We start from the raw sequence: 265454 nt of genomic DNA on the forward strand, positions 1-265454 counted from the left end.
GTGGACTTCCCTCATCAGAGGTGCTGGAGGAGCCAGAAGATCTGAGTGACAGCCAGTGATGAGCTTGTAGATTCATTTTCCGAGCAACCCACCAGAGCAGAGGGAAGGAAGCCCAGAGGTATCAATTTCAGCTGTGCTTCCACTGTGCTCTGCACACACTTGTTGGTTTTCAACCACCCAACACTTGCACCTCCTTCCTGTGCTTGGGAAACCTCACAAAGCACAGCTCATCTCCTCCACCTGCCTGGGCTGCAGAGTCACATCGTCCCACGGGGATGGCGGTCCCCCGGGGAGCACCATCGTGCAATGGAGGAGCCCTGAGTGGAGCAGATCAGTGTCCAGGGTGACAGCACCAGGACTGTTCAGTGCAGTAGCAGGAGCGGGGTGTGCAGGTCTGTCCTGTCCAGGGCCAGCTAGTCATCCTGACCAGGTCAGTCTTGCTTCGCTGATGCCCGAGCCTGTGCTCCAGCGTTTCCTCTTCATGTCTCCTGGTCTGTTGGTTATTTTCGCTTGTTTGTACAACTGTGTAGTGCAACTGAAGGGAGGAGGGGAGACATAGGTCCATGTGCCAACTTCGACTCCACACAGAGCACAGCCTTCCTGTACGGCATACATGGCTGGTACGAAAATTACAGTCCTTGGAGTACATGGGAAAAAGAAAAAATAAAGGATTGGAGGGTTTGGACTACAGGCTGTGGGGTTAGATGACAAGCTTACACATCCCCCTGCACCAGGGGTGAAAGACTCGCTTCAAAGCAGTCATAACATATTCAGGGGTCACTGCAGAGGGGTCTGTGGTAGCAAACAGGAGCCAACAGGGGGCCGATGGAGTCTATGCTAGCACAGAATATTAACGTGTAATAGGCTTAAGGTTCACTTTGGTGCAGGCTTGATTTTTGGGGGAGGAGGGGGTATGGGGGTCAAACTCAGAATCCCGAGCTCGCCAGGCAGTTGCTTATGCTGCTGAGCTATGTCCCCCACCCAATAGCTTTATCTTCTAAAAATTTCCAAAATGTTAATTTCTATTATTGATAAGTAGTAGATTTCTACTCTTTATAAATATTGATGGGTAGGAAACCCTTAGGGACCCTCAGTAATTTTTAGAATAAATGCTGAGAGAGCCGGAGTTAAGTGGCCTTTTCAAAGCAGATGTATCTTTCACGTGCACCTTGGCATCATTCTTGTGCTCAGTGATTGCACCGATAAAACCTTTAATTTCAAGGTTCGCAGTTGAAGTGAAGCGCAAACTGGTATTTAAGTAGGACAGAGGATGATGGAGACATTTAAATGTTAACCATCACTCTTGATATTGGATTGTTCCCTTCACCCATAAAATGTGAGTGCTGTCACCACACGCATGGGCTGTTGCTGAGGTCGCACGACATCCGTGAAGTGCATGGCATGATTTCGCTTGTCTCTTGTGGCTTTTTCAGATTTTTCAGACAGACCTTAAACATGCTTCAGTAGGTTGACGTAGCTGAGAGTTATCCCTCTCACTGGTGGCTGTGGCAACACGTACCTGTGTGGTGTGGGAATTCCCACAGTTTTACTCCCCCAACCTCGTGAAAACTTCACACAAGGAATATTTTAGGTGCTTTTTCTTCATGCCCCACAAGGGGAGCGAGCCTAAATTGCAACCCCTGAGTAGCAACTGCTGTTGCTTTTTGAAAAGGAAACTGGTGAAGCCTGCTGTAGTGTCTCTTGTGGAGGGCTAAGAACCTTTGATACCGTGTGAACCTGCAGCTTTCCTGGAGCCTCCGTGAATTTCAGTGGTCTGCTCCCAAGGGGCCAGATTAGAGACCTGGTTTAGTCTATTGGAAAATCGCTACTCACAGTCTTTTCCCTCCACTCAGCAAATTATACCCAAGAACTGACACCATTGCTGCTAATTTCTATTCTTTCCAGATTCACCTACAACCCCTCTCAGAAGTTCTTAGCTTTGATGGCTGTGTCTCATTATTGTGATTAGAAATCAGATAATGACATTTATATTTGGCTTAACTACCAGGGAAAAGAGTGCAGAGAAATAAGCCACATGCATTCTCCTTTGATCAAATGTCATGGATATGAATAATAGAAACCTTCATTAAGCTGAAGAGTTGACCAAACAGCAGAGTTACCATGTTACTCTAAAATAAACAAAGCCTGTCCCTTTGTTCTCTGTGAATGCTCCATGCAGATGCTCTTAAACATTTTTTATATTTTAATAACATGGATTTCATTACCATTGATGACCTCTAATTGACAGCTTATGAGTGTGAATTGGTAGGTTAATTATCTAGAAGAAATTTCAGAAATGGCTGGAGAAGTTTCATTAATATCTAAGTATCCTGAAGGTCACTTTGCCCAGATCCAGCCAGGGAAGCATGAGAAAGACACCCACTGAGAGCCCGCTGGGGATTGCTGGGATGGTGGACTTGGGAGAAATTTATGTGCAAGTTGACTTTCCCAGGTGATTGACTTTCCGAGTTGGCTTATTTGCCTGAGCACTGGTTGGGTGTATTGCAGCACTGGGTTGTTGGGGTTGCTGTTTTGTCTGTCTTCTTTCTCTTCCTTCCTGTTTTTCGCATGTTCCATGATCATTAGCACCCAAGGGTGAAGAGCTTAGTGCAGAAGGAACTTGCAGCTGGATGGGAACCCAGTGGCTACTTTCAGCCTGATTTTCCTCAGTTATAACATTGGAACAATCATTTCCTCTCTGAGGTAGGGTTGTGCTGAGAATTTGAAGGGATGACATGTCAGATGGTTGGCACAAAGTACAACTAACAAGCTGGGCATGTTGACGCATGCCTGTAATCCTTGCACTCTGGAGGCTGAGGTGGGGTATTGCTGGACTACAGGTCAGGCTGGACTACATAGTAAGACCCTGTCTCAAACAAACAAACAAACAACAAAGTAAGACTAACAAATATAAACTGCAAGGCATTTTATGTGCATTTTTTTTTCTGATTGTGGGGAAGAGAGGGCTGTGTTATTAGCTTAGATTTTATGAATTTCCTTGTCAATTGCTTCTGAACTTCATTGCATAAATACAAGAAGATACCTGTTGGATCTGGAGGTCTTGGTGTTGTCCCTGCAGGACGAGGCCATGGAGTCTGATCCTGCAGCAGCAGCGCAGCCTGCCCCTCACCACTCTGAGCCCTTCCCAGCCTCTGGGTCTTGGGTCCCCCACCTTTGAGGACAGCAGCCAGCAGGCCACCCTGCTCCTTGCCACAGTGTGGTCCCCAGACAGCACGGGAGACTGGAGTGCCCTTGGGAAGCTCCTGGACAAGGTCCAGCTTACTCCACAGAGAGGGGCAAGATGTGGCTGTTGGTGCTGTTCATCTTCTGCATCCTGCTGCTGGAGTCAGCCTGGGGCCACCAGCGGTGGCCTTCTGTTGCAACATGCAGCAGCCAGGTGGTGAGAACGAGTGCTACCACAAGTCCTTCCCCATCTCGCATGTGTGCTTCCGGGTGCTGCGGGTCATCTTTGTGTTGCTGCCCAGGCTGCTCTACCTGGCACAGATCTTCCACATTATGCATAAGGAGGAGAAACTAAATGAGAAGGAGAAGAAGGAGCTCAAGGAGGCCCTGACAGCACCAGTATGAAGATGCACCTGAAGCAGATCCAGATGGAACAGTTCAAGTAGGCATCAAGGAGCTTGGCAAGGTGAAGATGCGTGCACCTACATCATCAGCATCCTTTTCCAGCCAGTCTTGGAGGTGGCCACCTGCTCACCCAGTGGTACATCTACAGCTTCAGCCTCAGCACCATCTACACCTGCAAGCGTGACCCATGTCCCCACTAGGTGGACTGCTACTTGTCCCACCCCGCTGAGAAGACCATCTTCATCATCTTCACACTGGTGCTGTCCCTGTTCTCTCTGGCCCTCAAAGTCATTGAGCGCTTTGACGTATTCTTCAAGAGCATCAAGGATCACATCAAAGGCAGAAGTGGCCCCTACCACCCAGCCAGTTGCCCCCTGAGGCCCTCCAATGACTGTGGCTCCCCCAAGTACACCTACTTCAACAGCTGCTCCTCGTCCATGGTGCCACTCTCAGCCATGTCCCCACCCAGGTACGGGCTGGTGACCAGGGACAGGAACAACTCCTCCTGCCACAACTACAACAAGCAGGACAGCGAGCAGAACTGGGCCAACTACAGCGTGGAGCAGAACCGAATGGGCCAGGCAAGCAGCACCATCTCTGTATTAGTCAGGGTTTTACTAAAGAAAACACATATAACACGAGATACACAAATGTATAAGAAATGACAATATTGGCTTACGATGGTCAGCCACAGAGTTGGATGAGGAAGCCTGCAGAGGGTGTCTACATGCTGGAGGCTGAAGGATTCAATCCAAGGTCTGGAGTTCACCCTACTGTCTCGTGCAAGTCCACACCAGCAGGCTGATGGGTCTGCGACAGAAGGCCAAAAAGTCTACAATGGAAGGCTAAAGTGTCTACACTGGAAGCCAGGAGACAACATCCAAACCAAGGTAAAGACTGGAGCTTCTCCAGCGAATGGAATGCATTCATCTTTGCTCCTTCCCTTTTATATCTCCAGGTGCTGAGTCACCCTAGGGTGGGTCTTCTACAGCCTAGGGTGTAGAGTTGTTAAACCCATTTAGTTAAGCTTCTAAATGTCTCAAGTTGGCAAATCAACCACTACAATCTCTAGCTCCCATGCCCAGCCCTTTGACTTCCCCAACTATAACCAGGATTCCAAAAAAATCTTGAAGGACACAACTACAGCCCCTGGCCATCCTGGACCAGCATCTGTCCAGCAAGGCCAGCAGCTGTGCCAGCAGTAGACCCTGATCTGATGGCCTAGAGAGCTAGACCCTGGCTTTGAGTGGTGAGGTCCACTCAGTGGTGGAGAAGAAGTGGATGCTGGAGGAGAGGCATCAAGCTTTCCTTTGTTCCAGCAAAGTGGTGCTCAGTGACCCTCATTGGAGGCCTGGGACACAGACTGATGTAGCACTGCAGGTTCTCTGGGGCATAGGACAGGCAGGTGGGCAGATGAGAGGGGACAGAAGGAGGCCCGTGCTGGTACTTCATGTGGTAGATTCCAAGAACTCTGGTTCTCCTCAGAGTTGTGCAGGTGAAACATAGGTAAGGGCTTTTCCTCCCCACACACCTGGAGTGTCTCTGCGGGTGTGAAAGGGTGGCTGATGATTGTGGCTGAATATATTTTTTTAATTTTTTTTTTTTTTGCCAAAAAGCTGAAATACCTTTGACCAGGAATAAACACTTTCTGAACATCTTATTTCTTTCCACGGGAGAAAGATGGACAATGTGCTCAAATCTCAGCCAAAGCATTCTATTTCTGAGCCTGCACTTGGAGAGCGCTGTCCAGGCTGCCTCCGCAGGCATCCCCGGATGTGTGTGGCTCCATTGTTTATTATTACTATTACTATTATTATTGTTAATGTCAATTAGAAGTTCAGACAAAGCCCACAGAGGACGATCGGCCACGGCTTCATCTCGGTTGGCTGTGCCTCCACTTACGCTGGCTGCAGCCGCGCCCCAACCCCAGAGACTCTGCTGGACACACTTGGGTGCCACTCAGCAAGCTTTTGAGTCCGTGTCAGGGAAACAAGCCTTGCCTGATACTTAACAATCGCACATGCACGTGTGCGGGTTTGCATGTGTTTTACTTTTTGTGGATTGGTACAAAAGGTGCAGCACTGACTCACAAACATGGATCTGAAAACGATGCACACTCGGGGACCTGAACCTTCTCTGTGGCCCTGCAGTGTGGCCTTGGAGTTCACCTGATAAGATCCCTGCTGTGCCGGCCAATCGTGGCTTATTCCTGAAATGCTTTCCCCGTGGTCCTGTTGTGGATACTGGTTTTGTTGATTATAACTTTTTTGTCTCTTTTTTTTTCTTTTTAAATGGGGCAGCAATGCTATTACTCAAATGAATGACTTCCTTTTTTCTGAAATACAATCACTGAAGCTTGACTGATAGGATTTTAGTGCTGTAAACAGAGAACTATGATTCACTGTGCTTACGTGGATTTGTGGCAGCTGGTGTCCACGTGAATTCAGAGCACGTCTTCTGTTTGGGGCCTGACACTCTTGGGTGGCCGGTGACTTCCATGTTTGCAGCAAGATATTTCTTGGGACCCACGGGAAGCTGAAGTGCATATGAACTAGTTTATTGGAACTGTATGCTAAAGACATTGATCGGTTTCTTCAAGTGCCTTTTGGAAACGTCATGAGGGAGTGAAGTCTGACTTTCCTTCTCACAGATCAACTGCATAGAACAGTTTTGCACAAAGGACAATCCGAATGCATTTGACATTCCATGATGAACTGCTGTTGTGTTCAGCTTCACTGCGTGCCATGTGGACTTGGTCCATTGGATTGTGTGTTTTGGAGTGTTCTTCATTCAGTAAAATTATTTTTGGTATGGAACTCAGGAATTAAACTCAGGACCTCATACTTGCCAAGCAGGCCTTGTGCCACTGAGCTATATCCTTGGCCTAAAGTTTTAATTTGGTAGGAAGAAAAAAAGAGAATACATCTGTTTTAGTGGATTAACCTCCCCCTCCCCCAGCTCCTTTGTTGTGGAAGCCTTGTGTGTAACAGCATGCAGGTCTGTCCTATTGGTTTTCTGTATCTGGTGAGATGGGGCAGCAGCTAATAAGGGCTGGCTGGTATGATGAAGGCCTTGGTAAGCTAATGCAATAGGACATCTGAGGACTGGTTATGTTAGTAAGTCAGTGGGGCCCAGAGAATTATTCTAATCACTCTGTTGTTACCATAGTGACTCTCTTTCCCAGGCTTCTTTTTTAGGCAGGATGGCTGCCATAGCTCCAGACATCACATCCTTATTCTGTTGCACTAAGAAGGAAGAAGAGTTCTCCTTGTAGGTTTCTTTTCATCCGAGAGGAAGAATTCCACTTCCCAGGAGACTTCCCTATCTTTGGGTTTCCCATAATGAAAACCATGAATCAAGTTTTAGTCCTTATAGGGTGGAGCAAGGGAAGTATAGAAATAGGTAAAAAAAAAAAAAAAAAGATTAATAATAACAGCGAGTTTTCACGATGACCCCAGTCTTCTAGTGTGTTTTTTTCTAAATTTATGGTTGTGTGTGAATTCAGTCATTCATTTCACTCATTTGTGTGGAAAATCAATACATATTGAGCAGGTGCTGTACAGTGCTGGGAGTTCCAATGAGAACAACCTCTCCTACAAGAGGGCCTCACTGCTGGCCAGCACTTCCTCATAGTTCCCTGATTCAGACCCAGCCTCATTTCCTCTCCCACTCTTTAGGCAGCTGTGTCCTTACGCCCAAGCCTTGGAGCTGCGTGGAAACCCCCTTGTCCTGCAGAGCAGGCACCTGTGTCTCTCTGTGCAGATGTGGGGGTGCAGGCCATCTCTTCACTGAGCCCAATCCCCCCGTCCCTCACATGTTTCCTGTGGACTCCAGTCCGCATCCTTCCTCTTGGAATTGTTCCCCACTTAGAGAGAAAACAACCCACGAAGTGCCTGCTCCTCAGCGTAGCGCTGGTCCTCCTCTGGCAAATGTGTCTCCTCACCCCCTGCCCCTTCTTTGACTTTGCATTTGTTCCTTGTCACCGACCTCCAAGAAGAAAGACGGGGCTCAGCCTAAATAGTCATACTTTCTACAGAGAGGACATGGGGACCGCGGCTCATTACATCACACGCTTCACAAAGGACAAAGACGGTGCTCTGTCAGGACTTAGAACTAGAAACGTGGCAATTCCTCCGAGTAACTCAATTTCCCACGTATTACCATGAAACGTGTATCCATCCATCCTATTAGCCCTCTCATCTATTTATCTATGTCCTTCATCTGTCTGTCTATGTCATCCACTGTCTCCTATATCTATTATCTATCTACCTGTCCATCATCTGTCATCTCGGTCATCTCCATCGTCTTAGCTATGATCTTGTCAATCATCTGTCCTATCACTATCTATGTGTCATCTATCATCAGCATCAGTATATCACCTATCTGTCTCCTTATGGATATTTAAATCTTCATGTTTGCTTTGATAAAAGGAAAATCAGAGATAAACTTGTGCTTACCATAGCATAAAAGCAGGCGTCAGGAGAGAACAGGAGCCTCCTGCCGCAGAAAGAGACGTGTGGTGGGATCCTGGGCCCATTCCGTGCCGTCCCGGAGCGTGGCTTCCTTCTCTGGCCAGCAGTGGACTGTTGCTTGTATTCCAGTCACCCACACTTTCTCTCATTCACTGCAAACTCAGCACAGCTTTGTTTGCAGATCTCGGAAGCCTGGATGACATGGCTCAGCCCAGCGGAGCAGTGAGGCCGTTTGGAAGGAAAGGAGGGGTGAGCCTCCCTTCTCCCAGTCTCCGGCTCTTCCCGCAGGAACACTTTTGGGGCAGCTGCCATCCCACTGTGGTGTTTGACCCAAGAGCTCTCCTGAGAGAAGGCACTGTGTCAAGGTCCCAAGTCTGTTACTCTCCCTGAAAGATTTTCCTGGGGCATCTTTGGGGAGTTCCTTTGCAGTTGTATGCTGTCTATCTGGTGCCAGTGGCCTCCCTCCTTCCCACTTCTCACACAGTCCCGAAGCCCATCTCTAGCAGAGGGCCCTGACTCCTGTGAGACAGTCAGAACATTCCATCCTGCTCGTCTGTGACTGGTTCAGAGATATATAAACCAAGATGGCCCAATCAGACTGAAGGGAGTGACATTCCAAGCTAGGGAGAGAATCTTATTCTCTTACAATGGGCATGAAAGAGAAAGCCTGGTGTTCCAGGTGGTGCTGCATCCATCTTGTGACCATGAGGGCAGCTTCCATATGAGGAAAATGCTCTTATGCTAAGAGGTAAGAAAGGAGAGAATCTCAGAACAAGAAAACCAAATCCCTGTTTTTCCCGATCTACTCTACCTGTGAGACTTTGCTATGTGAGATGCTAAACTTCCCTACTGTTTTTTTTGTTTTTGTTTTTGTTTTTGTTTTTAAGACAGAGTCTCACTATGTAGTCCAGGCTGGCCTTAAGCTTGCAGCAATCCTCCTGCCTCAGCCTCCTGAGTGCTGGTATTACAGACATGCAGCACCATGCTTGGCCTTACTGTTTATGAGTCAAGCTTTCTATGGCTTTGACAACACAGCCTTTGTATACTGTGTCAGGAACTGTCTTAGGTACTGAGTGTGTACTGGTATGTCAGTGTTCATCCTCGTGAGAATAATACATGGATAAATGAATATATGATCTCCAGTACTAAACAAGGGTGAGCTGTTGGGGGAACATGGTTAGGCACATGAATAATGCAAGAGAATGAGCCATGACAGCATTTTGGGAGAGAGCTGCCCATGTGGAGAGAACAATAAATTCAAAGATCCCCAGGCATGTTTTCAGGTACTGGTCAGGAAGATGGTGAGAGGGAGGAGGTGATGAGAATGTATTGGTCCTCGGGGACTGGAGAACAGACTAAGGATTGTCTATGTGATGGGAAAGTACTGGCCAGGTGTGGGTGGCACATGTCTGTAATCCCAGCACTTGGGAGGCTGAGGCAGGAGGATTGCTGTGAGTTCAAGGCCAACTTGTATTACATAGAGAGACCCTGTCTCAAAGAGAGGTGGGGGGCAGGGAGAGAAAAGAAAATAACTGAAGAATATTGAGGAGTTATTTGCAGCCCAGGGCATCAAAATGAAGTGGGTTTGTGAACAACAATATAGGAATCCAAGCAGCCAAACTGATAAATTTGAAGTTTAATTAACTGAGCTCAGGACCACTCCAATGCAGATCCCCCTCTGTTTCAGAGTCCAAACAAGTGGCCCCAAACTGGAAAATTACAGAGATTTTAAAATAGGGAATCACAAAAAAACATCCTATTGGAAACAATCTAGCTAGAATCTTACATTAATTTTTGGTTGACACCTGTATCCTGCTTCTTTGTTGAGCAGGTTAATTTTTCTCCTGTGGGTGTAGCTCATTCTGCTTTTCTCATGGGACTTAGACCCTGAGTAATTTTCCATTTTCCTGGGTCAAATACAGGGGGCAGAGTTCAGGATGGCATTAGTTATTCCAAGCTACAACAAAAAAAGAGTACAGAGACATAAAATAATCTGAGGATAAAATCTGGGAAGAGCAGGGAAGCCTCTGATAGGAGCGTCTGCTTTAAGTCTTTGAATGTCAATTACATCCATTTATTCTCTAAGAGATTCATCAGGCGGACTACTCCTGTTGGATTTTGATGGTTTTGAGTCTTTTGCTAAGATCTTCAGTACTGTGGTCATCGTGGGTGGTCTTTGTGTGCTTCTGAGGCCTCTGCTGCAGGACCATGCCTGCACCCACTGCTCCACCCACAGGAGAAAAATTAACCTGCTCAACACAGACAAATGTGGGTGGGCCGCCTACTGTGGAGTCACCCTGGCACTGTTGGAAAGACTCAACCTGGCCACCATATACTATTTGTCACCATATTGCTGAATTCAATCTACTAATATTGTACTAAATCTTTTACTGGCAGTCCTCACAAAAGAAATATAGTTATAATATTTTTTGGGGGGTACTTTCTAGTTTTAGTATTAGTGCCTATGTAAAAAGAATTAAGATGCTTTTTTCCTCTGGGACTGTTTAGTGTCATAATTTCCTTTCCCTGAGAGCTTGAAATAATTGTTTTTGCGGTTAATACAATCTACTTACCTTAAAAAAACCAACTATCATTTTTCACATGACTTCCAAGACTCCCTCCATAGGCTTACATAATTGTTAAACAGATGTAGTTATCCCATTTTTATATATAATCTTGCATTCTGATTTTCCCCTTAAGCTTGTCCCAAATGCTCTTCTACATGCTACTATTCTTATAATTTTAATTGATAAATACTATTGCGTTGTGTGAGGAGACTCTAATTTAATTGTTTCCTATTCTTGCCAGAGTAGGATGTTGCTCTAGGTATTTCTGCAAAATCATGCTGCAGTAAATGTATTTTGTATCTTTAGATTTATTTCTCCTAAGATAAATTGCCAGGAAAAGGAGGATAGAAAACGTCCTATGACTTTTGAGACCCAAGGGGAAAACATTTTCTAAAAGAGTTATGCCAGTTGACAAGCCTTGTAGAATCTGTACATTATATAACATCTTTATGAGCACTGGGTGATTTTATATGAATGCTTTGTTGTGGTTGCTGTTGTTTCTTTCTATTACGAGGTGTAACGTGTGCACAGAGTGCTGTCCCAGGAATGGAGAACGAGTGGAGAACTTCCCAAGTGCCCCCACCCCACTGAGTGTCCGGGCTGACTCAGCCCTTGTCACTTCTCAGCAGTCACAAGAGTCCTGGGCTCTGAAGGAGACTTCGCCCCAACTCCTGGCTTTGGTGCATAACTGAGGTCAGAGCTCAGGCTCCGTCATCCTTTAGATTTGCTTTGCTCTCTAGGTACTGCTCACTGAGCCCTTGAAATGGGCTAAGCACAGGGCCTCTGCTGCATTTGCTTCTAGCTGATTCCCCTGCAGACACGATGGCTGGGGACAGGGCATCCAGACAGCAGGAGCAGGAGCCTGCTCTGGGACCTCCTTTCAAAACCGAAATGCCTTCCTTCGTTTCTTCCTCTCCAAATGTCTAATTTCATGACTGTAACGTTGAGCTCGGGTAGTATAGGGAAGGAGGAGAAATCTGGCTGTTTCATATAGCACTTGTGGTTCTTGCCCAGTTAATCCATAAAAAACAAAACACTGCTTGCTGCTTTAGCAAGAAGATCTCTTATTTATGTGAAATCCGAGTACTTTGTCACTGTGATGAGCCTCCAGTTCCCAGGGAAGGGTTCTGCTCAGAAGCCTCACCTAGGACAGACAGAGACCCACATGGTCCCTCCCCTGGGGATGGTGGCCCGGGGCTCTCAGGAGAGAGGCTGAACCCCTCTGCCCCACCAGCCTGAAGGAGGATTAACAGGAAAGCAGAAACCAGCCAAGACCGTTTCTGTGGTCCTAAGGTTTAGTTTTGAAAGTGAACTAGGCCAATGCAGAAATTTAAAGTACTTCTCTTTTTCATGGTAGGGATAGGAAGCAAATGGTTGAGTTTAGAAATCGATATTGATGTTTAAAACTATGGGTTTTTAAAATCTTTGATGAACACACAGTAATGGCTCATGTTTATGGGTATGGTGTGACATTTCGGTACATATGTACAATGTATAATGATCAGATCAGGGTACTTGGCCTATCTGTCACCTCAGATATCTATAATTCCTTTGTGTTGAGGGCACTGAAAATCATCTTTCTGGCTAACTTGAATGTACACCGAATTCTTGCCTACTGTAGCTCTCCTGCTGTGCCATACAAAACTGGAAGTTATTCCTTCTATCCTGGTACCTGAGAGCTGTCTTCTCTCTGTCTCTTGTCTCCAGTTCACTCCCAGGCTCTGGTGAGCACAGTTCTAGAGAAACCAGATTTCTGCTCAATTCAGTAAAGAGAAAGATAGCACAGGAAAAAGAGGTGTCAACTTTAGGTAAACACTGTTACTTTCTTGAATTAGAATCATGTCAGGTTATTTTTCTGCCTTGTCAAACTATAGAATATACCACCACTGTTGAGTAAATATGTACTGAACAGGTAAATATTTTTAGTTGTGTACTTGAACCCAAGGGTACTAAGTTAGGTGTGATCTGGTCCCCAACTTCCTGTCAGTTTTGTCCAATGGAAAGGTGAATACATGGACTTGAAAGTGATGGTTATTAGGACCAGAAGCTGTGGGTGCCCGAGGCAGTGAACACTTGGGTCAGCATTAGTGGGGTGTCCAGCTGTTGGGCTCCACATCCAACTCCTTGCCCCTTTAGTTCACCGCTGATCTTCCTTGGGCGACCTTGTTCAACCCCACCGTCTCCCACCTCCCTGGCTGCAGATAGCACAGTTGTCTTCCTCCTGCCCTGATGTCTTCTTGGTGCAGACGGGTGGGTCGAGGTCTCTACCCAGATGTCTGGCAGGGATTGTAAAGCCAGCACAAAGCGAGCACCCCCGCGCCCACACCTACTTCCCCAATCCTGCAGGTGTGCAGGGCGCCCTGCACCCAGCCTGCAGAGGCAGAGATGATCGCCTGAGATGCCTTCCCTGCCCGCACCCTTTATCTTCTGCTAAGTCAGGTTTCGAGTAGATTTCAGTTCCCCTCCCTCTTCATCCATATTTCCGTTGTGCAAATCCACATCCAGGATCTCTCCCTTCGTTAACTAGGTGGTCTGATGTCTGGTTACGGGAGCTCTTTCATCAAGTTCGCCATCTAACTCCTGCCACACGCAGCTTTCTGTCCTCTGTCTCGGGTGGAGAAATCTGATTGCAGCACTTCTCAGAATGAAGTTCCGTTACGCTGCCAGCAGAGCTGGGCCTTACCCTGTTCTGGATGTGTCCTCTGTCTCCTGTTGTTTTTTCTTTTCTCCAGAGGACTTATTTTAACTTCCCTGATCCTCGGAGGTTTTTTTCCTTCTGATTTCTGAGCTTTTAAACATGCTCTGCCTAGAGCACAGGTGTTCATTCCTAGCCTTCGTTTGCTCAGAAAACATTTTATCTTAGAAAGTCTTTGCATGATCCCCTACTCGGTGTTAGATGTCCCTCACAAGCCACCATCCCCATGCACATCTCTGTCATAGCACTGATCTCTGTTGTCATTGTTGGTTCATTTACTAGTCTGTTTCTCTAGACCACTGACCTCTTAGAGACCAGGTGCCCAAACTATAACCCAGAACTCACTTGCTTATCACCAAGTGCCCACACTGCAGTTAACCCTGACTACCCAGTGCTGAGCCGCTGGGGTGATGCTGGGATGAACTGACCCACAGAGAACGCTCCGTGTCCCTGAGCTGAGCGCTGCCCTGTTGCATCTCACCTTCAAGTTCAGTGACCTGAGAAAACATTTTTCAGCTCTCTTGGGCTGTTCCTCTGTCTTTAGTTCTCTATTTTGAAGCAATCTGCCCACTTGCTGTTTCTAGATCTGTGCACTGCAGACATTACTTATAGCCTTTGTATTTTGGGAGGTGAGGAGTGGCCTCAACCAGGATTTAGGGGGACAGTAGACCAGCAACCCACCCCACCCCGATCCTCCTAATGCAGTTTGCTCTCCGGGCCTGCTGCACAGTTAGTATTTCTAGAATTTGCTTCAACTCTCTCCTGAAACAGACTCTCGGTTTGTGGATTAGATGTTTTACCTTTCCTTTATTTACTTCATTTTTACATTATTTGCCAGCTTACTGAGAACAGGTGTGTGGGGTATAACAATTTCGAACCTTTATTTCATTCTCACGCTAGTTTAGACGTTTGGCTGGGTAGAGAAGTCTAAGATGGAAAACTGTTCTTGTTAGAATTTTAAAGGCATTGACCCGCATGACTAAATTCCTTTCACCTTCTTGCACATGCCGGCCAGCCTTGCTCCTGGGCCCCATGAGCAGCTGGGATAAGGCCCTAAAAGACTCAGTGCGGTCACTGGCTATAGGGGCAAGTCTCCTTTGCAATACCAGCCTCTCACAATTCATAGGTTCAGTCTTGCCTTCCTACAGTGGGCGAGGCCTCAGCTGGAAGGAGGCACCACAAGATGGGTCCTCGAACCCTTCATGATTACAGAGACTTGCTTGCTTATGCTGACTGAGAGTGTGATTTTATTGGAAGTTCTTGATATTTTAGGACTGCTATCAGCAGACCTGATTATTGAGTCCTGTGACATTGATTCTAGCTCCTCTGTTTGTGACTTGTTTTCCACATGAAAAACACAGCTTAGATAATGCAATTTAGATGCATTGTTGAAGAAGGAGAAGCAGCCTTCTGGATGGAGAAAAAAGTATGAGCCAGGGCATAGCCGTGTAATGGAGTGCAACGTCCCTGAAGAAGAGGGGGGCCTTCCTGGGAGCCATTCACTCCCTTATTCTTTATTGAGTGTCTGTTAGCTGTCTGACATAATGCTAGGACAAAGACAGCAAATGGCCTCATATGGATTAGTGGCAGAAACAGAAATGTGAATAGAAAATTAAAAAAAAAATTTATTGATTATTTTAAGGAGAAAAAAGATAAACAATGAAACTAAGTTACAAAACAGATTAGTAGGACAATTATAACAGTTGATACACTGCATGGTGTTGTCTTTGTCGTAGTTATTCAGAGTACGGGAGATGGTTAGCTATCTTGTCTAACCAATATTAGCACCAAGCATTCTTTTCGAGGAACAGAGAGAAGCTAGCTGTAAAGATATCTTAACTGTCTTGTGTATACATATATTTTTATCTTTCTTCCTCTCTCCTTTTCCCTTTCCCCTATCACAGTTTGTCTTTTCTTTTGAAGTTTCTTCCCAGTTCACAATATCTATGGTATATTTCAGATCCTATTTACTTGTTCAGTTTCTCATACTAGTGAGACAATATGATTTTTACACATACAGGAAAGATAATATATAAATACTGCCAGAACAATATAATACAGTGGTTAAGGGCACAGGCTTTGACACAGCCTAAGTGCAAAATCGAATTCCACCATTGTTAGCTGAACGACCTCAGGCAAGAGGTCGGTTCAGTTTCTCCTATGTAAAGTGAACACGATATTATGACAACATCATTGTTGTGAGAGTTGAAGGAGACAATGCAGTGTAAAGTACTTTATCTTCTGAACACAAAATAAGGCTTTAAGGATATTATTATTAAATTTGTGTGGCTGTGGGCTGATTCCTCCCTGGGCAGGATTTTTGTAAGTTAGGTGAGCTTTTGGGCTATTCCCTTAGGCATTAGAAATGATTTCAATACAGAGATGAAGGAGAAATTCATTTTGGTGCCTTGTCATCCTGCTTGCTTTACAAAACTCATTTTCGGGGGGACAGCAGTTTCCCTAAACTCTTGCAATTGCATTATATGACTGTCCTCAATAGCGGGTCAAAGCCTGTGCCCCAGTTTTTACTTTTGTTGGGTTGACACTGGCTTCCAAGTTCTTCCTGACTTACTATTTTTGACTCTGCGAGGCCAGGAAGTCCGCGGGAGTCACCTCCCCTCCCTTTCCAGCATGGCTTCGCCACCTGTGATCTGTCTTCGCTCAGAGACACCCGAGTGGGGTCCTGGGCTGGGCGGGGTTTGGTGATGCCCTCATCCACCCCTCACTTCCCAGACAAGAGAAACGAGGCTCCCAGCTGTGGGGGTTCCTTTTCCACCATCCACAATGCTCCTGGAGGTAACTATTAGTGCTGCCGGATGATAAACACTCATGTTCCTCTGCTGGTTCCAAACTTGGAAATAACAGGCAAACAAGACACAAGAATCTGACAGGAGGAGAGGAAACCTCTGGCTTTCTTCCTGAGTGATGTTAGAGTAGCAAACACAGCTCAGTCTGCAGTCAAATGGCCTCTGCTGCCCTGCTTAGGACATGGGTGTCTTCTACCCCATGGCGGGCAGCCATCCAGCTTGGAGTCTGAGTTCTGTGCCAGCATCTTCAGCTCCCTCACGGCAGGTGGCCTGATTCGGGCCCTTGTGATTTGAGAGGAAATCTCCAGAAAACTCCTGTCAGACCTGTATCTCAAGCAAGGGAGAGATGCTTGCGAGAAGATGCCTTCCCGTCTTTCTCCTCTTGTTTTTGGATGTTGCTGCCTCAGGACACCCAGGATGGGGAGGGAGGGAGACACATTTGTATTCTGAGGGTACAGAGCAGAAACAGGAAGCCCTGGGTCCTTGATGACATTGAAGGGCAGCAAGGCCGAGGCCTGAGCTCCCTGTCTGGGCTTCTTATCGCCCTCGGAGGCTTCTGCCTGTAACTCGGAGCTAGGAACAGCCTGACCACTCCCTGAGCTCCCGGACACTGAGCCACTATCTTTGTTTTCCAACCTCATCCATCAGCTAAGAGACTGGCAGTGCGGGTGTGAAGCAGACAGAGGAGGCGGGGCAGAGAATGGAGATAAATCTCCCATCCTACATCTGACCACAACATTGGAAGGGAAAGATTAGACTGGAGATGAAAAATAAAAAGGTCTTGTAATGTTTTTAATGGAGGCATTAGGTTCACAGTTTTGTATGATAAACACAGCTCAGTGTGTGCATGTGTGTATGTGTGTGTATGTTGGCGGTATTTCTCAAACTTCATGCCAAAGCACACTACCGGTGTGCTGATCTTCATGGCAGCTCAGAAGCAGAGCGGTAACGGTGGCGCTAGACATGCCTGAAACACACTCACCTCATCTCCGCAGCTCTGAGCAATGAAAGAAGGGTGAATTGCGTGACTACGTCTTTGAGGCACAGTAATTTCATTATGAAGCCTTCTTTATTTTTACCCCTGAGGGAAGAGGATTATTACAACTATGTTGTTTCCCATCAGACCATCAGAGAAACCCAAAGTCTTTTCTTCCGAACACAGCTATAGAATAGCAGAAGTGACGGAGGCTTGGGGCTGGGGATTTAGCTCAGCGGCGTAAGCACCTGCCTTGCAAGCAGGCAGTCGTGAGTTTGATCCCCGGTACCGATAAAAAGGAAAAAGACAAAAAAAAAAAAAAAAAAGTTTAGAAGTGACGGAGGCAGATAGCAGGCTGTTGGTCGGTCTCATTTCCCTCCTCTCCACACTGCCTTGATGAGCTAGTTCATGCTGCAAAGAGGGAGAGTGCTTGCTTCTTTCCTCCCCAAGTAACGGAAGTTAGTCGTGCATCCCAGGCCAACGGAGCAAGGTGCCAAGGAGCGTGAGGGAAGGGCCATGCACACTCACAGACCACCCAGCGGCAGCTTGGAACTGGCGAGGGCAGAGTGGCCGGGCCCGGGGCCTGGGATGGGAAGGAGAGCAGGGAGCGGGCCTGCGCCAGCTGGCTGGGCCAGTGCTTCGGGATCCTGGCCCTGTAAATTCTCATTCTTGCCTGTGGCCTCACATTGCTCCTGTCATTTCACTGTGCTGCTTGTACCGCCCTGAGTTCTCATTTAGAAATGAGAGAGCAAATCTTGTTGGATGGACCACTCACTCTTCTAGAAATATTGGCCAGACTTTCATGGGGCTGGACAAAGTTTTAAGTGGGGAGAAAATGGGAATAAGTGGTATTTTGTTCTCCACAGTCATTTAGTCATTTACTGATTTCCTCAAGTATTCGTTGCTTGCTACCAGTGGGCACTGGGGATGTGAGGACGTGCACGAGGATCAGCATAGCAGTGCTGGTCTGGCTGGCACCAGAGCAAATAAGCTGCTGGGTCTCAGAGGATGAGTGGAGGTGGAGCAGAGGCAGGCGCTGAGGAGAGGAAAGGCCAGTTGTCAAGGCAAGAGAGAGCATGACGGGGGCGTGAAGAGGACCAGGGACAGTGCCGGGGTGGGGGCTGGGAAGGGTCCCATTCAGCAGGTATGATCAGGGTTAGATGTGTGTAGCGTGACTCTCAGTGATGTCCTTTACAGAGATGAGAAGCACAAGCTGCAGTGGGTGGGAAGTCCTGGGGAGAGAGAGGAAGGACATTGGGCCAAATGAGATGCGGTGTTTGCATGACACAGAAGCAGGAGAAGCAGGCGGTGAGGACAGCCGTGAACAGTGCTGGGTGTTTATGTGCTTGCTCTGTGGGCCTTTCAGCCCGGTGTTCTGGGCCTCGCTGGCTCCATTCTGCTCAGGGCTTGTCCTGGGTTTGAGGCTCTTATCTCCCTTGCACTAGGTTTTGAGCTCCATTTCTCATCTTTGTCCAGCAGTCCCAAGGAGGGAGGAGCACTGGCTCCGGGAGACCCTGTTCTAGACCCCGGAAGTCGTGGCTGCAGGCAGAAATGGGCCTCAGATTTTTAAAAAATGCTGCTGCTCCGTATGTTCACCACTGCCCAAGCTTCAGGATCCTCGACTGTGTTTTTCTTCTTCTCCAACCTTCACTGGTCCAACCTACATCGGTGATTTTTTTTTTCAGTTTTATCCTTTATGATGAAATTCCTCCATCCTGTTGATGCTATAACTTCCCTTTGGTGGGCCTGATTATTATTCTGGCTTCATCATTCACGGAATATCAAGACCATCGATACTTGGGAAGAATTCCTCTTTGATTTAACTTGACGTGTCTGTCCCCTTCAGCCATGTGTGGGTGAGCAGCTGTGTTTTCCATTTCTAGATGCTGGGACCCTCACATCCAGAACCAGGCTCTGCAGATCTGAGACCATGGTGCTGGATAAATAAATATTTTGATACCTTCTAAAAAAAAATCTCTTTCATGGACTCCTTGATGCTTCATGCTTTGAAATATCATATGCACCGGCAGCCTGAGCTCAGTTGTTGAGGACATGGATATATTTCCACATGCCTGAGAAAATGGTGTACCCACTGTGTCTGGGCTTTCTCTCTAGACTGCTCCAGCAGAGTCCTATGCAGTCAAAACAAATCAGCCAGAGCTGAGCTGGAATTCCAGTTCCATCACTGATTGGCTGGAAGGCCATGGTTCATTATCTTAGCATCATTGTGTCTTAGTTTTCTCACCATAAAGGGCAAGATTCATAGGGTTATTGTTGTTGGACAAGACAAGATACGCTGTTAAGTGAGACGAGTCCAGGAGGAACACCGAGCACCCCTCCCTCTCCTTGACACCGGGAAGCCCAGCATGTCCACTTCAGGAGCTACCACATGGAGACCCCGAGCACTTGAGCCACTGCTAGTTTGAATGAAGTGGGCTGTCAAGGATGCTTGCTGCTAATGCAGGCTGGATGCCAAAGAGTTACCATTTTGAAAAGGACAGCGAAAGAGTATAAGGCTGAGATGGTGAGCAGCAAGAGTGAGCCCGGTCCGGGTGACTGAGTAACTCAGTGAGATCCTGTCCAAAGCTGAAAAATGAAAACACAGTGCAGGGAATGTAACTCAGTGTAAAGACCCCGAGTTCCATTCTCAGTCCTGAAAAAAACAAGGGCAAAATATTTTATCAATGTTGTAAATATTTATTACATTTGAAATGTAAATACTTGGGATAATGCTAAGTTAAATAAAGTTTATTTTCTTTCTGATATTACCACGCTGGGATTAATTATTGGCGTTAATTTCACTTGCTTCATTTTACCGTTTGCATGTAACTATTGGAAGATTTAACACTGCCTGTGAGACTTGAATCCTGTATCCGTGGATGTCTGGAACCTCCTGAGGGTTTCCAGAATCTGAGGCTGTGGCAAAGTGACCGCTCTGGAGTGCTCCTACCTCTCCCCTCACTGTGCCCTGGTACCTACCCTGCAGGTCACCTTTACCTCTGTCCTCAGGCCAGACTCTTGCTGAATCATGATGAACCAGAAACCCACCCTCTACCATGGCAGTGTGCTAGTAAGTGGGAGTAAGTGGGAGATTAGCCATGAACGAGACAAAGACCCTGATCTACACACAGTCCCCTCAGCTTGGACCAACCCACCTTCTAGGAAGTCGCCCCTGACCACATGGCTCCCCAACCCACACTCCAAGCTCCCACAGTGCCCCGCTTTACTTTATCGTAGTCTGTATTACACTTGAGATGGTGTCGAGTTTTACAAATCATACCAATTATTTTGAAATAATAATAGATTGTCATGCAGCTGTAAGAAGTGAGACAGAGGAAGTGCATATGCCTTTTATCCAGTTCGCCTCCATGATACATACAGAACAAAGCATCTAGGGACTGGATGTTGGTTCAACTTTTGAACCTCCCCAGATTTCCAATTTGAGCTGTATTCGTGTGTGTGTGTGTGTGTGTGTGTGTGCGTGTGCGCACGTGTTAGTTATGCAATTTTATGTTTCTTTCCTGTATCCACCACCATATTCAGGACAGCATTCCAGCCCATGTTGTCCTTTGGTAATGACACCACTTCCCTCTGAGTGCAGCCTTTCTTAATGCCTGGCCACAGCTGTTCACCCTCCCTTCTTATTCTTTTCTTCCTTCTCCTTCTTTTGCTTTTTTGAGACAGTCTCACTATGCAGCTCAGGCTGACCTTGAACTCGCAGTGATTCTCCTGTCTCAGCCTCTTGAGTACTGGGATTCCAGGTCTGTGCCTTTATGCCTGGCTTGTTCTTCATTTCTGTAACTTCTATAAATGAAGTCATACAGTGTGTAAACACTCCAGAGCGGCTTTCTAAGCTCTGAATGATTCATCTAAGTTGTGTATTTGCTCCTTTTTGTTGCTGAACAGTATCCCGCTCACGTGTGCACCAGGGTCTGCTTTAACACTCACCTGCTGAGGGACACCTGAGATATTTGTAGTTGAAAACTGCTTTGAACAAATATAGGGTTTTAGGTGGACATTTCTATTTCTTTGGGAGAAGTGGCCAAGAATGCACTTTCTTAGTCATTTTCATGTTGGCTTATTGTCATTTTCACTGGAATATTGATTCTTTGAGGTCAGCTGTTGTGTCTGGCATGATAACACTCAGTGTTAGGAAATGATGAATAAAATATGGATGGACAGGAAGAAGGAAGGAGTAAAAGAGAGAAAAATAAAAACCTACCACCACTGTCTAGTGTTTGTTACTTCACCCCTAAGCATTCCAACTTCATTATCTTTTCCTTTTTTGGAATGAACCCATTGATGGTGGCCCCAGATAGTGCGTGGCACACAGTGGTTGCTTTACATGTTTGTAAAGTGATGTAATGAGGGCTCTGGAAAGCAGAGTGGCTGTCCTGTCCACCTACCACATCCACAACACTCAGGCAGGGGAACACACCCAGGTGTGCAAGTGCTGGGGCTCTGATTCCAGGGATTTTTAGTGGATCCACGTCAGTAGTCAACATACGAAGAGGAGTTGATCCAAAGCTTGGCCAACAACAACCCTGAGCTTGTCTGTGTAACGGTTTGGGAATTACAGATGAGTGGCTTGGGGACCCAGTGGCTCCGTGGACTCATTCCAGTGAGCAGATGCAGGATGTACTTAAGTAAAGAATGCTTCTTTGTGACTTGTTAAGCACTTCTCTGTTTCTCTCGATTGGGCATGTATCTGCAGTGCCCTGCAAAGCTATGGCATTCAAAAGCAGAAGAGTCAGGTGGAAATAAAAACATTTCACTTCAGTGCCTAATCCACGCGCTCCTTAATTTGAAATAAATCTGTGACAAGCTACAGATACTTCTTTCAGAAGGTTGTGAAGAAAGGCTTGACGTGTCCTAGTAAATCAGACACAGACTTCATTATTTTTAGTCTTGTTAAAAAAGTTGCCATAGCAACACACCATCATTCAGGGCAAATGTTATCTCTTTAAGTCAGAACACAAGGAGCTGTCCCACAAACCCCGAGCACTTTCAGGGGAAAAAATGATTTTCCAATAAATGAATTTCTGCTAAGACTTGACCATTCATCTTTATTTGTAAGCTCAGAACTCTTCCCCTCTGTAAATAAGAGATATTAAAAGCAATATACAACTTTGTAAGATCCAAAGCTGCCCTTTCTTGTACTTCTTTGCAGAAAATCATTAATGCTATTAGTTCCATGAAACATGTAGTTTTATTTGTGGCTTTTCAATTCACCCACAGGAGGCATCATGGTAATTAATTTGACTCTTGGGCAGAGTATTGTGCATTCTGAGGGACCAGAGGGAAAGCCATGTGGCAGCATGCACACACATTTTCTAAACTCTGAGGACATGTTCCGGGAAGCAGCAAACAGTTAAGCTGCTCCTGGCTCTCCTGTATACCTGAGGAGCAGGGCGGCCCTCAGTAAGCACTGGTTGGACTCTGCTTTGCATCACAACTGAAATTGTTTGGGAATATTCATGAAGATTTATTAATAGATGGAATTTTGCAACGCTGGTAAATTTGGATCCCCAAAAGCATGAGCTTTGGGCCTTAGAAATTATTTCCATTTGCTTTTTCTCCCTCTAAAAAACTTGTTGGCTGTAGTGTCAAACCGCAGCCCCACAGGGGCTGGTAGATTGCACCTGGTGGTGGCATTGCTTCAGAATGCTGTTAAGGTCCCACAGTCCCCAAAGGCTTTGCTCCCTCTATTCTCAGACTCAGATCTTTTTATCCAGCTTCTAATACCTTTGCAGTTGAATATGCCTAATAACTGCCACTGTGACACAATTTTTTACTGGCAGCTTTGTATTTCTCAGTGGCGCATATAATGGTGATGAGCCTCCTGGGAAAGAAAGGACAGCAGTACAGAATCTCCGGGCACCACTTACCGAGCTCTGTGATGATCAACTGACAGACATTGTATTACAAAATCTTTAGTTGACCTCTGGGAAGGAGGCATTTTCAATGCGTGGGAAGATGAAGTTTCCGAGACCATCAAGCTGTGTTCCCTTGAGAAATGAAGCCCCTTGCCTTGTGGCTGAGTGGTCCCAAGACTCATCCTTCATCGCAAATTAACAACTGTCTGAGTCTAGATCTGAACAAAATCTTTACAAAACCTTATGGTAATGACAATGACTTCCTTGGATTCTCCATCTAAGTTTCCCTCAGCTGTTCTCTTTATAATAGAGTTTGCAAATCTTTAGATTTTGGAACTGGGGAGAGAGCTCATAAGTCCTGCAGTTTAATGCTACCATGTTACAAATGAGGAAACTGAGGCTGAGAGATGCTACTTTCCAAGAGGTAGGAGGTTGTGCCACTGAGAACCAGCATGGCTGATGCAGGAGGAGCATACTGTGTTCACCCGGGCTGTTACATGATGAGCAAACCCACCTGCCATCCCATGTGACCAAGACTTTAGAAATAGGCAGGTTACAAAGTGACGAAGGGCCTCCATTTGTTCCAGTGTAAAAAGGATAAACAGTAACTGATTTCCAGAATTGTTGGGGAGATGATGCATGAAGAGCAGAGCGGATTCCCACTGCCCAATACAGAGCAGATGTCTGATGGCCGAAAATGGTCATTCCTGAAATGGTGAGCATTGAGGAGAGGAAGCCAGTGATGCTGGAGCCTGGCATCACAGGGTCCTCAGAGCTCAGGCAAGAAGGATGCTGTGAGCCTCTCTTTGTTTGGTCATTGTTTTGTGATTCTGCATATGCCAGATCTAAAAGACCTCGGTGGCTCTTTTCAGAAACACAGCTCTTAGCTTTTGGCCTAGTAATGGCCCAGCAAGTTTAGCAAATCGTGGCAGGTAGCAATCTGTCCCATAGACGCCAGCCCTGATTGTGCTGCTCATAGGCTGACGGACTAAAGGAAGTCCTTTGTTTCAAGCCCAGTTCCATTGTTCATAAGGCACAGGTAATAATGTGACTGTAGACACAGGATGGTGCATTGATGAGCGTCATCACAGATTTCAAAATCTCAACCCTTCAATGAGTAGTATATTTGCTTAAAGGGTACCTTTCTTTGAAATGTTTAAACTTCTTTATTTAGCTGTGTTAGTTATTTAATATGCATCTTAACTGTCTCTGGCCATGTTATGATTTGCTGTGATGTGTAAACTCCTGAGGGCATAGATTGTGTTTGCTTCATTTACTTTTTAGAGCACCCAGAAGATTGCCTTCACCGAGTAGGCTTTTAATCCATTTGCATGCTGTTGTTGCAGACTGGAATATAAACTGAGTCACATCTCATGGAAAGTGACTATTCTGTTCTGACTTTAACCTTTTAAGATAAAAAAATTGAATGTTTCCATTAGAATAGCCTTGAAAGTCTTTCTGTGCAAAACAAACAGATAAATATTTGTTTATTTTAATTTAAAAAATCAATGTCATTTGATTTTCTATAATAGAAAGTCTGGCCAATGTAGAAAGAGTAGAAAATGCTGAAACGTTATACAGATGAAATGAAAAGTCACTTTACTTCCCTCGACTCATTTAAGATAGTGTTACCTACTACTTACTACCTGTAAGAGGCTCACATTTCCTCTTACCACAATTGTCATCTTTCAGTTAGTGATCCCTTTTCCTGCCAACAAAGAATTATTGTTTTGTTGTTTTTTAGTGAGTTGAAACATGCTGTGAGTTCAAGGAAAGAGTTTGCCATGAGCTGCCAATGACTTGCTCCTATTTAAAGGAAACAGTGGTTACCAGCAAGGAAAACTTAATCCATCTTGCCCCAGTGCATTAATTCTCTCAAACTCAGGTGTACCACCTCTGCTGATTGCACTGGGATTATGTCACCCACCAAGGCAACTTTCTGTTTCAGTAGGTGATGTTAAGAAACAAAACAATACCCTTACAGTTTATCAGTTTTGGAAAATAGAGACTGGCTTTATTTTCTGCAGCTTTGATGTGCTTAGTATTTCCTGTAAGGATCTGCCTTTCTTTTGCTTTGATTGACAAGACCTTTCCTCTATATTTGGGCATCCAACCAGCCCAGTAATAGAGGGTAGAGGCGTTTACCCAGAGCAGACTTCTACCACTCACTGTGACTTTCTTAAACCTTGAGTATCAGTCTCAGCTCCAAAAGAAGAGTTGGGCCCATCAAGATCAGGTAAGTGCCTCTCCACTTTGTGACTTCATTTTTCCTGTGGGAAAGTCCAAGAACTAGGATGACAGGTCAGAGACAGGAACTATGAGATCAGCTTGGAAATGCTGCATGGCTTAAATGGTAATGACTTGGGGGCATTCAACAAATGCAGTGCCCACTGTCACTTAGACATCCAGGTACTCTCAGGAAATGACAAAGATCCAGTGACAATAGCTTGGGATTATGTCTTTAATGCTTTTGAGGCTTCCTATCATTTTGAATTTAAATTTAATCACAACTAGGAGCTTATTACAGAGGAAGTGTAGAGCAGAAACAATTTGTAGTAAATAGGACACATCTTCTATGAATGGCCACATCTACGTGTCCATGTTTTTTTGGTGGGTTGGGTTAGAAACAACGCATGTAGGCCATGCCATTATTGATATTTATCTATTTCCCCCATTCATTTCTCAACCATAACATTGAAACTATAATTTTGAGTGAGCTGTGAAGCATGGCACCCAAATACCCTGACCCTCAATAGAAATAATTTCTGTGCACTCATGCATTATCTTAGGATATGCATGACTTTTGGTGTTATTCATATTTTGTGGTAATTTTGGAGAGATGATTAAGATACATTTCTGTTTTTGTCATAGAAGAGCTCAACTTTTAAATTTGTCTTTCTTTCTTGATATATTTTTATTCATGCCTATTAATTTTACAAAATATTGGGTTTCGATGTGGCATTTTCACACATGCGTATATTTTGATCATGTCCATCTCCCTTTAAACATCTTTCACATGTAAGTTGACTGCAGCTATGGATTTGCAATAAGGAAAATCCCAAGAATTCACTTGGAGGGCTGGAGATCTGAAGAGACCCATGGAATCTGTACTGGAGCCAGTTATGGAAGGCTCTGGGCACCTGTGTTGGAGTTTAATGGGTATTTACATTTCCTGGCTCACTTGTGCAGAAATGCAAAAGAGCAAGTTCCCTTGGACAGCAGCAAATCTTGGCCCTGTCGCCTGGGCAGTGGGGGATCTCAGCTCTGTTTCCTTTCCCTCCCTGGAGGAACGTCATGAAGCCGGTGAGCCTCTTCCTGGGAGCCCTGGCCCTGCTCTTTCTGGATGGCTATGGCTCTGTGCTTGGTGCCTCCAGCGATGAGCTGCGTACCTTTGTGGGCTGTGCCGTGAGGGAATTTACCTTCCTGGCCAAGAAGCCGGGCTGCAAGGGCCTTCGGATCACCACAGATGCCTGCTGGGGCCGCTGTGAGACCTGGGAGGTGAGTTACTAGGATGATGGCTGGGATGGCAGAGCTTCCAGGACCAGCCGCTTGGGCTTGATTCTTAAGCATTTACTGTTTCAGTAATGGGAACTAGAACCCAGGTGTCTGCTCTTCCCTGTTGATTAAAAAAGCACTAGCACAATTATCTGGAAGTTTGCAAAAATGATGTAAAAAAGCCCCATTCTGCCTCTCTAAGAAAGCACTGATCTGGTGAGTAACTTGCTTGACACAGTGTCTGTGTATTTCGTGATACTCGTGGGAATTCCTACCCATTTCACAGGCCACATGGAGGGTTCAAAGGGTGACTGTCGTCACAGAGAATCAATATACGGTTGGGATCAACCCTTGGTTCCAGTCCTGTGAACCACTCTTCTCTCTCCTCTGGGACAAAGTCAGCCAGTTACTGAGAAGGAGACCCAGGGCTGTGCGGTGAGAGAGGGGCACCCAGGCCTCTTCTGCATCCTCCTCTGTTCCCTGGTGACTTCAGGAGATCACTGATGGAGCCACCAAGTCCCTTTATTTTCCACTATATCTGGCCTTTTACTGAAAATGGGCCTAAGAATTTCCAATAAAGTTGGAATCCTGCTGGTCTTTGATGAGCTCTTAGAGGGAGGAGGAGAAGAAGGGCTGACGAGCTCCGAGCACGTCACACCACGGAGTGATTACTGGGGGCCACCAATCCCTGAGTGGGTCACTGCGGAGCACCAGCCCTGGTCTTGTCAGTCCTCAGCTCTGAAACCTTTAATGGCCACCCATTTGTGCAGATTCAACACCAACAGCTGTCTTCACCAATACGGCAGATGCCTACAGTTTTGGGCACATCCTGCATTCTTAGCTTTGGCCTCGTCAGGTTGACCTTTAAAGGTTTCTGAACAGCAGGGGACTCAAAGGCTGGGAGGTCTCAGCAGTCTCTCATCTGCCTTTCCTGGTCAGGGAGCCATCTGATAGAATTTTCGGCGCAGAAGGGACCCATCTGATAGGATTTTGGTGCGGCTGAAAAGAAGTATGAAATAAAAGTGGCTTTTATTTTAAGAATGTGGGGAGAGACGGCATGACCCTCTGGGGTCTGGCATTCTCTCTGCCAGACACGTGGAGTGAGGGCATACATGTAGATTAGGTTTGGAGTGGTGCCTAAGGGGCAGTAGTGGTGCACAGGTAAATTGCCTAGGGGCGGGAAGATGACCTAAAGATAGAGCCCCTTGGTTCCACCTCCCAGCTTTCCACTGGCTACAGTGTCCCATTTGGGACAAAAACCTCTCAATTTCTAGCACAGCCTTCATGAAATCTTTTTTTTTTTTTTTATTTTTTTTTTTTATATCAGGGATTGAACTCACGACCTCATGCTTTCTAAGCAGGCTCTTAAGCTGCTGAGCTAAATCCCCAGCCCTTCCTCATGAAATCTTACGAAATCCCCAACTGTCATTATCATTGTGATTTCTCTATGCCTGGCCCCAGGGCCAACTCCTTCCCTGAGCCTTGGCTGGCTCCCTCGTCTTTTCTTGACCCGATTCTACCTTTTGTTCTAGCTTGCTACACACACACACACACACACACACACACACACACACATATAATTTTAAGTTTTTCTGAGGGCTGAGTTTCATTCTCGTGACTTTGGTAGCATTTCTCAAAGTGTTGCAGGTGAACAAAGTGTTCGGTGCACACCCGTTGAGCTGGATGGGACTGAACTCTGTGTGACATCCGCAGCCCGGTGGAAGCCAGCTCTGCAGCACTGGGCCTTGGGAGAAGGCGGCTTTGCTACTCCACAAAATTAGCTATTTTATTATTTCATTATTTTGTTACTTTGCAACGTTCAGTCCCTGGACCTAAAAATAACCAAATGAAAGTTCAGTTTTGCTCTATATACTGTCTGCCCACTGACATCAGATGAACTCGGGTGTCTTCTCCTATGCAGGGTCTGGCCTGACAGTGCCTTCTGCAGTGTCTTGGATCAGGCGCCACCTTCTTAAACTCCAGGTTCCCCTCACTCAGCCCATCCTCTCTTCTTTAATCCATGATTAACGTCTCTAACTGGGCCCTGGTCACCCACAGGAAGTCAAGGACTGAGCAATCCCTGTAGAAATGGAAAGACCAAGCCCAGGAGAGAATCAGCTTTTCCCTAATATTAGCCAGCTTTTATTTGAGTCTTTACTGTGTTAAGAACAGTGAAATTATCCATGTAAAGAATACAAGATGGGAAGACTGAGATTCATTTTCCCAGCAACCAGAAAGTTTCTGAGATAAGGAACGCAGTCTTGGCTCTTTGGTAGCCTGTGTCTGAAAATAAGAATTTTCATGGCAATGAAGTGGCTGAGTTTACTTTAAAAGCATGAATCTGTCCCACGTATCATTCCAAGAAGTTAATTATTCTGAAATACAAATTGAACTGGACGTCTGGTCTGCCTGGGTTCTCAGGGTACTGAGGTGAGAGCACAAAGTGAACTGAGGCAGGGAGGAGAAAAATGACAAACAGCTCCTCTGAGTCAAGTTCTTCACGGCCCTTGTGGAAGGCCAGGTTGCTAATTTTCATAGCATTTATACAAGAACTTCTGGGTTCTGTCTCTCACCCATCTGTCTCTCTGCCTGCCTCTCTGTCTATCTATCTATCCATCCATCCATCATAATTATCATCTGTCTGAAGGAACTATGCTTTGAAAGATTAGTTTTTCATTATTACTTGCCAATATGTGGTCCAGTAAGACAGTAGATTATACTGACTGAACATTTACCTTATGCAAGAGTGCGGGCATTGGTTGGTGTTCTAGTGGATGAGGAAACTGGATGTCAGTGAGTTAAGGTTTCCAGGTCTCTGACAGTTGCACAAGCTAAACAGGTCTGACTGTAGGGCCCCGGGTATTTGACCACTACCTTGTGCTGATTTTTCCCTGATCTGTGTCCTTCATTTTATAAAAATGATCTTGGAACTCAGGATTTACAAGGTAAAGGATGGAAGAGAATCTTTCCATATCAGAACATTGCATAGAGCATTTGGGAAGCTTCCTGGCTCTATTTTCTATCATTGATTCATCAGATACTTATTGAGAACCTTCTGGGTACCCCTCTGGGAATGGGAACCCTGCAGGGACCAAATAGGCTAGAACCCTGGTCATAATAGGCTTACTCTCTAGAGCTGGAGAGTAAGTAGAGAATTGTTTGTCAGAGAACAAGATAAAATAGCTAAGAGGCCACTTGGTGTGGAGAAAAATGAAGCAGGAAACAGGAGAGGGAGCTCTAGAGCCTGGAGGTGAGATGTTGAATTTTCAGGAGGATGTCAGGAAATGCTTCCTTGAGAGGCCGACCTTTGAATAAAAACCTGGAGCTGTGGAGCTGTGAGTTGTAGGGCCAAGAATGCTCCAGGCAGGGGGACAGCTGAGGAGACCCTCAGAGGGGTGATTTGAGGAAGAATAGAAATCACCAGCGGCTGGAGCCAGGTAAGAAAGTCACAAGGTGGGAATGGTCACAGGTTTATCAGGACAATGACAAGTTTCAATCTGAAAGGTGCATGAAAATGAGGTCGGGTCTGAAGGAGGCCACAAAAGCTTTAACTTTTGCTCTGAGTGATGCGGGGAAATCGCTGGGGTTTGAGCAAAGGGAAAGGTGAATCTGGCTCATTTTAAAAGGATCCCTTAGGGCCCCGGGTGCTGCAAACAGACATGGGGCTGCTGGTGGAGCGGGGAGACCATTTAGAAGGCATGTGTGATGGTCAGCACTGTTCATTTGCTGCATGTGTATTGAACGCTTCCTGTGAGCAGTGCTCTGGACTTATCTAGGAGCTCAGGACAGGCTGATGACCAAAACCAGCTTCCTGCTTTCAGCAGTTTGCTTTCTGCTGGGAGGAGACAGAGCACTAAGTAAACAGATGAAAACAAAGTTACTTTCTTATAGGATGAGTGGGACCGAGAAAAGGAAACTGGTTCTAATGCTTCCCTGCTTTCTCCCTGTGGGGACAGAGACCCATTCTGGAGCCCCCCTACATTGAAGCACATCATCGAGTCTGCACCTACAATGAGACCAGACAGGTGACAGTCAAGCTGCCTAAATGTGCCCCTGGGATCGACCCCTTCTATACCTATCCCGTGGCTGTACGCTGTGACTGCGGGGCCTGCTCCACGGCCACCACGGAGTGCGAGACCATGTGAATTGGACATTGCCTGCCCCACACAGCTAGCGGCCAGGAGCTTCACAGACCCGAGCAGCACAAGCAGCAACACCCCTGGATGGAAGGAGCTTGTTTCCGCTGTCACCTGTCTCCCTTATGTCCAGCTGGGGCACAAGGCCCAGAGGCAGCACACTCATGCTAAAACTGCAAAACAACATTCGTGCTTTTGCCACCATAATTTCTCTTGCTCACACGTTTTCCTTTGCCTTGAGTCTTGGACCATCCTCTGTATATTGTGTCCCTCATGCCCGTTGACAGGAAATGATGAGGTGCCACCGTTTCAAATGCACTGGCTCTGTGTAGGAAATGGGGCTGAAATCTGAAAATTTTCACATTCCGGTTAACCACTGATCCCCTAGATTTATGATTAAAGGGCTAGAAATGATCAAAGCCAGCAAGCACACCAGTGTTCCTTTCTTAAAAGGAAACCCAACTAACTGCAAGTGTCCCTAGAGAAAATTCTCCATTTCTCTTTCAACTGGGCTATTATCCTCACAAGAAATAGAGACTGCTCAGCCTCCTAAGGAGAAGGATTTGATAGAGACACTGTCTCAAAGTAAGAGGTGTTTGGATTTGGCTAGTTCACGCTGAAGAAAAATTCCTCAAGTTCCCTTAAGATCCTCAACACAGAAGCTGCTTTGTCATAAAACAAATAAAACAAGCATAGACAAAAATATAAAACCAGAAGGTATCAATTTGGCTTAAAAATTTCTGAAACAAAAATCCTACTCTCAGAGTGATATTCTCATAAAGATACTGCAAAATGGTCAATTTCAAATATTCTTCTCTATTTAGTATATTTTAAATTTCAATGGTAATTTCAGAAATTTAACATATCTGAAAGGGTAAAGTGCATTGCTGGGTCAGAGGGAAAAAGTCTGTGACTGTTAGCTCTTGGCTCCTGCCTCTCCCTATATTGTAGCAACTGATTCTGTGACTTAAACAAACAAACAAACAAATCTCTAGTTTTATGTAAGTGTCATTGATTTTGGGGTTGGCTATAACCTTGTTCATTTTTCATGATATTCCAGGGAAATATGTGTTAATACCAATAAATCATGTTCTCTGTCTTTTGAATTCATGCAAATTTTCAGAAACCTTTGTAATCTTTAATGCATTTGGTGCAATGCTAGGAAGAACACTAAAATGGAGCAGGAAGGCAGTTTTTACCTAAGCATTAATTTGGAAGGGGGAGAACATATTTAGTGAGGGACACCGACAGATGACACATCATGGCTGGTAGCCACGAGCCTTCCTTGAAGGGAAGTCAATGGGTTCCCTGGAAAACAGTGGAGCAAATGTTGTTACTGATGATCAACAGCTGGGATGTGGGGCCAAAGGGCACTGAGCAAAATTCACCCAGCTCCTGGCAGATCTATTGGCAGGGAGGGACATACCGCTAACCTGAAGGGGAGCTGAGTGTCTGTGGTGTCTGCTGGGACGGTGGGAGCTGATGAGAGAGAGGCTGGGTGCTGCTGCTCTTCCCTAGGAAATCTGCCCTGGATTTTCTGAGACAGGAAGGGCTTGCCAGAGTTTGAGGAAAGATGGTTTCCATTAGGAAGCAAGTTAGGTGAGTCTATGAAGAGACTATTTGTAAATGTGTGGGTAGAGTTAAGGAGACTGAGAAGGAGGGGTGAACTAACTGCTTCTGGTGTGGAAGCCATAGGTGGGTGGGCTCTAGTCCCTCTAAGAAGAGGGCTTGAAGAAAGAGAACAAGGAGAGACCCATGCTGACTCGTGTAGAAAGGGTAAGAGAGAATAGATACCCCACTTTCCTCCTCCCTCCAGGTCCTCTGTTAGGTCAAATGGGAGTCACATGGAAGCCCAAGAGTGAGGGAGTCCATTGATTTGGTCTGTAAATGTTGGTTTCTGGGCAGCAGATTGAAGAAAGACGGAGACTAGATCAAAAGGGGCAAATGGATAAAATCCAGCAGAGCTCTCAGGAGGCTCTCAGTCAGCAGTAATGTTGGCTGTGAGGGCAACGAGGCATGCCCCGTATCACCAAGACTTTCCAAGGTGCACTGGAGTGATGCATGTGGATAGGTGTGCACTTCCCAATGGATAGCATTTGGGAGGCAGGAGGAGAACCATAATGATAAGGACTGTGGGATCAGTTGGTTAAGTACAATCAAAGCCCTCAGGGAATGGCTTGAAAACCAGCATTGGAAGAGAGATTATTTTTTTAATGCATCTGGAAGGTAGAGACTGCTGAAAATCAGGCCTGATACCTCATTGGGAGAACAACTCAATTATAAAAACACTGACTCTACTACTGGAAAAATATCCCACATTTAAGTTCTCCTAACAGGGAAGGAAGGGGACACAGAGACCTAGTGTGGGTCAAGGGGACAAGTACTTGATGCACTAGGCGGAGATGTACTAGATGTACTCAAGATTCCCTGCAGAAGGGGCTTCCTGTTCCTCTTCGCTATAGGAGAGCAGACTCCCCTTGCTTGGAGACCTTGCAGAGTGCCATCCAATGAGGTTGTTTTACGTGATAATGTTTATCCTTCTCCAATACTGCCCACCACCTCTGTATTTCAGGTGAGTAATTAGAGGCAAGTCTCAGAATCATCCACTTGGGGAAAGACATTCCCTCTAGAGGAAGGAAAGAGACTCTTCACTACAGGACCTCTAGGACCTAGGGATGCAAACCAGGAGAAACTGGGAGAACAAACTTGACAATGGATCTTGGGCGAGTTAGAGGGGGAAGAGAGGAGGAGAGCTGCAGAACAGAAGACTGGGAAGGAAGGATTTGTCCATAGAGTACCATTGTCAGAATTTATCACCATCTTATGGGTGGCAGTGCCTGGTACCAATGTGCTGTTGGATGGCTCCTTCAAGCTTGGGGCAAATGGTTACAGAATGAGCTGTACCTACAGGAGAAAAGTTAACCTGCTCAACAAAAGAAGCAGGATATAGATGTCAGCTAAAAATTAATGAAAGATTCTAGCTAAATTGTTTCCAACAGGATGTCTTTTGTGATTCTCTCCTTTAAAAACTCTGCAACTTTCCAGTTCGGGGCCTCTTGTTTGAACCCTAAACTGGTGTGAGGGGAGTCTGTATACAAGTGGTTCTGAGCTCAGCTAGTTAAATTCAAAATTTATCAGTTTGGCTGCTTGGATTCCTATATTGTGTTCATGAACCCACCTCATGAATAATTTTAAAAAAAGCTTGGCATTGTAGCTCAGTGCCAAGACCCTGGGTTCAGCCTCCATTTGAGAGAGAGAGAGAGAGAGAGAGAGAGAGAGAGAGAGAGAGAGAGAGAGAGACAGACAGAGAGAGAGAGACAGACAGAGAGAGAGAGAGAGACAGAGAGAGAGACAAAGAGAGAGAGAAAGAGAGATACAGACAGACAGAGAGACAGAGACAGAGAGAGACAGAGAGACAGAGAGATTTTTCTACTTGTGAAATAGTCTACTGGACTATAAGAATTGTGGTTTTTATTTGCAAGATGAGTCTTCTGCCATTTATTTTACAAAAATCTCTCTTTGGCTTAATAAGTGAAATTGTCTGAAACTGTGTGCAGGGCAGCAGGCGGGCTGAGTGTCCTGCCGATGATCCTGGTGGGTCTGCAGGAGATGCTAACACCCTGTGCAAGGGGAAAGCTGATGACAGGAACAAGAAACAGGGAAGATGGGCACACAAGGGGAGCAGGTGTGAAGCTCTGTAGTTGGCAACAGGAGGCAGAGACTTGTCTCCAGCATGAAGGAATTTAGAGGGATTATTCTGTTCTCCTCTCAAGGTCTTCATTATTGGAAGTAAAGTGAACTTTTCCCAAGCTTGTTGGCTTTCTGTCTGACCCTATGTTTCTCCAGCTGTACAATTTCTGTAGCATATGGAATAACTGAGTTTAAAAAAAAGGCTTCCTGACACACAGAGTGTTATTATATACTTTGACCTTGACTGTGAGCCAATCAATGCTTTTGGAAATTCATGCAGAGCACAGTCACCTCCCCACAAAAACAAAGCAAAGCCAAACAAAACAACAAGCAAACAAAACAAAAACAACCAAACACCTCTAACAAACAGAAGATAACAATCTTTTATCTCTAGAAGCCAAAAAAAGTCTTATTTTAACAAGAATATCAACATTACTAAGATGAAAAAGGTAATTTTGGTAACGTTGAAATTAGTATTACAAACAAAGAATAAGTGTGAATATCTCCAAACTGTGGGTACAGGTAAAAATTAATTTGAAAGAACATTTACTCACTGAGAGCAAGCTGTCTCCGTATACAGTAAAGGATGTGGATGGCTGAAGCCATCCTAGCTTGTGATGCAGAATTATGCTCTTGAAACAGAAATTTAATCCTGTTAGTTTGCAAGTTCTTTTTCTGTGAAATGTACAAATAGGCTGTGCTTCCTTGGCTTCCTGTGCTGCTCATGGGAAGGATTTTTCTACGTTCACAGCATAGAAAACTGGGCTTTCTCGTCACAGTGGTGAAGTTCTAGGCTTTCAGGCTGTTGTCAGCTTCTACTGTCCATGTATATCCTCTTGGAATCCACATACTATGACTAAAACATTCTGGCACAGATTTTCCTGAGAAGAATCAAAACATCCAACATTTAAAAATATATTTAAAAATATGTTGGAAATGTGCTCGGCTTTTGCATCCTGCTTGACCAAGCTCAAGAAGAACATCTCCCTATTGAAACATCAGCACCACTACAGAGAAACAAAGGCCGGTGGGAACTGGCCCCAGACTTCAGCGCTAACAACATTGAGCCAGCTTACCTCAGGGCTAAGCCAAAGGATAAGGGCACCACGAATCTGCCTGTCTCACCCTCCCTGCTTTAGGGGGCCAGTGAGGGGGAGTGAGTGGGCTCTGATGAGGGTGTCCTCTTCTTCTGCACTCGGTTATTTCAAAGCACTTCGTTTGGTGGGAATGTTTGCATTCAGATGAGGGGAGGCTCACAGATGGCTTGGGGGATATTTTATTTTATTTTACTGTCACAGTCAAGGGACTAGAAACCAAACTTTTAACAATGTAAGTGGATTCTTGATGAGAAACCTGTGGTTGCTGTTAATTTTCTCTCCCTATTAGTTGAATAAAACTGGCTGTCTTTTGTGGCCTGGGGAAGGCAGGGATTGGATGAGATGCTTGGGCTGCCAGAAGATGTGCAGGCCCTATTCTATTTTGTTTTACTAAGAGAAAAAGGACAATAAAAACAATGATACAGTATTTCAGGACAAGACAATAGGAGAGGCCCTGGTTTAAGAAGTACTCTGTGGCTCTGTGGTCCCATTTGCCCAGCTCTCCTCCTTTTTGGTATCTTCCTGAAGGATTAAAAGCATCATAGCACAGAGGTATACGTGCACTCATGTTCATAGCAGCACAGTTTCTAATAGCTAAATCTTGGAAACAGCCCAAATGCCCATCAATCAGTGAATGGATAAAGTTTATTTTCTTTTAAATACACAATAGAGTACTACTCTGATGTAAAGAAGGATAATCTAGCTAAATGGATGCACCTGGAGGCCATTCTCTTAAGTGGAAAAAGTCAGACAAATGTGTAAATCCACATTGTTTCTCTGGTGTGGAAAAAAAAGCATAAATAAGGACCAAAATGTATAATAGATGTTGTGAAATAGGAAAAAAAATGTTCAAATAGGAAGGGGAACTAGGGAGGGCAGAAAGGAAGGAAGGGAAAAGAAAAACATAAGACAAGAAGGAAAAAATAGAAACAAAGACTTTGTAAATAAGGAGAGAAAGAAGAGTTGAAGGGAGGAGAGGAGAATGGGCAGTAAAAAGAATCAAGCCAAATGATGTACAGGTACAAATTCTCTATGATGAGCGTGGTCAATACGTATACCTAGAACGTACCAGTCAACTTAATAGAAAGAGAAAAGATGAGGCAGGAAGATCATTGCAAGTCAGAGACCAGCCTGGGCTACAAAGCGAGCTCAAGGCCAGCAGGAACTGCACAGTGAGACCCCGTCTCGAAAAGAAAAGAGAAAAGAAAAGAAAAGAAGCGCTCTTTGGCAGCTTGCTTCAGTGGTTACAGGCAAGAAGTCATGGATACATTAGCAGTAGTGACAATGACCTTTGGTGAGACGCCGTGTTTGGCTTAGGTTAAAGCCCACTGGGAATGTGAGTTGCGGTGATGGACAGTGCTGCTCCCTGGGGAAAGGGTTTCCTAGCTTAAAGGGTCCTGGTGGAAGGGCCACCTTGGACGCAAATTGGTTTCTGCTGCTTGAGCATAAGGCCCCCTGACTGAACCGAAAATGCCTCTGTGTGCATAGGGCGGGGCCCTGGGCTGGGAGAGGGGATGGCCTGTCCTGTGCCAAGGGGTGGCAGCTTGGTGTCTGCGTGTGTCCAGTGTTATCAGCTTCTTTTTCTGGGATTGAAACACTGACATCCTAGCCGGGTTAGTGAGGCCGTTTGCAGGTACAGAGCAGTCGTGGCTCTAGTGTTCTCTGATGTGATTAAAGGTAGGTAGGATTTGCACGTGACTTCTTCGGCAGTAGGGGGCCTGAATGAGACCATAGACTTCCATCTGTGTAGGTACAATTTTTAAAAGGACTTTGTACAGAGAGTGAGGTGTGGGCAGGGAGAGCAAAGCCTGGTCCCTCGTGATGTTTGTAGAACTGCGGTGAATAAGTGAATGAGCCTCTGGTCTGTGCTTGAGACAGTAATGCAGAGAGAGTCAAGTTAGCAGAATGGGTTCCTGTCCCGTCTATAGGACAAGTGGTTTGTGGTCAGTCTTTATGTCACAGATGGAGCTCCAGGTCTGAAGCAATGAGATGGAAGCTGCTCCAAATTTTTATGACTCAGAAATTTGTTTTATCTTTATTCAGTAATCTGTAAACTTCACATAATATGAATCCTTCTTATTTCTTCATGGAAGGTAAGTTGGGGGGCATTTTCCTTCCCCCCTTATCAAAAAGAATTTTAGAACAGAAATACTTCAGAGTGCAGAAAATCTTTCAAGCTAGTTGCTGCTTTTTTTGCCCTATTCTAAAATACACGCACTCCTTTATTGTATCTGGGTAGCACAGGTCAATAAAAAGAAAATGCTCTGACAGTCCTTTTCTTCACCTAGTAAAGACAAGTGACTCAAATATTAACAAGAGCCAGGCTGAGCTGATGGTGTCTTCATCAGGCAGATCTTACATGGCTGAAAGTAAGATTGATAATGAACTTGGTTGCCTCCTGGTTCTTTCCCAGGTCTTATGTGTACGCACATTGTGTGGGGAGCTCACTAAAATGCAAAATCTGGTTCAGCAAGGTTGGACTGAGTCTGAGACTGTAGTCCTAAGCAGTGCTCTAGTGATGTTGATGGGGTCTGGTCCTGGGCCACACTTTGAACTGCAAAAAGCAAGAGAACTTATAAGAGACCCACAAAAGTCAGTCAGCTGGAGTGGCTGATAGAGACACTTTCAAATGACCCACAAAGGAGAACGGAGTAGGGGGAGATATTTAATGACCTGAAAATCAGAATTCAGCATAGGAGAAACTGCAAGGTTTAAGAGTACAATGAAATAATGTTCCATTAATTATGAAAAGAGTACATAGCATAGCCATTGAAAAAGATCCACATGTAGGAACGCCAGCTGCTGAGCGGGTCCGCTCTGCTTCCCTGGATCTGCAGACGCAGCAATGGGTGGAACAGGGGCTGTTGGAACGGAGACAAAATTCTGCTGAGATGCACTTAAATAGCAATTCCTCTTCACTTGGAGCAAAAGACAATTTAACCAGGTGACAAGGAGGAGAATTCATTAACTTTCATGCCTGTGGCTTCTTGCGAAGAAAAGAACCTGCTTTAAAAATGATGAAAAAATGTCAGGTAGAGGGAACTTTAGATGTGTATTAAAAAAGCACAAACACACTTTCTCAGAAAGTGTTTCTGTTTTTTTCCTCAGAGAACTAACATACACTCAAGAGAAAAAAAGAGAGAGAGACTGATTTGTGCAGTGTCACTGAGAGACTAAGTGTGCTGAGTAAGGATGCTTCAGGGAAGACTGAGGTCTGAGCCTTGCAAACTGATAATGCCATGATATCACATCCGCTATGTTGTTGTCAGGGCTTGTCAAGGAGAACAATTACATACAGGGCACATCATTTATATTGTTATGTATAATGGGCATCCAAGGAGTCAAATACAAAGGAAGTGCAGGAAATCTGTTCGCAATACTGAAGACCTAGATAATCTGGCTGAGGGCCTAGATCTCATGGCAATATCCTGCATGAGTTCAGCTGAAGACCTAGAGCCCATGACAACGACTCATGCAAGTCTATACCATGGATCTGCACTGGGAAGGCACAAAGGTTAAAGGTGAAAGCTACAATGTCTATGCTAGCAGGGTGAAAGATCTGTGCCAGGAGGCTGAGGATTCTTCACTGGAGCCAAGAAGCAGAACCAGAGCTCCCCTGATAAGTACCACAGCCATCCTCAGTGACAGTGAGGTCCTGAGCTCCTCCTACAATGAGAACAGCTGAGCACATATCAGGAAGCCAGCATAACAAACTTCTCCTGGAGAATAAACAGCATGTATCTTCCCCTTTAGAGCCACGAAGTGATGTTCAAAGGTCCAGAGCCTCCCAAAGTAAACTGCAGGCATTCTCAGCAACAAGGTTCCAAGTAGCTCCGATGATAATAGTTGAGTTCGTGTCAGGGAAGCAGCATGACAAAATCCTCCAAGAGAACCAATAGCTCCTAACAACAACACTCAGGAGAACCCACAATGCTACTCTTCCTCTGCAGGTCTCCTTTTTATGCTGATAACACACCTCAGGTGAGCCATCTAACTCAGCACCATGCTGATTCAGTACAGCTGGTGTTTAAGTTGACTAACAGTTACCAATCCACTACACCCTATAACGCGGGTCAGACCCTGTTAAGTAAGGGTAACTGCATGTACTGAGATGCTTGGAGTATGTGGATTAAAATACAGACAAAAAATTACTGCAGTTGTTGTGTCAGAAGTTTTTGAATTATTGCAGAACTTGGAAAAAGCCACCAGGATAGAACACAATTAAAACACATGCAACAAAGCAACCGTAGTTTTGGACGTCATTCTCCAAGGAGGAAAAACATAGATTGTGACCAAGATTAATCATGCAGCTTCTACTCTCATTTCCTGCAATGGACGTTCAGAGCCAACAACGGCTGTTGAACTTGCATCCCATCATTTCACAGAGGAGCCAAACCTCTCCAACTCATTCTTCCCTGGCCCAAAGACATCCCCAGAAAGCCTGGCCAAGCCCCTGATGGCTGAAGTGATGCTAAGCAGAGCCTGATGTTCTGATTTTCTCTCTCTCTCTTTTTTTAAATTTTCTTTCTGGTCTTTGCTGATTATTGAAGAACAATGCATTATTGTTTTAACTTTAATTTTTGCATTCTATTATTGTATCTGTACATATTAAATACAAACTATCTGGAAATATACCTCTGAAGATGAATAAATATCATTCATCTAACTAATGATCTTTCTAGATACCTCCAAGTCATCCTTTCCAAGTTTTAAATCATGTTCATGCTCAAGGAAATGTTCAAAGTAATTTATTCACTTGTGTTTCTTGGTAAGTTTCCCCTTGGCTTCCTGCTGTGTATAAGCAGGGTAGGTGAGAGGATGAAGTCTCTCTCTGCTACTAAAGACCAGAGGAGCTCTCCCCAGGATAGCGTTCATTTGTAGCAAATCATAAGGTGAAATTACCCGGTGATTTGTGCTGCTGATTGCATGCTAACATCAACAGTCTTCCCTTTCCCCTGTTTTTAGAGAGTAGGCAGAAATTAACAACCCTCTGGGAGAATTGTCAGGCATGTTTTTTGTCTTATGATTGGTTTCCTGATTGGTGGTCTGATGAAAACTGTCTAGGGTTTATTCACTTTGTTTGGTACTTCTTTGATAGCCTAGAAATCTTTCAAATGGTCCTTTGTATGTCATGATCAGAAAATTGCTGTTGATGTCTCAGCACCGAAGCCCTCTCCTTTCCTGTCATACATGTGTGGCTTAGTTTTTGAATTTCCAGCTTAACATTTCCTGGTTTAGGGCTGCAGTAGTTATTGCTTTCAGTATTGTTCTCCAAGTCTAACTATCTTTGGCAGAAATCATCCCAGACTTGTAATTATGGCTATGGCTTTGGCGAGTGTCTTTGTCCTTTTATATTTCTCAAATAGCCCAGGAAGTTCACTTGTTCTATCGAGTGCCCAATCATCTGAGTGAAAAAAAAATTGGTCAAAGTAGCCTCTTGATTGAGTCATTATATTGAGATTACACTGTAATGTAGGCTAGTTTATTACTAGTTTAACAGATTACCTTCTTTATAGTGGCCAAGTTGCATGAAGTCATATGTTAAAAATATAGCTAGAATCTTTAGAGTAAACAGTTGCAACTCCAATGGTATAGCTACAAAACTCCAAGTTAATGTATGCAGAAATGAAGAATTTACAGTATGGGTTGAAAGACATTCAGCAGAAAAGCTGAGATCTGCCCAGTTCTGCGCCAGCACCTCTCTTAGCCCATGCAGGCTGAGTTTCTCAAGTATACAGTGAAGGACTGGACCATGGTGTCTTTCCTTTGGTTTTTGTTTTTATGATACAGCTTCTCACTTTCTAGTGCAGGGTGACCTTGAACTCATTATGTAGCTCAAGCTGACCTTGAACCCAAAGTAATGATCCTCCTGTCTCAGCTGCCCAAGTGCTGGGAAGACAGGTATGTACCACTTTGCCTGGTCTGGGCCATAGTTTCTGGTATCTTTTTTAATTCTGAAAAGTGAAAACTCTGGCCTTACGTGGAGATCAGTTGTTGCTTGTTGTATGGACCTTTAAAGGATCCTTCTCTAGATGCCTATGCCTGTTTACTTTCTGTTTCACAACAGTTTTATTCAACCTGGTGGCCAAAAATACTTTTTAGTGACATGAGCGAGATCTTGGCACAAGACAAAGAGTGAATGATTAATGTGCTGGAACGGCATGAATTCATTTATGTAGCTTTGTTCCATGTGATTTTATTTTGTAATTAGCCCCTAAGACCTCTTGGAGTCTGCTCTGTTCCGACACTAATGGTCTCTACAGGTTCTGGTTCCAGGCGGGAGAGTGATTTTCCCACCATGAACAAGTAATCCCAGTGGCCCATTAGGGAGGTGATGACCTGAGGAGCTATTTGCTGGTTGAGTGCACACATCTGGAACATTTTTCTTGGTGGAGCCAAGGTACTGTTCTCCATTTTTCATCCACATCAATGAGAAGTGGGGAGTGGCTCTTTAGCAAGATGTAACTATGAAGTAATGCAACAAAACTGGCTAACAGAACTTCCTTTATTACAGGGCTAAATGCTCATTATTGTTTGTAAAGGATGAATTCATAACCTCGGCAGAGTTATAGGTCATACATGGTTGGTTTCCATTTACAAAGGCAGAAAGTCCTTGTTTTTTCTAAATATCGAACTGTGACTTAACAAAACTCCTGTTTCCTTTAAGATGTGTGTATATTTTAAAAAATGTTTAGCAATTAGATTGGAGAGAAAGGAACTAGTACTTGAAATACGGGAGGAGGAAAAACACGTCTCAGGTTCTAAACAAATAGAACCCCAAAGACTGAAGCGTAATTATGGATGATCTTAAGAGCAAAGACACTTCTCTTTTTACGTGGCTCTCCCAGGAGCAGAAGAGACCAGAAGGTGCCCTCATTAGGGGGAGCTAGAATCTGGGAAAACATGGGAAAACTGCAAAGATAAACCTCACCCTTGCAATAAAATAAAATGAATTTTCATGTAGAAAGAGCAAATAATCACATGCTTTTCCCTTCCCAGGGCCAAGGCCGTGTTGTATGTTGTGCGCTGCTCTGGAAATGGGCCCAGAGTTTCTAAACAGATATTTGGAAGAAAGAGCAGGGAAAGAGGGGAGCAATAATTTAACGCCTTTTGTAACTGGGGAGCATCATTCTATTTAGAATAGGAGCTTGCAGAGGGCAGGCGGAGAAGCACTTGCAGTTGAAGCAAATACAAAAAAAGAGACAGTTTGGCTGATTTGGGGGGGTTGTTAAACATTTGTTTTTTCATGTTCAACATCCAGATTTCTCTATGAGGTCAGGCTGTTACTATATTTGGAGGAATAGAAGGAATAAGGCTGAGAAGAAATAGAAAACCGAGGAAGGAAAAGATTTGCACAGAGACGGGGGGAAGTCGGATTGTCTACTTTGCTGAATGAAGAATAATATGAAAAGATGAGTTCAGCCGCTTTCCCTCAGTTTGTATAAAAAGCAGAAATGCTACCTTCATAAACACAGTTCATTTTTAGTGAGCCACGGCAATATGATATGGAAAGAAGCAGCCTATCTACAATTCAAGCATCTGTAGGGTGAATCTTTGGCAAAATATGCGGATATATAGTAATTCAGATGGTGTTTTCTTTTTAACCAGGCTAAAAAATTATGGCTTTGTAAATTTCTGAAAACTTAAAGTTTTCTTGCATCTGACAATCAGGCATTCAGAGGTATATGTTGGTTTCAGTAACTTTGGTAGAAACCTGCTAAAAAAGGAAATGAACAGGAACCATCGTGTCTTTAGCCTGCTTTGGTGTGAATTTGTTAAGACCTGAGTCAATTGGAGATTTCTTGCAGTAACACAAATCTATGTAAGGCACTTGGGTGAAAATAGCAGTTTCAGGAAAAGAAGGGTAGCGTTGTGTTCCTAAGTTTTGTAGAAGTCATCAAGTAAGGCCACCAACACAGGAATCAAGTTTCTCTTGATTTTCCAGCGAGATTTCTATCAGTTCCAGCTCACCAGAGGGGGAGCTGCAGAATGCAAGATGATTTCAACTTTGTATCCAGCACGCTCAGCAGCAGGCCTGCCTGAGCTCAGGGCTCAGTGTCTCAGTCTTGTGTGCAGGGTGGCTGCTTCGGGCTGGCAGGGGACGTGGCAGTTGGTGGACAGACGAGGGTGCTGGTGGAAAAGCTCACAGCGGGCAGGACTTGCTCTCTGTCGTGCTCTTCTTTCCAGTGGGGGCTGGGTGGCAGAGGTTGTCTTCTGACCTCTCTCCCCTGGGCTGGAGCAACCTCAGATAACGGAACAGCAGCTGCGACACCCAGAGCAGCACTTCTTCTTTTTCTTGGGGTGGAAAATGGTGAGGATCGCTTCATCAAAAACGGCTTTAAGACCTTTCTGAGTCAGGGCTGAGCATTCCAAGTAGCACTGTGCTCCGATCTTGAACACAAAAGAGAGAAAGCCATGAAGAGCAGGAAGAACAGAGCGAAAACCACTGTGGGGCAACATCTGCCAAACCCCGACCTGCGCATGTTCCCTGAAACAGCCTGGGGGTTCGCGGGCATTAATTTCCTTGTTTGCAATGTGGTCCATTACCCTAATTTTTTTAAAACAGTCTTGTACTATCAATGCAGGTCACGTAATGGTATAAAGCATTAGAAGGGAATTGAAAGCCGTGTAAGTTTGAATTATTTTGTGAAATGCAGGGCTGCACAGTGTTGAGTCAGTTGCAGGCTGCAGCAGTCAAATCCCAGCCAGCTGCACCTTCCGGGGGCGGAAAGGCCAGGTGTCAGCTGCGCTGCTAACACGATAGGGTAGTGGGGTTTCTAGGCTGTTCTGATTGGGATATACTTCTCAGAGGGTATCTTGCAGCAGAGTACATCTGAATGGTATGATTATTCAGTTTCAACACACTTTCAAAGTATATTTTAAGAAATTAAAAAATATCAAAACATGTTAAAACAGAAATCATAAAATACACGTATTCACAGAAACCTACTTCCTATCAGTGGACGGTCGATTTAAATGATAAAATATTTTGCACTTGCTTAGGGCTTTATTTCAAAACTTTTTGTGTTTTGAAAAATGGTATGATTTCATACCATGGTATGTTGTATATTCATGAATGATCTATGAAAGTCAGAAATTCAGGCCAAAACTATAGATTCTCAGTAAGAAGATCATAAGCATGAAGCATGTTAAGCATAAGCATAAGCATGATCATAAGCATGTCAGCTTCATCTGAGGGACACCTGGATATTTCTCACATGCTCCATGTGAGCTGACAACATGACACAGGCCTCTCAATACTAAGAATATCTAAGGAAAATACTTGATTTGTTTTGCATTGTAAGATTCGCTTTGAAAAGAAGTTAGATTAGAAGAACTTGGCTGGATGGTGAACTCCTGGAGACTACAGCCGATGAATGGCTGAAAGGCCCCCAAATCATGTGCCTGTTATGGCCAGAACCTTCCATAAATGAATAAACCAGGGCTGGTGAGAGGCAACAGGGATGGGGGGGCAGCCTGTAAAGCACGTGCCCCTCCAGAGTGAGTGGTCTTACTCTGTTCCATGTACGATTGTTGAGTTGTGTTTTTGCATTTTTCAAGAAGATCTGGGAACTTAAGCTTTTATTTAATACTTACCAATTAAAAAAACCCCCCTGTGGGACATGCAGGATGCCGACATGGGTGCCCTTGGGTGTGACCAGTCAATTTGCAGTGTGTGGACTAAGAAGAGATTAGTGATAGTGTTTAGCGTAGCACAGGAACAGCCCCAGGAGAGGAACATGAGAGGCCAGCTAGAAAGTAAAGGAACTAGACCTAAGCTCTGCTCTCGCTCTTTGTGACTGTTCTTTGCCTTGTTTCTTGACGGTAACCCACCCGACTGCTCAGCTCTGGTGAAGCTGACAATCAGTGGGACAAGCTGCTCACTTACCCACAAGGCACAGACATGATGACAACGTATAAAATAAAGCTGTTTTAGTTAGGCCTAGAAATTATTCTCTTTCTTTCCTTTTGTGGACTGGAATGGTTCCTGTATGAGGCAAAGAGAAATACCAAACTCATGGTATCAAAACCACTGATGGATGTTGAAAACCTTTTTGTCATTTTGATCATGGTTGGTCTTTGGGCTAAGAAATAACTTTAAAAAATAATCAGAAAGGGATAAATAATAATCAGAAGAGAATAAAGTCTAGGTGCAACCAAAAAATAGTAGGATTCTGTTCTTAGAGAGGAATAAAGGGCAGAGAGAGTTTTCCTAATAATGTCATTGTCGCATTTGGAGACTGTGTCTATGTCGGATATGAGCACATGTAGAAAAGCACATTAATTTAACAGTAGGTCCAGCTGAAAGACTTGTAATGTGCCAGCTTTTAACACTCATGCTAGGAAACCTATAGGCTGCTGTGGGACCCTTCTCCCCTTCTATCTGGGAAACCCCCAGAATGATGATCACAAGCCTCAGACAGATTCTGGAGATTCCAGAAGAGCTGGGCCAAATTGTGTTCACACGGGCCACTGCCCCCTCGCCCCAGCAAGATGGGAGGGTCTCTCTTCTCCTCCTGCTCCCAGCACTGCAGATGGGGCATGAGAGCTTGGTTTTTGATGATGCAGAAGGAGTCTAAACTTGTCTCCCCTGATTCTGACATTACTGAAGATAATGAAACGGCAGATAAAGCGATCATTGTATAAGAAGGTTAACAAAACATTGTGCCTTGTGTTGATCGTTCCAGGAAAATTCACCAACAGCTTTTGGGTGTGAGTGGGAAGGAGTGTGGGAAAGAGAACCCAGTTATGATGAGTATTGTTACTGTGTTTCAAGGGCTCTGAGGTCAGAAAGAAGAATTCATTCCGGTTCAGGGAAAAGGCACAGCCATGCTGGAGGGACTGCTGAAGAAATCATTTGTTTCCTTAATAATGTGAAATGGAAAATTGTCTCAGAGAAATACAGCTGTTTTTTTTCAGCAGCAGCTTCTTCTGCCTGTTGGAGCAAAACGATCTCCTCAGTCAATATTGCCAATCCATCAGTGAGAGTGCAGGATTCTGAAGATCCTTGTTTGGACACATAGGCTAGCAATCAGTAACACGCCTTACCAAGCTGATGTATTTCAAGGAAAGGGAGGATATAAATAGAGAGAGCACTTTCTGATAATTTTACAATAGCTAAGACTTACTGTTTCAAAAGCTGGGAGATATGCCACAGATGCACAGCAATGTAAGAGTCTGACATACAAATAAACTCACAGGGACAAGCCAGTAAAACACAATGTAGTTCTTCCAGGTTGTCCTGGTGGCAGGGGGACATTTTATACAATAAGACAAAAAGCAATGGGCAGGAATGACAGCAGAGAAGTCTTTCCAGCCAGTCATGTCTGAGGATAGCATCGATTTCACTGCGGTTTGCTGACTAGACTTTGTACGGCAGCTCATCTCGTCACCATAGCAACTTTACGAGGACCAGTTTATCACTATCCTCATGTTATAGCTCAGGGAACTGATGCCCAGAGAAGTTAAGAAAACCATCTGAGGCCACACACCTAAGAACACAGCTGATATTAGAATTTGTCCATCTCTTGAGCCACAGTCTCAATCACTCTGCTTTGCTGTCCCCAGCAACAGAAAGAAATTGAGATTGAGAGACATAAAAACAAAAACAAAAACAAAAAGAACCCTAAAAGATATAAAACCCTAATGAGTCAAAGAGAGAAGTGTTGCAGACAGAGGGAAAGAGAGAGAAGGGGGGCATTCCCCACAATGAATGGAGGAGCAGGGATCAGAGGGGTCAGGTGGGATCTAAAGTAACGGCAGAGGTTTTATTCCTGATTCGAGATTAGAGCAGACAGACAGCCAAGAAAGGGAACAAGAATCCAAAGGAAAGAAACTGTGAGAGTAATGCTGCTTCAACCAATCAGCATCCACCAACTGCTGGAAGAGGAGGAGCGTTCCTGGTTTGATGTTTTTTTCAGGACTCTAAGGATGCTCGCTCCAGGGTAGATGATGTGAATGCCCTGCTCAGATATAGGATGGTATAAATGGCAGAACTGGGGCAGGCTTCAGGGTACGCACCTTTGTCTAAAAGACTGAAAGTTTTAGGTGAGGAAATTCTCGCCTAGGGTTGCGGAAATTCCTCAGAAGCCAGAGGCACCATATATATATTTGTTCAAAGCTTCCAAAATGCTAAAAGTTGGCCACTAACTTTCATAAAAAATACTGGTGTAGACTGGACAAAATATTTGCGGGCATAATCTGGCCCATCATTCCTGTGTTTTAAAGGATGCTTTTGAACATACTGGCCTCTCTGCCTGGAGTCTTTATACCCTGTCCACGAACTCTGTCCACCTGAAAAACTTATTCTCCTCTTTGATAATACCTGGCCCTGATGTCAACTGCTTCAAGTAATCTTCTCTGAGCCATCCTACTCCAAATGTGTCTGTCACATTTTCCTCTGTTAGTGGGATTGTAGCCTCTGAAATGGGCCCCACAGCTCAGCACATCTGTTTGCTTATCCGCCTCCTCCCCTTGCATACGAGCCTCTGTAACCCCGATGTGAATGGTGGGGTGTTGGCCTTCCACAGCCTGGGAAGGGGAAATAACGGGTCCTGTGGCTCCATCATTCAAGAGGAGATTCAGACTTCTGGTGATCGGCGTTAATGGAACACTGGTTACTGGGTTTTGTTGCTTTAGATCCCTCTTTTGTATGGTGAAAACCTGGCAGAAAAAGGGTGCTAAGGGAAAGGGTGACACAACGAAAGTCACCTGGTGAAGAAGATGACAAGCGAGAGTAAAATGTGAACAACAGTGAAGTAGGAGAGTGTCGTATCTGAAAGTGTCTTAGGAAGCCTGCACTTAGCAATCATGTTGCAGTTGTGCCAGATGGAGTTGAGAAGAACACACAAAGGAATGAACACCTGGCCCAGGGTAGGTGTTTAATAAATCTCGTGGTAGTGTGGCTGTTTACAGATGTGTGGGTGGGTAATTAAAAGCACAATATGTGAGAGGAATAATAAGTGAGAGAAAACAAAGAATACGTATGATAAATTGATACAAGACATTTGTGTAAATGTGCCTTTTGAATGTAAAGAATTATGCAACTATGTATGTGAAACCAAAAAGAAAAGATGGATGAAAAACCCATTGGAGACTGGGAAGCATTTAATAGAGAAGAGCGGATGTGAGAACTCTGAGTCTGCAAAGCACTGAAGTTTTGGGGAGAACGTGCACATTAAAATGTGACCTTCAGGATATTAAAAAAAGCTTCAAACCTAAGGGTTTTTTTTTCAGATTATAGCTGGGGGCAGAAGAGCTCGGTGTTTATCACATCCTAGCTCTGCTACTATTGAGCAGCGTGACCTTAACCTCTCTGAGCCTCAGTTTCCCCTCGGAGAGCAGTGATAATACTATACACAGCTCAGGGGGCGGCTGTGAGGATTAATTAAGATGATGCATGTAAAGCACTTGGCTCAGGGCTCTGTAAACGCTCCATAAATGCCACCTGTTATTATAAACTACTTGACAGGGAAGTGGAAGAGTAGGGAACTTCAGGCATCTCTGTAATTACATGAACTGTGAAGAAACCAGTTACAATCTTGCTTGGTTTTCTTCTAAATTGGATTTTGTAAGCCAAACACGATTCTTTTTGTATCTGAGAGCAGTTGCTAGGAGAAACTGGCAAAAGGCAATAAAGTGGTGAACTCAGCCATTGTTCCCAAAATAAGTCTGAAATGAGATGGGAGGCTTTGGAGCAATTTCTTTTTAGAAGGGTAAAGAAGAAGAAGAAGAAGAAGAAGAAGAAGAAGAAGAAGAAGAAGAAGAAGAAGAAGAAGAAGAAGAAGATAAAACCAAATCCAACTTCCCACCTGACAGAACAAGGTGGGAGACAGGCCCAGAAGCGGGGAACAGTGAGACCAGGTCCTGCAGGGAGCCGTGGCTGAGCCCGCCAGGAGCTCCTGGGGGAAGTGCACTGTTATCTATGGAGCCAGGTATTAATGTGTGTTAATGAGAGCCCTTGGGCTGAGTGTCTGAGAAGGCAGAAGGACCCAGAGACGCATTCTCATTCTCCTGGAAGAAAAAGACGTGGCTGGAAAAGAGACAGTTTATAGAATGATGAGAGAGTCCACAGAGCTGGACTAGAAATAATTTCTGTATCTGGAATTGTGCCCAGAGAATGCTGAGCTACCTCTCCAACCTTTTTAATTTTATTTTGAGCCTGGGTCTCTCTAACTTGCCTCGGTTGCCCTTGAATTTGTGATCTTCCTGTCTCAGCATGCCACACCATGCCCAGCCTCGCACTGCACTCATGGAACCAAAACCTGACTTAATTCATCTCTAGCTGAGTGCCCCATACTTATTTTTGTGCCCACAATCAGGTTTTAATAAGAAAAACACATATATCTTTGTTTGTGAAGACTCTGTAGTTGTTATGTTTCTTGACTGACATAGAGCTACTCTGACTGCCTGGAGCTTGCGTTTTGCAGGGCTAGTCACTTAGAAAGCAAAACAAGAATTTTAAAGGCACCTATTTGAGTGTATGTTTCCATGTGCTGCACGTAACAGGTAGCCTATGAGCGGCTGTTCGTTATATGATGAGAAATACTGAGCACACAAAAGCCTACCAGATGCTAATCTAAGTCTCTCTCAAGAAAATCACAAAATGCGACACACAGGGTCCTTTAAATGAGTTACTGTGCTCATAGGCAGTGAGATTTACAAATACACATCTAAGCCTCCCTTTAATTTGTGCTATATACAGCAAGGAGGTGTTCTGAGCTTGCTAAACCAGCAGCTACTTAGCTCCAGCTGTTTAAATCCACTAAGTTTTTTCCCAATGATAAATAGACAGTGCCAACTGACTAGAACGCTAATCAAATGGCCCCTTCCAGCCTAGCTTGGGCACAGTGGTGAGTAGAAAGCAACAGATTCTGAACACACCGCAACTCAGAGCAAAACTATTCAGCTCACCCAATGCCAAAGCACACAGCAAACTCTTCACTCAGCATACATTTAAAATTGATTTCAAACCTGACATACCGCTTTTGCAAGCTTCACGCCATGCTCGTAAGTGAGAGGTTTCTCTTTCATATACAGCAGACGGGCCAACGTTTTGGGGTCATCGCGGAGATCAATCTAGCAAAAAACACACATGTGACCAACAATCTAGCAAAAAACACACATGTGACCAACTTACTTAATTTTTCAAGCTTTCTCAGTTATTTTAAACTGTAGTCTAATAGAGTTTCTTTTCTCTTGGACATCTTGGAAGTGGATGAATCTTATGAGAGTGCACACACACACACACACACACACACACACGTGTCCGTGTTATGTCTAAGATTGTCAAGTGATTCCTTTGTATATGGACACACAAGGAGGTCCTTGTATTTCTCCTTTGAAGCAATCCCCCTGTGTGCTGAAGACTTCCTTTAATGATTCTGGTGTTTTGGAATTTTTGATTTCTAGATTTCACTGGTAGGGCATTACAAGATTAGACATTCATGTTATCTTGCAGCAGTGACTTATTTGATTCCAAATTATATTATACAATAGTATTACTCATTATCTAATGCTTATTTCCTGTACCTGGATACTCCTTTTTTGTTTGCTTGGTTCATTCTGTTTTACTTTTTCAAATCAGAACTTCTCCTTACCTGTAAGACTATGTTAACAAATGCACTGAAGGCTCGGGAAGGCAAGCCCAAAGAGGGGCTTCCAAAGGGTTTGCTTAATAAATAAACATTAATTTTTGAAAGGTAGAGCTGATTTGAAAGTAAGCTTTGGAAAGTTAGCATTAGGTTTGAGAATTTAATATTAGATTTCTTTAAAATGGCACTATGTATGGGACCTGAATGTGAGCACTTAGGACTTGTGTCTTAAGAAAAAAATATATTCACATGTTAGGTCCCATTGATAGGCATAGTACTCAGGTCTACTACAGGGTGGGATTTTTTTTGGGGGGGAACTTAATTGTACAACTTAATGCCAATTGGTTGAAAAACAGACTCGAGTTACACTAATGTGTTTGAGAGTCCTAGTACATATTTTGGCAGCAGAGATCTGCCATTGATATGGATAAATATTATCATCTGGAATGAAGGTGATAGACTTCATTTAAACAAATAGCTAATTATCTTTCAGAGCAGAAGCATTAATCATATTCTGATTTATGGCTGTATGAATCTACTTTGTCTCTCTCTGAGTGAATACATAGACGCTGTAAATATCTACATCTTCTTTAGAAAATATTTTTCTTTCCCTGATGATTTTTAAAAATTTCATTTGTCAAGAAGAATATCAAATAAGAAAAATAAAGAAACAGCATATGGAACGGATCACTATAAATCCCTTCATTGTTCCTGGAATAGTAATTTGGATTTTAAAAAAAGCTAAGAACAAAATCCATTTAAGACCACAAAGGCAGGATGATCTTTAATGTATTTGTGCAACTGGCTTACTGCTGGAAATTCAACCAATGAAATTAGCTTTCGAAACACCTTAAGGGCCTTTCCAATAGGAGTTTATCTTGTGTATAAGTTTTAACTTCTTTTATAAGCTCTTAAAGATCAAGGGATTTAGGGAGAATAAAGTGGTGCAGTTCTGTCTTTCTTCTCTTGTGGTGCTATTAAGGAGTCCTGCCATAATATGCCCATTCAGTTGCTGGGGTCATTTTGACACTCAACTATTTTGTGATTTTTAAAATAACTGTGAATTTTATCTACAAAATATTAGATAATATGTACAATTGACACCATCCCTTCATTACTGACTCAGCACTGCTGGTGAAGACCATTAATTTGGAAAAGATATTTTTGAGATTAGTTCTGTGGGCCATATCCAAATTTTCTGCTCCACATTAAATAGTTCTATTATTTTTTCAACTATGGGCTAAATAATCATGAACATTTGAGGATGTCCACTCACAGGAGTACTGTGTTTGAGACCCTTCCATCGTATTTGGTGGACTATGAGGTTTGTGAGGTGCCTGCTTCTTTGCAGCCCTCCTCCCCCAATCACCCACACTTTAACCTGCGTCCCTATGAGGACATAAGGCACATGAGGCATGCAGTCCTTCAGCTCTGGGACCCATTCTTCCTGGACGTTGTGGTAAGAGGCAGGATTTACGACGGAGAAGCAGATCAAAAACACATCGGTGTTGGGGTAGGACAGTGGCCTCAGCTGGTTGTAGTCCTCCTGTGGAAAGAGCAGATAATGGTTTGTAGTGCCTGAGTCTGATGGATTTGAGGTAGCTCAGGGGAGCCCTCTGCTCCAGCGCACTGTGATCCTGGCTTAGCTCACTTGATGTAATGATCTCCAGTTCTATCCATTTGCTGGCAGAAGACATACTTGTGTTTTCTTTATGACTGAATACTGTTGCATTGTGTCTATAGTATATTTCAGATTTCCTTTATCTGTTCATTCACTGGTGGACACCTAGGCTGGTTCTATATCTTGATTCTTGTGAATTGTGCTATAGTAAAAGTAACAGAGTTTTGAAGAAACTGTTGGATAAAGGTTCAGAGATAAGAATTTGGGATATATATATCCAAAATCCATAGTGTGATCAAATAAATAAAATGCCACCTTAAGTCTTTCTGAGGGATTTTTCTGGTCAGAATATACTCTGGTGGAAAAGTTTCTGGTTCCATTATCTGTTGTGTTAGTGGAACATGATACACACAAAGTAAAACATAGCATTATTTCAACTATGGAAAAATATCAGGTGTCTTGTTGTAGACAAGTTACTTTAGGAGGCTCCAAGAGAAAATACGCTCTTTCAATAAACTTTCATGTATTTTCATAGAATTTAGTGATGGATAAGTGAAAAATAACTTTGTGAGTGTACACGCATACTATTAATGTGCACATCTGTCTTAGTTACTTTTCTCTCGTTGTTGACACAAAATACCTGGCGCCCAAAGTGAAGCAAGGGAAGCTTTATTTCTTACAGTTCTTGGAGGTTTCAGTCTATAACCAGTTGGTTCCAAGGCGGATGATGTGGTGGGGCAGCTGTTCCTGTCTACTGCAAACATCAGGTGTGAACAGTGCAAAAGAGAAAAGACAGCCTTCTTCTCACCCTTACACTGTATGCCAGCTCCACCCCTGGGCAAGGGCAGCACTCACATTGCCAATCCCAGCACTAGACAACAAACCTATCACAAACCCTAGATTCAGCCATGTCCATGATTGCATGAGGCTTGGTGGGGGGCTTCTGAACACAAACCATAACACATCACATACCACAACATGACATGTACACTGTACCTATGCATAACATTCAGATTTGTGGGTAAGGTATAGTACATACATGCATACCCTGTGTGTGAATATGCATCATCAAACCTATAACTCACAAGTATTCATGGAGCAATTATTAGAGCCCTGACTCCTCTCCCAAGCATTTAGTTATAAAAAGTTATAAAACATATGTGACTGTTGCAAAAATGCAGGCATTTCAGAAACACACAGATAGAAGGAAAAACTGGTTTCCATCTTAATGTGATCTCTAAATACTTTTTCTCTCTTAGCCAGGCATGGTGGCACATGCCTGTAATCCCAGTACTCAAGAGGCTGAGGCAGGAGGATTGTTGCAAGTTCAGAACCAACCTGGGCTACAAAGTGAGTTCAAGGGCAGCCTGAACTGCATGGTGAGAGCCCGTCTCAAAGTGGCATAAGCGCCTGCCTTGCAAGCAGGCAGTCGCGAGTTCGATCCCTGGTACCGATAAAAAGGAAAAAAAAAAAAAAAGACAAAGAAAAAAAATATTTTTCCTCTCTCCCAGAAACAAAAAGAAAAAATATTTTTCCTCTCTCCCAGAAACAGAAGTAAATGTACTTCCAATCATTTGTAGGTGTATAATATATGCAATTAGGTTAAAAATATAAATTACACAGTTCATTTCATTGCGCCACTTATTTTTTAAAACAATGTGCCAATGGTATATTTTTAATATCAACCTTAGTGTCTTTCTGCTACCTCTGCTGTCTTTATAAAAAGGAGCACACACACGTGTACACATATATAGACTCATGTGACCCAAAGGAAGGCCTTAGCATGTTGAAGGTGGGCTTTTCTGGCTGGAGAGCACACACTGATCTACGCAAGTTACCCAGAGCAGAAGGCTCAGTGGGTATGGCTGCTACTGCTGCTACTATTAAAACTTATGCAAAAGGATCAGGTACCCAAGGAAAGTACAAGGCAGGATGAACAAGATGCAGAAAATAGGATCCTAAAAAATAAAACCAAACCCCTCAAAAATCACACCTATTACTGCAATTCCTTATCATATTTCTAAGCAAATGAATAGGAGTTGGGAGCACAACTGAACGAATGTTGGTCATCATGGGAGGTCGGTCTGGGCTACTTGTCGCAATGCAGCTGAGCTGCGTTCTCGTCTGCATGTGTGATACGGGGAGTGGGGAAGGGAATGACTGGTTTGTGGCACTGCCTTCTTCTCTGTGCGACTAACCCTGCACACCACACTTTCTCTCCCTTGGTCTCTCTGCCTCTCTCCTTTCTCTTTGGAGCAGTTCCTCAGAGAGCAGCAAGGTAAGACTAAGAAGCTATGGAATCACTGCAGGCTGTAATCTGTGGACATTCATGGTACTACCTGTCCCCTGCCACTTGGTCCTCCCACCTGGATCATCACAGGAGGATCAGGGACCAGTCTGATTTTTCTCTCATTCCCACCTGTACTCTGTTCACAGAGAATATTCTGTGAATATCGTTGACTCACTAGAAGAAATGGAGACTACAGTGATCTCCAGTGTCTCTACAGTGACATCTCTTCTGGAGCCATTTACTACAGAAACTTCTATTACAATTACTGAAGAGCTTCAAAAATACCTCCATGCCCAGATAACTGACTACCTGCCCCAACTCCTTCCATACTCTGGGATCAATAAAATCAGAGTCTCTGGAGAGTGTGCCTGGCCATCTGGGAATCCTGTGTGGGCTCAGAGTTGAGAACAGGTGGTTTGTATCATCCCCATCAACTGAGGATGTGTCCAAGACCTATTACTAAGAATTAAGCATGGACTCATGGGCTGATGGAGGCTGTGTGTGACAGAAACATGGCTGCAACATGATCATAAGTTTTTAACATTATTATGTCATTTTTCTCATACTGGGGATTGGATCTACTTGCACATGTGTGCACTTGTGAAGGCAGGCATTTATTATTACTAAGCAGTCTTGCACATTTTCTTCTTTAGTAAACTTGAGCTTGTGTTGTTTCATAGAATAATTTAATAAGTTAACGTATAAAAAAGGAAGAAAGCTTTGTTACTTATGTAGATTGTGGGAATCACTCAGACTGCTTCAAAGCTTATGGGAACCTAAGAACAGCTGAGGATGTGACTCGCTTGCCTATCATGGGTGCACAGTGGGGCACAGCAACATAACCACGTCTTAGCACAGGCAAACGCACATGCGCTGGTTACAGCACCATGTAAGAATGTAAACGTGAGATAATGACCTGTATAAGAATTGTACAATAAAGACGCAGGTGGCTCTTGCTCTTGCGTTCTCTGCTCTGATCCATGCTGCCTGCATTGTTGATGTTTTGCACATGTGTGCTCTTTAAGCTGCAGACCTCACCTGAGAAAAATCTCCCTTGCGCCCCCTCAGTGGGCCCACCTAGATCAACTCTATTCCATGTTTTACATGCAACCCATGACAAATCTTCTTTACTTAAGGTGGTGAGGGAAGTCAAAGTCTGGGTGCCTTGGTTTAAAGCTTCTGTACGCACCACCACCTTGTGGAATTTGCACAAAGACTCTGGAGAGATGACACTAGAAAGATGGCACTGTTACCCTCCAAATCTCACAGAAGAGAAGCTGAGAGTTAGAGGACTTTCCTAATGGGCCAAGGATACAGTTATTAGAAAGCAGACACCAAATACCTGCACCCAGACCTATCTCTTAACTGTGACTATACAATGGGCCGTTGCTCGGATCTAAGGGACGGAGCAGCATTTATTTGAACTCAGTTATCCAGGCAGGTATCTTTGAAGACACAGGTATTACCCAGGGATCTGGGAAAGGGAGACCATCGGAAGCTGGCATCTGCTTGAAATCACCACAGGATGGCAGCAAACACTGTATATTGAAAACCTGAAAGTCCAGAACACGGAAAACAATCCGGAGAAATGACGGAACTGCAAAAGGCAGCAACAAATAACGAGTCTGAAAGGCTCATGTTTGTTTGATTCTCTACCCAGCAACTGTGAAGGAAATTCTACTTACATTATGGAAAAGTCAGGCAGGCCATGGTTTGCTGACATGAACTATCCAAGGCGAATAAATACTGGCAATCAAATTGGAGAAAGATTTTTAAATGAAAATACATGAAATGATTCCATGTATGGAATCTGCATCTTGCCTGGAACTCTGCTGCAATCTTGGGTAAATTCTGTCTGCCTCAGTTTCCTTATCTGTAACTGAGAATAGTGCCAGTCTCACAGGGGTGTTGTGGGAATAAACTGTGTTAATACTTGTAGACTTCTTTGGACAGTGTCTGCAATGCCCTGAGTGCTTTAATGACCTAGTAAACAAGTCCTGCTACACCCCAGTTGGCAACAGCTGTAAATCCTGGTGCCTGATAGGATACCAGGGCTGACTTTGAAATTAACTTTTTCTGAACCAGGCAACAGTGTGAACCAAATGTTTGCTTACCCTGACTTCCTCTCTTGGTCAGTGCCCCTTCAGCTCCTTTTTTAAAAATTTGGGGAGAAGCTTGGATCTTAAGGTCCCTTTCACAGATAACCTGTGGTGTGGACAGACTCCTCTCAGTCCCTCCAGTCCACGCACTCCTGGGAGCCACATGGAGATACACGTGAGCGGGAAGGTCAGAGGCTTGTGGGGGAAACTTTTGTTCTGAGGGTTTGGGTGGACTCTTCATGGGAGGCTAATGCCAGATCCTGCACTCCAGATGGTCCTGCTATGTCAGCCAGCAGCAGAAGACTTCCAAGTGGACCTGGATTGCCACTAAGGAGACCCAGCTGTCCATGCTTGCAGGCTTCTTTGTCTTCTGGGGGTCCTGGAGGAGACATGGGTTTGCCACCCTGTGACAGAGTGCAGATGGCCTTCATGTTACCTAGGTTGCTGGTGGCAGCTAGGCTGCTGCGGTTTCTCGAGGACAGACACCAAGACGTGCTGCTTTCATGCAGGTGGCCCCAAGTCTCTGAGGTGCAGAGTGCAGGGTTTACCCCCAGAGAGGACTGCTGGGCTGACCACACTCCTCTGGCAGTGCTTCGATGACAGCCCTCTTCGGGGACTGCTGCCTTTGAGGTGTGGCCACCTGGAGTGCAGCCAGACAGGCAGGACTGGAGTGGGGTTTGCTCACATCTCTGTTCTGGGCGAGGGTGTACACAGGGAAGGAGATGAGGTGTCTTAGCATGGTTGCCAGCGGCGGGGAGGATTCCTGGCTGGAACCCCTAACTCAGGAAAGACCCCTCTCCCAGTGTGGCGATGGATCGCCAGCATCCTCTCCTGGTGCACTCAAAACAAGCTGGCCAGTGAGGGCTGTGTCACTGCAAAGTCAGCTCTGCCACTCTTTCTGTACCTGAGCCAAAGAGCGGTGCTCTGGACATTTTTTACCAGGAGACTATCATCGATGTACCACAGCAGCCTTGGTGTGCAGGCTGAGTTGGATGACCCACGAGGACTTGGCTGGAGGTCTAGCCCGTGCTTACCTGGTGTGATCCGGAAAGGATGGGGGCAGGTCCCTCATTTCACGACTAAGCTCGTATCTGGGATTCTACCCAACAGAGGAGCCAGAGTTCTGAAGGCTCTTTATCTTTAAAAGATGTCTCCACCTCCAGATGTTAGTCGTGTTTCCGGGGCTTGGGGAGGGAGCTAATGTCTAACAGCAGCTGCCATGTGCTGGCAGTGCACACGTGTAGCTTCATCACAAGCTGCCCTTAGCAAATGCTTGGCTGAACTGTGAAGTGGCGGGGGTGTCTCAAGCCAGGCCTTTGCTGCAGCCCTGTCCAAGGCAGAGTTGTACGTCAAGATTCGAGAACCGGGTCAAATGATTTTGCTCAGGGTTGACCTTTTTTTAGATAATGAGTTCTTGTCACTACCTTTCAAAATTCATTTGCTTCATGAGGTTGTTTTTGTCAGCCCTAACTCACAATTAGCTGATGACAAAGCTAAGGGTGTTGCTCTTTGGTTTATTCATGTAAGAGAATCTAATTATTCAAGCAAGAGCGAACTCTAGAGTCATATTCAAAGACTTAGTTCCTTTTTTTGTAGTTCAAGGATTATCAACTGGTTTTGAGGTCATCTTTCTTTCTTTCTTTCTTTCTTTCTTTCTTTCTTTCTAACATTTGGCTAAATGAGTAATTTTGAGTTAGTTACAGACATTCTTTAGCTGTGTGACCTCAGAAACAGTCATGAGAATATAACAAAGGGCTAGGATTGGGATGGAACGTTTGGGACAGGGGCTCTAAATTAAAATTTTTGCAAAAAATAGCTATTATTTAGATTCTATTTCATAATAGCTTTTTTCCACTGCACCTCATAACTTTGGGGATAATGCAGGACCCAACAAAGGCTTCTTAGAGTAGTGCTTCTCAAAACAGCTGGGGATCTTCTTAAAGTCGGTTTTCAGATTCAGAGGACTCGGTCTGCATTTCTTCCTGGGGAGCCCATGGTGCCGGAGAGTGGGTCACACTTCAAATGGCAATTTTCTAACACAGTGGTTCTCAAAGTAAGGTGCGTCTTGCTCTCTTTGCTGGTTTGAGCTTGCTGTTTGTAGCCACCATGAACTGCAGGTCAGCCATGCCTGCCTGTCTTGGAGCCAACTGAGTGTGGACTGAAACCTCCAAAAACTGTAAGAAATAAACCTTTCCTTTCCCAACTTGGGCATCAGGTATTTTGTCTCAGTGATGAGATAAAGTAACTAAGACAGTTAAGTTGAGGAAATTTCCAGAACCCATTTATCATATTTGGCTAGCATTTGTCACTTCTGTGTCAAAGGTTTGGGTCTCCTACTTACTTCAGTTCAGAGTTTAAAGACATTTTTTACAATACTCTCATAGCTTAATGCTTACACTAGCATTATTTACTTATTTATTTCAGTGGGTACCAGAGATCAAACTCAGGGCCATGTTGTGATTGTCAGGCAGGCACTGTGCTGCTGAGCTACCTCCTTGGCCCAACACTAGCATTATTTAAATAATTAAAAAAAGAACCGAGCAAGTGGGAAAGAATAATTAAACTCTACAAGAGCTTTTAAGTAGTTTTATTGGATTTGAAATGAGATAGAGGCCTATGGGAGGTGTTCTTGGGGCAGTTAATGCACAGGAGCTCACTCACCGCTGTCATCAGGCATGGCTGCGGAAGAGGGGAAAAATAGAATGCCCATGGGGGCAGGGGCAGAGCTTTTTTAGGAGGCCAGGGACCGTGGAAGGGTTTCAGTTATGGAATAATCCCTGTGTACTGAGATTTTCAAACTGGAGTATATTTATAAAATTTGACCATGAGGGAATAAACTCTTAGGCTCTGAGCTCCTGAAGAAAGGGGACACCCCAAACAAACTATGTGACTGGATTAGCTTTGGCAGTTTCGGCCCCCAATGTATCTCCATTGGTGGAATGCTTCTTGGTGGAGGATACAAACAGTACTGAGAAGCCAAACAGATCTCCCCATTTGCGCACCTGAGTAGGGGCACATCCTTTGCTTGTTAGGGGCATTGCTATTGATGTCAGAGTTTGCATCTGTTCCCTAGCTTCTGAAGTGCTTGCCTCAGCAGATGTCTTCCCAGGAGAGGAAATTGGGCGCTTCTAAGAGCCCTGAGTCAAATGCTAGGTTTTCCAGATCCTGCGTACAGGACTAGCCTTCGACAGCCCACATTCAGACAGAGAGCTCTACAAATGCACACAGAAATCTTCAAAGACATTACATTTATGTATTTTCTAGTAGAGATCATCCAAGCTGAGCAAAAGGGTATATTTCCAGGTAATTATAAAAAAGGCCTAGACAAATATACAACCAGTAGCAATTATCAGGAAACTCGGAGAGGGAAATAGTGTGGTCAAATGGTCCCTCTGCAGGGCTTACAGTATATGAACAGATTTGAACAATCTACTGACTCTGATCTGAATAAATGACCCCAGATGTTATGGCAACCATCTGTACCCAAGAAATTAGACACTTGCCATCCATTGCCTGGCCAACCCCTTCGACCGCTGGGATTATAATGTTAGGAACTTTTTACACTGATGTGTGTGGGAATAGGAAAGAGAGTTAAGGCAGCATTTTCACCCCTGTGGAGCTGTGGTAATGAGTGAAGTGTTGGGAATGCTACTCCACACCCTACATTATCGACTTGCCGAGTTCTCCAGTTTGAAGAAATATTTCTGACCAAGTAAGAACACTTGGAGAATCTTAGAGAATTTAGTTAACTCCCACTTATTCAGAGGTTGATCACCACTTTTGGAAAATACCTAAAATCTTAGTTTTCCTTCATTTCATCCATCATTTCCCTCTCCCCTCTCCTACCAGTCTCATTTGAGGCCTTTGCATAGTACATTAGGCAACTCAAATGATGGACAAAGAAAGTAACGTGCAAAAAATGAGAGAAACCAAAGTTTATAATGTTGGCCTCTTAATCCTTGATTGGGCATGGGTTTGGACGGGATGAGATTGAAACCCTTGGTCAAATAAACTATTTTGAAGCCAGGCATGGTGGTGCACACCTGTAATCCCAGAGCTTTGGAGGCTGAGGCAGGAGGATCACTGCAAGTTTGAAGCTTGGGCTACATAGTGAGTTCAGGGACTACACAGCCAGACCCTATCTTAAAAACAAATAAACAAACCAAATAAATAAATAAATACATAAATAATTATTTTGGTTGTTATATTATTATTTTGTGGTACTAGGGATTGAAACCAGTGTTGTTCTACACTGAGCTACATCCCAGGCATTTAAAAAAAAACTCTTAAGTTGCTACGTTGCCTGCACTGGACTTAAACTTGTAATCCTCCTACTTCGGACTCCCAAAGTGGTGAGATCATGGGCTTGTGCCACATGCCTAGCAATTTTGGTTACTAATGGTTGATGGTCAATGAATAAGTCGTTATCAATTGCTTGGATAATATAAAGATTTAGTTTTTTATTATTTACAAAATTTCAAAAAAATATTAAGAGTGGCTATCATTTAGGTAGATAAATAGTCCCCAAAGAATGAGAATGGGCAGTGTGTATGGTGCTGGTTCCCACATGACAAACCAAGGTCATTGTTTCCTTTTATACACCACCTTGGACCCTTAACGAATCAAGATGATAAAAATATACCTGTCCTGCTGTGTCATATAGTCCGAGCAAGTGTTGCTTGCCTCCCACCGTCACGGTAACTAGGAGAGAAAAGAAGACGAGAATTCATAAGCAAAGTCTCAGTCAGGAGCCTTTGCGTGTCTCCACGCCAGCATCTCTCTGGGCAGCGAGGAGAAGCATATGCTACTGCCTGTATATTCTAAACCAAGATGACAGCGTGGTTTCCAAATGAAAGACAACCTTGGGCCACCGTGACAGCAGATGGCCTGAGCCAAAGCCACATTTTTCAATCAAAATGAGTCAGAGCTGGAGCTGAGGGCGTTTCACAGGCTGCTCATTGATTCTCTTCAGGCTGTAGGGTACCAAGCTTGTGAAGCGAAAGGATGTGAGACCTTTCTAGTTAGGTTGTAGTCTTCTTTCTTTGGCTTGAGCCTCCTTCCACGATACAGGATTGTGTAAGGTGCTGCATGATAGAAATCTCTCTGCCTCAGTCTTTGAAATGTTAATGAAATCTTGGAAACAAAGAATGTTAACTTACTGCCACATTTTGTATTCTATATCTGAAAGCAAATAACTAAATGGGAAAATCTTAGCATTTATTTAAAGTTTTCTAGTTGCATATTAACATGATTAGAAACATAACAAAATATTCTTGTGCTTTAGTCCAACTGATTCTTTATGATTTTGAAACTTGATTCTAGAAGCAGTGTTTTACCTACCTAAGGGGCATATGGAGAGAGAAAAGTAATCGGTTTATTTTTCCAGCAGGCTTCTACCTTGCCAAGCAATTCTGCCCAACAGTGAGAAGTAGTGCAAGGATACCAACCACTCTGTACATGTCTGGAAATGAAATAAAGTCTCAAGGTGGAACTAAACTGAGGCCGAGCAGATTGAATGAGAGATTGTATCCTTGCGGTGAAAGGAGAGAATAAATTTGTTTCCACAAAAATCAGATTCTTTGGGAAGAAGAAATAAAATGAAGAAAAGCATGACTTTTTTCCTTTAGGTGACTAAAAAATGTGCAAATGTAGTGTAAAGGTGATTCTTGATTCCTCCTGTCACTAGCAGTGCAGGAAATGAGAAAGAAATGGAATAGTGAACATTTTACAACCGTATCTCTGACACATGCCAGCCAAATTCTCTAGTCTGCTGCTCAGAGCTGCTGATCTGCTACTGATTTTTATTTTTTTCCAGATTCACGCACTGTATCTATGCAAAGCATTTGTTCTTTGAGCAGTACTTGTTTAAAAGCACTGGCTCCTCAGATACCGGGAACTATTTTTTTGGTCTACTCAGATCCACATGTGTACAGCTAGATAACACAGCTGCAGCCACCCAGATGGATTTTAAAGGCTGCATTTTAAAGTGAATCCAGCTCTGTTCCAACCTGGTTACAATACTGTGAGAGGAAAGGCGTTTATGCATTTTACTTCCCAGTCCTAAGTTAGGTTGACAACATTTTTGGTAATAAAGATGACGTGATGTGGTCCAGAACTCTTTGTCCTGTTTCATTTTTCTCTACTTGTACACTGGCAGAAAAGAGCTCTGATGTTTTTGAGATCTGCCTAAATGGTTTCTTGAAGGCCCAATAGGCCACCTAGTCATGGATTAGGAATGAAGGGAAGAAGTCCAGGCATTACAACATGGAATTTCCTTCCTCCGCGAGTCCGGTACATGGGGATCAGAGGAAGCTGGCCCTACCCTGCAGGTCCAAGGCCACCTGTGGGGTGAGCTGGCAGCTGAGTCGCTCTTGCTGCCCCGCTGTGCTCTGCATGTATTCCAAAATGGTGGTTCTGATCTTCCCCACTGGGACCCTGAGCTCCTGCTCACATCTTCCCTGTGTTTTCAGAGAGTATCCTTCCCTCCAGCCTGTGTTTCCTCAGGCCTCACCCCTTGCCCCTTGGCACCCTCGACTCAGAGAATTTCACCAGGTCCAGGGCAAGTGTGAGCTAAGGAAGGCTGGCTGTAGGCTGAGAGTCTGCGTACAGTCTTCTCCTCCCTCCGTCTGTCTTTCCCTTCTGCAAGGGTTTGTTCTGCAAGGGTTCCTGCACTAAACTCAGTGTTGGGAATAGTGGGCATCTTGTCATGGCTCATGGAGACAAAAGGGGTCCTGGGAAACCATGGGCACAACTATGCCAAGGCCACGGTCAAAGGTACAGGGGCCCGGGCAGGGCGCTAGTGAGTGTCCATCTGTGCACACGTGCTCCTGGAGCATGGTCTAAGGAGGCTTTTGGGAGGAGATGTCTGAGCTGAGTTTCAAAGGATGGCCCAGAGTCCCCCTGGGCCTTGGGGCAGATGGGGCAGCAGAGGTGAGCTGAGGGCATAGGTCTGCCCGCACACACCAACTCAGGCTTTATCCTGAAGCCTTTCTTAAGCTGTGAGAATCCAGAATTCTGCCCCTCACAGTCTGAAAAGAAAGAAACAAAAGCCATTAAAGTGTTTCTTTGGGTTAAGGCAAATGCCAGAGGGAGGGAGGACAATGTTCTTGGTTTGGAAGCCATTGTGGACTCTCAACTTTGCATGTGCCCATGTGAACCTGGCCCTGTTGGAAGAATCTGCAAGGAAGGGGAGTGGGTGCCCCTATATTTGGAAGCCATTTTATTTCCTCTTTTGTACTCTTTTATTTTCCCATTCCATTGGAAAGGAGAAATATGGATCACAGTTTATGTCAGAGGACATCGGGGAAAGGTAGGGACAGATCTAAGCCTCAATCCTACATTGTGGGTTGTGTCAGTGATGGCTCTGTGTGTCTTCATTGTGGACTAGCAATGGGTACCTTGTTGCTCACCAGCCTGGGTCCAAATTGATGAACTGCAATTTGGAAACAAATCAGTCACAGCTGCACAGAAGGAAAATATTGCCACGAAATACTAATAATGAATGTCAAGGGATCAAAAGTCAGGTGGTTCTTGTGTTTGAATCCAGTTTTTGCCACACATCATTTGAGTGACCTTGGGAGAGTCACCCGATGTCACTGAGCCTGTGGCCATTTCTAGTAGAGTTGGGATACCACCTGGGCCAGGTGGTGCCTGTCTGTAAAGCCAAAGACTTGGGAGGCAGAGTCAGGAGGATGACAAGGTCAGGGCCAGCTGAGGCAACCTAGTTAGACACTGTCTCAAAATAAGAAATTCAAAAAGGCTAGGGATTTCACTCAATGGTAGTGCCTGCATGGATTTGGTGCCCAGTAACACACACACACACACACACACACACACAAAGGGGATAATATCACTTACCAAACAGAATGCTCCTAAGAGGAAATGAGGTGAGGAAATCCCTGGCACACAGCCTGGCTCATGGCAGGCCCTGAACAATAGCTCACCAACTGGGGTTAATGCTTATTTGGCCCATGCTAAGATAGGCTGTCGGTCTCTTTGCTGCATACCCAGTGCATCTGAATGATGGGATCTTGGTGTTTGTGAATTACTTTCTACCCTACACAATAGTGATTAGATGTGTCTTGTATCCCTTACTAGTTGAGAAGATCCTGAGGGCAGAATCTTCATTCCCCACATGCCTCGTGTGACATGGCACAGGCTCCCACCAAATAGAGTAGTTGTGGAGTACAGTCCGGAGCTGGAGAATGCAGAGCTGGAGCTGGAGGCTCCCGGGGAAGACACAGACATGCTGGGAAGCAGCTACAGCTTGCGAAGCTGCCTGACAGACAGTGGTCAGGAAGAGTCCCAGATCGTGTTCTATTCTGGGAGCTATTAGAGTTGTTTTCTAGAGAGGTTTTAAGGAGAGTGGGTCAAATGACCTGCTAATAGCTCACATGGTTCTCTCAGTAAAGTGTGAAAAGTTGTCAGTGGTAAGGGTGGAGAATGGAGGCCTTCTTCCTGAAATCCATTAAATTTCTCACTGCCTCAAGCGCTTCCTCTTGGAGAGGATTGGAGTGGTTAATTTTGTGAGCTGTATGAGGTAATGATGAAACCTAAGTCAGGGGTTTGCTCTCTTGAGGATGGGTTAACTTTACCAGAGAGCGAATATCCCGGACAGACCCAAGCCTCTTTTCCTCAGCATTCCTGGCATCTCATAAAATTCTGTGTCACTTGCAAACTGGATGAGGAGGTATCAGTGATGCTGGGTGGGCAACTCTGGCCATCTGTCCTGTCCATCAGTGCACTAGGGTCTGGTTCAAAGCCCCTTTCCTGTTGGGTGGTGGACTGTTCAGCTGTCAAGAGCAGTCTGTTGAAGTTAATATGAAGATATGATGAACCCCAAGACAACTCTTAGGTGGACTTCCAGGTTAGTTAGGGGGAGCTCCAGTACCCCTTGGTTTCCAGCACAGAGCCAGGTACCTGTGTCACCATGTCTGGAGTGCTTTCTTTGGCCAGTAGGATGAGGCTTCCCTGACTAGGAACACGAGGAACACCACAAAGGTATGCTTTCGGTGGAAGACACATTGCCGTTAGTTCCCCTGAAGTCCCCTCTCCCTGCTTCAGATACACTTATCTCATCTTTCTTGACACTTTCTGAAACAGTTCTGGAAATCCTCTTTCCCAAGTGTCTTTACAAGGTGTGATAAAAATACAGTGAATCCTGCTGCCCAGTGCTAACCAGTGGAAATGCAGGCCCACAGAACCACTGCAGTGTGTTCTTACCCACCCTATCCACAGATCTGATCCATCCCTACAGTCAACATGACCATGAAATGTAAATGTTTAGATCACTTCAGGAAACTGAGGCATCTATGATAGAGGAACTAAAGACTCTCATGAAAGAAGATGTCCAAAACTGCTCCAGAAAGTGGTGACCATGATGAAATAAATGTGTCTGAAGTGAAGGGAGGTATTTTGAGGGGGATGAATGGCAATATGTCTCTTACTGCGATGAATTTTTTTAAAAAAGAACATTCAGAATATTTAAAAAACTCATACCTTGCATAACCTGGAATTTCAGCCTTAGGATCTCCCTGCAGAGGGGGAATGTGAGGCAGGAGGACGTAGACAAAGAAGCTGAGGATGAATGGAATCTCGTCTGATATCTTCTATGGAGCTAAGGGTGACAGCCCTCTGTCAGGTGTTCCTGAACAGATCACCTCCAAAGGACTCTAGATGGGGCATCCCCCACCCCAGGGACCTTGGCAGACACCCCTTGTCCCTGGTGTTAATCCAGCTGTCCCTCTGACAAGATCTGCGTCTCTTATCCTTTTTAAAATAATGCAGATGTCTTCATTTCTCAAACGTATATAATTTTTCATGAAAGGTATCTCCCTTATGGGTCCTAATAGGGTCATGACAATTAAATTATGGAGGCTTTTTCTTTAGGAGGTCTAAGAAGGGACAGAATGGCTAGTTCCTGGAGAGTTAAGATTTTTTTTTTCTCTGTGGGAAAGGCTATAGTAAACTCGGAGTGTTGGGATCCCATGTCACATAATAATAGTACCCCGATAAAAGAAGGGACAGTAAGTCAGCTCTCATCAGGGCTGTTTAAATATTTCTTTCTAACTTGTGTAATCATCTAAGGGGAGCAGCAACCGGTTCACCTTGCCAGGGCTTTATATTTCTATTGTCAGGACAGAATTTAATGACAGAAAAGGTTAACCATTAGAATCTCTAGATTGTCACCAAAAGTCCCTGGGGTTCTGGTGACACCAACTAAACTCTTGCCTTTATTATGTTTGTAAAAGTGTAATTGAGATGGGCAGTCTAATTTAAAAATGATCTGTAAGCATGTGTGTGTGTGTGTGAGATAGAGAGAGACAGAGAGGAGAGAGAGAGAAAGAGAGAGAGAGAGAGAGAGAGAGAAAGCAGCAACAGTCCAGAAAGAAGCTATAGCCCAGCCCAATGGTTGAAAAGAATGTCTGGAGATGTACCAGGACTCCTGATCTGCCCTCCCTGTATCCACGGGCACTTACTCTGCTCACTCCCGAAGGATCCCCTCTTAGCACAGGTGTGCTGGCATTTAAGTGGATCCACCATCAAGCCATGTGAAGGTAAAATTCAAGTCTCCTCCTTAATGATCAGAGACTACACTCAAGCCTCCTAGAAACCAGATTTCCTTAACACTCAAAATGGGAGGCCAGCCCGAAAAATGTTCTGCATTTACTGCCATTTAGGATGGGTATATTGACTGTGTCTGGGGATCTTTAGTGGTCTTTCCTTTAATTGCTTGGCCTATGCACCAAATGCTGCATCCAGCTTTGGTCATATGTGCTTTAATCTCTTGGCAGAGTTCATTCACCTACGGACTAACAAACCACACATGATCATGCAGACTGTCCTCTTGATGGAGCCATCCACCTCTTTCTCTCTACTGTGACCCATATAATCAACCTCTCAATGGACATATCCATTGCTCCAGTGGCCACCTCCTGTTAGCCAGAAGTAGCCAGGGTGGTCACCTGCCAGCAGCTAGATGGTTGCTTACAGAGGGAGAAATATAGTGACAGTTGATATCTCTAGTTTGGGACTGAACTCCTTACGGAATATAGGAGAGATGGCCTTTGTGTCACAGTAAATAACTAAGCTGACAGCCTACAGTTTCTTACTTGCATTTATATTGCATCAATGCTATCAAAATACAGATGGTCTACAGATGACACCTACCATGGAGCCACCTTCCACCACACTTACCTAGAGTGTCCCTCCTTACCCAACATCACCTGATTTTCACATTGTCTCTAACAAGCAAGAAGCAGCCAGAGGAATTATTGCTCTGTCTCCCATCCTATGGAAGCAGGATGACTGAGTCTCTCAGAGGGGCAATATAGAGATGGAAGGACACAGAAGAAACAGGACAAACCCAGTGACTAACACAATAAAATCACCACATGCTTCTCTGTGGCTGATGATTGTAAGATCATCACATGCTCATCTGTGTACCATGTCTTGGATAAAATGCACCCTACTGTACCTTCACGAAAGTGTTACATTTGCTAATGCTGACCTTGTCCCCTTCCCAGAAACAAAGGCTAAGATGTTGACTGGCCCAGATCGCCAATCAGGGAAGCAGTTATTTTTAGAAACCATAAGAATGAAACACACCTCGTCCTCATGGGGCATCCCAAATGGATGCCTCCTATCTTGCAGCGCCACTCGGATGCTGATAGCTTTCCTTCTGCTTGCTCTGCATTTGCCACACTTTAAATAAACTTGCACTTTTTACTACACCAGTCTTCACTCCCCATTTCTCACTAAGAAACTCATTGCTTCATTTGTCAGCGGGGTGAGGGCAGGGGCCTGAAGAGGGGTGGAGGGTCACTCAGAGACCCCTGCCAGCTACAACACTGCCCATTTTCCCTGTTAATTATCATTAGAATCTGATCATCCTCATAACTGTCCCCATGCGGCCACCCTTGTCAGTTGGAAAAGTCTCCTCTGTGTCCCTTTATCCCACCACCTTCTGTGCTACTTGCTTTTAAGTGCTGAGACAAAACCCACCTTCTGAGAGTAAGCACAGTCTTTGTGATCTGTCCCGTCCCCCACCCCCAAGACCAAGTTTCATGCAATCTATTATACTTATACTTCTTGGTGTTTTTGCTTTCATGGCTCCCTCTGGATTTCTGGAAAAGAAACTCTGGAATACTGTCTCCACAGCTGTCAGCCTGGAAAATTGGCTTCCGTGACCCTTCCTTGGAGTTCATTCAAGTATTGCAAGGCTAGTTACATGCTTACTGGGTGATGAAGAGGCAATGGGTCATGTATTCTCAAGCTCCAGGACCTAGCCTGGGCTGTGTATGTAGCTCCATAAGTACTGACTGGGTGACTGAAATGTGTATTAAACTCTAACAAATCTGAAGCTTTTCTCTGGGATGTCTATTTTCTTGTCTTTGGCATTTCCCAAAAGGCCCCTATAAGATTTCTGGGTCACAGTGGACAGTCACTCCGGGACAGTGGAGCCAGCCCACCTGTTGGAAGGGCTGCTAAGGGAATGTGAGTGGCATCTGGGCTTATGGTGGTCCTGCTTTTTGAGTCTGTGCTCGCCAGCTGACCGGCTGCCAGATTCTGGGGTAGAGGCTAGGAAGCCAAGATGTTCCAAGTTTTCCATAGTAGCCAGGCCAGCCTGCGATTAACCACAGACTACCAAGGAAATTGTGTTTGCAATAAGACTCTGGGAAAGTGACTAGGTTGTAGGTGAAATTTGTATCTGAGTGCTATGCCCCACAAACCTTTGTGTGCTTTTTGCAAGATTCTGTAGATAGATACTTAAGAAATGCACTCTTAACTGCTTTAATAATAATCATGCATTGGTGGGTGCATAATTGTTCAGTTGTCATTGAGGTATGGTGGCATAAATACCTGATTTGGAAGCCTCCTCCTTTAATTAGGTGATCAAAATATTTTGGAGCAGTCATCAGAGGGAACTAGATAGAAACACAGCCCTTCCCCTAAGATCCTGAGAAAATAGGTCTGCATGGGGCCACAAGGCTTTATTTTTATCAAATTCTAAAGACAAGTAATTCAGCCCCGAACCTCACTTTCGTTGGTTTTGGGATGAAATAATAATAATTCAATTACTCTAGCATATTCCATACATGTTAGAGAGGTTGTGTGAATATCAGATGAGATACAGATAGGACAAACTTAAAATGTGTAAAGTGCTATGCAGACATCGACTCTTTGATCATGTCTGACACACACGGGGACAAGGTTACCTATAGGGATGAGTGCTCACCTGCCTTGCTGAGATGTGATCACCAAGGACCTTTGAACACCTGGATAATAATGAACATGGAGCAGCACACTCTCTTAAGAGTTCTCAAAGAATTAATAGGCTTATAAAAATACTACCAGGTACCAGATGTAACTAGTTAGAAAATACAATGGGAAAAAATTTTCACAATAACAGCAAATACTACCAAGTGTTCTGGAGTGTGCAAGGCCTTGATGGAATAAAATCACAACACTTTGCCAAGATATAGAAAAGAAGAGAAATACTGAAATAGCTCATGTGCTAGGTGAGAAATTTTATATTCGAAAGATGTCAGATCTTCCCAATTTAATGTTTAAAATAAGGCAATAGGATTTTTAAACTGGAAGCATGACAAAGTAATTATAGTGCCTATATAAAGATGAAAGTGATAAGAATAGCTATGAATTAAAATAAGAATGGTATCATATAGAGATTGGGTGTCTATATGTTATATGACATTTGTGACACATGTTAATACATATTACCTGACATGATACATATTTTCATATATATTATAAAATTGTACTAATTAAAATAATATAGCTATAACATAAGAATTAATGAAGCAGAACTGCTTAAGTCAGTGGAAAAAAGATGAAGTTTCTGATAGAGTATACTTCGACAACTGGTTACTTTTGGAAATACAAAAAGATTTTGAATACGGATGAAAGCAAAGGCATAAAGCCATAAAGATTGACATTTGAAAGAAAGATAAGTCTTAGAAAGTGTGCTCATGATGATACAGTATATACAAATCAAAGATGTTTATTATTTTTGATAGCTAAATATGTCTTCTAATCAATTTTGACCTCAAAAGAAAATAAGGAAAGCACAGAGACAATTATAAAGTTCAATTAATATTAGGGTGAAAATTTTCAAATTATAGATACAATTTATGCCCTATTAAATTGACACTGTTAAAGAAAATACATCTAGTTGGTAAATACATGAAGATGTCTGCACTTACACTGCTGGAAGAAATGTAAATTTGCTTATGTTTTCTGGAAAACCATTTGGTAATAGAAATTAAGTGCCTGAACGTGACTTTCTTTTCCCACCGTGGACCGAGCATTCTTTTCTGCAGGGTATTCCAGAGAACAATCAGACAGAACAGTGTGCAATGATACATACAAATAAAAATATTCATCATCAAGCTGTTCATAAAATAGTTTATAGTCGGAAACAACCTGAATATCCAACAATTATAGATGAGTCCTCCCCACTTACAGAGAGCACCCTAGACTAGAGCAGTTTTAAGGAATAATGAGGAATGTGGCAGAATATTGAGAATATAATATCTAGAGAGTAGGAAAAGCATTTCTATCTTACACTGTAAAAATATGCACAGAAAACTATTTTTTCGTACCTTGCTGTGAATGTGTAGAAGAATCAGAGAAACATGTAAAACAATTGAAAAATTTTTGAGTGCTCAAGAATTATAGTTATCATTCTGCTATGATTACTGTTTTGTATGATTGGGTTGAGTGTTACCACGTCGCCCCCCATTACTTAAATCCTGGTGTTTCTCCCAGGTTCACGCTCCGAAGCTTTTGTGTAACGCTTGTCCAGATTTATCTTGGGCTGTGGAGCCATGCTTGTATTTTTAGGAGGAATGTGTGATGAATAGCTCTGTTACAGCAGAGGTTTATAAACTGTGTGCTGCAGAGCAGCCCATCTTTTTCAGAGAATCACAATGAACTACTCACGCTGTACCTGTACTTTCAAAAGTACCGAGAGAATATTGTGTGTTGGAGAAATGCTGGAATCTGCCAAAATGTATTAGTTACAAACCAAAAGAAGTACATGAGCTACACAGACAACAGGAGCAAATTGGTTCCAAATCTAGTCCTTGGTTGACTGCAGCGAGGCACGGTGGAGTAAATTAGCTGAGTAAACCTTTACGGTGCATGTTTCTGCTCTCGCTCCCAATAACTTCTTTTTTGAAATGTTGCAAGATAGCTTGGGGACCATTAGTGACTTTTCTTGCTTTCTACTTTTGTGCATGTTTGTTACCCTAGGACTGGATTTATTTACTCTTCCATCTTTCTGTTATTCAGTCTTGGAATTTTATGTATTTTTATTTTCTTCTCTATTTCATGTATCTTCAGATAATATTCCTGTCCAGGGGATTCTTTTAAGTTGAAAACAAGGTAACCTTGTTTTTCACTTCTTAATATATGTCAAGAAATATTAATATTTGCTGGTTGAAGATCAAAAGTGCTCATGTGTGACAATCTGAGATGAAATAGTTCTTGTATCCTTTCTGCAATGAACACACATGAGACCATCTTTGCTTTGAAACTTTATTATTACCTGTATCCTCAGAGTTTGTTTAGGGTAATGCCTACCACTTTTATGTGATAAAAGTATTTTTCTTACTTGTTCATATATTTTTAAAAATTGATCATATGTTTTTCCTAATTGTTTTTTTCCTCAATCTCTCTGGCAATGAACCTATAGTTTTGGGAATGATCATCACCGAGATAAGATGCCTAGGTAGCCAGGGCCACTAAGGGGAGATACAGGACTAGCAGGGATGCATGGAGGCCCCCCAGCAGAGCCCAGTGCAGGCAGTGCTACTCAGAGCCGGACGGGTGCTATGCGTAACTCTGGCCTTGGAGCCAGTCACGTTTACAGATTAGTAATCTCTGGCTTCATCTTGCTATTCTTGGTTTTGCTGATGCTTTTCTGCCAGATTTTAGTTAATATGCAGTTAATCCAGGGGGGATATCTGTGCATTTGAGTGGATTTAAAAATGTAAGAATAGCAGTGAGGACATGTGGTCTAAATCTCAAGGTGGTTTCACATTCAGCTAGACACAGTGCCACATAAAACTGTTCCGATTTTTACTGAAAGATAAAAAACACCAAGCTGGGAGCAGATTCAGGTTATAAACTGCCCCCGCCCTGCTCTGTACTGGGAATCAATCAGGACCTTGCACTCATCAGGCACTTGATAAGCAGGTGCTGCTGTACCCCTGAACTGCATCCCCAGCCCAGCGCTGCTTCTTGAGATCGTCTTCTTGGTGTTTCTCATAGCCTGTGCCAGCTTCAAAGCTCTGCCTCACCCTCTGTTCCTCACCAGTTTACCTGGAATGTTTGAGGCTTCTCTCTGGCAGTACAGCAAAGCCTAGAGCTGGTCTGGTCCTCACACTTTTTCTTTGAGCTGTGACACAGTGGGAGGCTGAGAGCCAAGGACACTTTCTGTCCTCAGTGGAAGGAGTGAAACACAGGGAGAGGAGAAATGAAAATCACTTATAGTTTAATGTTCTTTCTTGTATGTCTAACATAATACCGTATCCCTAGCCTAGTACCATTTATAATATCGTAATTTCCCCACACATAAGGGGGTCATTTGTCCACGTCTCTTATTATGCTAACACCATGTCATCCTCCTGGAGCCCAAGCAGTGTAATGCACATTTTTGAGGTTAGCACAGCAATCCCGATAGACAGGCTACAGGCTGAAGCATGGCTGAGGAGTTAGGATAAGAAGGTGCTTTCTGGGAGCTGGTCAGAGGAACAATGAGGTGTTGCTAGGGGAGCCACATGGTCAGGGCAGGGCTTTGCATGTGGGATGTGGGGTCACCTGCCCTGCCCTGACCCATGAAATACATCAGTCAGGACCGGCCATGGAAGAGACGTTGGTGGAGGAAGGGTAGTATTCAGTGGCTGCCAGGAGTCACAGAGAAACAACATAGTCATAGAGAAAAAATCCAGGAGAAAAAACAATCAGACTTGCTGGGGAAGAAGATAGGGGAGGGATGGAAAAAGAAAGTGAAGATAAAGGTAGGGGGACCTGAGGGACGTTATTCCAGATCAGTGTAAGGAAGTGATGGTGGGCCCCACTCCAGGGCAAGCTCCATTTCCGAGCTGGTTCATTCCTGACTCACTGATTGCAGTGTATCTCCATTGTTCCCGTAAACTGACTGGGTCACCCAGATAGTGTCTGATGTCAGCCTCTCTGAATTAGAGAAATTCAAAATTTAGTTCTGGATGATTGTTGACTCACTTGGGCTGTGGCAAGGGGCCATGGGAGCCTGCCCAGGGGCTTGGCTCTCAAGTGAGGTGCCCACAGGACCTGTGCGACTGGGTGGGGAGAGAGCAGTACACATTCTTCTCACTTCCAAATGGCCTTCTCTTTTCCGAGTAGACTCATACTTAGTGAGCACTCTCTCCCATCAAGAACCTGACAGAGACAAAGTTAGACCTAGGTGTCACAGAGGAGCAAATGTTGGTATGGTGAGGTCTTGGTACTGTTCTCATTGCCAATACTTGATAAAATACCAACACCTAAAGTTAAAGGAGAAAAGGCCTATTGTAGCTCACAGTTTGTAGGGGTTTCAGTGCTCCAACGCAGAGTGACATGGCAGAGGGCCACTGCAGAGGAGAAACAGTTCATGGCGGGCAGAAGGCAGCAAGGAGTGAAGTAGCAAAGCATCAAGCAACAACCAGTGACCATAGCAGCCCTCTTTCTGCCTTTTAGGCCTAATTCAAGCTATTTACCCTTACGGCGGGTAGCACGCCCAGGGTGGAGCAGCCTTGATCCCAGCACTGTGCCATGAGTAAATACCAGCATCACACACCTAGATCCAGCCACCTGTGGAAAGTTCCATGCATGGCCACATGAGGCATTAGGGGGACACCTCACCTCAAGCCATAGCACTCAGAAAAGCCACAACACCGCACCTATTGTCTGCTCTGCAGCTCTGCCATGTGACTTGTGACACCTTGTGACTCCTGTGCCTCTCTCTCCGCCCTTACTTTTAATTCTTAATGAAGGTTATGCAGCAGGACTGAGCCGATCCTCAAGCTCTTCCCTAGGGGACAAATATCCTGTAGAGAATTGGGCCTACTACAGAGATTCAACCAAGAGATAATAAATAAAATACCAGTTTGTTAGGTGATAACTGATGCCAGCTTATGGTGCAGGGAATAAGTGACACAAGGCATGAGCTGCAGAAGCAAGAGGCTGGTGAATAAAGGGTCAATGTGTTAACAGGACCTCCGTAAGTCTTGATCAAGACTTAAGCAGCATAGAGCGTTTCCCTACAACAGTGGAGGAAGTGTTCTTGATGAAGTCAAGGGAAAAGAGTCATTTCTTCAGAGCTCAAAGAGACATGGCTTTAACAAAGACATAGAGAAGATAGCTTTGGGCTGGTCGCCTTTTAATGGAGTATGAAACAGCACAGAGAACAGAGCCAGGGCTCTTCCATCCCCTGCTGCCATCAAAATGCACATCTGGCGGGCGTGAGTTGTGGAGTGTGCAGATGAGGATGCAGAGGTGGGACTCAGTTCTTACTCTGCGCAGATTCAGTGGGGCCTGAGAATCTGCATTGCCAAAGGTTTTCTTGGTGCTCTTGCTGCTGGCCTGTGGAGCGCACTCCATGCTCCTTTCATTCTCCTTCAGTGGAACTTTTTTGACCCCTCGCATGGCTGACATCCACAGACGAGAGGGGAAGTATGGTTCCCAAGCTGGTGCAGAAGGAAACTGGGTCCCGACGTAACTGAAGTTCTCATGCTTGCTTGCACCTCAGTGGTCTTTGGAAGTTCAGGAGTGAGGGAGAATCCCAGTACGATGAGTCTTGCAGAGTGGCAGGGACCTGCTGTGAGCAAGACCTCCTGGCTTCCCCAGTAGGATCTGAGGCATGGGAGGGACTTTGGCCAGAAAAAGAGACGAAAGTATAAACAAGTAGTCTTGGAGCTTGGAATGTCTCTCTCCCTTGAGTCATCTCTAGGGAATGTTGCTCTCAGAATTGGACAGTGTGAGTACAGGGAGGCACACGGAGAGGCAGAGGAAGAGGGCTGCTCTGTCTTGGTGTTTACTTCAGGATTTCAGTCAACTGCACCCAGCATCTTGCATGTCCATAAAAAGCCAACATGATTCCTTCTGCATGGAATCCTGAGGGTCTTTTTGAAGTTCTGTGACCTAACTTTTAAAAAACTGTGTTTAGGGACCTGTGGAAACACCTGCTCTGGCTGTGGGTGCCTTTGTCCACCATGACAACCTGTGCAGATGTGGCTTTAGGGGTGGTTGGTGAAATTGATGAGTTCATCTTCTCTGGCTGAGTTTTCCTCACTCTGTTCCTTCTTTCCAGCCCCTGGTAATTGCTATCTTCTTTCTCCTCCTTTCCTTCTTTTTCTCCTCCACCTCCTTCTTTATCTTCTTCTTTTTGAGACAGGGTTTCATTATGTAATGCAGGCTGGCCTTGAACTCATGGTGATCCTCCTGTCTCAGTCTCTTGAGTGCTGGGATTACAGGCATGTGTCAACATGCCCAGCCAACCTTTTTATTCTTCCTTATCCTATTTTCTTATTTCCTGTACATGGAGGTGTCATGCAACTGGTTAATAACTGATTGGCTTGTGTGTTCCTCATAGGCAAAGACAAACCTCCAGGGCCTAGCACAGTGCCTTGCTAATGACAGCACTCAAACACTGAGTATGTAGTCAATAAAAGTATGGCTTTAAATATCTCCCTGTGGTCTCCTGGAGAGCATCCTCATTTGGGAGATCACAGCAAAGTGATCAGCTCTGTGAGAGATCAGAGGAGGATCTCCTGGGTAGGAAGGAAGCATGTGGAGTCCTGCAGCTTTCCCAGCACTCAGGAAATCACAGCAGAAGGTGCTGGTGACACATTCTGCTGTGGATGCCAGACACAGTTGTTGGATTGAGCCTCATCAATTCTAGAAAACAAGTGAGGCCATTGAGCCTCGGCTTGGGCACCCTCCAAGACAGACACTGACGGAATTTTGGCTAGCGCTCAGTGCTGGCAGCTGATGCTACTCCAATCTGGTCTTGTGGGATGTAAGGCAACCACTGAGGTCAACAGCTTCAGGGCCTGGGGGAGCAGCTCAAGCCTCTTACCCTAATTTGTGCAAGGGTCTGCTTTCACCCTAACCACTCGGCTTCCTGAAAGCACCATGTGGGAAAGTGGCTGTGTTCCCCAATTTAACTCCCTATCTAAGAAGCACAAAGAAAAATGTCTGAGAACATCTGTTGATTATGTGGCAGACTAAAAAAAAATCAAAAGCATAAATGACCGTTATCCCTACCTCATGAGACAAATTAAAACTATCACATTGTTTGACACTTCAGCTGTTGGCAAAAAGTTTGTTCTTTTAGACCGTGAACCCGGATCACTGGGTCTTCTAGCATGCCGTGAGGGCTGGCATTTGTGCCTAGCTATTTCTGCATCTGATCTCAGACACAATGAGAGGGAGAAACCTTACAAATCAGTAAGTGTGGACCTGCCTAAAAATAGAAATGGCTGGAGGAACAGAGAGGACAGCAAAAGAAGACAAAAGAATACATGAAAATACTGATTTAAAACATTGCCTATATACACACATTCTTGAAGTCTTCAGGGACAGGTACTTTTAGCACGTGGGGAGCCAGGAATGGACATGTACAGGCGAGCAGCAACCTGATGCTCAGGATTCATGATGACCTGGTGTCTGCTGAGTGGCCCCCCCTTTTATAATCGGTACCAGGGATCGAACTCATGACCGTCCGTGTGCAAGGCAGGCACTTAAGCCACTAAGCTAAATCCCCAGCCTCTGGCCCTCTGCATGAGTGAGTGACCCTGGAGTTTGAAGGGCATTGGAAGCTGAGGATGATGGCAGCTTTGGCCTTTTACAGTTTATAAACAAGTAAGGAAAGGACAAAGGGAATACAATTATATGTATATTTAAAAATCCTAAAGTGAGTAGGAGGACCAGAAAAATTAACCAAAAAATCAAGCAAAATTGCTTCTTAGTTACGGAGAATTTCCTAATATCTCTGTTTACTATTATCTCACCTTCATGTTCCTGTTCTTGAAGAGATGCTGCTTGCCCCATCTGTATGTCTTGTGCTGATGCTAGTGCAGTTTGGGTGGGTGTGGGTAAGGAGAAATGGGTGGAATGTGGGTGGGGGTGGGCGGAGGAGAGGCAGTGAGCCTCTGAGGGACAGCAGAGGTGTGAATTCCAGGGAGGAGGACAGACAAACAGCTGCTTCACTCAGACTGCCTGCTGGAGGGCTGTGGCTTAGGAAGCAATGATTTTTGGGGAGGGGGCTAAAATTAGTGTTTGCAAATATCCTTGGGTTACTTTTTCAGGGTGAGAAATATTTTCTACCTTGTCTTAGGGTTGAACTGTTAGAATTCATGAACTGGTCTGAGTGAATTGCTGTATACTGGAGATAGTTTTTTGCTGTGATTTTAACCACACTCGGAATTTATATCCATAGATGCCTCGTCCTTTAGTGTAATGATAGGAGGTAGGACACTGATCCCCAAAGATGTTCAGGTCCTAATTTCCATTATGGCAAAAGGGACTTTGTAGGCATGATTCTTTTTTTTTTTTTTTTTTTGTCTTTTTCCTTTTTACCGGTACCGGGGATCGAACTCACGACTGCCTGCTTGCAAGGCAGGCACTTATGCCGCTGAGTGTAGGCATGATTCTGTGATGGGGGAGATTATCAGGTTACTCTGTGGGCTCTGTAAAATGACAAGTGTCCTTGTAAGGAAAGGAGAGAGGTAGGAGAGTAGAGTCAGAGAAACGTATTGGAACAGAAGGGGAGGCTGCAGTCATGTGAAGGGGCCAGGAGCCAAGAAATGTAGGCATCTCCTGTAGCTGGAAGAGGCCAGGTGAGGAAGTCGTCAGGCTGATTGGCTGTAGCCCCCGAGGGAGGCTCTTTTAGGCTATGACCTTCAGAATGATAAGACAGGGCTGGGGCTCCAGCTCTGTGGAAGAGCACCTGCCTGGCACCTGTGAGGCCCTGGGTTCACTTCCCAGTGCTTAGGAGTGGGGATAGAATATATAAGCTAATAGATTTCTGTTCATTGGTTATAGTGCCGATAGGAAATGAACACAGTGATTTTATACTTACTAGTTGAAATACATGAGACATGATTTAAAAATATGGTGAATGTTTAAATAGAAATTGTATTGCAATGAAAGGCACATTAGCATTAATCTCTCTTCTGAGAGAACACTCCCTCTCTCTTTGAACACACTCGTCCTTCCTGCCTCTTGCTATAGCAGTTCTGGACGTTCTCTTTCATGAGTGTCTTTCATTGCACTGTCATGGCTGCCTCAGCGTCCTGAATTGATGCAAAATGTTTGTCTTTTATTTGACTTTGGGGAAGAGCTAGAAGTCACCTAGTGCCAGACCTGGTGAATAAGGTGGGTGAGGATCCATCATAATGATTTTATCAGACTGCCTTTCCATTGGATGTTACCCGGTAGCAGCTTTGACTATATTTTTGATCACCTCGTAAAGACACTCATGTAAGAGGACCTCCAGAGCTGCTTCATAACTGACAAGAAGCGGGGAATAAAGGTGTTCAAAGGGAAGGGCCCATGTGGTTTTTAAAACTGTAATCAATTTTCATTTAAACACATTCAGTACATTTTGAACATCCATTGTATGTTCTGAAGTCCAAGACATTTGGAAAGAGCGGACACCTTGCTCTGGACTCAGTGTATCCGTGCAAAGGGCATTGTTAGAATTAACACTCTTAACCTGGCTGCCACCAGGGGAGCAGAGAGAATTATTTGGGAGCAGTAACTAAGAGTGCGTGGCTCAGCCTCTCCCACTTTCTCTTTGAGACTTGTCTACAGAGAGCTTCTGAAACTTAGAGGTAACCACCCTCCCTCCCCTCTTCCTCCCTGTCTATGTTTTCCAGGGCTATTTGTGTTGGTTTGGGAAGCATAGTCTTGCCCATGTGCCCAGGGACACTCTGAAATTTTCCCCATTTTACTCTTCTTTCTTCTAGGCAGAGGAAAAATGTAATTTATTGAATCCTTTGAAACACAGTTGTTCATGTAGACATTTTTTCTGTTTTCCTGGAATAAATTATTATTTACTATTTCATTTATTGACTATATCTTGTGTAGTTCTGGGCAATTTATAGATATCTTGTATATATATTAGAATTAAAAATAAGAAACAGAAGGAAAATACAGGCAGAGGTTATTAGTGGAATTTGGAGCAAGGGTAGAATATATCGCATACGAGAGTCTGTCCTGGGGCTGGCAGGGGTTGGAGTGGGAGAGGTCCGAAGATTTGGTTCTGAGCTTCTTAGACAATGAAGGTAAAGAGGGAAACCTAACTGTGAAGTGATGTACAGAATCAAGGTCTTGTGATTTATGGATTATGGTAGCAACCCTCCTGCTGGATACTTAAGAAAAATAGAACTACTCCAGAAACCAAGACTATGAAAAGTACTTTTCCCAGGCCTTTGTAAAGAGAACACCTACATAATGTAGTGGACAGGGTTATAAATGTCATTTTGAGTAAAAATGGCTATTCCATAAGATATTTCATGTGTCAGTAAGTGAATAGAACACATTTGTTCCATTTATACTGAAAAAGTGAGTAATTATTCAGTGGGCATCTACTACAGGCTAGATTAAGGTTGGGCACTAGCAAATGCCTGGCTGAGCCAGGCAGAATTGTCTTTGCTGTCAGGGAGCTTGTAATTTGAAGTGGGAGCCAGATTTATACAGACAGCCCCTCCACTAGGACAACAGGATAAGGTGCTGAGAAAGTACAAAGGAAGAGTGTCACTTCAGGCATCAGGGACAGGCTTTCTGAGGGAAGTCCTGCAGTCCTGGTCAGCAAGTACAATGGGCGAGGCAGGAGCCTTTGTGTGTTTAGTGGGATGACATCAGATACAGGTACAAGGGCATTCCAGGGAGGTGGGGGGACACTTCAGGAGGCCCTGAGATGGGAGGAGGCAGAGGCAGAGTCAGTGTGGCTGAGGGCAGTAAATGAGGGACAGCGAGCTGAGGATGGCCCGGGGAACTTGTACACTGTCCAGCTTGAAAATTTATGGTGGTACAAAATGAAGGTAGCTTAGACCAAGTGGTGGCAGTGGAGACATGGAGGATGTGTCTCACTGGGGAGCAGGGAGCACACACAGGTGGTGACCTGCTGCTGTGAGTGTTTATCCCTCCTTCTGTACCTGACTTAATGGCAGGTCAATTTTAACTCTTTTCTGACTGGCTATACCATGTACATTAGTGTGTGTGCAAACTGGGTATGTTTCCTAGGAAACTCACCTGCATCTTCAACAAGGTTCTGCTTAGAGCAGAGGTACTTAACCTTAGCTACACCCTGGACCCCATTACCACAGAATCTTTTGAGATCTAGGCATTGTTGTTTTCTAAAGCTTTCTCTGTTATGTGGCTAAAGTTAAAAACCACCAATTTAGAGCATTAGATTGAGGCTGAAGTGTAAAGTGTAAAGAGTTGAGAATTAAATCCAGGGTTTACAGAGGAAAGCAAAGCAGACGATTTCCACTAATCGGAGTTTGAGTGGAGCTATTTGCAATTTTCTCTAACCGGGTCTATATGCGGAAAATTAAATCATGATTAATTGAGGAAACTAACATCCTTGCAAACATTTTAAATTTCAGCAGTTCTTGTCAAATTTACTTGAGACCTAGAACTTTATAAATAAAGATGAATTCTTAGGCATTGCATGAATCAAAGTGTAGGCTAATTGGACACGAAAGGTGTCACCTCTAAATCACTGCCAGAGGCCAGCAGCTCTGAGCATATGGTGGCTGCTCAGTGGTGGCTTTCTAACAGAATGTCCGGGCTGCATCCTGTTGCTGTGGGAAGAGTCCCAGAGCTACACACTTGTTTGCTCCCATCTAGGACGTGATTCCTGTACAGGTTGAGTTGGTGAGTTCCCATCATCCTTGCCAACTCTGCAGATGTGACTAGTTCTGTAAGGACAAGGATTTTAGTGGACATATCTCATTATGTTCAGCATCGGTTCTGTGCCCCAAAAGTGCCTTGAGTTTCTCATTCATATGCAACGAGCTCACCTGGTTCAAAGGGTGAACTCTGATTAGCTTAATCCCTTCATGTATCACAGGCCCTGATCAGACTGATTGGTTGATTAGGAGTTGGTACATAACCGAGCCATACCAATAAAGAGCAAAGAGACTCGTTTCCAGAGCCTTATGTGGCCTATGTGGGAACAAGCCTTTTTCTGACTGGAAGTCAATGATGGAGGTAGCTCCAGGAGCTTCAGCAGCCATCTTGGAACTGTGAGAAGAAATCCATTCAAAAACAGAGCCAATCCTGAGAAGTCAGGGCTGAAAGACGTGAGCAATGTACAGTATCAACTTCCCTCAGAAGCCAGGACTACTCCTGTAACGCAAACCCAGGGACTGTATTGTGCCTGCCTTATCAGTGCGGTGGCTCCCGTGAGTCAATAACATGCATCAGATGAGTGCATGGTGAATGGAAGAAACAGTCTAAAGCTAGGAGTTAGAAATCAGCACTGAGTTTATGTAACTGCAGAAGAAAGAGCAATTAGATTAAGGGCCAGACTCCTATTGTTTGCCTACCTCTGAAATCTCGAGATAATAAAATATGGAATTCCCTTCTATTTATCCTGGGATGACAAAGGGAGCAAAAATGGAAAAGTACAGTAATAAATAATTAGTCTGGCTAGGAGATGAAGCGGAGGGAGTGAAGTCTTTCCATAATACTGGTATCGAGTCTGACTCATGTTTAAGGTATGTAAGTCAATGCATTTCCAAACTCAAGTATTTTATTATTTCCTTTACTAATGTTCCACTTTATTTAATCACATTTACCTTGACATGAATAATCAGAATAAGCCCATATTTGGGTTTGTAGGACCGTTGGATCATGAAGGAAAATATTACATGTTTAGATTTACTATTCAAGACGAACATAGTTAAAGATCCATGTCATAATTTATTAATATGATACTTTATTTGGAAACTATCAGGAGACTTTTTTCTATGGGAGCTATCTTATTTTGCACATAACAAATCAGTAGGAAGAAGGTAAAAAATAAAGATAAAATAAAGATTCATGACTGAGCCTCTGTTAGGATTCTACCAAAGGACACATTCAAGTAGAAGAGACAGAGAAAGACACTCAATTTCAGGAATGAGAATAAATATGGTTTCTATTTACTACCAAAAACAGTAGTTTCTTTTCAGACAATTTACAAAGAAAAATTCTTCCTTTTTTCCTTTAAGAATATAACTTGATTTTTTTCTCCAATTTCCTTTAAAAAAAAAAACCAACAACATACTACATTCTAGTACTTCGAAAAAGAAGGAAGTAGATTGTGCAGAAAGGGGGAGCAAGGTTTTAATTTCAGATTTCAAGCCCTGAAAGCTCAAATCACTTGGTGAGCCAGCAGCCACCCTTGGAGGTGCTGCCCCAGACACGAACCCTTCAAGTGCACTGCTGGTGAACATTTCGGGAGCCTGAAGACCCCACGTTTCACTGTTCATTTTGTTAGCACAGTGCTCCCAGCTCTTCTTTCATCTGGCCACTTCGTCCTTCACGAGGTAAAGCTCAAGATCCTTCCAGCTCCAAAAGCCTCCCTGATGAGCTCCAGTTCTTCCTGACACCAGACTTGTTCTGCAGCCTGTTCCAACTGGTTGGGACCCAGGGAACAGTTAAAATAAATACATGAGTCAATTCCCACTTAGGGCTGGCTTCTTTTATAAACTTCTAAACAGGCTGTGATCTAAAGCTTGTTAAGCTGGATTTGGAACTTGGAATTTATTTACCCACTTGCCGTAGTACATCTCAGTGTTCGCTAAGGCAGCCCATCATAGGACATAAGGAAGCTTATTTCTTATCAATACATATTAAACAGTAGGTTTTCTGACTCTGCCTACCGTTACAGTAGAGAAAAAAGTGTGGAAATTCACGTGGGGCTGTGCAATTGCAAGCACACTCACGTGTGCCTAGCAAATGTGAGTGAAGTTTGATCCCCAGTATTGAAAAGAAAATTGAATTCTGGTCAAAGCAAAGGAGGATGCAAGAGCTAGGAGAAGGGAGAAAGCATTTGTAACAGCTCCCAAGTCATTGCAGGCTTCCTACTCTGTATGTGCTGTGCCATGTTGAGTGGCCGATGTGAGTTATTTTGCCTAATTTCTCATAATAGCAGAAAAGGAGACGGAGTCTCGGGCTTTATGAGTTTTCCAGGAGCTAGTAGTAAGACTTGGAGCTGGGAACAGAACACAGACTTATCTGATTTCAAAGCCCAGGCTTCTGCTACTATGTGGTTTGTGTAGAGATTATGAAGAAAACTTCTGAACACTAGGGCTCTTAATGTCACTGGATTATTATTATTATTATTGTTACTAGTTTTTATTAGTACACATTTGCAGTGCATAATGATTACAGTCCTCGTGGGGGCTTGGTACATGGACAGAGCACATCTTAATTCTTTCTTTTTTTCCTCATCCTCCCACCGCTGGCTTATTATTAAGTCTAATTCGTCTTAACACCCAAGACTTTAATTTTTAATATTCTAATTGTTTCAGGCTGCTCTTTTCACTCAAATGTGAAACAGGAGAGAGAAGTTGTCTGAGACTAAGAGAATGATTTAAAGAAGACCAAGGGCCGGGATGGGCAGGCGGTGGAGGAGAGGCAGAGGCTTAGGGCGCATGGGAGCCTGGAGGATGGGGAGGAGGAGGGCGAGAGTGCTCAAGCAGGCGGTGGGAAGCAGGAGCAGGCGGGCCTCTCCCTGGAGCCTGGCCCAATCCTTTGGCTGCGGCCCCAAGAGAGCAGGAGTGGGGGATGGGAAGCACACTGCACTCTCCTGAGCAGGGTCTTGAAATATTGAGAATCTTTACACTTTATGAAAAGATCACAAGTCATGTACCTGTGACACTAGTTACAGAACTAGTGGGTGGCAGACCTAGGATTAGAATTCAGGTATCTTTCAATGTGAAGCATAGGTTCTAACCCCTCCATTCTAATGTCTATGATGGTCTGAACTTCTGTGACTACAGATGTCTTCTATGAGGTCAATCCCGAGCATGGCTATGAATTTTAGAAGTGTTTCAGACCCTGTTCTTGGAAGCGTTTATCCCAAGAGAAATCATAGTTCCATATTTAAACCCTGGTCAGTACTTAAGTCAGATTTGCAGAGTTTAAAAATCCTTTTTTCCCCTCTAAAAAACATGTCCTGTGTATTGATGGTGCCAGTTGTGTTTTCTGACATTTTTTTAGATGAAGCAACCCAATCTTGAACTTTTATTCCCCTCAAATTGAGATAACTCAAAGTAACAGCACCACTGAGTGAGTTCCAGCTGATGCATATGGAGTTCATTGGAGCAAGACAGAACCGCCTCGGGATTAATATTTCCGAAGATGTCTTTGCAGTTATGAGGAAATGTTTGGTTCTTAGCTAGTTAGTGACTTTTTTCAGAACATTGATATGCAGAGGGGATCATGCAGCAGTAAGCCCAGGATGGAATATTTAAACTTGCATTTGAACTCACTTATCTGAAAGCTCCTTTACTTACTTGTTGAAATTTAATTTTTAAAATATTTCTGTGACCTTGGAAAATTTTGCTAATGGATTTGAACCTCAGTTTCCTTGATTTTGAAATTGGTATATCAACCCTTTTGTGTTATTTCTGCACAAATTACAGACAATGTGTATAAGTACTGTTAATGTTGTGCTTGAAATTTGACAGGTGTTCAAAAATGGCTCACATTATAAGTTTCCACAGCTAACCATTTTCAACCAAAGATTGCCCTGACTTGATAATATCCCTAACACTTTCACAAATAACCATAATAATAACAGCAGTAACAGTTGCTAAAATTTATTTTCTTCTTGCAGTATGCCAATTGCCAAGTACTTTTTCTAAGCATATTTTATCTCACATATTTCTCCTAACAAACCTATGAGGTCAGGCCTCTATTATTTTCGTTTTGGAGTTGATGAGATGAAGATGAAAAATTAATAGAATTAATAGAATCATTAGATTCTAATCATTAATTAGAATCATCTGTTTCAGCAAAGAATGTCATACATGTTCTTAGGAGGATGCAACAGGGAGTAAAAAATAGGGTGAATATTTACATTAAAAAATGACTATAGTAAAAGACACACTGTCCCTCTCAAAATACTCCTCTTTCTTGGAAAACACTTATCCCACCCTTTTTGCCACTTTCTGAAACAGTTCTGGAAGTCCTTTGCTGTGAGTGTCTTTATGAGTTGTGATATAAAATGCAGTGAATTCTGCAGCTGCAGAACGGATGTCAACATCCAACGCAAAGGCCGTTTAGTAAAAACATTGTGAGTGTCCTCATCTGCCTTACTCACCAGGCCTGGCCCCGTGTGACCTCTCACTCTTCCCCAGAGTTAAAATGACAAAGGTGAATGTTTTGAATTGATTAAGCACATTGAGGCAGCACAAAGTGAACTTCCAGAATTGCTCAGAAAGGGACAAGCAGGGCGGGGTGTGTTCACAGAACAGGGGAGATGGATTGACGGTAACCTGTCTCATACTGTAGAATGTTTTTAAAAATTTAAACATGCCTTGTGTTTTATGATCTCACTTTCTAGATACTGCTAATCAATCAACAGTCAGTTATAGATATTCATCTGTTTAATGTGCTTTCCGTGATATTACCCTTTTGCAATCATATCAGAGATAGTGCTTTTGGCACAACTATGTAAATGACTGCTCCTTGCTCTGGAAGAGAGTTCCTGGGCTCTCACAGAGTGTGAAGAGAAAGATCGACCACTGGGTCAAGTCTTTCTGGTACACCAGAAATAGTGTTTCATACCATTATGTCATTCCAAAAAACAGGGGAATAGGAAGGGCTGGCTTTCATGCCAGCTTCTCCATCATGAAAAGTAAGGGACCAGTTAATAATGATGCCAGTGCGTCACTAAGACCTCAGAGGAGAAATATTTTGATTTCTTTGGCTTTTAGAAGGCTTTGGTTTTATATGTATATATAATTGTTCTGAATGTGTGCTCCTTAGATTACATCTATATTTATATTATGAAGGTTTTTGCTCTTTAACAATGGTTTTTTGAAATGTGCGTATACCATGTAATATAATTATATTAAATGGTTATATTGTATTACTTTAAATGTTTCTTCATTTTGTTTTCAGTTTCAAATTTAAAAATTACAAGAAAGCACCATAGTTCTCTCTTTGGTCTCTCTTTCCTTTTGAATATTTCTATGCTCACAGTATATTCCATGGGCCCTAAGTCTAATAGACTCCTAGTATTTGGTTATGTAGTTAAAACAACATATTGATTTGAACTGTAAAACTCAACAGAAAATCAAATGTCACTCTGGAATCATTTGTCGGTTATCCATTTATTTAAGAATACTTGGTAGAAAAATGTTGTGGTAAAATTTCATTTTATGTCCCTGAGTTATCGCTCCTAACCTGGCTGTGTATATGTGACTGTTCACAATATTTGGTTTGGATAAGAGCTTATGGATTTTCACATAAAATGGGAGTCATTAAAAGAGTCATGCAAAGAAAATGACTGTGATTCCTAGTGTAAAACTTGTCAAACTGAGTCTGAGTTGTAACACGGAGAAGGTGGTGCTTCTTCCCGCCATATCAACTTCCAGCAAAATGATCAAATAATATCATTTATCTTCTTGTTAAGGCAAAAAGCAATGTGTTATAGAGTAGACTGTCCAGCTCACACACATGGAAAGGTCTTGCCTTTGCTAGGTACACGCCCATACTTGGCCCTGCAGTCCCCAGCATCTCCAACAGATTGTAGTCATTTTCACCAAAGATTGAGAACTGATGGAAAATTTTGAAAGGTGCTGGTGATTTCACCCATGACACTTCAGTTCACTTGAAGGTAAAGTGGTCTTTAACAATGGTGTCTTTTGCAGGGGGTACATATACTGAATTTCCTTGGTGAATGTATTCATTAGGTATCTCAAACATGTAATATCATAATGATATTCTCATACTATTTATTTATTTATCTTTATTTCATGGAATCTCCTAGCCTGAATATAAACTAGCCTGACATGTAGCTACTGGATCGTCTGGGTCCCTCAGAGGCTCTGCTCTTGAAGATACCCCACGGGCCTCAGGCTGACTTCCCAGCTGGCTCTGGGTGCCTGTCTGTACCTTTTCCTCCTGACCTCTTAACAATATCACTGACTGCCCTGCAGACTTAACTGGATATTGATGTTCCTGCCATCTGTAGAGCTGCAAAAAGCACATAATGGTAGTTAATGTGAGTGTTCTTTTTTAATGCTTGTTTCTTTTACGTCAATAAATCCTGAAGCCTATCCTGAAGCCACCAAAAGCGACTGGCAAGTCATTGTTCTGAATGTGTGTCCAGAGACAGGAGGAACAAGTATTTGTCTAAAATATGAGAGTAAACCTGGCAAACTTGATGAGATTAGAAATTTCTTCCTCTCATCTTGACGCCTTGGAGTATTTACGGCTGTATCAAAGACTCAGGAGGATTCAAGTAATTTTTAGGCCTTTTTTTCCTCCAGAAAACTTAGAAGATGGATGATCAATACTCTCAGGATGGCATTGCACTTGTTATTTACTGCTTAAAATACAGATATTTAAACCAGTGGCTTCCAAAGACCATAGAAAGGATGCCTGCATGGTGGAATCCCCACTGCACCTGACTGTTCCTCGAGTGGCGTCTGAGCCACATTAGAACTGAAAATAATGTCAAAGGAGAGTTCCTGGGCAATGACTCCATTCATTGGCATTTTATTTATATTAGTTATGATTTCTCAGGGGCTATCTGGGAAGAAAGCAGTAAAGTAATGGGAGAGGACTTGTCCTGCTGTGGATCGAATTTGATTTTGAAAAGCTTAGTAGACTTAGCCCTCTGTTGAAGACATTCTTAGAAAATTTTGGTGGCCATTTCATGGAACTATGTTTAAAAATAGGAAGCTAAATACAGTTACGTATATCTTTGTTGCATTTTATGGGCTGAATAATTTTTCTTGAAAAATATAGCTTTCATGGAGAAAGTCCTGAAATAACTTGATTTCAATGTTTTTTACTTGTTCTATGAAACCAGTAGACATTTAGGCAGTACACCCTGTGTGACTGAATAATAAGAATATAAAAGAAATGGCCTTATGGTTTGGGAGGTTGATGTGTAAAATTTTGTTTTTGCTGGCTTCTCTAGGGTATTGGTCATCCACTCCTTTCCTCCTGCTTCTGCCACAAACTCAGTGTTGCAGAATCTACTTATTCACCTCTTTCTCTTCTGCTGCCTGGGGCCCTGTACATTTTTTATCTGAATTAACCAATTAGTATTTGTTATATTGTACGGTACCAGGCATTTCATTCTCTATGGAATGGGGGAGATTTCAGTCCAAACTGCTGTGCATAGCAACTAATATAGTAGTATCTCACATCAAAAAGCACTTAGTGGTTTGAATCATCACCATCAGTGTATATCTTTAACAAGGACGGGGTTGTTATTTTCTTTCTAAAAACATAACTGCAATTAGATTATTCCAGAAAAAAGAATATCCATGTACTGTTTGCATTAAAAAGATTTTCTTGCCTGGAGATTTAGCTCAGTGGCATAAGTGCCTGCTTGGCAAGTGCAAGGTTGTGAGTTTGATCCCCAGTACCAACGAAACAAAATGAAACAAAACAAAAATAAACAAAAGAAAACTTTTGTGATTTTGCTTAACTATATATTGTCTCCCAACCTTTACTTCTTCTCAATAACCAAATCCAATTTCTGTAGATTTTTACAGGTTCTACTTTCAATGTTATAAATTATTCATTTTATCATTCTAGCATATTTGTGAAGTACTTCTATAGGAAAAAATATGAAATTCTGTGACACTTTATCAGGGAGATGCAAGTCAGGGCCATTACTCATGAGAATTGGAGACAGTGAGATTCACATATCCACAAGGGATTCTATTTCAGTTCTTCAGAATTTTATCTCTAATCTTATAGCAAAAACCCTGACTTACTTATAATAACTTCCTCATTCCCCTGCCCTTAGTTCCAGATAATGTCGCACATATATTTCTAAGGAGCCTTCCAACACAGATTAGATCTAGAATCCGCACCTCACCTCCCCTGTTTGGGGTGGGGTGTTTGAAAGGGACACTATACTTATCAGTGGATTAACCCATTGATGAGTTGAGAGCTGAATGTGCTATTAGGAAGGGTCTCTGGGGGCGGGGCCTGGAAGGGTACGCTCACTCCCAGGGTCCCCCCTTTTCTCTTTGTTTCCTGACCACTGTGACATGAACAGTTTTCCTCCACCAAACCCACCCACCATGCCCTTCCTGTTTTGGAGCTAGGCAATGATAGACTGAATCTTCTAAAAACCGTGAGCCAAACTAAACCTCTTCTTTTTTAAGTGGTAAGTGCTGGGTGTTTTGTCCCAAGGATAGGCAAGTGACTAAAATCCCCTCACCTTCCCTTCCTCTAATCATGTTAAAAGAAGTCTGCTTTCCTGCATCTTTGTGCTGCAAGACGGTAGCAGTGGCTACATACAGATAATTTCAGCCAAGGCTCCCTGACTGGACTTAACCTTTGAAAGAGAAGAAGCCTTGAGGGGTGCAGCAGTTTAGTGAATTCAGGTTCTCATAACTAAGTCAGTAGTTCTACTCTGAGCAGTTTTAAGAAACAGCCTGAAGTCATTCAATCATTAAGTCAAAAAGCCAGTGAAAAATTTGGTCTTCTGACTTCTAATGTTCTTAAAATCTATGGGGACTGCAGACATCCTCTGCCCGCTCCAATGTATCAAAGATCATCAGACTTACTGCATGGACTTTCATTCCAATTTCCACTTCCAAAGGTTTTGTTATTCATTTGGGTAGTTTACACTCATCAGTATATAATAACTTAGAAAGACCTGGACCTAAATTGGGCTCCCAGTTCCCTAGAACCCGCCCAGGGTATGATATGCCGTGGTGGTTGTCTCAGTGACTTTTCTTATTGCTGAGACAAAATATCTGACACCCACAAGTCCAAAGAGGGAAGGTTTACTTTGGTTCACGTTTTGTAGAGCTTTCAGTCCATAGTCAGCAGTTTCCAAGGCAGGGGAGCACATGGCAGAGAGGCATCACAGAGGAGAAACAGTCCATGGCTGAGCAGGAAGCAGCAAGCAACAATGAAAGAAGCCTCCCTTTCCCTTTATCTCATCTAGATATAAGAGTTTTGGTGGTGCCACCCACAATAGTGTGGACCCTCCCATTATCCACACCCAGAACTATGCAGAAACCAATCAGTGAACTAATTTAGTACCACACACCCTTAATCCCAGTATCACATATCCCACCTATGAGTGCATTGGGTTTTTGGAGAGAGGCATCTAAATACGAGCTATAATAGTGGTTTTATGGTTATGAGCATGGGAAGAAGTACTCATTTCTACACAACATTCCTTAGTTGTGTTTTGTTATCCTCATTTCCAGAAATGGGAAAAATCACAGTTCAACTACTTAGATCCCTAGGATTATGCACTGATACACAAGAAAATCTTCTTCACAGTTCTAGAGGCAAGAACAGGACTCCATGAACAGCATGACTATGCAGGTTGAGTATCCATCATTCAAAATGCTTGAAATTAGAACTGTTCCAGATTTTTTTTTCAGATTTTAGAATACTTGAATATATATAATGAGATTTCATGGAAATGGAAGTCAAATCTAAACATATAATTCACACGTGTTTCATATACACCTTACAGCCTGAAGGTAATTTTATACAATACTTTTAGTGTGTCTGATTGTCATTTGAATTCAGGTGTATAATTTCCCACAGGTGGCATCAGGTCAGTGGTCAAAAATTTTTGATCTGGGAACATTTTGGATCTTAGATTTTTGAGGTATAGATGCCCAATCTGTATTATCATCTTATGTACTAACTACAGTCCTATGCATAGTTCAAGACTTTCTTCCTATCCTGGTTTTTATACTACACAAATGATAACTGTTGCTTCCACAGTTCACATAGCTTCCAAAACTGGCCTGATCTGAACTATATGTTTCTCATATGCCCAAGGAAAACACATAGCAATTGCCTCTAATAGCACTAAATAAATTTGATTCCAGCTTCCTAAATATACTTGAACTCCACAATTGTTCTCATGTCTCACTTATGAGTTATTAAAAACAAATTCTTCCCTACATGAAAGATTTGGTATGTGAAGCCATGATCTGCTCTTGAAAACTGAGGCTGAGAAGTGAACTCATTAGCGTGAGTCTAAAGTGTGGTGAGTCTGCTCTGAAATTTGCCAATCCTTGGCAGCTGCAGGACCATCGGAACGGAGCAGTGGGGGAAGACAGCCAGGCTTAAGTGGCAAGAACATCCCTTTCACACCTAAATCCTACTTGCTAAAGAATGAGAAGCATGTGAAAAATCCCTGTATCTCACTGTGCTGTGATAACAAGCCCAGATGTGCACAGAGTTTGATGATAGACGTCAATGATTTCAGTCCAACCTTTGAATCTGTTAGACATACCTAATAATGATCAAACCTATAAAATGCAGAGCTAAATTTTCATTAGCACTTCTGTTACAGCTCTTATTTTTACTATATTTGGATACTACTTGGAAAACCAGAAAAAGAAATTGCCCCTTGGAGCCTTAAGTTTTAAGTGAAACTGAAACTTAACAAGGGTGTAATTGGAGTTTTTGATGAATGGCAAACACAATGCATGTCACACACCACTTTTCTGCTGTTGGGGGAAAAATGAGAGAGGATTTAAGAAACAACGACTCTGAAGAGCAGACAGTTTTAATGTTCAAAATTTAAAATTCCCTAGGGACTGCAATTGATCTGACCTTCAAACTATTTCAAATGTTGTGCAGAGTACTCTGGAAACCAAGAGAATTATTTTTATGTTTTAAAGTTTTCCCTTATGAGATAAACTTGAAGTGCTTAATGTTTTTTAGATCATATTATTTAGGTTATGTCATTTGTTTCCTACTAGGGCCAACCCTTGTCTTGAAAAAAACTTGGGAAACTGATTTTTTTCCCTTTGATCATAATTTCCTCTTATTTTTACAGGAAAGTTATATCTCATAAACCATCCTCTTTTGACCATTCAAGGGATAAAATTCCCTACAGTGTGTGTGTGTGTGTGTGTGTGTGTGTGTGTGTGTGTGTGTGCATGTTTAACTTCCTTCTGTGAACAGAGATCTCCGGACCCTTCCTTTATTGCCTGTTGGCTGTTGGAAAGCGTCCGTGCCACATGTGAACTTTGAAAGGCTACTCCCAAAGGCATTAGCTGCGTCACTTACCACACAGCAGGCTTTGTCAGGAGGTCTTGTTCAAAGAGGAAGTGTTAACTCTGTCAAGGGATTTGAGAAAGTTACATCTGCACGTAGCTCTTAGGACCTGCTGTCCATACAGAGAAACTATGGGTAAAAAGAGAAGATGCAGATGGGAAGATTTGAGGTATGTGGAAAAATTCAAAACCTATTCAAACTCAGCTTTGAGGACAATGCAATGATGAATGCAGGAGAATTTGTTTTGTGTCTCCAATAAGCTCCTGACTTACAAAAGGAGTTCCCTTCTGGGAGAACATTTGTAAGTCGGATTTGTTCTTAACACAGTGAGTCTCACACACCTTTCATGCAATAGATTTTGCTTTCTGCTTCCTAGTTGTCCTCATTACCATGGCTTTTCCTCTTGCACTGGACACCCTGGGCTCTCGCTGAGCACTGCACTACTGTACATAACACACTGTACAGTAAGTACACATGTGGCGCAACTGTGACTGTGTCCAGCAGACACACGAGCTGCTTCTGTGATTTGTTTGCATGTATAAATGTTCAAAATGGGAGATCCACGCATACCTGTGAAAGTTCACAACTTGAATGTTGGTAAGTTGGGGACTTACCAACTATGCACGTTTTTCTCCTGAGGGTACTTTTTTAAGCAGAAACTTGATTATTAGAGAAGGTCTTAAACTTGCATTTTGGTATTTTCTCCAAAGGAGAAAGTAATTCTAACCTTAATTCTTTTTGATAAACCCTGGAGTAGGACTAGAGCATTCAAGTGCCAGACTTAATGCGAAACAAATCCTGGCATCTCTATTCTATCACGTAGCAAAGACAGACTTACTTATCTCTCGCACTTGACTAATCGCAATTTGAAAAAGTGTGCATTACAGTACGGAGAACAGTTTTGAAAAAAATCTTCTTTTAAAAAATGATTTTAGTTTGTGTTTTGAAAAATGCTAAAAATTTGGAAGAATGACACCTCAATTCAGCAATGACATTGTGCACACTACCTCCCCATACCAGCTCTGAGCCATTTGAAAGTAAATTATAGGCACAGTGACATAAATTCTTAGCAGAGTAGTCCAAGAATAATAATGATATAACTACGATATAACTACAATAGTGTTTCACACAAGCAAATCAACATAATTTTGTAATATAATTTAAATGATTCCTATTTGAATGACTTTAATTTCCTGAAATAGCTGTAATAGGTTTTTTTTTTCTTTTTTCTTTTTTTTTTTTTTTTTTTTTGTATCAGAGATCAAACTCACAAGCTTGTGTTTGCCAGGCAGGAGCTTATACTGTTAGCTAAATTCCTAACAATTTTTAAAAATCAGGATCTAATCAGATTAAAATATAGTAGTTAAAAATACAGTATTTAATCTAGAGTGGTCGCTTTACCTTTTTTTCCTCCCTAACTTTATAATATTGCATTTTTGAAGGTCAGACAAATTTTCTTAGGGAATGTTTTACGTTTTGGAGAAAGTGTTATGTTTGATACGCTCTTTGAGAACTTGGAGTTAAAAAGGAAGACCATTAAGAACTTAATTTGGTAGATTAGTAAAGGGTCACAAAATTGCTTTCATATTGAGACAGAAAACCTAGGAGGTTTATAGTAAATAGGAGGAATTTGGCAGAAAACATTACAGTACTTTGGGATCACAATATTTCCACATTTACAGGTTTTTAGATATTGTAAAATCAAGTGAAAGGGAACTGATTTCTTAAACATGTCATCTTTCCTTGGGGAATATGTGCAGCAAGAGACTGGGAATATTGGCTCAGGACTTACATGAGAAGCTGTGGTGAAAGAAAACAGTTATTTACATAACAGTGTGCACGGAGATCTGTTGGGACAGGTAGTTTTACCTGTTTTTCACATATAGAAGTTCACTTCTTTAAAAAAGCATGATAAGTCAGAAGTGAGAAAAATCAGTATTTTATATCAATAGCTTATCAGTCTAAAACATTTTCAGGTTCAAATATGAAAGTATATGTACTTATCGCATATACATGTACATAAATATGTTCATGTGTGTATTTCACACATCTAACAACTTCAGATCTGAGCAACCACAATGCTGGCTTTATTACTAAGACCAGAAAATCTCTCTTACATCAGGCTTCTTTTGTACTGCAGTGAAGAGATGACTTGTAAGTAATGTTGAATGTGTTCAGATAACCTCTTTATTTCTTTTTCTGTTTGCCCAAGGAATTACTCAACACCCACTGAACACCACCTGCCCGGTGGTGTACTAGAGGAAGGCTATGAAGATGAGCAAGCGAAAGCCATCGCTCTCCTCCAGGTCAGGGTTTAGCGGGGAGAAGTGATGGCGTTTAGGGAAGGTGCCGGGTGCTTGCTTCCCAGCAGCCCCTGAGTATTTGTTGGTTCAGTGGAAGAACAGGGAGGAGTCATCCTGTCATATGTCCGGCGAGACAGAGAAGATTGCACAAGGAGGTGAAGCCGGAGCAGTGACTCAGACAGTACACAGAGTTCAGGGCCATAGTTCCAGGCACCCACCAGTGGATTATGGAACATACACGTCACAGATAAGGGAGGTCTGTGACACTTTTTTTTGTCTTTTTAATTGAGATATGATTCACACACTAGGCAATTAATCCAGTTATCTTATACAATTTAATAATTTTAAAAAATGTGATCATAGAGTTTGCAACAATTCCACGATGCATTTTAGAATATTTTATTCACTCAAAAAAGAATCCTTGTACTTATTGTAATTGTTCCCTATTCATCCCTGTCCCTTCACATCCCTATACAGGGTCCCTGACTTAGGACAGTTTGGGCTTTTGGATTTTACAATTATATAAAAGCTGGACACATTCAGTGGAAACTATGCTTTAAATTTTGACCATTTCTTGGGTAGTAATATAAGATATCATCTACTGATAGTGCTGGGAAGTGGTATCCAAATGGGCTCTCACTCAGCCATAAAGTCAAATAATTGGCACTGTAGCATATTACATTGTCAATATTTTTTAAGATACAGGTGTTTCATAAATTACCTCAGATATTCAACTGTAGACTACTGCTAGTATTCTGATACCATTTAAGGTGGGCTACACTGAGCTACCATGTTCTTCAGGATAGATGTTTTAAGTGTTTCTTTAACTTTCAATGTTCTGAGCTTTTGATGAACTTATTGGGACCTTATTGTAAGCAGAAAAGCATCTGTAATGTACTTTTTGTCTCTAAGGATTAGACAGGAAATTATGTATCTCATGAGCTCAAAGGCTCATGACTATTTGAGAATACAAAACCCTCTATTTTTTTCCCCTTCAAGTAAAATTTTCATTTCTTTTTTTTTACCTTTCTCTTTACAGACTGCTTCTCGTGATCCTCACATTCATGTCAGTTTTATGTCTTATCTGTCCTTCGGCTACCTGCCTCACCTCAGGATTTATGAAAATATATCTTTGTTAATAGATGTACTCTGCCCTTTAGATGGCGTAGGGGGTAAGTGCCATTGGGAAGTGGGTTAAGTGACCCATACTTCGGCATTCAACCAAATAGTTGACTTATTACTTGAAAAGTACAGATATTTAAATAATTCTTCTGATCATAGAAATTATAGTCATTGCTACCTCAGTGCAATATGAGAAATGTGACATTCTGACTTAATTTTAAGCCAGCTATGGTTTATTGATTGGATATAGATTGCACAGTAAAGAGCTCCCTACAAAAGAACAGCTATGCATTCAGTCTGTTTCCAGAAAACTCCCTGTAGCTGAGGCAGGAAAGCAATTTTAGGAAGTAGTGTTTCCTTTGTTGACTTTTTTTTTTTGGTACCGGACATTGAACTCACAGCCTTGTGTTTGTCAGGCAGGTACTTATAACCACTGAGCTAAATATCCAGCCCCTGATAGAACTTTCTTTTTTTTTTTTTTATTTAAAGAAAAGGGGCCACAGGTCTGCAGAGGAGGAGCTGGGCAGATCTGGGGTGCCCTCACTGGCCTCTCTGCGTGTCTGGAGGACTCTGGATTTCTGCGCCCAGACTGCTGGAGTTCCCTCAGGCTTCCAGGTGCAGTGAAGGAGAGAGGTGGGTTTAAGGCTTCCACATCAGCCTCCCCATTCCCGGCTTCATTTGGAGACCTGCTGAGCTCCCAATAGGTGGGCTGGCCCACACTACCAGCCTAGCCCAGCCTATTTAGCTGCCGCGCCTGGCCACAGGTCTGCAGAGGAGGAGCTGGGCAGATCTGGGGTGCCCTCACTGGCCTCTCTGCGTGTCTGGAGGACTCTGGATTTCTGCGCCCAGACTGCTGGAGTTCCCTCAGGCTTCCAGGTGCAGTGAAGGAGAGAGGTGGGTTTGAGGCTTCCACATCAGCCTCCCCATTCCAGGCTTCATTTGGAGACCTGCTGAGCTCCCGATAGGTGGGCTGGCCCACACTACCAGCCTAGCCCAGCCTGTTTAGCTGCCGCGCCTGGCCACAGGTCTGCAGAGGAGGAGCTGGGCAGATCTGGGGTGCCCTCACTGGCCTCTCTGCGTGTCTGGAGGACTCTGGATTTCTGCGCCCAGACTGCTGGAGTTCCCTCAGGCTTCCAGGTGCAGTGAAGGAGAGAGGTGGGTTTGAGGCTTCCACATCAGCCTCCCCATTCCAGGCTTCATTTGGAGACCTGCTGAGCTCCCGATAGGTGGGCTGGCCCACATAACCAGCCTAGCCCAGCCTGTTTAGCAGCCGCGCCTGGCCATAGGTCTGCAGAGGAGGAGCTGGGCAGATCTGGGGTGCCCTCACTGGCCTCTCTGCGTGTCTGGAGGACTCTGGATTTCTGCGCCCAGACTGCTGGAGTTCCCTCAGGCTTCCAGGTGCAGTGAAGGAGAGAGGTGGGTTTGAGGCTTCCACATCAGCCTCCCCATTCCCGGCTTCATTTGGAGACCTGCTGAGCTCCCGATAGGTGGGCTGGCCCACACTACCAGCCTAGCCCAGCCTGTTTAGCTGCCGCGCCTGGCCACAGGTCTGCAGAGGAGGAGCTGGGCAGATCTGGGGTGCCCTCACTGGCCTCTCTGCGTGTCTGGAGGACTCTGGATTTCTGCGCCCAGACTGCTGGAGTTCCCTCAGGCTTCCAGGTGCAGTGAAGGAGAGAGGTGGGTTTGAGGCTTCCACATCAGCCTCCCCATTCCCGGCTTCATTTGGAGACCTGCTGAGCTCCCGATAGGTGGGCTGGCCCACACTACCAGCCTAGCCCAGCCTGTTTAGCTGCCGCGCCTGGCCACAGGTCTGCAGAGGAGGAGCTGGGCAGATCTGGGGTGCCCTCACTGGCCTCTCTGCGTGTCTGGAGGACTCTGGATTTCTGCGCCCAGACTGCTGGAGTTCCCTCAGGCTTCCAGGTGCAGTGAAGGAGAGAGGTGGGTTTGAGGCTTCCACATCAGCCTCCCCATTCCCGGCTTCATTTGGAGACCTGCTGAGCTCCCGATAGGTGGGCTGGCCCACACTACCAGCCTAGCCCAGCCTGTTTAGCTGCCGCGCCTGGCCACAGGTCTGCAGAGGAGGAGCTGGGCAGATCTGGGGTGCCCTCACTGGCCTCTCTGCGTGTCTGGAGGACTCTGGATTTCTGCGCCCAGACTGCTGGAGTTCCCTCAGGCTTCCAGGTGCAGTGAAGGAGAGAGGTGGGTTTGAGGCTTCCACATCAGCCTCCCCATTCCCGGCTTCATTTGGAGACCTGCTGAGCTCCCGATAGGTGGGCTGGCCCACACTACCAGCCTAGCCCAGCCTGTTTAGCTGCCGCGCCTGGCCACAGGTCTGCAGAGGAGGAGCTGGGCAGATCTGGGGTGCCCTCACTGGCCTCTCTGCGTGTCTGGAGGACTCTGGATTTCTGCGCCCAGACTGCTGGAGTTCCCTCAGGCTTCCAGGTGCAGTGAAGGAGAGAGGTGGGTTTGAGGCTTCCACATCAGCCTCCCCATTCCAGGCTTCATTTGGAGACCTGCTGAGCTCCCGATAGGTGGGCTGGCCCACATAACCAGCCTAGCCCAGCCTGTTTAGCAGCCGCGCCTGGCCATAGGTCTGCAGAGGAGGAGCTGGGCAGATCTGGGGTGCCCTCACTGGCCTCTTTGCGTGTCTGGAGGACTCTGGATTTCTGCGCCCAGACTGCTGGAGTTCCCTCAGGCTTCCAGGTGCAGTGAAGGAGAGAGGTGGGTTTGAGGCTTCCACATCAGCCTCCCCATTCCCGGCTTCATTTGGAGACCTGCTGAGCTCCCGATAGGTGGGCTGGCCCACACTACCAGCCTAGCCCAGCCTGTTTAGCTGCCGTGCCTGGCCACAGGTCTGCAGAGGAGGAGCTGGGCAGATCTGGGGTGCCCTCACTGGCCTCTCTGCGTGTCTGGAGGACTGTGGATATCTCTGCAACCAGGGAGGGTCCACAGGTTCCTGAAGCACTGCGGCATGTGGTGAGTACCCTAACCCGGCTGCGATTGAAGAACTGTGGAGCTTCCAAGGGGCAGGTGGGCGCACAGTGTCCCTGAGGCCCAGCTTGTCTGGAACTGCGGAGTTCTGAGCAGGCAGAGGAGGGCCACTGGTTCTGTAGGCCTAATGGCTTGGAGTAGCGCGGCGCCAGAGTCCCAGTAGCTCCAAACATAGAAGGGGATTTTCAACAGATCCTGAGGAAGCTTTCAAGTAACACTTGAAACACAGAAATATAGGAAAATGACAAAACGAAAGACCAAATTACAACCTCAAACCTCCAGCCCATCTCAAGAAACCCTAGGAGCGATGTATATAGAAGAAAATATATCCCATCCACCTCATATATCGGACACAATAGCCACTGAAATTGACAAGCAACTCCAGGAAGCTTTAAAGAAATTCAAACTCGAAATAATCTCCCAGATAAAAGAAGAAATGATAAAAGAAATGAAAGAGATTCTAAATATATCTAAAGAAAACACAGATAAAAAATTGGAGGAACTAAACAAAAAGATAGAATCCCTAGACGAGCAATATAAGAAACAAACAGAATACATAATGCAGATGCACAGAGATATACAGGAAATAAAAAACTCCACTGAAAGTTGTAAAAACCGCCTTAATGAAAGTGAAGATAGAATTTCAGACCTTGAAGACAGGATTGCAGCTAGTGAACAGGAAAGGAAAGATCTTTTGAAAATAACAAGGAACCAGGAAACAACAATTCAACAACTGCAAGACGATGCAAAGAAGAATAACATAAGAATGATAGGGATTAATGAAAGAGAGGGAGACAACATGAAGGATGTCAGGAGGATATTTAGAGAAGTAATAGCTGAAAATTTCCCAAGCATGAGATCAGAAACTGACATCAGGATCAGTGAAGCATATAGAACTCCAAACAGTCATAACCAAAATAAAACTACACCCAGACATATAATAGTCACCATCCCAGAAATCCAACACAAGAATAGATTATTAAAAGCTGTCAGAGAGAAAAGACAAATCACTTATAAAGGAAAACCTATCAGAATCACAGCAGACTTCTCAGCACAAACGATAAAGTCAAGAAGAGCATGGAGTGAAGTATTCCAGATCCTAAAGCAAAATGATTTCCAACCAAGACTGATACATCCTGCAAAACTATCATTCAAAATAGATGGTGCAATACGATACTTCCATGACAAAGAACAGCTGAAGAACTTCATGAACACCAAACCAACCCTGCAAAAAATATTGAAAGACAGTTTAGATACACAAAGGAAAAAACCACTAAGCAAAGCAAATAATTAAACAGAACCGAAAGATAAAGATGCAACAGCAGAGAGATAACATTCCTACAATTAACCAGCATTTAACAGTAATAACCATTAATGTAAATGGTCTCAATGCACCAATCAAAAGAAACAGACTAGCAGAATGGATCAAGAAACAAAATCCAACCATATGCTGTTTACAGGAAACCCATCTAACCCAGAAAGATACTCACAGACTGAAAGTCAAAGGATGGAAAACAATTCTTCATGCAGCAGGAATCCAAAAAAAGGCAGGAGTAGCCATTCTGTTTGCAGACAACGTGAACTTTAAACCAACAATGACCATAAAGGACAAAGAAGGTCACTACATACTCGTAAGGGGAAAACTCCAAGAGGAAGAGATAACTATCTTAAATATATACGCACCAAACTCCAGAGCACCCAGTTATATAAAACAATTATTAACAGAAATGAAAACTCAAATTATCAGTAACACAATTGTAACAGGAGACCTTAATACACCACTGACACCAAGGGACAGATCAACCAGACAGAAAATGAGCAAAGAAATAACAGAACTGAATCACACCTGTGAACAAATGGGTTTGATAGACATATACAGAATGTTCCACCCAACAACATCAGAATACACATTCTTCTCAGCAGTACATGGATCATTTTCTAAAATAGACCATATATTAGCTCACAGAACATATTTAAGCAAATGCAAAAGAGTTGAAATCATCCCTTGCATATTATCGATCATAGCGCTCTGAAATTAGAAATTAATGACAAAGGATACTGCAAAAATTCCGCAAACACATGGAAACTAAATAACACACTCTTGAGTAATCAGTGGGTCACAGAAGAAATTAAAGAAGAAATTAAACAATACCTAAAAGAAAATGAAAATGCAGATACAACTTACCGGAATCTGTGGGATGCAATGAAAGCTGTTCTGAGAGGAAAATTCATTGCACTGAGTTCCCACATCAGGAAAACAGAACGAATACAAGTAAATAACTTGATGCTACACCTCAAACAGCTAGAAAAAGAAGAGCAAGTCAAGCCCAAAGCCAAAAGAAGAGAGGAAATTATAAGAATCAGAGCAGAAATCAATGCAATAGAGACTAAGAAAACAATCCAAAGAATCAACGAATCAAAGAGTTGGTTCTTTGAAAGAATAAATAAAATCGATAAGCCCCTAGCCAACCTTATTAAAAAAAGGAAAGAAAAAGCTCAAATTCATGCAATAAGAAATGAAAAAGGAGAAATCACTACAGACCCAATAGAAATACAGAGGATCATCAACACCTATTTCGAAAACCTCTACTCTCAAAAGTTTGATAACACAGAAGAAATAGACAGATTCTTAGAAGCATATGAAGTACCAAAGCTAGATCAAGAGGATATAAAACTGTTGAATAACCCAATCTCTGCTAATGAAATTGAGAATGTAATTGGGTCCTTGCCCACCAAGAAGAGCCCAGGCCCAGATGGATTCACTGCAGAATTCTACAAGAAATATAAAGAAGACCTAATGCCGACACTCCTCAAACTATTCAATGAAATTGAAAGGGAAGCAATCCTTCCTAAGTCATTCCTGGAAGCAAATATTACTCTAGTACCAAAACCTGAGAAAGACCCAACTATAAAAGAGAACTATAGACCGATCTCCCTAATGAACACAGATGCAAAAATCCTCAATAAAATATTGGCAAATAGGATCCAGCAAATCATCAAGAAGATTATACACCATGACCAGGTGGGATTCATCCCAGGAATGCAAGGATGGTTCAACATACGCAAATCAATAAATGTAATCCACCATATCAATAAAGCCAAAAATAAGAATCACATGATCATCTCTATAGATGCAGAAAAAGCCTTCGATAAGGTCCAACACTTATTCATGATAAGAACTTTACAGAAAATTGGAATAAGTGGTCTTTACCTCAATATAATAAAGGCCATTTATGACAAACCAACAGCCAGCATCATACTAAATGGCCAAAAATTGAAAGCCTTTACTTTAAAATCGGGTACAAGACAAGGATGTCCTTTATCACCACTCCTATTTAATATAGTACTGGAAGTACTAGCCAGAGCAATTAGGCAAGAAAGAGAAATAAAAGGGGTAAAGATAGGAAAAGAAGAAGTTAAATTATCATTGTTTGCAGATGACATGATACTCTACATAGAAGACCCCCTAAACTCCATTGAAATACTCTTAGATACAATAAATAAATTCAGTAATGTGGCTGGATACAAAATCAATACTCAGAAATCAATAGCATTCCTATACACGAACAACAAAATTACAGAGAGGGAAATAAGAGAAACTGGACTATTCACATTAGCAAGCAAAAAAATGAAATATTTAGGAATTACTCTTATGAAAGAAGTGAAAGACTTATACAGTGAAAATTATAATACACTGAAAAAGGAAATTGAAGATGATCTCAGAAAATGGAAAGACATCCCTTGCTCATGGATAGGAAGAACAAACATTGTGAAAATGGCCATTCTCCCAAAACTGTTATACAGATTCAATGCAATCCCAATAGAAATACCATCAACATACCTTATAGATCTAGAGAAATCACTCCTAAATTTCATCTGGAACCAGAAGAGACCTAGAATCACAAAGGCAATTCTAAGCAGCAAAGACAAAGCAGGAGGCATCACAATCCCTGACTTGAAGTTATACTACAAAGCAACAGTAGTAAAATCAACATGGTATTGGAATCAAAACAGAGCTGAAGATCAGTGGAATAGATTAGAAGATACAACCACAACTACGAACACACTCAACCACCTTATTTTTGATAAAGGAGCCAAGCAGGTTCACTGGAAGAACGACAGTCTCTTTAATAAATGGTGCTGGAAAAACTGGCTCTCCATTTGCCGAAAACTAAAGCTAGACCCATGTCTATCACCATGTACTAAATTAAAATGTAAATGGGTCAAAGATCTGAATATTAAAACAGAAACACTAAATCTATTGGAAGACAAAATAGGTAGAAACCTTGGAGACATAGGAGTAGGTAAAGAATTCATGAACAGGACTCAAACCGCACGGGAAATACTTCCCAGAATCAATAACTGGGACCACTTCTTATTAAAAAGTTTCTGCATGTCAAAAGAAATCTCCAGCATAGTGAAAAGAAAACCCACAAACTGGGAAAAGATTTTAGTGAACTCTCTCTCAGACAAGGGCCTCTTGTCTAAAACATACAAAGAATTAAAGAAACTCAGACCTCTGAAATTCAAAGATCCAATCCAAAAATGGGCATCTGAGATGAATATGCAATTCTCAGATGAAGAAATGCAAATGGCAAATAAATACATGAAAAAATGCTCATCATCATTGGTCATTAGAGAAATGCAAATTAAAACCACACTGAGATACCATCTCACTCCTGAAAGAATGGCCAGGATCAAGAAAACCGACAACAAATGCTGGAGAGGCTGTGGGGAAAAAGGAACTCTCCTGCACTGCTGGTGGGAGTGTAGACTGGTACAGCCTTTGTGGAGATCTGTCTGGAGATTTCTCAAAAAGTTGGGACTGGAAATCCCATTTATTCCAGCTATTCCACTTCTAGGCATATTCCCAGAAGAACTGAAAGCATCATACCACAGTGATATATGTGCACCTATGTTTATAGCAGCACAATTTGTAATCGCCAGATCTTGGAAACAACCCAAGTGCCCATCAACTGAGGAATGGATAAAAAAGTTGTGGTATTTCTATACAATGGAGTATTATTCAGCTATAAAGAAGGATCACATTGAGATATTTATCAATAAATGGGCACAGCTTGAGACCATACTCATAAGTGAAATAAATCAATCTCGCATGTGTGAATACCGAATAGTTTCCCTAATGTAAGTAATGATTCAAATATATAAAAATATGTGGTAATCATGATTCCCCATTAGGTGGCCTTGAAGCCTTATAAAGTTTTCACTCATTAATTAGAAAGGCTTTATTCTGGGCTTCTTGATATGAAAATATTTGAAGCTAGAGTATATGAAGTTTTACCCAAATATTTCAAGGAAAAAGACACTATGGTAACTACTATTAAGTCAGGTTATAAGGTGGTGAAGTACTAGGTTATTGAAACAGTCATGCTGTGACCTCTATTGTTATATTGTTATGTCCTGTTTTATCTCAATCTCCCCCTTATTGTTTCAAAAAAAATTATTTAGTCATTTCTTATGTTTGTCTTAATTAAAGAAAAAATTCAAAAAAATTAGGATATATAAATAGTAACTCTTTTCGATTTCCTATTAACTTGTTTTGAAGTCCTGTAGTACTCCCACGATCTTGTTTTGACTGATTAGACTCTGTTCCATTCTATATGATAGTAGCAAGTTTGAAGACATAGGCAACTACTTTGAAGACAATAAGATTCACTAAGATACCCATTCTGGTTTGACTATTGTCTTCTTTGGAAGTCCTGTAATGTTTACAATGCCTAAGTTTTATTGGTCTTGTTCTCTACTGTTTTGTCCAACTTTATAATATCTAATAAGATAGACAATTCTTTTTAAGGAAACAAGGGACAACGTTGATAACCATTGTTGATAAACTTGTACTCTGTTCTACACCATATGCTACGTCTATCCTTGGTATTGACTGACAGCTTTGTTTTGCCATATTTGACTGTATTCTTCCCCCCCCCAAGAAAGTAATAAGCACTAAGGAGTAATAAAATCCAAGATGTGTAAATTTTGTTGTAAAAAAGAGAGGGGGAAAAAAAAAAAAAAGAAAAGGAGCTCTAACGGATATAACAGCAAGTGTGTTTGGGGGTGTTAAATAGCTGACTTTATCAATGTTTTTGGAACATTGAACACAGCTGTTTGCAGTCTCCCTGTTTGAATGTCCACCTTGTGTTCTTTGATACTGTGATTTGAGGAACTATTTTCAAGAAAATAGTGTGTAATCTACTAGCAGGTAATTTCTTACTGTTATGGTTTTTTGTTTTGTTTTGTTTTGTTTTGTAGTTCTGTATTGCGTGTACCCTTACGCCGCTTTGGTTTGTTTTGTGTTTTTCTCTTTTTCCTCTTAAATAAAAAAAAAAAAAAAAAAAGAAAAGGAAACAAAAAAATACATGGAGATAAAAAAGGGTAGAAATAATACAAAATTACAGAAAAATAAATGGTAAGAAATTGCTAGTTGATAAGTTACATATTGTCATCTTAGAAATAGCTGTTCAGGTTATAAAATTAAAGTATGTAAAATGACATTCAAAAAGTGACACTGCACACAGTTCTGCTCAATGATCGAACAAAACCTCAGTAATATGGTTATCAGTCCTACACACTTGTTTTATATCTCAAAGAGGGTAAGATTAAACATATCAAAACAGAACAAAACAGTTAAAAAAACAATTTAAAGAAATAAAGATTTCAAAGCAAGTCCACTGGAGTTCTTCACAGTTTATCTAATTGTCTCTAGTTTCTTACAAATAGTTGTCCCCATCTTCACGCACATTAAATACATATTGCCGGGGCTGGGGATTTAGCTCAGCGGCACAAGCGCCTGCCTTGCAAGCAGGCAGTCGTGAGTTCGATCCCCGGTACCAATAAAAATGAAAAAGACAAAAAAAATACATATTGCATATTATAAAACTAATCAAATCATTACAGGATGATGAAGGCTTTTTAGATCTTCAAGATCTAACATTGGGGAAGACAATAATAACTACCATTGCATTCTCATTCTCTTTGTAGTAGCTGTCCTTATCTTTACATATGCTGAAACTGAACTTAAGAGACTAGAGTAATATCATTCTGATCAGTGAATAATAATATTGCTAGAATTTATATCACAATGCTACAAAATTGGGTTTCTTAGTGTCTCTTCTTCAGAGTATCTGTTCATTACATCTTGCATTATATAATCTGTTCTCGTAAATAATTAAAAAAAAATCTCCTGTGTGAATTTCTACATATATATCTATCCTCTCTGTATTATAGGGGAAAACAAATCATAACAAGACAGCAAAACAAATTCCTAGAAAAACATGCAATGGATAAGACATATAAGACCACAATATAGGTGATCTTTCATAGTTACTATGTTTTCTCTTGTTATTTTCAGTAGATTTGTCCACAACACCGGCTTAATATAGTTAAACATAGTATTACCTATTTTTATAAAAACACAACTTTGAAAGTATTGTAGGACTTGAGAGCTGTTAATAATTAATACCAGTATGGATATCTTTTACATCTTGTCATCTTCAGAGTAGTTGCCTCTACTTTTAGGGTTGATACTAACAAGCATACCAAATTCAAATAAAATCAGCCAAGGCAAAACCGTGGTCTTATAAATTGGATTCAATTAAGATCAGTCATAGTAAGACAATGTAAGTAATACAGGATTTCAGTTTAAGTTAATAGGAAAGTACGGATAGTTACCATGGTATAACCTGCTATTTTTGGGTCAGATGTCTGTGCCCTCAAATGTGACATGAGTGGACAGACCAGAACAAATTAAACTCAAACTAAACATGGCAATAAGACTACTGTGTCTTTTAAATCCTGATACACTATTAACAATGACCTCTGCCTTTTTTTATAGTGTTTCAGAGCTATCTATACTAAAGACTACAGCTTACTGTCTCTGCCTCATGTCTGCTACTCCACTTTTCTGCTATAATTTGTCCACCTTATTCCCTCATTCCACTGTCTGCCCCATTCATTGAGGCCTCTCTGCCACTGTTGCTGGAATCCTGGTATCCCTTCCTCTCTTTCTCTGTAATGTCCTTCAGCACTCTCTGTAGGGTTGGATTGGTGGCCATGAACTCCCACAGTTCCTCCTTGTCTTGGAAGCATCTTATTTCTCCATTAATTTTGAGAGAGAGTTTTGACAGGTATATGAGTCTTGGTTGCATATTATTTTCTTTCAGGACTTGGAATATTTCTCCCCATTCCCTTCTTGATTTAAGAGTTTGTGTTGATAAGTCTGTTGTTATTTTGATAATTTTCCCGTTGTAGGTAATCTGCTTCTTTTCTCTGGCTGCTTTTAATATTCTGTTCTTTTGGTGGATTTCTGGAATTTTGATTATTATATGTCTAGGTATAGATCTGTTTTGGTTGTAGGTAGCTGGTGTTCTGTATGCCTCTTTTATCTGGATATCATTTCTTTTTGCTATACATGGGAAATTTTGCTTTAATATATCTGTGAATATTTTTTGTATTTCATTTTTGGTTGCTCCTGCTTCCTCACTCACATTCTTTATTCTTAAGTTATGTATCCTTTTGTTATCTTCTAGCCTTTGAATTGTTTCTTTCTGGTTCCTTCTTATTTTTAAGAGGTTTTTTCTTTCACAATCATATGTCATAAATCGCTCTTCAAGTTTCAAAAGGCTGGCTTTAGTTTCTGTCAAGGCATTTTGCCAGTGTTCAATGGAGTTTTTAGTTTCCTGGTAATCTCTTTGGATCTGTTACATGTATTCTAAGTTATGTTTAAATTCTTCTTCAGAAGTTTCTCTTTCTTTTCTGATTTCCTCAGTTCTTCCATCTGTGTTCTTTTGGGTGGGGCTTGTCATTTCTTTAATTAATTTCTTTATATCTTGCCTCACTTGGATCCAGGAGTACAGCTTTAAATTCATCTATGAGGTCATGGAGGTATTTTTTAATTTTGGCTGAAGCTGTGTCCAGTATTGGATGGTTACTGTGCTTGTTCTCTTCAGTGTTTACTTCTTCTGGGCTTATTTTCTCATGTTGGGCAGCTGTAGATTTTTTTTTTTTTATTTTTATCTCTTGTCATGTTTCTGGTTTCTTTCAGACTGGAGTGTCCTGGGGGTCTCTGGCCCTCTCCGTATTGCTTAGGGCCTTTTAGAAGCATGCTGACATGAGTTTTTGCTGTCCTCCCCAATTTGCTGTTATCTGGGGTAGGCAGGGATGCAGGGATGGTGCAGGCTAGCTTCCAGCCTCTGTGCCAGTCAATCCGTAAATTTGGCTGTACTTTGTGGATGTAACAGATTTGTGACTATTTTGTATCTTATTGGGCCCCAAGCAGAGGCTTGGTTCAGCCCTAGCAGATCCTGCCAGTTCTCTCTGTGTTGGAAGCAGCTGACTAATGTCACCATGGCACAGGGTTCTGCCCAAATCCCAGCTGTCCTCTTCCAGACCTCTCTGTGCCAGGAGCACTGGGAAAGCGGGTCTGCCAAATTCCAAGATGTCTTCCACTAGTTCTCTCTATGACGCTGAAGCCAACATGGTGCCGGGCTCTGCCCAATTTCAAGATGTCCTCCACCAGACCTCTCTACGCCAGGGGTGACTGTCTGATGTCATCGAGCCGCAAGTTCTGCCCAACTCTAAGATGTCTTCCACCAGACTCTCCGTGTTATTGATGTCCCCATGGTGGCAGGCTCTGCCCAATTCCAAGATGTCCTTTGGCCAACCACAGCAGCTGTGGCACCCAATCCCTAGTACTCACCAGGATTCAGTGCAGGTCTTCCTTTTGAGTCTACAGCACACTACGCTGCTTGCCTTCACTGCCTTCCCGGCACAGCATGGAATGTCAGAAAACCGCACGGCGTTTGGCTTCAGAGCTCCAGAGCCTTTCACAATCTCCTCTGGTGCAGCGGGGCAGTCCTGGCTGCTTTGAGAGGTCCCGGGTCTCAATTTCTAGCAGTCACCAAAAGCCAATACAGCTTTTCCTATTGGATCCACTGGTCAGTTTGCTGCATTAAAGGTGTGGGATTTGCAGCCTCCCGTTATCAGCCTTCACAGTCTCAGCATGATTTTAAATCCTCTAGGCACGCTGTCTTGGTTAATAAGAATCATTATCCATTCCTCTGGCCCTCTCCATGTTGTTGTATTCTAGCATCTAATATGATTTCTCTGGAGAGACTCTCCACCCAATCCCCTAGCAAGCCACCATTTTTGAAACTAGAACTTTCTTTCTTTTGCTGTTATTTGAATCCTTTTTGAGATTATTTTGGAGAAGTAAAATACAGTTTTAGGGTGATAAGACAGATTTTTCTTACTCTGAATTTAAATTTAGTAAGTCATTGTGGAAAGTAATCTTTCATGTACGTTCTCCCCAATATGAATGTAAACTTCCTGTACTGCAAACATTGTATTAATAAAATAAAAATTGAAGTAAAAAACAAAAGAAGGCCATGTGCCTGACTGCCCCAGAATGTAAGGCTCTACTTGAGAGTAATCACCATGGCTCCCTAGTTGAGAGTGATTTAATGAAACCCACAGTGTGAGTGGGGCTGCTTCACCAAGAAAGATTAAAAGTAACCTCGCAGGTACTCAAGGAAGTCACTTCAGATCACCATCACCTTGAGGATGCCAGCATTCAGGCAAGTACCTGAATCCTCTTTATAGGTACACCATGACCCATACCCACATTTCAGGATCTTATATTAACAAACCAACTAATGCCAGGCCAGACTGGTTTAGTCTATGGGCACTTTGTGTTGTTTATTCTTTCCTGAATGTAGGAAACTGACAATAACTAGGGGAAAATACAATTTATGAAATGAGATAGTATAGGACGAAGAATTTGGACAGGAACAAAAGCAATAGCAAAGTCCCCTGATATTGTTTAACACTGCTATGTGTACCAGCTTACTTCATCTTCATAAATCCCAAATGAAATGACTTTTATTATTATCTTCATTTTACAAATGAAGAAACTGTGGTTTAGAAAGTAAATGATTTTGCTAAGATCAAGCCATTATTGAGTTACAGAGCTGAATGTCTAATTTGAATATCTTGGATTCTAAGTCACAGCCTAACTCTGTGTATACATCTATCTCCAATATAGTTAGCCAGCATCATTCTGAAATGCAGTTTTGCAAAAAAGTGTCTAATACTTTGCCAATGTAACTAGGAAAAGCAATGTTTGAAACACAGTATGTTATAAAGAAGCTGATTTGTAGAGCTCCAATATGGCTGAATAGAGAAGGAGCATGTTGGAGTTACTTAGAGAAAATCATCCAAAAGCACAGTGGCCAACTGGAACCCGTAGTGACAGCAAGGTTAGGGACAGCACACTGGTGGTGAAGGTAGTCAGTGGAACAGCACCACCCCTCCTGTTCTGCTCCCAGCAGTGTGAGAGAGGGATATGTGTTTAATCAGCTTTGGGCCGTGGTGGAGCAACAGATGGGAAGTCAGCACTCCCCTGCCCCACTCCCTGGGATGTGAGGAGAGTGACATGGTGGAGTGGAATGGAGGAGGCTGTACCAGGGCTGGGAGGAGCCCTGTACATGGATTGAGAGCAGCCTTGGACATCTCTGCACCACAGCAACTGGGAGAGCAACACAGAGACACACAGGGTAAGGGGACATGGACCAGACACAGAGTTGCTGGCTGGAAACTTGGGCACAGCCCCTGTATCAAAAGGACAAGATTAGCCCCATGCCTGGTTCCAATCCTACTTCAGACTTAGTGGGGTTACCCAGCGAAGATCTGGGTTCTGACCAGTTCTGACTACCACAGAAGTGAGGGCACCAGAGAGATTTTATTGTTTTTGCTTGCTTGTTTCATTTTCCTTCTTCTTTCTTTTTTGGTTGTTTAGGTTTTTAATTTTATTGCTTGTTTTGTTTTGTCTTTTTTTGTCGCTCAACTTTCCTTCTTGACTTTAATAAATTCCTGTGAGTGAACATTGTTTCTAGTCTTTCTTTTGCTCCAATATTCTTTTGCTTCCTCTTTCATTCCTTCTCTTCTGTCCTCTTCTCTAGTTTCCCAAAGCTTGGGTGACCATCGTTTGGCCTTGAGCTTTGCTTATGCTATATTTCCCTTCAATTACCTATTTTTCCCCCTGTACTTCTTAAATATCACTCCCTTCAGGGTAAACTCACTGCACTAAGGGGAAATTACTAGTATACAGGTGCCTGGTTTATGCTTGATTTCATTATATAATTGTAGAGCTTGCTTCTATGGCTAAAGGTACTAAATTAATAGTCACCACAGTTTGTCATTTCTAGGCTGTGCTTTAAAGCTATTGTTACTGCTAATTGTAATACTTTAGCCAGGGTGTCATGCCTGTTGTAATCATTTGTTCTTTCTTATAAGACAACACTATGATTATTTGGGATCATAATTATCCATAGTTCAGTACCAAAGGAGTGCTGAGCCAAATAAAGAATAACTTCTCATTCTTAATGAATTGGGAATGGAGAATTTTGGGACAAACACAAAGGTCAAGAATTAGCTACATCTAGAAGACATCTCTGAGGAATAGCTATTTCCTAGGGAATCCTCAACATTAGTAATAAAGCTACATACCATAAGTAATTGATAATAATCAACACAGAAAACAAATTAAAATTAAAAAAGAGAAAATGATAAGACACAGAAGTAAAATACAACCCCAGATCCTCAGCCCACCCAGGAAAATCTCAAGGGACAATGAGATAGGGGAAATCAGAAGACACCCACTTAAATTTTCTGAAATAGTAACAGCAGAAATAAAAAAATAACAAAACAAAACAAAGCCAAACAGATGAAAGAGGCTATAGAGAAAATCTTATCAGAAATAATCTCTCTGGTAAAAACAGAGATGATGCTTAAAATGAAGGACTTGATCAGTGGATCTAGCATAGACACAGATAAAAAAAATTAGAGGATCTTAGGAAAATGATGGAAATCATGAATGCCCAAGATAGGAAAAAAATGGAATCCATGAAACAGGTGCAAACAGACATGCAGGAGATTAAAAATTCCACTGAAATTATATGCAGTCACATGAACTAATGTGAGCGTAAAATATCAAATTTAGAGGACAGGATTGTGGTTAGTGATCATGAAAAGATGGATTTCATAAAAATAGCAAGAGAGCATGAAAAATCAGCCCAACAGCTGCAAGAGGATGTAGAGAAGAACAACATAAGATTGACCAGAGTCAGTGAAAAAGCAGGAATCAGCACAAATGACATTAAAAAAAACTGTTCACAACAGTAATGGCAGAAAACTTCACAAGCATGGAGAAAGAATTTGATATAAAGATAAATGATGATATAGAACTCCAATTAGCCATGACCCAAATAAGTCTATATCAAGGCATATAATAATCAAGATTCCAGAAATTCAGCACAAGAACAGAATATTAAAAGGTGTTAGAGAAAAGAAACAAATCACCTATAAAAGAAAATCCATCAGAACCACAACAGACATCTCAACACAAGTCCTTAAATCAAGAAGAACTTGGAAAGCAGTATTTTAAATCCTGAAAGAAAACAACCTCCAAACCAGATTTATGAACCCTGTAAAACTATCTTTCAAAATTAAAGAAGGAAGAAGATACTTCCCTAACAAAGAACAACTGAAGAAAGTCATGACTACTAAAATAAGTCTCCAAGATGTTTTAAAAGATATTTTAGAAAGAGATAATGAATACTGCTATTCCTCAGAACACCACAAGAAGAATTTACCAGGCAAGGCAAGCAGTTAAACAAAGGAGAAAAACAGGGACCTAACGACAGGAAAATAATATAACAAAGACAAGCCAATAATACCAGTTATTACCATTGATGCAAATGGCTTCAATTCACCAATCAAAAAAAAAAAAACCAACAACATAATGGATCAAAAACAAGATTCAACAATATGGATTGAAGAAACACATTTAACTCAGAGAGACATCCTTAGACTGAGAGTTGAAGGACGGAAAACAACACTTCCTGTGACAGGAACCCTGAAAAAGCAGGGGTACCTATTCTATTTGCAGACAAAATGAAATTTAAGCCAAGACTAATAAAGAGACAAAGAAGTGCACTCAACTATGTAAAACAAATATTAGTTCACATGAAAAATCAAATAAGCATTAACACAATTGTAATGGGCGACCTCAATACCATACTGTTACAAATAAAAAAGTTCAAGTAGACAAAAACCCAGCAAAGAAATATTAGAACTGAACCAAATCCATGAAAAAATGGATTTAGTAGATGTCAGCAGTGTTCCACCTTATAACATTTTTCTCAGCTGCATATGGGATGTTCTCCAAGATAGATCACATACTAGCTCATAGTGCATGCTTAAGTAAATGTAAAAGAATTGAAATTATCCCATGCATATTGTCAGGCAATAATGAGATTGGTGTAATGAGATTGGTAATACAATAGCAAAAGAAAGCACAAAAAGTACTAAACACTGGGAAATTAACCAATGTGTCATAGATGAAATTAAACAGTCTCTACAATTAAATGATAACACTGATACAACATACTGGAACTTATGGAATACAGTAAAAGAAGTATTTTGATTAGTTTTGGCTTGAAGTTCACTTTGTCTGCAAACAGAATAGATATCCCTACATTTTCAGAGTTCCTGTCACATGAAATTTATAGCAGTGAAGTGTTATATGAGGAAAACAGAGTGAGCTCAAATACACAACATAATGTTACCCTGAAACTTCCAGAAAAAGAACAAATTAAGCTCAATCTTGGTACAAGGGAGGAAATTATAAAAATTAGAGCATAAAATATAATATAAATTATACAAATTAATGCAATGGAGACTAAGAAAACAGCACAAAGAATCAATGAATCAAAGAGTTGGTTCTTTGAAAGATTAAATACAATTGATAAACTCTTAGCCGACCTTATTAAAGAAGGAAAGACTCAAATCCATGCAATTAGGATGAAAAGGGTGAGATCATAATGTATCCTGCAGAAATCCAGAGGATTATCAGTATCTACCTAAGAATCCTTATTCTGATAATATGAAAGACAAACAAAAAATGGACAGAATGCTAGATACATATGAGTGAAGCTGAATCAAAGAAATTAATAATTCTAAATAATCCAATATCAGTCAATGGGATTGAAGATATAAATAAAAACTTATCAAGAAAAGTCCAGACCCTAATGGGTTCACTGCTGAATTCTATATGAAATTTAGAGAAGAACACAAGCTGGGGAGGGGGCCCAGGAGGAGAGAAGTCAGTGCCTACCAGCATCCAGGCTGAGAATCAAGAACTCCTGTCTCCCATGGGCAACCGACTGATTCAGAGGACAGGCTGAGTTGATTAGCAAATGACGGTCAAAAAGTAACTGAATGCTTGTATTGTTTGGTTGACTTTGCAGACTTGGGGCCTGTGGTCTGAGCATCTGTAGGGAAGATAATGATATGCAATGTAGCAAATATGGGAGATTCCCTTCTATCTTGTTTTTGAAATCCAATATTGTTCTCACTGTTTTGTTTTGTTCTGATTAATCATTTTGATTTATTCAGTATTCTGTTTTGCTTGGTTTTATTCTGTTTTGTTTGGTTTGACTTTGCTGTGTCTGGTGGAATGGACAACTATTGTTATGATGACAAGATATAGTATCAATTGTTGATTTCCTATTGTCCTGCCTCAAAGTTCTGTAACCAATTTCGCTGCTAAAAAAAAAAAAAAAGAAAGAAATTTAGAGAAGATCTAATGCTACTACTCCTCGAACTCTTTAGTTAAATTGCAAGGGGAAAAATACTCCCAAAGTCATTTGTGGAAGTCAAACATTCACTCATAGTAAAAACCCTCCAGAAAAAACTGGAACAGATGGTCTTTATTTTACTTTGATAAAAGCCATCCATGACAAACCAATAGCCAACGTCACATTCAATGAACAAAAACTGAAATCTTGCACTCTAAAATCAGGAACAAGACAAGGATGTCTACTGTCACTACTCTTATTCAATATAGCTCTGGAAACATTAGGCAGAGCAATTAGACAAGGGAAAGAAACAAAAGAAATAAATATAGGAAAGAAGTTAAATTATCATTAGTTGTGGATGTCCTGATACCCTACATAGAAGACCCCCAAAACTTCACAAAAGACTTCTAGATTTAATAACCAAATTCAGTAGTATAGCTGGGTACAAAGTCAACAATCAAAAATCAATGGTGTTCCAGTATACAAATAACAGACTCTGAGAGAGAAATTAAGGATACCAAACCTTTCATAATAACATTTGAAAAAATGAAATACCTAGGAATAAATCTAATGAAGGAAGTAAAAGACCTCTGCACTGAAATCTACATTACCCTGAAAAAGGAGATAGAAAAGGATATCAAAAAAATGGAAAGACATCCATTGCTCTTGAATAGAAAGAACCAATAGAGTGAAAATTACCATACTTCCAAAATTGATACACAGATTTAATGCAATCCTGTTCAAAATTCCAACAGCATATCTCACAGAATTAGAGAAAATAATCCTGAAATTCATTTGGAACCAGAAGAGACCTAGAATAGCAAAAACATTTCTGGGCAACAAAGATAAGGAAGGGGTCACCACAATACCTTACTTGAAATTACATTACAAAGCTACTACAAAAACAGCATGGTACTAGCAAAAATAAAACAAGAACAAGAACAAAAACAACAAACAAACAAACAAACAAACAAAACACTAGACCTGAGGATCAATGGAACAGATTAGAAGCTGTGGAAACACTCCAAACACACTCAGTCACTTTATCTTTGACAAAGGGGCCAAACATGTTAATAAACGGTGCTGGTAAAACTGACCTTTCACATGCAAAGATTACAAATAGACCCATATCTTTCACTATTCACTAAACTAAGATTAAAAGAAATCAAAGATCTAAGTATTAAAACAGCAACACTAAATCTGCTGAAAGAAACAAGAGGTATCTTGAAGACATTGGTATAGGGAAAGACTTTATGAATAAATCCCTGATTGCACAGGAACTATCACAAAGAATTAGCAACAGGGATCTCATTTTATTAAAAAGCTTTTGCACAGCAAGAGAAAACACTAACAGAGTGAAGAGACAACTCACAACGTGGGAAAATTTTTTACCAGCAATACCTCAGATGAAGGACTAACATCTAGAATACATAAACAATCCAAAAAATCTGACCTCCCCCCAAATTAAAGACCCAGTCCAAACATGGGCATCTGAAATGAACAGACAGTTCTAAGATGAAGGAGGAGAAATAGCAAATAAATATACGAAACACTGTTCAACATTACTCATCATTTGAGACTGTCAAATTAAAACAGCACTGAAATTTCATCTCACCCCAGAAAGAATGGGTATTATGAAGAAATCAACAAATAACAAATATTGGCAGGACTGTGCGGAAAAAGGAATCCTTTTCCACTATTGGTGGCACTGTAGACTGGTGCAATTATTTGGGATATCAGTGTGGAGATTTTAAAAAACTAAAACTAGAGATTCAATTTGATCCACTCATTCCTTTCCAAAAGAATTAAAAGCATCATACCACAGCCATATATGCACACCCATGTTTATAGGGGCACAATTTGTAATTGCCAAATCTTAGACACAGCCCAAATGCCTATCAACTGATGAATGGATAAAGACGTGGTTTATTATCCAATAGAGAACTACTCTGCCACAAAGAAAGATAAATGAGACATTTTTAGTTACATGGATGCACCTAGAGACTCTACTCCTAAGTGAAATAAATTGGACTCATATGTTCAAATATCACATTTTCTCTGGTGGGAGAAATGTGAAGTGTAGATAAGGACCAAAATATATAGTAGATATGGGGAAATGGGAAGCAATGTTCAAATGGGAAAAGGAACAAGGGGAAAGAAAGTGGGGATGGAAAGAAAGGACAAAAGATTTGAGCAAAGATGGTGGATAGATAACAGCTGGCTACAGAGGCTCCCTCAGATAGTCAACTTAGAACTCAACATAATACAGCGTGGGGAGTCCCGAACAGAGGGAGATGAATTCTCTTATCCCAAGATGAAATTAAGGTGAGAAGAACCAATCAAAGATACAGTCCCGATGCTATTATTGGAACAGCTAAAGGTTCAGTGCTCCCACCACAGCAGGCAACTTGCCAAGCCATCCAAGGTCCCACCACTTCAACTCACTGGAGGTGAAATCACACTGAGGTCGGGGGTTGGCCAGCGAAATGGAGAGCTGAGCTGGTGGGGAGCCTGCATTGACCTGTGGTGAATGACGGGAGTGGAGCCATTCCACAGAAAGTGTGGCCCCGACTGATGACATTCTGGGACTGGGCAGGACTGGCAAGTACAAGGGGGAGCAGTGACTTCAGCCAGTTGTTCCCTTCCCAAACGGGATTGGTGGAGTGAGCTTGGCCTGGGTCACACGACCTGGCTGAGACCCAATAGATTATCTGAAATCAATTCCCTATCACCTGGAGGGGAAGTGGCGCACAGTAATACAGTGAAGGCTTCAGCAGTTTGACTGATCCAGAGGGGAGGCTGTTTGCAACTCACTAGCACATTGCAGTGGGAAGGGTCACCTAGCCTGCATGCTTCAGAAGAATTGTAACCAAGAAAGAAAGAAACTGGGGCCTCCTGGAAGAAACAAAAAAGATTGGAAGAAGGAGCAACAAGAAAAAGTACCCAGGCCCAACCCTGGGAACAATGGCCCAGGATAGGCAAATACAAATGAGAATGAGAACAGCAAACATGCACTATCAGACACGGCGCCAGTGGACATAAAGAGATATCTTCGGGACTTCATAGACAAGTTCAAAAGTGAAATATTTAGCCAAGTAAACCAAGATGTAAGAAGATTAATAAAAGAGATGCTAAGCACCCCCTCAAGAAGACACAGATGGAAGAAGGGAGGAACTCAAACAAAGGAGAGAACCATTTGATGAAGAATATAAAGAAAATATAGAGTACATGAAGCAGATTCAAAGAGATTACCAGGAAATTAAAAACTCTAAGGAAAGATGGCAAATCAGCTTGAAAGAAACTAAGGATAACTGGGCGTGGTGGCTCATGCCTGTAATCCCAGCACTCGGGAAGCTGAGGCAGGAGGATTGTTGAGAGTCCAAGACTAGCCTGGGATACAAAGTGAGCTCAAGACCAGCCTAAGCTGCATAACAAGACCCTGTCTCAAAAAGACAAAAATAAATAAATAAATAAATAAATAAACTAAGGATAGATTATCCAAAGTGGAGGACAGTTTTGCAATGCGGGATTATGAAAGGAAAAACTTTTTAAAAATAACAAGGAAACAAGCAGTAACAATACAAAGGCTAGAAGATGACAAGAGGATCTATAACTTGAGAATAAAGAATGTGAATGAAGAAGCAGAGGTACAAACAAATGAACTACAAAGGATATTCACAGAAATAATTAAGGAAAGCTTCCCAAACATAGGAAAAGGAAATGATATTCTGATATATGAGGCATACAGAACTCCAGCCACCTACAATCAAAACAGAGCTATATCCAGACATATAATAATCAAGATACCAGAAACTTAATATAAGAACAGAATATTGAAAGCTGTTAGAGACAAGAAACAGATAACCTATAATAACCTATAAAGGAAGGTCCATCAGAATCACGGCAGACTTCTCAACACAAACCATCAAGTCAAGAAGAGCCTGGGGTGAAATACTCCAAGCCCTGAAAGAAAATAACCTTGAGACAAGATTGATGTACCTTGAAAAATTATCTCTAGAAATTAATGGAGAAACAAGATGCTGTCAAGACAAAGAAGAACTGGGAGAATTCGTGACCAACCAATCCAACTCTACAGAGAATAGTGCAGGACATTCTAAAGAGAAAGAAAAGCACCAGGATTCCAGGAAAAGTGGCAGAGAGGCCTCAATGAATGGAACAGAAAGAGAAATGAAGAAGACAAACAGACAACTAATGGTCGAAAAAGAGCACAACAGAAATGAGGCTGAGAAGATTGGCTATAATCTCTAATGTTAATAGCCTTGATGCACTAAATTAAAAAAAAAGAACCACACGTGGAGTAGATCAGGAGGCAGGGTCCACCGAGATGCTATTTATAGGAAATATAATTAATATGAAAAAGAGTACATGGACAGAAAATCAAATATGAGAAAACAATGCCCTATGTGACAGAGAATCAGAGAGTAATAGGTGGATAGGTTGGAAAGACAGGCTTTAATAGGTAAAGGAATACAATGAGAAATCAAGTCCATGAGATAGAAGGTTCGGAACCACTTAGGTAAATAGCAGGTCCCCACCCCCAGTTTAAAACCATGGGTCTTGGTGAGACCCAAAAATGCACAGTGTACCCTGGGGAAGTGAAAGGGGAGGGAGAGTCTTAAAAAACATGGCAGAAGATATTGTTAGTAGTGTACAGGATTTGAAACCCACATTACTTATACCACTCTGCTTAGATAGATTTTATTCTGTCCCAGTTTGTCTACTTGCACTAGATCTGAGGGCACAGACAGTTATTCCCAAAACATCAGGATATAGCACAGTAATCATCTTTAATTTCCTATTAACTTAATCTGGAGCCCTGTATGACTTATACTGTTTTATCATGACTGGTCTTAGTTAAATCTGGTTGCTGCTTGATATCAACAGATTTTATTCAAAACTGATATGATTGATAGTATCAAGTCTGTGAGTATAAGCAACTACACTGAAGATGACAAGACTCCATGATACACATTATGGTTTGATAACTGCTTGTTTTTAAAGTTTTATACTATATGCAATGTTGTACTTTTATTAATACTGTTATATACTGATATATTAAATTATACTATGTCTGATGATATAGCCAATTCTATTGAAGATTACAAGAGACAACACAGAAACTATAGTAGAACTCCTTGTACAATGGTCTTATATGTCTTTTTCATTTCATGTGTTTATAGGAATATGTTTTGTTTTTGTCTTGATTTGTTTTGCTTCTCCCTCTAATATAGAAAGGATAGAAATACATGTTAAGACTCATGCATGTGTAGAACCTATAAACAGTTTATGAGAACTGATCTTATGACACATGATGAAATGAACAAATACTTTGAAGAAAAAGAGACACTAAAGTACCCAGTGCTGAACCTGGAGTGCCAGAACGTGACACCCAGCAATAGTATTATTCTTCATTCAGAGTGATATTAGCCTGCTTGGGTTTGTTCAATCTCAACATAATTGAGGATATGGATAACTGCATGTATGTTTAAGTGTATATAATTGATAACCATATTTCTAAGTTTTTGTTGGATAGTTGAACAGAACTGTTTGAATCCCCACTTTACATGCTCCACTTTAGTATCTTTAATAACTATTTGTAAGAGGACAATCTGTAGTCATCAACTAGTGATTTCTTACTGTTTTTCTCTTTGAAAGTCTGTATTGTTTCTGCCTGTTTTCTGTTTTGTTTTTCTTTGGATAAAATTTAAAAAGAAAAAAAGACACTACAGTACCCAGTGCTGATCCCGGAGAGTTATGATGTGAAATCCAGCAATTCTTTGTTCAGAGTGCTTTTAGTCTGCTTTAGTTTGTTTAATCTCAACATAAATGAAGAACTGGATAACTGCATGTATGTTTAAGTGTATAGGATTGACAACCATATTACTAAGTTTTTGTTGCATAGTTGAACAGAACTGTTTGCAGTCTTGCTGTTTGAATTCCCACTTTATATGTTCCACTTTAGTATCTTGAACAACTATTTGTAAGAGGACAGTATGTAACCATCAACTAGTGATTTCTTACTGTTTGTTTTTTCTTTGAACGTATGTATTATTTCTACCCATTTTCTATTTTGTTTAGTCTTTCTTTAAATAAAATTAAAAAAGAAAGGACAAGAAATAAATAAATAGAACAGAATAGAAAGAAAACAGGGAGCAAAACTTTTGTAAATAAAGAGGGGAAAGGGGGTTGAGGGAGGAGGAAGGGAATGGCAAAAAAATAAAACAAGAAGCAAGATATGTCATGTACAGGCACAAATTCCCTGTGACAAGGGCTATCATTTTATATATTTAAAATGCACCAATAAAATAAAAAAGAAAACCTCTCCCCCAAACCAAAAGGCATCCATGAAGGTTATATACTGATAAGCAGTGGTTTGATGCAACTGGGGAAACTGGTTTTATATAGAGATTGACCTCAGTCTCTTCCAAAATTGTGATGGGGTCGAGAGGCTTTGCAACATGGCTGGGAAAGTGTCTGAGGGGGAATAAAATTGACTACTGATTTCCAAAGTCAGAGAATAGTAGGCACAAACAACCAAAACTGATATGGTTTAAATCTGGGATGGCCCTCCTGAGTCTCATGTGTTCAGAGATGTGGCTTTTGAAAGATGCTGGGTCTTGGGTGCTGTTAGGTAGCAGGGGTAGTGTGAGGTGGGTCACTGGGGGTGTGATCAGGAAGATGTATCCCCTCTCTCACGTCCACCTTCTCTTTCTGCTTCCTGGTGGCCTTGGGTTGAGCAGCATTCCTTTGCCACATTCTCCCACCATTCTCTCTGCCCTGGAGCCAGATGACTATGGGCTGAAATTTGAATCAAAATATACTTCAAGTTCTTTAGATTGTGGGTGACTAAAAAAGAAAAAAATCTACCAAACAAATTTTGGATCTATCCTACCTGTACATGTAATAGTACCTTTTTATTCATGATTTGGCTTTCTGTGGCCTGGAAATAATAAATGCAAAATTCCAGAAATAAACAATTTATAATTTTTAAATTGTATGCTATTCTGAATAATGTGACAAAATCTCACTGCTTCCCACTCTGCCCACTTCAGGAGGTGAATCGTTTTGTTGTCCTATGTGTCTATGCTATATATGCTACCCTCCTGTTTGTCTCTCAGTCATTATCCCAGATACCATATTCATATAACTTTTAGTACAGTATATTTTATAATTATTCCACTTTATCATTAACTATTGTTAATAACTTATTATGCCTAATTTATGTTATACTTTATGGTAGGCATGTATGCTTAGGAATAAACATGGTATTTATAGGATATGATACAATCTACAGTCTGATCCATATACTAGAGTCTTGGGATGTAGCTTCTAGCAGGGGGACCACTATATTAACTACTCTATGAATTTGGTTTAGAGTAAGCCTAGATTTTTACTAGGCAGCCAATTGCTAGAGGCATAGTATCAACAGTAAACAGTACAATTGTATTATGTCTTTAGAATAGAGTGTTTTAATATCCAAATGTTTGTATTATTGTGAATCTTTGTAAGGTCATAAAAATAGATTTACATGCTTTATTAGAAAAAATTTTTGGTACTGCAGCTGGATGATCTGTGCTCTGGTGATCCCCTCCCCCTCTAGTCACTGAGATAATGCCAACAGCTAAGGCATTTCTATCCATAAAAGGAAGGAGAAGACTGCATGTGTAAGTTATAGTGCATGATGCAGAGAGCTTTGTTTCTGAGCCCATATTGCTTATGCATGTGTGAAAGAACAAATACGATTAACTGCATCTTTAGAGGTGCAGTGTGGGGGAAAGAGGATGTCTTGGGTTTTATGATTTTGCCGTAGTTTGTGGCTAATTGCACATTATGTCCTTCTAGACTATAGCACATTTAATACATAAAGTGATTTATTACTAATAAGAAACAATAACATTCTATAGTGGTTCCCAGCACACAAAATGCTTTTACGTACATTCTATAATTTGTGATTTCTTGGAGGTGTTTGGTTAACATGGATTAGTTGCCCGGGGACCTCTGCTGCATCCTGTTGTCAAGGAGACAGGTAATTTCCTAGATACTGGTTTCAATGCAAAATTACAATAGAGAGATTTATGGTAATAAATAAGCTCAACAAAGTATTTTTAAAGGCTTTCAGAGTTGAGTGAAATTGGAGCATGAAAAGAAACTATAAAAACTTTTAAAGAGCTCTCATGGATATTATCATCTTTTCTTAAAAAAAATAAAAACACGTTGAAGTCATCTTTTAAGAATGAGATTTAACTCTAGTGTGGAAAAACAGAACTGTTTGGGGGACCTTGAAGGGTAATGGTGGGAGATATATTAATGTATCTTCCCCTTGTTCCACTAAGAGTTGTAGCGCCTGTATCTCTCTCTCTCTCTTTTACACACACACACACACACACACACACACACACACACACTCACACTCAACTGAAAACAATAGTAATTTGTAGTGTATTTATTTTATCTTCTAAGAAGTGTTCCTGAAGTTCAAGTATGTTTAAATACCCTTCCCATTACCAAGCTGATGAGATATATAAGGAAGTTAAACACTGTAAGTATGTGAAAGCATTTTCAGGAAACTCCTCAGGTATTGATTTCCCCATAAGTAAAGCACTATCCAGGGGGTAATGCGGGGATTTTGGGGGCACAGTGTTCAGCCTGCTGAATGTGTCCCTTCTGTGTACTTTATAGGTTCTTGAGATGGTGGCAGAATAGGATAATGGCTACACATGTCATGCACAAATGTGAGCTTTGATGGCGATGAGAGCATACGATGTGTAACACTAAGGAAGAGTCATTTATCAATGGTGGGGGTTTAGCACAGAGAAGAGGGGTGTAATCCTCATGATGGGAAAATTGGACTTCTTTCCTAGACCAATAGGAAAGCAATGGTTCAGATGGCTGATTTTTGTTCCTTCTCAATTACACCCAGCCCTCCATGAAGCCTGGAGGAATGGGGTGGAGGACCACAGATGACCTGTGCTCTGAATTCCAAGGGAAACAAACCAGAGGGTCACTTGATTGTCTGCAATCTTCAGATTCTGGTCTGACTCATTCTTGTCACTTGTCATTCAATAATGATAGGTGAGTTGAAAGCAGGTGGGACTACTGGATTATTCCGCCTCCTTCCTTTCCCTCTCCTTTGCTCCTTTGTGTCTCCAGATTCACAGAACTCAGGAGGACTAGAGGTCAAACACAGCTTGAAAGCAGTGCAAAGGAGTTTTCAGAAGCATCACCGTCTTCTGCCATTGTTTTCTTGAGATTTGAAGTTAACCAGTATCATGCTGCTCCCATTAGGAAGTGGATCCATCCATGTTAATATCAACTCAGATCCTGTGAAGTGTGATGCCACCACCAGGGTGGAGATTGTACGGCAAGGACATCTTCAAACTTCTCTAATCCAAGTCCCCCATTTTATAGCAATGTATTTTTTTCTGAGATGAAATCTCACTATATTACCCAGGCTGAATTTAAACTTTTGAGCTAAATGATCCTCCTGCCACAGCCTCCCCAGAAGTTGTGGTTCACAGGTGCACACCATAATCTGCTAGTTTTGTACATATCCGTAGGTTATATACAGCTCACTGCTCATCACTGGGACATCTATTATATTGCAGGCCCTAGAAAAAGTCCTATATATGTTGTGTCACCATTCTCTCTGATTACAGACCCATAATCAGCATTTACTGCCAAGTGCCATGTAGAAGAACTTGTTTGGGGAAAAGAGGCTTGTCTCATTTGGAGGAATATCCTGGCAGGGGACACAAAAGCAACTGTTCTGGGGGGGATGTTGCACAGCTGAGAGACACCAGAGGAGGAGGGAGAGGAAAGACTGGGGAATTTTATTGCCTCAAGAGACTGAGCACAACAATACAGATATTTGGATATGGAGCATAGTGTATGAATAACTCCAGTTTTGTTCTTTGATTTCTGCATGTTTGGCATTTAATGTCAGTGTGTATAAAGGAAGCAGAAGTTTTGGAAATCAAGTGAAAACATCAGCCTTTTTTATTCCAAGGAACGCGTAGACCTTCTGTAAGAATATCTAGCTCTCTCCTGTTTGGTGTCTACTGTTCCTAATAGATGGGGACTCGGGCAGATCCTGCTTTCAGAAATCCATCTCTGAGGTAGTGCAAAGATGTCACTTAGACATGGCCCCCAAGGAGGAGGGAGTTCCTGTGATTGTCTTCCTCCCTAGAACACACAGATTCTACTTGTCTCTAAGCTTTGATGCTAAAGTGAGACAAGAGCAGAAGTTTGGAGAGTTACAGCAGAGGCTTGCTGTCTGCAGGAAAATAAAAATTATGATGGATATTCATGGAAAAAAGACCAAGGGGTTGGGGCCAAAAGAACACTGTCCTTGAAAAATCACAGAAACAGTTTACATAATTTTCTCTTTCCATAGATTTGATAGACATTGCTCCGGCATAGGCTGCCATCGTTTCTTCAGAATCACTTATTAATTCACCCAAGAAGAAATAGGCAGTCCTTCTTCACTCTCCTTGCATCACAGCATAATTTCCATAACTGAATTTCCATGATTCTCACATTTACCATTAAAATATTTCTTGAGCCTGTTTTCCTTGATACAGGTTAAAATTTACATAGCATTCGCATGAAGTTTGGCTTATCGGGAGCTGGTTCTGTAGTCGCTATGCCACAGCTTTGGACATGTGCTTTCCCCGTCCTGTGGGATCCACCTGGTAGAAGTAATTTATGGGAAAAGGAAAACTTTGCATGCATATACTGAAGAAAGGGTAGGAGTTTTAAAAAAAGGAGTGGCAGAACACACACTAAAGAGCTAAATAAGAACAAACAAAATTTTTCTCAATTAGCATATTACTGATTTTTTTTTTTTTTTTGGTACTGGGAATTGAACTTAGGAACTTGTTCTTGCCAGGTAGGCGCAGTGCCACTGAGCTATATCCCTGGTCCTATATTATTAATTTTAAGAACTACAAGGAGAAAAAAAAGGTATAAATTAAATCCTTTAAATTCACCATTGTTGGATACATTATTTTAAAACAACAAAAACAATGGTGATACAGAATTTCAAAACAAAGTAATAGGAGATTAACACTCATTAATATTTTGCATATTGTTATCTTCAATGTGATACTTTGTTTCAAGGTTGTTGGTGTCTATTTGCAAAGAAATAGGAAAAGACTCTCATCTTTTAATGGCCAAGTGGATCCTTTCTGTCTGGTCCTTTCTATCTTCTAAGTGTTTTCTTCCTGCCCAACGGAGCTCTGAGTTAGTTGCAGTTCCCAGGGGTGGGGGATAACCAGACTTTGGGCCTCAAAGTGAAGCTAAGTTATTATCATAGAATTCTCTTCCTCATTCTAAGGAAATAGGCTCCTAAACTGCACATGGAATGGTGAAAGATGGGAAAGGTGAGGCAGTACATTTACCAGGTTCTTGTGACATGGCAGGCAAGCAAAATGTGTTTTTCCAATTATGTGGACGCTAAAAGCTTTGCATCTGTTTATTTATATTCCCAATTCCCTTTTTCCCTTTTCATATCACCTTAAGAACTAACATTTGGGTATCAGTTGACATTTTGGAGATCACTCTTGGACCAACATACAAAAACAGACACAGTGTGAAGTAATTTCTTTTGCTGTGTGTGTATTACTATATTTAAGCCAGCTGGCAATGTAGTTAGGACCAAGATGACTTGTGATCTCTTGCAGGTGCCTTAGGGTTTATCATTTGAAGCCCATGACTTTTTCCTAGGTCCAGAAAAATCCACTGATTTCTAGATCCTCTAGCATAGAGTATTTTTGTGTAATGGAATTCAACCTGTAGTAATTGGTGAAGTTGGTAAGTGGGACATTTGCCTGGTATATATGACCCTTAAGAAAATTTTAGTATGGTAAGTGGTGGAAAGTGAATGAAGTGTGACAGTAACTCAGGGTGATTTTTGATCTATAACCTACTAAATCCTAGTGAGACCAGAATATCTGTTAAAAGGATGGCTTATTCAGTACTGCAAAGCATAGGGATCCATGGTTACCACAGCAACCAAAACATGTCTTACAATACCAAAAGTGAGCCAACCTAGGGATCCAAGAGGGAAGATGTCCTCCAGTGTCACACATGTGGCCCCTTGAGGTCTTATGAGGATATCATAGTTACCTTGATTGTAGAATCAAGGAAATCTTGCCTTTTGAAAGCCATTGCTTGATGTTATGATATACGTAAACCTGAAGAGAATTCGCTGCAGATTTATTAAAACATTGGAAGCTAAATTGTGGTACTCTCACATTGGTGAGTTTGGTTCTCTATTTAGTCAAATTGACCTAAATTAATATGAATTCTAAGAAAGAAAGATAGATATGATCTAAAATATTCTTTAGCTCAATCCTTTACATCCTGTTAAGACTGTACCTAACCACGTCGACATAGTTACCGGTCTTGTGAGAAAATTGTAAAAGCTACAGTGTGCTGGCAAACTGTGGTAACTGAGTTGAAGTGAAGTCATAAGAAGTTGGGGCTGGGGATTTAGCTCAGCGGTATAAGCGCCTGTCTTGCAAGCAGGCAGTCGTGAGTTCAATCCCCGGTACCGATAAAAAGGAAAAAGACCAAAAAAAAAAAAAAAAAGTTTTCCATTAAAAAGAGAGAATAGATCGAATCTGAAGGGAGTTAGGAGAATCTGGGCATATAAAAAAATGTATGGTCTGAGGCTAACAAGGATGAACACATTCTTGGTCTTCAAATACATGCAGAGCCATTATTCTGAGAATAAGAATGAGATTTTCTCATCATTGCTGAGCTCGAGGAAGAGGAAATGGTTCTGACCTACAGCCTAAGAGCTTTATTTCATCAAAAAGAGAGAACTCAGCATGGAGTATTATTAAGGGGATAGTAAATGAAATGAACAGAGCAGAACTTCTACAGCAAAGTTTATACTTAATATTGATATATAAGATTTAGCACCCATCTCTGGTGCTTTTGAAAAGTTTGGTTAAAAACATGTTTATGATTAAGAATTTTTAAGGCTTTTATTAATCAGCTTGAACTATTGCAAACGTCATATGAAACTCATTTTAGTTGAGGAAAGAAAAATTTAGGGCTCCTTGTGGAAGCTAAGCCAATCGGAAGGGAAGGGGGAGCAAGCTCAGCTTCCTTTCTCCTGATAACCCTGCCCTTGCCGCGTAGACAGAGCCCCCGTGTTGGTGCACTGTGAACGTGTCCACTGTGCCTCTTGCAAGCTGACCAGCTGGAAATTGCTATGCAGTGCTTCCTACGATGAACTTACATTTTATAGACATTATCCATAATGCTTAGCAGGTTCATACATGGCACATAGCAAAGATTGCTTGCTTGTTATTTTTCTTCTCAATTAGTCTTACTATTTCCATTTATTTACGTATTTATTTTTTGGTATTAGGAACCAAACTCAAAACCTCATGCTTGCCAGGCAGGCACTGTGCCACTAAGCTATATCCCTAGCCCTTAATCTCATTATTTGAAGCATATGTAATTTAAGGAATGAAGACTTTTTTACTTTCGGGATATAGGATCAGGAAAACAGATAATAAAAATCTTTAATATAATTAGGAAAATAACTTTATGCCTAGGCAAACACTCAGAACTCACAGATTTGAATTTTGAAAGTAGGATCTTGTGGTTTTATTATTTATTTATGAAAGAGTTTTGCTATGTAGCCCAGGCTGGTCTTGAACTTAGGGTTATCTTTCTTCCTGCCTCGCCTCCCAAGTGTTGGGATTGCAGGCATGTGCCAACAATCCAAGCAAATTTGTGTTTTTTTTTTTTTTTTTTTTTGTCTTTTTCCTTTTTATTGGTACCGGGGATCGAACTCATGACTGCCTGTTTACAAGGCAGGTGCTTATGCTGCTGAGCTAAATCCCCAGCCCCCAAATTTATGGTTTTAAACAAGGTCAATATGATCTTTTTCAGTGTATGTTCATGAGCCTTAGAGAATGTTCTTTTAGAATGTGGGAGAATAAAATAATTTCAACATAGGAAAAATCTCCTGACTAGTCACCCAAGTGCTAACGTCGATGAAGTGCAAGGCTATGAGAATGTGACTCTTGAACATCTTTTATTGATTTATTCATGTATTCAGTTATGCAATGAGCATTTCTAGATGGGTCTTATAGCCTCATTCCCACGCATCAGGGACACCAGAGCAAACAGGGAGGAAGAGCTTCACTGGCAGCAAGTGTGTATTTTAGGGAGACTAGCAATGGGTAATTAAATAAGATAAGAACTACAGTAAACAACAGTAAACAGTAAACAGTAAACAAACTGGGTTTTTTTTTTTTTTTGTCTTTTTCCTTTTTATCGGTACCAGGGATCAAACTCACGAGGGCTTATGCCACTGAGCTAAATCCCCAGCCCCCAACAAACTGGTTTTGAAAGGGGATCTAATCTAATCAGGATCCCTGGCCTCACGGAGGAGGTGACACTTGACCTGGTGGATTCAGATCTCAGTCCCGCCACTTCCTAGCCATGTAATGTTGGAGAAGTTATTTCTGTGAGTTTCGTTTTTGTCATCTGTCAGATGGGGCTACCTATTACCTGGGGACAATGTGAAGCTCAAACATAACAGCAAAGGCTGTGCGGGACCTGACATCCAGGAAACACTGCTATTTAATACTAGCTGACTGGGATTTTTATTGGTAATACATTAACCCTTAGGCCAGTGGATCAGGAATCAATTTGTGCATTGTGGAACATTTTGTTTAAGCCACACAGAGTGTTACTTCTTCCTTGTTGGCAAGTAGGACTGTGTCCTGAGGCCCCATCCCCCTTTGTGTTAATTCAGCCTGACAGACTCCAGAGGAAGGCTGGGTCCCTTCCAGCAGGATCGCCTGTCCAGTGCTTGTCCAGATAAGAGCAGCTGACTTCCGGTTGTGCAATCACTGCCTCTCCCAGAATTTACACCCTCTCTCTTTCAGGAACCAGATTCTCACTCAAGTGGAAACATTTTTGGACTGAGAGAAACTGTACTGTAGGAAGTTTTCCATTTTTTTTCTCTCTACCCTCACACGTTAGGTCAAAGCACGAAGCAGAACAGAAGGGTTTGCAGAGGGGAAACAGATGTGTACTGTTCATTTTATAACCACAAGGCTGGATAGATATGGAAGAGCAATAACATTTTCCAAGGCAGAACTGTAGCAAAAATATCCTCAGTTCTGTTTGTTTAAGTATCCTTTGCTTAAAGTCTCAATAGATTTCCAGCTTTCCTTGGTGACCCCTTCGAAGGTCTTACAGTCACACTGATTATTTATTTTATGGGCAGTGGTCCCCAGGGAAAGAGGGATCTGTGCTAAGGCAGCTTTCAGTATCCGCCCAAGCTTAAGGCTTTTCTCCTATAGGTGGATCTCCGTGCACTCAAGGCTGCCCAACCGAGTTTCTGTAGTGCAGTGGTTATCACGTTCACCTCACACTCAAGGCTGCCTGATTGGTCTTGCACTGTGACACTGTGTGATCCCCGCATGCCCGTGCTGCTGCTCTGAGCTTCCTGTGCCAGCCACTCCCAGTGCCTGCTGATTCTTAGCCTCCTGGGTCTCCTTCCAGGGCCTCCCCTATGTCCTAGCCATGGTGCAGATTCTTTTTGAAAGCACTCTACTTCCTCATTTAGGAATTTGCTAGCTGTTTCCTAGAGATTCTAAAAGCCTCTTCTGTTTCACACAATCTGCTAGACGCTCTCAAGTCAAGAACTGTTATATGTACATTTGCTTTTAAGTTACATTTACTGCTTGATGGTTGAGTATATAGTTGCTCCTTTGGCTTGATTTATAGGCACATGTATAGCATAAAAAAAGATTCAATGAACTTGTTAAGTTACATTAGTTTGATGTATACAAATTTGTGATATTCAAATAGTTTTGAACAACAAAATAGCAGTTTCCTAGCTTCTACCTAACAAGGAATAGCATTGATGCTTCTTGAAATTTGTGTTCACAGCTTTCTGTTTTCTGGTAATCGGTCTGGTTTGGCAGTGCTGGCTTAAACCCAAGAATTTGCCTTTTTTTTTTTAACAAGTAGTTTTCCTTCTGACGAGGCAAGTTTGGCAAATATGCGTATAGCATGTTACCTGCAGGTGAATAGTTAATTAAACATGGTACTTAGGCAGCTTATATGTTTATATTTATATTTGATATAAGTAATTACAATTTAGTGACTATGGTGAAGATTGACAAATATCAATTAAAATCTCTTTGTCCCTTCTTTGGGCACATAGCTAGCCTCCCTTGCAGTTGCGAGTGGCTTGTAGTCCAAGTTCTTTCTGGGAGAATGAACAGAAAATAGGCGTGCCATTTGTGGGCCTGGCCTATGCCTCCACCCCTGCCTGTCACTCCTTAGTCTTTCATGGTCTCTTATCTAGATGCAGGTACCACAAAGCCCTTGGAAGTGGCCAAATCCAAGATGGAAAAACGTAGATCTCTAAATGACCATATGGGACAGAACTATCTCACCAACTTGAACACCTGCCCAGGTCTCTGATATTATCAAGAAATAAGATTCTAGTAGGGTGATTCACTAGATATCTGGATCTGTTTGTTACAACCTCCTTGCTGATCTTGTGGTTTGCTACCAGTGTTACAAAGACCTAAAAAGCATGTTGTTGGCTTATCTGCTGGGAGGCAGATGGTACAAGCTGGGTAGATGAAGCTCTGCATTATACTGTGGTGAAGCGTTTGTGAAACCTGGAGAGTAAGCTTAGCTCTCACTGAGTCCATAGCATTCTAGGACAAGTTCAGAATAAGCTATACTCTTAGTGTATATTCATTGTTACTTTACATGTTTAGTAAGACAATATCAGAATATACTGTCAATATATGGAAGAGCTAAATTGTTTATAGAGCAGAGACTGACAGAACACAGGTATCAATGACCACATAGGTTATTGTTTCTGGAATTTACAAACAGAAGATCCAATTAAAAAAGATTTGAGCAATAGATGTCTACTAAATTTCCCTGCGAAACCAGAAAGTATCTGCTCTGCTTGAAGACAAGACCCAGATGTTGCCCTCCCTGAATCTGTTTTGCACAGCCTCCAAGTAGCTGTAGTTGTTTGAGAGTAAAAGGAAGTAGGAAAATAAAGCTCTCTGTTTAGGAACGGTGTCTAGGAAGGACACACTTTGCTCTTGGATATAGTTACAGGCACATGGCTACATGAAGCCTAGTAAGTTTTCAAGGGAGTTGTATTTCCAAAGAAACTAACTTTGGACTATACACACCTGTGACCATAACAATTGATACTCCCCGGCCCCACTCCATGAAAGAGAAGCAAACTGAGAAGACTGTGTGGCCCCTCAGAAAGTCATACTTTCCAGGGCCCAAGTCACATGTGGGCCAAGAGGAAAATGGACAAGGGAGAAACTTGCAGAGGGCTGGGCCAGAACAGTTGAGAATGATGGCTAAAAATATTTCTCCCACTGAACAGCACCAAGATCAGTTTGAGAACTTCCCTACTGCCAGGGTGGGGGTCATCCCAGTGCTTGCTATTAGGATTCTGCTACTGCTATGTGTCTCTTGCTCCTCCCTTTCTGAAGGGGCATTTGAACGCTTTGGTCATTCTGCTCCTCTCATGTCGCCACTGTATAAGGGGTAATTGTGCTGATGGGCTGGATAACTGGTCTTGTTTTAGGCCATGAGGAATCACATCTAGTTCAATAGTTACCCTGGTGCTCATTTAGGACTTTGGGGTGGTGGCAGCAATGCAGAGGGGTTTTGGGTGATCCCTCTGGGAAATGGTGTGTCTGCTTCGCATGTGGGGAAAAGTGGGTACAGATATTTGGTTAGAAATGTTGAAGAAGAAATTGCTGCCTTCCATACAACTCCATTCTTTCTTTTTTGGACACAAAGTTAGGTTTTCTCAGCCTTCCTTAGAGTGAGGAATGGTCTTGTGACTAGGTTATCTGCTGTGCAGAGTGACTGGAAATGATGAATGTCACTTCCAGTCCTAGTCCATGACTGTCCATTCAGGTTTTGCTATGTTCTTTCTCGTTATGGTCATTGGGTGCACATACTGACAAGATGCTCAGGGATGGTCTGGCCACAGGACAGAAGCACCCTGGGTCCCTGAGTAACCATCTGGAGGAAAGCAGCCTTATCTCTTTGGATTCTGGACCAGCAGCATAACAATGGCAAGGAATGCCCTGCCATTGTATCAATCCCTTAGGTGTTTGTATCTATTTATTATAGCAGGTTGGCAAAGCCTAACAGTGACTTTCAAATACACCTCATTAATTATAAACCTACGCACTGCTTCTATTGTCTATTATTTTATGGCCTTCACTTACTCCATTACAAACAATTTATCCCTGGGAAAATTGATAAATATCTTTCTGTCTTGTTTTTGTCATCAGTAAAAGTGAGAAAGTAACACGCATCTCATAGAATCATTGTGAGCAAAATCACTGACCAATGAAAATTCTTCAACATGTGTGGGACCCTACGGGCAATACCAAAATAGAGCGAGAAAAAAGAAAAAGAAATCCCCCAACAGATCCTTCAAATATGCCAAAATCACAGCAAGCTGGTGAGTACGTAGCTCTTGTGACTGCTTCCCAGGTGGCTCCTAGGAGCAGTCTATTTTGTGATTCCCACCACCACACTCTGTAAGAGCACACATGACCTTAATGAAATGGATGCTGATACTGGGACTAGGAATGAAAAGCACCTCAGAAAAATGCTGCACTGTGAGCCAAGATAAAATGCCCAGTATATGCATATGACATATGAATTGTGTCCTTTTGCTTGGTGAAAATTGGGCACATCCAAATAGGTGGGCTTCAGAGTATTCAGGGACAGTGCCAGGCCAGCCCGTGACTCAGCACTGGTGCCTATTAAATTCAAGGTGTTTTTTATCCCAATGATGTTATCACTGAAAAATGAAGTTTGGTTTCTGCTAAGCAACCCAGAAGGTGTCATGGACTTTTGTTTCTGGGATGTACATGTTTAGCCAAAGGAGAATTTATCTTTACACTAGGGTGGGCCTTCCATAGATCCGTGTGGGTCTCGTGTCAGGATAAATGAGGGAGGCAGTTTCTGATGAATTTTTTCACCTGTCCTTCCCTGAGAGGCCTGGTTTGTCACTTGCCTCCATGAGGTCTTTGTAAACTGGCCAACTGCATAATACCCAAGAACCTTAACAGCCAAGATCATGACACATCTTGGAGCTAATCTTGCTATTTATCCCACTGGAAGAGGGAGAGATAGATGATTTTGAAAAGTCTATCCCAGAAGTTTCAGTGTCTGAAGCCCAGCTTCAGTGGGTGTTAGATAGACAGTTGATGAAGCATTTCCTACCCTGCACAGTGCAGGGAGCCATGGAGCCAGGCAGCCAAGTGCCGAGCTAACAGTCTTGTTCACGGGACCCATTCACTGGGTCCTGAGCTGTCCGCAGTCCTTGTGCTGCTGGCTATAGCGGGGTCATGTTGAACAGAGGCTGTTTCAGTGCTGGAGCAGAACTTTCTTACGCTACTCTGGTCACACATGCGTACTTTTCTTTTTCTACTGTTTATTAGTGTTCTCTCTCATTCCTGGAAAAGAAGCTCACAATTTACTATGTCTGTAGTACAACTGGGTTTGAAAACAGCTTTACCCTTAGAGGGCTTAGGGGAGCTGGCCAGTCCAGGCATTGTGGTGCAGACTGCAGGGGGCACTGCCTGTGGGCTCTTGCCCCTGGGTCTGCAGTGTATCCTCCCAGAGTCTAGAAAAAGCAGTACCTGCAAATCACATCACCTCAGAAACAGTTACTGGGGGATGAGGATCATAGGGGACTTTGAGTTTTTGATTGCAGAAACAGAGCTAGTGACTCAGCTGGTCTGCTTTGGTCTTTTCTTCCCTGACCTTCTCATGTATTTTTATCTAAGGTTAAGAATGTGGTGATTAGTTTTAGGGTCCCTTGTGAGTTGCTTAGGTTGCTGACAGAAAAAGAAACATCCTTTTTAAACAGACTCTTCGAGTCTTCAGGAAAAGCAAGGAAACTCTTGAGTAAAATTTCCCAAATGGACAAAACTACGTCACAGCTCTCTGTAAGCCTGGGCCTTTGTTTTCCTTTTTATTTTTATTTTTTTAAATTTTTTTCTTTTTTTTTGGTCTTTTTCGTTTTTATCAGTACCGGAGATCGAACTCATGACTGCCTGCTTGCAAGGCAGGTGCTTATGCTGCTGAGCTAAATCCCCAGCCTGGGCCTTTGTTTTTATTCACTCTTTATTTGTATGTTGCCCCTCACCCACCTGTGGCTGGGCCTGTCTCCCCAGCCTTCACCACCATGCCCTGCTGTGGCCACTATGGATGTGATGAGTCCGCCTCAGGCTGACTGCCACTCAGTGTGGTGGCAAAAGTTAAAACTGACTTTCAGTTCTTTGTGTGAGTGGTGGAAGAAAGACCCTTGGACAAAATACATTTCAATATAGAAGATGAGAGAAATGGTGGATCAAGCGTATTGTAAACAGATTTCAGCTGGAATTGGCTTATTTCACACACTCATGTCCACTAATGTAAGAGCCATGCATACAATCTAACCAACACACAACCCAACTAATATCAAATGCAAGTTCTATCTTTATGTCATGGTTCATGTGAAGCATTCATAGATAAGAACATTTTACCAGTGAAGAGTCTGCTACAAAACCCAAAGCTAAAGATGTGAGAGCTCCAGGACACCTAGGGTCTTTCCGGAAGCAGGATAGGAAGGCGGTTCTGGAGATATTTCTTAGATACACTGTCACACACAGGAGTGACCTTTATGCTTCATCCCAGTCCCCCTACCCTTAGTTCTAGCCCTCAGTTAAACTTGGGGTTACTCTGGAGCATGCTCTGCAGTATGAACTACACGTGTTTGAGTTGACCACCCCACGTTTAGGTTAGCTTTTGTTTTATTTTGTGTTTGGTACTAGGAATCAAGCTCATAACCTCACGCTTGCCAGGCAGACCCTGGCTGGGCCATTTCCCTGGTCCTAGGCTAGCTGATGAATGTAAGCAACAGAGGAATATTCCCAGTGACATTTATACACCATAGAGATAACTATTCAATAGACGTGACACTGTTCACTTAGGTCAAGACAACTTAATACTCTAGTACAGTCACAGTAGAGATGAACACAATTATCTAAAGTGTGAGCAAAATAGTTAAAAATATAATAAGCATAATATTTTATATATTCATTCTTAAACAGATACCTATTGGGCCAGCAATTTGTTCATTTATTCATCAAAGTTTTAATGGACCAGGAACTGTTTAAGTTTTGAAGGGACCAAGATAATTAAGATTAATTAATTTTATTCAATAACTATTGAAAGTCTACTATATGACAGATTCTGGTTTTAGAAGCTAAGAATAGCGTATAAATATAATGTCATGCAGTGTGAAGCATTGGAAAGGAAGACAGGTAAATACAAGGTCAGGGAGGAGTGTGGTGTGTGTGTGTGTGTGTGTGTGTGTGTGTGTGTGTGTGCGTGTGTGTGTGCACATGTGTTAAACAGTGTGGTCAAGTGAAACTAAGGAGGGTCTTGGGTAAACATTAGGCTAGGGTAATAGCAAGTGTACAATTTTGAAGGATGGAAGGAGTTTGGTGTGTTTCAGGAACAGCAAAGTGGCAGCTTTGGCTACAACAGAAATATACCGGAGGAGAGAGTCAGGATACCACCAGAAGATGATGGCCATGTACTTATAAGGGGAAGACCAAGAAAACAGTAGATTGAGGGAAGTAAAAGCTTCTGTTAGGACAAATGAAGTCTGAGTGCTTGTTAGACATCTACATGGACAGTTGACTGGGTGTTCTGAGGTTTTGGATGGTAGAGATATAAATTATCAGTATGTGATAATATTTTAAGACACGAGACTAGATTTGATTAGCCAGGACATGAATTTAAATGAGGAAAAGGACCCAAGGAACTGAACGGTGAGGTGGATGGGTTGAGATAAAGGAAGTGAACAGGGGAATAGGAAAGAGATTCACTAATAGGTGGAATAAAACCAGGAGAACGTGATACCAGGTGAAGTAAGTGTTTAAGGGAGTCTGTAGAGCAGCTTCTAAGAGACCAAGAGGAGCGGATTGGGTAAGGCATGAACTCCTCCTTTAAGGAGCTCACAGCATAGTAGGAGTGGGAAAATAAGGAAAGACATACACTGTTACACCACGGTGGGTGCGGTGTCCTGGGGTGTAAGTACACTTCTGGGGTGGATTGGAGACAGGGCAAGCAGCTCGCTTACTACTTGGGGATAAACAATGCTTTGGCATCCTGTTATTCAGGAGGAAGGCATAAAACCAAAATTTCATAAAACTTTGAAAATCTTTGCTTTTTTATTTGGTTGTTGGTTTTTCTGCCACTAGTCATGCAAAACTAATGCTTCCTCTTGTAATTTAACATCCTACTACTGTTGATCTACGTAGGCGTAGTTGTTAATTATCAATATACTGGTAACTATTTTATAAGGACAATAATGCTCTCCTAGAGGATACTGTTGCAATTATATTTTTCCTTGATGTATTATCTTTTAATTCATTTTGATAGCTGTATGCAATGTACAGACCTATTCTTAATAATAAGAGCTACCAAAAAGACCAATACTTATCATATACGAGGCACTGAAAAATTTCTCTACATTAGTTCATTTTGTTCTCATGAAAAGTTTAAATAGTTCAAATATCTTTACTGTCCTTGTTTTCACTTTGGAATATGGAAGCCCAGAAAGGCTAAGTAACTTGCTCAAGGAAACAGGGACATCGGCAGAGCCAGAATTAAAATTAGGTTGTCTGGTTTCAGAGTTCATCATTTTGAGTTAGAATGCTGTATGTCCATCCTTAATATTGTACATCTCCTTTCCTGGGCAGGGAAGATATTAGTGAAAAATCTTCAAAGAGAAATCAAAGTCTTTGACCTCAATGTAATTTTCTAAAGACCCAAAAACCTAACTGCAGGTAAATAGGACCAAGGAATAGGACCCAATGGTGCTAGGTCAAAATGGAAATTTTACAATAAATATTATTCTTTTACAATAAATTTCAGACACTCACTTAACACCTACTGGTCTTGTGTTCAACCAGCATGAGGTATGTGTGTGTGTGTGTGTGTGTGTGTGTGTGTGTGTGTGTGTGTGTGAGAGAGAGAGAGAGAGAGAGAGAGAGAGAGAGAGAAGCAACTGGTGTTTTGTGATGGAGAAGATCCCTTTGCTAATAGAAATGTGATTCTAGAGGTGTGTGACTTGGTCTTTGTTTCCCTTCTAACCTCACTGAGATGATTATGTACTTAAAAAAGTATGAAATGAAAATGAAGGCAACAATATTTAGGAATGCCTACTATGGGTACAGAATTGCTCTCCCTGCAGTGGCTATGATTTCTTGGAAGCTAAAATAATATAGTAGCCAAAGTCTTTGAGATATTTGATGGGCAAAGCATGTAACTTATTGACATATAAAAAATTTAATGGGAGCAGAATTTATCGGTGGTTTAGCATTGGTTCACTCTTCAATGTTTTTAAAATAGCAACTGACTTTATTTCTACACCCAGAGTTACCCTTTCTCTTTTTGGCAGCCCTGTGAATGGTCCACTGACCAGGTAGAGATTTGGATAAATAATTTTCTCAAAATTTGCAATTTCTCTCTTTAGTAGATTTTGAGTTCCACTTTTAAATGTTTTTTAAAAATAAGGCACCAGTCACATTTCTTTTCCTGGCAGAAACAAAATGTGGAATAAATAACTTTTGCTGTGATGTTTTTGGGACCGGAATCATAGGAACTTTCCCAAGGCAGAGAGCCATAAGTTGTATAATCTTTTTTCTCAAAAGAAAAGTCTATCTGTGCTTTTCTTTATTCTAGTCTCATTAAAATGTTCTTTTCTGGTCATAGTTACTATGTTTTCAGAAAAGCTTAAGGGATCCAGTGTTAAAATATACTCTTAATTTCTATAGCAAGTATGCTAGAAGATGGCTACTGTACTCTCTGTGATTCTCTCCGGTCTGCTATGTAGAATTGTCCCAGAAGCAAGGGAAGACTTAGGTGAACATCTAGCCCTGGAAAAGGAACTGCTTCCCGTAGGAGGAGGACTTCAGCTGGCCACCACGCAAAGTAAACACTCATGCTGCTTTCCTGTGGGTCATTTCCTCTTTGCTGATCCTGATCCAAAGCCAAAGTGAAGAAAGAAATTTTCCTCTTACAACACAAACCTGATAACTCACTATCCCGAGCACCAAGTTCAATGCCAGTTATAAAACCTAGGTTGCTGTAAGCCTGAAAACTTTCATGAATTTGCACATGAAAAAGATGATTTCTTTTGAAACGTAAGAGAAATGGTCAGAGTCAAAAATGGGAAAATTTAGATAATGGTATTACCGACAAGTACACCTATAAACTTCAGAACATTTGAAAACTAAAAGTCCACAGAAACAAGGAAGTTCTGACTATAGTACCTTAAGTGTCATGCTTTAAACTATCATATGCTCAATTTTGTTCTTTTCAGACATACTTTAAAATGATTCACATCTTATTTGTATTTGTAATTTTACTTTTAAAAACACATCAATTAAAATATTTCTTTTAGTGTAAGATTTACATTGCCTAATTGATATTTTAAAACTTTTTGATGCTTTTTCTCCTCATTTACAGCCCCAGGAGAGTGAAAACACAGTATTTCAGCATCATGAAAAAAATGAGTATTTTATATATTCATCTTAGCCTTTTCATGTATGAGAAAAGCAGCATTAGGCAAATAGATAAAATGTGGTAAGATTTCTTCTATCAGTTGTATGTTTAGTGGCATTTTCCTTTTCTTTGATAGAAAGAATTATAATGCAAGTACACTATATTTTAAAATGTTCACAATAAAAACTTGATCAATTTTCAGGCATATTTCAAGTTAAATCTCTGGTCCCAAAGTCTAGAGACCAGTTCAGGGTGTTTTCCCAAGGTTCAAGGTAGGGGAGGGGAGAAAGGGTGTTATAATCCTCACTGATGCATACATTCTTTTTTACTTTTTGTACCGGGAATCGAACTCAGGACCTTGCACTTGTTAGGCAGGCGCTGTGCCACTGAGCTAAATCTCCGGTCCTTGATGAACAAATTCTTATCTCTACAATTCTGACACAGCCACATTATACCAACCTATCTGGTGACTGCCAGGCCCATGCCAAGTCCTGCCATTTGCACTAAGCCAGGTCCTGCAGAGCCTGGGCTGCCACCTCTCACCCAGTGTTCCCCGCGGGACCCAGAGCCCCAGAGCGCTTGGCCACTTCGGCTTACCTGCATAGTGGTCAAACACAGTGGGCACATACTCCTCCGGGAAGGCGTCGTTGGCGTAGCTCATCAGCAGGCAGGTTTTCCCCACGGCGCCGTCCCCAACCACCACACACTTCAGCATCTTCTTCTCGTTGCTGTCCTGGCCACCACAGCTGCAGCTGCTGTCATTTACCTCTTTGCAGTTCATTCTTGCGGCTCCAGATGCCGTGACTGTGGGAAGTGAGCAGCAGGCTGGAGTTCACTCTGCCTTCCTTCCTTCGGCTACCTTAGGCAAGTCCCAGGCTGGCACAGGCTCTGCTGCTTACCATGTTGGCAGAGAAAGGTGACACACACTTGGGGGCATGATGAGAAGGGTCAGTCCCTGTCCCCTATTAGTTTGAGCTAGGAAACCCTCATTGCCACAGCATTCTGGAGGCATCCGGGCAGTGTAGAAATTTCAGTAGTTGGAGGGCTTCACGCTACACTCCCCATCCCCAGGCTGGCTGGAGACGGAGGGATTTTGCTAAATCTTCCCCATTTCCCACTTCACCTCTAACATGGAGGAAAGCTGGGCTTTTTAATGGAGTTTTCCCCTTGCTTCCTCCAGCTTGCAGAGTGTCAGGAAATCATGGGTTTCCTGCCGCATTCCATATTAGGATCAGTGGGCTGGGGAAGGCTGCAACAATGGGAGCTCTGTGTGTGTGTGTGTGTGTGTGTTTGTGCTTCTGGGGAACGATGCCAGGACCTGGAGTGGGAAAACACTAGGGGTCCCTCTGCAGACGCAAGCTGTCAGACTTCCTGTCCCACCCGCTGCTGGGGAGGCCATGTGCTTGTGGCTGGCTGGGCAGAAGCTGAGGAGGGGTGGGAAGAGGGAGCTTTTGCTACAGAAAGGGAGGGAGCGCTTTGGGTGTGCAGAGAGAGCCACCCCAGCAACTGCAGGATAACACATGACATCATCCCTCTCTGAGTCACCCGTTAAAACTGTGCGAACTAAAAACAGACAGTTTTTTACTTACTTCAAGGAGAAACTTTAAGTGATTCTTTTCTGCAATGAAGGAAAAAACTTTCATAGTTACAGTGTTTTCAAAGGGCAACTTCTGTAGGTCGTAGGTATGTGTGATCAGGTTCACAAGAGACTGCAGTTGAGCTTAATGCTCCAGCATGTATTTGGGATACAAACTTTGTGTGTGTGTGTGTGTGTGTGTGTGTGTGTGTGTGTGTGTGTGTATGTCTTTTTCCTTTTTATCGGTACCAGGGATACCAGGGATACCAGGGATCGAACTCATGACTGCCTGCTTACAAGACAGACTCTTATGCCGCTGAGCTAAATTCCCAGCCCCATAACTTAAAAAAAAAAAAAAAAAAAAAAAGGTTGTAGCACCCAAGAAATCAATCAGATGCAGGATGTTTGCATTTTCTTGTTAGTAAGTAACTGGTAAAAATGGGTAGATACAGAAAGACTTTTTGTTTTGTTTAAAGTCCCCAGTGCTGTTTTTGCTCAGATATTTCCTTTTTCAAGTTAGTCCTGTCCCCTTGAATCAGCTTGGACCTCTTCAATTACAAAGGAGCCATTGGCAGCTAATTTATTTGTCTGGTGGCTCCCTCAAAATGAAGCCCCTTTTAAGTTCTGCTTCTGATTAATGTTCTTGGTCTTGGAAAAGAAATGGAGCTCTGTAAATGTTTTTGACAAATGGGTTAAAATAGGGGAATTTTTTGGAGGGATTTGGAGAAATTCAGATTCTCCAATTGCTCTGAGTTTTTCTGGGGGAGGTGGAAGGGAGAAAAGTATGTTTAGTAAGTGGCTATCAGTAACATATATTTATATATATGCCAATATGTAATAGATACAGTCCCAGATTGTTTTGCTTTGTGTTAATTTTTTCATAATGCTTAGTGTCACAATATTCCCTCCCTGCAATGGAGTAGTGTTTCAGTTAGGTTACTCAACTAGGTGGTTCTGTAGCAGCGAACAGTTCCCAAAGCTCAGTGACTTAAGTAGCATGTTTCTTGTTCGCCTTGTATCTCCATCATGTATGTTGTCATCTTTAGCCAAGCAGGCTGACAGAGCACTGATGATGAACATTGTGGCAGAGGAAGAAATGAATATGAGGAAGAGCCGTTGACTCTTAAAGCCTCCCCCCGGAAGTCACAGCTCTGCTCACAGTAGGCCAAAGCAAGTTGTGGGCCTTTGTTGGGTTGTCCAGGAGAATCAGGTACAACCTTACCATGGGCCCGGAAAGAGGAAAGCAGGAATTGCTAAACAGCCTAAGTGGGACAGCCAGACATTAATTGAGGTTGTATTTGCAATATGAAAGTGAGATGGTTTATGTTTAGTGCCATTTTTAAGCCTTTGAAGACAACTATGACTATGTGTGATTTATGTGCTTCTATATTCATTCAGTCTACCTGGAAGACCTACAATGCATGATAATAAAGTTGCAATTGGAAAACTTGTGTTTTACTTCTTCTTCTTCAAAAAAGAGTTGAGTATGAAGATAGAAGCTAAACAAGTCTAAGCAGGGGAAGGAGTCGTTGACAGTGCAGAGAATCCCTCGGAGGTGACCAGGACTGCTGAGCACAGTGTGATGACATGCGTTTAGCAGTGCTTTGAGGGGATTCTTCCTGTGAACTTGTCTGTGACATGAGCCATGGATGTGGGGCAGTGCACCATTTTCCGAGTTTTCAAACATAGGGCTGGTGCACTAAAAGCCTGGTCCCCTACAGCCTGTATTCCTCACTACAAACATCTTCCAGCCCACCACGCATGTGGCCTGGGAAGAAGCTGAGAGACAGGATTGAGGTGAAATTCTGTCATATCTTCCTGCCCTGGGACCATCAGGTATGGTACTAAGTCTATTCTGACGGGCATAGGGACTGTGAATTGAGACATTTAAGCCTTGAAGCAGCTAACGATGGGTCCTTTCACTCAGAGGTCTGCTATACTTGCTGGGTTGGATTTTATGCAAAGATGATTTATGGCTGTGGGGAATATTGGTTTTAGCTTGCAAAAATAAACTCATTTCATCACTGTTTACTGCTCCATAAATTTAATATTTATGGACAAAAATTTTGAGACATCTTAGTAAAAATAGGAAAAAAGTTTAAACTTTAATCTCAGCCTGCAGATTAAGTAGATCACATACTCGTAGGAGAATAAATATTTTAAAATATGGAAATATTCAAATATCAAAAGGCTGGCATGAATAAAGATGAAAAAACCTTAAAAACAATTTAGCATTGTTCTTACGGGTCTAGGGGTCCACAGAATGATTTGCTTGCCCAGGTAGAATGGTGAAGAACATACTTTGACTCTAAAGTTCCAAATGTGTAACTTTGGCAGTGGTATGAAGCTGCTCTCTAAAATATTTTGTACCAGATGCCTGTACTTTTGGGTCTCAGGCCATGTAAATAATTGAGTGGTGGTTACATAGCCATTAATTATTTGGTTTACCTCACCACCAAGTTTGTACAAACTTACCAGCACATGGTGAGATACAGTTGAGTGATATTTTCTGCTTCTTCCAAGGAATCTTCATTTCCCGGCTCCTTTCTGCCCTCCGAGGCTTGACTTCACACAAATTCCCCCAAATGGCAGCAGGGCACCTTTTTGCATAAAGCTTTGAAACTCTGATTGTTTCTAGTTTTACTGTGACTTTAGTGGAAGAGTTTACATTTCTTTCCTTCCTTCCCCCTTTTCTGTCTTCCCATCCCCTTCTCTGTCTCTATTCCTGTCTCTTGCACCCATCATGAATCATTTTCATTCTAGACAAAGTCCTCTCTGGGGCTACCCTTGAATCAGATGTGCAGTGGTGGTGAGGATGGGGTGGTGCCGTGTAGTTCTAAGAATGCTGACCCTAATCACCTGAGCCTACATCTCAAGATCGTTGGGGATGCTAAAATTGAACAATCTGTGCTAAGACTGGCCTGGCCTGAACCTTGTCCTTCCCTGGGGATGAGTTTTGCCATCAGTGATGTTTATGTATCTGTTTTTCATGTGTTGGGCCACTTTCACTGCCTCTGGATATTACTCAAGCCGTGTATTACATCATGCCATGTCTTATCGTATAAGTCACATTTTCTTTTTTTTAAGTTTTTTTTTATTTTAAAGAGATTAAGACAAAAGAGGACATAACAAAGCAGATCAGACCAGAACAATGCAAGGAACATAGCATTTTACCACAAGACAACCCATAATTAACAGTAACTACCATAATGTCTCTTTCTTTTAAATAGTTGAGCATAGCTTCATAAATGATAGTATCAAACAACAAAACAGTATAAAACCATTCAAGAGAATGAAAGTATTACAGGGCTTTCAGAACCAAGTAGCAGAGAACGAACAATGGCTACTATATTATCTCATTTTCCATAGAAAATTTGTTTATACTATCACACATAATAATATCCAGTAAGATATAACAGGATAGAACCAAAGGAAACTGAAAAACAGAAGCATAATAGGACTTCAGAATAAGAGGATACTAAATCAGCTCTGGCTATTCTAATGTCTTGTTTTCTTTAAAATAGCTGTTTATACTATCACAGATAATAAAACCAAACAAATTAGGATAAAACCATTCCCACTAATGAATGCAGACATTATAAGGCTTCAGAGCAATGTAATGGGGAATCATGATTACTATAAACTCTTATGTACTCTTACTATTAGTTACACTGGGGAGACTATACGGTATTTATACATGTAAGTTTGATTTTTATTTTTGCTTATGAGTATGGTCTCAAGCTGCGCCCATTTATTTATAAATATCTCAATGTGATCATTCTTTATAGCTGAGTAGTACTCCATTGTATAAAAATACCACAACTTTTTAATCCATTCCTCAGTTGATGCACACTTAGGTTGTTTCCAAGATCTGGCTATTACAAATTGTGCTAAACATGGGTGCACATATATCACTGTGGTATGATGTTTTCAGTTCTTCTGGGAATATGCCTAGAAGTGGAATAGCTGGAACAAATGGGACTTCCAATCCTAGCTTTTTGAGAACTCCTCAGACTGACCTCCACAATGGCTGCACCAGTCTATACTCCCACCAACAGTGCAGGAGAGTTCCCTTTAGTCACATTTTCTTGGATGTGTTCCTTTTGTAATTCCAGAGATGATTTTATTTTTCCTTCTCATCTCTTAATTCCAAGAGAAGGAGGTTACTTGCAAATCATAGACAAATGGGGCTTCTTTCAGAATAGAGAAGGCCCTTTGCTCAGTAATGATGAAGGTATGTGTGTGTGTTTCTTGAGTATTTCACTGTTGCATGGTTTAACTCTGAATGCTAAACCTTGCCTTGGAGGGAGTCTTGTGTGTTAGTGGATCTTTTTTTTGTACTGGGGATTAAACTCAGGACCTTGCTCGTGTTATCTGATTTAAAAAAATTGGCCTCCATCTATAGAAATTAGATATCAAAGACCATTCAAATTTCCCCTATCCAGAAAATATGGAGATATATCATAGGTTAGAGAGGCTTTTTTCCACTAATTCCTAATCTGTCAGATTGGAGAGATGTTTTGGAAAGCAGAACATTTGAAATTGAGTTTGTGTTGGATTGTTCCCGCATCAAGGCATCCCAGAGCTGGAACAGTTTGTGGAAATAGCCATCGTGGAGTCAAACGATCTTTGGTGACTACTTTGGCTAGCTACAGACATGGGCCCAAGAAGGATATTGGACCCGTCTGGGTGGACAATTTTCACAGTGTCACTGGGACAGCGTGGTTGGGGCTATACCAGTCTGCTGTCCTTTTTTTTTTTTTTTAATTTTCAAGAGAATAAAACAAAACAAAACAGAACAAAGCAGATCAGAACAAAACAATGCAAGTAACTCAGGATTTCAAAACAAGACAACAGTATATAAACGCTGGGTACCATCATGTCTCTTGTTCCTGTCTAAATATGGCAGCCATTGCTGATTTTCCTATTGTCTGGTTTTGAAGGCCTGTAATGCCTTATTACTCTGTTTTGATCAGTTTTATGCTATTTTGTTTTGTATGAATTCATTGTGTGTGAAGATATAGACAACTATTTAGAAGAAAACAAGAGACGTTATGGCAGCCACTGTTGATCTCCTGTTATTTTGCTTTGAAATCTGTTACTTACATTGTTTTTTTCTGATCTGTTTTGTTCTATTCTCTTTAAAATAGAATTTAAAAAATTAGCTGTCCATACCTTCAGACATATTGAAATCAAGTACTAGAAAACAGACTAAAACTCAATTAAAACAAAGAATAAAAGCATTATTGGACTACAAAACAAGATGATAGGAAATCAGCAATGGCTACCATGTCTTGTTTTCTTCAGTGTAGCTGTTCATACGTAATAAAATCAATTCTTGTAAACTCTTTAAGACAAGTTCTAGTTGTATCTAAGCCTATACAGCTGTTCGGGGATGCTGGGTGGGGCCCTACCAGGCTCTGAGTGAGGTGCCCAGGTTGCATGGCTAGTTGAGGTTCACCATGCAGGACTTCAGCTCACACCACTCAGTGCAGGAGTTTGCTCTGTTACTCAGGGTTGCTGGGTGGGGCCCTGCCAACCTTTTTTGTATAAGAGCTATATTAGAGAGTGAAAACTTTCCACCAATCTTTTAGAGTGAGAAAATTTGGTGGAAAGTTTTCACTCCTGGTATAAAAACAGCTCGAAATTGCTCTTGGTTTCAGATGCATGGGTAACATCAATGTCATATAAAAAATTAACAGGCAGAATGAAGCATTAAAAGAATCTCAGAAAAAACAGCTGAGAAAATTGGGCTCTGCTGTATAGAGGAGGATGGGCAGTTTAGTTATTGTGACTGTGTTAAACACAAAACCTCCTGCGAGCCTGTATTTACTGACAAGACCTCTCAAGGTAAAACCCTGCATGCAGAAGAGAGTCTGGTTCTATTCTGTGAACTGAATGTGTCTGGTCAGACTGCCTGCACAGCTCACTTATTAATTTATCTTTACCTAGAAATCACCTGCTTCAAGAGCGTCACAGAGACTGCCAGGGCTTCAATGAGACACCTCGAATGTCAGACTCAGTGCTGATGCCTACCAGGAACTGTGAGGAAAGATCCCCGAACCAAGCCTCAGTGTGCTGAGTGGACAAAGGAGTTAAGGCAGGAAAATATCGGCAGACCAATCTGTTAGAACCCGAGAACAGTAGGAGGAATAAGGTGAAACTTGTCTGTGATTGTAATTGCAGAAGTCATTGTCTGAAAGAATGCGTGGCTCTCAAGTTAAGTTTCCCAGAAAAGATTTTACTTGACTTTACTGTCAAGTAAAGTCTTTATTGTCAAGACAGAGAATTCTTGCAAAGTGTTGGTTTTCCAGATAATTCTGTGGAATTTCACTTTGTATTGCTTTTGTATTCACTATTATGCTCTATTGAAAGCACCTCTGGGCACTTCAGTGATGGTTAGTACTGGTTTTTAATCTGTTTCTATTGTTTTTGAACATCTTATATTTGGAGATTATTTTGTACTCTACTTCACTTTTTGGAAAACTGAAAAATGCAATTGGTTTTATGAGATGTATCCATATATGTATGGAAGTCTAAATTCCTTTTACTTTAATTTTGTATGATAAAACATATAATTTTACTGACTTTATAATGGGAAAATGGGTAATATGCTTAATATGGTTTGGGTTTTATAAATTTTATACACACTTCTGGTCAAACTCTTATTTCATCCTTCTATATCTTCAATACTGCCTAGTTTTCTAATTTTGATTGTAGAAAAACCTACAAACTGCCATTTATTTGTTTGTTATCTTGGATGTGGAACCTTTATAGTTGTACATGTCCGCCCTAAGGATACCCCAAGAATTTTTCTTCTATATCTTCCTTATGTCTCAGAATCTTTCTAAACCTCAATCTCACTGAACCAGGAAAAGACTTTACAGTGATCAAATACAGCTTCCCAAATAATAAGAATATTAAGGCACTGCAAACATTTTCCAAAAACCAGAAAGCAGATCAAGAAGTGGGTGTGGTGGCAGGAGCAAGGGAGAGGGAATAAAAAAAGAATTAAAAACTTACTGCAGAAAAACACAGATGAAAGGGAGAAAAACAGATTCTTGATCACATCATTTGAGCTCTTGACCGACTTACTGCTAACATACATAGATTTGGATTTCCCTTCATAACCAGCCAATACATTCCCTTTTGTTTTAAATTAATCTGAGATATATTTCTTTAAATTTTTTTTATTTTAAAAGGAATAAAACCAAGCAAAATAAAAGAGAACAAAGCCAATCAAATCAAACCAGTCTGAGATGTATGTCTATTATTACTTGAATAATCCATGCATGACAGGGAAATCTTGAGTTAACTGTGTTTTGCCATATGATATTTGAGACAATGCATTTGGAGATGATTTAATTAAACAAGTGTTTCCTTGCTTATTTAAACTATCAAACTCTGGGGGAGTGTGCTGGGCATACGTGATTATGATTTGAGTTAGTTTTCTCTCCCAGTTTACCCTCTTATATTTACATGGTTAAGACCTATCCAAGGCAATTAAGCCTTATTTGTGTAAACTCCTGAGTGATTGCCAGTAAGTAATGACTTTTTGTCTTTCAAATAAAAACACACAAATCACATTCTTCTAGAACACAGTCAATAATATATAATGGCTTAAACAATAAAATTCAATCTAAACTAGCTTATATCAAAAGTGATTATCTTAGTCCATCCATCTGTTATAATAAAATACTTTAGATTGGTTACATTATAAGCAACAGAAATTCATTGTTTAAGAGTCCCAGGTCAAGGTGCCAGTAGAGTCACTGCCTGGTGAGTATCTGTTCTTCACAGGCAGCTCCTTCTATGTCTTCCCATGACAGAAGAGACAAACATTTCTCTCAGCCTCCAGTCTCACTCATGAAGGCTCCTCCCTCATGACCTAGTCAACTACTTCCTAATGGCTACATCTCTCAATACATTAGCATTGGTGACTGAGTTTTTTTTTTTTAATAGTGATTGAAATCTGTTTTTTTTTTTTTTTTTACACTTTTTTTTTTGGTCTTTTTTCTTTTTACCAGTACCAGGGATTGAACTCACGACCACACGCTTGCAAAGGGAGGCGCTTATGCCACTGAGCTAAATCCCCAGCCCCTTGGTGACTGAGTTTTAAAGTGCATGCATAGCAGGGGTGAAACCTTCCTGCGACTGAGCATTCCAGGGAATCTCCCTTTAATCTAGGACTCAGTATTGCCATTCAGATCCATTCTTGGTTTCTCATACTGGGTTGATTCCTTAGGCTCTGCAAGTGGATCCTTCATCTTTGTGGGTCACCCGAGGGCCACAATAAATGTAATCATCACATCTTCAGTTCCAGAACATGGAGAGTGTATATCCTGGCATTTCCTGCACATGACTAGGTTTTGGTCTGCTTTGGATTTGGTGAGATATGCTGATAGGTTTAAGACCCATCTGGCACCTACTGAATCCCAAAAGTAAAGAGGAAGGAGGAAACTATACACACTGATGTTAGAAGTGAAAAATAATAATAGTAGTAATAATAACAGGAGTTTGTGCTAATAGCAGTAACCATAATGACAGTAATGACCAACAGTCGAGCACTTACTATGTGTTGGCATTTATTAACACATCTAATTCTTGTCCAAATCCTGTAGGAGAGGTACTATTAAGTCATCCTCATTTAGATGAAGTAGCTGTGATACAACCTGAGTTCACATAGCTAGGAAGCAGGGGAGATAGGACTTGGACATTCTTCTGCTGGTGGAACTTGTACCATTTATTTAGCTAGGTTCACACAGCAGCTGATTCCAATCATTCCTTAATCAAAGATGACTAGTAAGTATCCTTTCCCCCCATTTTCCTGGTTACCTTTTGCATTATCAAAATGGTGCTGGAACTGTAAGTGTGAAACTTCATTGCTTGGATGTAATGACTAGCGATGTCTCCAGCCACAGATTCCTTGATTTGATACAGAACAGGAGCCATCTAACCATTGCTTTTGCTTTCCTTTTCCTGGTAGGTAAATTTGGCATATAATAGGAAACATTTATTTCCTTTTACTTTGGATATAAAACTCTTTGTCACATAACTTGACTCTCTTGAACACTGTGGAGATGGGAGAAATAAATACCATTTTGACCATTCTTGTGCTTCTTCCAAAATGTATTTTGAGCATAATACATATTTTTATAAATGAGCTGTCACATTCTTTACCCCACAAAAACATAAAATATACCATTACTGCAGCAAGTCACCTTGATGAATGTGAAAGTATCTTAAAAGAATAATTGCATCCACTTTTAATTTGCTTCAGTTAGCATCTGCGTCAGATACAGTGGTGTGTGAACTTAATTCTTTGACAGTTCCGGTCACAAACTGAATTGGACAAGAACTGAATGTAATTCAATGGTCAGCTTCAGTGTTGACCTTGTGGGGAAATTTGATTTGGTTCTTGTTCAGTTTGGTTGGGAACTAAAATCATCACAAATTTGTAAACTTAGGTACCACCATGTTCTTAGTATAACCCATACCACTAGAGTTGATATAGTGTTTAATCTTAAGTTATTCTGGACTGAAAAATGTTTTTTTAAAAAATGTGTTTGAATTTTATTTCTGTCACTGAGTGAATATGGACTTTTGGAATCCTGTGGCAGACATGGGATTTGTGAAGTCTGCTTAGCTAACTGATGTGGTCTTAATCTCAGGCCTAAATATATGAAAGATTTTCTAAAATGAAGCGGCGGCTCAGTTTGGAAAGCCTTTTTAGAAATATGAATTTTCTAGTGTCTCCTTAACACTTTTTAAAACTCAGAAATAATGTTACTATGGATGGTGATATAACATTGCTTCCCTCAAGGTTACATTGGAAAAATCAAATGAGCATTTTAAGACATCAAGGACTCTTCAAGGAAGAAGCAACTGAAACTTTCCATCCAGTACAGTGGATTCTGCCCAGCTTCTGGCATCCTCTTCCCCAGCACCATAGTAGACATTGTGGCTCTGCTTTGCTGACACTGGGCCTGGTAAATGCCCTCGCAGCCTGCGCAGCCATCACCAGGCAGAGGGAACTCTCCCTGTTATCAGGAGGAAGCGGGAAAGGAAAATGGAATCGACTAATGTTTGATGTAGACCCATCACACGTCAAGCATTGTGCTGAGAAAATTTATGCACTTAAAATTTTCAGTCCTTGCATCAGTCAGAGAAGCAGGTGCCATGATTTTTGTTCTTAAGTGGCAATGAAAGCGTCTAGCCAAAGGCACACAGGTTAAATGATAGAAAAGATATACAAATACGAATCTGAGTCTTAAGCCTTCAAAACTCTTGAGCACTTTAGAAATCACTGTTAATGACCAATTATTATATTATTTTTCAAACATGAAGTGTAGACTTGGAAAAATTCCTAGAAGTAGTTTACCTTAAATTTGTTGATTTTTGCAACAGATATTCATTGAGTACCTAAAGGGGTCAGGGATATTACAATGAAAAAATTGGATGAAAAAGCTGCACTGCCTATGGAGCTTATATTCCAGTGAGAGAAAATAAATAACAAACGTAGCAAGTATATAATTTATCTTTATGGAAGAAAAGTGCTGTGAGGGAAAAAAACTATAGCAAAGTCATGATAATTGGCCAAAAGTGGGCCTAGCAGTCTGAAAGTCTGATAGGAAGACACAGCTGGGGGAAGCCTGCATCGCAGTGAGACTAGCCAAGGTAAGGCCCTGTGGGAGGAATCTCTGGAAAGTTTGTGTGATGGGAACAGAATGAACAAAGAATAACACAAAGGCAGTAACAAACTGCCACACCAGGTAGGACATTTTAGGTCATGGTATAGATGTGGCTGAATATGATAAGAGTTCACTAAAGGGCTGGGGAAGACGGGTATGTGCTTGGACACATGGCTCTGGGTGCTGTGAAGAGAAGGGAGGTGAGGACGCCCGTGATGTATACAGTGAGATGTAACGATGGCTTGGTCCGGAGGAGAAGCAGAGGCAGTGAAAGGGAGAGAGCTTATTATGGACATGCCTGTGATCTGAAAGATCTCTTGAAGCACTGGAAGTAGAGTGTAAGAGACAATAAGAGGAATCAAGGGTCACTGCTCAAGGTTTTGGCCTGAACAACTGCACAGATGGCATTTCCTGAACTGAGAATGTGAGTGGGGATTAGGGATGAACAAGACGAAGACTGCAGATTTGGGGTTGGTGTGTTGTGAGACAGGCAGTGGAGACTTCGGGAGACTGTGGGATGCGTGACCTTGGGTTTCAGGGAGGCACATTTGCCCCTTAGCGAGAGGAGAAACCTCTTGATGTGAGAGGAGCGAAGAAGAACGTGGAGGTAAAGGAGCATAAGGGTGGTCTGATCTGGAGGCCAAGCACAGCGACAGTTTGAATACGTCCTCCCTAAATTCGTGTGTTGGACACTTAATCCCAAACCCACACATTAATGGGGTTTGGCACTGGGGCTTTGGAAGGGTTATTAGTATTCAGTGAAGCCTGTGATGACATTGGTGGCTTTATATGAAGAAGAGGAGCTCCAGCTAGAGCTTCTTTCTTCTGCCGTGTGACGCCCTTTATCAGGCTCTGCTGCAGAATGAAGGCTTTTAACAGATGCTGAGCAGATGCCCACGTCATGCTCTTGGATTGCTCAGCCTAGAAACACAAACTAAATAAATCTTTATTCTTTATAAATTACTTGATTTCTGGCAACAGAAAGTAGACTTAGGAGTCCAAGGAAAAGAAACAGTGATAAATAATATTGAATATTTAAAAAAAACTAGAAGGGCTTTGAATATGCTTTACAAGAAACAAATGATATGTGTTTGAGAAAACGGCTATGTTTACCCTCATCTGAACATTGCACAGTGTCTACGTATGTAAAAGCATCAGATGATATTCCAGAAGTATGCACAATTTCTGTGTGTCAATGAAAAAACATATGACCTCATGCTGCTGTTTTCAAGAATGATGAGGACTGAAAACCGACCACTAGGTTTAATAATGTGACCTCTTTTACTGACAAGAGTGGTCTGGGGAAAAACTAATGGGAACAGAAACTTTACTGAAGGGATTTAAAGGAAGGATCAGGTAAGTTGTTCTTTTTTTAAAGGAAAGAATAACAATATGTTTATGACCTGATAAAAAGGAAAACAAATCAATGACACAGGACATGGAGAGAGAATGGGAAGAAGGTGCTGACAAGTTTCTCCCATGAGGGAAGAGATAGTGACAGCATCATGTCATTGAAATATGATTTCAAGTGGTTTGCTCAAGTGGTGTGTCTTAGTGATCTCAGATTTTCAAACAGCCTGATATAGTGTTTGCAAGCGGGCATGATTTTTTATGTGGAAGGTAAAATGCCAGGATTTGTTACAAAGACTGACTTATAGTGAACAGATTTTTATTGCTAAGAATTTAATTTTTCCCTAGCATGTGATGTTGCTCTTTGCTGGTCCCAGAAAAATGATGATGTATTATTGAGCGATAGTTAAAAATCATATCTAAATGCTACAGCAGACCCAGAAGAAGTGGATGTCGTTAGAGTAGATAGAGAACTAATTCATATCAGTAACCTTTCTGATTATGTGTGTGTGTGTGTATGATATGCTCTTTGACTTAGCATCCAACAGAGTTTTGTGCATGATCTTCAGTGAAAAATTACCCTAGAATGTTTGAGTCCTCTGCTTGGTTGAATTATGAGCTCACTTGACAGACTCACCCTAGATTGCCATTTCTGATGGTATATAACTGCAGTTTAAGATTTTACAGTTTATTAGAAAAATATTTTTAAAATCCCTCTACATGTGGATGGAAACTTTACTAAGTTTATGTGGAACTGGAAGCCTTGGTGATAACTGCAAATGGTATTCTGCAAATAGTATGCTGTCATTATTTTCACTGTTAAATATCTTCACTTCTTAATATTGGGATGAGGCTTTGGTTCTTTCTCTTTTAAACCTGAAATTGGGAGCCCTGTGTCAACTGACTGTCTGTCATGTGGTCTTCAGCTATTGAAAACTGGGAAATTACTAGGCTAGGTCATTCAGGGACATGGAAAAAGTTTGGATTTTATTCAAGAATGATGGAGAGTGACTAAAAAAAATTAAGGGAGTAATTGTGCTGTTCTAATTTTTTGTAAAAATCAACTGGTTGTGAAGGTTAGAGAGACACAAATGAGGGAATAGAGAGACAGGAAAAGCCTTGTCTAGGAGTCAGATTATGGAAGCAACGGTAATACTGTCTCCTTCTTGAGGGCTTACTATAAGAATCCTATCCTATAGATACCATTATTGGCCCCAATTTTACTGATGAAGACCTGAGGCAAAGTGAGACAAAATAATTTGTCTAAGGTCACACAGCTGGGAAGTGGCAGCTTGAATTTTAATCCAATTGATTTGATTTGAGAATTCATACTTTTAATGGCTGAGATCACTTGCCTCTCTCTGAGGGGAATGTGGAGAGTCCCTAGGTGAATGAAACATAGAGACATTGGGTCAGCACGGCTTGGTGACCCACTGAATGTGGGTAAGAGGGAGGTGGAGAATGCACAGGTGTGGATACCTGTGAGGCATCTAGAGAAGTGACACCGTGCGCTAGGACCAGGTGAGTCTTCAGCTGAGGGAGAGATGTGGACCAGAGACCCTTCTGGGCGCCTAGAATCTATGGTTTTGGTTGAGGATGGCCCACAATACTGCAGTGCCTGGTGTAACTGGGCCCACTAACACTGAGCGAATGACTTTATGAGAGGCCACAGCCTTTGTATTTACAGTGCTCCTCACAGTAACAATTCGTGATATTTAAAGTTTAGAGTTCCCAGTGTTAGGTGATTTGGTAATATCTGCTACAAGCTTTTTTTACTCCTCAGCTATTTTCAGTGAAATTACTGTGAAATAAAAGCACTCTGAAAGATACCCATTTCTATTATTTAAAATTAAAACAGCATTGAGGTTCCATTCACTCTGGAAAGAATGGCTGTGGGGGGAAAAAGGAACAGTGCTCCACTGTTGGTGAGGGTGTAGACAGGTGTGGCCACTGTGGAAATCAGTTTGTAGATTCCTCAAAAAACTAGGATTGGAAGTTCCATTCAATGCAGTTATTCTCCTTCTGGATATTTTTCCAGAAAAATTAAAAATATGTCACAGTTATGTATGTGCACCTATGTTTATAGCAGCACAATTTATAATAGCAAAATCTTAGAAACAACCAAAATTCCTATCAACTGCAGAATGGATGAAAAAGATGTGGTATTTTTATACAATGGAATATTACTGAGCTATAAAAAGGATGTTCTTGAGGCTTGTATAGGTAAGTGGAGGCAACTTGAGACTACCTTCGTAAGTGAAATAAATCTGACATTTGTAAATATTGTATTGTCTCTCTATTATAAAAATAATAATAAAAAGCTAAAAGAATAATAAGAGCCAAAATGTATAATAATATTGAGATAATGAAAGGGAAAGAAAATGATCTAAAGGCTATAACTGTATGTATGTTTAAGCGTGCAGGATTGATAACCATACTGCTAAGTTTTTGTTAGTTCATAAAATAGAATAGTTTGTACTGCCATTGTTTGATTGTCCACTTTTTATGCTTTGATTTTATAACTTGAGCAACTACTTCTAAGATAACAATATGTAATTTATCAACTAGTGATTTCTTACTGTTTTCTAAAAATTTTGTATTATAACTAGTACTACTACTACTGTTTTGCTTTTTTCTCTAAATAAAAAAACAACTATCTATTTAGTGGATAGTTCTCATTATCTATGTAATTCACTTACTAAGAGATAAACATCTCTCAGAACTCCCAAACTTTTTTTTGTCTTTTTGAAACAGGTCTTACTATGCAGTTCACACTGGCTTTGAGCTCACTTTGTAGCCCAGGCTGGTCTCAGGCTTGAAACAATTCTCCTGCCTCAGCTTCCAGAATGCTGGGATTTTAGGCATGTGCCAGCACCATGCCTGATCCTCACCAACTTATTAAACAAGATAAAAGCCACTAGAAACTAATGATAGTTATTTATTTTAATCTTTCAAGCCTTAATAACCTTGAATTTTAAAAGAATTAAGTTTAAACACTTAAATTTAAGATGATTTTAAGATTGAAGACTTGCAAGAATATTATTAAGAACACTTGTAAATTCTGTGTTCAGATTCAATACATTAGTAAAACCTTGACCTACATATTTACATCTTCTTTCTTTATATTTACATACTATTTCCTGAACCTTTTGAGACTATGTTGTCACCATCGTGTTCCACTACTTCAGGACACTTAAGCATTAGCCTCCTAGAAATGGACATGTTCTCTTACACAGCCACAGTACAGTGATCAACTCAGGAACTATTACATTTTTAGAATACCGTTTTATCAGATGAGTCCATATTTAAACATCTTTGTAGCAGTTACTCTCCCAATAGAGGACCTAAACTAAGCATTGTGTTAAGACCATGTATCTCCTGAGCCTTCTGCAATTTGGGAAGCTCGTTACCCTTTACTTGCTTTTAGGGACATTGCCGTTTTTGGAGAACATAGGCCAGGGTATTTTTTTTTTTTTTTGTCTTTTTCCTTTTTATCGGTACCAGGGATCGAACACACGACTGCCTGCTTGCAAGGCAGGTGCTTATGCCACTGAGCTAAATCTCCAGCTCCTAAGCCAGGGTTTTTATAAAACCCTGTCTGGTGTGTTCTTATGGTGTATAATTTGGTCAGATTCAGGTTATATAGTTATATATTTTTTGTGGGATTATTATAAAAGAATGTCTATTGTCCGTGTTTAGGGTCAGCAGGCCACTGATGTCAGTTTCCATATTGATGATATCAATCTTTTATCACTTTGTTCAGGTTTTATTTAACCAGATCCACTCACTATAAAGTCACAAGTTATCTCTTCATAAATACTAAGCAACCTGAAAGAATCTGATTCTGAAATAGACCTTTTCTCCTAAAAGAAGCATCTGCAGCTCAAAACCTGGCTTGCCACACCCCTTAGGAAGAAGATGCATTAGGGATCCAGCAGTGAGTTAACTGAATTTTGTGGCTTTCATTTGCTCAGCTCTTAACATGTTTGTGTAGATATATTTACCATATGTTAAGTGTCAGTCGCAAGGTGGTGGCATAACTTGATATGGCTCTAGCTTGTTCAGGCTGGCTGAGGAAAGCATCTGGCCTTTGTGCCATCTCTACCATCATTACTGAAAGTGTATACAAAGTATTTCATGCAAATTACCATCCATTTTTCTTCCTCCTCTGTAAGGACTCTAATTTTCCTAATATCCTGGCATTGGGTTTTGGGTTTTTGTCCTTATCTCTTACTTCCTGCACTCATCAATTTTAGAATGATAAAACAGCCCTTATCACATAAAGAATCTGTGTTTCTTTCTCTCTCTGAAGAAGTAATCTTATTCTTATTTTATCCTGGGATTAAATGGTTATACTCTCAGGCATGCTATCAGCTTTAAAACAAGTTTTGTAACAATCTCAAATTCATGAAGAAACAACATACTTGTATAAAGTTTCATGCATGTTTTATCCATTTTTATTTTATAAACTTCCAATGAGTCATCAAGTATGAATTTTGGCAGATCAGTGTACAATGACACAGTTGTGTGATTTTCCTCAGACTCTGGTAACATTGGGTTACATTTCACCTCGTTCTGCGTATGCTCAAAGCTTGCAAGTTCATCAAAATTCCTGTTGCATACGAGCTACTTTAATTATGAGATTCCAGGGAGAATTGTTATTAAAATTGAATATTTAAATAAGCCTTTTGTGGTTAATCTCCTCTCCTAAAAGTTGTCTACTTTTCCCTGTGCTTCTGGTTGTTTGATGCTCAAATGACTGCCATTGATTTAAAAACAATATCCATGATTGACCCTTGAAGAAATGGAGTGAGTCATAAGATAGAGAGGAACGTATGTCCTGATGCTGTTTAGCAGTACACCAAATCTGGTAAAAATCAACCATCTGGGTGTGTTGGCACACACTTGTCGTCCCAGTACTTGGGAGTCTGAGGCAGGAGGATTGCCATGAGTTTGAGGCCAGCGTGGGACTACATAGTGAGTTGAAGACTAGCCTGGATGATTCGCAGACTGAGGGGAGAGAGAACAAGGCCACAGCAAGAAGTAAGCCCAGTCTGGAGCCAGCACCATGTGTGGGCCGCTGCCTGACTGGGAACAGACAGATCCCAGCCTCTTCCAGTGTGTGGGCAGGCAAACAAGCAGTACCAGTCTCTCCCTACACCCCATAAGCTACCAGTTTACCAGGAGAAACACAGGCTGTAATGATAGCTGTTAAGGTGAAATGCAGGTGGAGGCTTGTGGTGCTTTGGTGTCTCACTAACACTGCAGGTCTAGGGCCAGTGGCCTGATCATAGGTTCAGAGGATAGTGGTATACAGTGTGGCATGTAGGTGTGATCTTTTTCTGAGGGTTATAGCCATTGTTAACTCCCTTTTGTTTCGTTTGATTATATTAAATCCAATGGCAGGAGCAGCTGTTTCAAAGATAGCAAGATATACTACAATAGCCATTTTGGATTTACTATAGGCTTGTTTTGAAGTCCTTTATTACATTCATTGTCTTATTTTTACTGTTTGTATTCTATTCTGTTCTGTTTGATTTGTACTATGTCCGAAGTTATCTGCAGCTATTATGAAGATGTCAAAAAACATTATTGCCTTTTTCTATTGTTGATTTCATAATGTTTTGAAGTCCCGTATCACTTACACTAATTGCTTTGATTGGTTTTATTCTGTTTTTTCCTCTTTAAAATAAAATTTAAAAATTTTAAAACACCAACCTGGACTACACATCAAGACCCTGTTTCAAAAACAAACAACAACAAAAATAAAACAGTCAACCACCTCATTTAATATTAATAAATTAAAAATATCCAATATTCACTTTAAAACAAGGAAAGCATCTCACCTGGCCAAGCATTGAGATTAGATACTTCAAAAATATAAATTACCAGGACAAGCAGTTAATATATATATTTCAACAAAGAACTAATATTATCTCAATAAGAGTTGGACTAATCTGAGTTTCAATATTTATCAGTTAAAGTCAAAATAAGAAAAAATATGTTTTTAGACTTGCATATATTATATTTTATAACACATTATAAGACAATTTCCTGTACAACATTGTTATACTATCTTACTATATTTAATTGAAGCAGATACTTTTTCTGTAGGGGAGCACAGAGACACTAATAATTTTATATTATTCCAGCTATTAAGAGAGTATCAAGCAATGTCAAGTTGACCTCAAATTAAGACACAGGACATATATTAGTTAGGATAAAGGGTAAGGTATGACAACAGTAACACAATGGAATAATACTGTGGCTTAAAAGATGTAGTGGTTATCACTCTCTTGTGGGCTGGAAGGCAGAGGGGCAGGTCTGCTCCCTGTTGTCACTCAGGAATCCCAGTTCCTTTCAGAACTTACCGAGTGATTAAAACTAGGTTGTGGATATGTGGATCTCCCAGTCCTTCAGAAACAGGACTGTGAAGAAGTGTATGCTCTGTGTGTTAAGCCCAGACTAAGAAATGCTACACCTTTATTCTGCTCACAAGCCCTTACTGTGTGCTTGCTAAGGGTCAGGGAGCCTGCAGGAAGTGCAATCAGTCTAGCTGGAAAGTTGCATACCCCACAAGAATTGTGGACGTGGAAGAAAGAGGGTGGGGCTTTTAGCTTGCAGAGAGGTCTGATAACTTGCCTGAGGTCACGTAGCTAGTAAGGGGGAGCTGGGATTCAAAACCAGGCTGACTTGTTCTAGGAGTCATGACCTCATGTACTGTGTCAGTTCCATTGCTGCATAGTAGTTATTTCAAAGTGTTTTCTTGTGCTGATCCTGGGTGGGTTGGCTGGGTGTTTCTTCTGCTGCTGGCTCCCTTAGTTTAGCATGGGGTCCGGCTGGAGTTGTTGGCTGGAGTATCTTGCATCTCCTTTTGGTGGCTTTTCCACATGAGCATCTTGGGCCCCATGTCCCCAGGGTGGGGTGGTAAGTCAGCACTAACAGAAGGTGATAGGAGCGGAGAACTAGAAGCTAGAAGGCCGCAGAAAGCCTGGCCTCGGAAAGCACACGTACTCTATTCTGTTGTATTCTTTTGGTAAAATCAGTTCAAAGTGCAGACTTACGGGAAAGCTCGACATGTTTAGGATGCTAGTGGACAACTCTAATTGCAACTGTAATTGTGGAGCGGGAGCCAACTTGTAAACAATTTACCGCTTCAGGGCAATTTTATTCAAAATCTTCTAGGGAAAATCTTCTAGGGAGACTATAGTCTAAAATACATGTGGGTGCTGCTACCTTCTCAGCTTCACTCTACCCTAGAGGAGCTGGGACGGGAAGTATGCGAGATTAGACTAAGACATTGAGAGCCAACGGGTGATACATACCACTGGCTCCCCAGGGTATAATGTGTTACAGTTTTGTTCAAGGACTTGGAGGCCTGATGAGCAGATGTTAGCTATGCTCACCAGGGGACAGGTGAGCTTGGGAGTGACTTCATGTGGAGTCAACAAGGGGACTTTCCCTCCTAAAAACCCTAGACTGCTGGACCTGAGATGCCTCTGAGCTCAGGGAGAGTGAGTGAGAAATGGGGTACTTGAGCTCTCTAGAAAGAGTTAGAGGAGCTCGTGTTGTTTTGAATGAGAATTCAGGCATGTAGAGGGGCCCATAGAGGGGAAGGTAAGGCTTCCTGGGGTTTACTGGGGCGTGGGGGTGGGTGGGAGGTGGGGATGTGACAGAGAGGAGGAGGAGACTGAGACCTGCTGGTACACCACATGGAAACCCAAGATAAATTAGCCCTGAAATCCTCTAAGTACAGTGTATCCTATTTCCTCTCACATCCCTAGAGTGAAATTGATGTTTTATACATGGTGTCCTGTTGGGAGCCGCGTCTGTGATAGCTCGCCTTGCGCGGCGGACGTGCGGTCTGTGGTAAAGAGCAAAGCCTGAGGTAGATTACCCCTCCCATCGAATATGTTAGTTTCCTGCTTACCGCGTAAACAACCCGCTCAACAATATAGTCTGCCTGGCAACTGATGATGTTAGCCAATCAGCTTGCCTTGCTTACTTTAACATGATTGGACACTGTACCCGTATATATACCGGTGCCACCCCTGGGCGGAAGAAGAAGCCAGGTAGAAGCCCAGAAGTAAAAGCCCAAAAGGAGCCGCGGAGAGCGGACCGGTAGAGGCTTTGGGGCAGACTGAAGCACAAAAGGAGCCGCGGGGAGCGGACCAGAGGAGGCTTCAGCTGGGAGAACCCAGGGCAGGCTGTACGGAGAAGGAAAATAAAAAGAAAAGGTTGTCCACTACCAGACTTTGTCGTGTGTCCTTCCTGCCGGCCGGGAGCGGACATCGACATTTGGTGGCCCGTACGGGGACTGATCACCCCCGAGACGTGGAAGTGGACAACGCTCCAGTACAGAGCTGCGAGACAGGTGAGTTGGGGATAAGCCTGGGCTCTGGGTGGCGCGCACCTACAGGGCTTTTAGACTCCCCTCAGGCTCACGCGTAAGTGGCGGATTCCTTGGGCCTCACGCGGTGAGTAACATATTAAAAGATGGGAAACATGTTAGGTAGCAACACTAAGAGCGAGGGTGGTTGTGGAGAAAGCTCTCAAGAGCTTACAAAAGTACGCAGGGTATCTGAGCAGGCCCAGTCAGGGAGCTCCCGAGAGGGGTCCGTCAAGGGGAACAAGGATGCTAAGGAGGAGGACGGGGCTCTAGCCTCGGAGTCGTCTGACTCCGAGGACGAGGGAAAGTTGAATGGCAAGGAGGCCAAAGAGACCAGCTGTCAGGAGCCTAAATCGCTCAATAAGGAGTCGCAGGGTTCTTTTCCAGCGTTGCCCCGCGAATTGCGCTCTGCTCAACCTGGTCTGCGGAGGAGTAGAGAGCTCCTGAGCGCTCCCCGGCGCGAGAGGGAGGCGATCCCTCGTCACGAGGCGGCCGCCTGGGAGCTCCCTCCCCTTTCGCCAGAACAGGAAGTGATGCACGGGCCCCCATTTTCCGCCCAATCACGGCCGCTGTCTTATGCTCCGCCGCCGGCGGGTCGGTATTTTTACAGGCGGCTTTGGCAGGGGGGACGCTTGTCTCATGAGGTACATCCACCTGGGATAGATAGTGGCCCCTACGGGATATTTCCTGTACAAGTAGCTATGGGCCAGGGACGCAATGTATGGGAGCCTTTTGAGATAAAGCAGATTAGAGAACTTAAAAATGCAGTTACAACCTTTGGGCCGACTGCGCCTTACACCATTGCCATGCTGGAGAATCTGTCTTCTGGGCCCCTCACCCCCGCGGACTGGATTCAGCTGGCAAAGGCGTGTCTGCCCTCGGGCAGTTACCTGGATTGGTGAGCCTGGTACGCAGAGTTCTCTGCAGAGCAGGCTGAGAGAAATGCCAATCGGGGAAACCGGGGGTGGAACAAGGAAATGCTTATGGGAGAAGGTCGGCACGCTGATGACCAGACCCAGTTCCCCGGCGCTGTCTATGAACAAATCAATGCCATAGGGCTCCGCGCCTGGAAACAGGTAAGTGGTGCCGGAACAGCCTCCTTGTGTCTTTCAAAAATAATTCAGGGTACCACAGAGCCATTTGTTGACTTTGTGGCCCGAATGCAAGATGCTGCCGATAAGATATTTCCTGATCCGGGAGTGGCTCAACCGCTGGTAAGACAGCTGATTTTTGAGCAATGTACAAAGGAATGCAAGGCAGCGATAGCTCCTCATAAGAACAAGGACCTCAACGCCTGGATTAGGATATGCAGAGAGATAGGGGGGCCGCTCTCCAACTCGGGAGTGGCTGCTCTCCTGGCCGCGGCTGTACAGCAGAGGGGACCTCGCGGGTTAGAAGGGGAATGTAAGGCTAAAGGGTGTTTTGCCTGCGGGGAGCCAGGACACATTAAACGTCATTGCCCAAACAATGCAGATGCTAGGCCTCGCCCTAGGAATGAAGAACCATATGTTTGTGGGCGATGCAAAAAGGGATCACACAAAGCTGAGGAGTGTAGGTCGGTCTTTGATGCTCAGGGCAACCGTATTTGTGGACAAGATGCTAGAGGGCCAAAAAACGGCCAGAGGGGGCCCCCTTCACAGGCGGGCCCCCGCCCCAGAGACAGGACAGCTCAGGATGGCAGCCTTCAACAAGGGCCACCCCTGGGTCAGCAGGTGTGGACCTCAGTGTCGCCTCCAGACTTATACAGAAGGTCACCATTAGGATGGATGGCGTTAGGACCCTAAATGACATGCAAAAGCTATTGGGAGACATTAATTGGATTAGGCCATATTTACATATACCAAATTCAGATCTCAAACCCCTGTTCGACCTTCTGAAGGGAGACCCAGATATAGCCTCCCACAGGAGGCTCACTCCTGAGGCAAGAGCTGCCTTACAGAGAGTGGAAAAAGCCTTAGGTGGGGCTACCTTACACAGAATTGAACCAGGGCGACCCTTTGATGTCTGTTTGCTACAGACTAGTCTACAGCCTACAGCGGTGATTTGGCAGAAAGGACCACTACTGTGGATACACCCTAAGGTCTCACCTACAAAAGTCATAGAGCATTACCCGGAGGCAGTCGCTTCATTGGCCCTTGAAGCGCATGATAGAGCTGTCCAACATTTTGGCTCAGGACCACAAGCCATCCGAGTACCCTATACCGCCAGCCAGATCAAGACCCTGGCTGCCTGCATAGATACCTGGGCCATTCTGAGATGTGTTTTCCATGGGGATATAAACAATCAATACCCTAAAGACCCTATCTTGTCATTTGTCACTCAGCACCCTATAATTTTTCCAAAGGTTACTGCCTCTGAGCCATTAGTCCCAGCAACTACAATATACACAGATGGCTCCAAGACGGGGATAGGCGCCTATGTGATCCTAGGCAAGCCCCCGGTTACCATGCAATTTAAACCAGATCAGCCTCAGGTGGTGAAACTGCAGATCGTTAAAATGATTCTTGAACGGTTCTCAGAAGCCATTAACATTGTCTCCAATTCTAGGTATGTGGTCAATGCTATGCAAGTGCTTGAGACTGCCAGTTTAATTAGATCCACTTCCACAGTGGCTGGACTGTTCCTGTCTATCCAGACATTGCTTCAGAACAGACACCATAAGGTCTTCACCACCCACATAAGAGCACATACATCCCTGCCGGGGCCCATGGCACAGGGGAATGCGGCTGCTGACACTGCCACTCGCCCGTTATGGATTTTTACCTTACTAACACCAATCGAGCGAGCCCGTGCCTTCCATGATAAATTTCATGTTAATGCCAGGACACTAGCAAACCATTTCCATGTTTCTAGAGCAGATGCACGAGATATCGTGCGACTATGTGACTCCTGTGCCACATACAAACCTGCCATACCGATGGGAGTAAACCCTCGAGGTTTGATCCCTGGTGATGTTTGGCAGAGGGACATCACACATATACAGGAGTTTGGGACTCTTAAATATGTTCATGTTTCCACAGACACCTGTTCTCACGTCATATTCGCAACAGCAGAAACAGGTGAAAAAGTGTCTAATGTGATCAATCATTGCCTGGCAGCTTGGGCCGCATGGGGCAAACCAAAAATATTAAAAACTGATAATGGACCAGCCTATATAGGCAAAGCCTTCAATGAGTTCTGCAAAATGATGGAGGTTCAATTAAAACATGGTATCCCATACAATCCCCAAGGTCAAGGAATCATTGAGAGGGCTCATAGAAGCCTCAAAGAAATTTTACAAAAACAAAAAGGGGGAGTAGGCCAAGGCCTGGCCCCAAAGGCACGATTATCCATGGCACTATTCACACACAATTTTTTAAATTTAAATAATGATAATTGCTCCCCAGCTGTGGAGCACTGCAACCCTTCCCCCAACCATAAAGGGTGGGTGAAGTGGAAAGATGTCCTGACAGGACAATGGATGGGCCCGGATCCAGTGGTCAGCTGGAACCGAGGCGCGGTTTGTGTTTTCCCACAGGAACCGGGACGAGAACCACTGTGGATACCGGAGAGACTGACACGGGCAACAAAGCCCTCGACTGAAGATCAGACCTGCCCTACTGGAGATCCATCACAGACCAACCAATAAGATGAATAGAAATAGCGGTAGCCCGAAATGGACAAGAAGATCCTCAGGCATATGCATGGCTTGCTCAATTGGCCCACGACCGAGTCTAGATATGGCGGGCATCCCTCATTCTCCTCCATAAGGTGACAATACACAGCAGGGTAGGTGAGTCAATGACGGGTAAGAGCGTGCCTCCCCAGCACGACTCGACCTAAGCCAGGCCCTACCCCATCCTGCACGTAAGCCGCTGGACTGTTAGATGCTGCCCAGGTCTAAATTTCTCTCCGAGGGGATTTCTTTACGGAGAGGAAATGAGTGCAAGCTTGTGTGCATCCAGGTTCCGTCCAGTTTGTGCCTGGCCCTAGAAAAAGGACGAGGGCCTCAGGGCCTTGGCAGACCATGGCATGGCCAACCAGGGTCTAAGCCAAGGACCTACGGTGGACCTACACATAGGGCATAAGCCTCTGCACCCAGTCCAGGAAGGGCTACGATGCGCACATTCATAAAAAATAAAATAGGGGGAGATGTTGGGAGCCGCGTCTGTGATAGCTCGCCTTGCGCGGCGGACGTGCGGCCTGTGGTAAAGAGCAAAGCCTGAGGTAGATTACCCCTCCCATCGAATATGTTAGTTTCCTGCTTACCGCGTAAACAACCCGCTCAACAATATAGTCTGCCTGGCAACTGATGATGTTAGCCAGTCAGCTTGCCTTGCTTACTTTAACATGATTGGACACTGTACCCGTATATATACCGGTGCCACCCCTGGGCGGAAGAAGAAGCCAGGTAGAAGCCCAGAAGTAAAAGCCCAAAAGGAGCCGCGGAGAGCGGACCGGTAGAGGCTTTGGGGCAGACTGAAGCACAAAAGGAGCCGCGGGGAGCGGACCAGAGGAGGCTTCAGCTGGGAGAACCCAGGGCAGGCTGTACGGAGAAGGAAAATAAAAAGAAAAGGTTGTCCACTACCAGACTTTGTCGTGTGTCCTTCCTGCCGGCCGGGAGCGGACATCGACAGTGTCCAGCATGCATATACATTTCTTTAAGTAAATTAAGTGCACATTGCAGAAGGTATCACTTTCAATAGTGAGTGTTCATGAAAAGACCAGCGGATGGTCAGAGTTTGCAGTTCAGAAAAGCAAGGTGGCGTTTGTCTTTACTTGTTTTGTGGGAAAGACTAATACAAAGGGCTGGATGTTTCTCTGTTATGGGTTCTGACCTAATGGGAAATAAAATCTATGTTTATCTGTGGTTTTTCTAGGATATGATTTTATTCTCAAAAAAAGAAAAACCAAATTTTTATTAAATATTGGGGATACTTTAAAGGGGTTTTATGAAAGTTCACAGATAAATTCTCAGTTCTTTAAGGTATGAAATCCCAGTTGTGCTGAATTATTGACTTTCAAAATGTAGTTCAATAAAGTCTTTTTCAATATGACAATATTAAAAAGGTTTAGAAACATCAATCTTAACATCAACCCTGTAGGTTTTTTTTCTTTCCTTAGTTTCATGCATACAGTCAATTTTAACTTTACAATTATTGTTTTTACGGTTGCTGATATTTATTATTTTATGCAAACTAATTCCCTGGGGAATGTTAGAGAGTAGCATTCCTAGTGGCTGTCTGCTGCTGTCTACCTGCACTACTGTGTATTTATGGTTTGTTTATTGCATCAAAAGCTCCTATCAGGGCTAAGGATTGAGCTTAGTGGCACAAGCTCCTGCCTGGCAAGTGCAAGGTCCTGAGTTTGATCCATAGTACAAAACAAAACAACAAAAAACTCCTGTCCAGTTGAACCGAATTTGCACACAAGAACAATGGTGCATGCTTGTTTGTACAAAATACCTTTGGAGTTCTGTGTGGTATATGGCAAAGCCATACCAGCATTAGGATAAAAGAACTACTTCGGGTGATAGAGAAAAGGAAGAATATTCTTTTCCATGTTAACAAAGGATCTAGACAAAATTAAAATAATTTGAATATGGAGCTAGTGAAAACTATGTAGCTTCTATACCTGGCTGCTTTAGGTCAGGGCAGATGAAGCTGCAAACCTGCCATAGATGAAGACATAGAATAAGAAAAGTCAGTCACACACTGGATAACTTTTCTTTTTTTTGGTACCAGAATTGAACTCATGACCTCATACTTACCAGGCAGGTGCTTATGCCACTGAGCTAAATCCCCCCAAGCACTGGTTGACTTTGTGGACTGCTAGAACAGATCAGAAGCTGGGATAGCAGCAAAAACAAAAGCCAGTCAATTGGTTTAAGTTTATTACTTCAACTATCATTTAATATTGTTGTGAAAGCCACGGTGGGCAAGAGGCTAGAAAGCAGAGAAGTTACAGTTTTACACATACTTGTGAGATTGATTCCAGGACTTTCTCACAGTTTATTGCAAAGGTGAATAGAACTTAGATGTGATTGAAGCCCAAACCCTTCCTAGCTGGTGATGGAAGACTTTGAAGTATCTGAGATTTTACTGTACAGTTTTGCTTGCCGTAAACATAGATGCTGGTAGGTGATATCAAACTTTGGGGTCAAAGAGGAAGAGTGGCTTATTATTTGTGGTTGTCACTATGCAGTTCTTCACACTTCAGTTCCCGCAGGCTGATGCAAACATGGTGAGACATGTCCCTGGACATTCAGTAAGTTCTGTTACAGGAAAGGAACACTGAGTTTGGGGAACCCAAATAATTTTTATGATGGTCTGTAAGTATTCTGCTCCTTTTCTAAGTGAAGACACCATCTCCATCTTCCAAGGTTATTTGCTACATCCTTGCAAAGATAGTTTGGAATAAACAATTGGCGTCTGTTTGTAAGATGTGAAGAAATATCAGACCAATCAAAAACTGACTCTCAAGTATGATGATCAAAGAAGGAAGCAGATAGAATAGTAAGGCCCAATTACAGGTGAAGATGAATTTATTCAAGTTAATCTATGTCGATATTAACTGAACATGAGCTTTGAGACACTTGATGGAAGAGAATTTTCAATTTTTGAAAAAAGAAAAGAAACCAAAATGAGACAAAAATATTCAGCCATCACCGCTTTCTGTATACAATGCTTGGGTTACAATAAAGTGAAAGTACATGAAAATAAACAAGAATATTTCACTTGTAATAGTCATGAAATGCTGATTTATTAAAAGTAGGAGGCAAATACATTAAGTAATCTACTATATTACAATAATTTACCATAGGATGAACATGATACATAAAGAAATAAGATATTTAGGAGAGAAATAAAAATCTCAAGTAATAATAGAATGAAAATTTGAACAAAATGAACAGACAGGAAAGCATCTTTGTGAAATAAGCCAGTTTAGAAGCTTGTGTAAGACTGGGTACTGCCAAAAAAAGATCAGTGAACTTAAAGTAAAACTATAAAAGTTACTCAAATGAACAGTGAGCTTAAAAAGTTTCCCTTTCCCTTCTTCTTTCTTTTTCTTTTTTTGTCTTTTAGAAACAAGGTCTTGCTATGCAGTTCAGGCTGGCCTTGAACTCATGTTATAGCCCAGGCTGGTCTTGAATTTGTATTGATCCTCCTGCCACAGCCTCCCAAGAGCTGGGAAACAGGCATGTGCCACCACACCTGGATTAAAAACTTTTCAAAAGATATATATGATAATATTAAATGCTAACCCATTGTGATATGATTGAGTGTTAAGAGGAGAGAGGAAATGGGACTAAAAATTTTCCACATATGATAAGAATCATCAACTCATGGATTTGTGAGATTTAGCAAAACCTGAGCTGGAAAAGCACAAAGAAGGCACAACTCAACAATGAAGCCAAAGTATGGAAAACCAATAAAAAGAAAATCTTTTAAGTATGCAGAAAAATTCAACAGAGAAAATCAGCAAAGATTAAAGGTGGTTCTTTGACACAACCAAGAAGATCAATGAACCCACAACAAAATCAATGAAATGAGTTGTAAAAGCAAGTTATAAATAATGGGAATAGAATACTGGACATAACAACAAATCTTACAAACATTATTATGGAATATAAAGAACAACTTTCTGCCAAGACGTCTGACAATTTAATTGGACAGTTTGTTGAAAGACTCAGTTTACAAAACTGACGTAAGACAAAAAAGTTACAGATAAACATTTAAAAGCAAAGAACAAAGTTGGAGAACTACATCCCTGGTTTTAAGATTAATTACAATATGTAGTAACCAAGACATTATGGCATTAGATTAGGGAGAGATGAATTGATCTATGAATCAAATAGAAAATTTAGAACTAGATTCATATTTTTATAGTCAATTGACTTTTAACAAAGATACATAACAATTTAATTGACAAAGTGATAGTTTCCAACAAATGGTAGAACTCCTGGGCACTGTATGGAGAAATTGTAACATCAACCCCTATGTTAACTGATATTTAAAAATTGATTCAAAATAGTTCTGACTTTGGAGTGCACAAAGGTTTCTTAGAAGGACACTAAAAGCATTAGCTATAGAAGAGACATTTGAAAAATTGGATGTCAGAAAAATTTTAAATCTCAGTTCATCATAAGACATTAAGAAAATGAACAGGTAAGTCATACACAGGGAGTCAATATTTGTAATCCCTGTATGAGATGAAGAGCTTACAATCTGATTATAACTGGCTTCCTGTAAGTATAAAATCAAACCCCGTGCAGCCCATATCAGAAAAAGGACAAAAGAGTCAAATGGGTGTTTTACTAAGAATGTGTACAAATGGAAAGCAAATTATGAAAGGTGCTAACATCATTTGGCATCAGGAAAATGCAATTTAAAAGCACAATGAAGTTATACTTCACGCCTGCCATAATGGCCCATATGAAATGACTGATAATACTAAGTGTTGGTGACAATATGGAATGCATGGAAATTTCACACCCTTCAGGTGAGAGTGTAAAGCAATATAATAATTTTGAAGATACAGTTTTAAAAGCTAAAGTTTTGTTTTAAAGTGAGTATATATCTTTCTCATAAGTTTATAATTCTGCTTCTGGATATTTGCCCAAGAGAAGTAATAATGTATGTTATTAAAGGATTTGCACAAGCTGGCTCATATTAGCTTTAATTAACTGCTTAATTAATTTTTATGATGCTGGGAATCAAATCCAGGGACTTGTATACACTAGGCAAGTGACCTCTCTACATTATTAGCCTCAGGTTTACTCACTGCAGGCCAAGGGACTTTCACTTCTGGAACTCAACCATGAGTCTATCAAGAAAAAAACAGAAAAATATTAATACAATAGAATACTGCATAGCAAGAAAAATGAATCAAATGGTCACAACACAGCTCCATCGGTAAATATTAAATGTTGAATGACAACTAAGCTCTTGCCCAACATAAAAACACAGCACTATAATATTTCATTTATATAAAGTTCAAAAGTTAGAAAAATAAGCCACAGTGCTAGAAATTAAAATAATTGTTGTCTCTGTGGAAAGAACTGGGGTGGGCAAGTGAAATTTCTGGGTTAATTGAAATGCTCTTTATCTTGATTGGAGTATGAGTTAAGTGGGCTTAGAGAATTTTAAAAATTATGGAAATTAGCATTTAATTTAAAACAAAACAGTACATAGCAAGAAATTGTATGTAAAAAGAGGTGAAAGAAACTCTCTTAGAGTCCACATTCTATAATACCATGGATAAAATTTCTTCTACATTAATCTAAACTGATACTGATTTTAAGAGGAATGTATCAAGGACTTCCTAGATCATGAGTCATGATCTAGGAATTGGTGAACAGGGAAGAAACATAGCCTTCTTCTCACGTGCTTTATGTTTTAGGAGGGTGAAGGATGTGGGAGGTGCAGGAGAGACAAGAGATTAACAAGCAAAACACTTTAACGTGTGAGACAATTTCAGGTACATGTCAAGAGGAAAACTGACTTGGAGAAGACTAGAGGCAGCAGTGCATGTGTGAGGGAGGACTTCTCTGCACAGGTGAAATTTGAGCTGAGTCCTAAACGGTAAAAAGGAGCCAGCTCTGAGAGATGGGAGGGAAGAGCTTTCTGAGCAGAATGAGGTATGGGTCCTGAGCGACAACCTCATGGCTTGTGCAAGAATTGGCTTTGGGGACCAGCAGATAGAGGCCAGGGAGTGAGGGTGAGCTGTTGTCTGAATTCTCCTAGGTTGTTTTAGATGTAAATACTCCTGGCCAATGTTCAAATCATCTTGTGGGTCTACTGCAAAGAACTGAATGTATTCTAGTTATTAATACTATTTTTAATTGATTAAATGTTTGTATGACTTCCTCAGTAAATTCTACTTTGATTAACTTTTTCATTGCTTACTGTAGGATAGGTTACAGCAAGATAGAAAATCACAGATAAAATGAAACAAAAAAAGTTCTGTGGTTGTTTCAGTAATGTAATTCTAGATATAATCATATATACGTTAAACAAGTATATTATAGTGCCCTGAAGATTGATATCACTGCTCTATTTTCCTATCATGTAGTATGTATTGCAGTATTATTTAAAGACTACATAATGAACCATTGCACAGATATGGAAAATTCAAAATTAATTTTGTAATCTTGAACATTTAATTGGTTTGTCTTCATTGGTATTCATAGTTATGTACCTTTGCACCCATCCCTAATTACTTTGTAGAACAGATTTCTGTGACTGCATTTACTTTTGATATATACTTTTCAAATTAACCTCAAATGTCTATACCAGTTAAAATGAACAATTTCAGTGTAACTTTTTCCTTTGTAAAGGCTAATGGAAAAAAATGATAGCCTTTCTATTATTCTAACTGCACATTCTGGACCAGGAAATGTGCTGTTAGGATATTTTGAAAACCAAGTCCAAGACAAAAGCTTTGTTTAAAAAAAAAAGAAGACAGTCAATGCCCAGAGGGAAGCCAGGGCTCAGGGGTGGACTCTCCACGCTTCCTTCTTCCTGTTTGGCTGATGTGTTACTAGAAGCATGACCTGGCTTTGTGCTGAAGGAAAAAACTGGAATGATAAGGGACATGGGAAAGACCGTGAGATAAATGGAACGCGCAAGCGAGATAAAACACGTGTCAGGGGACAGGCAGATTAATGGCCAGAGAGATCCACTTCCTAATCCCCTGGATCTGTGACTGTGCCACTACCCATGCCAAGAGCTTTTCATAAATTAAGGGGATTATCTTGGATGATTTGGGTAGGATCCCATGTAATCACAGGGATCTGTGTAAGTAAAAGACAGAGGCTTGAGAGCAGTCCGAGAAGGACATGTGAGGAGCTGAGCACACACCGGGTGGTGATGCTGCTCTGACGAGCCAGTCATGGACACAGCCTTTATGAACAGGGATAGACAAGCATCTCCAGAGGGGAACACAGATCTCCAGACACCCTGGCTTTAACGCCATACGGTCTACTTTTGATTTCTTTTCTCCAGAACAAAAGATAATGATTTGTGTTGTTTTAAGCTGCCAAACTTACGATAATTTTTATAACAGCAATAGGAAACTAGTACAGCTGCTTGACTTAATGGGAGGATTAGGGAGTTAATATAATGTTAAGCAGTGTGAGTATTTGAAAACTGAATTTGATATCTGGTGGAGAGACAAAGATGGAAGAAGGTAAGCAGTCTTCATGAAACTGCAGCGACGGGGTATAGCAGAGACAGGCTGATGCAAGATGAGGTCACAGCTCCCTGCTGCTCGCCCCCTGCATTGAAGTGCTTCCTTCCTAACACAGTCTGAAGTGTCGTGTATGCTGGTGCAGCCATTGATTTCATTTCTATCTGTCCCTGTACTCTGCAAATTCTGTGAGGGCAGAGGCTGTCTGCTTTGATTACCACACTACCCCGAGCAGCCCTGTAATAACCAACAATGAACAAAAGGCAGGAGAAAGATTGAAGTCAAGGAGATGATAGTGGCAGGAAACGGCAAGCAGAAGTCCGAACTGACAGTCAGCCAACTTCCTGAAAAACGTGTGATGTTGACTTACAATAATTTTTAGCCCTCAGGTACAGTATATCCAAATGGTCCCTGGTCTGTCCACCCATCCATCCATCCATCCATCCATCCATCCATCCATCCATGCATCCAGCCACCTGCCCACCGGCCCACCCATGCACACATCCAGTTCAATTTGGAGGTGGAGAGCAGATGCTAGGGAGCTGGACACACAAGGTTCTGTCTCAGTTCTGCCAGTTCTTAACTGTGTGAACTGGGCCAAGTTACTCAGCACTCTGTTTTTTGATCTGTAAAAGGAATACACTAATATGGTTTTTGAAAGAATTAAACATAAATCAAATATTATCATTTCTGATACATAGTCCTTGATAAATGTACCTTTATTACTCATTGAACAAGATAAATTTTGAGTTAGTGGAAACTAGAAGAGACCATGTCTATGTTAGTTAGCTATGTGACTGTGGCCAGACCTTACGTCTCTGGTTAGGGACAGGGGTGCACTAAACTGGTGAGCTTCAGCTCTCTGAAGGTCCTTCTAAGATGTAGACTTGCAGGCAGCAGTTCTGGAGTGGAGGATGAAATGGTGCTTTCCTATCTGCTTCCAGATGATGGTGAAGCTGATGGTTTGTGGATTACACTTTACCTAGCTGGGAACCAGGCGACTTTGAAGGCTCTTGCTCCAATATTTCTGCGGTTGTTGTTATCAACCTTCTAGGCTTCAGGGTATATAGTCCTTGGAGTTTAGTCTTTCTTCTTTTGCCTAAACTTAATCTTTTTTTTAAAACCTGAAATTATCATACAAAGACTTAGAAAATTAACTGCTTGATTAAGCTACCATCAGTTGTTATAAAAATGTTAATAAGGTGGCAAAACTAAATAATTTAATATTGTGACTATATAAACATTTAACAGTGTGCTAGAAAAACAGGCAGGCAAGAAATGCCCAAATGGATTGAGTTTGAAGACAGCAAAATGAGTGTGTATGAGACAATTAATGAACATGTGTAATCTGAAAAATTAAAATTTTTTTCAAAAAAATCTCCAAACTCAAATCTTCCTAATTCAAAGATATTTCTGGAATTCTTTGAGTCTGTTGCAATCCTTTTTCTCTTAAGTATCTTATAGGTTTCTTTCTTCAATGTTAGTTTTTTGCTTTAATGACAGAAAAGATTCCATTCTCCAAAGAAAGTTCTTTCATCTCATCTTAGCATGGAAATTCATTTTCCTCCAAGTCTTGCCTGATGGAAGGGATTCACTCCTTTCCAAACCAAAGCACAGTGACAGAACACCCGTCCCCACATGGCCAGGTCCCACTTCCAATGGCTACTAAAGGCCTAGGGCCAGAATCCGTACCACAACTCTGTTTTCTGTGACTCCTTCGGGGTTTGCCTCAAGTAAAAGAACAAGAGAGGATGTGCAGGGATGAAGCCAGATGTCGCACAGATGTTGCTCATGCCGAATGTGACTGGGATGCAGCCTCCCAGCTGCAAAACAAGCCAAGCACCCAGCCACGTCCACAGCCACTGAGTCTCCAAGGGGGAGAAGTCACACAGCCAGATGTTATTTCCAGGAAGCAAGCGCTGTGCAGAACTTGGCCCCTGAATGATGCATCTGTCCAACTTATCCTTCCCTGTGTCATAGCTAACGAAAGCTCGCTAGAAAGCCCTGGAAAAAACAGCAGGAACATAACTGAACTATGAAAAGAAAATCATGAAATTAGAATGTTTTTGCCAAAACATATTCTGGAGTATCTCAGATTTCTTAGTTTGAATTCATATTGTAATGAGATTTCTGGGAGGGAAAGAAGCCTGTTTGTTGATAAGCATCTAACATAGGTTCTGCCTGATTCTACTTTTTGTATCCCACAGGACTCGAGGAGGAAGCTTTGTTATACTCTGAAAGAGAAAGCCTTTCCCTCTCCTTTCCAGAATGAACCTTCTTCCTCTGCTAACCCACTGTACCTTCCAGAGCTGCTGGATGTCGTTTGGAACCTGGGAGTGCTTGATTGAGGACTGTAGGGGCCTACGGCCATCTTCCCTGAACAGCCCTGTACCCGGTTGAGAGAGGCTTTTCCCTAAGTAACACAAAAATGCTGGCCACTCGCCACTCACTGTGTCTACAGGATTACTCGTGCTTAGATCGGACACCTTTTCCTAGTTCAGGGGGAGCACAGCTGCTGTGGAATCTTAGACACTGCACATGATAGGGAGCTATTTCCTCCAGGGAGAACACAATGAAAAGGAATATACACTGGCCGAAGTAGAGAATGGCTGGCAGCTAACGTAATCTTAGGCTTTGGTTTGGTTAACATATTGCAGATGAAAATACTGCCCTTTAGGGTCTATGGAGAAAGAAACAGAAATGGCATTTATTTAATATTTGGGGGTGGGCAGGAAAGCTAAGGAATTAGACCCTAGTACACCATTTAATAAATTATAAGGTAAATCAAGGACAAACAAATGGCTAGTGTCAGAAACAGGTTGGAACTAAGCTTGGGGAGAGGATGTAGGGTCACAGGTAAGTCAGACAGCAGTTGGAGCTGACATCACTAAGCTTAAACTTTGAACTCTGGCCATTCCACAAGCGCCCCTATCTCTGGGACAAACTGGGGCACCCCACTTGTTTGACGTTGTTCACATGTGGACAGTGTGGCTGAGGAGAACTAAACATGGGATGGCAAATCACCGAGTAGGAGTTGAAGACCTTCTGGTGCTTTTCCTGAAGCGATAGGGTTGAGGCATGGAAATTAACCTGCCCTCAGGGGTGGTGACCCAGAGTGGCTGTCGTACTGACTGGACCACCTGTTCACTGTATGCCCTGGAGCACTTTGCCAAGCCCCAGTTTCCTCATATGGAAATTGAGTGTGATGATGGGACTAGTGTTATGGGACAGTGGTGGTGAACTGTAACACCTGTGCTGCAGCAGGGTGTTCATATCATTGAAAACTCTAAAGGGTTCCCCATCACTGCTATAGGAGGTTGTGAGGGTAGTGAGGGGCTGTATAATGTTACATGATACATAACCACATAGCTCTGCATAGACTGTCTAGGAAACGGAAAGTTTGTGAATGGCATCCTTGTTTTTATTAGAGGAATACCTTCTTTTTCCCAGACATAACCTGGTACATTTGTCAGTGGAGTTTCTCCAAAGAAGCCAGAGAACTTTTATTCCTGAATTTTCTGGCATGTGAAAAAGTATCAATGGATGTATGGTTTATAAATAATTACATATAATGAGTGCTACAACACACATGCACACACAAGGTCTTGTTACACTCTTGTGTTATTCACAAGCCTCTAGGGTGGGCTGGAAAAGACCCAAATTCAAAGATGTATGGTCTTTCAATACTGTTTGCATCTTTCTGTTACTAAACATTTAGTCTTATTTGGAGATAAAATGGAAAGTCTAAATTTGAGGCCTGGCTAATAGCTCTCTGACTACTGACTGTCAGAGAAAATTGGAATTTCAGGACAATCATAGTATGGGACAAGGGCTGGATGAGGAGCAAGGCTGGAATGGATTGACCATGGTTAGGAGCCATGAGGAAGGACTTCTGTGCAGCTCCGAGTGCCCAAGCTTGATGATAAATAGGCCAAGATTCATCTCTGCTCTCATCTCCCATGGTTCTGGTTCATGAAGTTTGCATTAGTGTATGGGGCAGGGCTGCTGAAAGGTTTGAAATAATTTAGCTGTGTAAAAGGTTAGATTTCAAAATGTTTCTACCAACACAGTTAATTTTAGTAATTTTTAAAAATAATTAAAGTAATGGTTCTCTGTGGGTCTTTTGATACCTTGACAAAACTTCAGCACCAGGGAAGGCAGTGAATGGAGATGAGTAGAGGAATCAAGTCTGAAAGGAGCTGTGCTTACAGGGGACACGCATGCTGCAAAGACCCCGGAGCTGCAACTGCGTAATACTGTCGGATGCTGTTCATTTAGTCTTCACTGATTTTCTCAATGGCGCATTTTTAGGCTTATTTCCCCTTCCCTAATCTTGTTCATCTTCACCCATTTTTTTTCACTTTTTCATTTTTTACATAGATATGAAGAAGATGAGCGTCTCTATAGAATAATTATGTCTTAATTTTCCTCCTTGCCAATACCAGTCAGCTGAAAAATAGAAAAACATTTTCCAGGAGATAACTCACATATTTGAACACATCTGTTTAGATGAAGGATGAAACATAGTGTGTAACTTATTTGAAGAGAAAGTTAAAAGTCTATATGTAACGTCTTTTGGGAAACTAATTAGTGCATTAAAATTGGAGAGATGCAAAATCAGAGGAAAAGATTAGAAGAAAAAGAACATAAGATTATGGCCTGATGTGAAAAGTTGAGAAATAAACCCTAACACAAAAGGCATTTCAAAAGCAATTAATTTCTTTAATTTGCTTGAATGTGAATGTCATACAGCTGGAAGAACAGATTTCTTTATAAAATATTATTTACAAGTTATTCAAAGTTAATGGGAAATTTAGTACAATTAGGAAAGGTAAAGAAGTGTGGTTTGGTTCTGATTCTCAAGCTGCACCCTTAACAATCCTACCCCTTTACATCCGGAAGACCTTTTGTCCTCCAGAGGTCTCCAGTAGGAATGCAACATTCCAGGGTGATGTGTCAGCCTTTTGTTTTTGGAGGGCAAGTGTGGTTTTGGAGTGTGGTACAGTGACCTTGGAGATGAAGGGGCAGTATTCTCCCCAGCTCATAGATGCTGCTTGACCTGTGTTCTCTGGGAGGCTGTGTGGGAGGCCGACAGCAGAGAGGCACAGTGATAAGACTTATTAATTCCAGTTCTGCTTATCTAGATCCGAAGAGCGGAGAACTAACTCATTTTTAGAAAGTGAATGCATACATTCCGGAGAAAACAGTCATGATCCTTAAATCCATGGAATACTTACCAACACCATGCACAGAGATTTCTTTTGTTCACAACTGAAGTTGTCTAGAGAGTTACTAAGTGAATCTGGGAGCTAAAAATTCAGTTCCTGCCTTGCCTCAGGGCTCACTGCGTATCTCCCTCCACCTAGTGGCCAGTGGCTGCTAACCACAAAGCCCAAAGCTTAATGACAATTGTCAGAATGACAATGAAACAGGAGAAGTTTCTTGGTTTGTAGTCTTAGACTGTCAAATCCTAGAAGGAAGACAGTCCACAAGCACTGCTAGGAAGAGCCAGTGAGCGTGTTTGTAATGTGGTTGGCCAGCCTTACTCCCACTATTCAGATGCCAGGCTTTCCCTTTGGGTGGAGAAAGCGGTTAGCAAAGCTTGCTGACCAAGTAATGCACACAATTGGTAGAGTCTGTAGTCGATCTCACAAGAGGAAATGTTCACACATCGTAGAATGCATGTTTTGAGAGATGGAGATTGCAAGAATAGAAAAGACCTAAAGGATCTTGTTATACGATTTTAGACAATGTCTATTGTGCTTGGGGTAGACCGTAGTTGCTCAGTAAAAGCTTATTGGTAGGCTTCCTAAGGCTGCTTGTGTATGCATTCTCCTTTCGTTCCTACAGTTTCCCACCAAAGTCATATTACCTAAAGAACTAATGTATCTTTTTTAAAAACACATGTAATGAACATTCTAAATTCGTTTTCATGTTCTGAGCAGCATATTTGACACTTGGATAGTCCCTCCTTTCGAACACTTTTCTGTTCGCCTCTGCTCTGGTTTCCATGGCACCCACTCTCCTGTTGGCTCCCGACTGCCTTGGGAGGGTTAATCGTTGGAATTTCTTTTACAGCAGCACTTTCCTTCTTGGTCCCTGAAGTACTGCACTGTGCAGGTCCACTCTTAGCTTTCTTTTCTCCATGTACCTTGTTTCCCCTAGGACCATGTCAATATTAACTTTACTGTAGGTACACACGGTCCCCAGTCTCCCCTCATAGCTCTTATTCATTCTCTCTTGTGTTCCTGACCAAAATTCCAGATTGCTTCTTTCACATTCCACCACAATATCTTGCAAACATCTAGAACCTTGTACAACACTAAGGAGACCATTATTTTGTGCCTTTCTGCTCCTGGTACTCTTGCCTGCATTTTGTGTCTGAGTAAGTCTCCACATTATTCAGTGTTTGGGCCCAAAGAATGAATGAAGTTTGGTTTTCTTACACTTCAGTGTTGATCGTGATACTATTGTTCCTAATCACAATTTATTTAGCAGTTACCATTTTCTACACCCTCTGCTTAGTGTTTCATACATGGCACCACATAATTTATGAACTCCACATTACACTGTCTAGCTCAGCTGGGTCTTCGGGCGGCCATGGTGAAAAGCTCCGTGCTTACTCTGTCATCTCACCACAGGGAAGTGTTTCAGGGCTCCTGCTTCTGTGATTTCTCTGCAGCCATGGAAGGTGGCGCAGTCAGGGAACACGCTATTGCTATGCAAGTTTTCAGGAGGGACCCTTGACAAACGGGAAGTGGGAGTTATTGAACAAATGTCCCATCGTGTCGTCCTTCTGGGGAGACTGAGAGGGCCATTCTTAAGGTTCCTCAGAAAGCCCTCTGTGGGATTGAGCCCCAGCGGCCCAGAGTTGAATCAGTCCAACACACATCCTTGGTAGGGACGGTTTTTCTCTCTGCCTACCTTACCTGCCACCTCCCCAGCAAGCTGCCTGACCCCACGTCCTGCTTCAGGCTCTGCCTCTGGGAGAAAGTCAATTGAGAAACACACTGTGTAATCCTCACAGTAGGTCTTCATGTGAGCTGGCACTGCCTTAGCTACCTCTTACGATGAGGAACAAAGGCACAGATGTTACTAAACCTGCACAGGGTGATCCACTCACTAGTTGAAGAGTACAGGCTGTCTGGCTCTAGATGCTACTGCTGGCTAAAACAGTGACCTGAAGGTGAGTCAGACCCGGAGCAGACAGATGTGGCTGACAGCTGTGAGATCCCCGTACATCTCTTCAGGGTTGGAAGATTAGTTTTCTCAGGTCTTTTCAGCTTGGTCATGAACATTCTCAACAACATTGTAGTCTGACATCTGGCAGAATGGGAAGATTTCCATTTTCCACGTGAAAATGAAAACTGAGAAACTTTTGCCAAATTTAAGGGTCCCGACTGCTTCAAAAATGAAAACACCCGCGCTTTGTGATGCTCCTGACACTTTGTACCCTCACATTTAGATGTTCTTATGAAGAAACATTGAAATGTAGGTATCCAGAATGTTTTCCTGAAATGATACTCCTTTTCACTGTCAAATGGCATTCTAAAGGAAGATATGTGTGATCATTTATACTAAAGTATGATAAGAATTTTTAGAAACTTTGGTAGTTCCTCATACAGTTAAATTGATGACAGACAAAAGGAGACACAACAGATAGGATTTTACTTCAGAGTAGCAGGTGAGTTTTTCTACTTTTTGTTTTTATTATTCTGTGTTTGCAGTGCACAGTGCCTCCCTTCACTGGGAAGAGTTGGTCCTGGATGACACCTCTTGGTTCTTTTTGTGTTCCTTCCTCTCCCCCTCCCTGCTTCTTCCACTCTTGGTTTCCTCCCCATTTGGAAAAGTGCTATCTCTAGTCTTTTCTTTTTTCTGCTTTTAAGGCTTCTTTGCTTCTGTTCCATCTCCTCTCCCCCTTTTCCCTTTCTATGTGAAAAAAGAACTCCCTATTTCCTTTTATCCAGCTTTTACTCTGCTTTTTATTAATATTTTGCATTTGTCTCAGAACAAGTGAACTTTGATACTCTGTGAGACTGGGAATGGAGTGGGGAGAAGGAACTGTGCATTGCTGTAAGTGCTGCACCCCTGTAGTCTGCTCTCGCTGTCCAGTGGCTGCAAATGTTCTTGTCATTGCACTCAAGTTACGAATGAAGACTTGCGCATAAAGGATTTGACAAGCAGCTGTTAAGTCACACAATTATAAAGTGAGTAAGCTAGAATTTAAACTCTACCTTTCTTTGTTTAGTCTCTGATACAAATAATCTGGGTAGCTTTTAAAAAACAGAAATTTATTTCTTTGCTCTAGAAGCTGAGAAATTCAAGATCAAGGTGTAGGAGATTTGGAGTCTCACAAGGTTCTGCTTCCTCGATCACAAATGGCACCCCCTTCCTGAGTCCTTGTAGGGCCTCTTGTGTAAGGCCATTAATTCCACTTATGAGAGCTCTGCCTTTGGGTCTGATCACCTTTAAGAGGCCTAACATGCCAGCACCATTGCTTTGGTGACTATCTTTCAATACACAAATTCTGGAACAGCATTTCAAATATTCTAGATATAGCAGTTTTGGTCTATACCACGTTTCAAGCCAAATACTCAGTATACTGCCTAAGAAATAGAATATATACTGACTAAGGTGCAAGGATTTTGAGGATGTAAACTTGTAATAAACATTCAAAATGTAACATTCTTTTGGATCTAGTGAGAAGCCACTTGAAGCCATGTGACGTGGTCTAGGGCTTGTGCAAACAACATTTTGGTGGCCCTTGAGTTAGCAGACAATGAGCTCCAGTGTAATTGCACCTTCCACTGTGCTCTGGCAATGCTCCCAGGAGCCATCAAGAACTTTACTTGCAATATAATCTAAAATTTATTCTAGTTCAGAAAACTACTAACTATGGCTAAGTTAGCTTTCATTACTCTTTCATTAGAAAAATGCCCATTTTGGGTGTTATTTTTATTCCAGGAGTTGCTTGCTACCTGTTTTTGAATAGTGTGAAAAATAAAGGTTTTTCTATTGTTAAATAAGTTAACAAATGAAAAGAAGAATATTTCATCACATGGTAGTGTAGTCTGTATGGTGATGCTCCCTACCACCTCCAAAACTCACATGTTGAAATTTCTAGATCCTGGGACAAAATACCCAACACCCACAAGTTAAAGGAGGAAAAGTTTATTTTAGCTCACAGTTTGTAGAGGTTTCAGTCCATTGTTAGAGGCACACAGAGAGCAGAAACAGTTCATGATGTGACAGGCAGGAGTGAGCCTTCCTTTCCCTCTTTCCCTTTTATTCAATCCAGCCTACAAACCGATTGGTTGGTTCCACCCATGCCCAAGGCAAGGTTTCTGTTTTTAGTAAATCATTCAGCCACCTCAGAACTATCCTAAACCAATCAGTGAACTGAAACAGTTATCACATCTTTAATCCAGTATCACACTCTCTTGATCCAGCCTCCAAAAGCTTGACCAATGAGTGCATGAGGTTTTGCAGGAGGGATACAAACCATAGCAGAGGGGAGGCTGTAGGGGAGGCTAGTGAGTGGCTGGGTGAGTGGGTGTGTGGTGAAGTTACTGAGTTGAGTGTGAACACATCGAACCATGAACAGTGTAATGGAGGGTAATACTAGAAAACAGACATTTACAATGTCTTGTGAAAAGGGATGTGATGAATAGAATGAGATGTCAAAGGAGGGTAGAGGCAGGCAATGAATTTGATCAAGAGAGGAGTCCAGAATTGCTTCCTGAAAAGATGGATCTCTACGCAGAGATCTAAGGAACAGGCCAGGCCGTTGAATATAACTGTGTAGCTACTACTTGGCTCCAGGGAATTCTGGTCATGTAGATGCCTATGTGAGTGGAATTTTCTGAGTTGCTCAGTGCACAGTCTGGCCAACCACATGGTGCTCTGTGGGAGAGAGGAATTAATGTTCAAGGTGGTGAGGAAGGAGGGAGAGAGCAGAGTAGGCTGGAAGACAAGGTGAAGGCTTTGAGGAGAGAAGGACACCACAGGACTAAGGAACCAAAAACCATATCTTACTCTCTGTTGTGGAGGATGTGGGGAGAAAAGTAGGGGAGAAGTGACAGAAATAAAATTAGAGCGGTACCTTGTAAGTATGACACGATTGTTGTGATGGTAGACAGTTGTAATTGAATAAGGTATTGGAACTAGAGATGTAGAGAAGTGAATATATCCAAGAGGGGTTTTGTAAGTGAGTTTGAGATGGTTACATAAAATTATAGAAAGTGATGATTAGTTATTGGGGACCGAGCCAAGAACCCCAATTGTCTATGCTAAGGATATGGCAAGAGGATAAAATAAAAAAGAGACAAATTTAGTAATACATGATGACTGGGAAGTCTCTATCTCCAGATGGACCAAGAGCATGACATTCCAAGACAGCCGCTATTTACTGAGTGTATACAGTGATAGGTGGGACTAATGAAAGATCCAAAATTGGCAGAAGACTCAGAGGCCTGTGACTCAGCAGGCAAGGATGGTCTTGGGATGACCCAAGAGGACAGAGGTGGTTTTACATTAAGAAGGATCTTGCCCTGGAGTATTTTTCTAAAATGAGTGGTTTTAGTTTCAGTCTTAGTGGGTGGGAGAGGGTGACCCATTCCTAAAGAGTCAATGGGAAATCTCAAATAGATTGGTATTGATAATCCCAAGCCTCCATTCTATCCCTTAAGGAATCATGCAAATCAGCCATTGTAAATTTGTGGTCCCCAGGAACTAGTAAAATAACAGAAATATGCTGTACTTACTATGTTTCAGGTACTGCATGGTTATTGTACACACATGGCTTATGCTCTTAAACCCCACCATTCTTTTTTCTCTCAGGAAGTAAAACATGATAGCATTGGTTGAAAGTCAGTCTTGAGGGGGCATGCAGATATACATTGGGAAACCACTGACATGTAGATAGTTGTGTCCACTGGAGTAGGAGAGAGCCTAGGAAATGTGAGCTAAGAAGCAAAAGTGGGTTCTTAGGGATACCAGCATGTAAGGGCAGGTAGATGAAGAGGATCCTGTTCAGAATATACTCTGTCTGGAGGAAGAGACTACTCAGGAGTCGGCTCTCCCTGCCCAGGGAGGAGGTCTGCAGACCAGGAGCAGTGAACAGTGTCAGAGCAGCACAGCGTTCTGTTGAGCAAAGTCCTGAGCCCTCATGGACTTCAGTAATTTGGGGACAGGAGTGACCCTGGTAGAAGCAATTCCAGAAGAATAATGATAGTGGATGTCAGTGAGATGGAAAAATAGGAGCTTCCTACCGACTCAGCCCACCTCGGAAGCATTGCTTTTGACAGCTCCCCATGGATGAGAGTAATTCTGTAGAAGAGGAGTCCAGAGAGTGAGGTTCAAGTGCATGACTGGAGCAAAAGATTCAAGTATTGAAGCTTGATTGAGAACATTTTCACATCACTTAGGTCACCTCTTCTCCAAAGGTACAGTGCAGCACTTTCTTCTCTCTAGCTCCCTGGTAGGGGAAGTGAGAGGAGCACAAGGGTGTGAGCACAAGGCTCCATGCCGTATCTGACCGGCCCAAGAGGCTCACTTTCTCAGCCCCCATCCCTAATACTGAGGTGAAGGTCATGGATAAGCAGTTGGAGAGGCTGGGAAGAGGGAGAAGATGATGTACAGTTTGCTAACTGCTCTGTCACTCAATCAGGAAGCCTGCTGCTGAGCCTTAAGAGGTCTGCCTGGGAGCCCCAAGTGACCAGCCTACAAGTACCTCAAATACTCTGCATCTCCATCGTCCTCATCTTTTCTAGTGAGCTTCTTAGCACACACTCGGGGATAGTGAATATAAGCACATTGTGCAGTAACTGACTCCACCACGCATGCCTAAGGGGTGCTGAAGTGAGGCTCTTGGTACCTGGCCTGGTTTTGTGAGATTAACTAAAGGCATTTAAAACCCGCCCTGCTCCCTCCTCCCAAAGAAGGAAAAAGGTGCAGAGTGAGCACATCCATAAAGAAACAACCCCAACGTCTTTGGGTGGGCCAGTGGATAAAATGTGGCATCTAGATCTGTAAGGGACTACTAGCCTTAAATGAGATAGAGCTCCTACCGTTTGGAGCAGCAACGTGGATGAGCCTGTTGGACACTGTACTTAGTGAAATAAGCCAGGCATGGAAAGACAAACACTATATGATTTCAATTACATGCAGAATTTAAAAAGTTCTACTTATAAAATCAGAGTATTACAGGTAGCTGAGCTAGTTAGAAATATTATAGGCAGAGAGACAGGGGTAGACCCTCGACGAAGCCAGCATAGAGGAGCAGATGTCTGATGACCTTGGAGGAGACACACATCTCTTGCTGTGGGTCATATCTCAGGACAGAGGGCAAAACAAATGCAACCACACCCTTAAGTATAATCCTTAGGGATTAAATGGATCACCTTGAGAGGTTGGGAGCCACCATTCCAATCCCTAAGGAAGAGTCACTGCTCTCTAAGAATGCCTGCTTTCTACGTGACTGGCTTCCCCATTTGTCCCCAGTTTAGTCAATTTTACCTGAACTATTAATCTTACTGGCTAAACATAGCTCTGTCCCACCTCATGCCTGTCTACCTCTCGAGTTCCCAGTTTTCCCATTTTAGATCTGCCTCACCTCATGGTTTCACTCTATAGAAATCGAGAGAAAATATAGCATCTTTGACAACCCACTCAGGCCCCCTTCTGTGTCTCTCCCTCAGACAGAAGCTTTCTTTTTCTGAATAAACATTTCTACTCTTAACCTCTGTTGTTCCTAAAATTCATTCTTTGATTTTAGAGAACACAAACTCCTACCAGACATATAGTAAGTCTGGAGTTTCATTCCCCTGTATCAAGAGCAGAAGGGTATATCTCAGGGGCTATGAAGTAGGAGAAATGGGCACAATGGTTCAAACTTACAGTTCTGAGACGATTTTCAGAGGCCTAATTCACAGGATAGGGACTGTAGTTAGTAATAACATCTTCATACTTGAGATTTGATAAGGGAATAGATCTTAAGTATCCTCATCACATGTGCTTGTGTTCATACATGATAACTCTGCAAGATGAGGGGTATGTTATCTTGACTGTGGTTGTGATTATTTCACAAGCTGTGTGTATATCAAACCATCATGTTGTACACCTTAAGTATGTAGATTTTTTTTATTTGTCAATAAGATCTGGGGGGAAAACAATGATGGGACAAAAGGTAACATGGATCAATGTTACGGTTTATACTTAAAATGTTGCCGAAAGCATTATGTACTCCCAGGTGGGCTTTTATAAGTGATGGGTGTGTGATACGAGGTCATGAGTGTGCAATACGTGGATCAGCCTGCTGCCTGGACTAGCACAGTTCTAGTGTGGTTGGACGGATTTACTGAAAACAGAAGCCCCACCCTGGGAATGGGGTGAGACCAACCAATAGATTCGCAGTCTGGGGGGGGATGAAAAGGGAAAGGAACCGCACTGGTGCTGCTCCTGCCTGCCACACTATGGACTGTTCCTCTGCTCCCATACCTTTCTGCCTTGCTACTCTGCCTTGTAACCAGCTGACCACGGACTCTTTCCTTTCATACCTGAAGAGTCACTCCACATAGCTTTCTTTCCTACTTGGCTCCCCTTGGTGGTTTATTACAGAGCCAACTTGGAACCCCAGTGAGATATATCATCACTGGCTCTGACCCCTAGGCACTGCCTCCCATAAACAAGGTCCCTATAGAACTGCTGGCAAGGATTCCAGCTCTCTTCACAAAGAGAGATGAGTCATTAGTGCATTTCTAGGCACGCTGAGACACAGACAGGAAAATTCCACGGGAAGATGAGGCTTTGTTCTTTTTTTTTTTTTGATTATTGATTTTATTTCCAGGGCCTTCGTAGAGCTTTATAATTTTTGATTTGATTAAAAAAACTATAGCTGACTCATATTCTCTTGGACAATATTGGAAAAATAAGAATGAATAGTGAAGTTGTGAAAAATGAATAGTGAAAAATCCTTCCTATCTATATGTATCTATGTATCCATGCGTCTATCTATGTGTCTACGTATGTATCCGTCTATCATCTCACATGGAGGTATTGGAAAACAAGAAATCTTTCCTCATGAGCAATAGCTAATTTTGTACTTTTTAGAAAAATGTTTTCGATCTATATGTTTTAACTGTTGACACTGGAAAAAGAGAAATTTATATAGAATCTATGATTGTTTTCTATGTTTAAAACATTATCTCAGAAGTTTTTTTCTTTACAGTGACAATCAAAACAAAGAGATACTTTTGGTGTCTATTAAAGTACTTATTCATGAAGTATCACTATTAAGTATTTATAAAATGCTATCTATGAAGAGGAATTTAATTGAAAGCTCCCTAATGTCAGGAGTTATTTACTGTACTGTCTATATATGTATGTATGTATGTTATATGTATGTACCTAGCCATGCACCCATCTATCATCTAGAGCAGTGGTGGGGAACCTATAGCACATGTGTTATTTTTCTTTTAAGACAAAACATGTTAGTGTATGAGTTGTTTTTTCTAAATTAAATCTCACTATTCAGGTCTAATTGCAGTGCCGATACTTTGGGATAAATAAGTGTGTTTTGAGTTGCAGTTTGGGTTCTCAGTCTGTAACACTGGAGATCTAGATATTTCTCCACAGCAAGGAAAACAATCAATGGAAGGAAGAAATAGCCCGTAGAAGGGGGAAACATTTTTTGACATCTATTTTTCTGATACAGGACTCATATCTAAAATATATAAAGAACTCAAAAGATTAGACCTCAAAAAATAACCCAATTAAAACACAGGGAAATGAAATACACAGATACTTCTCAAAAGAAATACAAATGGTCTGTAAGTATGACTTTTAAAAAGTTCATCATCTTTAGCCATTTGGGAAACACAAATCAAAACAACTCTGAGCTTTTCTCTTGCTCCTATCAGATGGCAATCATCAGGAACACACACAGGAAAACAACAGAAGCTAATGAGGTGGAGGGGAACAAGGGGTGCTTCCGTATTGTTGGCAGAACATAAACTAATACAGCCACTATGGAAATCAGTACAGTAACCCCCCAAAACCTACAGAAATGTCTCTTCAGTTCATTTGCCCACATTTTGTTGGGTTGTTTGTTTTGGGGAGGTTAATTTTTTTGGGTTCTTTATGTATTCTAGTATCAGTCCCCTATCTGAAGAGGAGCTGGTGAAGATTTTCTCATTATTAGACTGTCCTTTTACTGTGCTGATTATTTTCTCCGCTGGAACATTGTTTTTAAAGAATGTGCTTTCTTTTCTTGTAAGTCATTAGAATTGTTTATTTGTAGTCATGCCTTTTGTATGTTGTACAGAATGGAATTCTGTTGTGATCTTATCTGAGGATCTTGTCCTTTTAACAGATTTCTTATGCTTAGGTGCATGTATTGATAGGAAATGTGTGTTTGGGTGGAGTCCTATTATACTATGCTTCCTGTGCTTGTATGAAGAGTTTTAGAACCTGGCCATGCCCTTCCTGATGTCTGGTATCACTGTGTGATTTCCCTTTCTATACACTGTTACCTCTAGGGTATTATCTATTTTGGGGTTCTCACCAGAGTCAAGCTTGTCCCAGTGCCGTGTCCTCAAACCTTGAGCCATGAACTAAACTAACCTTTTTGTTTTGCAAAGTATCAAGTCTCAAGTATTTTTTATAGTTATAGAAACAAATTAACACAACTATGTTTGCAGCCTTTCTTTTTTTAAATTTTATTTTAAAGAGACTAAAACCAAGCAAAATAAAACAGAATAAAGCCAGTCAAAATGACAGTGTAAGTGACACAGTATTTCAAAACAAGATAATAGGAAATCAACAGTGGTTACCATAATGCCTCTTGTCTTCAAAATAGCTGCCCATACCTTCAGACATAGTAAAATCAAACAAAATATAATCAGAATAGAACCAATGGAAACAAAACAATGAATGCAATGCAAGACTTCAAAACAAGCTAATAGTAAATCCAAAATGGCTACCATAATATGTCTTGCTATCTTTGAAATAGCTGCCCATGCCGTCAGATATAACAAAATCAAACAAGATAAAACAGAATAAAACCCAACCAAACAAAACAATGACAATTATACAGGACTTCAAAACAAGATAATAGGGAGTTAGAATGGCCATCATCTTCAGAGTGCACTGCCATCCTCCAAGATGATCAGACCACCAGCTTCAGGCCTGCAAAGTCAGTGAAGCACTAAACACTGCAAGCATTAAGCTGAATCTTGGCTCATTTAACCATCAGCACCATGTCCCCCCAGGCCAGCCAGTGTCCCCCCAGTCACCCACAGTGGGGAGGGCAGGGAACGCTGACTCTTCCTGTCTCCCTACCAGACCTGAGGAAGGCTGGTGTTTGGTTCCCCAGTCAGCCTGCACGTGGCGCTGACTCACAGCCGGTCTTCCCTCTCGTTCTCCTCCCCCTCAGTCCACAAATCTGTCTGTAGCCTTTCTATGCTAAAAAGCTGAGTTAGATGTAAAATCCTCGGCATGGTCTCTCTTAATCATGAACATCTTGTGGGTGCTATTCTCTTCTCTTCTGTGGCCTCTGTTGAATGAATGGTATCATCCATAGATCTGAACCAGTCTGATCCGCCCCCCCCCATGACTGACTTATTTTTTCCTATTTGATTGCCCAAATGATTCTTTTTATTTTAATAATAATATATAGGGCTATTCTCAGCGTTTACCATTGGAGGTGAGTTGTCCCTGTTACTGAGAATGTTCTTCCTATTTGTGGAGCCAACTTGTCTATCTTTGTCCTTTCTTCTCATTCGTATTTTATTTCTTCTTTTATGTCAACTTAAAAGGACTTTTTAAAAAAATTTTATTTAAGGAGAAAAGAAAAAAAACAGTGAAAGGGTACAAGTTATACAGATTTACAGAAAAAAAATGAACAGTAGGAAATCACTAGTTAATGGATTACATATTGCCATCTTAGAAATAATTGTTCAAGTCACAAAATTAAAGCTTGTAGAGTGGACATTCCAACAATGATACTGCAAACAGTTCTGTTCAATGATCCAATAAAACTCTGTGATATCATTATCTATCTTATACACTTAAATATACATGCAGTTATATAGTTTAGAGCACTTTCTTTTCCTCTCTTTTGTACAATGACTATTACACATTTTGGGTTTCATTGCTCCACGGTTCTTATTGCTTTTTTAGAAGAGAGTAAAACCAAATGTGACATAACAGAACAGAATCGGTCAAGTCAAAAGGGTGGACATAATAGATAATGTAAAAACATAATACAAGGTGATCAACAATGGTTACCATAATGCCTCCCGCTATCTCTAATAGAATTGCCTATATCATTAGTTATAATACAATTGAACAAAACAGTAAAGAACAAAACTGACAAAACCAAAACATTGGAGACATTGTAGGTCTTCAAAAGTGGATAAAAGTCAACGAGAATGGGCGTTATAATGAATCTCATTATCTTCACAGCTGATGCCTAGACTTTCGAACCTGATACTATCCAGCAAAACAGAATAGGGGAACATCAGTCAAAAACAAGATGGTGAGAGTAATACAGGGCTTCAAATCGAGATAATAGAAAGTCAAAGTGGGTTACTATAATATATCCTGCTATTTTTTCCCTTTAATTAAATGGATAAAAATAAAAAAGTAAATAATGGAGTGGAGATTGAGATAAAAGAGGGCATAACAGCAAAACAGCGCAGATCAAAACATAACCATTTAAGCAGAATAGTGTTTCACCACCAGATAATCCCGACCCAAAAGTAGTTACCATATTGATGCTTTCCTTGAAATCCTTGAGTACAATTTCGTATACTGTAGCATTAAGTATATCAAAACAATGTAAAACCATTTAAGAGAATGACAGCATTACAGAGTATTTAGAATCGACCAACAGAAAATGAACAATGGTTTCTGTACAATCTCCTTGTCTTTAAAAGGTTTTTGCTTATACTATCGTCCATAACAAAATCCAATAAGATACAACCTATTTAGACCATTGGAGACAGAAGAACAAAAGCTGGATGAGACTTCAAAACAAGATGATACTAAATCAGTATTACCTATTAAGATGTCATTTTCTCCAAAATAGCTGTTCCTATCATCCAATCTTCTCTGTCTCATTTCTGTTGAGCTCTTTTTCTATCAGTAGCTGTCAGTTTGTCTTCTTCATTTTGTTCTCTGCTCCATTCGTTGTGGCCTCCCCGCCACTATTTCTGGGTTCTTTGTATTTTTCTTTTTTTAGAATATCCTGCAATACTTTCTGTAGAGTTGAATTGGTGGTTGCAAATTCCCCCAGTTCCTCTTTATCCTGGAAGCACCTTGTTTTTCCATCAATTTCCAGGGACAGTTGTGCAGGATATCTCAATCTTGGCTGGAGATTATTATCTTTCAAAGCTTGAATTATTTCCCCCCATGCTCTTCATGATTTGATGGTTTGTGCAGAGAAATCTGCTGTAATTCTGATGGGTGTTCCCTTGTAAGTGGTCTGTTTCTTGTCTCTGACAGCTTTTAATATTCTGTTCTTGTATTGAATTTCTGGAATTTTTATTATTGTATGCCTGGGTGTTGCTCTGTTTGGGTTGTAGGTAGCTGGGGTCCTGTATGCCTCATACATCTGAGTATCTTTACCTTTTGCTAAATTAGGAAAATTCTCCTGGATTATTTCTGTGAGTAGCTTTTGTAGTTCACTTGTTTGTGTCCCTACTTCTTCTTTTATGTTCTTAATCCTTAAGTTATGGCCCCTCTTATCATCTTCTTGTCTTTGTATTATTGCTGTTTGTTTCTTTGTTATTTTTAAGAAGTTTTTCATTTCATTCTCCCATATTACAAGTCTGCCCTCCAGTTCAGATAGTCTGTCCTTAGTTTCTTTCAAGCTGTTATGCCAGTCTTCGATAGACTTCTTAGTTTCTTGGTAGTCCCTTTGAACCTGCTTCACGTACTCTATGCTTTCTCTGTTTTCCCATCAAACAATTCTCCCCTCTTTTTCTGTTCTTCCATTCCACCATCTGTTTTTTCCTGGGTGGTGCTTAGCATTTCTCTAACTATTCTGCATACTTCTAGCTTTAGGTCATTGATAACTTCATTCCTGAATTGGTCTATGAGGCTCTCTATATGGCGCTTTATGTCTATTGGTGCGGTGTCCGCTATTGCCTGTTTCTCAGAATTGGGGGCTGAGGAGCCCTTCTTGTTGCTGCCTCTTCCCATATTCTCCATTCCTTGTATATGCAAGCTTACATAGGAGACCCAGCTTCTCTCCCTGTCAGCCACAGCCTGATCGAATTGCTCCGGTTAGGTGTTCCCACCCACCGCAGCACACCAGGAAGTTGCAGATCAGGTAGCCTACGCGGGGCCTGACCCTCCCGGCCACCGTCAGGCTCTGGGATCTGGGTTGGGCCAGCCTACCGGGTCAGCCAGCAGCGTCACGCAGGCCAGGCACTTTTCACCAATCCCGTCCGAGAGGGGGATGTGTGGCTAGAGTCGCCACCGCGCCCTGCTCCCGCAGGACTGCCCCAGCCCAGAAAGTCCTCCGCTGGAATCAAACTGTGGTAGTGTCAGTTTCTCTCACTCACCTCACCACAAGTCAGTGTACGCCTCCCTGCCCATCCTGTTTTCGACTCAGTTCGCAGACTCCCGTTCTCAGAGCTTCTGCGCGTCTCTCTCCTTGCCGAGCTGATGTAGAGGCAGCCAGCCGCAGTGCGGCGGGAAACCCAAATCGCGGCTTCCAATGGCGCGGGGTCCAGCCTCCACACCGAGGCTTTTCTGTTCCTGTTTTAGCGCCAGGACTGCATTCCAAGTTGGTTTCTCTCAGCCCAGTTCGTTCCTGAGTCAGCAGAGCATATCTCCACCGGCTTATGTCTCTTTAGTCCGCACCATTCCTGACTTCTGAACCAAGCCTTTCAGAGAGCCTCCGTAGTATCTGCTATCTGTCCGCCATGTTCTCCTGGAAGTCCTAAAAGGATTTTTTTTTGTTGTTAAAATTGTTTTAAATGCTTGTCATGTTCCATGTTATGTCTACACATCATGCTGTAGCATTCTATTGCACTTTTCACTTCCTTAGTATCAATATTTTTTCTATTGTTTTCATTGTCTTTAAGAAGACGCTTTTTTTGTAAAAACAAATTTTCAATCTCCCTTGTATCTTAAGCATGCTTGGAGAGCATTTTTCTTTCTTGTTAGTTGTACTTTACAGTAAGATAGATGTTTATGACGCCTAACAGGAGGTTTTTGTGGAGGTTTTGAAGTCAGGGTAGATTTCTAGACCTCATAGCTCAGGGCTTACACAGGGGTACGTCTCAGTGTTGGTGCCTTGTCTCTATGCCCTTTCTCTTAGCACTTTGGGGGTCACCAAAACTGTAATCAACAACTGAGAGAGCCCCGTGCTTCGTAAGTAGCCTCATTTTCCATAGGTCTTTATATTTCTGGCCTCTGTCTAAGATCATTGGCATAGATTTTCTTTATTCTCCTATTCTATAATTCCTATCCTGCTCTATTTTTGGCAATAATTATTGACAGTCTGAAGTCTGATTTCTGTCATTTTCTTGAAAAATAAAGCTTGAGATTTTATTTTCTGTTTTCTTGCTTCTCTTTATAATGGGAATGTACAGTGCTAAGTCATTGCTGTGTTCTTTGCAAGATCGGAATTTTTCTGTGTTGCTTATTCATGAGAATCAAAATCAATACAATGTCACTCTTTTTAAATCTAAAATGTCATTTCTATTTCTCAGACCTGAAAATGTATTTTAAAACCACAAGTGAGGTGCTGAGTAGCAGATATTTTAAAGAAATACAGAATAAGAATTCAGTCAGAAATAGATAACATCTTAGACTCTGGAAACGCAAGGAGTCTGTACTTTTTTTCTATGAAAACTAAGGTAGAATCTGCTAAGTATGGAATTAATTTTTTAAGTTGTAATATAATTCACATAAATTTTAGCGTGCATAACCCAGTGATTTTCAGTTTACTTATAAAGTTATACAATCACTACCACTGTACGCTTTCATTTCAACTTCTCCGTATTCTCCCCAAAGAAACCCTAAGCCCACTGTCACTCCCTGTCTCACTTGTTGGAGCTCCTGACACCCGTGAATCTTGCCTATCCTGGATCTTTCCTTCATTCTTTCTGAGACGTGATCTTTCTCTATACAGTCCAGGCTGGACTTGAACTCATTGTGTAGCCCAGGCTGGCCTCAAAATCACAGTGATCCTCTTGTCTCAACCTTCCAAGTGCTGGGGATACAGGTGTGTGCCACCAAGTTCAACCCTGGGTGTCCCACATTTATGGAACCGTGCAGCAGTGCCTTTTGGGATCTGGCTTCCTTGTATTTGCATGATATTTTTAAGAGTTTCCTAGGTATAGTGTATTTATGTTTGAATAATATTCCATTGTGTGGATATGCCATATTTTATTTATTCATTCACCTGTTGAGTAACATTTGAGTTGCTTCCATTTTTAAAAGTTACTTTAAAAATTATTTTATTTTATTTTACTTTTTGGTGTTGGGGATCAAACTCATGACCTTGTGCTTGCCAGGCAGGTGCGTAGGCCGCTGAGCTAAATCCCTGGCCCTATTTCCATTTTTTAGCTACCATGAAGTGTGTTGCTGTATAAACATCTCTTGTGTTTCTTGACCATGTGCATGTCTTCTGTGAGGACGTGTTTATTCGGGTTTAGATACCTGTCTCTTAGCAGATATATGATTTGAAATATTTTCTTCTATTCTATAAACTTTCATTTTTTATAATGTTTTGTGAAGGGTAAACATTTTTAGTTTTGATGAAGTCCAGTTTGTCTATTTTCTCTTTATTATTTGGTGTCATAAGAATTTTATACTTTTAGCATTCACATTTAGATTTTTGATCCACTTAAATTACTTTTTGTATATGATGTGACATAGGGGTCCAAATTCATCTTTTAATGTGGAAATTCAGTTGTTTAAGAAGTGTTTATTGAAGACATTAGTCTTTTCCCTCTGGGGCTGACTTGGCACTCTTGTTGAGAAGCACTTGTTGATAGGCACATGGCATTTTATTTTAACTCTAGTAGCCCAGTGATGAATATATGTCTGTCCTTGTGGCAGTACTATGCTTTCATGGCTGCTGTTGGTTGGTAGCAAGTACAGTCATGCATAGTGTAATGGCTTTGATCAGTGGTAGAGTGCTTAGGATTCTATCACCTAATGATGTCCTAACCATCTTAGCTTGTATAAGTACACTATGATGTTTAGCACAATAATGAGATTATCCAAAAACATATTTCTTAGAATGTATCCCTGTTGTCAAGCAACATATGACTTCACTGATAATAGGAAATATGAATCTTCTGAGTTTGATTTTCTATTTCAAATTTTTTGGCTTTTCTGGATTTCTTGCATTGTCATATGAATTTTAAAATTAACTTTTCATTTTCTACAAAATGAGATATTTGGGAGTTTATAAGGTATATTGGCTGGTCTTTCCATTGCTAGGACTAAATACCTGATATCAGCAACTTAAAGGAAGAGAGATTTATTTTTGCTCTTGGTTTCTGAGATTTCAATTCACAGTCACTGGTGTCAAGGCAGGAACATGGCAGAAGGGAGGTGGCTATTTTGTGGTGGCTGGGAAGAACAGCACAGGGCAGAGTATAGTGAGAGATGCACCCTCCAAAGCCTGGTGACCACCTCCTCCACCTGGCCTGCTGCTAAGAGAGCATTCAGCAGCGAGCATCATTGGGTTAACCCACTGGTGAGTAGAGCACTAATCCAAGCACCTCTGGAGAAGGCTGTTTGTCCACTCAGTCTGACTGAAGTTAAACTGGCACATAATGTATGCATAGATGTGTTTGGGAAGTATTGCCACTTAACAGCATCTTGTCTTGTTAGTCACGAACATGTATGTTTTCCATTTATTTAACACTAAGAGAAGAACCACATGCTTGCAAATCAGAGTGCATCCAGTTTTTATAGATCAGATGTGGTCGGCTTAAAGTGTGGTAATTTTCACTGGTTGGGTGCACACGGTTCTGAAAGATAGGCGACTGCACTCATCTTGTCCTGGGGATTGCTGAGTTCCTCCTGCCACTGGTGCAATCGTCCTTCACAAATGTGCTGGCCTTGGGGTTTGTTCAGGCCTTATGAGAGGTTTGAAAGACTTCAGGTGCCTGGGCTTTTGCAGCTCCTGAAGAAATACAAGACTGAGGGTGGAAAAGAGAAAGAAAAGAAACATACCTTGGTTCCAATGAGTGACAGGTCAAATTAACTGTGTGTTATAGCACTGGACAAAAACATTTATAAAATGATCAACAAGTTTGTGTTCAGAGCTGAGTAGAATCTGACTAAAGAGTTAAGACAGCAAAAGGGACATACACTCTTGAAGACCCAGATGTCAAGCCTTTTATCCCATTTTGGTCACCCATCAGGTAACTGCAGGTACAAACAAAGAGTCATGGCTTTCTGCAAAAGCAAGGTTTGAGTTTCTACAGTGTCCTAGGCAACTTTTGTCATAACACACACTTCAGAGGTGTTACCTACCACAAAGCTAGTGAGAGGCTAATAATGCAGTAGGCGCTTGCAAGACCTCCAACTCTGAACTGTAAATCTGCTGACAGCAGGTGAAGCAAGAGGGTTTATCCAGTTTTTCCCCTCAGGTGACAATTCCTGCATTTCGTGGAAACATTCTGCTTCTGTCCCTTATCAGCGTGTCATGACAGTCTCTGGGAAACACAAGGGCAAAGAGGCAACTGCCCTGTCTTGGGATTTACCATGCCCAGGGGCTATTGTCCTATTCAGGCTTCTGTCAACTGTGGTGGCCACAGACTGTCTCAGGACGGCGTTAATGTTTAAGTAGTCTATAATAGAGTCTAATAAAATAACAAATGCTGTTACTTTTAAAGGGAATTCAATATTAAGAGTGGCATCATTAAAATGTGATAATCTGGAGCTACTTAACTAGAATTTATTGTCTATTTCTTTATATTTTAAATTAATTTTATTTTCTGTTAGTTTAAAGAATTTCATATGAACATTTCAAGAGAAATCAGAATATCAAATAATAAAATTTTATGTACTTATCTCTCAATTTTGCAATTATTTCCCAAAGTGTACTCTTTTATTCCTTCTTTCTTGATGAAATATTTTAATGCTGATGCTCAACATTGTATTATTTAACCAAAATATTCAATATTTTAATATATTTAGCCTAAAAATGTATGTATCTTTAATAAAGATAAGAACTCATCACGATATCATGAATACCTAAACTTTATTTTTTCTAATTCTTCTTCCCTCTACTCTGCTATACCTAATTTGGCCACCAGGGGTGCTCATTGTTATTTAATTCTCCTTTATTCTAGATGTGCGTTGTCCTTTAAGGTCTAACCTCATGTGGCATTGATCACTCAAAGTGTGGCTCATCCAAATTTTTGAAAGATAAAAAAAAATGCACTGAGTTCTGAAAAATTTGTATAAAAAAGAATGCAAAATCTCAACATTTTTACAGCAATTGTATGTTGGAATATTTTGAGTACTTTATATTGGATTAAATATAAAGTACATAGCTAAAATGGAATTCAGTTGTTCCATTTACCTTTGAAAATGTAAGTTTTAGAAAACGGGACTACATTTCTATTGCGTGATAGCAGCTGAGATTTTTTTTTTTTAGTGTCTGGAACTGATGATTTCATGTGTATATATCATTCATATCAGAGATAATGTGGTTTTGAAATTCAAAAGGTAACTCATTTTGATTTTATATTTTATATTTATATTTTATATTATATTTGTAGTATTTCTTATGATGAAAATGCTATTCCTTAGTGACATGTCTAGTTTGCTGTGTTTCAAAGTAGCAATCTTTATTAAAAATGCAGGTTGAGATTTTTTGAGGTAGAATTCACATAAAGTTTTTTATATTTAAAGTATACAGTTTGATATTTAATATATGTATACATTGTGAAATTAATTCATGATCAAGCTGATTAACATACCCACAGACTCACATAGTTATCTTTAAGTAAACCATTTAAGACTTACTCTGTCAGCAGTCTTCAAGCATACAATAATACATGAATATTATTTATGGTCATTCTGCACAGTAGATCTCTGGAATATAGTCATCCTGTAAAAATGCAACTTCATACTGTTTGACTAGCTCCCCATTTCCCCTCTCATTTCTAGCTCCGGCACCCTCCATTCATTCTACTCTCTGCCTTGATGAGTCCAACATTTTAGATTCCACATGAAGGTGAGGTCACGTAGCATTCATCTTTTTCTACATGGCTCATTTCACTCACCATAATGTCTTCCAGGTTCATCCACGTTGTCAAACGCAACAGAATTGGCTTTCTTTTTAAGACTGTAAGTGTATGTGTGAAGTTTTTTCCCTGGTTCATCAGCCGATGGCATGTAAATCGATTCCACGTCGATAACGTTGCAGTGAGCGTTGGAGTGGAGATCTGTTTATCAGCATAGTGGTTTCATTTCCTTTGGAAATATATCCCAAAGTGGGTGTGTTAACTAGGGCTCACGAGGGAATGTAATTAATATAAAATATATGTACGAGGGATTTATTGGGCTTGCAGGATCAGAAGAGGAGGAGTCCCAGAGTCCATCTGTGGAACTGAGTGAAGAAATGGTGAAGACTAGAGCCCATCCAATGAAAACTGGTAGACTTGCTCCTCCTTTTCCCCCTTTTTCCTGTTTTCTAGTGTGTGCAGATAGTTCACTGCTGGAGTATAGAAATGCTACTTTAAAAAAGTAGTGCTGGGGACTGAATTGAATCCAAGGCCTTGCAGATGCTAGGCAAGCAATCTACCACCGAGCCACACTCCCAGCTGAGTATGGCATGCATGTGTGTAATCCAGCTATTTGGGATGAAGAAGAAGGCAGATCGGAAGTTCAAGACCAGCCTAAACTGCTTATAAAGCCCTTCTGTAAAAATAAAAGTTTAAAAAGTGCTGGGAAGGTGGGTTGGTGCAGAACACTTGCCTAATGTGTAAAAGGATCTAGGTTCAAGCTTAATAGTACGAAAAGGATATAAAGAAAAAAGAAGAAAACTATTGACATTTTGATATGTTGATTTTATGGCCGCAGATTTAAGTGAGTTCATTCATTAGTTTGAACAGTTTTCTGGTGGAGTCTTTAGAATTTCTGTATATAAGACTATGCCACTATAAACAAAAGGCAAGTTTAGTTCTTTCTTTCCAGTTTGGATGCATTTCTTTCTCTTGCCTAACTGCTTTACCTAGGACTTCATAACTGTGTTGTGTACAAGTGGTAAAAGCAGACTCTCTCAACATTTTCCTAATTTCGCAGGAACAGCTTTCACGTTGTAACCATTATGTGTGATATTATTGGTGGGTATCACCGTCTGTAGCCCATATTGCGTTGAAGTGTAATGCCTCTATACTTAATTCCCTTAGAGTTTTGTCAACTTCCCTTTCTGCACCTATTGAAATGATTATGTGATTTTGCCCTTTATCCTGTTACAGCGATGTGTAACATTTATTTGCTTGCATATGTTGAACCAACCTTGTTCACCAGGCAGTCGGAAGTTCTATTTGATCCTGGTGCATTTGGTTTGTAGGTGTTTTGTGGAGAATTTTTGCATCTGTGGTTATCAGAGATGTTGGCTTGCACTTTTCTTGTAAGTTTGATGCCAGTGTGATTCTGTTTCTTAGAATGAATTTGGGAGCATTTGCTCCCCTTCAGTGTTTTGAAAGTTTCAGAAAGATTGGTGTTAGTTTTTCTTTAATTGTTTGGTTGCTAATGCCTTCTACCTGGTCCTGGGATTTTCTTATTAGGAAGCTTTTAATTATTGGTTCAAGCTTCTTATTTGTTATGGTCTAAGCAAATTTCTGTTTCTTTCTAATTCAGTCTTTTATGTTTCTGGGAATTTGCCAATTCTGTCTTTCTTCTCTTAATTATATTTAAGACCCTAAAATCCTGCTTACACTACTAATTCTCCAATATCTTCAAATAATTATTTTAAAATGCTATACTGTGTTCAGGTTTTATAACTTGACATCAGAGTTTCCATCACACTGCTATTTGAAGCCCTTAGCATTTTGACGTGAAAGAAATGCGAAAATAAAGATGCTGAACAGGATGTGGTGGTGCATGTCTGTAATCCCAGCACTCTGAGAGGGAGTCTCTGGGAGACTGAGGTAGGAGGTTTGTAAATTCCGGTTGTGCCAACTTAATCTGGACAACTGAGCAATTTTGCAAGTCCCTGTGCTGGGGGATGGGATATAGCTCAGGGTAAAAGTCCTAGGCTCAAACCCAAGCACCCCTCTCCAGCCCCGACAAAAATACCCTAGCTGAGTGTTGTAGCTTGGCATATACAAGGCACATAATTAGTGCCCTGTATTTGACTCAGGAGAATGGAACATTTCCCAGAGTACAATCCCATGAGAAAAGCAGAATGAGTGGTACCTCCAGGAGAAAAATTAACCTGCTCAACAAGGAAGCAGGATACAGGTGTCAACCAAAAATTAATGTAAGATTCTAGCTAAATTGTTTCCGATAGGATGTCTTTTTGTGATTCTCTATTTTAAAAGCTCTGTAACTTTCCAGTTTGGGACCACTTGTTTAGACTCTGAAACAGCGAGGCTGTATATGAGTGGTCCTGAGCTCAGATAATTAAATTTCAAATTTATCAGTTTGGCTGCTTGGATTCCTATATTGTTCATGAACCCACCTCACTGAGAAATCAAGAATTGATTTACTCAAATACATTTTACCCCTTTCCTTTCAGGGACAACTATAAATGTTTGAGACTACTGAGCAGATTGAGGAACAACTGCTCTGGGATTAATCACAAAAGATCCGTATGATTGATATTTTATTTTTCAGCCATTCTACAATGGCTAGGATTTCCAAAGTGGAGCCTGGCGTATGACTATGTACACATGATATCCCAGACAACTTAGGTGTGTGTAGAATACCTTAGCAACATGCATGCTTGATGTTATTAGACTTATCTGTGATCTAAATGTCTGGCATAGTTGCTTCAAATATTACTGATAGTATCCTTTTTGCTCATTCTCAGGCAATGATTAAAGAAGAATTAATCAGAGAGTTTACCAAAAAGCCACTTATATCTACCCTTACTTGGCACTCCACAGTCAGTTAAAATTTGACTCTCCGAGCTTGAGATGCTTGCTGTTTTCTGTGTTGGAAGAGTTTCCATTGGCCCCATCTTGCACCTAATAGCTCTGCATACGTTGCCACATATGGATTACTCCTTCCTTTGATTTGTCTCTCAACATTTACATTCTCAACTTGATTTCAGACTAGTTGATACCTTTTCTTACCAAATTACACTGCTGTCTCCCCTGCTTTGTGCCCATATATATGTAAAAACAAATTTCATCAAGAAAATGATTTTGTCATGTATGTGTTTTTCTCTAAACTCAAATGTTAGCAGAATCTCCTGTTTCCCAGCTGTTCTACAAATATGTTCCACTAGTTTAAATTTTAGCTTTAAATAACATCACTTTCATGGTTGCTACTTGCGTAGTATTTCAAGGTTATTTTCTCCAAATGTTATGGGTGTTGGAGCTTAAAATTACTTCATTCAGTAAACAATTTGAAGAACAAAACCTTCAAAGACACCTAAACATTGTTGATGCAGTATTAATGGCCTATGCCATGCCACAGAGCCAACATTTTCTCCTGATACCTTCATGCAACAGTGAAATAGTATATATTCCTGTTGCAAAAATTAATAATAGTAATCCTTTTGATAATGGTGTGGCAGGGTACTGTATTTTTTTATAGCTGATCTGATTTCTTGAGTCGGGTTGTGTCACATCTGGGGTGGTTTTGCCACAGACAGCAGCCCTCATTGTGAATCATTAGTCTTTTGCCTTTGGCTTTCTTGTAAGCAGATTAATTGCCATGGAAAAATATGGAGATTTTATATGTTTCAATTTGTTCTGGAAATTAAAGACCATTAATGAATGTTTTCTTCTTGTACTTTCTGACAGCATTTCTAATTCAAAGACAAAAATAAAAGTTAGGAATATCTAGAAGTTGGTTCTAGAAATGAGAAATGATCACCAGTTCTTTGAATTACATTTATGCTAATGTTGAGACTTATTTCTTATTCTCTCCACCATGAGGATTCTTCTTTTGTCAGAGATTAATGTTCCTTCCTTTTTTATATGAGAGATTAAAGAGGACATACAAGTATGAGACATTTTCTTTTCATTAATCAAAGTTTTAATTCATCTTCTTGATAGACATCAAAAGACAAATTGCTGTGTCAGAAATAGAATTAAATAATACAATTTCAGCTAAGTGGACAGTTTTATTTTAAATATGCTTCCTTATTTTCATGCTAGCTGAGGAGCTGTGGGATGGGTTGAGATCCTTGCTTAACAGGACTCCTTGCTTCTTTTTATATAAAACTACCTTTTGCTCCTCTGGGGGGATGACAAGGGTATTCATTGAAAGTTGTCACTACGGAGAGAAGAGGAAGGGCTGGATATGTGTGTAGGGGAAGGACAATGGAATTAATTTACCATGATAATATATGAGAAGTGCAGTGCTCATTGCAGATGATTTGTCTATGATTATTATGTTGCCATTGAGGAAAACAGATTTAGAGGGGTCATGGACTTGCACAAGCTTACAGCACCAGGAGGCTGAGCAGGAATGCAGTGAAGAAGCTCTGATTGCCCCAGAATGCCCCCCAGATACCACCCAGTACTCAGGCTGTTACTCTACAGTGGGATGATACACCTCTACAGGGAGAAAGGAAATAGTTTGTGGGAGGAATTCCTACTTAGGGTGTCTTATAACCAAAGGGAAACTATGGCATCTTTCCTTAGATTTTAACAGTCTTATGTCAAGTCACTGTAAGATTACCTGAGCACCTTTCTGGCACCTCATTCTCTTCCAAGCTGTTTGCCAAGTTCCATCAAGCTACGTATTCTATACCTGGTGATTCAGCTCCCCTCTGCTAAACCAGGATCAGGGGCTTTCTCAGAGGAAGAACAAGAGCTAAATGTAACACTGACTCAAACATTGCTGAATTGTTAACTGGTATCAGATGATTTGGGCATTGCACATAAGGGAAAGTGATTAGCAGCTGGAAGTCTTAATATTTTGAAATCTGTGAAAACTTAAAAAATGTTTTGGTTGAAAAATATTTAAATATCACCAGAGAAGTCTCTTACTCTATGCTTCCTTTGTTCCTCTATAGTATCTGACTGTATCAAACTGGTTAAACTCCAGGCTCCTTTTCATGTGTATACAAATGAAAACATTAGGATTGTATTTTATTTTTCAAAATATGAGCTATCTTCTATATACTTTCCTTTTACTTTCTTGTATTGGACTCCATATTTGTTCTTGATTACCTAGCGTTTCATGGGGAGGATATTCTACTATGTATTGACCTTCCTATGTGGAAAGGTGTAAACAGTCTCTAATTTTTTACTATTATGTATCATGCTGGAGTGAACATTCTAATACTCACAACTGCATGATATGAACATGCATAAGCATTTTCTTTATATTCATGTTTTTGATCAATTAGTTCAGGTATCTAAAATTTGTTCAGATACACTCAAATTTTTGAAGGTTTGATATAGAAGTGAAATATAAAGTAGTGAGGTAGATTTCCATTCCAATAAATGCCAGAGACTTTCATGGGAGCAAAGTCAAACTTTCCAGGAATGACCAGGCAGTGATGAGAGTCTGAAGGAAAGTGTACATATGTGTTGGAGTATAATTGTCCATAGTCATATGAGGAAGAAGTGACATTAACAAATATTCAAAAGTCAACACCAGAAGGAAGCATGCCTTCTCTTGAAGCAGGCCCCACCAAGCTGATTGGTAAGAGCCTCAACCAGAAGAGAAACCAAGCCTTCCCGTCAAGCAGGCTCTGCCATGCTGGTGGGTAAGAGCCTCAGCCAGAAGAGAAACCACACTTTTCCATGAGCCAGCTGGTATGTGGGCAGAAAAACCAGAAGAGCATCTAACTTCCCTCAACCCCTGCCAGCTTCACCGCTGATTAGGAGGACTCAAGACAAGATGATAGCAACAGAGGGGAAGGGAATAGCTTAGGGCTTGTGCTGTTTGGTTGACTCGGCAGGCCTGGGGCTGGCGGTCTGAGCATCTATTTAGAGGATGGCACTATGCATTATATTAACTGTGGGGGATACTCTCCTGTCTTATTTTCAAAATCTAATGTTTTGTTCCATTTTACTGTTTTGTTTTATCACTGCATCTGGTAACATAAGCAACTATTTTAAAGATAACAATGTATAGTATTGTTATCACTTGTGTTTTGTTCTGATTTATTGTTTTGTTTTATTCAATGTTGTGTTCTGATTGGTTTTATTCTGTTTTGTCTTGTTTCATTTTGATATATCTAATGGTATGGACAACTACTGTAATGACAGCAAGATATATTATGGTTGCCATTGTTGATTTCCTATTATCCTCTTTTGAAGTTCTGTACCACTTTCACTGCTTTGATTCGATTGGCTTTATTCTGTTTTGTTTTGTTGAGTTCTATTCTCTTTAAAATAAAACTAATTTTAAAAATTCAACACAAGTTAATATAAATCAGATAACAAAAAATTTTATATTGTTTCCATATGCAATGTCAAGGTCTCCAAGTGAAGACAGGACCAATAATTTGTATAGTTTCAAGAGAACACACATTTAATGGTACAAAGTTTTGGCAATTACACCAATGGCACAGCTGTAAGAAGAATAAAATCCAGGATCAAGAATATAATTTGTTCACTCCGTGTGACAAAAATTTGAAAATTATAAATCTTACCATTAAGAGAGAAACCAAGAATCTAGCCATGAATTAGGAACTCAGTTAAAGAGCAATAAGGATATAACCCAGAAATTCAATTATAGGGAACTTATTTTTCAAGACAGGATATCAATTACTGAAAACTCAAATTGCCACAAAATAGAAACAGACATGAAACTTAGGCTTGTATTCTGTGTAGGACCAGGATTGGTCTCAGAATCTGGCAGGAACTTGGTAATTCTTTTGTGAGGATTTGGGCTATTCAGCTGTTGGTTGTAAGGTGCTTTCTACACTCTTATACTTATTGATGGTGATTTTGTTTTTGTTGAAAAGAAGTTTTTGGCTATTGGTGACAAAATAAAAATGAAAATAGAGTTTTATAAATGGGAATGGGACCAAGAGTTGGAGAGATCACCAAGGGATTGTAGGGAATGAAAATAAATTAAGATCTATTATCTAAATGTAGCAGCACCCCATGATAAATGTAATTATTATATACTGATGTATTATTTTTGTGTTGGAAAATAGTACTCAACAACCACAAGTTAAAGAATAAAAAGCTTATTTTGACTCATAGTTTGTAGTGGTTTCAGTACATAGTTGGTTTTTCTCCAAAGCAGGGTAGCATGGAAGAAGGACACGACTGAGGAGAAAAGTCTGTTCAGAAAGCAGGAGTAGCAGCAGTACCATCACCATCACCGTCACCACCACCATCATCACCATCACCACCACCATCAGCAGCAGCAGCAGCCACAAGCCTCCTTTTATGTTCCGTGCAGGCTACACTACACCAAAGGTGGGCCTTCCCATTATCCACCCCCAGAACTATGCTAAACCAGTTCACAGACTACCCCAGTATCACATACTCTTAATCCCAGTATCACACATCCTAAATCCAGCCACCTACAAAAAGCCCCACCTATGGTCACATGAGGTTTTGGAGAAACATTTAAATGTAAGCCATAACTGCACACATGTACCAATAAAAAGTTCAATCAAAGACAGGAAAATATAGCTATAGTAGAGCTATGAGAGAGAGGTGTGGGCTGTGAACTGAGAAGTGATAATGCAAATGCCACCGAGGAGAGAGTTTCTTCAACTCTACTAACATTAGTGGCTTATTAGAGAGACATAGGCCTCACTCCGTGTATAGCAGGTAGCATCAGCTGTATTCTTGTCATTCTCAGAAAGACTCTTCTCTTTTGTTATAGGTTATATTGTTTCCTGCCATGATATTTCCTTCAAAGAAAGAAGAAAAGGAGGAGATTGAAAAAGAAGAAGAAAGGAAGAGTGCAAAGAGGACACATTGGAATCAGCCTCCAGGACTTCCGGGCATGATTTTATATTTTAGCTCTAGAATGCTCCCTAAAAGTCTCATGTGTTTAAAGGTTGGCCTTTGGAAGGTGATTGGATCATGGAAGTGCTGTAATTATCCCTGGATTAATCCACTGATGGGTCCAGAGCTAAATGTGCTGTTAGGAAACAGCTTGGTTAAAAGAGGCCAGTCACTGGCAAATTCTGCAGGGTGCATCTCCCTCCACAGTGTCTCCCTTGATCCCTGCTTCCTGGTCCCACCATTCTATGTCTTTGATGTGAGCAAATTTTCTCTCCTCTGTCTCTCTGCTGTGCTGTTTTTCCCTTGGAGGAGCCAACCATGGACTCATAACCCAAACAAACAAATATAAGCCTCTCCTTTAAATTGTGAGTGTTGGATTTTGGGAGATTGTGTCCCAATAATGAGAAAGTGACTATGACAATGGCCATATCTATGTGTACGATCTTTACATAGGTGATTGATTTAAAATGAGGTGTTAGTGTGGGTGTTACTCCAGCGTGAGTTGTGTCATGGTAAAAGAAGAGATTTGTACACGTGGGAGACAGTGCAGAAGGAAGGTGTGAACACAGGAAGGACAGCTATCTACCAGCCCAGGAGAGAGGCTTGGAACACGTACTTCCCTCATAGCCAGCGAAAAGAACCGAGCCTGACACACTCTGTGGACTTTGGCTTCCAGGACTGGGGCGATACATTTCTGTTGTTTAAGACACAGCTTGGGGAGCTTTGTTAAAGCAATGTTAATGACTAAACACACCTCTCATTCTTGCTTCTTTCTCTTTTCTCGTTCTTGCTTCCAATTCCAAGGGAAATGGGAATTTCTGATTTATTGTTGTCTGATATTTTATTGCCCATCAGTTTTTCTTTGGAATAGATGTCTCTGAGTCATAACAATAAGCTCAGTCAGATGGCAAAGTGAGTATAATTGTGTAGGAGCTAAGTAGAATATAGCTTAGGGATCAGTAAAAGAAAAAACAATACAGTAGGACAAGGCATGGTTGAGAAACAAGAGGGAGAGAAAATTGATTTTAAAGTCTATTCTGGAAAAGTTTAAAATCAGTCCTCCATGGAATAAAAGAGTAAAACAATGTTATGGATTAAGAACTGGGGGTCAACTTAACACCAGCTGGATTACATCAGCATGGCACTGAGTGTAGATGCTCCACCTGAGGAAATTTGCCAGCATAAATAGAGATGTGGAGAAGGAGAAGGAGGGGGTTAATGCATTGCTGCGTTGAGGCATTGAGGTATTCTAGGTTCTCCTACAAGCTGCTGTTTGAGCTGTTGGTTCTCCTGGAGAAGCTCTGGTTCTCATATCAAGCACTGCTTCTTGGCTCCGGAGAGGAAGACGTGTGCCACTTGGTCTCCAGGATGAACTCGTCATGCTGGCTTCCTGGCATGTACCCAAATGTGCTTGTGGTCGGAGGAGCTCGGGGGCTCTGTGTTGCTGAGGACAGCTGTGGTGCCTTTCAGGACAGCCCTGGTCTTTTTTGTGAGTGTGACTTCACGGCTCCAGCATAGAACCCTCATCCTACCAGCACAGCTCCTTTACCCTGTTGGCATGGACTTTCTGGCTTCCACCGCTGACCTTTGGGCCTTCCCAACACGGATCTGTAAAAAAGACTGACATGAGTTGTTCTTGTGGGCTCTGGACCTCCAGTTGGACTCGTGAGAGGCATTGTCATGAGCTCTGGGCTTTCCTCTGGACTCATGTGGGACATTGCTGTGGGATTTAGGTCCTTGACTAAATATTCTATGTCTTTGGTGTTGTGGCTAGATTTCCTGCAGTTTCTTGTGTTAACTCTGGGTGAGCATCATAAAACAATATTATAAACTCCATGTCCTGATTCTAATTTTTCTCTGCACAACCCCTAACTACAGCACAATACGACAATAACACTACATAACTGATAAGTTTTGATATAAAGTGATATAATTTTTGCTATTGTTGATCTGATTTTATGAAATTTCCTTTCTATCCATAATAGTTTTTGCTTTATATAGTTGGTGTATAAAAATTTATGATGGCTCGGACATGTGTCAACACAAGGGCCTCTCTGTATTCATGTCTTTGTGTGTAACTGGCATGTATCTCTGTCTTACCTTTTGTTTCTGTTCACCCGATCAGTATGTCTCCATCCTCTTGTTTCTGACATGCAGTGCTCCCAATTTGATTCTTGTGTCTGGCAGACATTCATGTGGCTTGGCACTGCCTGGCTGAGATGGGATCTTATGTTTCTGTTGCCTCTGACTCTATGAATCACTGTGGCACATGAAAATTTATAACCCACAGAATCCACTTCACCCAGGTTTCTTCCTTTGTTTACTGTCCTTCAAGGTTTTGCCTCTCTGGATGAAATACTAGCCTTGCGTTCCTTTAACTTTTTAAAAATTTAGTTGTTTTCCTGATGTTGGAGTCTCCTGACACATGCAGAAAGAGACGTAGTACTGTTTGAGCAAGTGGGGTAGTGTTGTCTCAGGAAAACACTGCCAAGGGAAAGAGACTTGCTCATTTTTCCACTGGCAACTCTGAATTTCTGTCTCTAGGGGAGACAGTAGGTATCAATGCCATTATATCTTGCTACCCCATGTTTTTTTTCTTTTTGCTGGTACTAGAGTCTTTTTTCGAAAGAACTATTCCTTCTCTGTTCTCCAGGGCTCATAATGACCAGGAAGAGAGCAACATCAATTTTAGTACAGCATTTTTTTCCCCCAAAATGTGGTGGCTCCTTAGGAAGTTAGGCCTACTGAGATGGTGGCCAAGGCGTAGCTTCATACGTTTCTACTGGGAGCACTTGGCATGAGTACTGCTGTATGCCTCTGTCCCTAGGCTTTGGAAGGGTCTCTTTACTTTACAATGGAGCCAATCAAAGCATTGCACCTTTCCCTGGTCACAGTCACAGCAATCTATGCAGAGATAGATATGACCCAGGCAGGGGAAGGATGACCCAAAGGACCACCACATGAACCCTAGGATCTATTCAGTTTAGCCGACACAAGAAAAGATGGAGCCAAAAGATAAAGAGGAAATGAATACTAATAATATTCTTCAACTCCTTGAACTGAGCTCTGTCTGAACTATTATGCTCATTTTAGTTGGATTTCTGTCATCCAACTAAATTAATTATTTGGAGATAAAAGACCTTTGGTGGATATAGTGGCAGTGGGTTGTATTGCTTTTCTATCCTCTTTGAATAATTTTCTGGCATCAAAGAATGTATGAGCCACAAACTATTTCCCATTCTTATTTTAACTGACTTATAGTTAGTTGAAATACTAACAAATTTTTGAAACATAACAACAGTCAGCCCAAGTTATTTCTCTCCCGCTCTTGTTAAGTGTTTAGCAGGGGCTGAATGATGGTTAATGAAAGCTTCTTAGCCAGATGGGCTTTAAACCGAAATGGCCGGAGTTTAACGTGCTCTCATTTTGACAGTCTTTCCCAGGCATCTCGTGCTGATCCCTTATTAATTAGGCTTCTCAGTTCAGCTGCATGTAGCAGAAAATACAAGTGAGTGTAGCTTAAACTAATTATATTTTCTTTGCTTTCCCCGAGGAATGGGGAGAAAGCAGTGTAAGGCTACCAGGGTGGCTTCATCTATCTTTTTGCTTAAATATCTCAAGCAGGGTCTCAGGACTTTGAGACAGAATTTCAGGCAGAAAAGAAAAAGATCAAGAAGCAGAGGTGCGTGTGTAGTGAATCCCTTTAAAGACCCTTCTGAGAAGGCTTGCCTGTCACTTCCCATTTGCTCCACTTGTCATATAGCCACCCTAGCTGCAAAGGAGGCTGGAAAGTATAATGTCTTTTTGGGCACAAGGGTATTCCAAATAATAAGAGTGTTCTTTTAGAAAAAGGTGATACAGCTGGCAATCTCATCTCTAAGGAGAGGAAACGCAGTGTAGGAAACTGAAAGTCTTATCTATGGGTCCTTATTGCAACGCCCTTTCTAGCATACTTAGTATTTTATATCTAACCATCTACTTTTTGGTTATTAATGTTCTTCACAGCTTTTTATAGGCTTTCTGTCTCTTTCTTGCACTTCTCTATTTTCTGAGGTTTCTGATGTTCAACTATACTCATATATTGAAGGATACAAGTAGATTATAGGTTTCCATTGGTAAGGGAAATATTCATGCATGGTATTTAGGCCATGATTGGATCAGCATGCTGGAGGCAGCTTTATTGCCTGCCAGAACTGGTTGTTAAGTTGGACTTATTATGACATGAATTATACTCAAGAGGAGCATACTGACATTTTGGTCACTATTGGATTGTACACACGACAAGGATCCCATAGATAGCATCGTGTTGAGATATTGTAGTTACTTTAGTCTGTGTAAGTCCACTCTATGATATTGGCATAATCAAATTGCCTGACAAAACATTTCTCAGCATGTATCTCCATCATGATACAATGCAAGACTGTATTTTCAAAGTAAAGGAAATTGGGGAAGAAGGAAGAGGTGAGAATAGAGCTGAGATGTGTTTTGCAAATGTACCAACTCCTCATGAGGAATACGACCATTATGTGCTGCAAACAATACTGATAAGAAATAAGAATAAAAACACAAAAAACCCAATGAAAACTCATCACTTCTTAATGTTTTTACTCTACATAATTATTGTTTCTACTCTTCAAGTTAGTTATGTTTATTTTATCCATGTGGTAAAAATTACAGAATAGTTGCAACTGCTCATCTCTTTACAATTCATGCAATTCCATGACATCGTGTTGGTAGCTCCAAAGGGCCACAGTGGGAGACCTGATACCATAGGGGCCAGCAAACACTACACAGTAATGCTTGAATTATTATTTTGTTGATAATCTAGACCCAAGAAAGCAGTGGAGAAAATGCTAATGGTGTGGATTCAACTTCAGTACATGGTATCTTTAGCTGTTGTGTTGTGAATAGCTCAAAAATTGAGAAAATTTTCTTCTATGATATTATGAGGAAACATACTCAGTTCAGCAAAGAAGATGTTCACATCATTGATGAACTAGAGAAGCTCCAACTTACACTTTGTTTTGTACTTGTCTCATTTGTTAACATTAACCAAAATACCAATGAAATTCAAGTAGACAGTTTGTCCAAAGAACTAGTTAAGTTCTTAACAGTGTACCATGACCAGAACTTAAAGGGACAGAAGTCACGTTTTTGATTTCTAGCTTTCTTTTGTCTTATGTTGGAAAGAATCAGGAAAAAATTTACCTTGATGATGCTAGGGTCAAAACAGCATTACTAGACCCTGACTCTTGCCTTTTACTGCTTCTTATCCTCATGCCTGTCTGGCACCATGCTCAGACTCTTTACTTTGTGTGTGGTTTTCTTAAGGAAAATTATTCTTCTTTCATTTTTTAGGCAGTAGATGGTTGGTAGATTGTACTTACTCTCCCATGTCCTGCACTATTGTTTTTTGGACAATCAGTAGTGCTCACACACTCAGTAAATCATCTCAACTCCTTTTTCCTCCCATCACTTAAGGGAAAGTTGAACTTTGTGAAACTCCTCCTTAGTTAAACTGCTTACTGACTGCATTAAGTTGGTCTGGGCTGGTTCTTTGTGTAAGCATTTGATAGTCTATAACTACACCTGCACGTGGTATTACCCTTTATGTGTGGCCACTGAATGTTGGTGGTGTTTAGTCTATGGTCATTATCACCCAATAACGCTGTAAGAGAGGTGGTTAGAACTCACGATGAGGTCAGTTTTTCCAGAATTACAGTTTTTTCTTCATCATAGGTCTATCAATCATTACAACTATCATTACTTTTTAAAAAAAATCTCTGCTGGGAAGGGAAGAGATTTTTCAGAAAGTGGGTAGGGAGCTAGTAGAAAGTGCTGTGGCCCATTGAAATAATTTGAAATGATTCTGCTCTTATAGATCAGTATTGATGTGACAGGGGATGTGTGCATCTTAGATACCCTCGAGGCTTTAATGACTAGTTCCTGGATCCCCTTTATTTGTGCAAGCTATGCTCTTCTTTCCCAAATATGCTCTTTGTTTGCCCTCTGTAGGCTTTGACTTTTCCAAATCTTTCCAATCTTTTCTAATCTTTCTACTCTGTTTCTCATTGAATTATATACGCTGCCTTTAGGTCATGCCACTGCTCTTAAATTACTCTGTACCTAGTTAAAACTACCCAGACAGCAGCCCTAACACTTTGTTGTTTCCACACATCCTCCACCAAACACTCTGGTTCATTGCTCTTATATTTGGCCTTCCACAGAACTATAAGGCATAGACACAGTTAAACCACACTCTTCTCCATTTCACGACCAACATGATTCCTCTTGCCATTTCCACAAGAGTATCCCTTATTTCTACCAGTACTCCAGACATGACCACTTACCCAAATGTAATGAAGACACGTGCTCTCAGCTGCTCCAGGTCCCTCCTAGTCTTATCTTCCGGGCCCTCAACAGCATCACCCATAATGCTTCACTAATAGCATTCTCAACTTTTTTTATTTTGGTCCTCCAAACTTTCCCAGCTACCATCCACTACCCAGTTCCAAATCTTCCCCTATATTTTTAGATCTCATTATAGCAACAAACTTAATTTTCCATATCACTTTTCTGTATTAGTTCATTTTCTGAGACTGGGAAAGTTACTGTAGAAAAAAAGAGAATAGTTATCTCATAGTTTTGGAGGCTGAAAATCCGACTTGGGTAGCCCACTGGTTCAGCCTCTTGTAATGACTCCTTGCTACTGTACGCTATGGTGGATGCATCATAACAGGAGTGCATGTGAGAGGGAGAGAGAAGTCACAGAGTGATGCAGGAAGCCAGAGAGATTCAGGGATCAGGGTTGCTCTTTTTAATGACTACCCACTCTCCTAGGAACTCACAAGAACTGTATTAAACTCTTTTAAATGTGTTAATTACAGTAATCTAATTACCTTCCACTGGGCCCCACCTTCTTTTTCATGGTGCTTGAGATCAAAACCCCAGGACTTGTACATGATAGGCAAATACTCTGCCACTGAGCTGCAGCTTCATCCATGGGTCTCATGTGTTAAAAATTCCATTGTCGAACAGCACCTAAACACACTGCAGATCAAGTTCTCTGCACAGGAAACCTTGAGGGACACCCTATTCAGACCACAGCATCCTCCTAATTACCACTCCTCCTTCTACCCCCGGGCATGGTCACGTTGGCTAAGAATTAAATCCCACAGCAAATGATCCATAGCTCCTTGAAGATAGTACTGTCCATCTCAAAGGCGTAGCAGAGAGCTTTGGCGGAGAAGGCAGTAGTGACAATAAGCATATAGCCAGCATTTTTCCTTTTCTTCTGGATTGTTCTCATTTTATTTCAGAACTTTACAGAGCTAAGGTGTACAAACAATAAAAGACTGAAAACAGGGAAAGAATTTGGAGATACAAGGAGAGAAAGGACAGGAAAGGCAAAGAGATTAAAAAAGAAACAAGGAGCTGGGGATGTAGCTCAGTGACACAGTGCCTGCCTGGCAAGTGCAAGATCCTGAGTTCAAGTCCTGGTACAAAACAAAACAAAATGAACAAGCTGTGTTATATACAAACACACACTCCCCAAGATGAATGTAAACTTCATGTACTACAAACTTGTAGTGACAAAATTTTAAAAAAGGATCATATTAGAGGAAGACATTTAAAACTTTCTTTAAAGTATAATTTGTCCTGTGGCCTAACAGAACTGTCTCCAAGAGATGAAACTTGGTGGGACATCAACGTTTCCTGGAAATACCCCAACCTGATTGCTGTTCTCCCGGAGTTACCTTTCCCTTAATTTCCTCCAGGTGAATGCTGCTCATCTTTTGAAACTCTTTTAGGCAGTGCCGAGTCTGGCCCCAGGATGTATCTCTTTTATCCAACAGTACATTTCTTCAAGTATGAGAAGTGTATTAGGAGCTCTAGAAGAGCAGCCTAAGACTGAGTTTGAACGATATATTTTTTGGTGCCAGGGGCCCAACTCATGACCTCATGCTTTCCAGACAGGCGCTTATGCCACTGAGCTAAATCCCCAGCTCAGAGTTAGTTTGAAAGTACTCCAGGTCTGAGAAGACAATGACGAATGAACTCAGGAATCTTTTCTCTATGCATCCTTTCACTAAAATGAGATGCAGTGTGTCATTTACCTTCCTTGTTGAGCGATTAACTGCTTTCTCCCTCACCTTCTTCTTCTGTCTCTTTTTTTCTCTTAAACATACAAACACCTCTGAGAGCAAATACAAATTCTCAGAGATAACATAGTACATGTAAGCCTAGAAGACGGAAGAATATTTACGTTCTGTTATAATTAATGAGGTTACTTCTTTCAAAATAAAATATTTCACATTATTATGCAGAGCATAATTCACTCATCTTTATTCATTTCTCTCCATTCCTCCAAACTGTGCCCTTTCAGTACTATTGAAGATAGCAAAAACAGTGGAACTGTATTGTATCTTCTCTTCCTCCTCCTCCTTCTTCTCCTCCTCTACTTCCTCCCCCTGTTCCTCCTCCTTCTTTTTTGCCTATAATTCTTAAAGAAAGCATTCAGTGCCAAAAAAGACAGCTGGTAAGGGCTTTCTTGAGCTCACAGATGAGTTACTGGTCACTTCTTTTTATTCCATATGAGCTGGGGGAAATTTAGTTTTCCAATGTACTATCTTTTCCATAAAGCAATAGTCTACTCATTCTCTGTGATTAGATTTACAAATCTTTCACTTAACTCCTCAAACCAACTGTTCACTTATGCCTCTGGGCTCATACATATTTCTATGGTCCTGGTGATATGCTGTGATGCTTAATCTTGGCTGTTAACTTAATTGGCTTGAGAGACACTTGAGAGATTAGTAAAGCACATTTGCCAGTTTTCAACTTTTCGTTGTTGGAAGAGCTCTGATTTTGCTTCTTTGGTTTTCTTTGTCCACTTATAAAAAGTAAATTTCTTGCCAGCTCAGGGTGTTAACTATACCTGGTCTAATACAGTTGTGGTGATCTTACTCTTTTTGCTAAGGAGTTAGGTGGATAGAGCAATTAGCTCCATCTTGTTCTGCAGGGGCCAGGGACCCAGTTCTGTTGAGAAGTGTCTGGGATAAGATTTGCTTATTAATAAAAAGAGGCACAGGGAGGCCATGTGCTTCTGATTAGCTGACTGTTCTCATCTACTGCAGTGTTTGAAATGCTCTACCCTGCTTGTGTTATGAGAGGCTCTGCATGCTAAGAATGGCAGAGTGGAGGGCAAGAGCGAGCCTGGGGGAATAAAGATGTTATTATGTAGCCCAAAATAACTGACCCAATCCTTCCCTATCCTCAGGCTTCTAGAAAAGGACCATAACTGATTTGGCTTCTTTGTCATAAAGTTTATGATCCCGAAAACCCATTCACTGCTTTATACTTTCAATAAATATTAATGGAAGCTGTATGTGCTAAGCATTCCCTAGGTGGTGAGAATATAGTAAAGAGCACAGATGAGGCGTTGATGCCATTCAGTAAGTAGAGGAAAACTCACTGTGGTTAGGAAACAGTGATTGAAGGGGAGAGTACTGTGAGTGTCAGTTAGGGAGATGGACAGGGACTGAATTATGCACAGTACCGTAGCATAGGTCAGACTGAGGATTGTGAATTTAATTCTGTAGAGAAAGAGGCATTGAAGAATTTTAAATGATGGAGATATGATCAGATTTACATCTTAAAACTGGCTTCTGCATAAATGCATTGATGAAAGTGTAGATAGAGGCAGAAGGGGATTTATTGATGACAGTTCAGTGGGAGATAAAATTGACTTGAATGAGGAAAGTGGTCCTAGAACTGGAGGGAATCATGTTGTTTCCAGCTGTAATGTAGTGGCAGGTGGGGATGCGTGGTGATTACCCGGCCTGGGTAGTGAGGGACAGAGTCCCAGAGGAGAGTGGTGCTGTTTTTGAGGCAAGAAATAAGGGAAAAGAGCACATTGAAGCAGCAAATGTTCATTTTTGGACATACTGAGCATGAAATAACTGAACGGAAACATTGAGAAGGAGGTTGGAGATGCCTGCCTGGGTCATTACGGAAAGAAGAAGGAACAGAAGGAGGAGAAAGAGGGGGAGGAAGAGGAGGAGATTGCCTATCAGGAGGCAGTCCTGATATTGCATTAGAAGCAGGAGATTGGTGCTTTGTAGCCAACTTTCTGTGCCTGAAGAAGTGAAAACTTGAAATTTAAAGATATGTATATATGGGGCTTTTAAGTAGATATTAGAATATAAAGAGGAACTAAATTAGTAGGGAATTGATCCTGCTCTCAGCTACAAGTAGACTTCAAATAATGTGATTGATCTGTATCTATATGTCATCGACACTCATGGACAAGACCCTCAAAGTACACTCCAAATCCCCTTCTTTTTCTCACCTTCATTGCTGCAGACCTGAACTATATTTCATCTGGATCAATGCCAGAGGCTTTAGTGCCTTTTAGTGGAGATGTCTGTAAGAGAGTTAGGTGTATAGCTTTGGGGTCAGGAGAGAACCTGGGATGAGATGGGAATTTAGTGCCATTAGAATGACATAGACATTAGTAGACAAGCAACCCTGTCAGGGAATGTTCTCAGAGAGACAGTGAGGCAGGGAGTGAGGGAGAGTGAGAAAGCCAGGAAAAGAGAGAGAGAGAGAGAGAGAGAGAGAGACTGAGAGAGAGAGAGAGAGACTGAGAGAGAGAGAGAGAGACAGAGAGAGAGACAGAGAGACAGAGACACACAGAGAGAGAGAGAGAGACAGAGAGGGAGAGAGTGAGAGAGAGAGAGAGAGAGAGGAACACAGAATCATTATTGCTTGGACAACTAAAAGTTAAAAATTGACTATTACAATTTAATGTTCAATACACATTGAATACTGCAGTACTGCAGAAGAAGAGGGTGAAATGGGGATCTTGCTTCCTAGGAAGCAGAATATTCAGTTACACATTGAATATTACAATTAGTAATTTGAAACTAATATGGTGTGCTGTGCATGCTGGCTCATGCCAGTTATCTCAGCTACTAGGGAGGCTGAGGCAGAAGGATCGGGCCCAGCCCGGACAACTTAGGGAGGCCAAGTCTCAAAATAACTCAGTTTGCCTGAACTCACGTGAGAGGAAGTGCAGATGATGCTGAAAGAAACACACTAATTCAAATTCAATATATTATTACTAAGGACTTGTTATGTAAGTTCTGGGTGATAAAAAAGTTTCTGGTTTTAGGGTGATCATCTAATGGAGGAAATGAGGAACATAGACTAAGAACTACTTCACAGAGCAGAATGAGAAGTAACAGCTTTAGGGTCAGGATTGTGAGGAATGAAGATATTCTGGGTAGAGATGGAAGAAGAAGGAAGGGTTGAGAAAGGTTCTGGGGATACTGCAGTGAGGGTTTCATCTGCGCAGAGAGGAGAAGACTGAAACTGACAGCATGGGTGGTGGAATCAGGAAGGAATGGAGAATGAATCTGTGAGTTAATTACAGTTTACCAAAACCCGACAAATAATAATCCAGACTTACAGCAGCTAAATTATAATGTGGTCAACCCTGTTACCAAATAAGACTTGGATTTGTGACAGAATTAATGTGCAGTGTATATACACTCCAGAGATGAGAGAATTTTATTTAAAAATTGTCTTCACATAGCTCTTTTATCTTCCTAGGCAGCAAGGTCCCCATTTCACCCCCTTCTATAGGAGTCTCTGGGCTCCTTCAGCAGATGCAGCTTCGTGGCTACAGCTCATTTCCTACAGCCAAGAGGCATCTCTGAGAATGCACAAAGCAGATTAACAATGTAGGTAGTGAAAAGAGATTAATAGCCTGAGCAGGTAGCCTGGTGTCACTTTGGGGGATGCTGATCATTTCACTTTATAGGGAAAGGTCATTGTGATAATGGTCAAAACCTGCCCTCAGCATAAGTGGTCAGACTGCATTTATCTGTGCCACTGTCAGTCAGTAAACCATCATACTGGTTTGATGCTTGTTTATTAATTCTCTCCTAAATCTGGATAATACTATCAGCATAAGCAGCAAGTTTAGAATCAGAAAAAATTTTAGAATTTACTCTGAAATCATGACAGTATATTTTAAAGGAGAAGAGAGGATATTGTCACAGCTATTCCTTTTTGTTAGGAAAAAAAAATGGGAAATTCATACAGCAAACCAAAAGTTATGTTTTGACAGAGTCCAAACAAACTGGACCAAGAGAAAGTAAATATCCTAATACTTATTGAATAGCTTGTTTTACATCGATTAAAAATCCTGCCAATTAAGATAACATTCTGAAATAATGTATTTTTTGGGAATACAGGTTGATATCTCTCCGATCTCTGACTACCATGGGCTTCATAGATTAGAAGTATAGTGTAGTGTAGTGTGTGTGTGCGTGTGCGTGTGTGTGTGTGTTTAAAGCCTTTGATAAATTGGATTTTTTTGTAGCAATCTTACAGAAGGATTTGTGGAATCCTCTCCAGATATGATATTACATTATTGTAAAAGCTTTACCCATCTTATCTTTGTGGGCAAAAGGGTCACAATGCACTGCATATGAGGATTAAAATCAGGCCACTCTGGAGCAGAATAAACTGAATGGATTACATGAAACATTTTAACAAATGCTGTAAGTCCTGGCTTGCCTTTATCTTTTACCACTGAGATTTCAGAAAAATGTTCCAAGTATACCATTTGGAAGAAAGCAGAAATCAGATATAAAAATTCCTATAGCTATGAGGCTGAACTTATGTAAAACATTGATCTTAGTTTTAGGAACCATATACATATCGGTAGAAACTATAAATATATTCAGTAGATGTACTTCTTCCTGTGTGTTGGAGAGAACACCCCGAGGTTCTGCCCTAGGTTCTGCTTTCCCCTCTCACTTTCAGAGGAGCTCATTTCTCTCCTATGATTTCTTTTCTAACTTGCAAATGGGAATCTGGCAGTTTTCAACCACACTTCTAAGCTCGGCTCACATCCAGGAACCTCTTTCTGCCGGCAGCCCTGATGGGAATGTCTAGAGCTGCTTCTTATCTATCCAGTGTGGCTACCTATAGACTGGCCTCTTTGTTACTGAGCTGTTATCATGGAAGCTTTTGTGGGAAAGCATTACCTCGAGAGGATACTAATACAACATTATCTGGGATGAGGGTGGTACTTTTCTTCTCAAATACAACAACATTGAGAGTTGCCTGCTGGTGCCCCTGCAGATTTACTCAGAGCATCTTTGGCTTCATGCATTAGGAGAGATAGGTGCTTTCCATGCAATGAAGCTACTGGTAAATTATAAGTAATGAAGATATAAATAATTACTTAAGGTAGCAGTAACTGAGATATTAGGAAGAGAGGTTTTTTTTTTTTAAATTCCAAATTACAGGGAGCAGCATCTGACTTTTTAAGTGGGTAGAATAATTTATAAATGTGAAAGGGTTACAGCTCTCCTGGGAACTGATGAGAAAGAAGGAAAGAAAAGAGAAGGGGTTAGTCCACACTCGTGGTGGAGCTCTGGAGAAACCTGCACAGTGGGGAAAGCAGGGATCTCCGAGGCTGAGCTCCAGGGAGCAGAGAGCTCCAGTGTCCTGCAGTTAGACAGGGGAAGTGAGCTCCCAGAACTCCTGAGGGAGGCCAGCCTGAGAAGCAGTGAGAGCCAGGCCTTTAGTGAATGAATGACATGCGAATCTTGTCACGTGGTGTATGGTGGAAGCTCAGGTCCCAGCAAAGTTATTCATGGCAAAGAAACAAACAGGGCAAGGGCCCGGGGCCCCACAATCCTCTTCAGGGGATACCCCAAAGCCCCCCACACTCCCATGAGGTTCCACCTCTTAAAGTTTCTGTCAGCTCCCAATAGAGCCAAGCTGGAGACAAAGCCTTTAACACACTGGCCTTTCAGGGACATTCAGGTCTAAACTATAGCAAACGTTATTTCTTGTGTTTTGAGCAGAAATCAAGAAAAGGGGGTTATGTTTATTTTCTGACAGAGTGGAAGTGGATGGGAGTATAAAGGTAGGCAGTTTCTCTCCGGTCTCTCCTCACTGGGCCTCCTGAGGTCTGAGAGCCCCTGTGGGGAGTGCAAGGCCACACAACTCCCTGAGTGGGAAGTGGTCAAGATGGCAGCCTCCTGATTTCAGGGTGCATTTCAGTCACACTGGGCTGTGGATATCTGCTTGTCAGGTGTTCTCAGAAGGAATTCTTGAAATGGTACTGAAGAACATTGTGAATAATCTTTGGAGACATCCTGACCTACATTTGCATATTGGATCTGAAAATACAGAATCTGCTTCATTTTGGGCAAAATCATAAGACTTTTTGGAGAAATTGTTTGACTCTTCATTGATGAATTCAGGGCAGTACTACTTGCTTTAAGGTCTTGTACAGAATTACATAATACTTGTCAAAAATGGCATTGAGCCAGTTACATGGCAGGATGGCACATACAGTGGTTTATAGTAATATTGGCAGATTGACTTTCTCAATGGGATGGCCGGATGTGTTAGCTGAGGTAGAAGACATCATGAAGACTCCATTTCCCCTCTCTCTTCCTTCTTCTCTTTTTAATCTTCATTATCATCTGTCTTCCTGGTCTGGACGAGCACTGAGGTTATGTGACAATTGAAGTCATGAGGTGGTTCTGGTGGATATGAAGTCACTAGCAGTGAAAAAGAAGGAAGGAAAGCAAAGTTTAGTTCTTAGCAGCAAAGAGGAATTTCCTTGGTGGACTCTACTTCCTGGTGTGCCTGGGGCAGACACAGAAGGAAGCCCAGAAGGCTGCAGAAACAGGAAATGACCAGCATTTTCATCACAATAGGAGATTTTTAAACACGCTATTAGTTTCTGAAGGCTGTCTGGGATGTTAGCACAAATGAAATTTATGATATAGAACAAATGAAATTTATTCTCTTGCAATTCTGCAGGCTAGAACCAAGGTGTCTGCAGGACTGGTTGCCTCTATAGAGGTTCTGAGAATCAGTTCTAGGCCTTTCCTACCTCTGGTGGTGTCAGCAAAGTGACATTCCTGGGCTTGTAGACATATTACTCTGGTCTCTGCTTCCATCATCCCATGACTTTTTCCTGGGTGGCTTTGCTTGTCTTCTAACTCTCCGTTTCTTTTAAGGACAACTATTATTGGAATTTTGACTCAGGATCCATCCTTAGGGAGGACAATCTTGTCTCAAAGTCACTGTTACAAAGACCCTTTTCTAAATAATACCACATCCACAGAACAAGGGGTTAGGCCTTCGATATATCTTTTTGGGAGACATGATTTCAGCCACATGGATAACTTAATATGTAAAATTATAGCGGGTATCTTGTAAGAATATAGTGTAGCAATCATGTGAGTGAGCTCTAATGGAAATATAATGTGTTAAAGAACACAAGAGAAGAGTTTGGAAAGAAAGGTTGTAGGTCAGGATGCGCATTGACCGGGGCATTTTCTCCAGCCATGATTCTATGATAATAATGCTAATAATATTGATACCACCACAAAACTTTCAAAAGCAATAATTTTTTTTAGCTTTTATGATGTCACAGACTCTGTGACACCTACCTGAAATGCATTATTTCATCAATGCACTCTAGAGCTATCCAGACCCCTTGGCATGTTGAAGAGACTCAGAAACACACTGAGTTTCACTGTTTCAGCCAAGCACACCCATAGTAGAACTGACTGGGTGCTGACTTGAGTCAACCCACCCAAAACCTGTGTAACATTGTCCCAACTTGGTCTCTCTTTGATCTATCAACCTTCACACTCTTTTCCCTTTCCAACTGGTTTTCCAGAAGGATTTTCGACGGATCCTCTGTTGAGTCTTCTGCCGCTCCTCCTGTTCCTTGAGCTCTTATTATCAGTTCTTAATGCCTGGGCCTGTTTTCACGGCATAAACCATCTTTGTCTAGTTTCTGGTTTGTATGCTTGTGTTTGGCCCTCAGGTGTTGCTTAAACTCACTTCTGAGTTCATAGCACTCCATCAGTGACCTGTAAGTCAAGTGCCTCTATAATTCTCATTGTATTTCATTCTTTTCCATACCCACTGCGTTCTCCTCTTCTACTATCTTAACTAGTGTACTGTCTTTCATTTGTGCCCCTGGATAGATCCTCAAAGGCATATAGTATTGTCCTATGTATTTTGTCCTATTTATTTTTTTAAATTTTGTTTTAAAGAGACTAAAACTAAGCAAAATAAAATGGAATAAAGCCAATCAAAACAAGATGGCATAAGTGACATAGGATTTCAAAACAAGATAATAGGATATCAACAGTGGTTGCCATAATGCCTCTTGTTGTCTTTAAAATAGCTGTCCGTACCTTCAGACATAGTAAAATCAAACAAAACAAAAACAGAATAGAACCAATAAAAACAAAACATTGAATACAATAGAGGACTTTAAAACAAGATAATAGTAAATCCAAAATGACTACCATGATATACCCTGTTATCTTTGAAATAGCTGCCCATGTCATCAGAGACAATAAAATCAAACAAGATAAAACAGAATAAAACCCAGCCAAACAAAACAATAGTTATACAGGATTTCAAAACCAGGTAATAGGGAATTAACAATGGTCACCTCCTTCAGAAGGAAATCTCCCAAAGATGCTACATTGCATGTATTTTTTATTTAAAGAAGAAAAAAAAACAGAAAAAAGGGTAGAAATAAAACAGACTTTCAAAAAATTAAGGCTAAGAAATCACTAGTTGATAAATTACATATTGTCATCTTAGAAATAGCTGTTCAAGTTGCAAAATTAAAACATAAAAAGTAGACAAACAATAAGAGTGCAAACTATTTGTTCAATGATCCAGCAAAAAGTAATATTGTTATCTGTTTTACACACTTAAACATATATGTAGTTATATCCTTTTGAGCACTTTCTTTCCTTTCTTTTTTACAATAGCGATTACACATTTTGGATCTTATCACTCCTACACTTTTTATTACTTTTACACTAGAGAGACAATGTGATATTTATAAATATGATTCTTATTTCACTTATGAGGATAGTCCCAGTTGCCTCCATTTACCTATAAAGGCCTCAAGATCATCCTTTTTTATAGCTGAGCAATATTCCATTGTGTAAAAGTGCCACATCTTTTTCATCCACTCTGTGGTTGATGGGCATTTTGGTTGTTTCAAAGATTTAGCTATTACAAATTGTGCTGCTGTGAACTTGGGTGCACATATATCACTGTGACATGACATTTTCAGTTTTTCTGGGAAAATACCCAGGAGGGAATAGCTGGGAATAGCTGGGTTGAATGGAATTCTAGTCTTCTGAGGAATCTCCATACTGATTCCCATAGTGGCTGCACCAGTCTGTACTCCCATCAACAGTGGAGAAGTGTTCCTCCCCCATCCCCCGCAGCCTTGCCAACGTTTGTTGATTTCTTGATGGCAGCTATTGTTTCTGGAGTAAGATGAAATCTCAGTGCTGTTTTAATTTGCATTTTGTGAATGACCAGTGATGGTGAACATTTCTTCACGTATTTATTTGCCATTTGTATATCTTCATCTGAGAGCTGTGTGCTCATCTCAGATACCCATTTTTGGAGAGGGTCTTTGAATTTGGGGCTTGATGTTTTTCAGTTCTTTATATGTTCTGGATATAAGTCCTTTGTCTGAAGGGTTGCTGGCTCAAATTCTTTCCTATTTTGTGGGTGAAGTGCAAAAACTTTTTAATAATATGAGGTCATCTGGGAGCTGAACACGTGTGGGTCGAATCCTCTTGTGCAGGGAAGTCTTGGAATGTCACTCCCAGGTGGTAAGACCACGCCCCATGCTCCAAATCACTGGAGGACCCAGGAGAGGCCCTTGTGGGCCTAACTGTACCATGCCCAGGGAACTCCAATTAGCTATCAGGAACCTGAATTTAGTCCTGGGAGCTGAACATCCATGGGTTGAATCCCAACATAGGGAAGCCTTGGAACATTGCTCCCAGGCAGTAAGACCATGGCCCCATGTCCCAAATCAGATGGAGGACATATGAGAGATCCCTGCAGGGCTAATTGGGCCATGCCCAGTGACCTCCAAGCAACTAGCAGTTGTCTTTAGTCTGTCCTGGGAGACAAAAGTGGGCCAGGTGATTCCCAGAGCAGGGGGGAAGCTTTGAAACATTGCTCAAAACCCAGAAATACAGGAAAATGACAAAAGAGCAAAATGCAATTTCAAACTTCCAGCCCAATCCAAGCAAGCCTAGGAGACATGGACACAGAAGAAAATGTAAAATGTGGTGACAGTTGACATCCTTGTCGTTTCTAATTTTAGAGTGAAGTCTTTCAGTTTTTGTACATTTTGTCTTGTGTTGGCTTTTGATTTGTCATAGATAGCTTGAGATAAAGACCATCTATTCCAATTTTCTGTAGGGTTTTTATCTTGAATGAGTTTTGGACTTTATCAAAAACTTTTTCTGAGGGCTGGGGATTTAGCTCAGCGGCATAAGCGCCTGCCTTGCAAGCAGGCAGTCGTGAGTTTGATCCCTGGTACCGATAAAAAGGAAAAAGACCAAAAAAAAAAAAAAACTTTTTCTGAGAAACTTTGAGAAGATGATGTGATAGTTATCTTTGGTTCTCTTTATATAGTGCTTTATATTTATTGATTTGTATATGTTGAATCATCCCTGCATATCTGTGATGAATACCATTTGGTCATGGTGTATAATCTTTTTGAAGATCGGTGGCATTCTGTTTGCTAGTATCTTGTAGGGAAGTTTTGAAACTATGTTTATTAGGAAGATTGGCCTGTAGTTTACCCTTTTGTTTGGTCTTTCTCCACTTTTGGTAGTAGGGTAATACCTCCAAGAATGAGTTAGGGAGAATTGCTTCTCTTTCAATTCATTAAAGAGGTTTAAATCTTCTCTAAATTTCTTGTGGAATTCAGCAGTGAATCCTTTAGGACCTAGGAGTTTCTTTGTTGATATGTTTTTAATTAAATTTTCAATTTCATGAACTGAAACTGGGCAGTTTTATAGCTTCTTGATCAGGCATTGGTAATTCATATGTTCTAGGAGTCTGTCCATTTCTTCTGTTATTGAATCTATGACAGGTAAGGTTTTTGAAGTAGGTATTGATGATCTTCTGTACTTCCACTGGGTCTGTAGTGATTTCACCATTTTCATTCTTTATTACATGAATCTGAGTCTTTTCTTTCCTTGTTTTGATAAGGATGGCTAAGGCTTTATCAATCTTATTCTTTCAAAGAAACTGCTTTTCAATTTATGAATTCTTTGTATTGTCTTCTTAGTCTCCATTGCATTAATTCTTGCTTGTGATCTTTATAGTTTCCTCCCTTGTATGGCTTTTGGGTTTTTCTCACTCTTCTTTTATGGAAGTTTGAGGTGGAACATCAGGTTGTTAATCTGTGCTCATTCTGTTTTCTTGATGTGAGGATTCACTACTATAAATTTTCCTCATAGTATTGCTTTCATTGCATTCCATAAGTTCTAGTATGTTGTAGCTGCATTCTTGTGCAGTTGTAGATATTGTTTAATTTCTTATTTAATTTTGTGACCCATTGATTATTTAAGAGGATGTTATTTAATTTCCACTTGTTTATGGAATTTCTGTGGTTTATTTTCCCATTAATTTCAAGTTTTATTGCACTACCATCAAGTAATATGTAGACAATATGGGATAATTTCAGTTCTTTTGCATTTACTTAAACATATTCTGTTAGTGAATGGTCTGTTATACAGAATGTCCCAGATGCAGCTGAGGAGAATGTGTATTCTGATCATGTTTAGTGGAACATTCTGAAAAGATATACTAAGAGCATTTGTTCACAGATTTGGTTCAGTTCTGAAATTTCTTTGCTGATTTTTTTGTCTAGTTCAAACATCTCTCTGTGATACTTGGCTATTAATGTCTCCCATTACAATTATGTTTTTGCTTGTTTGATTTTTCATGTCTGTTAACAACTATCTTATATAGTTAAGTGATTTCATGTCTGTTGCATAGATTTATGATTATTTTCTCTTCCTCTTGAAGTTTTCCCCTAATTAGTATATAGTGACCTTCTTTATCTCCTCTGACCATTCTTGGTTTGACATTCACATTGTCTGCAAACAGAATAGCTACCCCTGCTTTTTTCTGGGTTTCTGTTGTATGGAAGATTGTTTTCCATTCTTTGACTTTCAGTCAATAAATTTCATTTTGACTTACATGTGTTTCTTGTGCACAGCATATTGTTGGGTCTTTTTTCTTGATCTAGGCCTCCAGTTTGCTTCTTCAGATGGGTGAATTGAAGTCATTTACTCTGAAGGTTATTATAATCATATTTTCCTACTCTTAGTTCCTTGATTTTCTACTCAGTTTAATTGCTTGCCCTGTCTGGTGGTTTCTTTCTGTCATTATTCTTGGAATTATGGTCATTTTTATCTTGTGTAGAATATCATTCAATATTCTTTTGTAGGGTTAGTTTGGTGGTCATTAATTTCTTCACTTTTTCTTTGTCATGGAAGTATCTTATTTTTCCATTAATTTTGAATTATAGTTTTGCGGGGTACATCAGTTTGGTTTGTAAATTGTTTTGTATCAGGACTTCAAGCTCTTCTTGACTTGGAGATTTGTATTGAGAAGTCTGTTATAATTTTGACGGGCATTGCTTTATGGGTGATCTGCTTTTCTCTAACAGCTTTTAACATTCTGTACTTTTACTGAATTTCTGGAATATTGATATCATATGTCTTGGTGCAGTTTTATTTATGGCATTTGCACTGTCTCCAGATTTTTCATTGACCTCAGTCAATCTTATATTATTCTTCCTTGCTTCACCTTGTAACTTAGATTGATTTTTCATGGTCTCTTGCTATTTTTAAGATACCTTTCTTTTCATGGTCACTAAATGCAATTTGTTCTTCAAGATCTGATATTCTACCCATGGTCAACCTCAGTGAGACCCATTGCCAGACAGGTTGCCAGTGCAGGAAGTAACTAGGATTTGACACCTGGCTGATTCAGAGCAAAACAAGAAAATGCTACAATGAAGATCAGATATTCTATTTTTTCCCTCATTCAATCTGTTGCATACCATTTCACTGGAGGTTTTAACCTCCTGGGTTTCTTTTTGGAGCTGTTTAGTGGATTTCATTTCTTTCCTATGTTCAGCATGTTTGTTTCCATCATTTTTCTAGGCTCATATTTCTTTTGTCTATGTCTTTTCTAATATTTTTTATTTTAAGCATAATTTCTTTTTCTATCTGAGACATTATTTTTTTTTCTCTATTGCCTTTTCTACTTTTCTTCACTTTTATTCCTGTCATTTCAGAAAGTGCCAGTGTTTGTCTTCCAATCTTATCTATCTTATTCTGTTCCAGGATTCTCCTGAGTGGGCTGGTGGTCTGGGGTTGTATATTGTTTTTACGTCTTGTCACTATTTTATTTTGTTTTTATGCTGATGCTTGCCAATCTCTTATGGCATATGGCTTTATAGATAGTATTGAGGCTATCCTAGGAGATGTCTGTTCCTCAGGGATGTCCTCTAGATGTGTGTGGTTCTTTATAGTTATCCCAACAACTACCTTGCCAATTTATAAAAGGTCAATCAATTTTTTTTCATTTCACTGTCACAGGAACTTCGGCTTACATGGCCAGTGTCAAAGTCAACATCATCATCTTCATCATTACCATCATCCACTTATACCATTGTTCTATTATGAAAATATGTATTTTACCATAATGAATCATCCTCAACACCCATGCATGAGTAATCTGAAGATTCATTTTTTTACTTCCTCCAAAACTTGCAAATCTGGTTTCTCATATGCCATTGTAGTGAAATGAACTGTTTCCACCAGAAAAATATAAAGAAAATGTTTTGAAAATGAACTCTAGATTTTTGTGGGTGTACTACACCCTTCTGTTGATGCTCAGGTAAACATTTGCATAAACTTGTGGGAACGTCATGTTAGTAAATCCTGGCTTGACACTTTTGCACACATGCATACACCTTACCTTTCATCATACCAAATGGATAATCATAAAAATTGCTTCTTGTATCACTTGGAATAGAACTGAGATACAAAGCTGGTTACTATTAAGGTAAAGTGAAAATTTATAGAAGAAAATTAAAGGATGTGTTTGTGGGCCTCATTGTTATGCTTCATGTCAATTTAACTTTATATGCATTGCAATGTTCTTTGCTTAATGTTGTGTGTCCATTGTCAAATTCACTGTACAGAATTAAATGTTGCTTTTTGAGTATTTTGCTAAGATGAGTTATGTGGCTAACATAATGTTATGTATCTGTGCATATTTTCCTTCCACATTGGCATAGTAATTCTGTTATATTTGGATTTAAGAACAAGTATTTGCTTAAGTCTTATTACTAAGTAATTACTTAAGTAATAATGTAGGAATGATTCAAGTACCAGTCCATAGTGATACAATCTCATTTCTAGAAAATTAACTTTGTATATTTAAAAGTAGAAAGTGTGTGTGTTATATAGCACTGAGGCAACATACCTTTTAGGTGGCAAACTTCAAAATACTAACAAGAAATCTAATGCACTATCATTTTTTTCTTTGTAAATAACATTTTATAGTGAAGTTTGTCAGAATTTCTTTTTCTCTTTTCTCACAAGAATTTAGAAATTTTATTTTTTAAGATGACAGTATAAAAGGTCCCATTGTTTGTCGCCATACAGAACATCAATTTGATAGCCATTTATTGATACAAATAATTTTGTATCAATACAAAAGAGGTGGTAGTACCTGGGTAGAGCACACAAGTGAAGAATGACCTTAAAAGACAAAAAGAGTCTCAATTTATTCAAATCAGCCAGCCTCTGTGCAAGTACAGTAAAAATGCCAAGATAGAGTCTAACTGCCTCTGGCCACTCTCATGGAATAACTAAAGGGAAATCAGCTCAACTTCTTCAGCCTTTCAGAAGCCTCAGCCTGGACACTGAAGGAAGTGGTATGGCCAGACTTCCAGGGAGTACAAAGGCAGAGAGAAAGGAGTGGGACACTCTACAAGCATTGTGTGGACCTCAACAGCTACCTCTTGGCTCACATAAGCAATACAGTGTCAGATTCAACCATGGAGATCCAGAAAGCAGACCAGGCCCTGCCACCTGACACCCGGCCCACCTAGAGACTCCAGTCAGATTCATAAAGAGCATTCTCTGCTGAAGTTTATTGTAAAGACTTGAGAAGTGATTGCTTCTTCAAATGCACAGGTACCCACACAATTGTGAAAGGACCATGAAGCAGCGGGGGAACATGGCACTGTCAATGGGATACAATAAAGCTCCATAACCAACCTTATACAAACAAGATTTGGGAAGTAGCTTGAGACATTTCTAGATATTTGGAGGCACTTTGAGTTTATACTCTAAATAAATGGAACACACATGTGTAAATATCACATTGTCTCTTGGTGTGAGAAACTGTAAATAAGAACCAAAATGTATAATAGATTTTGTTGAATAGAGACAATTGTTCAAAAGGAAAGGGGAGCTATGGAGGGAGGAGGAGGGAAAGGAAGGAAGGGAGAAGAAATGAGAAAAGGAGGATAAAATGGAATGAAAGATCAATAAATAAGGAGGGCAAGAGGGTTTGATAGTAAGGAAGGGGAGTGGAAAAAAGAGGAATCAAGATCTATCATGTACAGATACAAATTAACTATGACGACTGTGATCATTATGTATGGATAGCTAAATTATACCAATAAACTTAATAAAAGATTAAATAAAACATATCTCAGGCCAGGCATGGTAACATATGCTTGTAATTCCAGTACTCAAGAAGCTGAGACAGAAGAATCACCATGAAATTGAGGCCACCTTGGGCAACTGAGACAATGCAATGAAATTGGTACAGAACTTCACAGTAGGATACTGAGGTGGTAGCAATAGGTAGTATGATACATATTGTTATCTTCACAATAGTTGTCCAGTCAATTAGGTATAGCAAAATCAAACTAAAAACAGAACATTATAAAACCTATTGAGAGTATTGAATAGAGCAAAAGAAACAAGATAAAACAGTGAAAAAACAACCTTTGCCTTCAAACAGAAGATAGAAAGAAATCCCCATATTTGCTATATTGCATGTGGTCATCCTTCTAAAAGATGCTGAGACATTAATACTCAGTAGCTACAGTGTGGGGAGGGTGTTTGAATCTCAACCCACGTGCTGGTAGGCTCACAGGAGCCACTGATTCTCCTCCTGGCCCATGCCAGAGTGCTTAAAAAGAGGCTGGAAGAATAAGCTGCATTAGTCCTACCATAGGCACATCTTGGGAGCACTGGTTCTCCTCCTGGCTCATGCTTACCCATTTTATTATGTTTTTGAAGTCTTTGCAATTTACATTTTTATATATAACATCACACTATTGCATTTTTATCCAACCTGATATTCTCTGATTTTTAATTGGTGTTTTGATTATATATAGTTATTGTAAATATTGAAGTGTTTGTATATATTTTTTAAAAATTTTCTTTCATTTTATTTTTTTATATTTCTGCCTGCATTTTGATTCAGAGGTTTTAGCTGTTTATGTTCTCTCCACTATTTGAGTATTCATATTTATTGAAGTTATGTTTAGAATTTTCCCTAGTATTGTTGTATACTTCAAATTATTACCCCTTCCAAATATTATTCTTCATATATAATGCAAGAATTCATTTTTGTATATTTCCAATTCTTCCTCTTTCAGATTATAGGTACTTTTCATACATTTAATTTTTATATTCATTTTTACTCTATAATACATTATTTCTCTTTGTGATTTTGATGTTATAATTTTGAATGATTAAAAATAAAAAATGTCTTTATAATAACATTCATCTAAGATTATAAGTTATATTTTCTCTGCCTGAATGACTTTATGATGTTTTGCTGCATAAATCTTATGATAATGTTTTCTCTCAGCTTTCATCCATCTGAAACAATTTTTATTTAGTCTCTACTTTTGAGAAATAAATTTCTAGATTGATAAATTGCTAATTTTTGTTTCAGGACTTTCAACACATCATTAATTCTCTACAGTTTCCTGATTTGATATCAAATTGTTATTCTGACAACCCTGGTATCAGTATCAGTCAGATTTCCTGTTACTGGGACCAAATACCTGATCCTACAACTTAAAGGCAGAAGTAGTTTATTTGGCTCATGGTTCCAGAGTGTGAGTCCATGGTCACCTGGCTCCCACACAGAAACAGCATGGCCGAAGGGCATGGGAGAGTAGAGCATCTCAGTTCGTGAAAGCCAGGAAGAAGTGCCAGAGAGGAAAGGGCCAGCGACCTGATATAGACCCCAAGGTTGCATCTCGATGACCCACCCAAACAAACACAGAAGTATGTTTTATTAATCTCCTAGGGAGCTCCCAAGGCAATCAGATTAACAACACACACTTAACTACACGCTTTCTGAAAAGTAGCTTACGTGTGACAACAGGCTTATCTTTGTTCCTTCCTCTTGTGGGACTTGGTAGCAGGTGATACATTTTATGGATCTAGTTTTATTATTAGAAGGTTTGTCTCTCTTTGAATTTAAGAATCATTGATTTCCTTGTGACAATCCATTAATGGGACAAGGAAAATTATGATTTGTGTTGTTTCTTAATACTTTCCTCCCTGATAGTTTGGGAGTACTGCATACATTCTCACTGGATACCAAAATTTGGTTCACTGACTTAGACTTTGGTTCAGAGATGCTCTCTTCATGGTCATTAGAGCAACAAAAGCCAACTGGTGCTTCTCATATGAAAGGATAGAATTTCTTGTATTTTCCTGTGGCTGTAGTTGCCCACTTTCTGTTTTCTTTGCCAATTCTCCATCTTGATTTTCGTTTCTTATCATTCCTGTCTTTTTCCTTCCCAAATATTTTTCAGATGCCTCTTCATTTTTTTCTATTTACATCCTGGCATTGTTTTAATGATTTCAATCCTTCATCTTCTTAGCTTCTTTCTGTTTAACACAGACTGTTATTCACTTAGATGTCTTCCACACATAATTCTTTGACATCAGGTAACCCATTGTAAAAGGCAATTAACATTACATAAAAGTTAATACAATATTTCATTTTAATTCATCTTTTTCTTCACTGACAATGTATAAATCTATCATGAGCACCAACCTTACCCCATTAAACTAGTAGATCAGAAATTTGGTAGAATTTTAATCTCATAACTCTTCATTTTACAAAAAGACATATCATTTTTTTTCTAGCTTTCAGAGCAACTACCAGCTGTAAAAAATTAAAGTATATTGCATCAGAGTAATAATAGTCTCATTACAGGAGTTTTATAATTTAGCAACTTTGCTTCTCAAAATCTGGTCAACGTGTTATCTAGGATTCCCCAGGGAACCATGTTATTATTTTAAATACCACCTTCTCCAATCATCAGCACTTCAGTAATTTCTCTGCTTTTGTAATTGTTATGCTTTACCTGGACCTATTTTCCTTTGTTTTAGCTTCTCTGCTTTCCTTGACTATTTCTTCTAAATCCCAAATTCATTGTCTTTTCTCCCTAGAGACCGCTTCTTTAAATGTTTGGTTTTTACTGCTTCTCAGTGGTCTATGAGTATGCAGTGGAATCTCTGAATAAATTTCCCTGTAATAGAAAATGCTCCCCTAACTCCACCCAGTAGACATCAGTTGCCTAGCTGACAGTTTCTGTTGCAGTTCTGGTGGTTTCTGTCTCTTAGAAACACTGCAGTCACTGTGAGGTATAGTTGATCACAATGATGTGTATTGTGAGATCCGGTCCCCAATTGACAAGCCATTCTGCCCCTGTACTTCCTTCTGGTTATCCCACATAATCCCTAGACTACAAAAGACCAGGGCCTGATATTTTGGAAGTGATCCCAATCATTGTCCTTCAATGTTAATAAATTTATCTTCAAATCCTGGGTATCATTTTGGTGTTTCTGCTTGCCATTGAATCTCTGAAAGTTTGTACAAATAAAAAAGATAAAATAATTTTATTACAAATAAATAATATCTTTATCACATTCTTGTAACATCTGAACAAATTGATGTATGAACATGATAAAAATCCCTGTTAACAATCAGGAAAGAAAACCAAGGATCAAGATGTGAGATATACATGTACCAATTCTCCATGGTGAAAAATTTATTATGTATCACAAATGTACACTAATAAAAGGACAAAGTATAAAGGAAATCCTGGAATTTTAAAGGAAGCAATTGAAAATGGGAATATATCTCTGTTCTTACAAATTTTTTGGAATTGTAGTTCATTGTTCATAGACATGACATTCGAACCTCAATACATAATGATATTTTGAAAAATCACATTTTGGTCTAAAACTGTGTAAATGAGACAGTTATGAATTTTTCTTTGCTTACATAATATTATACAACTTTTGAATAAGAGGTTAACATTTCAAAATTTGGATATTTAACATATTATATGAACTTCCAGTGGTTTGGTTTGCTTTTTGCAATGCTGGGAATTGAACCCAGGTCATCACACAAGCTAGGCAAGCACTTGGCAACTGAGTTAGCTCCCCAGCCCAGTTTCTCTTTAAAATATAGAAGATGTTGCTATTGGACCTGTCTTTTAACATCACAACAGTTTGCTATTGATTCATAGATAGCAGCTCCTGCTTTTGGGCAGCTATTCCTTGTGTTTTTCACTCCACACAACCCATAAATTTCTACTGTTGGGCTGACATCCAACTTATTTGAGTTTGTAGCGATTACATTCTAGATTGCGCTCTAGTGCAGGCAAAGTGTTTCAGTGTTTTTTTTTTTTTTAAATTTAAGAGGAAAAAGAGAAAAACACAAAACAAACCAAAGCGGCGTAAGGGTACACGCAATACAGAACTACAAAACAAAACAAAACAAAACAAAACAAAACAAAACAAAACAAAACAACATAACAGTAAGAAATCACCTGCTAGTAGATTACACACTATCTTCTTGAAAATAGTTCCTCAAATCACAGTATCAAAGAATACAAGGTGGACATTCAAACAGGGAGACTGCAAACAGCTGTGTTCAATGTTCCAAAAACATTGATAAAGTCAGCTATTTAACACCCCCAAACACACTTGCTGTTATATCCGTTAGAGCTCTTTTTCTTTTTTTTTTCCCTCTCTTTTTTACAACAAAATTTACACATCTTGGATTTTATTACTCCTTAGTGCTTATTACTTTCTTTGTGGGGGGAAGAATACAGTCAAATATGGCAAAACAAAGCTGTCAGTCAATACCAAGGATAGACATAGCACATGGTGTAGAACAGAGTACAAGTTTATCAACAATGATTATCAACGTTGTCCCTTGTTTCCTTAAAAAGAATTGTCTATCTCATTAGATATTATAAAGTTGGACAAAACAGTAGAGAACAAGACCAATAAAACTTAGGCATTGTAAACATTACAGGACTTCCAAAGAAGACAATAGTCAAACCAGAATGGGTATCTTAGTGAATCTTATTGTCTTCAAAGTAGTTGCCTATGTCTTCAAACTTGATACTATCATATAGAATGGAACAGAGTCTAATCAGTCAAAACAAGATCGTGGGAGTACTACAGGACTTCAAAACAAGTTAATAGGAAATCAAAAAGGGTTATTATTTATATATCCTAATTTTTTTGAATTTTTTCTTTAATTAAGACAAACATAAGAAATGACTAAATAATTTTTTTTGAAACAATAAGGGGGAGATTGAGATAAAACAGGACATAACAATATAACAATAGAGGTCACAGCATGACTGTTTCAACAACCTAGTACTTCACCACCTTATAACCTGACTTAATAGTAGTTACCATAGTGTCTTTTTCCTTGAAATATTTGGATAAAACTTCATATACTCTAGCTTCAAATATTTTCATATCAAGAAGCCCAGAATAAAGCCTTTCTAATTAATGAGTGAAAACTTTATAAGGCTTCAAGGCCACCCAAAGGGGAATCATGATTACCACATATTTTTATATATTTGAATCATTATTTACATTAGGGAAACTATTCGGTATTCACACATGCGAGATTGATTTATTTCACTAATGAGTATGGTCTCAAGCGGCGCCCATTTATTGATAAATATCTCAATGTGATCCTTCTTTATAGCTGAATAATACTCCATTGTATAGATATACCACAACTTTTTTATCCATTCCTCAGTTGATGGGCACTTGGGTTGTTTCCAAGATCTGGCGATTACAAATTGTGCTGCTATAAACATAGGTGCACATATATCACTGTGGTATGATGCTTTCAGTTCTTCTGGGAATATGCCTAGAAGTGGAATAGCTGGAATAAATGGGATTTCCAGTCCCAACTTTTTGAGAAATCTCCAGACAGATCTCCACAAAGGCTGTACCAGTCTACACTCCCACCAGCAGTGCAGGAGAGTTCCTTTTTCCCCACAGCCTCTCCAGCATTTGTTGTCGGTTTTCTTGATCCTGGCCATTCTTTCAGGAGTGAGATGGTATCTCAGTGTGGTTTTAATTTGCATTTCTCTAATGATCAATGATGATGAGCATTTTTTCATGTATTTATTTGCCATTTGCATTTCTTCATCTGAGAATTGCGTATTCATCTCAGATGCCCATTTTTGGATTGGATCTTTGAATTTTGGAGGTCTGAGTTTCTTTAATTCTTTATATGTTTTAGACAAGAGGCCCTTGTCTGAGAGAGAGTTCACTAAAATCTTTTCCCAGTTTGTGGGTTTTCTTTTCACTATGCTGGAGATTTCTTTTGACATGCAGAAACTTTTTAATAAGAAGTGGTCCCAGTTATTGATTCTGGGAAGTATTTCCCGTGCGGTTTGAGTCCTGTTCATGAATTCTTCACCTACTCCTATGTCTCCAAAGTTTCTACCTATTTTGTCTTCCAATAGATTTAGTGTTTCTGTTTTAATATTCAGATCTTTGACCCATTTAGATTTTAATTTAGTACATGGTGATAGACATGGGTCTAGCTTTAGTTTTCGGCAAATGGAGAGCCAGTTTTTCCAGCACCATTTATTAAAGAGACTGTCGTTCTTCCAGTGAACCTGCTTGGCTCCTTTCTCAAAGATAAGGTGGTTGAGTGTGTTTGTAGTTGTGGTTGTATCTTCTAATCTATTCCACTGATCTTCAGCTCTGTTTTGATTCCAATACCATGTTGATTTTACTACTGTTGCTTTGTAGTATAACTTCAAGTCAGGGATTGTGATGCCTCCTGCTTTGTCTTTGCTGCTTAGAATTGCCTTTGCGATTCTAGGTCTCTTCTGGTTCCAGATGAAATTTAGGAGTGATTTCTCTAGATCTATAAGGTATGTTGATGGTATTTCTATTGGGATTGCATTGAATCTGTATAACAGTTTTGGGAGAATGGCCATTTTCACAATGTTTGTTCTTCCTATCCATGAGCAAGGGATGTCTTTCCATTTTCTGAGATCATCTTCAATTTCCTTTTTCAGTGTATTATAATTTTCACTGTATAAGTCTTTCACTTCTTTCGTAAGAGTAATTCCTAAATATTTCATTTTTTTGCTTGCTAATGTGAATAGTCCAGTTTCTCTTATTTCCCTCTCTGTAATTTTGTTGTTCGTGTATAGGAATGCTATTGATTTCTGAGTATTGATTTTGTGTCCAGCCACATTACTGAATTTATTTATTGTATCTAAGAGTATTTCAATGGAGTTTAGGGGGTCTTCTATGTAGAGTATCATGTCATCTGCAAACAATGATAATTTAACTTCTTCTTTTCCTATCTTTACCCCTTTTATTTCTCTTTCTTGCCTAATTGCTCTGGCTAGTACTTCCAGTACTATATTAAATAGGAGTGGTGATAAAGGACATCCTTGTCTTGTACCCGATTTTAAAGTAAAGGCTTTCAATTTTTGGCCATTTAGTATGATGCTGGCTGTTGGTTTGTCATAAATGGCCTTTATTATATTGAGGTAAAGACCATTTATTCCAATTTTCTGTAAAGTTCTTATCATGAATAAGTGTTGGACCTTATCGAAGGCTTTTTCTGCATCTATAGAGATGATCATGTGATTCTTATTTTTGGCTTTATTGATATGGTGGATTACATTTATTGATTTGCGTATGTTGAACCATCCTTGCATTCCTGGGATGAATCCCACTTGGTCATGGTGTATAATCTTCTTGATGATTTGCTGGATCCTATTTGCCAATATTTTATTGAGAATTTTTGCATCTGTGTTCATTAGGGAGATCGGTCTATAGTTCTCTTTTATAGTTGGGTCTTTCTCAGGTTTTGGTACTAGAGTAATATTTGCTTCCAGGAATGACTTAGGAAGGATTGCTTCCCTTTCAATTTCATTGAATAGTTTGAGGAGTGTCGGCATTAGGTCTTCTTTATATTTCTTGTAGAATTCTGCAGTGAATCCATCTGGGCCTGGGCTCTTCTTGGTGGGCAAGGACCCAATTACATTCTCAATTTCATTAGCAGAGATTGGGTTATTCAACAGTTTTATATCCTCTTGATCTAGCTTTGGTACTTCATATGCTTCTAAGAATCTGTCTATTTCTTCTGTGTTATCAAACTTTTGAGAGTAGACGTTTTCGAAATAGGTGTTGATGATCCTCTGTATTTCTATTGGGTCTGTAGTGATTTCTCCTTTTTCATTTCTTATTGCATGAATTTGAGCTTTTTCTTTCCTTTTTTTTAATAAGGTTGGCTAGGGGCTTATCGATTTTATTTATTCTTTCAAAGAACCAAATCTTTGATTTGTTGATTCTTTGGATTGTTTTCTTAGTCTCTATTGCATTGATTTCTGCTCTGATTTTTATAATTTCCTCTCTTCTTTTGGCTTTGGGCTTGACTTGCTCTTCTTTTTCTAGCTGTTTGAGGTGTAGCATCAAGTTATTTATTTGTATTCGTTCTGTTTTCTTGATGTGGGAAATCAGTGCAATAAATTTTCCTCTCAGAATGGCTTTCATTGCATCCCACAGATTCCGGTAAGTTGTATCTGCATTTTCATTTTCTTTTAGGTATTGTTTAATTTCTTCTTTAATTTCTTCTGTGACCCACTGATTACTCAAGAGTGTGTTATTTAGTTTCCATGTGTTTGCGGAATTTTTGCAGTATCCTTTGTCATTAATTTCTAATTTCAGAGCGCTATGATCCGATAATATGCAAGGGATGATTTCAACTCTTTTGCATTTGCTTAAATATGTTCTGTGAGCTAATATATGGTCTATTTTAGAAAATGATCCATGTACTGCTGAGAAGAATGTGTATTCTGATGTTGTTGGGTGGAACATTCTGTATATGTCTATCAAACCCATTTGTTCACAGGTGTGATTCAGTTCTGTTATTTCTTTGCTCATTTTCTGTCTGGTTGATCTGTCCCTTGATGTCAGTGGTGTATTAAGGTCTCCTGTTACAATTGTGTTACTGATAATTTGAGTTTTCATTTCTGTTAATAATTGTCTTATATAACTGGGTGCTCTGGAGTTTGGTGCATATATATTTAAGATAGTTATCTCTTCCTCTTGGAGTTTTCCCCTTACGAGTATGTAGTGACCTTCTTTGTCCTTTATGGTCATTGTTGGTTTAAAGTTCACGTTGTCTGCAAACAGAATGGCTACTCCTGCCTTTTTTTGGATTCCTGCTGCATGAAGAATTGTTTTCCATCCTTTGACTTTCAGTCTGTGAGTATCTTTCTGGGTTAGATGGGTTTCCTGTAAACAGCATATGGTTGGATTTTGTTTCTTGATCCATTCTGCTAGTCTGTTTCTTTTGATTGGTGCATTGAGACCATTTACATTAATGGTTATTACTGTTAAATGCTGGTTAATTGTAGGAATGTTATCTCTCTGCTGTTGCATCTTTATCTTTCTGTTCTGTTTAATTATTTGCTTTGCTTAGTGCTTTTTTCCTTTGTGTATCTAAACTGTCTTTCAATATTTTTTGCAGGGTTGGTTTGGTGTTCATGAAGTTCTTCAGCTGTTCTTTGTCATGGAAGTATCGTATTGCACCATCTATTTTGAATGATAGTTTTGCAGGATATATCAGTCTTGGTTGGAAATCATTTTGCTTTAGGATCTGGAATACTTCACTCCATGCTCTTCTTGACTTTATCGTTTGTGCTGAGAAGTCTGCTGTGATTCTGATAGGTTTTCCTTTATAAGTGATTTGTCTTTTCTCTCTGACAGCTTTTAATAATCTATTCTTGTGTTGGATTTCTGGGATGGTGATTATTATATGTCTGGGTGTAGTTTTATTTTGGTTATGACTGTTTGGAGTTCTATATGCTTCACTGATCCTGATGTCAGTTTCTGATCTCATGCTTGGGAAATTTTTAGCTATTACTTCTCTAAATATCCTCCTGACATCCTTCATGTTGTCTCCCTCTCTTTCATTAATCCCTATCATTCTTATGTTATTCTTCTTTGCATCGTCTTGCAGTTGTTGAATTGTTGTTTCCTGGTTCCTTGTTATTTTCAAAAGATCTTTCCTTTCCTGTTCACTAGCTGCAATCCTGTCTTCAAGGTCTGAAATTCTATCTTCACTTTCATTAAGGCGGTTTTTACAACTTTCAGTGGAGTTTTTTATTTCCTGTATATCTCTGTGCATCTGCATTATGTATTCTGTTTGTTTCTTATATTGCTCATCTAGGGATTCTATCTTTTTGTTTAGTTCCTCCAATTTTTTATCTGTGTTTTCTTTAGATATATTTAGAATCTCTTTCATTTCTTTTATCATTTCTTCTTTTATCTGGGAGATTATTTCGAGTTTGAATTTCTTTAAAGCTTCCTGGAGTTGCTTGTCAATTTCAGTGGCTATTGTGTCCGATATATGAGGTGGATGGGATATATTTTCTTCTATATACATCGCTCCTAGGGTTTCTTGAGATGGGCTGGAGGTTTGAGGTTGTAATTTGGTCTTTCGTTTTGTCATTTTCCTATATTTCTGTGTTTCAAGTGTTATTTGAAAGCTTCCTCAGGATCTGTTGAAAATCCCCTTCTATGTTTGGAGCTACTGAGACTCTGGCGCCGCGCTACCCCAAGCCATTAGGCCTACAGAACCAGTGGCCCTCCTCTGCCTGCTCAGAACTCCGCAGTTCCAGACAAGTTGGGCCTCAGGGACACTGTGCGCCCACCTGCCCCTTGGAAGCTCCACAGTTCTTCAATCGCAGCCGGGTTAGGGTACTGACCACAGGCCGCAGTGCTTCAGGAACCTGTGGACCCTCCCTGGTTGCAGAGATATCCACAGTCCTCCAGACACATGGAGAGGCCGATGCAGGCACCCCAAATCTGCCCAGCTCCTCCTCTGCAGACCAATGGCCAGGCGTGGCAGCTAAACAGGCTGGGCTAGGCTGGTAGTGTGGGCCAGCCCACCTATCGGGAGCTCAGCAGGTCTCCAAGTGAAGCCGGAATGGGGAGGCTGATGTGGAAGCCTCAAACCCACCTCTCCCCTTCACTGCACCTGGAAGCCTAAGGGAACTCCAGCAGTCTGGGTGCAGATATCCAGAGTCCTCCAGACACGCAGAGAGGCCGGTGAGGGCACCCCAGATCTGCCCAGCTCGTCCTCTGCAGGCCTATGGCCAGGCGCGGCAGCTAAACAGGCTGGGCTAGGCTGGTAGTGTGGGCCAGCCCACCTATGGGGAGCTCAGCAGGTCTCCAAGTGAAGCTGGGAATGGGGAGGCTGATGTGGAAGCCTCAAACCCACCTCTCTCCTTACTGCACCTGGAAGCCTGAGGGAACTCCAGCAGTCTGGGCGCAGATATCCAGAGTCCTCCAGACACGCAGAGAGGCCAGTGAGGGCACCCCAGATCTGCCCAGCTCCTCCTCTGCAGACCTATGGCCAGGCGTGGCAACTAAACAGGCTGGGCTCGTGTTTCAGTGTTTAAAGAACCAATCAAGAAAAGCCTTCAGGTACTTAAGATGATTGAAAGGATGAGACTGACCTTGTCTAAATTCACCTAATACTTGGATCCCATCAAAGCAAGTTCCTTTTATACATTACAGTTAGAATCATCTTCAAATATCATTCGAGTCAGAGTTGTATGAGTATAATTAGGGCCACCACCAGTGATTTGTTAGGGCCATAATTACAGCTCGAATTTCCAAATCCTATGTGCTAAAGGCTTGGTCCTCAATGCAGCAGTGTTCAGAGGTAAGACCTTCAGATTGTGACTAAATCATAAAGGGTAGAACTTCATCAGAGAGTTAATATACCCATGAATTTGTAATTTGGGATAACGTTATGAAAATCATGAAAACCTAGAAGGTGGGGCCTAGTTGAAGGTAGTAACTCATCACTGAAGACCTAGGAAGCTATCTCATTACTGGTTTGTACTTCCTTCTCTTTTTTTCTCCTCCATCTACTCCACCAACCACGAACTAACACTTCTGAAACCATGAGCCCAAATAAACCTCTCCACATTTTAAGTTGATTTGTCTCAGGTGTTTCTTGTTACAGTAATATAAAGATGACTCAGGCAGAAATAAATTGTCAGAAAAGATCCAGAATTTCTTTTCTCTCCTCATGGCTCTGTTCATCACGCCCTCTCCACCACTATACTCTGCCTTACCACGGGCCCAATAAAATGGAATCCGCTAACGATAGACTGAAATCTGTAAAGCTGCTAATCAACATAAAACTTTCCTCTCTTAAATTGTTTACCTTAGGTTATAGTAATAATGCAACACAATATAATTATATAATGAGAGTGCTGCTATTAACAATGACAAGCTTGTTAGACATGAAGCAATTTTCTGTCACTGCATTTTCTTCACTTACCAAATTTACTGTTAGCTGTATTTTCAATTTAATGTTTACTTATTTCTTAAATATATATTATGAGCTTACCATCTTTCTAGTTGTGCTTGAATTGTGATGGGAGCCAAGTATTCAGTGAATTTAGACAAAGTCTGTTTCTTTCTAAGGTGAAAAGAGAGAAATTCTCCACTCTTACAGATCTCATACTCTGTTCATGAGTAAACAATTAAAATATGATGCTTTAAGGACAAGATCTAAAAGTTAGAATAGATCAGGGTGAGGATGTGTTGCAGTCATGGGTTTGCAAGAACAATTACATACAGGACACATAAGTTATAGTATTATTTATAATGATTGCCCAAGAAGTCAAATACAAAGAAAGGAAGTGTGTCTGCAATGCTAAAGACCTAGAAAATCCTGCTGAGGGCCTGGATTCCATGGCAATAACCTACATGAATTCAGCTGAAAACCCACAACAGTGACTCATGCAAGTCTGTTTCATGGATCTGCACTGAGAAGGCCAAAGGTCAGTGGTAGAAGCTAGAAAGTCTATACCAGCTGGGTGAAGGATCTGTGTCAGCAGGCTGAGGGTTCTCTACTGGAGTCAAGAAGCAACACTCAAAATAAGGACCAGGGATCCCCTGAAAATACCACAGCCATCTTCAGGAACAATGAGGTCCCGAGTTCCTCTAACCATGAGAACAGCTGAGTGCATATCAGGAAGCCAACATGAAAAACTCCTCTAGGAGAAGCAGTGGCTCCAAACAACCACTCTTAGAAGAACCCACAGTGCTTCTCCTCTCTCCAGGTCTCCTTTCTATGCTGGCAAAGTCCTCAGCTGGGCCATCAGTTGATGTTTGAGTTAACCACCAGTTACCAATCCACTACAGGCTGGAAATGATGTGTTGGCTCCATTTTTCATAAGGTTGTTAGGAGAGGTCTCCCTGAGGAGTGATACTGGAACACAGGCTATGAGAAAGTGAATGGTGCAGAGGTCTGAGGGACAGTTTTAGGAGGTAAGAGCAAATACGAGTGCTCTGAGAATGCTTGGCATGTCAAAGGAAACCTGGTAATCCCATAAGGATATTAGGACAAAGAAAATGAGTAGCAAAGAACAAGCCCAAAGAATGAACTACACTAAACAAAAGGAAGTACATAGAAATGGACTTGTGAGCTTACTGATTAAGCATCTGCCAGAAATTTAGGCATCAATTTTCTTTGAAGTTTCCTGGATCTCAGTTGTAGACCTCAAGCCTTCTTTGACCTTGCCTTGTACTCCAAGAACTGATGCACTTCTCAAACTCTGGCTCTTTTCCAACAATTTATCTTTGTTTGAAAAATTTTACAGTAGTGTTACAAAAATAGCCACAATAAATGACCTTAAAAGGAAAAAAAGATTTCTGTTTGTTTGTTTGTTTTGTCTGGTGCATTGTTGCATTGGTTTCAGTTCGTGGTTTTTTGGCCCTGCTTCGTTAGACCTGTGCAGGCATAGTACGTAATGCTGGCAGTGCATTCAGAGGAGCACTGTTCACTTCATGGTGACCAGGAAACAGAGAGACAGAAAGGACGCTGGGAGTCAGTATCTCCCTTTCGAATGTGCTTGCACTCACCTAGCTTTATTGCAATTGTTCCTGCCTTTGAAATGTTCTGCTATCTCTTGACGATGCCACGGGCTGAGCACCAAGCCTTCAACACCTGGGCTGTGATTGTGAATGTTTGGGAAGCATTCACAATCTGAAGTACAGTAGCTACTAAAGAAATGTTTCCTGGTTCCTGAATTAAATCTTTTGCTTTGTAATATATAACTGGATCCTAAGTTGAAGATTACATACTGTTTTGTTTTGTGCTAGTTTCCAAACCACTTTACCTCTGAGTACAACTTCCTATTGTTTGAGCTCTTCCACGTTGTGAAGCAGGTTTAGTGTGTCCAAGTTACCAGTTCTAGGAGAAGAGTACCAGTACCTGAAGGGTGGCAAAGATCAACACTACGCCAATCACCAGAATGCCTCATTCCACTGTATTTCATACTGAAATTTCTGTCATTTGCAGAAGGTTGGAGAAAAGAATATTCACGGTAGGTGAAGCAACATTAGTACTCACTTCTAACAGTAGGTGATGGTAGTAACCTACTATTTATGGTGAAGCTGGTCGCCCAAAGCTGAGAAAACTCTGTGTCGAGTTCCTGGAATTGTCCCCATGCTTGTCCTATTATCTCTGTAGCTTAGGAACCCTGGAAGCAGTATTCTTGAAGTCTTATATGTCAGGGTGAAATACCTGCTGAGCCAAACTGTTATTGGCTGTCTTGTTCTAAGATCAATGACAGATCTTGGACTGTTCCACTATTTCCTTCTTATCTCAGCACTTTGTATTGCCAGTATCTCCTAATTATTTTTCTATTTAAAGGAAAATAAAACAAAACAGTATAAGGGTACAAGTAATACAGAATTACAAAAAAAAAGTAAGAAATCACTAGTTAATAGATTACATATTGTCATCTTAAAAATAGTTGTTCAAGTTACAGGATTAAAGCATACAATGCGGACATTCAAACAGTGAGACTGCAAACAGTTGTGTTCAATGATCCAACAAAAACTCAGTAATATGGTCATCTATCTTAACACACCTAGACACATTTGCAGTTGTATCCTTTAGAGCACTTTTTTTCCTCTCACTTTTACAACAAAATTTACACATTTTGGGTTTTATTATTCCCATAGGTCTTATTACATTTTTTTGGAAGAGAATAAAACCAAATATGACAAAACAAAGCAGTCAGTCAAAACAAAGAATAGACATCACATAATGTAAAAACAGAATATAAGATTATCAACAATGGTTACCATAATGGCTCTTGCTTCCTTAAAAAGAATTGCCTATATCATTAGGTAAAATAAAATTGAACAGAATAGTACAGAATAAGACCAATAAAACCTAAACATTGGAAACATTACAGGACTTCAAAAGAAGATAATAGTCAAAGCAGAATGGGCATCATAGTGAATCTTATTGCCTTCAAAGTAGTTGCCTATACGCTCAAACTTTGATACTATCAAACAGAACGGAACAGAGTAAAATCAGTCAAAACAAGATAGTGGGAGCAATACAGGGCTTCAAATCAAGTTAATAGGAAGTCAAAAAAGTTACTATAATATATCCCGCTATTTTTTTGGTTTTTTCCCTTAATTAAAAAAATGAATAAACTTTTTTATGAATAGGGGGACATTGAGATAAAAGAGGACATAACAGCATAACAACACAGGTCAAAGCATGACAATTTCAGCAACCTAGTGCTTCAGCACAAGATAACCTGACTTAATAGTAGTTACCATAGTTTCTCTTTCCTTGAAATATTTGAATATAACTTCTTATACTATAGCATTAAACATATCAAGACAGTGTGAAACCATTCAAGTGGATGAAAGTTTTACAGGGTATTTAGAACCAGCTAATGGAAAATAAACAATGATTTCTATATTATCTTTTTGCCTATAAAAATTTTTGTTTGTACTATCACGTATAATAAAATCCAGTAAGATACAACATGATAAAACCAATGGAGACAGAAGATCAACAGTTTGGTGGGATTTCAAAACAAGATGATATTAAATCAGCACTAGCTATTATGATATCTTATTTTCTTCAAAATAGCTGTTCATTTCATCACAGTCAATAATATCAAACAGCCCAGAATAAAGCCATTCCAATTAATGAGTGAAAACTTTATAAGGCTTCAAAGCCACATAATGTGGAATCATGATTACCACACACTTTTATACAATTGAATCATTTCTTACAATAGGAAAACTATTCGGTATTCATACATGTGAGTTTGATTTATTTCACTTATGAGTATGGTCTCAAGCTGCATCCATTTATTTATAAATATCTCAATGTGATCCTTCTTTATAGCTGAGTAGTACTCCATTGTATAAAAATACCACAACTTTTTTTATCCATTCCTCAGTTGAGGGACACTTGGGTTGTTTCCAAGATCTGGTGGTTACAAATTGTGCTGCTATAAACATAGGTGCACATATCACTGTGGTATGATGCTTTCAGTTCTTCTGGGAATATGCCTAGAAGTGGAATAGCTGGATCAAATGGGACTTCCAATCCCAGCTTTTTGAGAAATCTCCAGACTGACCTCCACAAAGGTTGCACCAGTCTACACTCCCACCAAGAGTGCAGGAGAGTTCCTTTTTCCCCACAGCCTCTCCAGCATTTCTTGTGGTTGGTTTTCTTGATCCTGGCCATTCTTTCGGGAGTGAGATGGAATCTCAGTGTGATTTTAATTTGTATTCTCTAATGACTAATGATGATGAACCTTTTTTCATGTATTTATTTGCCATTTGTATTTCTTCCTCTGAGAAGTGTGTATTCATCTCAGATGCCCATTTTTGGATTGGATCTTTGAATTTTAGGGGTCTGATTTTTTTTAACACTTTATATGTTTTAGACAGAAGTCCTTTGTCTGGGGGAGAGTTCCCTAAGATTTTTTCCTAGTTTGTGGGTTTTCCTTTCACTATGCTGTAAATTTCTTTTGACATGCAGAAACTTTTTAATAAGAGGTGGTCCCAGTTATTGATTCTGGGAAGTATTTCCCATGTGGTTTGAGTCCTGTTCATGAATTCTCTACCTACCCCTATGTCTTCAAGGTTTCTACCCAATTTGTCTTCCAATAGATTTAGTGTTTCTGTTTTAATATTCAGATCTTTGATCCATTTGGATTTTAGTTTAGTACAGGGTGATAGGCTTGGGTCTAGTTTTAGTTTTTGGCAAATGGAGAGCCAGTTTTTCCAACACTATTTATTAAAGAGACTGTCGTTCTTCCAGTGAATCTGTTTGGCTCCTTTATCAAAGGTAAGGTGGTCGAGTGTGTTTGTAGTTGTGGTTGTATCTTCTAACCTATTCCACTGATCTTCGGCTCTGTTTGGTTTCCAGTATCATGTTGATTTTACTACAGTTGCTTTGTAGTAGAACTTCAACTCAGGCCTCCTGCCTTGCCTTTTCTGCTTAGAACTGTGTTTGCTATTCTCGGTCTCTTCTCACTCCACATGAATTTTAGGAGTGATTTCTCTAGATCTATGTGGTATGTTGATGGTGTTTTTAATGGGATTGCATCGGATTTGTATAAGAAATTTGGGAGAATGGCCATTTTCACAATGTTTGTTCTTCCTAACCATGAGCAAGGGATGTCTTTCCATTTTCTGAGATCATTTTCAATTTCTTTTTTCAGTGTATTATAATTTTCCCTTTATAGGTCTTTCACTTCTTTGGTAAGAGTAATTCCTAAATATTTTGTTTTTTTGTTTGCTAGTGTGAAGGGTGTGGCTTCTCTTATTTCTCTCTGTGTGATTTTGTTGTTAGTGTATAGGAATGCTATTGATTTTTGAGTATTGAATTTGTATCCAGCTACATTGCTGAATTTATTTATTATATCTAGGAGTCTTTTAATGGAGTTTAGGGGGTTTTCTATGTAGAGTATCATGTCATCTGCAAACAATGATAATTTAACTTCTTCTTTTCCTATCTTTACCCCTTTTATTTCTCTTTCTTGTCTAATTGCTCTGGCTAGTATTTCCAGTACTATATTAAATATGAATGATGATAAAGGACATCCTTGTCTTGTGCCTGATTTTAAAGTAAAGGCCTTCAATTTTTGGCCATTTAGTATGATACTGGCTGTTGGTCTTTATTATATAATAAAGGCTGATGGCCTTTATTATATTGAGGTAAAGACCATCTATTCCAATTTTATGTAAAGTTCTTTTCATGAATAAATGTTGGACCTTATCGAAGGCTTTTTCTGCATCTATAGAAATGATCATGTGATTCTTATTTTTGACTTTATTGATATGGTGGATTACATTTATTGATTTACATATGTTGAACCATCCTTGCATTCCTGGGATGAATCTCACTTGGTCATGGTGTATAATCTTCTTGATGATTTGCTGCATCCTATTTGCCAATATTTTATTGAGGATTTTTTTTATCTGTGTTCATTAGGGAGATTGGTCTGTAGTTCTCTTTTTTAGTTGGGTCTTTCTCAGGTTTTGGTACTAGAGTAATATTTGCTTCCAGGAATGATGTAGGAAGGATTGCTTCCCTTTCAGTTTCATTGAAGAGTTTGAGGAGTGTCGGCATTAGGTCTTCTTTGTATTTCTTGTAGAATTCTGCAGTGAATCCGTCTGGGCCTGGGCTCTTCTTTGTAGGTAAGAACTTAATTACATTTTCAATTTCATTAATATAGATGGGGTTATTCAGCAGTTTTATCCTCTTGATCTAGCTTTGGTACTTCATATGTTTCTAGGAATCCGTCTATTTCTTCTGTGTTATCAATCCTTTGAGAGTAGAGGTTTTCGAAATAGGTGTTGATGATCTTCTGTATTTATATAATCTGTAGTGATTTCACCTTTTTCATTTCTTATTGCATGAATTTGAGCTTTTTCTTCCCTTTTTAAAATAAGGTTGGCTAAGGCTTATCTATTTTAGTTATTCTTTCAAAGAACCAACTCTTTGATTCATTGATTCTTTAGATTGTTTTCTTAGTCTCTATTGCATTGATTTCTGTTCTGATTTTTATAATTACCTCTCTTTTTTGGCTTTGTTCTTGACTTGCTCTTCTTTTTCTAGCTGTTTCAGGTGTAGAATCAGAAGTTATGTATTTGTATTTGTTCTGTTTTCCTGATGTGGGAACACGGTGCAATAAATTTTCCTCTGAGGATGGCTTTCATTGCATCCCACAGATTTCAGTAAGTTGTATTTGTATTTTCATTTTCTTGTAGGTATTATCTAACTTCTTTTTTAATTTCCCATGACCCACTGATTACTCAAGTGTGTTATTCAGTTTCCATGTTTTTGTGGGATTTTTGCAGTATCTTTTATCATTAATTTCTAATTTCAAAACGCTATGATCCAATAACATGCAAGGGATGATTTCAACTCTTTTGCATTTATTTAAATATGTTCTGTGAGCTAAAATATGGTCTCTTTTAGAGAATGACCCATGTACTGCTGAGAAAAATGTGTATTCTGGTGTTGTTGGATGGAACATTCTGTATATGTCTATCAAATCCATTTGTTCACATGTGTGATTCAGTTCTGTTATTTCTTTGCTGATTTTCTGTCTGGTTGATCTGTCCCTTGGTGTCAATGGTGTGTTAAGGTCTCCTGTTACAATTGTGTTACTGATAATTTGATTTTTCAGTTCTGTTAATACTTGTCGTATATAACTGGGTGCTCTGGAATTTGGTGCATATATATTTAAGATAGTTATCACTTCCTGTTGGAGTTCTCCCCTAACGCGTATATAGTGACCTTCTTGGTCCTTTCTGATCATTATTGGTTTAAAGTTCACATTGTCTGCAAACAAAATGGCTATTCCTGATTTTTTGGGGGGTTCCTGTTGTGTGAAGTATTGTTTTCCATCCTTTGACTTTCAATCTGTGAGTATCCTTCTGGGTTAGATAGGTTTCTTGTAGACAGAATATGGTTGGATTTTGTTTCTTGGTCCATTCTGCCAGTCTGTTTCTTTTAATGGGTGCATTGAGACCATTTACATTAAGGGTTATCAACGTTATATGTTGATTTTTTGTTGACATGTTATCTTTCTGATGTTGCATCTTTATCTTTCTGTTCTGTTTTATTATTTGCCTTGCTTAGTGGTTTTTTCCTAAGTGTATCTAAACTGTCTTTCAATATTTTTTGCAGTGTTGGATTGGTGATCATGAAGTTCTTCAGCTGTTCTTTGTCATGGAAGTATCTTATTTCACCATCGATTTTGAAGGATAGTTTTGCAGGGTACATCAGTTTAGGTTGGAAATCATTTTCCTTTAGGATCTGGAATACTTCACTGCATGCTCTTCTTGACTTTACTGTTTTTGCTGGGAAGTCTGCTGTGATTCTGATAGGTTTTTCCTTTATAAGTGATCTGTCTTTTCTCTCTGACAACTTTTAATAATCTATTCTTTCGTTGGATTTCTGGGATGGTGATTATTATATGTCTGGGTGTAGTTTTATTTTGATTATGACTATTTGGAGTTCTATGTGCTTCACTGAACCTGATGTCGGTTTCCGATCTCTGCTTGGGAAATTTCAACTATTACTTCTTGAAATATCCTCTTGCCATCCTTTATGTTGTCCCCTTCTTTTTCAGTAATCCCTATCAATCTTATGTTGTTTTTCTTTGCATCATGTTGCAGTTGTTGAATTGTTATTTCCTGATTCTTTGTTATTTTTAAAAGATCTTTCCTTTCCTGTTCACTAGCTGCAATCTTGTCTTCCAGGTCTGAAATTCTATCTTCACTTTCATTGAGGCGTCTTTTGCAGCTTTTAGTGGAATTTTGATTTCTTGTGTATCTCTGTGCATCTGCTTTATGTACTCTGTTTGTTTCTTACATTGCTCATCAGGGATTCTATTTTTTTTGTTTAGTTCCTCCAATTTATAAACTGTGTTTTCTTATATATATTCAGCATCTCTTTCATTTCTTTTTTCATTTCCTCTTTTACCTGGGAGATTATTTCTAAGTTGAATTCCTTTAAAGCTTCCTGGAGTTGCTTGTTTGTTTCAGTTGCTATTACGTCTGATATTTGAGGTGCATGGCATATATTTTCTTCTATATACGTCACTCCTAAGGTTTCTTGAGATGGGCTGGAGGTTTGATATTGTAATTTTGTCTTTCATTTTGTCATTTTCCTATATTTCTGTGTTTCAAGTGTTATTTGAAAGCTTCCTCAGGGTCTATTGGAAATCCACTTCTATGCCTTCAGCTCCTGGGACTCTGGCACCCAGTTTCCCCCAGGCCACTGGTCCTCTGCAACTGGTGGCACTCACCTGCTTGCTTAGAACTCCACAGTTCTCCAAGCACAGCCGGAACACGGAGGTGGATGCAGGTGCCCCGGACTCCCCTAGCTGTTCCAGTGCACCCGGAAGGCTCGAGGGTCCCAAACAAGCTGCGCTTGGGGGAAAGTGCATGAGGCACTTACCCCAGGAAGCCGGGCCTCTGGAACTGGTGGCACTTGCCTGTTTGTTTAGAACTCCGCAGTCCTTCCAAGCACATGGGGAGGCAGATGCAGGTGCCCCAGACCCGCCTAGCTGTTCCAGTCTCCTAATTATTTTTGAAAACTACAAATGATAACAAGGGAGAGGAAAAGCTCAGTTCAATACCACCCAACTTCCCTACCTGTTGTACCTGCTGAAATAACACTTCTACACTTACTATTTGGCCATTGTCTTGTTATCATAGTTCAATATCTGGTTCCATAAATGCCTATTGTATAACTGACTTCACAAAAATCGGTGATTAATAGAAAAAATATAAATATACTCCCAATAATGTACCTGCACTTAATACCTACTGAGATTTATGGTAACTTCTTGCCAAAATGCATCACATCATGTCAACAGGAAAAAGATTGTCACATCCCTTTCTTTATGCAAGTGGATTCTATAACATTTTTACAGCATGCTTTATTATTCAAAAGGAAATATTTTAAGTCAACATAATGAGTTTCTCTTATGACACAAAGAAGCATTTAACCTTTCTCATTTCTTGACCTATGAAGCAGAAACATTTATAGATGATGCTTACATAAAATGGGTGCAACCAACAAGGGCCCAGAGAATTGACTTTTCGGCACATCTGCAAGCCACTCACATCAAGCCAGGTGCAAATTCTGTGTAGGAGAAATTTTTGACAAAGATACCTCTATTTTGCCTAAATTTCAATAAGAAATATTTCTGTATATTTCAATAAGACACTTACAGTTATGTCCGATTTAGTATATATTTCTAGATCATTAAAGACCAACAAATGAAGAAAATACAACATTAGTATATTTCAAATTTCACCTGTCAGAAACAAAATAACATCCTCAAATGGAACTGATATGGAGTAATATATTTCTAAATTCACTTGTATTTCAGAGCTTTGAAAATGTATTATTTTTCTATCTGCTCCATTTTTCTCAAATAGTTTCTGATCTAAGATTTTTCATTATAAATTTTATTTTAGAGTACTTTAATTTTCAGTTTTATACCTTCAAAATAAGGAATATGTATTTCATTTTCATTTCAACAAACACTTACCTACCTCCTATTACATGCTATTTTTTATATTGTAGGGCACCAAAGAAGAGAATGCTAGGATCTTGTCTCCAAGCTGTTCACAATCTACAGGGAGAAACTGTAAGCAATTAGCCGTAATATGTAAACTACTTGCAATACCAGAGGGGCAGGTGAGAAATGGAGTCACAGGTAGGAAGAAGTGCCAAATCTATCCAAATAGAAGAGAAAGTTAGTGAGATAATAACTGTATAGCCCTAGAAGAAGCAAAACATTTAAGAAAATTTCTAGAATTTCTGCAGTGTGTCAAACATGTATATGCTTATACCTTTACTATTTGAAACTATTGTGAGTTTTAGATCTTAAAATTTTTCAACCTAAAAGGTAATTCACAGTGTGAACTGGGCAAACCTATGCATCTATGATATGCATCCATTGTTCTAAACTGGACTATTTATTCCAAGGCATTGATGTGCTATCACAGATGACAATGCTCTTAATAACTTCACAGAAGAAATGAAGACAATGCTATTAGTACTGACCTACCTTTACTCATTTTAGAAACCTAGAACTATAAAAAACATGCATTGACGGGCTGGAGAAGAATGTGCTCACACCTTTCAGGCAGCCTCGTTTGCATTTAACATATCCCGTTCCCCTACCCTGCTGCAGGCGGCATAAATGGGTGCATTGGCAGTGGTACTAAAGATGCCTAAATTAGCTTGCTGCTTTTCACTGTGCTGCTGTGGGTGATTCCTGAGAGTCCTTGAGGGAAATGCTAATCTGCATGACCTGGTAAAATCACAGACCAGGGAATCGCGATCTAATGTCTGCCTATGAAACATTTCCTACCCTGTGTACATATTGCCTCATTGTTCTTCCAAAGCCATTGTGCAAGGCTATAAAGATTGATAAAATTGATGCCACATCACTTTCTAATCTGAATGATTCTTACATTAATAGACTTGCAAGTTTAAATTATCTTGTCTTAATCATATATTTTAAAGAGTTTATGGTATTTTGAGATGGATAAACAATTGCAAAGGTTGCGAACCAAGTAGCTGATGAGTGCAGAACAATCATAAAACCGATCTTATGCTGTACTTTTCTTTTTTCTTTTTAAATTTTAAAGTGAATAAAACCAAGCAAAATAAAACAGAATAATGTCAATCAAAAGAAACAGTGTGAGTGATACAGGATCTCAAAATAAGGTAATAGAAATCAACAGTAGCTATTGTAATGCGTCTCATTGTCTTTAAAATATCTGCCCATACCATCAGACAGAGTAAAATTTTTCAGTTATTACCCTTCCTCTCTTTCTAATACCCGTACTTGCAGGTTTGTACTTCCCATGGCCATTATCTCTACTCAAGCCTAGAATTCTCTGTCTCTGATTTCAGATTTCAGGCCCCAAGAGACCGGTCTTCAATGGATATCTTTTATCCCCAAAGGAAGAAAAGCAAAATATTCTTAATGAATGTATAGTAATTGATGCATATGTCTGTGTGCTTGTTCTTACTACTCATTCAAACACTGCTAGTTGAAAAATGTCCCATGTGGCTCACAAATGCCCAGAACCCTTTGCTGGTTTTCATCGTGCATCAGTCATGCTTCAGCTTTACATAGATTTTCTGTTTTTGCTAAGAGAGTATTTGTCAAGATGCAAGGATACACTAGGTTTTATTTTATAGTTTAACATTTCAATCCCCAGTTCTGGAAATGTTCTCATTATGTATTTTAACTTCTTGCATTGCCACCTTTCCCATTTTCCCTCTATACTGTCAGATATCTCCTCTCTGTTTCTGCAATGTGTAACAGTTGTCAGCATCATGAAACTTCAGTTTTATGATTTTTTTCATTTTTAAACTCTTTCCCATTCTTAACATTAGTACTGTGGTTCTGATGCTGCACATCTCTCTGTGGACCACTGGAATGATTCCTAGCTGAAGTCATCTCTTCCAAGTTTCAGACCACTTTATTCCTGGGTTTTCAATTGCCAATGATATTCATGTGCAAATAGTTTGAAATTAAAAGTAAAATTTTTGTTTTGAAATAAAGGAATTTAGATTTTCCATAGTATGAATGCTTAGGAGTAAATCAAATCATCATGTCAAAATTTCATGAGAGAAGATGGCCTAGAGAACAGTATTTAAGGATCATTCAGAGAGAGAGACAGAGAGACACAGACAGACAGAGACAGAGAGAGAGAGAGAAGAAAAAATTAAAGAACAGAAAAGTCAGTCACAGAAACTTTCCAATCATATTAAACTTGTGATTGTAATTTGCCCTGTGTTGGATAATTAGTACTAATGTTTTCCTCTATGAGTGTTTGGATGTATTTATTCAAAGTTAGGTCATTTCTTTTTCAAGGTAGCCATTTCCCCAAACATACAAGTCCTTAGTAGGAAATCAAGCATTTGATCGTCTATTTCTAGAAGTCTCTTGCAATTGTCATTTTTGCAATTTGTGCCACCTGATAATTTAGTCTCACCAAATTCACAATTCAGATCACGTTGTTTTCAGCTGGTGATATAGAATGGCAAGGAGAAAAGTGTATCCGTCAGGTATATGTGTTCACTTCATAAGGGTTTGGGAAACAGAACATCTGTGCAGTACAATTTCTAGTCTCATGGGAAAACTGGGAACAGGATGCTACTAGAGTAGGGATGAGCAAAACAGAAATGCAATTATGTGAATTGCTTAAGTAACTTTCTTGTAAAGATTGTAAGGCTAAGTGTGCACCTTCCACATTATAGTCTGAAAAGGATTAGAAAAGTAATATTATTGTTAGAGTTAGCCATTTGAAGGAAACTTGTTAGTTTTCTTATTATATAAGAGTTATGTCCCATATGCTACTGCAATGATGATTACTGTACTTAATCTGCAAAAGCAGTTAAGCCAAGCAGCAGCTTCTAATCAGCACTATTTCTGTAAGAGAAAAGCCATTTCTCTCTTTTGTGGTGCATATTTTAATAAAAGAAACAAACAGCATTGCATTGTTTTCCCAGTAAGCTGTTCTTACCAAAAGAAGTAAGTGATGTTTCTTGACTGATGCCTGTTTTGCATTAAGGTATCTCTGGCTACCATAGAAAAATTCCTTTGAAACAATCATCTCTGATACTGTGAGAGCTTTTCCTCAGGATGACAAAGGAAGAATATACTAATGATGTTGGAATGATATACAAAAAGACATATATAATCAATTACATTAAAGTCAGGATGAAGCTAATATGAGATCTTGGCGAGCTCCTAAGCACTTAAGAAGCCATTTTTAGTATCAGCTAAATATATTTATAGAATTATCCTAAATCAAAACTCTCTACCTTTCATTTGACTGCTTTATTCTAACTGAAGTGTTTCTAGTTCCATATTGATTCAGTTGTCTGACTTAGCTTTCAGGACAGCTCAATTAGCTGCAGTTTTCAAAGCACGCCGTTCCCAAATCATTTTAATCACAGCAGCACTTATACTGTTATCAGCCTTTATGCTGTGTTCCACTGCTCTAATTCCACAGTCTGTGGTTTTTTAAAAAATTGCTTTTACTGTGATAAAATTTCACAAATGTGGTTTTAACTCTTTCACGTGTACAACTCACAGAGTCATCAGGCTACAGCCATCACCAGCACCCATTCCCATAAGTCTTTTCACCACATAAAATTGAAACTTTCTACCCATTAAACAGTAACTCCCTTTCCTCCCTTACCCAAGCACCTTGCCAGCACCATTCCTTTTGTCTTCATGATTTGGATTACTCTACTTAGCTTATTAAGTACAATCATCAAGTATTTGTGGGGTTTTGTGATGGGCTTATTTCACTGCTTATAATGACTTCAAGTTCCATGGATATTATGCCATAAATGGAAATTTCCTTCCTTTTTTGGCCTGGATAATACTCTGTGTAAATGCCTCAATGTGTTTATTCATATATTCATAGATGTGTGTTTGAAAGGTTTACTTATTTATCCTATATTATAAACACAGGTGTAGCAATATCTCAAGACTCTACTTCCAACTCTTTTTAGGTAAATATTCACAATTGTAATTGCTGGATCATATGACAATCCTACTTTTAATTTTTCATTCAATTACACAGTGTTTTTCATAATATCAAAACTATTTTACATTTCCACAGCAGTGTAAAGAATTTTAATTTCTCTACATTATCATAAAAACTTAATAGCAGCAGGGGTACTAGTAATTATAATAAGTGGTAGTAACAGTAGCAGTTCTCCTAGTGAGTATGAGATGATATCTTATAGTTTGGATTCATGTACTCTAATGATTAATGATGTCATGCATGTTTTAATCTGTCTGTCAATCATTTGCATATCTACTTTGAAAATGTCTACTTAGGTGCTTTGTTAACTTTTATTTTGCCAAGTTTAAGGAGTTCTTTATATGTTTTGGGTGTTAATTACTTACTACATATGTGATCTACAAATGATTTGTTTCATTCTGTGGGTTTTCTACTTATTATCTACTTTTAATGACCTGAATTTAAAAATTTTTATGAGTTGCAATTTTTTACCTGTGTTGTTGGGATCATTTCCAGGAAAGAATTGCTAATCCACTGAGGTATATATTTTCTTCTAAGAGTTTTAAAAGTTAATGTTTTACGTTTAGGTGTGTGATTCATTTTGTGTCAGTCTTTGTCTTTGACATTAGGTTAGAGGCCACCTTCATCCCATTGGACATTGAAGTTGCAATTTTCCCAATACCATTTATTTAAAAGACTACATTCTTTCACTGTTTGCCTTATCACCTTTATGAAAGATCACTTGACCATTACATGAGAGTTTATTACTTAGATCTCTGCTCTGTTCCACTGTTATTTATTTATTGCCAGTATTACACTGCATTAATTGAGGTAGCTTTTTAGTAAGTTTTGATATCAGGAAATGTAAATCCTCCAGTTTTCTTCTTTCTCAAGACTGTTTTGTCTAATCTTGGCTCCCTGAAATTGCTTATAAATTTGAGGTGCTTTTCTATTTGTGAAAAACAGTATCAATTGGATATTGATAAGTATCTCATTGAATCTATAAATCAGTTTAGGTGATCCGAAAATTTTAATAATATTGTCTATCTGTAAAGAGGGGAATTGGTGACATTTATGTGTATCTTTTTAAAATTTTATTATTAGTATTATTAGTACATGTTCGAAGTACATGCATTTTACAATCACCTTGGGGAGTTGAAACACAGACACAATACATCTAGTTTCTTTTTTTAATCCCTTTCCCTCCTCCTTTCTTACTCCACCTCTAGTTCTCTTTTCCCTCTTTTCATTCTCACTTCTATTGTTAATTTTGGTTAGAGTTTATTTTATATGACGCCCACATTCCCTGAAGCTGTTATGACAGTGCACCTGGCCTACTTCCTCTCCTCCTCTCACCCTGTCCCTTGGCCCCTTGGACCTGTCTGTAAGAGATCGTTCTCTGGTCTCACTCCAGTCTTCCTTTGTTTTTATTTTATTTTTTATCTCTTATAAAATACAAGAGATACAATGTGGTACTTAAATTGTGAATCTGATTTATTGCATTCAAAATTATATTTTTAGGTGCATCCATTTTCCTATACGTGTCTCAGATGTGTCCTTCTTTATAACAGAGTAGTGTCCATCAGATGTAGATAGATACCACACTTTCTTTTTCCAATCATCTGTTGATCGGCAGACAGACTGTTTTCACACTTTATTATGAATTGTGTTGCCATCAACATGGGCATGCATGTTTCACTGCGGTGCTGATGTCTTAAACTCTCTGGAGAAGATACCTAGAAGGGAAATAGTTGGGTCATGTAGAATTTCTCATTTCAGTCTTTGAGAAATCTCCACACTGATTTACATAATGGCTGTTCTGGCTTATACTCCTGCCAACAGGGCAGGAGGGGTCCTTTTTCACCACATCTGTTAATAACATTTGTTATTTTTTGATTTCTTGATATTTGTCATCCTTTTCAGAGTGAGATGAAATCTTAGCATTATTTTAATTTGCATTTCTCTAAGAGCCAGAGATACTGGACATTTTTTCATATATTTGGTGACTGTGCTTTACGAAATATTCGTTCACTTCACTTACTCATTTCTTGAATGGGTCTTTAATTTTAGGTAGGTGAATTGTTTTGAGTTCCTTGTGTTTTCCAGATAATGGTCCTCTGTCTCAAGAGTAACTGGCAAAACTTTTTTCCTTCCTACAGTTTGTCTCTTCATTCTACTAGTTGTTTCTTTTGATTTGTATTCTGCTATAATACCACTTGTTGCTAGTTCTTGTGCAACTGATGTTTTGTTTAGAAAAGTATCTCTTACACTTATGTCTCCAAGTGTTTTATCTGTTTTATTTTCCAGTAAGTTTAATGTTTCTGTTTTAATGTTTAGATTTTTGGTTCATTTTGACTTTAATTTAGTACACAGTAAGAGATATGGGTCCAGTTTCAATCTGCAAATATATAACCATCTTTCCATTTTTTTGTAACAGTAAAATATTTTTCCCAGAACTTGGTTTTTTATTTTTAAAAAGAAAAACAGGAAAAAGGTAGAAATGTTACAGAATTTCAAAAAATAAAAGTAAGAAATCAACACTAGTTAATATATCACACATTGTTATCTTGGAAGTAGTTGTTCAAGTTATAAAATCTGAGCATAAAAAGTGAACAGACTATCACAGTACAAACTATCTTTTTGATAACTTACAGAGAATCAGTAGTGTGATAATCTATCTGGCACACAAAAATGTACATACAGTTATATGAGTATACCTGCAAGTTGTTATTTCCTTTTGAGCATTTTCATTCCCTTTCATTATTACAATATCTAGTGTACATTTTGTATCTTACTACTCTTTCATTTTTAATTATTTTTTACACTAGAGTGACAATATGATATTTAAAATGAGTCTGATTTATTTCATTTATGTGTGTAGTCTCAAGTTGCCTGTGTTTACCTATAAAGGCCTCAAGATAATCCTTTTTATAACCAAGTAATATTCCATTGTATAAAAATATCGCATCTTTTTCATCCATTCTGTAGTTGATAGGCATTTTGGCTGTTTCCAAGATTTAGCTATCACAAATTGTGTTGCTATAAACATGGGTGCACATATATCACTGTGACCTGACACTTTCAATTTTTCTGGGCAAACACTAAGGAGAGGAATAGCTGGATTGAATGGGACTTCCAATCCTACTTTTTTGAGGAATTTCCTTCTGATTTCCACAGTGGCTGTACCACTATGAACTCTCACCAACAGTGGAGAAGGGTTCATTTTTCCCTGCATCCTCACCAACATTTGTTTTCAGTTGATTTCTTGATAGCAGCCATTATTTCTGGAGTGAGATGGAATCTCAATGTCGTTGTAATTTGCATTTCTCTAATGCCCAGTGATGGTGAACATTTCTTCATGTAATTATTTGCCATTTATATGTTTATCTGAGAAATGTGTATCATGTCAGATGCCCATTTTTAGAGTGTGTCTAGTGGGTCTTTGAATTAGGGTGGCTTGATGTTTTTCAATTCTTTATATATTCTGGATATAAGTCCTTCGTGTGAGGGACAGCTGGCTCAAATTCTTTTCCATTATTTAGGTTTTCTTTTCACTCTGTTGGTGATTTCTTTTGAAGTGCAAAAACTTTTTAATAAGATGAGATCACAGTTTTTGATTCTTCAAAGCATTTCCTGTATGGTTTATATTTTGTTCATGAAATGTTTGCCTACCCTTATGTCTTCAAGATTTCTACTTACTTTGTCTTTTAGTAGATTTAGTGTTTCTATTTTAAACTAAGATCTTTGATCCATTTTGACTTTAGTGCATGGTGATATACATCAGTCTAGTTTCAGTCTTTGGCATGTGGAAAGCAAATTTTTCCAACACCATTTATTAAAGAGGTGATCTTTCTTCCAGTGAGCATATTTAGCCCCTTTGTCAAATATAATGTGGCTGAGTGTCATTATAGTTGTGTATGCATCTTTGAATCTGTTCCTTTGATCCTCAGGTCTATTTCCTCAGCCAGTACCATAGTGATTTTATCAGTGCAGCTTTGTAGTAAAGGGATTGAGATGTTTCTTGCCTTGCTTTTGTTGTCAAGAATTGCCCTTCATATTCTAGATTTATTTTGTTTCTAAATGAATTTTAGGAACGTTTTCTATAGATCTATAAGGTATGTTAATGGTATTTTGATTGGGATTGCATTAAATCTGTCTAACAGTTTTGGGAGTATGGCCATTTTCACAAGGTTGGTTCTTCTTACTAAGAGCAAGAGATATCTTTCCATTTTCTAATATCCTCTTTAATCTCCATTTTTAGAGTAGTACAATTTTCAGCATATAGGTCTTTTATGTTCTTTATTTGGTTGATTCCTAAGTATTTCATTTTTTGGATGCTATTGTGAAAGGTGTTATTTCCATAATTTCTCTCGTAGTGAATTTGTTGTTTGAGTACAGGAATGCTATTGATTTTTCAGTGTTGACTTTGTATCCAGCTACACTGCTGAATTTTTAAAATTAACTCTAGTGATATTTGATGAAGTTTTAAGGGCCTTCTATGTAGAGTATAATGTCATCTGCAAATAGTGATAATTTGAGTTCTTCCTTTCCTTATGCCTACCAGTGTTATTTCTTGTTCTTGCTGAATTGCTCTGATTAATATTTCAAGTATGTGTTGAATAGAAGGGGTGATACTGAACACCCTTGTCTTGTTCCTGATTTTAGGGGATATGATTTCATTTTCCCACTCAGTTTGTCATAAATAGCCTTTTACCATCTTTAGATATGTTCCTTCTTTATCTGCTTTCTTCAGAGCTTTTATCATAATGGGGATCAGATTTTATCAAAAGCTTTTCTGTACCTAGATATGACCACATGGTGTTTTGTCTTGATTCTGTTTATGTGATGTGTTACATTTATTCTCTTATGTTTGTTAAGCCATCCTTGCATCTCTAGGATGAAACCAACTTGATCATGGTGTATCATCTTTTTGATAATGTGCTCCATTCTATTTGCTAGTATCTTGTTAAAGATTTTTGCGTGCATGTCCATTAAAGAGCTTGCTTCAAAGTTCGTAGCCTCAGTCACTCATGTATGCTTCCTTAGAACCTAACTAATAATTGTTCATGGAAACTCCAGAAACTTTGAGGAAACTGAATATTCACAATTTTTTTTGGTGGAAGGGTTGCAAGCAGCCAATCCTAGAGCATTTTTTAGTTCTCTTTACTGCTGACTGGCTGCTACCCTGGGACCCATGGGTACCAGATATACCAGCGTTCCCACATCATAAGAAGTTGCTGCACCACATGTAGGTCTCTCCAGTGTTCTCAGTTTTGTTGTTCTTCATGACCGAAGATGTCTAAGATGCCACCAAAATACCCTGTACCTTCTAAGGCTTCAGACAGTGAATCTAAGCATCTGAAGAAGTTGAAGACACTCCTAGATGGCAGAAGTATTGTACAGCATTTTAAATTAATTATCCCAGTACTAATACAGTATTTTATGAAAATTACTTAACTGAGAGAGACATACCATATTTATGGTTAATCTGTAAAAATAGAGTCGTCAGGCATTTTTCTAACTATATGAAATTTATGAGTTTTTCATAATTCATGAGTGCACTAGGGAATTAAGTCCCGTTAATATTCAGGGTCCACTGTAATCCTGTTTTACCTGAGTTGTTATCTGGTTTGAGAGTCCTGGTGATAATGGCTTTCATGAATAAATTTGGAGCACTATCTCTATCTCTTTTGGTTTTTTTGAAAACCTTGATGAGTGTCAGTTATATAACATCATTAAAGATTTTGTGGCATTCAGTAGTGAATCCATCAAGAACCGGGCTTTTAAAAATTGGTAGTTTTGTTATTGCTGGGTCAATTTTACTACTTGTTACTGTGTTGTTAAGGATATTTGTGTCTTAGTGGGTTAGGTTTGATAATTTGTATGTGTCTAAGAAACTGTCCATCTCTTCAAAATTTGCTCATTTGAATAAAACACAAAATGTGTAATAGTCATTGTACAAAAGAGAGGAAAAGAAAGGGCTCTAAACTATATAACTGCATGTATATTTAAGTGTATAAGATAGAAAATGATATTACTGAGTTTTATTGGATCATTGAACAGAACTGTTTGCAGTATCATTGTTGGAATGTCCACTTTACAAGCTTTAATTTTGTGACTTGAACAATTATTTCTAAGATGACAATACGTAATCCATTAACTAGTGATTTCCTACTGTTTATTTTTTTTTCTGTAAATCTGTATAACTTGCACCCTTTCTCTGCTTTTTTTTCTCCTTAAATAAAATTTAAAAAAAAATTTGCTCATTTGTTGAGCAAATTTTCAAACTAGTTATTATCTATGTTCTGGATTTCAGTGTGTGTTGTGAGTCGTATTTTTCATTTCTAACTGCACTGATGTCTTCTCTCTCTCTCTTTCTGTTGATAAGTCTGACTAAGGGATTGTTTATTTTATTTATTCTTTCAGAGAACCGGCTCTTAAATTCATTGATGTTTTCTCCATTTTTGTCTCAGTTTCATGGATTTCTGCTCTCACCTTTATAATTTCCCTCATTAATTTCTCTTTAGAGCTAGTTTATTATTTCTTTGACACCTTGAAGTTACACATGAACAAAAGAAATGGAAGCAATAAAAAAAAGTAGAAATCTTAGGTATGAAGAACATAATGATCACATGGAAAAAATATAATGGCTTCATCCACAGGTTCAAGCATAAGAATTAGTGAGCACACACACACACACACACACACACACACACACACCCACCCACACCCACAAATATTTGAAATTAATAAGTACAAGCAGGAAATAAGAGGACAAATGAAATAAGCCTATAGAAATAGAATCAGGAGATCTATCAATTGCATAGTAGGTGTTTCTGAATGGAAAGGGGAAAAAAGAGTCAGCATATTTAAGGAAACTATGCTGGAAATTTATCAAATCTGAGGGATGATGTGAACATCCAGTTGTATAAAGCAGAGAGATCTCCAATCACATGCAAACTGATGAGGAACTTATCAGATAAATAATCATCAAACTATCAAAAATTTAAGACAAAGAAAAACTCTAAAAGTAACATGAAATAAGAAACATATCCTCTACAGGGGAGTACCAATGTAGCTATTGAGGAATTTTGTATAATGTAGGGTGTGAGATATATTCAAGGTGCGAAAGGAAGAAAGCAAAAGCACCACAAAATTGCCAACCATGAATATTTTTATATAGTAAAGTTTTCCTTTAGATATGAGGGAGAAATAAACTCTCTCCCTGAAAGACAGAAGCTGACAGAGCTAATCAACATGAAACCTTCCTAACAGAAATTACTATAGAGATGTCTTAAATGCAATAAAAGGCTGTCAACCAGTAACACAAATCATAAAAAAGGAAAAAAAGTGGTGTACATGATAATCGTATTCAATGGTGGAGGGTAAAAATAATTTTGTCTCTATTAGCTGGGTTAAAAAACAAAAATATTATAGCTAAAATAAATTACCAAGGAATAAAATTATAAAATAGTGTACATTTTCACATCAAAGCTATGGAATGTGGAAGAGGAGTAAAAATGTAGGCTTGTATGTCATCAAAGTTTCATATTAACAATTGAAATAGGATTTATATAAGTCCTATAGTAACTGTAAAGCAAACAATTATAGAAGATTCACAAACCTAAATGGAAATTACTTAAAACATACCATGACAGAAAATGTCACAGCACAAAAGAAAACAGAGTAGAAAAAAAAACAACCTACAGTTTGGGAGACTGTTTTTAAAAAGCATACATCTGATAATGGGTCAATGTCCAAAATATAAAACATACTCAAACAAATAACCAGGAAGTGAATAGTTTGACTTTTTAAAAGTTATAAGCACCAGGGCTACAAGTGTGAGCACAGTGATCTCCACAGATGCTAAAGTTCCTTATAATTTTTGTTAGTTGGAAAAAATTAAAGAAGAAAAGAAAGGAGTAGCAAAGTTGTGATTGTCCCTGGGGTCTTGAAGGTGTTGGAGATATAACGGCTAAGAGGTGGATAAGCGTGATTAGTGGGCCACCAAAATGAATTATTAAAGCAGAATATATAGCATGAAAGTAGAATGTAAACCTAAATAACCAAAAGTTCCTCCATCAGTTGCACTGTAACAAAATTAATATGAAAGGAACAAATAATTCCAGTAGAGTGGTGGGTACATGGAATACACCACTGTTAGCAAAATAGCAAAATTCATATAGCATTAAAGTTGTACTTCAAGAACTAAGACAACAAATAATGTCCAAAGAAAATATGAAGATTCCAAGGACAAGCATATAAAAGTTAATTTTAATGGTTCTCAAATTTGTCTTAAGTCAACAACTTCTACTTATGTTAATGTCTTGATTATCATAATGCAACATAGCCACAATTAAATAAAAGAATTCCAGCTGCTAAACATGATTTAGACACTTGTAAGAATGTATTAATATATGTATACCCATGATGTTTTCAGGTAATGGGAGGAAAAAATGCAGAACAATTTTTCTTTCTCTTGTTAATGGACTGTCACTTAAACTGTCTCTTCTTAATGAATCTGGCACACTTCACATAAAATTCAGGTTTACAAAGTGAAAACAAGGCAACAATTGCCAGATGGAGATGGAAACGTGTTTCTCAAAAGTAAAAATCTCAAAAAGGAAAAGCAGAAATCCACGCTTATCCAACTTGCTAAGTGAATGAACTGCAGTCTGAAATCTTTCAAAGTAGCTGGTGCAATGCACATTGTCACAAGTTGTGTTAATTTTTGAAGTAGTCTGGGAGCTGACTAAAGGTAGTATCAAAAGTATATTTAAGGCCTGTCATCCACACCCAGCTGACCTCAGCAACCAAAGGGAGCCTGAGCCACCCTCCACTATACCCAAAAGACCTGAGCAGCTGAGGGGAGCCTCAGCCACCCCTCACCCTCACTTGGGCAATCTCAGCAGCCCACAGAACCATCAGCAACCCCTCTCACCACCTGCAGTACCTCAGTGGGCTTTTTGGAGCCTCAAAAATGCATTCCCCTGCCCAAAGCTCCTTGATGGGCCAGTGAGAGCATGGTCAGCCCCTCCCCCAAGCAGAGGACCTCAGTGGGACAATAGGAACTTCAGTGAACCCTCCCACTCACATCCAAAATAACTTGACAAGCCTGTGAGAGTATGAGTCCTTCCAAACACAGAACCACAGGTGGACTCTAGAGAGAACAGACAAGGCCTCTCCTGACCCAGAGAAACCCAAATGAGTCAGTGCGATCCCGGGTGACACAGTAGGGTCCAGGCTGGGACGCACACTATAGACATGTGAGTCTGGTGGCCTGGGACAGCCTGAAGCTTTTTTTTTTTTTGAAGCTTTAATAAAATTATGAACTAAGGGTTGGTTCACATCAATACTCTTAGGCTAGTCTTCCTAGGGAGAATATGGAACTCACATACTGGCCCACAGGAGGAATTCAGGTGACTCAGCTCTCCCTTACACTGCAGGACCCAGCACCAGGGTGAAATTCAGCCACACAGTAGGACCCTAAAA

General features: G+C 40.7%; 2 protein-coding genes and 1 pseudogene across 5 annotated transcripts; 2 read left to right on the forward strand and 1 right to left on the reverse strand.

Annotated features, from left to right (window-relative positions):
- The first annotated feature begins 275 nt into the window (after window positions 1-275).
- Window positions 276-4800, forward strand: LOC100715049 (gap junction alpha-1 protein-like; annotated as a pseudogene).
- A 12379-nt stretch (window positions 4801-17179) lies between these two features.
- Rhoj (ras homolog family member J) lies at window positions 17180-141244 on the reverse strand. 4 transcript variants are annotated; one of them, XM_063241102.1, is made up of 5 exons: window positions 140587-141244; window positions 61645-61703; window positions 52374-52538; window positions 50382-50477; window positions 17180-35183 (listed from the first exon to the last, which is right to left on the reverse strand). In XM_063241102.1, exons 1-5 carry the CDS (start codon window positions 140768-140770, stop codon window positions 35118-35120), a joined length of 570 nt encoding a protein of 189 aa, XP_063097172.1. In that variant the 5' UTR covers window positions 140771-141244; the 3' UTR covers window positions 17180-35117. The 4 variants fall into 4 exon arrangements, with proteins under 4 accessions (XP_063097172.1, XP_063097174.1, XP_063097173.1 ...); XM_063241104.1 differs by lacking the exon at window positions 17180-35183 and adding an exon at window positions 38052-38402 and having other exon boundaries at window positions 140587-141242; XM_063241103.1 differs by lacking the exon at window positions 17180-35183 and adding an exon at window positions 38052-38405 and having other exon boundaries at window positions 140587-141242.
- Gphb5 (glycoprotein hormone subunit beta 5) lies at window positions 26276-31718 on the forward strand. The gene is made up of 2 exons (XM_003472319.4): window positions 26276-26479; window positions 30433-31718. Exons 1-2 carry the CDS (start codon window positions 26276-26278, stop codon window positions 30619-30621), a joined length of 393 nt encoding a protein of 130 aa, XP_003472367.1. The 3' UTR covers window positions 30622-31718.
- Window positions 141245-265454: the final 124210 nt, after the last annotated feature.

The sequence above is a fragment of the Cavia porcellus genome, unplaced genomic scaffold, assembly GCF_034190915.1.
Source record: "Cavia porcellus strain 051 isolate PalLab524CR breed Dunkin Hartley unplaced genomic scaffold, mCavPor4.1 scaffold_31, whole genome shotgun sequence".
Classification (NCBI taxonomy): Eukaryota; Metazoa; Chordata; class Mammalia; order Rodentia; family Caviidae; genus Cavia; species Cavia porcellus.

What these genes read in the sequence shown, in the direction of transcription:
- Gphb5 (XM_003472319.4), top strand. Translation starts at nt 26,276, where the DNA reads ATGAAGCCGGTGAGCCTCTTCCTGGGAGCCCTGGCCCTGCTCTTTCTG. An exon ending in GCCGCTGTGAGACCTGGGAG is followed by an intron (nt 26,480 to 30,432) that starts GTGAGTTACTAG and finishes CTGTGGGGACAG; the next exon opens with AGACCCATTCTGGAGCCCCC.
- Rhoj (XM_003472316.5), bottom strand. Translation starts at nt 140,770, where the DNA reads ATGAACTGCAAAGAGGTAAATGACAGCAGCTGCAGCTGTGGTGGCCAG. An exon ending in TGTGTTTGACCACTATGCAG is followed by an intron (nt 61,704 to 140,586) that starts GTAAGCCGAAGT and finishes TTTCTCTCCTAG; the next exon opens with TTACCGTGACGGTGGGAGGC. An exon ending in TATATGACACAGCAGGACAG is followed by an intron (nt 52,539 to 61,644) that starts GTATATTTTTAT and finishes CTCTTTCCACAG; the next exon opens with GAGGACTACAACCAGCTGAG.